Raw genomic sequence first — 288,358 nt, 5'->3', positions numbered from 1 at the left:
TTTCAAGTTGTGCTCTGTTCACGATCTAGTACACGTCCATTTTCAAAAGGCACCATCGAGGAGCTATGGGACTTCCGCAGAGGATACGTCAGACATCTCTCGATTTAAGATCGCTCATGGAGGCTCCTCAATGGGCATTTAAGACACTTGAGACACTCCTTAATATGGCGGTGTGACAACTTCCTGGTCGCGTTCAATGTTTTGAGGAGTGTTGCATTTAACAGACTTGAGATGCAACCTATGTGTCTCTGTCGCTCCTTCCCACTAGAGGGCAGCAGACGCCAGCATCACGTGACGGCCAGGCTAACTTCGCTCATTAGCCAACGCAGATCTTTAACTACTGTACACCACTCAAGTAAACTTAATAAATAAAAATTAACATTCAAAATTCTGACTATTCACTTTTTTGAATATTTTTACTATTACCTCCAATACGTAAGTACATTTAAGATCAGAAAATTTGTTTTGATACTTAAATACCACAGAATTTTGTCAAATGATATTTGACAAGGCGGCACGTAGCACGGAGCGTCAGCCTCACAGTTCTGAGGACCCGGGTTCAATCCCCGGCCCCGCCTGTGTGGAGTTTGCATGTTCTCCCCGTGCCTGCGTGGGTTTTCTCCGGGCACTCCGGTTTCCTCCCACATCCCAAAAACATGCATGAATTGGAGACTCTAAATTGCCCGTAGGCATGACTGTGAGTTCGAATGGTTGTTTGTTCCTATGTGCCCTGCAATTGGCTGGCAACCAGTTCAGGGTGTACCCCGCCTCCTGCCCAATGACAGCTGGGATAGGCTCCAGCACGCCCGCGACCCTAGTGAGGAGAAGCGGCTCAGAAAATGGATGGATGGATGGATATTTGACAAAGTGACATTTGTTTTTACCAAAGTTATTTTCTGTTAAGGTATTCATACTTTTACTCAAATACCGCTTTCGGGTAAATTATAAAAGAATGAATGATTGGTGATAAATATCTGTTGAGACTATTGTTAGTCGCTTGTAAGAAGACCCTGAACAGAAAATACCTACTGGATTGATGTTGTGTACAGTATGTATACTATGGAAAGAATCACTTTTAACTTGAGAGGTAAAATTGATAATTTTGATGAAAATTCGTCAAAATTGCTTAAAATTGTTTTAACTGTTAGACCTGACTAAAGTTATTTGCTACCTGGTAGAGAAAACTAAACATATACGGACATATGAACACACAATTGTAAAGGTGAACTCACCATGGGTTAAATAATGGATCCTCCCCTGCTGCTCGTTTTGTTATTGTTTACTTATGATGCCTGTTTGAAAACAAAAATTACAAAAAAGAAAAAAGGTTGAATAATGCAAATATTAAAAATGACATAGGGCAGCACAGCGGACGACTGGTTAGCACATCTGCCTCACAGTTCTGAGGACCTGCGTTCAAATCCTGCCTCTTCTTTGTGGAGGTTGCATATTCTCCCTATGCCTATGTGGGTTTTCACCGGGTACTCTTGATTTCCTCCCAGATTCCAAAAACATGCATGCTGGCTTCATTGAAGACTCTGAATTGCCCTTTGGTGTGAATGTGAGTGTGAATGGTTGTTTGTCTATATGTACCCTGCAATTGGCTTGGGACCAGTTCAGGGTGTACCCAGTCTCTCGCCTCGAGTCAGCTGGGATAGGCTCCGGCACGCCCACGACCCTAGTCAGGGTAACCAGTATAGCTGGATGGATGAAACTACATAGTTTAGTTGGCCTGGGCTGACTATACCCCCCCATTGTTTTGAATGAGGCTAACCTCCACATTTCTCCACTGGATGTCGTCAGCAAATGCCTCTAACGTACTATCATTAGGTCATAGTAAATGGTCTTTATGTTCGCTGTAGTTTAGATTTATTTACAACATGTTTTACTGTGTTTTCTTGAGGAGACACAGGGTGTATACGTCACTGATCGGTTTATTGCGATGGCGTCAAGCTCGAATTGATAGTTTACAAGAGGACTCATTCCCATCTGAGGATATCTGATTCCATACTTTTTCTTTTCCCCAAGACATTGGAATTGTCACTTGAACCATGCGATGTAAAAAAATAAATAAAAAAATTTGTATGGAAGTGCAAGTTTTTTTTTATTCTACCTTATCCTCAAATGAAGAATGTGAAGCGTATAGAAATGCATTAGCAAAAGGCTTTTTCATCCAGGTTGTTTTCCAATTTTTACTCCTACTTTATTCATCCCTTATACTACAGAGATGATCTCTCCCACCTCTTCCTAGGTGATTTGTCTTCTTCTTATCTCACTCTTCTTGCCCTCCTTTTGATTTTATCCTCCGTTTTTCTTTCTCATCACACTGTGTCCCTTCACCCTCCCACACCCTGTCCTCTACTGTTTCTCACTGTAACATCTCTGCTTTTCTTCTTCTTGTTCTTCTGTATCATTTCTACCACCCCTTCTCTATTCCACATCAATGTCCCTGTCTGTGTCAGCCCCTCGCTCCCTTTCCCCCTGTCTTGTGGAAGTTGAACCCTATGTGGGGATGCACCGTCGGCGACCTCTCCCCTTCTGCCTCTGCTGTTCCCCTGAAGGTAACGTAACCTCGCCGCCTCTGCTTGTCGGGTGTGGCAGGTTACCATGGCAACCACAGGGGTTCTCCAGAACTGGGCTATTTCCTTGAACCCTCTCTCATCTTCCTTCCCCTCCTCTTTTTTTTATTTATTTATTTTTATTACGGCTCAGTAGATTTTCCCACAGTGTAATTTTTTTAGGGGCTACTACTCTGCTGTGGTGTTATTTTGAACAAAGTGCATGTTTTGTTTGCAAATTCAACAAGTAGAATAGGTCATCCTAGTGACCACCATTCGCCGTTTTAAGATTATTGACAGGTGTCACGTATTTAAAAAAAAAAAATGTAATAAAAAATCACAACAATGCACGCGATGAACCCCTCAAATGTAACTATAGCTTGCAGGCTAAGTTTATAATTCAGGAGTGTGACCCTTGCATGGTGTGAAGATGTGTTATATTGGAGTCATGCACAAAAGAAGTTTTATAAATGAATGAATCATCTGGATTGTTCTTGTAGCTAACACCTGCCAATGGAGATTTTGCCTGAGTTTCAAATTGTGAAGTGTGTGAAGACAAGCTTTTTTTTTTTTCCGTGTGTGATCTGATTGATTTTTGCTTTACTTTTATGTTCCCTTTCACCGAGGGCTCTCCTGTGTTTGGAACCTTGGGCTGAGGGCTGGTGTTGGTGGGGATGTTGGAAAGAAATATTTAGAGAAAAAAACAACACATAAATAAGGTAGTCTTTACAAAAATGCTCAAGCTTTGAGTCTTTAGTTACTTCTACTGTATCTACAACACGTTTCTTCCCCCCTCAGAATCTCATCTTCTCGTCTGTAAGTATGTCACGCTGCATTGAAAGTCCCTTAACTGTTTCAAGGAAACATCTTGGCTCCACCAGCTGCTGTCAAATAGCAGTTATTTCTTAGCATGCTATGGAGAAAGTCTGAAGCTCTGTGAACTGCACTTAATATGCTTCTCCCCAGACCTAATAACGTAGTGTGAATCTGGCCATTGGACTACCATATGAAGAGACAGCTTGCATTTGATCATTCATTTGGGAAAAAAAAGCACACAATATTTAATGCGAGAGAGGAGCATTTACGTTATGTGCCAAAAATTGTTGGAAAATGTTGTATTTGTTATAACTAGGCATAATAGCAAATTGAAAACAAATTCAACATTAAATCTTTTCAACCCAAACTCTTATCAGCAGGCCTGTCACAATAATTACTATATCGACTTATCATTCGATAATATAAAATGGACACGATAGTTTTTATGGACTCGATAAATTGTCTTTGTTGTGGTGAGCCCGCGTGCAGATCACACCGTGAGCCGCCAGAGTTGGTTGGCTGTTTCATTAGCCGCTAGTGGGCTCATGGACCGGTACATGCTTGCCGGTGTTGGCTCCGTCCAAATACTCCATGCTCCATGTGCAGCGCGTATATTCACACAAAAAAGACAATTAAGGGAAGGTTAACTGTTGGTTGTGTTCGCTAGCCCGGACGCGACCTTACGAGCAAACTCGCAAGCTAATTAGCTAGCCTGCGCGCTAACGAGCTAGCGATTTAAGGAGCTAAACGGCTCACTCCATCGTGGCGATATCGTTAAAAATATTAGCACTTCGGTCCGAGTTTCTTGTTAGTCCCCAGTTAACACAAACACAGGAACATTAACTTCTGATCGGTGTGGCAAAAGTAATATTCCACCCCTGTGAAACCAAATGAAATTCTATTCAAATTCGGCCTGCTTTTTCTGATTTAGGTGTTTATATGGAGCATTTTCATTCGGTTTGGGCTTCGAAACCGAATATACAGTATGTAATTTGAATAGAAGGCTTCATATAGACCAGGCTAGTCTTGCAGCTCTTTATTCTTTGTTTCAGACCCAGGGGGATCCATATCATAGAGTAAAGAAAACCAATTTATGAGAGAAACAAGAAAGGAAATTAAAATAATAACAATACTGATTTAAAAGCAAAACAAATAAAATAAATCAATAAAAAATAATAAGGGCTGGCCTTAATTTTCATGATTTGAGAGGCATTAAAAAAAACGGCAATATTATCATTTATCATGATAATTTTTGGGAAAACGTCTTTAAAAAATTATAGTGACAGTCCTACTTATCAGTTTCAATATATTGGTCTTAAAGATCATGGAGAGAAAAGCAATAATGAAGAAACTAAGGTAGGATTTTTCACACGCTTCAACTGACCCAATTCGGATTATTTCGTCCCAAGTGGCCCGGTTCTGATACGTACGGTATCAGAACAGTGTAAGCAGAAAATCACATTACATTGCATATCCTCAAATCTGAATCAGGTGTCAAGTGGATACAAATCGGCCAGTGTGACTGCAGTATTAGTGGACCGATGGCATATACAGTATATTGTCATTGTCAGCCAGACTTCATTGAAATGCCTCAATTCATACCCTGACATAGAACCAAGCAACGCCCTCCGGAACTACAGAGAAAGCACAGAGATGAATAGACCAATTTGTTTGCCTTTATTTTAAACCTGAAGGGAGACGACTTGGTCCAGGCCCAACGAAACGATTTGTAATATCTATAATAATGTACAGGGCTAATTTTTAGACCACGTCATAAAAATGAGAAGAGGCCATCAAGTATCATGACGACTCTTTCAATTTCAGTGAGCTCTTGAAGTTCAGGAATGGCTGGAAGTCAATAACTATAATGTGCCATTTTAATCAAGATTCAGTAATTGTAATTGGGTTGATATCTGCAGTCTAAATACATACTGCTCACAAATGGCATCGGAGAACTGCTTTGATATATTTTCATCATAACTGGCATGGTACTTCACAATTCAATTATTTTAGCTTGGCCATAGGATATCCCGGGATTCACATAAATTCTAAAGCAAAGGCAATATATACTTCAGAAATCGTTTCCTCTTAAAATGCTCTGCTTTGATTGGATTTGTGTTATTTAATTTCTGCTGATGGGTCATTAGCTGGGCAGGGAAGGATTAAGTGAAAAGTCCCTGAATTTAGTCAAATGTTTTTACTACAGTCCACCCACATAGCCTTCATCACTTTGTACTCTGATGAACCAAGAAGATACTGAATAATAGTTGCTCCAAAAGAACATCTACCTACATACACTGTCTGATCTGTGTTAAACAAATGGATCTTTATAACAAATTTTTATTTCCAACTTCCATTGTGTTTGTATGTGTGTTTGAGAATTGTTTGTACACACACCTCCCTGAAGTTGAAACCTCCACACCATCTTTATGTGACTCTGGGAAGTATGGACCAACCGACCACAATTGTGTCGAGTCCATCTTTCCACCTCACCATCCCTCAACAAGGATATCCCGCCTTGGCTGTCATTGCATTACCCAGCGTTGGTCCTTGAGTGTCCTTTTATGTCCTTATGTCTTGTCTGATGTCCTGCCTCTCACTGCCATACTTTTGCCCACTCTTCTCTCCAGGCATGGGTAAGAAGGACGATCCTAAACTAATGCAAGAGTGGTTCAAGCTGGTGCAGGAGAAGAATGCCCTTGTCCGCTATGAATCCGAACTCATGATATTGTAAGTGATAGCAAGGTTTGTAGAAAGACCTCCATAGCTTTACACAGAAAAAAATGGCCAAAATTCTATGGCACACTATGATTCGGGCAAAAGAAGCTGCTCTGGCCACTGGGAAAGTATACAGCCAGGGGTGTCAAACTCATTTTTGTTGCGGGCCACATTGTAGTTATGGTTTCCATCAGAGGGCTGTGTTGAATTCAATTGCCTTATCATATTATTACATATACACAATAAGCTGATGGATAAGTAGTTGTGAAGTCAGAAGTCAAGCGTAGTAGTTTAACTATTGGTCAATTTACTGTCAAAAGGGGTTTGTAAAAAAAAAAAAAAAAAAAAAAAAGCTTCTGCAATATCTCAATATTTTATACATATGACAATTTAACATTTTTGTACGCATTTTCGCAACAATCATGGAAGTTGACGCGCTTAATTTGCTTTCACGGGCCACATAAAATGATGTGACGGGCTGGAAATGGCCCCTGGGCCATGAGTTTGACACTGTGGCATACATGCTCCGAAACCACAAATACGAACTGAACACTTCACCGTTGATGTTTTGAATGATCGATAACCTGCAAAATTTTATGCCGCCGTCCAGTCGACGAAGACCGACAGAGTATATCGACCGTCTCATATAAATATTATAATATCATCTATTTACTGAAATGTCACAAATGATTAGATTTAAAAAAATATATTTTATTAGATTTTTTTGTTTTTTTATTTTTTACCGAGAAGTCTGGAAATTTGGGTCTGGAAAATGTATGGAATTTCGAAATCTCAAATGTGTCGGAACCCTGTGCAGTGGTTCATGGTGGAATAATGTCACATTATTTACATAGATGATGCTGTTGAGTTGCACACTATTGTTATTCTATCAAAGTCTTTTATTAAGATATGGCACTCAGGAAGGCTGAAAGTGATAGTTCTTCTGTTCATTTTGTCTTTTAAGTGCCAGAGAATTGGAGCTAGAGGACCGTCAGAGCCGACTGCAGCAGGAACTGAGGGAGCGAATGGCTGTGGAAGGTGAGTTTGCAGCCAAGTCTGTGAGTGTTGCTCTAATGTAAATATAAACACCTCTCTCTGTATGATGCACCGCAAATTACAACTCTCTGATAGTGTCATCATACCTGCCCTCCTATTGAATAAATGTATGAGGTACTTCTATAGCTGCATCCACCGAAGAGATTGTTACAGTATATGTGCAAAATAGCCACAGTATCATGTGGGGTATGTTTTGACAGTGCAGTACTTGAAATCTCAACATGGGCCAAAATGGCATCTCCTCCTTCAGTTAGGGCTACAGATATGTGTCAGAGTATCATGCTTTTCACCAAATGTTGCAAAGATGTTGATTTCATTCGTTGTGTAGCTTTCCCATAACATGGGGAAGGTTGATAATGATGGGGTAGCATACTGCTACTATAATCTGATGTTCATGGAACAGCAGAGAGGGAGGGGAAGAAAAGGCTGCCCACTGCTGTAAAGCATTTGTGCAATTATAGTTGGTAAAGTGTGGGTGTTTGAACCCTTTCACCGGCAAAAGTGTGAGTGTTGAGAAACAATCCCATACGACAAGGGATGTACTGGGCTCAAAATTCAGCCCGCAAATTTAGATGGAGAGCTGCGGTGCGCACAACCAAAGACTGAATTATTATTGCAACGAAGCCCCAAAAACTAACCAATAAGCGGTGACTGTGATTTTAGGTCTCATCATTTGCTGTATACACTGTATGCATACTACAGTTGCCCAGTATGGCAGCCTTATACACGGCATCTCTACTGGTCGGGTTATTGCTGCTTCCTGTTCCATTTTCTTCCTTCTCCCCCAATAAGACAACCACATCTTCCTCCGCCTCCTTGTTCTCCAAGACCAGCATCAGCTCCTCACTGCCACCATGGGGTCACCCAGTCCCTCAATAACCCCTATGGTAGTGACCTCCCCCCCTGATGTTGTTGCAGCTGCTAATAATAATAATAACAATCATCGTGACAAGAGTTATGTTAATACACAAAGGCAATCCATGTAAGAAAATGAAAAGATCTGTCAGCTTTGCACATTTTGGTTCCCATCTGGTGTGGGGCTAGGGACCCGGAGATGACCCGCTTCGGGCTTGTCTGCTGCTTAACTAATACTTGTTGGTTGCACCGCGCACGGCACAACAGCAAGGGTCCGACGAAGTCACGAATCATAAACACACGTTTCAGCCTGCAGGCTATAATCTAAACCGGTGCCGGTGGCCAGGGCACTCGGCTTGGCGTGCACGGCGCACGTGACAGATGCGCTCATGCACGGCTTTGTTGACAGTCTGTAATTATATGGTGTTAAAAGATGGCTGGGTGTATTGGAAATTTTATAGGAATTATCCTTTTTTTAAAAGACGGTTGGCCGGGCCGGCCTTTCAGGAGTGGTTCCGAAATTCCCAATTGCCACACCGCCCCTGCCCTACGGGTGCGATACCCCCACCAAGTGACATACATTGTGCGTGTCTGTGACCATGCATTGCCAGTGATCTTTTGTATGTGCAGATGTTTTAAATCCAGCTGTTATTATTGGCCAATGTGTATTTTCTCTGTGATTGCTCATTTGCCTTGCTCTTTTTCAGACCACCTGAAGAATGAGAAGGAGCTTGCACAGGAAAAGCAGATCTTAAATGAGATGCTAGATGTTGTGGAGCAACGTGATGACCTGGTGGCACTCCTGGAGGAGCAGAGGCTCCGAGAGAAGGAGGAAGACAAGGACCTGGAAGCTGTGATGCTCTCCAAAGGCTTCAACCTTAATTGGGTTTAACAAGCGTGAACTAATTGCCCCAACAGGTCCTAGGTTGAAATGAGCTGGAGAGTCTCTGCCTGCTTTGATCAGCATAGTGCGGTGAACATGGAAGAAGACAGTTCGTCTGAATCTGTCACACCCGCAGCAGTGAATGTGTAAAGATTCTTATCAAACACACACGTGCACACACCCTGGCTGCTGCTGAGATAGGTTGAAGCAGTCTGCAGCGTTTACATGACCTCAGCCAACAGCCAGTCCGAGGTAATCACTTTTACGGTTTGTACTGTCACAGTGAGTAGAAAGACAGTACATTCGCAACTTATCATCACATCCTTGAAGTGCTGGCACCTTTGGAAGCATGTTTAAAGACTTGTTTGATCTGGTATTATCTAAAGGGAATACTGCAGTCTGGTCCTGCTGATGTGAAGAATTGTGTTCTGTAAATAATTTGTGGAGATGCAGTAACATTTGACAGCAGATCAAGAGCCTCCTCCTGTCTTTGGAGAACACAAAGAGGAATGTTATCAAGCCTTACTCTGACTGCAGGAAGTCTATGCTCTTCTGAAGATCCCCTCTGACGGACTTCTTCTTCCTGATGAACCAGAGAGACAATATAGATCACTGTTTGTTCCCCCTTAACATTGTGTTTTGTGGATCCGCACTAAGAAGCCATCAGATATGGACTTTAATATATTTATCATCTTTTATTAAGCATTATTTGCATTCACACACAAACATACGAGTGCCCAGTATGTTATGTTGCACTTGTGTAATTACAATGCAAGGCTACGTGTACGCAATGTTCCCGGCGGCCATGGCAGCCCTGTTTCATGCCACCAGGGATAGAACAGGATTGTCGTGAGACAATGTCAAACGTAACAGGCCGTGATGGCCCAACCAGATGTTTACATTGTCAAAACGTTTGCCACGGTGCGGATGAGAAACCTCGTTGGCCTTAGTATAAAGGGGTACTTGGAGGCGATCAGTAGTGAAAAAGGCATATTTATTCCGGGCATCTCACACTCACTCCCTATTAACTCTTCTGAAGCTAAGCCATGTGGTTAATTTACCTACAATGCCTGCTGTGGCATACCTTTTTGTAAGCTAGTGGTGTGTGTGTGTGTGTGTGTGTGTGTGTGTGTGCGCGCGCGCGCGCCTGCATGCGTGTGTGAGGGAGAAAGAGCACTCTACCTCTAAGAGCATGCACACAAGCGCAGTGTGTATGTGAATGACAGGCTCTTTTGCATGTTTTGGTACGAGATGCATTAGCGAATGAGTTGTTAAAAGAAAACTCATATCAACTATGTATGGAGCGGCCGTATGAGTCCACCCCTGTGCTGACGTCCGGTAGGGGAGCGCCATTCCACTGCCGGGGAAACAAACGTGCTCCAAAGCTGCCTTACATTCACCTTTCAGCCGTAGAAAGCCTTGACAGAATATGACAAACATGAGCAACCGCATCAGAAAGTGACGAGCTGTGAGGGAAAATACCGGCTGGTGAACCGCGGGCCGGAACGTAGTGCCACCTCTGAGCCTCCGGGATTCAGCAACCGCCTGTCTCCCACGGCCCATCACGGATACTGTGATAGCCACTAAGAAAACTTAGCAAGACTTAACGGAATACAGAGAAAAATAATGGCCAACATCCTATGCTTCAAACGGGGCTGCAGTGGCTGCTGGGAACATAGTGTAAAAGTAACCAGTGAAGACTGCTGCCATAGCGAATACCTGTTTTATTTTGTCCCAGCTTACAGGGACACCGAATACAGACGTAAGCCCATTTGCCACTTTATTAGGTACACGATTGAAGAGTGTAATAATTCACCATCCCTGAATTGAACTTTTCCCTGCTGTTTATTGTCCCAGAAAAGCAATGAAAAGGTACTTTGTCAGTTGTACGATGTAGTGCACAGTGAAAGTTGTTCTGTGCATTCAACCTATCCCTGAGAAGGATTGGGGAGCGAGGACTGGAGAAAACTCACATGGACATGGGGAGAACATGCAAACTAAAGCCCCACAGTCAACAGGACTACATAGAATTTGGCCCTGGTCCATCACATTTTTAGAGGGTTATTTTGAGAGCCTTATTTATTTTAAAGCTCAGCAGAGGGCTGATCTGTCAAAAGGTCACGTCAGCATATGTTCCTTTTTAGCACTTTGACTGTTCCCACAAGTAAGAAACTCTGTCAATTGTAAAGGATGGTCATTTTAAAGATGGTTGAGCTCAAAGATCAAGTCTGCATGTTGCTTTTCAGCACTCTGGCAAGTTCAGTTTTCAGCCAGCTTTTATTTTGGTGATTGTGTACTCTAAAAGACCCTATTGATTCTGCATACCATGGGATGAAAATTTTATTCTAGGACAGGGTTACAAGATATCAAAACAATGTATTTATTAGTTTTACCTATCAACAGATTTTCTCAGTTTTTAATTCACCTGACAACACATGACTTTTTTTTTTTTTACGGAATCATTGGTCTTTATATGGTTTGTTTGCCAGGTGATTCCTAATATATACCCGATTTAATGAAATTCAATGGTGTATGTAATATCTTACGTACTGCCTTTCCACCTGCTCTCCCGGACACACAATATGTCAACCTTTCTCCTAATCATCATGTCAACCAACTACCAAGCTTTTCCTGTCATAGTCCCAACATTCAAAGTCCCCACATTTGGTTCTAGGTTCTGTGCTTTCCTCTTCTCTTTCTGCCCAAGAACCCGCTTTCCACCACCTCTCCTTCGTCTTCGACCCACAGTGGCTGCATTTCCACCAGCGCCTCGTAGGTTAACAGCGCCGGTGGCAGACGTTGTTAACCTCTGCCACGATCGATTCGGTATGGAATTTTTTGGAACGCTCATTTTTTTGTCAAAGTTTTAAGCCGAATGCCTGTCCTGACGCAAGCCTCCACATTTATCTGAGATTGGCCTGAAGTTTGCACTGGCTTGTGCCTCCCATATGGCTGCATTATTATTAAAAATAGATAGATAGATGGATGGATACACACACACACACAGTGGGTGAAATACGTATTTAACACATCACCATTTTTCTCACTAAATGTTTCCAAAGGTGCTATTGACATGAATATTTTACCAGATCTTGGGAACAACCCAAGTAATCCATACATAAAAACAAACATACACACAAACCGACAAACTCAAGGTCGATAAAAGAAGCCCCACAGAACCTTCAAGATTTGAAGACTGCTTGTGTGGAGAAATGGGCCAAAAATCACACCAGAGTGACTAGTTTCTCCATAAGGAGGCATCTTGAAGCTGTCAGTGCAAACAAGCTTTTGTACAAAGTATTAAATAACTACCACTTGGCGCGTTCAATACTTTTTCCCTGTGCTATTTCACATTATTACAACTTAATTCCTGATCTTATTTGTTCTACTTTCTTTGTATGTATAGATTACTAACTTCTGGTGAATTTTTCATGTCAATAGCCCCCCCGGAAATAATATGTTTACTGACAAAAATTGTGTTAAAGCTGCTGTGTATCTTGCCCTCCTTTCTCTACTTTTCTCGCGCGGTTCAAACTGAAGACTCTAAATTGTTTGTATGGGAGTGTGAATAAATGTGATTGAAAAGTGATCAGTCCAGGGTTTCCAGTCAGCTGGGATTGGCGCTGGCTTCCCAGTGACCTTGAAAAAGCTAAAAACTGTACAAAATTCCTGAAAGGATGGTTTCAGGGAGGTTGCGTTGTTTTACGTTTGTATTCTGTAGCTAATAAAATGTCGAGGGAAACCACACAAGCGTTTCATGTGTTCAACAGGGAAGGGCCCCCTCCTCCATACGAAATTCATTGTATATCTAATGTTTACAAACACTTGTCCATATCCTGTCTTGTATTTTGTTTCCGACAATAGCATGCAACTGAGGAGATTCACAAACATTTCAGAAAGTGGGAGTGTTCATACATACAGATGCCCTTTTCGATTTTACCATCCTTTAGGCCTGGGTTTATGTCTCAGTGGACGTACAGGTTTTTACTTGTTTTTTTTCGGCAAATCTTTTTTAAGGGTCTCTAAAAAATTATTTTAAGTTTAATTTGAGGTTCTGGAATAATGCAAATGCTGTGAATATTTTGCATCAAATTGGACCATGAGGGACAGGTCATGTAGACTTTTAAACAAACAAAAAAAATTCACTGTTTTTCGAGCACATGCAGTACGTGTTATGTATGTGCTGTGAGTTGAAACAAAGTTACACAATTCTTCTGGTTGTAGATTGAGTGTGATAAGTGTGACATGATTGTATTGATATTTATTAATGTGTGAAAACTGTATTATATGTAAAGTATAAGAATCCTAATTTTTAAACCGTTCTGTTGACACATGACTTATGTAAATGTTTTGTGTAGCTAAAAATGCTTATGGGTGTTGGATGTATGCTGCAAACAGCAATAAAACAATGCAGTTGTTCTTTCTAACTTTTTCTTGAAATGATCACTTGTGTTTTAGACTTTTTAGGAAAACCTTCAGAGTCATTGACGTTTGTTTTGCTCAGTTTGATGGTTTAAGGCAGTTTAAGTCATCAAACTCAATTTTTTTTTGCAGTAACTGTTATAAACACTAACCTTCTATGATCTGTAAAGTTCTAAAGACTTATGGACTTTTGCCTTTTGAAAGTGAATTAAATTTATCATAGAGTCTTAACTGTTGTAATGTAAATTAATGACAAATCGATTGTTTAAATATGCAGTTAGGATGTAAAATCAAATAGGTTTATTTGCTGGGTAATTACTTAAATCATATCCAGATTAAAATTGATCATATAACTGCTGCACTATATTCAAGCCCTTCTCTTTGAATATTAGACAAACACTTGTGCTCAAGTAATAAACATCGATTGGAGTTTTTGATAAGCATAGGTTCATGCCTACTTTTTACAATATCTGCGTGGCAAGTGTCCTTTATTTGCTCCACCTGGGTTTATTTTAACACAATTGTGCAAAAATATTGAGATACATTTTGTCAGGAGATGTATAAAAACACTGCATTTAACTATCTAGCTATCTATACAACGACAATGATAAACATTCAATCAATACATTTCTGACTCGATTAATTTTCTTTTGTTTCTAAATATTGTCGTTATTTAAGTGGCGTATCTTTTACAGAAAAGTGTACCGAATGTAGTGTTTTACGCATTATGTTGTGCACTTAGATTGAATGGTTGGGCTTCCGGGAGGACTTCCGGTGCGTGCGTGTTACTTATAACTTGACTCAGCGAAGAGTGACGAGAGTGTTGTGTTGTTCCACTTGACATTACAATAACCACAAAATGGATCCTTTGAGCTACAGGGACTGCCAGGTGAGTTTCGGAAAAGAGGCAAATTTTGGAACGAATTGAAAATTACAATTTTGAGTGTTTTTTCGCCCTACCCAGTTTTATATGGCGCCCCACTCGTTCGGAAATTTCCATAAGTTTACGAAATACATCGAATAATACTGATTTTAACATTGTCTTGAATTTATAGCATAACAGGCTACCTAATTAAAATTAAGAAGTTTAAAATCATTTAGTTTGTTTAATTTCAAGTATAAAAATGAAACTCACAATAGATAACGTTTTCTACTTTGCTTCTATATTAGACAGTGTATTTTTTTTTTTCGGATGTTGCGCATATTTAACATTCTTAGCGTATATTAATTAGGCTAATGGAGAACGACCATTGAAGCTCCAAAAATACAAAGTGGTTATTTACTGATTGGTATTGGAATTGGGAGGTAAGGGAGAGCAAATGTAAATTCCAAAAGGTCTCATCACTATGTCCTGCATTTAAAAGTTGCACTTTGTTCCATTTTATTGACTGGAGCTGAAGTTTTTTTTTTTCTTTTCTCCCCCCCCAGGCTTGGAGAGCTGAGGGGCTTCCATTGTCCACCAGCAGTAATGAGGCGTGCAAACTTTATGATGCTATTCTAACTCAGGTAGATCATTTCCACGCAGCTAGTCATGTACAATGATTGACATGAACTCGTTTTCACACTTGTCTTAATGAGATACTAGAAGGGAGAACCTTGCTGAGTTGTTTCCATTGTGTACATTGTGTTTTCCTTCAAGTATGCTACATGGCGGAATATTGACAGTATTGGAGGAATTGAGGGATGCGTGACTGCTATCAAGGCGGCTGATCCGGATTTTGGTAACAATATTGTATTAAAAAAGCTCGTCAAGCTGTTTATTGCCAGTCCGAGTTGAAGTTTACTGTCATAAACATAAAACTAAGCATAAAACAAAGAAAATGAGAACGATAGCATAATTGCCCAAGTTAATGTTTAGTTAATGACACAATCATAAAAATACCAACATGCTTGCTAAAAATAGTGTTTTCTTTGTCTGTGTAGATTCTCAGTAATCAAGGTTAAATCAAGGCAACTGGACTTCTTGTTTGTTGTCTTTTGTCTTGTTTTCTGAAAACGTTCAAAAATAACCTAGGCAATTATGCTATTAGGCTGACGATCTTAATGCTCATACACAATGCAAAACGCCATAGACGGGCTAATGAATAGCATCAATCTCGCGATGTTAAACCCCTTTAAGCAACAGATATTTGAAGACAAACATGTAGACAAGACAATACAACAATAATCACAGGTATATATTCTTAATCCTCTGTGGAAAAACAACAAATATTACTGCATCTTACTGAGCAGCTGTGAGTGTCTTCCTCGTTTCCAGGTGTTTTAATGAAATGTCTTTGACATGCTCTTGTCAAAACACCCCAAGGATCAAGACTTACTGTAAAGCATAGGTCTTATCTTGCTAAAATCGTCTCGTTTCGGGGCTGGCCCTGTCTCATGCAATGAGACTGCCTCCATCTGGCCTGACATACTGCTGGGCAAATGATGTGAGCGCCTTCTGGTTGATGTTTGGCCATCTCCTCTTCCACGTTGCTCAAAATACGCCTGCCCCACCATCATGCCAACAACTTCACTAAGCAATCATATAAATGCCGTTTATCTAAAGCTAAAGCCTGTAGCTAAAGCTAATCTATACACCCCCAAAAAAACTCCATCCAGCGCTGCTTACCCTGCACAATACCACCACTGGCTAATTTAACATATCCGAACAATTGAGTATGTGTCAGTTGTCAGAAGCTAGCACTGGTGACACTCTTAGCTAATGCTAAGCTTGTGCTAACACTGCAGCTTTGCTTACCGCTTAGGTTTGACATGATAGCACTTAGACTGCTGCTCAAAAGTGGCTCTTTGGAACTTAGTCCAGCCTGGTTGCTAAGTCATTGGTGGAAGAACTGCAGCAGTTATAACATTATTTAAGTTAGGCAGATGTGCAGAGCGCCTTGCTCACAGACACATTTTCAGAAATTTGATGGGTGGGCAGGCACCCCAGAGATTGTATACAAACAATCAATTTAAATTTGATGTAATGTATCCACTTTAAAAGTGACTTTTTTTGTGAATGTAAAAAACGTTTAAATTGTTGTTGCAGCTCTAACAGGGGAAACATTTATCAGTTCAAGATTGCATTAATGTGCCATCACAAACTACTTAAATATATAAAAACAATCATTGCTTAAGTTCCTTTGCTGATGATGCAGTGAAATTTGCTTTAATGCATGTTGTTACACTGGAGGACCCGTCTCGGGAATTAAAGACCAGAAAGCGGGTGGTGGCATAACAGCTACTCCTTTCTGCCCCGTATTTGTGGGTGGTATTAACGTTGAGATGATAGGCGAATTTGAAGTTCACCTGGGAAGGGACAGCCACTCTTCTGCTAACCTGACTAATGGGCCGAGCATGGGGAGCAAAGGAGTAGTAGAATATTTGGCATTTCAGGAATTTACATCCAAGGACAAAGGTTCAAGTCGTTCGTGACCTTAAGTTACCTTAAGTTGGGAAGCTTGGACATTAACGAGCGACCTCAGACATTGGCTGGACTCAATTGGTACAAAGTCCTTGATGATACCCAAATGGGACATGTTACTTGTATTATTGGTTAACCCCAAATAAACACTAGGGTACATGAACACTTAAATGAGACTGATTGGCAGTTATTGCTGAGGGCTGGGGCAACCCCTGGCATTTAAGTTTATGGTTGAATTGATGCATGCTCTCCGACCTGAGATTATTGTTGCATGAGCTGAATAGGCATGCAGACATGTAGAAGTGTGTGGAATTAGATAAATATTAAAGTAGTGGTTGACCTCATTGCATACTTGCTGAAATGTCTCTCTGCTTATTGAGAGCAGTTTTACTTCATTAAAATTTTGGGTTTTGTTTAGCTTTAAGGTGTTGTTGGTACTTGGTTTATTAATCTAGTACATTTTTAATATTTTAAGAATGCATTTTTGCATGACAGCCAACAAGAATAAATAAATAAAATACAGAATACACCAGAAGCAGGAGTTCAGGCACCTAGTTTCAACAACAAAGCGGGTTAGAGCCTTCAGTGTGCAATGAGAAAGACCAAAAAGCGGTGACTGATATAATGACAATCTCTGCAGTGATGGGCCATGTGGTGAGCACAGGCTTAGAGCTGTTGGGAACAGCAAACTCCCCCCGCCTCGACCAACGTCTGGCCAGCGCTGTGAAGAAAACTGTGGAGCTGTCCAACAATCAAAACCTCACTTCCAGAGAGAGGCGCCACGTTAAGGCCATGGAGTTCTTCTCACATGGGTGAGCTTTAGCGAGGTCAGGAAAAGAGGATCAGGCTAGCAGTTCGAGGGATTTAGGAATGCTGTAAATTGCCCAAAAATATGTTGTGGGAGAAATAGCTGTGCCTTGAATTGGTCAGTATTGCTGTATGTACTGTATATCTGTTGTGTCCACAAATGACTCCGTTAAATGTAATAGATGGAACTTCCAAGTTTGAACCAGGTTTAATATACACACAATATAAAGTCAGTGTGGTTTTATTATAACTGAAAAGGTCAATATTCAAGCAAAAGGAAGAACCACTAAGCAGGCAGCATGACAGAGACAGTCCTCGTTGCAAGTGTTCTTGCCTTCAGTAGACAACCCATATGGGCAGGAAGGCGCTGCGAACCAGTACAATTGCTAAACAAATGGCAAGCGTCGTCACAGGCATATGTATACAGGCAAGTCCCCCCCCCCCCAATTGAACTACTGGGAGCGGCACAGTGGCCGACTGGTTAGCACACGCGTATCAAACTGGTGGCCCGAGGGTCAGATCCGGCCCGCCACGTCATTTTATGTGGCCCGCGAGAGTGTGCATAGACTTTTTGTTTCTTGCTAAAAGAACAAATTCCAAATTGTCTCCACTTTTAAAAATGTTGAAATATTGCAAGCATTTTTTGTTAGCAACCCCACTTTTAAAATAAAATTGATTCATACTGTAGTTGAACAGTTTTGACTAGCTTTTGATTTCACAAGAAATTATCCATTCATTTGTGTATATGTAATAATATGAGGCAATCATACATTCATATGGGTTTGCAGCCATAACGGCCCTCCGAGTGGAACCATAACTGCGATGTGGCCCGTGACAAAAATGAGTTTGACAACCCTGGGTTAGCACATCTGCTTCACAGTTCTGAGGACCGGGATTCAAATCCCGGCCCCGCCTGTTTGCAGTTTGCATGTTCTCCCCCGTGCCTGCGTGGGTTTTCTCCAGGCACTCCGGTATTATTCCCACATCCCATAAACATGTGCTGTCGGTTGATTGAAGCGTGAATGGTTGTTTGTTTCTATGTGCCCTGCGATTGGCTGGCGACTGGTTCAGGGTGTACTCCGCCTCCCGCCCGAAGGTAGCTCGGATAGGCTCCAAGAGCCTGCAAACCTAGTGAGGATAAGCGGTAAAGAAAATGGATGGATGGATAATTAAATAAAACATTTTAAAAGTCATTTGAAAAAGAAATAGCATTCCCAAAAGGTGGTTTTATTGTTCACAGCTATTGTTACACTATATACATACATATACAGTATATACTGCTTGTGCAGTGTCTTTCACAGCATACTGAAGTATCTGCAGATATATTAAATGCTGCTATTTGCCTTTAAGTATTTTGAGACATAAGAATTTACATGATTTGCAGTGTGGCAATTTTCAGTATTGCTATCATGACAAAAGATGTTATAATCCTATATTTATAAGTCATGGGTTTGATATGAAATGCAATTTGTTAATTTGTTTTGCACTATTCCTGTATTTTTTTGATTGACAGACTTGACACTGTCATAAAACATTCCATTATTCTGGTTTAATAGAGACTGCATTTTTGCTACCCGTATTTATGCTCGTGTCATAGTATTTAAAATCCTAAAGCTTTTTTTTTTTTCTCTCCCTAAATAAACCCAAAATATATTGTACCCTCTGTGTTTTATTTGACTCACTGGGGTGTAATCCTTTAGTCAATATTGTGTTGTGGGGATCTATTTTTCCAAGAACAATGCTGTTGCCTGTCCTTGCAGTGACTCGTGTTTCTCGTAGGAATTTCCCCAAAGCCAGTTATGTTTGGGAAGATATCCTGGTTGATCATCCCACAGACTTGCTTGCCCTCAAGTTTGCCCACGATAGCTATTTCTACATGGGAGCCCAAACCCAGATGAGGGATTCGGTTGCTCGAGTGCTGCCCCATTGGAAGCCTCATATGCCTTTGTCCAGGTACAGTAGATTACATGCGTTCTAAGATGCATTTCCACCCATTTGCACAGACGAATAGTGTACCTGGTCAAGGAGAACTCTTAGGAATGAGGAATTTCATGGGATTTGAACTCAACCATCATCAGGCAGGTTCAGAGGTGGACTCATTTGTATTTTCAAAGATTTTCAGGGATTTTATGTCTAGATCAAAGCAAGAACTGTGGCAAGTTTGATCATCTCCAATACACGACAACAAGTGAAGTAGCTGAAGATTAGGTCAAATCAGGCCTTTTTTTGTTTTGTTTATGTTTTGTTTTTTTAGACTTTTAGTCACAGATATACCTCAATCTTAAAACTTTCAGGTGTTATTTTTCTATAGCCAAGCAATAACCCACTCACGTTCATTGTTCTCAACCATCTCCTTTCCTCACTTTGCTCATCAATGATGGGTTTGTGAAAAAGACTCATTGTTAATTGAAAGCAATAATCAATAGTAGATAAGTGTTAGGTTCAGGAGTCAGTAAGTTGAAATGTGATGAGAGTAGTTGGTTATTGGTCACAAAAGAAGTGTGTGTGACAGCCTAAGGAAAAGTTCATTTGGATGGGTTTGTTATTTGTAAGAGAACACGTAGTGTGTCGTATTTACTTCAATTTTACCATAGAAATGGCCAAATCAACCAATATTTTTCTTCATATAGTGTATTCTAGTGAAGTCAGAGTTGACTGATATCAAATGTTAAAATTATTGGTGATGTTTCAAATTAGTAATTCATTCTCTGCTGGCATGATCGTCATCTTTGAAAATCAAATCATTTAATCATGCATTGAACTTTTCTATTAATGTCTATTTTCAGCTATCTGAAAGGACTGTACTCTTTTGGTCTGCTGGAGACGCGATGCTATGACCAGGCCGAGAAAGTAGCTATGGAGGTGAGACGGGTCTTCATGTTTCTTGTGTGATTTGGCTCATTAATGATGCAGACTTTGTCTCTGTTGAGCGTGTCACTTTATTTCTGATGTCCGTTAATGAGGCGCTCATCCAGGCCTCAGGGGTCCCAATCGGCTCTGTTAAATAATGCATACCAAGTACTGCGGAAAGTCGAAGGTGAGCCGGTGATAACCGCGTGCAACTGAAATACAGTATGTCTGTCGACCTCGGGAATCTATCCCACCCGTTTACGACCCGGTTTTGGTACTTTACTGGACCGGCATACCCCTAGCGCTTGTGTTGGCGTCACCACAGCCGGCTTCAATCCTGGCCAATCGAAGCTGGTTCTTTCATTTCTTTTAAAAGCGGCACAAATAGTCTCCCATGGTGACGTCATATATGCGGAAGAGGAGTCAGGTACTCTTGCGTAACTGGAGCATTGATCGTTAGCGGTATACCCTTATTAAATACAGAATGTGCTGGTGAAAAGGTGGCTGGCGACTTGTCTGCGGACCTCACTGATATACGTGTGTATATATATATATATATATATACATATATAAAACACAATACATTAGATGAGTTGTCATCTATTCCAGATTAAGGCAAGGGATCTGCGTTTCTCAGCGTGTTATTATCTTATTAATGCGCAGGGCCTCGCACTGGTTCCAGATGATGCGTGGTCCGTCCACTCTGTCGCCCATGTCTATGAGATGAAAGCGGAGGTGGACAAAGGGTTGAAGTTTATGGAAGAGAGGGAGAAAGACTGGAAGGTATAAACGTCAAGTTCTGAGGTAACATGTTCCTCTGATGAATCATGTTTGAGTAACGCTGCACAGTTCTGCTCTAATCAGCAGCCATTGAATGAAACAACCTTGGGAAATGTTCTCTTCAATAAGTGTTGTGCAATTGCAGGTATCAGACATGCTGGCCGGTCACAACTACTGGCACTGGGCACTGAACTTCATTGAGAAGGTAAAGTTTATAATGAGTTTTCTCAGTCAAGCGCAAAGTTGGCAGCCTAATAGTTTTTGGAACTTGTATTTGTGATATGTTTTCTCTGGGGTAATTTGAACTCCACAGTTGATTATATTGCTAGATTAATTTGTGTTTGCCTCTGTGCTAATGCCGTTTTATCAAGCAAGCATATCTCAAGACTGACGTTATTTCAATTTCTTTGTCACCGCCCTCTCCGCAGGGGCAATATGAAGCTGCACTGCAAATATTTGATTCTCAGGTTAGTTATTTGTTGCAGTAGGTTTGCAAACAAGAGCAGTTTCTATGAGCTAACATTCAGGAATGCTTTCAGACTCACACCAGGGGATTCCAGCAGGAGCCCTTCTTGCATGTTTTGCCTCTTATATGTGATCGTGTAAAAACGTACATTTTTTTTATTGGTAAAAAAGGAGAAATGGTAAAAATGAATCCTGTTTTTGAAAGATTTTCAATCGTTGTAAAGCGACGGGTTCCATGTTGGACATGGTAGATGCCAGCTCCCTGCTCAGCAGACTGGAGATGGAAGGTAAGAAACATTGTTGCGCAACATTCTATTATTTTTATTAAAATGATTCCATTCTAGAGGTTGACTGTTGCAATCATGACATTTAAATTTCATTAACTTAGTAAAAACGTGACGTTTGAGTCATATTTTCACACCGTTGCTAGGTGTATTTGTGAAGGACCGCTATCGGGAGCTGCTCCAGGTAACGCTGCCGCACACTGATGACCACGTGACCCTGTTTAATGACCTCCACTTCCTCATGGTATCCGTGGGAGCGAGAGAGACTGGTGCCTCTCAGCGCCTGCTGGAAGGCCTCCAGGAATTGGCTAAGTAAATTCCGCACCATTTCCTCTCTCCACTGCTCATCTCGACATCATAAGCCTTACATAAGAATCTCCGGGGCCTTATGTAAAACTGAGACAGGAGCAGTTTGAGTGTTGGATGAAGGGCATGCGCAGACAGAACTGAGAGCAGCATTCCAATCCACAAAGCAGAGTCCAGCAGCTGCTTCCCCCTTGTGGTTTGTGTGGTTATAATGAGTTTGGGCAGCCTGACCACAGACAGTCGTTTCCTATTTTGCTCTGCAGAAAACCCACTGAAAAGCTGCTATCTACAACCACTTCTTTAAATTGTCATGTCTTTCACTCTTACATAAGTCACATGAGTTACTTCTGGGAGGGTTGGGTGGGTGGCAGCTCTTGAAAGATTGAAAGTCAATTCCTAGGTGAGCGATGGCTGCTCTCCACTCTGCATTAGTCATCGAGCAAGATGTCAGGGTATGATTTAAAGCTTTGCATTTATTTAGTTATGGCACTTGTGTTTAAATGGTGCAATTTTACATAATCCGTACGTCGCAGTAAGGCGATGATACGAGTCAAACGCTGTGATTTATAAGTATAATCAGTCACATGGGAATATGGAATCCACTCCGTGGAATCTTGGAAGTGAGATGAATGTCAGTCTTTTACAACCCGGGATAAAAACAGTGTAATATGATTTGGCATTCATTTTCCCTCTAGCTTTGTTATTGTTTAAGTGCAAAGAAATCAAAATAGTCCTTAATGTGCACGACAAAATAACTAAAACAAAATATAAACTGCGATTGGCTGGCGACCAGTTCAGGGTGTCTCGCCCGAAGATTGCTGGGACAGGCTCCAGCACGCCCGCGACCCTAGTGAGGAGAAGTGGAACGGTAGATGAATGAATGGAATATAAAATAACAAGCATTGGAAATAGAAATCATCTGCCACCGTGAAAAAAATCAAATAAATGAAACATTTTTCCTACTAGAAGAAGAATTTGTGCTTGAGGAAAGGGTGCTTTTTGTTGTTGTAGTTTCCATCCGAGTCCTGATTTATGGAAGTGACATGTCTATGTTGAACAATCATCACTTTTGGTACATTACAGCACACTGTTGTTAAGAAGTTTGCTTCGGTGACCATCACAATGTTTGACGAATAAAACAAAAACAAATACAGAACCAAACTCTACTGATTGGTACAAATTGTGGTGTAGTGTGGCCCCTTCCCACTTTCTGCAACAACATTATTGTCAAGGTCACAGGGATAGTTGGCTTGCTTTTTGTGTGGCACCTCACACACTCAGATTCGAAAGTAGCATCCTTTACATTTAAAATGTTTCGTTGCGAAGCGATAGTTGTATTAGTGAAACTCTTGTTCTGTCTTCAAATGCCTGATACCCTGTGTGGTTGCTTGTCAAACAAAATGAGAAAATGGTTTTTTTTGTTGTTGTCACTCTAAAACAAGCTTAAGATTCTTTTATCTAAGCTGAGCATGTTTTTGACATCGCCTACACATACTCTACAATTGAAACTAATCTAAATGTCAGTTGCTATCAGTGTGAGTGAAAGGCAACAATTATTATACACTTCAAATCCACTGACTGGACTCTAAAATGCCTTCATTCTTTTTCTGTGCTTTCCTCTCCCGTAGCCTACTTCTATTCTGCGGACAACTAAATTGTTAACCGCAATGCTGCAACATATTGACTGTAAAATTGACCTTTGGCACAGCAACGTGGTCGCTCATGACAACGGGCTTGTCAATGTTTTTTTCAGCTGTCTGCGCGTTTAACTACTCAACAGCGTTTTAAGAATCGTTGTGTTGCGCTATTACCAAGTTAGGAATATGCCTGACCACGTCTTATTTTAAGGCTATATGGGCGATGGGTGAGAAATTTCGACTGCTTTGGCACTGCTGACTCTTTGGTAGGGCAAAATAGTTACTAAAGAACAGACGGTGTGTCTTCATCAACAATTTTCTTCTTTGCAGGACACCAGGTGACAACCAGCAACATAAGCTGGCTGGAACCATTGGGGTGCCCATGTGTCAGGCTTTGATGGAATATGGCGAAGGAAACTATCCTCAAACTGTGGAGTTACTTTACCCTTTGCGCTACAGTATGGTACACATAGGGGGCAGCGATGCACAGGTAAGAACATAAAAAAACGAAGATATGGGCATGTTTCTGTTTTGGTTTGTTTTTTTCTTCAGAAACTTATTCTGCCTCGAGGCCTCACCTTCTTTGGTTAACACGGTCTTGATTCTACTTAATGTTGTCTCCTAAGTAAAAACAAATCCCTGTTGTTACGAGGTAAATAATGCCCTGCCTAAGGGCTGCAGCTTTTTAGCCCATGATATACTGCACTGGATAGTGTGAGAATGTTGAGCACAGTGCACACACATGAATAATGAATCTCTGTGATGGATGCTGATGGACTTCGTGCACCGTGTCCCAAAGGTGCCACGGTGTACATACAGTGTAACTCCGAACAGTAGAAAGCCAATATGTAGTGTAGAAATACTTCTTTTGTTTACTAATGGCTTCATCCACTGTTGTTTGCAGAGAGACGTCTTCAATCAACTGCTTATTCATGCAGCCTTGAAATCGGAGAATAAGCACCACCAGAGACTGGGAAGGTAATGCACATTGGATGCTGCAGTCCTTTCTTGTGTTAGCACTGTGTCCCATGTTTTTTTTTGTGTGTGTGTGTGTGACTGCTGAGATACCATGTAGTGATATTATAAAAGAAAAACACGAACATGACACGGTGGTCCGGTCACATTTATGTTATCTTCTGACTTTCCATGTGCAAACTGATCAAGATTCATTCTGTGTTTACGCAACGGAGCCGTATTACACTGTCCTTATTGATTATGTTATCTTGTCAGCTCCTATTCTCTCTGAATCTGTGTTCATCTGTATATATGGTGTTGTGTTGACTTCCAATAGATGTCTTCTGGTGGAGCGTGAAGCAGCGAGGCCAAACTCCCCTCTGACTGATCGTCTGATGCAGAGAGCCATGGCCCTTCACCACTAGACTGATTGCAGGGTGCACACGGCCCTAACCTGATGTTCCCATGTTTGATTTCGGGACACGCTCCCACCAACTGTTGAAGGAGATTACTTTTTTAGGAGTTACATTTTTCCTGTGTGCTGTGTGCTACGTGTGCTGACATTGTACGTTATTGCTGAAAAAAATCTTGCTACTCAACTACTCTTGCTGTCTAAAATGCTCTTTTACTTACAATTCTGTAAGTCAGACAAACACTGATTGCTTTTTAGGCATATTTTACTTATACGCATTTATTTTGCAATCAAATCACTACTCTGTATTTAAAAAAAAAAAAAAAACAAGAAAAACAACGCCATCTGCTGGTTCTTGTGTCCTCTTAATGTAGATCTTAACACAAACCCTCAGTTTATCCTCTCTGAAACAAACAGTTTTTGTTCGCCCTTGTCCTTTTAAGGTACCCCTCCAAAATGCAAATGTTGTTTTTTTTTGGCGTGTGTTTTTGTTGTTGTTTGTTTTTTCTCAACTGGGCAATTTCAGGAAGGATGCTGAGGATTGAGTGTTGCCTGCTGCACCTGCATAAAATGACCAGATAACAAAATCTGTCACTCAACAAGGCACAAATGAGAATATATATATATATAACATAGAAAATACAGAAAAATATTAATGTATGTATTTTACGTTATTTAGCAAAGTGCTTAATTTGAAATACTATAATAGGTACACTAGCACAATCCAGTAATGTCTAATGAAATAGTTGTTTCAAATTCTCAAAAATACACCTCAAATTTGCGATTGACGTCTCAGGTATATTTTGAATGTTATTTTATATGTATTACTCTACATCACAATTAAATGGCTCACACTTATAAACTGGTTGCTCACATTAAGAAGAACAAGAAATAAGATACAGCATTAACACTTAGAGCAGTGAAAACCCCCTTGTGAGTGCATTTTGAGTCAAGCAGCACCACAATTGCCATTTTACTCCCCTTGCATTCTTCTTTTGCTTACTTAGTCTTTGTTCGCTGGTGCTCACGACACGGAGGTAATCTCTTCTTGGATCTGAGAGATCAGGATCTGGGACAGCACAATGCCTGCAATCTAGAGGACAGCAGCACCCGAATTAGATTAGTACTCAACAGGCTCTTGTAAATTGTGCTGCTTGTGCCAACTCTGTCAAGGTTGGTTGTCCCAATGCTCATTTGGCAGAAGAGGGAAATTGTTCAAAATAATTCTAGTATAGCCGAGTATATTAAAACTCACAACACATTTGTCACCACCACCATGACATTATCTTTCTTTCAGTGTTTTGCTATGATTGGTCAAACTTGACCATGACCACTACAGTGAAAAGGTTTGGGATTTGCAGATCTCAGGGGTTTTGCTGCAGAGTTCGGTGTACCTTCCTAAGCTGTAAATTGTTAAAGTTGGACCTTTTCCTATGTTAAACATCACTCTTGAACTAGGTTCATGAATCAATATTGTGCAATTTTATTTGATTTATTGTTGTTCCATGCCTGGTTATTGGCTATTCAGCATAGAAATTGTATGATACAACACCCATGAACATCACAACACTTGAATCGCTTAACGACATGGACGTCAGTGTATACGGCTGGCATATGCTACACGTGTGTGGAAGTATTTTACCAAAATAAGACAATCAGAATTTAAGTTGTGTGTAACAATGTGAAATGACACAGGGAAAAAGTATTGAACACATGAAGAAAGGGAGGTGCAAAAATGCATGGAAAGCCAAGACCATTCCTCCAATCTATTAATAATCAAACGGCAATCCATGACCCTTGTCAGTGCAAATGAATATCAGCTGCTTCAGTCCTAATTGATGGCCTACAAAAAGATCTCATTGCCAAGGTGTGAGTCAAGACACAGCTCGTGTTGGGTAAAGAGCAAAGAGAGCTGTCTCAAGACCATCGCAAACTAATTGCAGTTGCAAAACATAAGAATGGCATTGGTTACAGGCACATATCTATCTAAGCTTCTGAATGTTCCAGTGAGCACGATTCGGTCCATAATACGCAAGTGGAAAGCCAATCATACCACCATAAATTTGCCTCGATCAGATGCTCCTCGCAAGATTTATGACAGAGTGCCAAGAATAACCAGAAGAGTTGTCCAAGAACCAAGGACCACCTGTGGAGAGCTTCAAAAAGACCTGGAATTAGCAGGTACTGTTGGCACAAGGAAAACAGTGAGGAATGTACTCCGTCGCCATGGCTTGTACGCACGCTCACCATGCAAGACCCCATTGCTGGAACAAAAATGGCCAAATGTACCAAAGAATTATTGACAAAAATCTGCTGCCATCTACGAGGATGATGAAAATGAAAGGAGGTTGGACATTTCAGCAGGATAATGGTCCAAAACATACTGCCAAGGAGACTCAATTGGTTTCAAAGAAAAAAAAATAAGGACGCTAGAATGACCCAGCCAACTATCTGACTTGAATCCAATCGAAAATCTGTGGAAACTACTGAAACTCACGGTCTATAAAAGAAGCCCACGGAACCTTCAAGATTTAAAGACTGCTTGTGTGGAGGGAAGGGCCAAAATCACACCAGAGCAATGCATGCGACTAGTCTCTCCATACAGGAGGCGTCTTGAAGCTGTCATTGCAAACAAATGCTTTTGTTGGAGTGTTTAATACTTATTCCCTGTGTCATTTGGCATTATTACACACAACTTAATTTCTGATCTCATTGGTTCTACTTTCATTTTATGTACGGATGACTTGGGTTGTTCCGTTGGTCTGTATGATAATTCACATTGTTGTGGTGGAATTTTTTTACAAAGTTGCTTCAGGTCTTTGAGGTTTGCAGGCATTTGCTCCCTGTATGCAGGCTACGGTACATCTCCAATCTCTGTGTGTAGTCCCGCAAGGGACAGTCCTTCCTAGGAGCTTAATATGTATTCACGGGCCACTTCATTAGGTGCATTTGATCTTCCAAGTAGTGGGCCTGTTCCAGCTGACTTCAGCAAGAGATGGTTTCATGTGAGCGCAGAGAACTTTGACGAACACTTGAATAATGCTTCATTAAGTGGCTGATGAATGCAATCGTCTGCAGTAGAAGGACGCAGTCATCCTAAATATTATGTCAGTGATCAGTTCGCCTTTGGAAGGCACAAATGAATCAAGAATCTTATGGGTTATCTTTAGAGCAAAAATCAAATTGAAACCCAGCAGAAATACAAAATACATCATATATAGACTTGAGGATCGTCAGTAATGACACGGGACCATCGATTGTACGCTGTTACCTGAGGCAAGGCCAAACCCAGCGCGAGGGCTCCCACCAGAAACAGATGGGACTCGATCCACAACACGGCTCTGTCTGCACAGCCTACTGGGTAGATTGACTTGTTTGCCTCCAGGTGGTCCAGGGTTTGAATCCCAAAGCCACACATAGTGTTGATTACTGCCTGTATGTCAGAAGACAAACAAAGAATATATAAGTCTTTCCTCATGTGAATGTTCATGAAAGTCTGGTTCTCTGAAGGCAGCAGTCACTGTGGGTGGCGCACTGTTATTCTGCATTGACAAGGATGTGAACTGTTGTGACAGCTGGGAGAGAGATTTGTAGAAGCCTGTTTACTGTGGAGAATTGGAATAGAAAGAGAGGGGAGGGGGGGGGGGGGGGGTGAATGACAGCAGAGAGATGTAAAAAATCCAGCAAAGGTACACGTCCACTTGATGGGACATGGAAGACTAAAACAAGTCCCAGAAGCACCAGTGCAGTTGCGGGCCCCGGACAGTAGGTTGCACCACTGCATCAATTCTTCAAGGGTTTGATTAATTGATTTTGCAGCCATGTAAAAGAGGTTGCTGCTCTGTTTTCTTGGTAGTGTGATGTATAATCAATAGCAGTGTGATGGATCTACATGCTCTCTTTAGTTTTCTGTCTTCGGGTAGAGACAAGGGAGCTGTCAGCTATGGCATGTGAGCGCACTGCATTTTGCGCACTGTTGGATTGTATATCTGTGAATGCAAAAATGTGTAATCGTGCATGCGCGCATGAGATCACATTTACATATATATTATCTGTGTACCTACGTGTGACATTTTCTGCTCATATTTCCAGCAATCTTTGGTGCATGCATGGGCTGAAGTATATTTTTTTTCTGTGTTGACAAAAATACTGAATATAATATAAGAGTGAGTATTTTCAAGCAGGAATCACTGCCAAAGCTGGACCTTTAAAGGTCAGAGGACAAAGATGTTCTGGGGTCAGTTAAATTTCACATTTGCATTGTTTATATGTTATGTAATACATGCAGCAAGTTGTCAACTATAGTTTAGCTAAAAATGAGGTTTTTATGACGTGTACTGAGCACACCCCCAACAGACACCGGGGTGTCTCTATCCACCGCAAAGGCTACCGGAAATGGCGTTACAATTGCCCAACGCAGCGCGCTACACTCTATGGCGAGCAATGGCGAGCAACGTGTTGGAATATGAAGAGGGGGAGGATTTCGACGTACGGGAGCACCCAACTGAACTTGGCATCGTCAAACTGTACGTTTGAGCCGATCGGGAGGTCGGAACAGACTGGCATGTTTGTGCGTCCCATAAATCCATAATGTACTTGCTCCAGCAGCCTCACTTGTCGATAGAAACATAGTCATGAATAAAATATAACAGGCACGCTCATGGGGTCAGACAGTTGAGGGGGAAAAAAAGCATGTCTTTTTCTACAGGCATGGCTAGAAATAATGGCACCCCAGCGGTGCCAATATTTTGGAGCACAACTATACGTATTATAAATTCAAATATGTTTCAGTGACACGGCACAAGCTTTTACATCGTATGCAGTATTCCTATATATTGTGTGCCCCTCGTTCGAGTAGCTTTATAACCCGCCGCACAGAACGTCAAAGGTACAAACGGCAGTACTGAAAAGTACTGCGTGGGTCTGTTTTTCCTACTGCCCAGTGCTTGATAACCATAACATAGTCATATGTATATACAAGGACATCCTCATCGTTATCTGTGCCGCTGCGCCGTGGTGGCCGCGAGATTACTTCTCTTGCTGGCGGTTGAGGTCCCGATGGCCGTAGGAAAAAATAGTTTCAGCTTCTGCCTAAATACAACCGTGTATTCGATGCTTCGTGCTAAGTCTTTCTCAAAACACGGCGGTTCGAAGTGATCGGCACAGAGTTTGGAAGGCTTGCTAGGCACGCATTGCTGACCACGTTTCTTGCGCTGTCGACTGACTTTCCCTATCCACTAGTCGCATTTTCCTTTTTCACTTGGAAAGCCAAAGAAAGTCTTGCCACTGCCTGGACCATTTGTACAACCAAATGCCACACAATAAACCATTGTGACATCGCTAAATCATATGACAACAAATATACAAGGACGGGAACAATAGCACACAACACCAAATGAACAGGCTGTGTGGCTCATGTGACGTCACAGCGCCGGATAGAGCCGAAGACCGGAAGACGCTGGATGCAAAAAGCAGCAAGCGCATTCTGAATCATATTTATCGATTTAACTGCTGTATATCTGTTATATAATCACTTCGAAATGGCAGATGTGGTTTTTAAAGGGGTTCTAGAGTTATCAAGAATGTTTTTTTTTGTTTTTTGTTTTTACATCTTTGTCCTCTGACCTTTAAAGGCTAATAAGATCTGTAGAGTGCAGACCTCTGCCAAGATTGAATTGATACGGAAAGTGGAAAGCTAAATAAAAAAGATAAAGAAACTGCTACTGACTGGCAACCACTCCAGTGTGTATCTGCCTCTCACACAAAATCAGCTGGGATAGGCTCCAGCTCATCCTAATTAGGACAAGCATTATAGAGAGGGGATGGGGATGTGGGCTGGGGGGTGGGGGGTGGGGGTGGGGGTGGGGGGCAAGATAAACAAACAACAACAACAGCATCCTACTGGTGTTTGTGCAACCACATTGTGGCAAGTAGCATTTTCTGCACTGAGTAGTATGTGCTGTAACAATGACGATTCAATATTAAGAACAAAATGCAAACGGCAGTGCTGAGCTGCTAAGAGCGAGCTAACAACATCAATAACAATCTTACTATGACAAATCCTATTGTGTGCTACAAGCAGGATAATGTGAGATAAGCAGACTGGACCATTTTTGTTTCTGGGATGTAAGTCAAAAAGTTGTTTATCCATACGTTAGTAGGCTATCTTCTGGCTCATGGAGAATGGTGTATGATGGAATAGGAGGATAGGAGCATTTTTGCACAAAAATGTAACTGTTTCTTGCACAGCAGATTTGCTGACACCCCTCTACAAGATTTCATGGAAATCAGTTGTGTTGTTTTTGCACAACGCAGCTGCAGTTTCTAACAAACAACGAAAACGCAATCAAGACAATACCATCCCTCACACTTTCTTTGCTATTGTATTGGATCGCATTAGGTTGTGCAGATACAGTATATCTAAAGTTGTGGCCATCTGGAAAACATGTAGCATGTATTCCATTTCCTTTTTTTCCCCAGGCATATAGCTGAAGTGATAAATAAAAATACACCCATGGCTTGAAGTGGGTGCTTTCTGCCCCCATTCCAATATATTCACTTGCTTTTACACAGTATTATTAATTGCGTTGTGCATCAAATATGTTATTTCTCTGTGGGAGCAGATCAAGTGGTATTTATTTACTGTGTAACTTTCAAAATTTTAAAGGTTAATTGTACCTTTTACCTCTAGTCTAAGAGCATTTATTTGTTCTGCCAGTCACTATATGTCACGGGCATAGATAGCTTAACATGATAAAAGTGATTTGTGAAAAAAATCTGCCGTCTCTAAACGCATTTTGGACCTCTAATTAGATTTTTAAGAAACCACCGGGCCCAAGGTTAAACAACCAATCAGAGACATGAGGCACGACTGATGAGGTGTGAATCATTTGCCGTGTACTCGCAGGCACTCACCAGCAGCCTTGCGCTGACCTGTTACCTTGGGTTAAGGAGCTTTGCTGAAACTATTGCGAAATATCCACCATCCCTTGTTTGCCAACAACTGGCCATACAACTATCGGATCACAAGCATGAAAAAAAGAGAGAATTAGACACATCCCGAGACAAAACAAGGGTGTATATGTTATTTGCTTCTCGAGGTGGAGGGAGCTCAGGCAGCTGAGAGGATTCAGAAGCAACCATGAATTTGCAACATTTCTGCTTGACAGGTTAAGTTTATCACCCATTTTGATTTTTCATTGATTACACATTCCCCAAAATAAAACTTCAAACCAATAACATTTTGTGTTATATTAACAGACCATTACAAATAAGTCATGCTAGCAAGGTAGCAGCCGTGGCGCTGCTATTTTGTTGAAGCTGGATATGTGCTCTCTGTGACTATTTAACAGGTCTATGCACTTCTATAATCGCATGCCATAATGAATGGCCATGTTTGAGAATCGTGCACGTTATTGCGGGTGTGAGGTGAGCATTCATTCAAATCTTGCTGGCAGTTTTAACATCGCCAACGTCACGATTAATTGCATCTCGCAGGCTTGCTGAGGCTGGTATGAAACGTTCATGTTGTGCAGACTCTCATCCAGGAAACGCAGATCACCTTGAAACTCAATTAGCTGTTTCATTACTTTCAGGCAATCAGTCAGCCCATTATGAGTCTTGGAGGATATAGTGTTTGTTTAGCAACTTCAATTTTCTCTTCTCCCTGTGATGTGTTTTATTTCACTGCTGAGTTTTCATCGGGTAAGGAAAAAAAAAAAGGAAAACACTCACCTCTCCGGGAACAGGAGTGCAGCAAGAGAAAGGAACAGCGCAGCGTTCTGAGCTTGTGTTCTCCTTAGTGCAGTTAAAGTACGTGTTCCATGACCAGTCTGTATAGTTGTTCCATCCACAACACTGGAACTGGGTGGAGGACATTATTATAAACACATGGGAAAGTGTGTTTATTTCTCTGTTGCTACATTTCTTGCTTATTAATTCATTTTATATGGTCGAAAAGCCTGTTTATTTCCCTTGTAAATGATGCCCCATGTGCAGAGAATCTGTACTTGTGGTATGAGTAGCACAACTGAGTATGTGCTTGCATCCAAGGAAAGTGTGCCAAATGTTCCCTGCCTATGCCAAACTGCTTGCTCTGCTGCTTTCGACTCTTGTTGGTGTTCTTTGGTGGATTGGATGACTGCAGTCTTACCTGCAATAGGGTCGAATTGGCAATTTTACAATGTGTTATTTTAACAAGCAGCGGGTGCATGAGCCATACGCAGGTCTGCGTGGCATTCCACTTAACCTGTAGTTAAAAATAATAACTAATAACTAATAAAGAAAATAAACAGCTCGCCCAAGCTGAGCCCACAAGTGTTCATTTGGATTTGAAGTCCGGGCTGTTGGCCGGTCACACGCAGATCTGTGAGGGCGAGCGTTGCCATCTTTGAGGATGAAGCCCTGTCTGTCCCAGACTGGGGAGGTAGTGTATGCGATTGCCACTGTCTGCAGAATGATGTCTTTCTGCATTGATTGGGTTTGTTTTTCAGTAATGGAGATCACCATCACATCATCTCCAAAACATGTTGCTTCTTTGGTGAGCATTCTGCATAGGGTTTTCCCCAAATTCTCCACGCTCTGACCCCCCCCCCCGATCCAACTTCAAAGGAGGCAAAAACTGGACTCATTTCTGAAGATAACACTCCTTGACATGCCAAACGGCCGTGTGCATGTTTTTCTGACACTAGCACAAACAGGCCTCATAGTGAAGGCCAGTCATGACCGTCCTGCCTGATCAATGAGCCCAGAGATTGGCTGAAATCTGTTTGTTCTGGATTGTCTGGATAGAGAGATTCGTGCTGTATGGTCCTGCAAATCTGTGGGTGAGGAAATGGTCTTACAGAAGCTCAAAAAAGAGTCAGTAGCACCGCAAAATAAGAAGTTTGGCTTAGACGGTGAAGATTCAGCAACATGCCGCAACGTGCAGATTGATACTCATTTGTGCTGAGTTTGCATGTTCTTCCCGTGCCCGCGTGGACTTTCTGTTGGTACTCCGGTTTCCCCCTACATCTCAAAAACATGCACGGTAGGTTAATTGAAGACTCGAAATTGCCCGTCGGTGTGAATGTGTGCGAATGGTTGTTTGTTTATATGTGCCCTGCGATTGGCTGGCGACCAGTTTAGGGTGTACGCCGCCTCTCGCCCGGAGTCAGCTCCAGCACCCCTGCGACCCTAGTGAGGATAAGCGGTACGGGAAATGAATGAATTAATCAGGATCACTCTCAGCATTTCTACTGTGCGCATTTTCACACGATAATCACATTCACAGAACTTTACACTCACACTTGATCAGAGCTAAGCGATGTATTTATCACAAACGCGTCCATGTCAGTGGCTAACAAGCTAAGCTAAGCCCGCAAGCTTGAAAGGCTTCAACATGCAGGGTGAGGCGAGTCACACACATACTGTGGTGTTGTCAGAACTGTGTGGCAGATGTGCGCACCAGTCGTCCACCATGTCGCCCCCAAAATATTTCTCTCGTTAAAACCTCACAGTCCTTTGTTTCTAGCCATTAGGATTTGACTGTTTAGAACAGGGATTCTCAAACTTTGGGTCCAGTTAGGGACTCCTTTAAGTGGAGACAAATTTTAAAGGACCCTTTCATAATTCTCACACCAATATACATCTCTTTTTCGAGGGAAAGAAATCTAGCTGAACCCGTAAAATCATAGCTGAAATCATATAAATGACAAGAAGTCGCTATTCCCCTTTGTTTTATTGCAAAGCAAAACAAGTACATCAGGAAAATGTTTACACTTAACGATTAATTTGACTTGATTCCCTTACAAGAAACAACAGGAATCTAAGAAATACCATCTACACTGTCCTGAACTGGTCACCAGCCAATCGCATGGCACAAATAAACAAACAACCATTCACACTCACATTCACACCTACGGACAATTTAAACTTTAATCAACCTACCACGCATGTTTTTGGGATAAGGGAGGAAACCGGAGTACCAGGAGAAAACCCACCCAGGCACGGGGAGAACATGCAAACTCCATACAGGCGAGGCTGGATTTGAACCCGTGTCCTCAGAACTGTGAGGCAGATGTTGGCTCAAATTAAACTGTCAAGCATTTCAGAAAAGCATTATCATTAAACAAAACATAACCTGAAAGAAATTAATGATGGTTGTTGTTCAGTCATCAGTCATATTTAAAAAAAACAAACAATATTTCACAAATTCTGCCAGCGTATGTAAAAGTATGACCACAACTGTACATATGCAGTCATACGTACCCCCGTCATATTGGAATAAAAGTCTAGGCTACACCTTTCTCGTAACCTCTAGGTGATGGTGGCATATTGGAATGAAAGTGTACAGCTTTTTCATAACCTCTAGATGGCGGCATTCATTCATTCATCTTCCATTCCACTTATCCTCACTGGGGTCGCGGGCGTGCTGGAGCCTATCTTTGGGCGAGAGGCGGGGTACACCCTGAACCGGTCGCCAGCCAATCGCAGGGCACATATAAACAAACAACCATTCGCACTCACATTCACACCTCCGGGCAATTTAGAGTAATCAATTAGCCTCTACCCCACATGTTTTTGGGATGTGGGAGGAAACGGGACTAGCCGGAGAAAACCCACGCAGGCACGGGGAGAACATACAAACTCCACACAGGTGGGGCCTGGATTTGAACCCCAGTCCTCAGAACTGTGAGGCAGATGTGCTAACCAGTCATTCCCACCGTGCCGCTACTTAGCGGCATACATTTATAAAATGTTTTGTGAAAAAGTTTTTTTCCATTTTCCCCTATACGTATGTATACTGCACACTATTGACTTTTGACAATTTTGTTTTTGTTGGGGGGGGGGAATGCACATTATACACGAGAAATTATGGTAAGGTCATTGGGAAGCTGATCACCTTTTCAATCACAATTATTCACACTCCCATAGAAAGGGACAATTTAGAGTCTTCAGTTTGGACTGTGCTAGAAAAATAGAGTAACGAGAGAGAAGGGGTATAAATGTATGTTAAAAATCTTGCCGCCTCTCACGTGTGGAGACAGTAACAAAGTCTAAGCATCTCTGTGGTCGCAGGCTGCGATTTCTCAATTCACGGGTGTGATATGTTCAATAAAGCCGTGGTTTTGACTATTGTGAAGACATATACCAAGTAGAGTCAGAGAGGAATAAAGCAGAGCACCTCTTTCTGAATATAATCCATCAAGTTCTGCAGATCCAGGTCATCCCTGTAGTGCACGATACCTTTCTTCACGAATCTTCCCAAAGTGTCACGAGTCTTAAAAGGCAAACAGAATAGTTTATTTCAGAGATGTGGTCTTCACAGCAGCATCTTGTGGCATGTGTGGCACTATAATAACAGCAGGGGTGCGGGCATCATACAGTATAGCAATACCATCACCCAATGCATATGAAATACTGTATAAACATACATACAGATTAAATAACCGTTTTTAGTGTGCTAATATTCACCATTCTCTACTTGGGTTAATATAAGCAAGACCCAGATGAATTTTATGGATTCATGGGCAGAATTCCAGAATAAATTGGCACCGTTTAGAAATTAAATCCTGCTGCTTTATTTGTGCCTTCTGAAGTCTTCTTTGTTTTCCTCCATTTGAATGGGGCTTCAATTCAAGTTCCTCCCTTTTAAAAATGTCAAAACAAGGTGATACAGATTGAATTTAGATAATAGCTGATAATGAGAGTGCTGTATGCCGATAAGCTGCAGAGCAATAACATTTCATTTGGCTTGCTGAGGGCTCCCAGAATTAGAGCCCGTGGAAAAGCAAGTTGTGCTGATAAACACAGCTAGATTGATCACAATTGATTTTATCCTGGAGTATTTCCACAGTGACCCCCCCCCCCCCTTCCCCCCACCCCCCCACCCCTCACATGTGCTGTGTGCGCTTGTGGACCTTGGGACCTAACATCATCTCCTCATGTCATTAGTTGCAAAGTCTCCTTCAAGGGATCTGTTGAAATGGAACATTTCGATTCACTTTGAAGTGTTGAAGCATTTGAATCATTTAGCAATGCTGGGAGGGTTGTTAAACTGCTCTGTTTAGCAGCAGGCAATGACAGAGTGCACAGCTGAGGGTGCGAGGTATCATAGGCACAGTTTGCATTGCGAGGTTAGCGTGGGGATCAGATTTAAAGCTTGGTTTATGAGCGAATACATACGAATGCCAGCAGGTGCATTTTCCTATTCAGTCTAATAAATGAACTGCAAGAGAGAAAACATCTAAAAAAAAACAAATAGATCGTGATCCCAGCTGTTAGTGTTTCCCTCCTTTGGGATTTTAGCAGCTGGTTTGATGCTTTTCACACTGACACCCAGCACAACACTTCCCTCTGTCACTCATTGAGTGTGGACAGTATTTCTTTTAAAAACGTTTTGCTCCTTCTAGCCAATACTTTCTAGAGAGCTGTTTTTACCTAAATGAGTTGTAAAATCCCTATGCAACTGACAAATACCTAACTAATGTCATATTACGTAAAGTCCACCAAGAGGTACGAGCTGATGTCCGCAGCATTAGCTGAGGGGAACTCGCTTGCGAGGGCTGCTACGGTAATTCACTGTCACCTGCTTATGAGCGCAGTGGTTTTACAAGGCTGAGTGGATCAAGTTAATGTTCATTGTTGGGAAGCCGTTGGGCCAGCCCCTGGTCCCCTGGTCGAAGTCAGAGAAACGGTGCATATTTGACAACGCTTTCAGCGCCGTTTCGATCGTTACAAGCTGCACCACAGATTTTGTTTTCTGCCACCACTTCTTCATGACGATTATTCAACATCCATCCATTCTATACTGCACGTCCTCCTCGGGGTCAAGGGTGAGCTAAAGCCTATCCCAGCTAACACCCTGGACTGGTCGCCATCCAGTCGCAGGTCGTCATACATATCAGCGACTAGAGGGGGTCCTCGGTCCTGACACACTACAAGTGGCGTGGGATGAACTAATTTGCGCAGCGGCGTAAGAATACATCGTCATGCGTCACGAGGCTCGCTTAGTTACTGCCTTACTTGCTGTTTTTTCCTTCGATTGTTTTATATTCATGGCCTACAAGTCTTTTTCATACAAATAAGGTTAGCGACAGATGGCAGGTTCCAACTTACGTACAAATTTGTTGTTGTTGCCGGAGGAAAGTGTCCCCCTCGCTCCAGTTTATCTGTTGACACTAGCACATAGCACCTGGTGATTAAATGTTTAAGACCAAATACTTTATCGACAAATTATCCCTTTTTATGGTCATCCAACCATCCACACATTTTACAAGCAGATGATGCAAATGCCAGGAATTTAGCGGAGGGTGACACATGAGTGAGAGCTTCTTATGACAGTGACTCACCGTCACCTGCTGATCAACACAGTGGTTTACAAGAGCGAGTGAGCAAGTGTATCTTTATTGTCGAGTGGACATCGGACTAAGAACAAATCCCTTGGGTGAATGTAGACCTGTTTTAAGTAGCAATCTCTCAAAAACAATCACTCAGTTATCTGTCACATGCTGAATTGTTTTGCAGAGCCGAGCGGAATCAGCATTCTCAACCCGAAAGGTTTATCTTACAAATTGCATCTTGAATTCTCAGTGTGCCTTGGGCCAGGAAGAAGAACTGCGGTACAGCCCTGTTGAAATGTGCAAAATAATGTTTGATGGAGGCTTGTGCTACTGTAGTTTGCAGACCTGCAATTGTATTTCCCAACCCTTCACCTCATACAACCGTTGTTGGACAAATGTATTAACATAAGTGTTCACCTTTTGCAGTCGTCATTTGTACATGTTTTAAAATAAAATGTCTCATCAAATTGGCGTCAACAATATACATGCATAATAATGGCTTGTGTGTTAACAATAAAGAGAAGCACATAATGACACACAGAGTATATAAGATGTACAAAAATAAATTGAGCAATATTGTTTTTGCATTTCCAGGATACATTAAAGTGGACCACACGTGCACCCTTAGTGGACAAAACATTATCTTAATGACTGTCATTGTTCAGTAAATGACATCCATATTAAATACAACAGAATAATAAAAGCCTTTAATAAGGCTAATGCTCAGTTTTTATGTACCCGATGAGAGCATAAGTATAACATGACCGAGCTACAGTATTTTATTGGTGACCCAAGAATGAGGCCCTAGAGGCGCTTATGTCGGAAAACGATTAAGTAAGTTACCAAACAGAGGCACATACCTGGTCTGAGTAAAAGAAGCCCAGAATTGCTATGACCAGCTGGGTTAGGAAGACCAGTGTCAGGCTTAAAGAGAACTGAAAGCAGAAAATACAAATGCAACTATTTTTTTTTTTTTTACCAGATAGATTTGTGTCAATACAGATCAAATGAAAGACCTCTCTTTAGATTAGACTGAACCTGTCGCTATATGAGAAAGCAGCTGTAATGTCAATATTTGTGATGTGTCTGTTATGAATGTTACTGTTTTGAGGAGGCGAATGTTTTCTCTGAGGGCTCCAATACAGCCACAGAAAGTGATGAAGAACATGACCACCCCCACTACAATTAGGATGACAGCCGGGTCGATCAGGAACGTGTCCCGCACCGTGTCTGGCAAAAACAAAACAAAACAAAAAAACAGAAATTGGACAGGCTCTGGTTAGAGAGCAGCCGTCTGTTATTTCCACCCTCATCCCAATGCATTTTTATCAATTGCCTTTGTTTTTTTTTGTTGTGTTTTTTACATGTGCAACATCATCCCATACATAAAATCTCTTCTACAACCCCAATTCCAATGAAGTTGGGACGTTGTGTTAAACATAAATAAAAACAGAATACAATGATTTGCAAATCATGTTCAACCTCTATTTAATTGAATACACTGCAAAGACAAGATATTTCATGTTCAAACTGATCAACTTGATTGCAAATCATTGTCTTCTGTTTTTATTTATGATTAACACAACGTCCCAACTTCACTGGAAATGTATATGTTATGCTCCCCAATTTAAACCAACTTTCTTTAATCATCTCTGAGATGCTGCAGATAGATTATCAAGGAGAAGTGCAATCCGTGGAATGACTCCAGGGCAATCCTTTGCGTCCCCCATCCACTCAGCATGAAATATGACAAAATGAATTCAATAACTGTTGCAGTCGTCTGCAGTGGAGAGAAGCACGTATAATGATAACTTTGACCTGAGCGACTTCAAGCATCTCTGATCCAATGATGTTCCAAATTAGTTTGTTGTAGCTTTGACACACAGAAGTAAAGCGCTCGAATAGTGACAAGTACAGGTTAAATGTTTTATGTAATCAAGTGATGGAGATTAGTTAAAAATGTGGTAGTGGCAAAGTGATGTACCGGAGGAATATGAGGGCCATTAGAAAAATTGGCCATTGTGTTTTTGTAATTTTAATGTTCTAAATTCCCAAAGCTCCTCAAGAGTCATTTTAGGTAATATCTTTACAGATCTCTGGTCCACTGTTTACATATGACGTGCTCTGTTGAGATCCGGTGTTTACATGCCACTAGTGTACATTCAATCGGACATGCGCACATTGAAGTCAACGTCATGTCATTTATCAGGTCAGTAGTCTACTTAGCACAGTACTTGGGATTGTTTTTGCATTTTTATTAAAGCATCAGCTTGATTAAAAACAAGTTTTGAGTAGTTAAACTCAAGATTTCTGTCGCACACGAGCTGTGGTTGGAAGCCGCCAAATGTATGTGCGTAAACGATGATGTCGCCGCACATTTACATCAAGACAGAGCATGCGCACGGTTCATGGTTTGCATGACAAAAATTGACATCTGATCGGTTCGGCAAAAGAAATATTCCGACCCTGTGAAACCGAATGAAATTCCTTTTAGATTCGGCCTGTTTATTCCGATTGAGGTGTTACGTGGAACATTTTCATTCGTTTTGGGCTTCTAACCCGATCCCAATCGGAGTACAAGGCTCCTTGTAAATCCCCCAATGTCAAACTGTCACTCAGTCAAGGTTATTCAAATGACCCAACACTCACGAGGAAAACAACAATAATTCATCACTGTAAGTAAAAAAGGTTAGGGAGTTGAGGGCTCAGTAAAACAAATGAAATAATACTGTACCTGTGGCTTTCTGGACTTTAGCATACACACCAATTGCAACAATCAACAAGGAGAAAACCTGGAGAGGAAAGACACTTTTTAATACAGCTCAACAATTCCACAAAGGTTTTGGAGACATCTATAGGGAGTAGAAATGAAGGAAAATATTGAGCAGCGACTCTTCTGGGAAGACTTTGTACAGATATTGTCCATTTATCCAGAAGAACATTTGTGAGGTCAGAGGCCAAACCGATCCAAACATGGCGTTATGCTGGAACAGAAAAGTTCCACGAAGCTCGAAGTATGCAACTGTCCAAAATGGAATGTAAGATGAAGACTTTAGCTTCAAGGACGAAACTGAAAAAAATTACTATGTGAAATGTAATTTCCCTACTTTCTTTTGTGTTTGCTAGCCATTATCATGGAGACTCTTGACGGCACCATATTCCTTCTCAGTATTGATGACATTTTATAAAATCTATTTTTGGGACGTTAGAACAAGGAGAAGTTTTGCTGGCGCTCAAGCGCTGGTGATAGAAACTACTGCCGTTTTTCCCAACATAGCAGGTTTCTTTGCCTCTGGCATTTCGCTGACCTAAGCCTACTTGTCACTTGTCACATCGAAAACTATTTTCGGACATCTGAGAGCATTCGTTTAAGGTATCGAGAAGCAAAAATGCACAGAAAGACGGGACCACATCCGCTCGTCCATTTTAAAGTACAGGTTCACCTAATGTTGTAGCGGATTAGTGCATGTTTGGATTGATGCATGGGCAATATATTGCAGGCTCCAGTAAGAAATTGTAGTGTTAGTTAACTTAAACCGGTGTAAATGCAGATTATGAAACATGTCCATCGGTACAATTATTTAGTTTATGTTAATTTAGTTCCTGCAAAGAGATTCTATTTGTTGGTTATTCCCAAGGAAAACTTGCAAAATATTATCCATTATAGAATGGAAGTTTAAAAAAAGTAGATCACACCTTTAGACTTGTCAGGTGCACCTACAATATGTTTGGTAGGATAGATGGTCATTATCAAAGAGTTCATGGCCAAGAACAATTCTGTGTTATCTTTGTGATCAAAGAGAAATTCAATTTTCCAGCACATCTGTGCATTTAAATGTGCTATCTGCTACATTGGTTTAGAACAGAATGGAACAGAATAAGCCTTTATTCATAGCACAATGGGAATATCTGTGTTTTATAGCAGCAAAGTGGATAATCGCAGCACTCAAAAATTGAAAGGTATTCAAAAACTGTTTCAATCTCTTTGTGGGTAAAGGGGAGCTTTTCTTCCCTTTATTTGTTATGTCAGTTTCAAAAATAATTTGCATTAAAAATGTCTGTCAATATAAATAGTGCTCATTGTCATAGTTTGTGTCTAACGGCCAATTGGGCGTTACACATATGCAATTTGGGCTTTTGGGGGCTTTTATGAGCCCAATTCACTCCCAAGCTAAGTGGTAAGATGTAGGGTTTTATAATAAATAGGGAATGGTTTGTGTTGCTTGTGTGAGAAATTGGATGTTTTAAGCGCAGACTAAGAGAGAGTACTGCAGTTTTCATTTAGCCTGTGGTAGCTGCACGTGATAAAACTAACAACAGAAAATATCAGACCAGGGAATTCATTTGATGTGTTTTCACGCTGTTCTGAGGTCTTGTTAAAACATATATGTCTAAAAACTGAACAACCGCCCCTATGTGATTAGATTGGATTGTGAACTGTATATATTCAATGACTATAAAAAGCGCATTGTATGAAAAGTCACTTTCTTTACCTCGCAATATTATGTGCGCAGGTTAAATCCGACAAGTACCATTTGACCTTAGTCAGAAAAAACAACAACATTTCTAATATTCTTCTTCTTTTCCTTTCGGCTTGTCCCGTTAGGGGTCGCCACAGCGCGTCATCCTTTTCCACGTAAGCCTATCTCCTGCATCCTCCTCTCGAACACCAACTGCCATCATGTCTTCCCTCACGACATCCATCAACCTTCTCTTTGGTCTTCCTCTAGCTCTCTTGCCTGGCAGCTCCATCCTCATCATCCTTCTACCAATATACTCACTCTCTCTCCTCTGGACGTGTCCAAACCATTGAAGTCTGCTCTCTCTAACTTTGTCTCCAAAACATCGAACCTTGGCTGTCCCTCTGATGAGCTCATTTCTAATTTTATCCAACCTGGTCACTCCGAGAGCGAACCTCAACATCTTCATTTCCGCCACCTCCAGCTCTGCTTCCTGTTGAGCACCAGCACACTTTTCCTCCATTCCTCAGGCATCTTCTCACGCACTAGAATTCTATTGAACAAGCTGGTCAAAAACTCCACAGCCACCTCTCCTAGATGCTTCCATACCTCCACAGGAATGCCATCAGGACCAACTGCCTTTCCATTTTTCATTCTCTTTAATGCCTTTCTAACTTCCCCCTTACTAATCATTGCCACTTCCTGGTCCACCACACTTGCCTCTTCTACTCTCCCTTCTCTATCATTTTCCTCATTCATCAACTCCTCGAAGTATTCTTTCCATCTACCTAGCACACTGCTGGCACCAGTCAACATATTTCCATCTCTATCCTTAATCACCCTAACCTGCTGCACATCCTTCCCATCTCTATCCCTCTGTCTGGCCAGGCTGTATAGATCCTTTTCTCCTTCTTTAGTGTCCAACCTGCCATACATGTCATCATATGCCTCTTGTTTTGCCTTTGCCACCTCTACCTTTGCCCTGTGTCGCATCTCAATGTATTCCTTTCGCCTCTCCTCGGTCCTCTCAGTGTCCCACTTCTTCTTAGCTAACCGTTTTCCTTGTATGATTTCCTGTACTGTGAGGTTCCACCACCAAGTCTCCTTCTCTCCTTTCCTGCCAGAAGATACACCAAGTATTCTCCTGCCTGCTTCTCTGATCACCTTGGCTGCAGTGGTCCAGTCTTCTGGAAGCTCTTCCCGTCCACCGAGAGCCTGTATCACCTCTTCCCGAAAAGCTGCACAACACTCGTCCTGTCTCAGCTTCCACCACATGGTTCTCTTCTCTCCCTTTGTCTTCCTAATTTTCCTCCCCACCACCAGAGTCATCTTACACACCACCATCCTATGCTGTCTAGCCACACTCTCCCCTACCACTACCTTACAGTTGGTAACCTCCTTCAGATTACATCGTCTGCACAAGATGTAATCCACCTGTGTGCTTCTACCTCCGCTCTTGTAGGTCACCCTATGTTCGTGCCTCTTCTGGAAAAAAGTGTTCACTACAGCCATTTGCATCCTTGTTGCAAAGTCTACCACCATCTGTCCCTCCAAGTTCCTTTCCTGGATGCCGTACTTACCCATCACTTCTTCATCACCCCTATTACCTTCACCAACATGTCCATTACAATCTGCACCAATTACGACTCTCTCTCTGTCTGGGATGCTCAGAACTACTTCGTCTAGCTCCTTCCAGAATTTCTCTTTCACCTCGAGGTCACATCCTACCTGTGGGGCATAGCCACTAATCACATTACACATAACACCCTCAATTTCAAATTTCAGCCTCATCACTCGATCTGATACTCTTTTCACCTCCAAGACATTCTTAGCCAACTCTTCTTTTAAAATAACCCCGACTCCATTTCTCTTCCCATCTACACCATGGTAAAATAATTTAAACCCTGCCCCTAAATTTCTAGCCGTACTGCCTTTCCACCTGGTCTCCTGGACACACAATATATCAACCTTTCTCCTAATCATCATGTCAACCAACTCCCGAGATTTTCCTGTCATAGTCCCAACATTCAAAGTCCCCAACATTTCTACATATTACAACATTTCTAATATAAATGTCTTAAAAGAGCTGAATTTGTACATCCCCCATTGTCTGGGAACAAAAGGCAAATGTGTTTTTCTTAAGCTGTCATCATCAACAGTTACAGAGATGAGAAGGAGGTGAAAGCACGGGTGTGTGGCTTGTGAGAGGAGCTTGGCATTCACTGTGCTTAAGGCCAAACAAGAAAACCTTATAGTCAAAAGAAAAAGCTCAGTGCAGAGCAGGAATCACAAATGAGGTGTGGGCTGCCCACACTGTGCCCAAACACAATGGAGGGAACAGACACACAAAATGCGAAACCTGTCAAGAGCTGCTGCAGTGGGGGTGCGGATGTTCTTATCTGCTCAGGATGCTATTTTTCACCAAAAACATAAGCCACAATTCCAAACATTAAGACAAGAGAAAATGAGAAAAATAGAGCTTCCTAGTGACTGAGTTGTCAACACTCATTTCCCTCTTGTTCATTGATTTCTCGCCTTGAAAAACATACTGTATATTGCCCCCTCCCTCCAATTCACAGACATACACTGAAAAATAACTGTATGTTTTGTTGATGTTATTTTGAGGCGGCTCGGTGGGCGACTGGTTAGCACATTTGCCTCACAGTTCTGATGACTTCAAATCCGGTCTCGGCTGTGTGGAGTTTGCATGCTCTCCCCGTGCTTGCAAGGTTTTTCTCCAGGTACTCCGGTTTCCACTCACATCCCCCCCAAAAAAAAAACATGCACGCTAGCTTAATTGAAGACTAAATTTCCCGTAGGTGTGAATGTGAGTGCGAATGATTGTTTGTTTCTATGTGCCCCGCGATTGGCTGGCGACCAGTTCAGGGTGTACCCCCTGCCTCTCGCTCAGAGTCAGCTGGGAGAGGCTCCAGCACGCCCGCGACCCGCGTGAGGATAAGCGGTACGGAAAATGGTTGGATGGATGTTATTTTGTAACTATACTGACATGTAGTCTGAGGCATAATTTCATTTCAAGAAAGGTTTATATTTCATATATTTTGTATTCTGCCCAAGTGTTTGCAATGTCTTCTGGGGGGGGGGGGGGGGGGGTACTTCTCCAACAAGACAGCAGCAAAACACAAGAAAATGTACACTGTGGTGTTTTAAAGCTTTTTTTTTTTTTTTCAGTCAGTTGTCTTTCTTTTATTTTTCTTATATATTGTCAGTTGTGTAGGAGTGTGGCCAACAGCAGCCTGTCTCGGAGTATCCAACACACATGCGTGGTGAATACATGCGTGCTGGGTTTTTCAGGCTTTTCAAAGAGATGAATCAGGTGAATTGTGCGGGACGGGGAAAGCGAGAGCAGAACAGAGCCGCGGGGACATGAAGACAAAAGGACTGATGGATTACAGCCACAGTGTTCACTCCCGAGCTCAGGTCCGATTAACAGAGTCAACACAGCCGAGCCGCGAGCCTGCTGCTGTTGCAGTTATTGCCGAACTGCTTCTAACACAGTATGAGCAGAACTGTTTCTGTTACTGGAACCGGGACGCCAGCAATGGGATGCAGGTGCGCTTATTTAGAAGGATCCAGGTGGACCATTGCCCCTCTTAAAGATGTTGTTCGTCATGCAGAAAGTGATTGATTTTATTGCAAAGCAAAGGGGGCATAATAGAGCTCATTTAAATAAAGGGACAATTTAGTTCTGAATCAACTAGTTTGCTGCGTCAGTGGAAATCGCAGCAGAACTGAAAGTATGGCGGAAAAGAGCAGAGTTTGGCTGAGGAACATTTGGAATGGAAAGAGGAACAGATTGCTGTAAATGACACTTTTATCCTTGACAGAACTGGAGGGCAATTTGTAGCGTGAGGTCATAGTAACTCACGGTTGGTGCGCTGTTGCAGACGAATGTTGAACATGGCAACTAGTGGTTGGAGAGATGCAAGTCAGCTTCCTGGCTACTGTCAAGTTGCCCTTGGGCAAGGCACCGAAAGCCTCACATCCCTTCTTGCATGCTCACATGTGTGTGATCGGTTCGCTGTGTGGTCTTCAACACAAATATAGAGCAGCGTGTAATGACTATAATAATAATCATTATAATTTTAATTGGTGTCGCTCCGTACCTGCAACTTGGATTCTGTAATCTGTTGATGTTTTCATCTCGACTGACTGTCATTTGGAAGCTTGTTGGCGTTTCTTGACATCAGAAGGCTAAATTTAGTCCATGTAATCACAGCTGGGTTGCGCATTTGAATGGAAAGACATTTTGCTCACAGCCCCAGGCAATTCAATCTCACTGTCTGTCTTTGATTTCACTTCTTTTCAGATACATTTTGGGATTTCATTGCTTGGATGGGAAGAAATATGGTTTGTCGTATTTTTTCCATTTGACATCTAGAATGAATATGAACTAAAAAATAAAATGTCTATTATCAGTTCAACAAAATATCAATGATGTGGAGTTTTTTTTCAATGCCTTTGATTGTTTCCACAGAAAGCCACAAAATCACCAAACTGAGCTGTGATGACAGCGACCGCTGAATGGACACTAATAAATAACCTTTATAGCAATGTTGAATATCCAGTATATGCAAATGTAATGTTCAGGAATGCAGTTAGAAAACCATGCAACAAATAACAATGTAAATCATTGGTTTAGGGACATGTGCTTTGTATTGTTGTTACAATGGCTTGATAAAAAATGAAAAACAAACCACTCAGCATTTGCCACGATGATAGATGACCAAGCAAAAAATGAAAACAGGCAACAGCGGGGGAGGTGGTGTCCCTGATGCTTGCTAACTCAGATGCAATCTAAATTATACTTCTTCATATATTATTAATAGAATTTGCTCCATGGATTTATTAGTTGAATCTTTTCTGTTGGCTATTTTATAAAGCTCCAGCTCCCTGCTGGCTGATGTTCTCAGGACTATGCGGCGCCCAGCATTTTACAAAATCTCTCAGTTGTTTGTTTTGTTTTTGTTTGCACTGACCTGTGCCACTCCAACAGTGGATCTCTACTCACCCAAAATAAGAAGCTGAAAAAGAAGAGAAAATATCGAATCCAGGGGTTGACGAAGGAGAACGTCTCTCCTCGATCCAGATGATGTTTCCTGTCCATTGCCTATTTCTGCTCTTCTGGTCAGGCACATGGAAGCACAGTGAGTTTAGCTCCAAAAGAGCAATCAGATCCGCGATGCAGATACTTGACCGCCATGTGAGTCCGTGAGGAGGGGGTCTGGGTTTTAGGCTGTCTAAAAAAGGGGGAAGGGCCATATCATGCTGGCGTGGTCCAGAAACATCCATAGAGATCTGAAGGTAAACATACAGTTTTTGTGAGAGACTGCAGCTAAATGGCCTTTTGTCCACGTTGGCATCAACATTCTTTCTTCCTTCAGCTGTTTAATCTTTTAGTATTATTGATTTTGGGGTTTCGGTCTGGGAGAGAAAATAGCAGCCTTTTTCATGCAATGAGCAGTAAAACAATATGCTACCTTAAAAAAGCTTTCCCAATTATGATGTCGTCAAGAGTTTCTGGGTGGTTAGCATGTCTGCCTCACAGTCAAAGGGCTCTTGGTTCAAATCTCAGCTCAGGCCCTGTGTGGAGTATGCATGTTCTCCCCGAGCTTAAGCCGAGCCGTGGTTTTCTCTGGGTACTCGGACTTCCTCCTATTTTCCAAAAACCTGTACACTGGCCAATTTGAGTGTCTTCACGTGCCCAATCATTGAGTAGCGATCAGTTCAGGGCGTACCCCGCCTCTCACCCAAAATCAGCTGGGATAGGCTCTAGCTCACCTGCAACTGCGACACTAATGAGGTGTGTTAGATTTCTTTTCTTTTTCTTTTGCTATGCTGTCGTCTTTACGCAATCGTCATGAAGCTTAGGATGGATTCAATTTACTTTCATGAGTGAAAAACATTTATTTGGACATAAATGTCAAACTGCTTCTGCCATGTGCCTCTTACCTTCACAGATGTTATGACTCCTCTCCCTAAATATTTAGTTGCACGCTCAATTAAAAAAAAAAAGTTGTTGGCGGGGCAAATTAACCAATGACCCATCTTACCCTATTCTGCCCACGATAATTACAGAAAAGAATAACGATGGATAGGCAACAAAGACGAGTTGAATTAACAGTTTCCTTCCACTTGACAAAAATATCAAAGCAAAGCTTCTTTGTGAATGTCTCTTACTACTGCAGTCACCACAGCGTAAAACAAAACCCTTTTTTCCCCACCATGCGAATAACACTGATCTAAAACAATGCATTGAGTGATGTCAAGTTTATTAATAATAAAAATACCTGCCAGACAGAACCCTTCTGTCACCTTAATGGAAAGCACATTGTGAGCATGGACAACAAGAACTACTGTAATGTTAGTTCCAAAAGTTATGAGCAACTTGAAAATCAGACTTAAGTGGTTGAAGGCAACGAAACGTCGCTCGGTCCCACCAAAGTTCTCTCGTACTCTCGTAAGCGGAGCGATGGCTGGATTTCCCCATCTCCATATTTGACATTCATTGCAGCTGCGTTAGGCAATTGAACAACCTGGTGAACTCGTGTTACAAAGAAGGACGTGTGGCTACAGTATACAGCTTCTTCAGCACAGATAAAGGCACTCACCATGAAGAAAGCACATTGTTATGTTATTAGCGTCACTAGTCCACAGATGATGGAAATGCTTTATTGATCTGTTTTGACAGTTTGAATCAGTTGGCAGACTGTTTGTATTTGAAGAGAAAAACATTCTTATTTGATTAAAAAGCAATTAAATAATACCTGACAACTTTTCTAATGAATCCAATGTCTTTGAAATTCACATGAACTAAAAAAAATTATAATTACAAAAGAAACATCTGTTTGATCATTTAAACATGCTGTAATTATGTGTGCTGAGCAGATTCTGGTCCGCTCTGGAGAGAAAAACAACTTTAATGTCCAATGGTGTGAATATTCTGTTCTTGATTAGTTTCTCACATAGTCTAGCATTCTCTTTAGAGGGGAAAGGCACGCAGCTGTGCGCTCTTCTGCAGTGGCGGTTTCTGATATTGACCAGGCTAGCATCCTGTGGGGTTGCCACTGCCCCCCACCCCCCTCCCCCAACCCCGATGATGAGCAGCCAGATGTGCGCGATCGACAGCAATCGACACGGCACCTACTCTTCTAACAGCTGTCTTGAAAATAAACTGCACCCCACCCACCCACATTGATGATCGATGTTCCAGGGTGGCGTACGCAAAGGGCGTCGCATAGGGCGCCTCGACTAGAATCCCGAGGGAAGTGACCGCCCCCTACCCCGCCCACCTGGTGACAAACGGCCAAGGGGGCGCAATTGATGTCCCTCGCACAGGTTGCCCTTTGGTCCAGGACCACCTCTGCTCTTCTGGCTCAGCACATGCGGATTCTCCCACTGACTTAAAGCTGGAATCCACTACTTTTTTTTTTTTTGGTTAAAAAAAATAAAAAGAAATCACCCAAGCCAGTTGTAGAGAAGATGATAAAATGCTGATTAAGTCTGTCACCTCTAACATCTTGCTGTATTCTTCAATTTTATATATATATATAAATATAAAGTGAATGCCCGATTCATTTCCCACACTGGCCCAGTTGCTGACGCACCAAAAATGACGGAGAAGGAAATGACGGCTGGGAAATGAGGCATTTTTCCGCTCACCAAAAAATATTATTTTGCGTTTCTGTAGCATAAAATAGTCATACAATAATTACTGTGCAAACAAAAACAAGAGTAAAAATTGCAAATCTCCCTTTTTTTAAGGAGCCGTCGGCTGCCAGCAGCCGTGTGGGTGGTCGCGTGGTCGTGACCCAGCACTTCTCTCGTCCTTACTGATCTGTATTTATTGCTTTTGTTGATGTCATTTCTTTTAAAGTGTGTTAAAAGTTAACTTGCTAGTGACCCAGCGATGTGGTTGGCGAGAACTTTTATCCACTTGATTATAAAAGGAAGAAGTGCCGGACAACAGGTGGAAAACATCCTCCAAAAAAGGTCGTCCACAAAGTGACATGCTGGAGCATGTTCTCTTGTGAATGAAGCAATGTACTTTTCTGACCACCCTCGACAAAAAACAAAACTGAAAATACAAGCATACTTCTTTCAGCATTGGCTATACTATACAATGTACATTAAACGTCTCTTTAAAAATAAAGGGCATTGACTGCGTGGCATTGGGGAGTTTTGTGACAGGTTCCTTTATTTAAAAAATAGCTGATTTTCAGAAGAAAGCCAAGGTAAGTTCAGAGTGCTTTCACATGTAGCGGAAAAATGACTCCACAGGACAAACACTGCTGGCAGGTATCAGATAGTGCCATCCAACAGAACCCAACATCAAACACACCATTTTTAGAGCACACATCTCAGATTTTCAGTTTAAGCACAGGGGGTTTGGAGAATTAGGAGTGGCGAAAAAAAAAAGAAGCTCCACAGCAGACGAAAGCAAGTTACTGCATGTGCGTTCTTGCGGCAAAAAAAAAAAAACTGCAAGATGCTTAGGCAGTCAGATATGACATTTGAAAAAAAAGAAATACTAACAAAAAGACATTTACATAAATGTACATTGCTCCTATCCTTGAGAAATACAAAACAGCTGTCACACATGAGGAAATGAAGAATTAGTGCGTTGTTTTGCATTTTAAAATGAGAAGACTCTAAATTACCCGTAGGTGTGAATGTGAGTGCGAATGGCTGTTTGTCTATATGTGCCCTGCGATCGGCTGGCGACCAGTTCAGGGTGTACCCCGCCTCCTGCCCGATGATAGCTGGGATGGGCTCCAGCACGACCGTGACCCAAGTGGGGAGAAGCGGCTCGGAAAATGGATGGATGGATTAATGGATGGAACCGGATGCATTCAGTAGTTTCAAAGAAACTAAAATATGTAACCCTAAAAGGACATTTTCAAAAATCATGTCATTGCCATAACAACCTTTTATCACCTTCTTGAGTGTTCTATAAATAGTAAACCTTCTCAGAATCTCTCGGCCTTAATGTGACGTTTGTGCAGTGAGTGTATAGAATGTGCAGCACATTAAAATCACAAGTTGTGTTAGAGATGGTAATAAAATATATTGGCCATTTTCATTGTTATTTATATTCTTTCGTTATTTATACTTCTGATGTTATCAGACAATTACATTGAGAAAAGGGTATCATGAATAATTTGGAACATGGAACTTGTCAAAATGTCAACATTCTTTCATAAAATTGCGACTTCTTAATGTCCTACACGTTTGTGCCACTTTATTGTCCTTTTCAGCTAAAAGATACCAATCCATCAGAGGGAACTTCACTTGGATTCAAAATTTGGCCTTGTTTTGAATCATTTCAGGACTCAAACCTTTATATTTCCTTGATTTTTTATTTACGTTAGCTTCTGACCTTGGCTTTCCAGGTTCGCTGTTAACTGTTACTGTCCAATTAAAAGTGTCTATGTTTGGATTGACATTTTGACAGCAATGAAATGCACGTGTACGATAGTTTTTTTCTGAGTGTGTACCAGTAGCATCACAGAAATGACAGTGTAGGGCAAACCCCGGAGCTTCTTTGCATCTACTGTACCTCGGAATGGCAATCATCTCTACATTTACGGCTAATGTAAAAAGCTGATTTAATGAACTGAATGCTATTTAATATGGGGCCTCTTGCATTTTCTTTTAGAAGGCAGAAGCTGCTGATTATGCCGTCAAATTCGACTTTGTGGGATTTGCAGTGCGACATGACACAGTTCCACATCTATCAAATTAGATTTAATTGTTTGTTGTGCCAGAGGCTGTGTTAAGACAGAGCAACATTTTTACACCTTGTAGAGAGGAACATTAAATTGGACTAATCCCTTAGCAAACAAACACTTAATGATGTCATGTTGTCACAATGGGTCTTCATTGTGAGAGGGGAAATAGGCAGTAGGGAGAGCCTTCAAGAAAAAAAACAAAAAAGCAGAACAGCGACAGCCGACGCAGAAAAATAACAGCTATCAAACATGTTTTGTTGAAACAGCATTCATCCATGTATTGAGTAGGAACCTTTACAAAGCCATGAAGAGTTGAGAGGGAGTTCATGCTGACATGAGCATTTCAGATCTGCACTTTTGCGGTCGTGTAGCAAATGTGTGGCGCTAAATGTATTTTGTTTTTACTTCTATATCCCACTATTAACTTCATGTAACAGAAGTACAAGGCAGCACAGTGTTTAGTACTTGTAACACTTGTTACACCTCAGAGTCTTGAGGTTCTGGTTTGGAATTTTGGCTCCAGTCTTTCTGTATGGATGTTGCAGATTCTCGCCTTTCTTGGATAGGTTTTCCAGCTCCAAAAACATGCATGTTAGGTTAAATGAAGAGTCTAAACTGTCCAGAGGTGCGAATGTGAGTGTGAATGATTTGCCTTTCTATCGGCTGGTTACCATTCCAGGGTGTACCGAGCCCCTCGCCCCGAAGTCAGCACGATAGGCTCCAGCTCGCCCACATGAACAAGCGGTATAGAAAATGGATGTATGGGCAGTACTGCAATATGCATTCAACATCTTGCATCCAGTCAGGCTAACATGCCGTCTGAGTGACTGAACTGTCACAGCTGTTTCCAATCTCTCCGGGGTTCGGGATGGCCCCCACGGCAGTCTTTCTACTGCGCGTAGTGCCGCCTGTCTGCAGAGTACGACTGTAAATAAGGGATGTGCCGAGAGTTTGCGCAAGCGGCCAAGCGGAGGAGCCGTGGCCATTCGTGCCTGCGCTGTACATCAGCAGCTGTCATGTTCCACCCTATGGACATGAGCAGTCGAGTTGGAGTATATGGACCACGAAGTGCATCAGTGCCAGCAGTGTCGCTGCATGCCAGTCTAATTCTCTTACTTGCGAAACGTGGCCATCTATTGGAAGTTTGTACATTTTGCAAATAAAAATCACTTTAAGTGTAACTCTTTCCTCATTAGTTTCGAAGACGCATCTCCTCTTGAGTAAATGGCCTCTCAGTTTGATTGAGAACATGAGACAACAGGAAGGCATGCAAAACTGTCGGTAAGAGGAGTTATAATGTGTGCGAGGCAACCTTACACAGAGTTTTAATGCAACTTTATCGCAACACTGTAAAATAAAAAAAGATTTAAATAGCAAAAATGATAGATACATTTGCATTTTCAATCATATGAACTGCTGATTGATGTACAGTATGCCGTAGAGAGCTATTGAGTGTCGACAGGATTTGCACTTGGCCATGAAAACCTCAAGATGCTAAACATTATTGTTAATGGCAAAATATTCTGGGGAAAAAAAGGAATAAGTAGGATTAAAAAGTACATCAAAGTAAACAAAAACAAAAATGTTCTCCTAGATATTAAAACCAATGGAAAGTGGGAAAAGTAACATCATATTCTGATAAGGGAACGTCGAGAAAATCTCCAAATGCGGTAGACTACAGATTGCTTATTTCCTGTTTGACGATGGGGACGAAAAAAGAAATGTGTTCCGTACCAAACTGAAGTAAACCGATCCGCACTGATTGGTGGAAACAGGCCTTTCGAGATGGAATGATGTTTCCTGCGCTTCCCACCTGAGGCCATTTCCCTTCAAGCCACCGCACCACACATACAGGAACAACCCCAAGTATTTTAAGGACGATTGTCAAGCTTCTTTGGGAATATGTGATAAACAGTTCCAAATAGATGTTTCCTTTAGGGCATGCTGCTATAGCTGTTCGTCTCAGCTTTGATCAGCCTACTCTCCCACCGCCCTCTCCTCCGGCTGCCAGGAAGCACAAGGCACGGGAATAGGAGTTGTGGAAAAGCCAGAGGTGTGTCATGAGTGGGAACATCATCTGGGATGCTATCTGAAAGTCGGGATTCATTTAGGCATGGGAAATATGGGAGGAAATCCCCTCTTTTGTTGGGTTTGTTTATAAAAATGATGATGACTATGGCAGTGACTGTTGCATTTATGTTCCAATGGGAATTTTGACATTCACACGCACAAAATTAGATTTTTTTTCTCAAAAAATATATTTTTTTCTCATAGCATTGCAACTTCTTTCCTTCATGATTTGACTTTTTTTTCTTCTCTCTTTTGTGTGCCCATATTGCTACTTTGTAGTGAGGAAATTCAAAGATAAAGGGGAGGAGAGTTTACCTCCAGACAAAGTGAGACTGATGACGGTGGGACAAGTGTGTGACAATGGATTATGAAAAAAGCAAACCTTTTGCCGCATCCACCGGCACAATTTATGATATCAGCATAAATACTATTTTTGCCTCTCGTGTCCATGATTCTCTGCGTTTTTATGCTTTTCTTTTTATTACCTTTGCAGTGTGGAACAATGTGATAAAACACACACACATACACCAAATTTAGTGTGTGCTCTCAAAGGGAGAATTTCATCATCCAGGATCTTTCTCTTCACAGTCCTGGCGGAGCTTTAATAAGCAACCATTTTACACAATTGATATTGTCTCAGTGGGAATTGCGTTGATACCGGTATCTGGCTGTGTGTGTGTGTGTGTGTGTGTGTGTGTTTTCCCACGTAGATTTGTACCATTATCCCAAGAATAAAGCGGAATTTAGTACAAAATGATTCCTCTCCCTTTAATAACTTCCTTCAATCCCACTCACTTTACCCAAAAATGCTTGTCAAAAGGAAAATATATGACTCATGGATCATAATAAACACCATCCTGACATGTCTATGCTCCTCACATCAAATCCAACACACACTACATTGAACTTATATTCCACAGGAGCATACCACGCACATACGAAAAGTATTTGGAAAAAAATGCGGGCTAAAGGATTTGAAGGTAAGCTGGTGAAGTAGAAAACTAGCATGCCATTTTGGATTTTTTTTTTCCATTTACAAAGAAAAATGGGGTTGATTTTTTTTTTTTTTATAAGCATAAAGGAAAGACAAATACTCCACAAGAAATCAGTGGGAAGGAGATTTATGTTGTCCCCCCCCCCCCCCCCCCCAATGAGTGGGGAGAATTTGCAAAAGTCTTCAATGTCTTAGTGTCTGTATGTAGTTCCCTCCAGCAAATTGTTATTCCGAGCAAAAAAGAAAGAAAAAAGAAAATGAAGGAGTGACAACCAACAGGATTCTCTTCTGTGCCAAATTACTAGTCCCTTCTCGTCTTCCAGTTGTGTTACTCTTTGGCAAAAATGAGTGGTGAAAGGAGAGCCCAGAGCGGCAACACATGGAATCTGCACACAGTCTGGGAACAGAGTCAAAGGATGGTTGTAATGTAGTGGCAGCGGTGGTGGGGTGGAGGGGGCACATTTAATCAGAGTTCCTTCCCATCGAGTCTCCTGGGGCTAGGCATCGTACTTCTTCCCTGTTCTGTGGATGTGATGGAAGAGTGTCATGGAGAACGCCATGCCCAGAAGCTGTAGAAGAACAGAGCGGGAGACAGTATGTAAAACATGTTTGTGTGATGTACCGTACGTGAGCACATGTGGGGTGTTTCGTTTTTTTTTACGTTGATGTGTTGTGGCCCGTATGCATTTTGCTGTACAGTAAATCCCTATGTGAAGCATCAACACATTTTCATTCACTCGCCTGCAAATGGAGGTCCGAGAATCTCTGAGAGAAAACGGTGGGCACCAGCATTAAGTCAAAGAAGTAAATGGAGATGCCCTATTAGGCGGGCCGCTGTCTCTTTGAAGTTGCCATTTTCCATCCTATTTGTACATCAAACACATTTGAAAGGCTCATCCTAATACCTTTATCTGTTAAAGTAGGGAGTACATCTTAGTACGCAACACTGTGAAGTAAAAGTGATGAATAGTTAAACTGTTAAGGAAAATGACATTGTTAATGAACAATCTGTGAAAACAGATCGGGCATTTATATTGGTAATTATAGCACATTTAGCTCCAGATGTGGCAATAGTATTCAATATTCTGCCCTTGAGCAGAAGAACAGATACCTGTGCAAAAAAGACTGGTAAAAGTAGAAGTCAAGAGTTAACTCATTTACTTAAGTAAATGTTACAGATTCTGAAATATACAGATTCGACATCAATTATTTTTTGCTGTCAATCATATAGCGGAACGGTGTGAATGACTGGTTAGCACATCTGCCTCACAGTTCTGAGGACCCGGTTCAAATCCGGGCTCGCCTGTGTGGAGTTTGCATGTTCTCCCCGCGCCTGCCTGGGTTTTCTCCGGGTACTCCGGTTTCCTCGCACATCCCCAAAACACACATGGTAAGTTAATTGAAGACTCTAAATTGCACTCTAAATGTGAGTGCGAATGGTTGTTTGTTTATATGTGCCCAGCGATTGGCTGGCGACCAGTTCAGGGTGTACCCCGCCTCTCGCCCAAAGATAGCTGAATTAGGCGCCAGCTCACCCGCGACCCTAGTGAGGAGAAGCGGTACAGAAATGGATGCATGTCAAACATATACAATACCCATTTTGATAACTTGGCCCAAAGGGAAAAAAAAAAAATCATTCACAATATTGTTTGCCTCTTTTATCAATATGCACTTGTTTGATTTTGTTGACGAGTCCCCGAGATCTCAATCATTCAATCAATCAAGATCTCAACCGTGGTAGACTTTTAACTCTTTTTTTTTTTTTTTTTTTTTACATCGTAAGAGTAAAAAGACAGCAGCAAAAGAAATACTCAAGTACAGATTACGGCGTGCTGCACAGGGTAAATGTACACCCTGCAACTGGAGGGTCGCCGGTCCATAGCCCCGCCCGAGTATATCCTTTTTTTGTGTCCCTGTGTCTTTCTTTTTAAATGCTTTTAATTTTGAAGCACGTTGAGTTACCTTGAAATGCGCTATATAAATCAACTTGCTTTGCTTTGCTATTAAATGTGTATCATGAAATGTTGGGAAACTTTTATCAAACTTTGTTTGGAAAGGGAAGAACCCAGTGTGTAGCAACAGTTCACAGGCTGCATGAACTGTATTAATGATGCGGTTTTTCGGTTCAGGCTATTTTCTGAAGCGCTGAAACATTTTCGAGCAGTCATAGTCTTCACTAATATGAAAGCTGAACACTAGGAGGCCCCAACTGAATGTGTCTATGGACAGACACGAAAACTAATGTCAGACAAGCCAATGTGCCGTTTGAGTCTTTGTCAGTCAACAAAAAGGACCGATATCTGTCAGTTTCCTGCTGGCGCATAGTGTCTGTGTGCGTGTTTGGAAGAGACGTGCACAGGGGAGATAGTGTCAAATGGAAGATGGATGTAGCAGGAGCTTGTGATCTTTGAGGTAAAGCTGGCATATAATGCTGAGCACAGGTAGCGACTATTTACTATTTAAAGACATACCAGCTACAACATCATCTACATCATATGTCAAACTCAGGCCCGGGGGCCAAATTTGGCCCACAATGTAATTAGATTTAGATTTCAAATGTGTATTAGAGCTGGCCCGCCCGTGTATAGCACATGCGTCACTAATATTACAAATTGCAGAATGTTGGGCCATCAGTCTAGACCGGCGAGCGCCCCTTGCCTTTCTGTTGCAGTCGTTAGCAACTATGCTCCCAGTCTCAAATTTACACTTCCCCTTCCCAAGAATGGCCAAACAAAAGATGGATTTGGGTTGTTTTGTTGTTGGCCTTTGAAAAAAGATTTATATCAAAAACAAAGATATTTGGAGACAGATAAATAGAAGTTGGAGAGACAGAAGAATTAATGTTATCTATTGAAATACAAAACAACAAACAAATACCACTGATGTCTTTTATCGCAAAATTGACTTATCGTGTTTATAATATTAAAGTTTATTTATTCCAGATTCAGTGTTTAAGCAAAATTTAAGTTTGTTGTCAGATGATAAACTTTAACGCTACATTTCTGCAGAGAAGGGAAACACGCACATCGCAGCGATTTTTCATTAAATACTGAGTTTGGCCGGCGACGTTGTCCCAATTTTAAATTGTGGCCCACCGTTAATTTGAGTTTGACACCCCTCATCTACACAAATATGAATAGTGGTATGTTAAAATATAAAAATACTGATTTAATCCACTTGAATATTGGGAAGCATGAGGAAATTCAGAGTAAGTCTGGTGGGATATGATGTGTTTGTCTAGAACCCTGTTTCAGGTTATTGGTTAACCGGGTTTGCCAGAATTGTTGATACATTTCTTGTACTGGGTCTGTAAATCCTGAATGACAAATGCCCCATTTTTGTGGAGCCTCTGAACACATCAATCTCATCTTGATTGTTTTATTTCAAATGCATCACTTTCTGTTGTCTTTAGCGCTTTATGAATGGTGTTGTTTTGACAAGGTTATTGTCTTTATGCAAACCTTTTCAAAAACTCAAAGAACAGACTGATTTTTGTTGGGTAAACGTACCCTTGGGGTGGTAGTCAAAGTTTCCAGGTTGAATAGTTCCTTTCTACAAGCAACTATTTGTTCAACCAACTTTAATGAGAGACACACTCTCACAGATGTATTTATAATCACATGTATTAGTATATAGCGCCTTCAACATGTACACCTGAGATTTCTTTATACACTTTGTTTGTTTGTCTTCTGATGGCTCCTCACTGCCTGCTTGGAGCTAAGTCAAGGTGCCTCGAATCTGGCAGACAGGACCAGTGTGAAAAAAATAAAATAAAATTAATAAATAGTGTCAGCAATGTTTTTCAAGAAGTAGGCAGCCAGAACGCCCACTGAGGACGAACCTTAGAACTTGCCCGGAAGGAGATGGAGGCCAATTGATGCAGATATGTTGCAACATAGGCAGACAGAGACAAATGCAACACGACAAAGTTAGCACCAAAACATCAATAAACCTCCTACCTGCACTACCAAGATGACCATTCCTACGGTTCCCAGCAGGTGCTTGTTGTCATCAAGCCATTCCTCTACTTTCTCAAAGCAGCCCTAGATGGATGAACATATGAGAAAAACTCAACCAAGCACCTATTTTTCTGAAAGCTGTGTGAATTATACAATGTACGAAAGAGCATCGACCTAGTATGTGAGGTGCAAAATAAGTGAATAATGAATGGGGAATTTTATATTGAGACTTATGGGTCATATAGACAGACGTGCGTATTAAACTTGCAACATTCCTGAGAAGTGAAATGTGTACCCTGGTTCATTCTGAGGTTATCATACTGATAATGAGATGGGGTCATGTTGCTTTTGCTGTTGCCGCAAAGCGGTTTTCCTTTTCTGTGGCAGCATTTGGACATCACTTTGTGCCGTGTGTTCATTTTCAGGATTTTTAGTGCTGGATCATCCCAGTAGGCCAGCTCAGTGTCTACTTTCTTCTCAGTTTGGCAATTATGTAATTCCCTTCTTTGGACTGAACTAACCACAGAACAGATTAGCCATGTAATTGGAGGAAATGGGTAAACAACGCGTCTTAATACAAAATGGCTGTCTCCATATAATGGAAAAATACTTCAAGCAATACAAATAACAGTTAATAGCAATTCTATTTCCTCTGATTAGACACAGGAGGTTGTTAGAGAAATTTAGGAGCAAATGGACTTCCAATTACGGTTGTATTTGTATTTTAGATATATCAATCTGGCATGTCTAGAATCTGACCAAAGAGGTGCTCGGCCCCTAATGTGAATGTCTAGCATGCATTACTCACATTCACAAAACAATCATCTTTTTCACAATTTCTTTTCCATTACAACAACGTTTTCAGGAAAATGAATAGTGGAATATACTGCTAGCCAAAAACCCTTACTCATGTAGTACACTCAATACTTTCCTCATGGACGTGTGAAAATGCATCAGAGGTGATGCACTCTAGGACTTGCCAAATACAATTTCAGTGTCTTCTTCTAAAAATTAGAACATTAATAATAAAAATACATAATTCGGGGCATTAAATGAGTGCCGCACACATGCTCTAAGAATTTCAACTGCAAACTAAGCTTGTACTGTATATATGATTATCAGCTGGAAAATGAAAGAAAAAAAAATCAACTAACAATGACATGTTCCCCATCATATTCTAAAACCTAAAATTATCCTTAAACTACACAAGCGAGTGCTTACCCGGTTCCAGAACATGTTGGTAGAGTTACGCCCACAGTTTTGGTAATGCTCCTGGCAGCAGCGGTCAGGAACGACCTTCTCTTTCAGGGCCTCATGCCAGTCGGTGTAGGCTATAACGCCGCAGCACTTCCACTGCGTATCCCACACAGAAAATAATGCAGTCAGTGATCCAGACAGTCCATCAGAGACCTGACACTAACTTTGAAGTGACTTCATTCGCATTGAATTACACATTAATGGAATGTACCCAGACAGAAATTCAATGTTGCAATCATGCTAAGGCGAGAAGCCAGGCAATACATGATCTCAAATATCCCAGTAGCTCTTCTGCTATTGTATATCACATTTGATTGAACTGTGAGGTCTGCCTTACCTCTGCCTGGATGATGTTCCAGGCATTTCTCAGGCCAATGTTGTTTTCAGAGTTGTACAGAGCCAGCCCGTCCTTCAGATCTTGCTTAGCATTCTCACTCACCTGCAGATGGAAGAGACATCAGCCTTTGTTACATACAATACCTTAGAATAGAAAACCTTCCTTGTAGTGATCACAGAACAGCAGTGAGGAAAAACAACGGGAGAATCAAACCTGGAGAGAGCTGTCAAAAAGCTGAACCACTGTGAGATTTGATTGCAGCTACTCCAAGCATGTCAATGGGATGTCTTCCAAAATCAGAACTGTTCATGATGTGTCATAGAGCAGAAACTGTTGCTGGTCAGATAGATGCACTAATGTGACCTATGAATTCAAATACCTCTGTCTGAATTAGAAATGATTTAATTTGTGGAAGTTGGATTGAGCTGTGAAAGTACGAGTAACACAGCTTTGTGGAACAGTGAAACAGTGAAATACTGAAATACAGTGACATAAAAAAATACATTTTTCGTTCCCAGCAGACCCTCACAATACGTTTGGGCCTGCCATGTCGGACCGGCATCTTCCCCCACCATAGGAGCCAACTCAGCACCAGGTGGTGATCAGTTGACAGCTCCGCCCTTCTCTTCACCCGAGTGTCCAAGACATGCAGCCGCAAGTCCGATGACACGACCACAAAGCCAGTCGTCGAACTGCGACCTAGGGTGTCCTGGTGCCAAGTGCACGTGTGGACACCCTTATGCTTGAACATGGAGTTTGTTATGGACAATCCGTGATGAGCACAGAAGTCCAATAACAGAACACCTCCCAATCACGCCCTTCCAGGTCTCACTGTCATTGTCCACGTGAGCATTGAAGTCCCCCAGCAGAACGATGGAGTCCCCAGCAGGAGCGCTCTCCAGCATCCCCTCCAAGGACTCTAAAAAGGGTGGGTACTCTGAACTGCTGTTTAGTGCATAGGCACAAACAACAGTCAGGACCCGTCCCCCCACCCGAATGCGGAGGGAGGCTACCCTCTCGGGTGAACCCCAACGTACAGGTGCCGAGCCGGGGGGCTATAAGTATACCCACACCTGCTCGAGTGGGGTGATTTTATTCTGCAGACATTTTTAAGTCCAGAACTATGGAAGACCGGTAAGTGCCAATTTTCACAGTATTAGATCGATCCTTTAACATATCATCTGTTTACTCAGGAACAAGTCATATTATTTTAAAATATCCGCATCATTTATCCATACAGGTTGCCAATGGTGGATAATACACGGATAATACATTAATGTGTCTAGCTTTTCTGCTATGACTTGAGAAGCAGCTTATCTTACTGTATGTCACATCACCCACACGCAATTTCAACATGCCCTCAAGCAAAGTGTGTTAATATTTTTGCTTGTGACTGAACTCCAACAATGTGCTCAGGGTTGTGTCATGTCTGTGGGAGATTAATATCTTATTGGATGTGTTAATGAGAAACAAAAGTCAGTGGCTTAGTTCTCCTGCAGTTTTCTTTTCCCAAGGGGGATTTCACTAACAGCCGCAACAGATTGAGCGGTACTTCAGATATGTGGTAATTATTACAGGGAAAATAGGCCCATAGTCCCTGAACCACACGCCACACCTTCACAGGCACTATTAGTCACGCCACAACAAAAATGTATTTACAAGTTAAGGCTTAATGCCTCAGCTCACCGACTTCAGACCACTAATAAAGCCACATAGTCTTGTCTTCGTCAGACACAAAAAAACATGTATTCCATTCATGAGACAAATAACCGGTAAGAGTAAATAATCACCAGTAAGAGAAAATAGTGTGTGTTTTGCTCCATTCCCCAAATCCAAAATCCAAGAGAACGTAACTCACACATAGCAAGCAGTTTTGTCTAATCTTGGCCTGTTTTTCTTTTGAAGTTTCTTTTCTCCTATTTATCCAAGCGCCAAAGGCACGATCAGAGGCTGAAGAAGCCTATTGACCTGTGCCTGATAATAACATCTGGATTTCAAATTATAATTAATAATTTTAGTTTGCAAAAAGTTTACACAAAAACAGCACACAATTACGAAACATAACGTTAGTTACGAACCATCACGGTAGTTACGAAACATAATGTTAGCACTGACACGTGTTGGTATGATGCACCAACATCCACAAATATTATGGATGGAATATTATAAGCCTCTAATACACACAATAGCCACGACACCAGTAAACTGCATTTGCTTTTGGCATAGAACCCAGTCACATGCAATTAGATTATGAGATGCAAGGTGATGTTAATGTAACATAAACTACTTTTCAGACAATGACATTGCTTTCAAAATAACAGGTGAGAGAAGTGACTGTTGGATGTGAAACTTAACACTCCTGTCTGCCTTTTTGGTATTCCCTTTCACACAGGCACTGTCCTGCCCCGTTACAGATTTTATACTACCGCTGAAGACATTCCTTGTCAGCGACTGTTTGTAAAGAACAGCGACCTGGAAAAATCCTTGTTTTAGCAGAACGTGGAGAAGGTGGTATTGACTGCTATATAGACGATCTGAGGTTCCTATGGTAATGACGGATGCTAAAAGCAAAGTCAAAGTGATTTGTTCTGAGTAATTATTTTTCTTCTACTGCATTAAAATGCTTCAGTAATTATTAAACATGCAAAGTTCATTCTTATGCCCTCTAAAACCTTTGAAATAAGATTAGTATCACGTTTAGTCCCATTCTTGTCTGTGGCTCTAACTTTGCTGACGCAGATGAGCGTATCGCTCCTTGGGCTGTAGGCCCCAACATCCTCTGGATCTGTCCTTGTATGAGAAAATTAGATGAGGAGCCTTATCATCAATCCCTGCCTCTTACTTACAAATGACTGCGATGCAAACATGAATTTGGTCATGCAATGACCCATTTTTCTCCTTTCCAGAACACAATTGCGCTGCATTATCTCATTTTGTTTTGATGGAATGCCCTGCGACTGACTGGCGACTAGTTCAGGGTGTTGTCCGCCTTTCGCCCGAAGTCAGCTGGGATGGGCTCCAGCGCCCCGCGACCCTAACCAGGATAAGCGGCGTTGAAAATGGATGGATGGATGTTTTTGATGGAGAAACACAACCTTTGGACCGAAGCTCCAATTTCTGGATTGGCAGCCGACCAATATCTGTCACCTAACATGAGTTTGTCATTGACACAAATGCCAGCAGTTTTTTCACTGTTACACTGCTCTCTTTAGCCTATTTTATACAGAGACTATAAGTGACTTTATTTCCCCTCTGCCAAGGAAGTTGTGTTCTTGCTGAGATTTGACTAAGCAAAAACTACTACTAAAGCTACTCAATGTCCATAAAATTGGGAAGGCAGAAACCATTACCTTTTTGTGTGGACCAAGTAATAATATTTGATATTTTTCTTGACTCATCAGTGAATGATGCTTGAATCCTAATTGTAGACTTAAAACACAGAGCAAGTCGGTTTCGGTAAGAGTGAATTTTTTTTTTTTTTTTTTTTGCTACTCTAAATTAGGATTGTCCGACCTTGCCATTGCAATATTTATTCTCTTTCGTTAGTTCTTCCACTAAGAAGGAATGTCTAAAGACTAAAGTCTCAGATAGCTGCTCTAGTACAGTAAGCCGAGTACAGTATTGCATATTTACAGTAGTGTGTGTAATGAGCAATTAATGCTTCGTCAGAATATTATTTTTCTTCCATTGCTTTGAGCAATTTAAATATTCAATTATCAAATTTGTCCAGCACACACTTTAAATCAAAAGTGCCCTATATGTGGGTGGTTCAGTAAGCACATGACCTTAGAGATAAGAACCAAGTATTTCTACTCAACCACACACGTCTTCCATCATGGACTTTACACACGTCACAGTTGCACTTACTAATTTCATGTCAAATTGATTTCACTCACTTCACTCCACTCACTGTGTACTGTAGACAGAGTCCAGAAGAGTTGAGATTACTGCTCCAATAGTGTAATAAATGATGCGGAGAGACAGAGCAACAGAGTCGAAGGTCCCCCAACAACACATCATTAAAGAGGATATTGAATTCCCTTGGATGCGTTGTGAAACTTGGCTGAATCGCCTGAATGTTCAATAGCAGGCGAGAAACGCCCCTGCTCGCTCTCTATTTGGTCTGAAATAATAAATCATGGCCATAAATTGAAAATATACCGATGGCCTGTTGGTTGGTTGTGTGTTTGATGCAATAATCAGCCACCAATGTGGCACAATATTCCATGCCATCTTGGCCAGATTCGATTTTTTTTCTTTTAATTTGTCCCCAGACGTCCTGCTCAAAGTCCAGCAAATAAGTTTTTCAATAACAAACATTCCTTGCTTAGAAATGTTTCTCTGTGCATAAACATTATCTATACGCCTTACTGTATTTTAATACCGCTCACCTAATGTTTAAATGTAAAAGAGCAAGTTTTTGTTTCCTCACCGGTTTGCCAATTAGTCAGCAGGATAAGAAAAAATATATACACAGCTGATTTGCATGAAACCTTGTGGTATTGTGGCACATGTGCTAAGGATCAACCCACTACCTTTTGGCGCACACATTTATGGAATTCATCTGCCATCGCAGGGTGCTTTCTAAGAGAAAAAGGTGGCCTATTATGATTTCTGTTTCGCTCTGACCCTTCTTTTTGTGGCACTGAATTAGGCTACTCTCTTTGTGCATTGTAATTGAATGGCAACTAGTGAGGCTCAGAAACCGCAAATGAGGCACCCAAGTCCGAAAACTATAAGCCGAAACACTGAAATAAATTACTACGCCAATTATAAGTAAAATTGCATTCATGCCTCTGACAGCAGAGCTGCCAACCAAAAGAAATTCTCTTCCAGAACAATTTGTCTGAATTTCCATATTTTTAAAATTATGTCAAGATCATTAAGAGGGACAGTTATCCATCCATCCATTTTCCGTACCGCTTATCCTCACTAAGGTCACGGGCGTGCTGGAGCTTATCCCAGCTATCTTCGGGCGAGAGGCGGAGTACACCCTGAACTGGTCTCCAGCAAATCGCAGGGCTCATATAGACAAACAACCATTCACAACAAAAGTGGGCTGATTTCTTTCGCAGTATTCTCATTTTTTGAATTCCTGATTTTGTGGGTTTTATGAGCTGGAAGCCCAAAGTATGTAAAAAAAACAAACTAACTAACAAATAAATACTTGAAATTGTTTTAAATGTGGGCCCTGAATCTATAATATATGAAAGTTTAACTTTTTGAATGGAATTATGGAAATAAATAGACTTTTCCATGATATTCAAATTCTTTGGAGAAGGTCTGTGTATGGATGGGCAAACAAACTTTTCCAATCCTTTTAACCTTGGCTAAGGTCTGTGCTCTACTGGGTCTCCGTGTAAACTATGTAACATTGCCGCTCTGTTATTAAACCAATCAAATTTTTATTCACATGTTTAATATTTCACTTCCCACTCCCCTGAGTCCAACTGTTTTCCCTTCATACCTTCCCCCCTCATGCAATGCCGTTCTTTTTCTTTCTTTCCGCCCTACATCCTGCTGCACATGCTCTGCTGCTCCCCTTATCTTTTTGCCAGGTCGGGCTTCCGCATTGTGAGCTAATAAACCTTTACCGCTGTTTGGCTTGGCGTGTTGGGTTGACAGAGAAACAATGAGGTCACAGCGTTAAAGACGGATGGCAATAATCTGGTTTGCGGCCGGCCATCTGCTGCAGTCAGCTGGTTGCTAACTCCAGAACCTGACTTTACTATAGTACAGATTCTGCATGGCATTTGATCAGCCTGCTGAACAGCATTGGGCTACTGAGGGAAATGACATAAGTAATACCTAAACCCTTTTTCCATGAAGCAGTACTGTTTGGCAGTGCAATTTCTTTGTGTTTCCATTATCAAAGCATAGAAGGATGAGAGGCCACTCTGGATGGAGGGCAGTTTTTCCTCCTTTCCGAATTGCATTTTACATTAAAAAAAAGAGTAGTAGTGGAGAGAGTGCGTGTTTCATATTTATTATAGTGCTGTTTATGAAGTGCTTTCCTTAATGTATTTGACTCCTGCCATCTCTCTTTCCAGTGGCACAGCAAAATCAGCCACTTGTTTATGATTCACAGCATATCATCCATCCATCCATTTTCTGAGCCGCTCATCCTCATAAGGGTGGTGGGAGTGCTGGAGCCTATCCTAGCTATCATCGGGCAGGAGGCGGGGTACACCCTGAACTGGTCGCCAGCCAATCGCAGGGCACATACAAACAAACAACCATTCCCACTCACATTCACACCTACAGGCAATTTAGAGCTGTTGATTAACCTATCATGCATGTTTTTGGGATGTGGGAGGAAACCGGAGTGCCCGGAGAAAACCCACACAGGCACGGGGAGAACAAAGCATATAATGCCTTATGCTATTTTTGTCATTGGTCAATGGGGCAGTTATGATCAAGCCCTAAAAACAGGTGGCAACGCAAACCTGGGGAATACCTAGGAAAAAGAAGGAAATATTGGTCTGTTGCTGTGTCTTCCAGCTTGTTAAAATTCTGCCTTAGTTGTGAAGAAATGAATTAATTAGTGCATTGCCATCATTGGAGACATTGGCATATAAATATCAGTTGACTGTAGGAGATAGAGCAGCTGCTTTTGCCATTGAGAAGGGTACAAGAATAACTGATTCTTTTTTAGAAAGGGCAAAACACATAACGTGCCATTTTGTGTCTTCATGTAAAAGTTCCAAGCCAAAACCAAATTACTGGATGTTTGTTCATTTGCCTTTGTTCATCATGATTTACCGGGTTACGTTTTTCTTCGTAGTTGAATTTATTGCCAGTTTCATGGCGCTACGATGTCACGCTGTTTACAGCTGAAACCGCTATCACTATCCCCCTTACACAAACAAGATGGCAGTATTACTGTCGTAAATCGTACAGTCCAATCTTAGCTGAACAGTAATACATGATGGACCATAGAGACAACAACTTCCCAAAGATTTTGGAGGGGACTCCAGCACTTTATATCATTTTAAAGACTAAACAATCCAAAGCCATCTGTCCATCAAGTTTAAAAGCGGCCAGCCGTGGTATGTATTCCAGGCTTGTTAATAAATGCCTTGTGATTAGAAGATCAAGAAGCAGAAGAGGATTAATGATTCCTCTGATCACAGCCTGTATCAGAGAATGAGGAGACCCAGACTCATACGGCATACCAGATTCCACTAGAGGGAAAAAGGACGCTGAATGGACACACACTGCCTTTGCATAAAGAGTCGTCTGAGTAACATGCCATACCCTCACGTCTGCAGGATGACAGGCTAAATTAAACATTTTACTAAAACATAATGGTATTCCTTTCTAATGATGTTTGAAGAGCAATACATGAACTCTAGTAGTGTAGTGGTTTTGGCGTAAAACAGTATCAACACTGTGTAGTTTTACCTAATAAAACACAGTCAATGTTCGCTGGAAGTGATGTAAACGAGATTTTATTTATTCATTTTTTATTTTATTAGAAAAACACGGTATCCAAGTGAATCAGATTTGAGAAATTTAGAGCTCTATTTCACCTTTTCGACTGCCCGACTTTACATGTAACAGGGAGCAAAGCAGTTGAAAGAATCCATTTGAGTTCAAGGGGAGGATTTCCCCCAACTACAGCCCCAAAGTTCAGCCAATAATATTTGTGAGATAAGGCAGCAGACATATTTGCTCCTGGTGGGTGTGCTTAGAAACAATCTAAAGATGGATTGGCTGCTAAATGAATTCCTTTATCTGCTTGGAAGACTCAGTTTGAATAAAAACAGACGAAGAATTAACTGGGCCTAACTCCTGCAGGGCCTGAGCTAAATAGACAAACAATATTTACATATACCAAATTAAAGTACTCACCATTAACATATTTAACATGCAATAATTTGTCCTGGTAAAAATACACAATGCTTGAAAGACCCAATTAGAATATTTGTGCAAATTTGACGAGAAAATGTTCTTTATTGGTGCCCTCCATTTGAGAGGAGTCAGTCACTGTCTGCAGCCGAGGCCAGACAGCTGCAGTGTACACTATCATCAATGGATATGTTACATTTTGTCATGTTATTAAGTTACTGACATACATCATAGAAACCAGAGAGATGATCTGTACACACTGAGAATATCTGATATATTTTATGTAGGTCACTGACGGTGTAGTGGTACATTTGCCTGACGTAGGTGCAGGCAGCGTGGGTTCAGTTCCCACTCAGTGACGGTGTGAAAGTGAGTGCGAATGGTTGTCCGTGTCTATATGTGCCCTGCGTTTGACCGGCGACCAGTTCAGGGTGTAGCCTGCCTTTCGCCCGAAGTCAGCTGGGATAGGCTCCAGCGCCCCCGTGACCCTGAACAGGATAAATGGTATTGAGAATGGATGGATGGATATTTTATGTGCATTGACCACTGCTTATAATATTTACTGTCAGATCAGTGACATGTGACTCACTTACTGAGAGTGCTGCACAAATTCAAGTCAACACATATGCTGTGTTATAAATTATTTGGCATTGCTATGTGAACTAATTTGTTATATCATTATATTAGATTAGCTAGATAGATAGACAGACAGACAGATAAGACAAAACAAAATAATAAAACATATATATATATTAGTGCTCGTCATTGGTTGTTATGTGAAAGACACGTGTTGCCCTCAAGATGAACTATTTGTGGAACAATTTGATGAAGGATGCACTCCAGATTGCACAAGAATGTCAGTAATCACGCCAGCTTTAAATATTGTCATCTGTTGCTTCCATATACCTACACACCTAACTTGAACCGAACAGAGGGTCATGGGAAATGTGCACTGGACCACTTGTAGCAAGTCAACTGGTGGGGATTAGCCCGCATTTTGGGTTCTAACCTTTGACAGCAGACTACCTTTATTTAGAATATGAATGTGTTGAATTTAGTCACACTGTTCTTTGCTTTTTATTTGTTGAATTTCCTCTGCATGTGTGAGAGATCTCACTTTTTGACTGAAAGAACCTAACAAAGCAAAACGAGAGAAACTTCATTCAAAAACAAATTGAACCTACCTTATCTGAGTACACAAAGAACAGGATGAGTAATATCAGCTCTGTCAGGAGAATTATCAGCAGGACGATGAAAAACTGTCAGGAAAAAAAGGAGAGGAAAACTTTTTAGACGCCAATGAAAAAAGCTCTAAATACAAAACCTATTTAGCTGACATTCAAGTGGCCTTTTGGAAGCATTTGGGATGTATGGAAAAACAACCTTTTGAATTCACTACATCCACGTCGATTACATTTTGTAATAATGCCAATATGGGAAAGTAGCAAAACTAGTGAATCTCCGGCACTTCAGCAACCAGATTATTAGTTACTCTCGAAAACCTTTAAGCAGGAAAGACTGAAAAAGAGGAATGAAAGAGGAGGTGGGAAGAAAGCAGGAGCGTGGAAAAAGAAGAAAGTGCCTCATGAAGATGTGAGTGGAAGGGAAAATGGTTTTAATACCTCCTACGATTAATTTCCAACACAGCCTAGGAGCTCATCTACTATTCTTCTCTCCTTACTTGACTTCTCCTGAGCTAAATATTTACCATACACTTGGCACAGAAGGAAACATGCAAAACAAAATTCCAGACAAATGCCATACACAGTAACAATCTTTTGTGGAAACTATTATGGTACCTGTATCGAGGCCTAAAAGGAAAAGGTAAAAATGACGGTTGAATATAGAGGTAATGAGTTTGGTGGAATGAACTGATGTCGACTTTACGAGTCCACATCGTTTAAAGCTTTAAGTCGACTAATCGCTAATCTCTTGTTTTTGGCATCTCGTCTTCCAATCTTCCTATTTACAGGATCTGTTGCAGTCGGCGAACTGTGACGCTCTGTGAAGCAGGGAAAGACTCTCCATCTTTCTTGCCAAAATGTTATGTCCAATAATTCGAGGGCAACAACTGTGAGATAACGAAAACTTCAGAATCAGAATCATCTTTATTTGCGAAGTATGTCCAAAAAACACACAAGGAATTTGTCTCCGGTGGCTGGAGCCGCTCTCGTACGACAACAGACAGTCAAGAGACAGAGAACACTTTTGAGACATAAAGACATTGACAAAAAAAAACAGTCGCTGAGCAGTAAAGGGTTGCTAGTTATCTGGTAATGCCGGTACATTTCATTTTTATAACAGCCTTCACCCAACATCACGAAACTGTGTCGTTACACTTTTTGCAGTACAGCATATGGCCGTACAATGCTACAAGCTTGTGGAAATATTTGAGCATGGTCACAAACAATATATGGAAGTATATTATAATATTTTTTTTTCGTCCTATCATGGTCTGTGTTTTTGTTGACATGGTGCTGTTTATTTCGTTTGTTTCATGCTTTTGTGAAGTTTTCCTGTGCCACGTGTTCATGTCTTGTCTGCCATTAGTTATTATCTCCCACCTCTTGTCGCCAGCCCTCTACCAGTTGTCAACCTATCAGCTCCCTCCAGCCACTCGTGTCTTGTCTAGGTGTTCCTCTTTGTCTCATCAGTTTTCTTGTATTTAGTTCCCTGTTTTCTTTCCTTGTTGGTTCATTGTCGTTTGTAGTCTGTTGCTGCTCTGGTCTTGTTATGTTTTATGTCACGAGTTTACCCCTAGAGTTTCTTTCTTATTTGGAACCATGTTTTTTTGGACTTTGTTCATTTGGTATTTTTTGTCTCCACCCTTGTTTGCCTTTATTTATTTATTTTTAAAATTGAATATCATTTTGAGATTCTTGCACTCCTGCCTTGCCTCCCTGCTTTCATGGATTTGGGTCACCCTTTTTGCCACCATCACCGCCAAACCTGACATGTCCCATCTTAGAATATACTATTCGGTTTTATTATATCCAATCGATACTCTTTTCATCTGAGAGGTGTTGCTTGAAGATTAAAATATTTTTTTTTGTTTTAACAGTATTTTATTTCATATTAACACATTATAAATCGGTGTCTTTTGTGTTAATGTGTACATGTTCGACTCTGTAGCATGTACTTTGAGTAACTACTGTATCAATGAATCATTGAAGCAACTATTGTATTGATGTATTATGTGCTGTACTAATCTATTATTTGTAGTGTTGATTTGTGTGGACACCAGCAAGAAGAGAAGAAGTGGAGCTTGACATGTCTGCATTATGCTATGGAACACAAAATGAGACCGGATGGCTCGTGAGGTTTAAAAGACATAAAACTACGTCACTGAAAATTAGGGGCCGCTGGTCGCCCACTAATAACATCATTCAGCGTAATAGTAAGTTGTATTTTTAATCATTTGTCTGAATTTGTTTTTATGCCAATCCGTTGAAATACACTATATGGCCAAAAGTATTCACTCATGTGCCTTGACTCACATGTGCATTTAAGTGACATCCCAGTCTTTAGCTATAGGTTTTAAATATGACATTAGTCCCCCCTTTGTGGTTATAACATCTTAAACTCTTTTGGAAAGGTTTTCCACAAGGATTAGGAGTGTTTTTATTGGAATTTATGACCATTTTTCCAGAAGCGCATTTGTGAGGTTACATACTGATGTTGAACAAGAAGGCCTGGCTCTCAGTCTCCGCTCTAATTCATCCAACAGTGTCCTATAGGGTTGTGGTCAGGATTGTGCAGGCCAGTCAAGTTCATCTACATCAAACGTTCTCATCCATGTCTTTATGAACCTTGATTTGTGCACTGATGCACAGTCATGTTGGAACAGGAAAGGGCCACCACCAAACTGCTCCCATAAAGTTAGAACTGCCCAAAATATTAGCCCCTGAGCTCCAGTGAAAGGAACTCTGAATGCTTCAACATAAGAGATTTTGGACAGTCACAGGGATTAACCCTTCCTGTTCCAACATGTCGGTGCACCCATGCACAAAGTAAGGTCCATAGACATGGATGAGAGAATTTGGTATGAATGAAATTGACTTCGCCTTCTCAGAGTCCTGCCCTCAAACCAATAGAACACCTTTGGGTTAATTTTGAGTGGACAGTGAGCCAAGGCTTTTCGTCCAACATCAGTGTGTGACCTCACAAATGGGGGAAGAATGGGCAAAAATGTCATCGATTAATGGACTTCAACTCAACTGTGTCGTCATATTAGAGAGTCGACGACAAAATCTGAAAAAAATCAGAAAAAGTAGTTCACTAAGGGTTTGACAAGAAGGCCGGGTTCTCAGTCTCTGCTCTGTCTCATGGACAGGAGGGCTTTCTCAATTTTGGTCCTAAAAATGAAAGAAGAAAAACAAGAGAAACTGGTGCTTTGGAATTGTGCAAAAAGATGATTGTGCTCTTAAGGTTAATGTCCTCACACACACACACGCACGCGCACACACACACACACACACACACACACACACACACACTCTCTCTCTCTCTCTCTCTCTCCCCCTCTGTCTGTCTGTCTCTCTCTCTCTCTCCCTCTCTCTTGTTAGGCAGGTAAGGGAAGCCATGTCAAACAGGAGGATTTTGGGGGAGCTTTTGACTGATGAAAGGACTTGAAGGGATTGAGAAACTGAAGCACTGAGAGCCCAAACTCAAGTTCTCATTGTTTTTCCAGGAGAGACGTCATGAATAGCACAATCTTCTCCAATATTGTGAACCAAGGTTCCGGTGTGCTGCATGCACAGTAATCCAACCACCATGGTGACACCAGAGGATGTTTGACTGACTGGGCTGAAAAGTTACACTGACACAGACACACTGGTGCTAATTTGCAAGAAGGCAGAGTCCCTCAGTTAAGCTTGCTTTGTCAGCCCCTGACCACCACAGTGTAGACGAAAGGCTTGTCAGGTGTCTGCCGGCTGCTAAAGGGAATACATCTGAATTATTGCTGCTGTGTCACAAACACATGTTCAGCATATGCACTGACACGTGAGTGTCCTAGGAAGGTTTGCATCAACACTGTGTTTTAATCAGAGGGGGTCCCGGACCGAATGGCACCCTTGTGCGACAGCTGTCGATTCCGTCCACATGGCCAATTGTCAACGGGGGTACTGTCTGAGATTTGACTCTGTAAACTTAATCTCCAAAGTCTATTCAGCCTGTGCGATGCCCGTCGAGTGCGCCCCCCTAGCCCATCATCAATGGGGGGGCAGGAGTTTGGGGGGGGGGGTGGTTGAGTGCAACCCCCTCACAGGATGCTGCCCTGGGCAACTGCCCATATTGCCCATATCAGAAACCGCCCCTAGTTTTGACGTAAATAAACAAACACATCTATCGGTACATGTGCAGTCATGCCTTAATATTGAGTGGGACTTTTTAGATTCTCGTATGTAATCTCCTCCAAGAACTGTCACGTTACTGCTTCGCAATTTATCGCGCCTCTCAATTTTGTTTTGAGGGAGATTAAAGAGTCCCAACACCATCAATAATGTAGCCGATTGACAGTGTTTTAATAAACTGAGTGCTGGCAACAAAATGTTTTGAGCTGATGATTGGTAATAAGGTGTAATTATGCTGGACTGAATCCGACTGCTGCACACTGGAAAGTAAATTTGGTAAACTATGAATTATGCTGATTTACAGTACCGTATATGTAAATAATGGACGCTTTGATATCATCATGCACTTTAATGTTTTATGTTCCTTTAAGTACTTGTTCTCAAGGTGCCAGCCAATTATTTAATTATGTATGCTCAATGTGCAAGAAGACTGTTTCAGCAAGTTTTTGCTTCTGTAGTTACATGATACCGTGCTGGTTTTCTTTAACTAAATAGCTATTTGCCATATTATGATATTTTCCTATTCTGTAGGAAGGTGTCATAACGATACTGCACTCTGTGTTACTCGAGTCCAATAAATACCAACCGGTGTGCTGCGGACAATTATCAATTTTTACTGAATAAATAATACACGTTATCTTTGTTCATCTAGTGAAGTGCAGGCTACACCTTTCTCATAACCTCTAGGTGGCAGTGGCATATTGAAAGGAAAGTATACACCTTTCTCATAACCTCTAGGTGGCGGTGGCATATTGGAAGGAAAGTATACACCTTTCTCATAACCTCTAGGTGGCGGTGGCATATAGGAATGAAAGCCTACAGCTTTTTCATAACCTCTCGATGGCGGCATACATTTATAAAATGGGAAAGTTTTTTCAATTTCCCCTATACCTACGTATAATGCGCACTATTGACTTTTGACAATTTTTCCGGGGGGAAAATTGGCATTATACATGAGAAATTATGTCACTGCATATTGGGAGTATTCCGCCCACGTTTCACAAAATTAAAGGTTTGGTGCGGGGCTGTGGCTATCCAAGTAGATACTGTATATGGATACCATCCTAGCTCTGTGTGCTGAGCTGTGAATAAATAAGAAATCTTGATAATACTACACCGACAGAACCCAACCATCCGGAACAAGTGGCCCAGCCAGCGATGACCTACCTGACCCAACCAAACTGTGACAACTCTTAGCTCTTGAGAACCAATGTGAATTGCAGGACACATTGTTCATCTACACTTCATCTCACATCTCACATCTACACCCCTCTTCACTCATTGTGACCATATATTACTAGCGCAAAGCAGAGGAGAATGAACTTCAGGATTCCCTCAGTAGCGGCGGGGGAAATCTAAAGTCTAAAATAACGATATAAACAATAGAGGGTTATATCGTACAACAGATGTTTTTATATCGTACTACGATATATACCGTTATGTCACACAGTGGTCATCACTCATTTGCGATGTAACAGGAATTGATAAACTGAAAAACCGTCGAGCAAATAAACTAATCATTCCTGTAAATCAAATTACTTGGTACCAGTTTTCAATTCCCATTCTAGGCACTGTAAGATGTTTGACACGGTTTTTAGAAAATTATATTTTTAAGTTGTAGCATTGGGATGTTGTGAGATTTATTTTATTTTTTTTCCCCAAGGGGCTCCAAATCCCTGGTGGCGCCCCTGCATTCACATACAGCACTGTCCTCACCAGATTGAAGATTAAGGAGTGTGAATCCTTAAACCTATTTTCGCTTTTATAGTGTACCAATGCCATAATGCACACGTTTAATAGATTATCCTTTTAAGAGATGTAACTCATGACTTATAGTGACAGAAAATGCAAAATTCAAAGAGGGCAGTTAAGGAGAAAGCTGATTGTGATGAAATGCTATACAGGGAAACAAATGAACGGTGCGTGTGTCTGTCTGTGTGTGCCTCTGTCTGTGTCTGTGTGTGTGACTGTGTATATATCCGTGTGTGCAGGTGCACCCGAGTGTACATGTAGCTGTTTCCACCGTCCCTTTTCCTGGAAATACAGTGGAAGGTCTAAAGTTGAATAACCCTTAGGTCTTTGCTATTTGAAATTTGACCAAAACTTTAACTGCATGGTGTCGGCGGCTCACATAACCTCAGTTGAACAAGAATTGTAAGTGTTTTGCTTATTGTGTGTCTTTTGTGGCTATTAGGTGACACTTATTTTAATAGCTCTTGCCTCTAAGATGAGTGTTAAGAAAACAACATAGAAAGAAAGAAAGAGGTTATACAATAACATGACAGCAAAGACGGCCAACTCACATTGAAACTCATGTGTAACGCGGACCATTTACTTTTTAAATTTTTTTTTTGGGGGGGGGGGGGGGGGGGCGGGATTTGCATTATACACAAGAAATTACAGTACATCCAATTTCTATGTGACAATACATGGCGGTGTATTGTGTTGGTCGATGTCACATGACGAAACGTGACTCAGCCAGTGTAGTGGATACTTAAATCTCACTTCCCTGATGCCTTTAGAGCTGTGCTGGCTGGTAGGTTATCAGCCTAGGCTTTTAGCCTATTGGTTTGCGCATTCGACTCTCAAGTAGGGGGACGGTGATCATGTGGATTACAGCCTCGTGCAGGAGGGTGCCAGGAGACCCAGCATGAATGGAGGTGATGAAGAAATGACAGACTTGTTGTAATATATTTTTACACACTTATACTGCATATACTGTCCATAGTTAAGGCAAGGTGCCAAGTGTGTGACAAACCAGTTTTACACTGAAGCAGCAAGAACTGTGTTCAAACACCTGAAAATCACACATCCCAAGAGCCACAGTGAGCTTCAAAAAAGACAAGCTGCACCCGCTGTATGCAGGTACAGACAACACTGTTACCTTTGACACAGTGTCGTGATAAAGATAATGCTTGTGTCGCGTCTGTTCCCTGATCCTTAAAGATTATTATCATTATCGAATTCTAACACAACACACTTCAGTTGTTAACTTAGACATTGGTTTTAGTAATTTTTACTGAATATTTATGCAAAACTTATATGTGTGAATATGCATATATTTGCTAAGTTATATTTGGAAGACTTGATTAAGCCAGGTGTAAAATGTTGATTTTACTAGGTCCATGTGGATCCGTAAGAGGCAAACGCTTTCCAGAACGGATTTAAGTCATCCTGATTTCCACGCCATAAATACGAATTTCTTTAAATTGAAAATTTCTGGCTCAGAATATAAAAAAAAGAAAATATGATATATATTGTACATTTCTCATCTTTACATAATAGTTCATAATATTTTGACTGAAAAACAGTGTCAGTTTTGGTATCAATGAAATTGCAAGAAAAAGTATCGGCACCCAGATTTCAAACTGAGTAAGTCAATTTTTTAATAAATTAAGACAAGATCATCATTAATTCAGTACAGTACTTTTTTTTGACACTTTTGATTAGTGGTATACCGTGAGAATTTTATCATGTAAAACATGCACCTTGGCTCAATAAAGTTGAGGATACATGAGTCCAGTCCTTAGGTGTGCTAACGAAGAACAACACAATTAAAAAAGGTAGTTTAAAATTGGCAATTAAAAAACTCACACTCAGAAGCAGGCACTTGTTCTCTTTGATGGCACCCAGGCAACCGAGAAAGCCTGTTACCATGACGATGGCGCCAATGGCGATCACCATGTTGGCAGCTGACAGTGAGGGGAATGAGGGCGAGAAGGTGGCGAAGCTGCCTTGAGACACAGAGAGCCAGATGCCCACACCGAGCAGCCCACAGCCACACAACTGCAAGACAAAAGAAGACAAGGTGAGAAAACAAACATCACTTCAAAGCTCTTCCATGACTGGTTCTCCTCGATCATTGACAATGCATTTACCTGCAGAGAATGGTCAACTATGAAGACAAATCCCAGCACAAACAAATCAATTGGTCTGACACTTTCAGTCATCCATCATTGAACACGACTTAAAATTCAGAGGAGCTTAACATAATTACAAGCATGCTAAACCAATGCAAGAGATTAGAGTTAAACATTGGACGTAGGCGATGCCAATTTTGCGTGTTTGAACTGATCACACTTAAACCAACAGCAAACAGACATTACAGTATCACCGCCGCGCACAAAATTGCAGTTCGTTGACCTGGCTATTAGGCAATTATGCTACGAGCCTAACGAGTTTAAAAACTTCCCCAATTCACATGTAGTTGATTTAAAGTCCAGCTCGGGGGAGCACTGTCCTAATTGCACTCCGTTAATACGCCAGGGCCCATAGTGCTTGTCAAGTCTGCTGTCGATAAGATTTAAGAGAGGGCTTTTATTGACTGAGTGGAGCGTCCCGCCCACCGCCCACTGATGCAGTGTCCCCATCTATCAGTGAACAGCAGGCACAAACGTAACCACCGCACTGTGAAATATAGCAAAGGAGTAAAGTAGTGGCATATTTTTGTCTACACCAATTGGAATGAAATACCCAGGGCCATCTCAAAATGAATAAAACAAAAATCTCAAATGAGGTAAAATATGGAAAGGTGCCACAGTGAATCATGATGCCGCTACCTTTCAGTGATCTCGTTTCACGCCCCCCTTCCATTTTCCTCCTTGCAATACAGCTCGAGCACACTTTAATGCCTGTCAGCAATATAAAGGGAACCTGCTATGCACTCAAGGAAAAACTTGAGTGCATAGCAGACAGACACCCACCTAACTATTTTTTAGGTACACTCGCACTGTCTTGACAATGCAAATGCAAGATAAATGGCACTGTCTGAAAGGTATTCATTGAACAATATTTGCAAAATGGTAATTGGTCTTTTTAGTGATTAGTGATTGCCTGGAAGTGCAAAACAATATAACAAATTGTGAAACACTATTACATATCAGAAAACAAATTAACAAAAGCAGAAACACTTTTACATTTCAGAAAACAAATTAACAAAAACCGAAACACTTTTACATTTCAGAAAACACATTAACAAAAGCAGAAACAGTTACAAAAGACGAAACAAATTACAATTGAGACAAACTGGAACGGGGCGGCACGGTGGACGACTGGTTAGTTTGCATGTTCTCCCCGTGCCTGCATGGGTTTTCTCCGGGCACTCCGGCTTCCCACATCCCAAAAACATGCATGGCAGGTTAATTGACAACTCTGAAATGCCCGTAGATGTGAGTGCGAATGGTTGTTTGTATCTGCCCTGCGATTGGCTGGCAACCAGTTCAGGGTGTACCCCGTCTCCTGCCCGATGATAGCTGGGATAGGCTCCAGCACGCCAGCGACCGTGGTGAGGAGAAGCGACTCAGAAAATGGATGGATGGATGGACAAACCGGAAAGGGATTATCCCATATCACAGATTGACGCGTAAAATTCCAACATGCATTCTTAGAAATCCCACACCCTTTCTTGGCAAGACCTGCCACGTCTGTAAACTTAATCTCCAAAGTCTATTCAGCACGCCAGCTGAGTGGCCTCCGGTTGTAGTTGTGTGTTTCATTAAATATACCATAAAATTCCACTCGTTGGCATATTTTGTGTGTGTTCTGAATTTAAGTAAACCGCTGTAACCTAGGACTCAAAATGTCGTAGTGTAGCAACCTCCAGATTATGAGACTGATTAAAACGGTTTGTCGTCATTTCGCCTAAAGTTAAAGTTGAAAAAATTGATGTGGTGCCCTTTTCGAGACATTAGTTTGATTTTAACAATTAAATCAACATTACGATAAACTGGAAGTAACACTAACTTTTACGGTTTATTACTTTATTACAATTCTTATTTGACCTATAATCGCTATATACATATATATATAGACAAGGAGAGACACTTTGAAATGAGGACAATACTGATGGGAATAAATTCATACAAATTCATGGAACAAATATTAGAATTTAGATAGTAAATGCGGGTCAGTGCTTCTGATACTGTTTTGGCCTGCAGAGAAAGCCTTACTGGACCTGATGGCCCTCCATTGTTAATACTGTATGGAGAACTCTTGGCTGGGTTCTGTGTAAAATACAAAAGTGGCAAATTGCTGCATCTTCTATTACGCTCTGATGGAGCAATTTTGCAACAGATTTAAGTCTCAAGTGAAAAGTAATTCAAACCTTCCCTACTTAAGCTTCTCGACTTCAGTAAAAATCTTGCCGAGGCTACAGCCCTCAGTGTAGGCTGTGTGGTTTTGTTACTGGAGCTGGTTTCAGACAAAGTATATAGCACTGCTTTCAAGGATTATAGTAAAGTTGTGAATGGGCACTGCTAGCAGACTCCGCGAGAATGACACTTGGATAAAATGAAAATGAAAGTGCACTGGATTTCTCACCTTGAATAAAATCCCACTCGATTGTGGGAAAGGAAAAACCCCTTTGGCTCTTTGTGCATCTTTGTTTAAAAATCTGTTACCATTCCAGAAAAAGAGCATATTCCTATGCTGCACCACTAATAAACACGATTACATCTGAAAGTTCTCACGAAGCCATATTATATGGATAATGAGGGTTTGAGGACGCAAGGGATGAATAGGTCATTAAAGAGACCAGAGAGATGGAGTGGATTTACAGCCTAGCGAGAGGAGCACAAGGAGCTTTAAGAGTCCAGGTGGGCAGGGATGCAGTGTCATCACTTAATTATGTTTAATACCCAACAACGGGAGCTTGTCCAAGTGTGTCGCCCTCTGAAGTGACTGTGAAATGAGCCTGTCCCCACTCAATCTGTCTAATATTTTACTTCTACTGCTACCACTACTACTACTACGACGACAGCACAATGTCAACAAACCTCTGTGCCAAAAGCATAAGGGATCATTTCAGTATACACTCTGATCTCGCAGGTTATCTGACTTTGCCGTATTGGATTGAGATTCGCATTGAGCCATTCCTCTGAGCTTTTTATCTTTTTTCAATTTTTGAAGACTGTTGTTTTGATATCACATTTGCAGAGGATTGATGAATCCTCCGTAGCTAATGCAGCTCTACAGAATCCACTGCTGTTACATCAATCAGAGCCTTAGGGTTGTGATGGTAATGTGGGTTGTTAGGAAGAAATTGTCCAGTTAACATGGTGACAAGTCAAAATGTTGTTGATATTCCAATGTTTATGATTTGGATCTGTGATTTGTACCGGATTATGCAAGTGTTTTAGTTTTTTTGTTTTTAATCAAGTATGGAGGTAGGCGCTCTGTGTATGCAGCATTACAGGGTACAGGCAAGTTCTTAAACAGCTTGGACTTGGTTCTGGATATTTTATTATTAACTAGACCAAGTTTGTATACAGCATAGACTCTTTTTAGAGTGTAGTTCTGCTTTAGTTTCTGGAAAGCATTACTTAAATAACTTTGATGTGCTGACGTTCCAGACTGTTAATATTTGTTTGATTGCATTTTACGACCCTACCCTGAGCCGTCACCTTATCGTGGTTGAGGGTTTTTTGTGTCCAAATGATCCTCGGAGTTAAGTTGTCTGGGGCTTTATGCCCCTTGCAGGGTCACCCATGGCAAACAGGTCCTAGGTGAGGGACCAGACAAAGCATGGCTCAAAAGAGCTGTATGATTTATCAAAATATTGGAGGACGTTTTCCCTTGCCCGCACGCGGGTCACCAGGCCTGGGGGTGCGGCTCGAAGGCGAGCGCCTGGTGGCTGTGCCTGCACCCATGGGGCCCGGCCGGGCACAGCCCGAAAGGGTAATGTGGGTCCCCCTTCCCATGTGCTCACCAAATGTGGGAGGGGCCATAGGGGTTGAGTGCAGTGTGAGCTGTGCGGTGCCGAGGGCAGGGACCTTGGCAGTCCGATCCCCTGCTACAGAAACTGACTCTAGGGACGTGGAATGTCACCCTTCTGGCAGGGAAGGAGCCCGGTCTGGTGTGTGAGGTCGAGAAGTTCCGACTAGTGACAGTATAGTTGGGCTGGCCTCCACACACAGTTTGGGCTCTGGTACCAGTCCTTTGAGAGGGGTTGGACTCTCTTCCACTCTGGAGTTGCCCAGGGTGAGAGGCGCCGAGCAGGTGTGGGTTTACTTCAATGGACTTCAGTGCTCAAGTGGGCAATGACAGTGAGACCTGGAAGGGCGTGATTGGGATGAACGCCCCCCCCCCGATCACAGCCCGAGCGGTGTTCTGTTATTGGACTTCTGTGCTCATCACGGATTGTCCATAACGAACACCATGTTTAAGCATAAGACTATCCATACGTGTACTTGGCACAGGACACCCTTGGCCGCAGTTCGATGATCGACTTTGTGGTCGTGTTATCGTACTTGCGGCCGTATGTCTTGGACACTCGGGTGAAGAGAGGGGCGGAGCTGTCGTGGTGGCAACCCCCGAACACGTTGGTGGACACCAGCGGTGAGGGATGCTGTCAAGCTGAATAAGGAGCCCTTTTTGTCCTGTGGTCCTGAGGCAGCTGATGGATACCGGCTGGCCAAGTGAAATGCAACTTTGGTGGTAGCTGAGGCAAAAACTCGGGTGTGGGAGGGGTTTGGTGAGGCCATGGAGAACGACTTCGGCACGGCTTCAAGGAAATTCTGGTCCACCATCCTGTTGGGATGAAAATTAGCACCTCCAAATCTGAGACCATGGTCCTCAGTCAGAAAAGGGTGGAGAGACCTCTCCAGGTCAGGGATGAGATCTTGCCCCAAGTGGAGGAGTCCAAGTATCCTTATTGTTGTGGTGTGGTGAAGAAGTAGCTAGGCCGAAAGGCGAAGCTCTCAATTTACCGGTCGATCGACATCACCCACCCCTCTCGCAGCACAGATATCCGACCAAAGCGCTGACTAGTAATAAATCTCACAGTCATCTCCTATTAACCGCAAGATCTCTGTCTCCAGAGAGTAGAGATAGCTACTATCATCCGAGACCTCGAGTAGCGAACGCTGCTCTCCACATAGACGCGCAGATGTTATATAGTGACCGCCACACTATCGACCTCCGACGCCCCTTGTGCTCCACCAGAGAGGTAGACGCAGGATGACTTTCTTTTTTCAGGATCCCCTCTCCCGAATAGAGACTGAGAGATTTCTCTCCTCGGACTTTCACCTAATACCGATATAGATCCTGCATCGCACAGTCATTAGGAGATAGACTCGCTGCTAAAAAGCTGAGCTGCACTCTCCGCAGACCTGACCATTCGGATAAGCTAGATCGAGATTCGATGTGTCAAATGAGGGATTTTCCAGAGCACTATATTTACTGCGCATCAATAACTCAGTGCACACGCGCACACCATCGGGTCACGACACTGTCGCACCAATCACTCGCTAACACTCACGTAGACCCTCTATGGTCTAAACACAAGAGACGCACTCTGCATCCTATACCAGTTTGATAACACGTGAGATCTTAACTAGAAAATACCCCAGAGAGTTTTTACTCAAGACTCTGCCCCTCGACTGCTCACACCATGTGAGAGACTCGCAGGCTCAATACTCTGTTTGCCCACACCATCCTCAAGAAGACCTCCGCATAGATTGTGGGATGTGATTTTTTTTCATCTAGAAAAGGACTTCAAGTTGACAGAGTTGTGTGACCTTTCCACAAGTGTTTGCCAATATTCTGAATGCCAGAATGGACCCCAAAGTCTAAATGCCATTTGTGGGAGAAAGAGCCAGGCAAAGAATGAATAATATAAATGGAGGAAGTGAGAGTGCATGAGCTGTGACTGTTTCCAGTGATTTTAAATGGCGTCTTGCTGTTTTGGGGTCTTGTAACAAGCTTCTGGTGACTGCAGTAAACTGTGTGTGCCAACTGTGAAGCATATGCCCAATGGAGGTAGGATGAGGTCAAGGGGGTCAACATTTAGGCGGGTAAAGGAGATATGGAAAGGAAAGACTGTATGGACAACTGAAGATGTGTATAAGTGGAAAACAGATTGGGCTAAGAGCAAGGAAGAGGGAAATTGAGGCTGACTCTTCATCCAAGTAAGTGGCTCAGTAGCACAAGGCCTCCCTACACAAGACCCCACGTTTATCTACCACTTCAGGGGATAAGGTCTGCTGGACTATGTTCAACTTCGAGGCCATTGACCTTTTCCCACTCGGAACGGTCACTCAGGGAGTATGTCCCGTCGAAAGGAGTGACAGCTTTTGTCGCCTAAGGCAGTCGCCTCAAGAAGTGAATGCTGCTTGGAGTGAGTAGGGTGGGTGCATGCATGTGTGGCTACAGCCTCTGGTCTGAGATTAATCAACACAGTCTAGCCACCACCATCTGTACAATGAAAATGACATTTTTCCATCCGAAAAACAAGGACTTGTATTGGACATTAGAAAGCGTTTCTACCACAAGAGCTGTGTAAAAACCTAAGATGTGGAAAATGGTGAATGCAATACTGAATACTTGATCACTTTAAGATCACCTGTGCATTTTTCTGCAGTTACTTTTGCATTGCAGATTTTTTCATGCTGCACAGAATCTTTAACCTTTTTAGCCAGCATTGATTTTGCACTGAAATGAAGACAGCATATATTCCCCTCTCCTCGCTAAGTGTTGCATGCCCACGATTCACATTAACATATCGAGTCAGCAGATGCAAACATTAAAAGGAGTGGGGGCAAAAAGATGAAAAGTAAAAGACAGGCTGATAGTAATGTGGTAGACATTAGGACAGTGCTCCCCCAGAGCAGATCTTCTTTAAGGCATTCTGCAAAAGAAAATCGGTCTGTCCTGAACCAAGGCGAAGCCTTTTTGTCGAAATTCACCTATTATTAATGAGGGGCAACTTCACCATCAATTATTCCAAACATTTCTAGAATGAAAAATTCTGAGATTTAAAATTGGCTAGTATTATTTAGTAATAAAGACCCATTGTTTCTACTAAAGCATTTTCAATTACAACCTCAATTCCAATGAAGTTGGGACGTTGTGTTAAACATAAATAAAAACAGAATACAATGATTTGAACATCATGTTCAACCTTTATTTAATTGAATACACTACAAAGACAAGATATGCAATGTTCAAACTGATAAACTTTATTGTTTTAAGCAAATAATCATTAATTTAGAATTGTATGGCTGAAACACGTCCCAGAAAAGCTGGGACAGGGTCATGTTTACCACTGTGTTACATCACCTTTTCTTTTAACAACATTCAATAAACGTTTGGGAACTGAGGACACTAATTGTTGAAGCTTTGTAGGTGGAATTCTTTCCCATTCTTGCTTGATGTAAAGCTTCAGCTGTTCAACAGTCCGGGGTCTCCGTTGTCGTATTTTACGCTTAATAATGCGCCACACATTTTCAATGGGAGACAGGTCTGGACTGCAGGCAGGCCAGTCTAGTACCCGCACTCTTTTACTATGATGCCACGCTGTGTAACACTTGCAGAATGTGGTTTGGCATTGTCTTGCTGAAATAAGCAGGGCCGTCCATGAAAAAGACGTTGCTTGGATGGCAGCATATGTTTCTCCAAAACCTGTATGTACCCTTCAGCATTCATGGTGCCTTCACAGATGTGTAAGTTACCAATGCCATTGGCACTAACACAGCCCCATACCATCACAGATGCTGGCTTTTGAACTTTGCGTCCATAACAGTCCGGATGGTTCTTTTCCTCTTTGGCCCGGAGGACACGACGTCCACAATTTCCAAAAACAATTTGAAATGTGGACTCGTCGGACCACAGAACACTTTTCCAATTTGCATCAGTCCATCTTAGATGAGCTCGGGCCCAGAGAAGCCGCCAGTGTTTCTGGGTGTTGTTGATAAATGGCTTTTGCTTTGCATAGTAGAGTTTCAAGTTGCACTTACGGATGTAGCGCCGAACTGTATTTACTGACATTGGTTTTCTGAAGTGTTCCTGAGCCCATGTGTCGATATCCTTTACACATTGATGTTGGTTTTTGATGCAGTGCCGCCTGAGGGATCGAAGGTCACAGGCATTCAATGTTGGTTTTCGGCCTTGCCGCTTACATGCAGTGATTGCTCCAGATTCTCTGAACCTTTTGATGATATTCTGATATTATGATATGAATGAATAAGCAATTCAGGGAAGCTCCTTTTACACCCAATCGTGGCACTCACCTGTTCCCAATTACCCTGTTCACCTGTGGGATGTTCCAAACAGGTGTTTGATGAGCATTCCTCAACTTTCTCAGTCTTTTTTGCCACCTGTCCCAGCTTTTTTGAAACGTGTTGCAGCCATAAAATTCTAAGTTAATGATTATTTGCTAAAAACAATCAAGTTTATCAGTTTGAACATTAAATATCTTGTCTTTGTAGTGTATTCAATCAAGCATAGGTTGAACATGATTTACAAATCAAATTCATTGGAACTGGGGTTTTAGAATAGATACCCAGATAGTTCAAATCAGTTGGACATCGCATCTCATCCTTCTTAGGATTCATTTAAAAAGAGCATCCCAGACATCTTTTGCATACAGTGGAATATAACTCACTTTTGGCAAAAGGCTCCAAAATCTCAGAAATCTGACAGTGATCTGCCCCAAGTAGGCAATAGCTTTCAATTAAAATAAAATTTCCCCACCATAGTCTCCCTTGGCTGACTAGTAGCATCCTAGTCATTCCTCTGTGAATAATCTAAAGCCAATGTCAATTGTTTAACAAGTAAATTATTAATACGGTCTGCACCGGTGGTTTAAGGAAATAGTACTTTCAAGATTGGAATAAACACTGCATGAATTCAAAGAGACAGAGGCAGGGTGGAAGATTAAAAAGCTACATCAGCTTGGTTAAAGTTTCATTCACCCACTGGAGTCCTGACAGAATCACAAAACATGCTGCTTTCTATGAACCTGTGCACTTTAATCTGAGGAGAATTAAGTGTTTATGGGGTCAAGTGAATGCCTATACGTCTATACTCATCTCTTTCCTTCCCCAAACACATTTTGACACAGACAAGGAATCTGGACAAGGACTACTCTGATGCTTTCACAGTGAATGAGTTCCTAGCATTCCACACATGCTTAACCAAGCAGCCTTAATGATGCCATCCTTTTGGTTTAGGTTGATTGCCTTAACTGGGCAGAACCCATATTACTCTTTTTGAAGGGTATTTGCTGATGCATTGGAGCGCCTGTGTCCCTTCCCCTCTCTCCTTAGAAGAGATGAAGGTCCTGTCCACTGCAGTGTGACCAGAAATCAATCGGTGCAGGAAGGATTAAAGATGGCCAAGCTATTCTCTACCAGTCCTGAGCTAGCTCTGATGTCTGCGCTGACACATGCACACTCTTCAACACCTAAAAACAGCTTCCGACCTAGGAGGACAGGACACAAAAAGAAAGTATCACAATGGCAGCAGAAGCAACATTGGTAACCAAGTCTCCTGTTAGATCTTAGCCATCCCAGCAAGATTCTTTAATCAGCCTAAGAACTCACAGGCACTTCAATTATGCATTGAGAACAAGTGGGGGAGCACTAGTCACTATGATAGGAGCCAGAAAGCAAAGCAGCTGTGCTTCCCACAGCCAGTCAGTGACAGGTTGGATGGGGAGTCAGAATGAGGCACAAGAAAATCGGCTTGTGAGCCAAGTCTAGAAATAAAGCACGGCGCCAAAGACCAATGTTCCAGTTGCAAACACTTCCACAGGAAAGTAAAGCTTCTTCTGCTTCTACATCCCATGGACAACAGTGGAAACCATTGTGTCAGAGGAAAAACAACCAATCAGAGACCAAAGGCGTGACTTACGACGTGTGAATAATTTGCTGTAAATTCATGGGCACACCCCCGCTCCTCGTGCTGACCTGTTACTTGGTTACCCCAGAAAATTCGGAATGAAGTCTTACTATAACACAAGTTTTATTTTTTGCGATGATGAGTGTGCCTGCCTGTCTGCGACACACGATTGACGCCTTGGATCTTCTGTCTTTGATTAGTTGTTTTCCCCCTGGCACAGTGGTTTCTTGCATATCAAATTAGAGGCACAAGATAGGTCCAGAGAGTCAGAATATAACAAAGTGATTTCGCCACAGCTGACACCTGAGAGAATAAGGAGTTGTTTTCAGGGCTGAGGTCATGCTGTTCTTCTTTGGACTGTAAACTACCTTTTTCAAGATGAAATCCACCAAGAATCAATTCTCCATGATTGACAGATTTCCCCCAAAATTGGAACGTTAAAACTTAATCCTAAACAGTATGTGGAGGAAATTTGTAATGCAGGCTGTCTGCCATGGATTTGCGACAAAGCCGGATGTCTGGTTATGAATAAATAAATGCTGATTTGCACAAGACATATCCCGAGCACAAGGTTAAATGTGAATATCAATGTCACTTGCTGTTGGCATTGTAAGATGGCTAATGTTAAGATGGCTCACAAGGCACACACTAAAGGGTCCATGTGTTAAGAAAGTAAACAACAACAGTGCCTTTTTATGATTTTGCCTCCTCATAAACTCCCTCGCATGTGGAGGCACACAGACATTTGGCTGGAATAAATATCTCACCCTGTCTGCTGGTGCAGCCAAGCTGAAAATCCTCAGAGGCGGGCAGACGGTTGGACGGTTCCCGTTGAGGTTGTGTAGTTGAAGGGCTTAATGAGTGTGCTGGCTCAGCAGAGGTAGAGTGAGGCCAGAAACTCAAGTATTAGACAGGTTAGACACTCAACCTGTTCCCTGCGCTGTACCAGGGTCTTGGGTGCAAAAAGCTCAGCAAGGTGGAAAATCCCTGATAGGCTACATAGCAGCTCCTGTGAGGTGCAAGTAAAAGGGAAAGCTATCGTCTCAGCACCGTTCCTTCCTTCTTTTTCTGTTCTCTTCAATTCAAAATAAGTCCAAGACTTACGATCAGTGCAAAGGGCAGCAGCTAAATGGGCTGGTAAGGGAGCTTCAAGCCCCTTGAGTCTCAGTCAATGTGATCTATACCCCCAAATTCATTCATTCAATTGACTGTCTGTTGTCGTACTAGAGTGGCTCCAACTACCGGAGACAAATTCCTTGTGTGTTTTTTGGACATACTTGACAATATAAAGATGATTCTGATTCTGATTTCCCATACCGCTTATCCTCACTAGGGTCACGGGCGTGCTGGAGCCTATCCCAGCTGACTCTGGGCGAGAGGCGGGTTACACCCTGAACTGGTCGCCAGCCAATCGCAGGGCACATATACAAAAAACAACCATTCGCTCTCACATTCACACCTACGGGCAATTTAGGGTCTTTAATTATCCTACCATGCATGTTTTTGGGATGTGGGAGGAAAGCAGCGTACCCGGAGAAAACCCACGCAGGCACGGGGAGAACATGCAAACTCCGCACAGGCGAGGCCAGATTTGGACCCGGGTCCTCAGAACTGTGAGGCAGATGTGCTAACCAGTCTTCCACCGTGTCCACCAAGAACTGAAACGATAACATCAAGTCGAAACATCCTCGATTCCTTAATTATTTACGATTCCTAACATGCTCAGGGACTTGGTGGAATGAACTGATGTGTCATTGGCTGGCAGTTTGTGAGAAAGTAAAAAAACACATTGTTACAAATGTATTTCAAGTGTTCTGGGCTTAGATTGGAATGAAAAGCTGCCTTGGGATTTCTTTCGAGAAGTTAGCAATGCATTTGAGCAAAGGTATTGCAATTATGTTTTTATTTACAGTGACAGCCTTTGTGACCTTGTACAAACAGTCAGGCTACAGTGGGTGGTCTGAGCCATGAAAGAGACAAAGGTGAAAAATATATTGTGTGTGCATTCACTTGTGTGTTTTATACTTGATTATATCCTCTCACTTTGATAAAGTCATGCCTGCCTGCAGCATGGGCTTCCTGCAGGAGCGCTCAGTGAACTGACAAGCCCGCCAAGACCTAACTCCCTGCTGCTGAAACATCCATCAGCAACACTGCGGTGAAGGCATGGCTTATATCATTCCGCATAATGTGATTTGGATTAAACATACTCCTAATGAACAAGAATATTTGTATTTGCCAATACATACATTGAATGGGACCCAAAATAATATGGGGGCGGGGGGGTTAGTAACTGTTTGCAAAACAGGGCAAGTCTGTTTCACATTTGCAAAGGAGTGGAACTAATTTCTACCAAATGCATAAGAGAAGAATTGTAAACATCGAAGCGTATGTTTATTCCTGGAGCAGTGACTGTGTGAATGGAAACAGTGCTGTTATGCAATGTGCTACATTATGCATCCCTGGAAGCACCGAGGAAGATAAAGACACAAAACATGCACATCCTCTTAAGTGAAAACCAGAGCATGAGGCGGATATTCAGATTTCAAGATATATAATCAATAGTCTAACTGCATGGCATGCTCAAGGAAGAGTGACTATTTCCCTTCACTTAAAAAGGCTTCAGAATATTCATTTCTCTTCATATAATAAATTATTCGCCACACTTTTAAAGACAGACGATACGGTTGAGAGAGGTAGATTGGAAGTGAAAAAGGTGTACTATTGGGTCTTTCATTGTTGGCCCTATTTTCTGTCCCCTCACTTCCACTTTATCCTCATATTGGTTCTTTTTCCACCTGAATGGAACCTTCTTTCTCATTATTGCCATTGATGAAGTTTGCCATTTATCCTGTAATTCATGCCACAATTCATAATGCATCACAACACCTTGGGAATAATGGGATACTGAAGAAAACAACGTATACCCTTTTCCTATTTTCTCTTTATTTAATTTATCTGCCATAGATAACAGAAAAACTGACCTTATTTGGGACCGTGTGGCACAACTGACTTTATTTTGGAGATAATGAACTTAGAGTGGGTGACAGCGTAGAGGGAGAAAAATACCTAATATGAACCAACAGAGAGGTAGAGACATCAGTATTCATAGAAGTGCAGTGTGTCTGTGCCGTGTGAATGTTGATGACACGATGTCTGCGACTGCTTCCCACCCAAAGGGGAAGCAGAGGGAAGAGATTCTATTTCACCTTTGTCATGACAGCTCCAGCACTTAAAGTCAAAAAGCCTACTCATCCATCAATATGCATACCTCCTCCTCATGTATGAAAGGCAAAAAGAATCGATGCAATCTTGTCTTGAGTCTTGATATACTTCAGCTTTAATCCAAAGATTTTTTTTGTGTATGTTAAACATGTCATCTCTTAAACCCATGAGTGAAGAGATACTATCTCATATTTTGCACAATCCAGATGATGTTTGACATAACAGCGTCTGAGCCTGTACACACAAAGTCAAGAAATCGGACATTTCTGCTGATTAATTACATCTTGAAATGATTGAGGCAAAATGGAGGCGGACCAACCGATGCCCTGTTGATTCAATTCAAACTAGACTGACATTTCAAAAGGAACAGTATGAATTCAGGTCTCGGAAATTGAGCTACATCCACGCCCGCAGACCTTCCCTCCTCATTACACTGTACTGCATAAAACAACATTGCTTGGGATTTTGTGCTTGGTGTGACCCAGCTTTTGTCTGAGGGCGTTGCTTGGTTTGAAGTGCATTGTATTATATGTTTAAAGAGAAAGAGTTATTTAGAGCCTTCCTAGTTAGTTAGTTAGTTAGTTAGTTAGTTCTTTCGTTCGTTTGTTCATGAGTTAAAAAAATAATTTAGGAGGGTATTTTGAAATTGTATACAGTACATGTAAATGTTAAAAAAAGAAAATACCTCACCAAGATGATACCAATACATTTATAATATATAATACATTTTAATACAACCCCAATTCCAATGAAGTTGGGACGTTGTCTTTCACATAAATAAAAACAGAATACAATGATTTGCAAATCATGTTCAACTTATATTTAATTGTATACACTACAAAGACAAGATATTTAATGTTCAAACTGATAAACTTTATTGTTTTTAGCAAATAATCATTAACTTAGAATTTAATTTAATTGGTTGCAATATAGAAATGTTACATGCTACAATTACATTCTGTTGTCATGTGGTCAAATTTACACTGGTTGTTATAGATGTCTAATTTTATTCTTCTCCTCTTAACCTCCTAGAGTTGATTTCAAAATAGCTGAATAGGGAAAAGGAGTCAAGAGAGATCAGCTTTTAACACACGTCTGTCCCCAAAAGATGATTAAAACCTCTTTCTCAACCCATGCCTTGGATGCCAAACTTAATGCAGAGCACCGTCAAGTCAAGCACGCTAGTTTTAAAACTAAATACAACAGTCAGGTTTTAGTGTCATTTCGATAAAAAGCTCCCTTGGGACTTCCCATGAAAGGCCCACTGGCTGCGCCTTTACAGTTGACATGCTAATCAGCACAGGAGGAAATGGACTGTGTAACTGCTCTCATTCTGGTCAGCCAACCTTTAAGTCCCCTTATCTCCTTATCTTAATGCATTGGACCACATAGAGCGACAAATCACTAAATAATAGTAGGACATCAATCCACATATTAATGTTGCAATATAATCCTACCCATGTTATTCGGTGAGAGAACACCTCAGGGTACAGGAAAGGGTGAGGTAGAGAAAACGAGAAGGGACAGTAAATGAGGCTTCATTCAGGCAGAGGTGGTGCATTGAGGATGCTTCAATAAAGCAACTTAAGTGAGTTCGGTTGGACAGCACTCACATCAATTCCACTACAGGCAAAATGTACTTGCAACAGTTTACAAAGGAATTACTTAGAAGCTATCAATGAGAAAAAGCAACATGGTTTCTAAAACACAAAACAAACCACCAGTGCGTTATTTTTCAATAGTCCTTAGATTTGCATCAAAGCATGACAGAAAGACCATACTGTATACTGTATTTTGGATGATATTGTCATTTTGGGTGCCATATGCTCAAGTAGTGCAGCACTTTTTGTGCACTGCTTTAACTCTAAGGGCTCTATTTCCAATATTATTATATAGTTTTTAATTCATTCGACGTACTGGCCGGCACGGAGGTATGGGGGCGGGGAGGGTGGCTGGTTGTAAACGAACACTTGTTGGAAGGCCTATAGACACCCTACATGAGGTCTGCGGACTCGTATTTAAAACCAGCGGTTTTCACTAGCTCATTATATATTTAATAAGGGTACCCGCTAACGTTCAACGCTCCAGTCAGGCATGGATCGCTGCGTCCTCTTCCGCATATAGAGACGTCTTCTTGCAAGTGTATTGCGGCGCTTTTACAGGGAATGACAGAAGCCATTTTGATTGGACAGCATTGAAAGTGGCTGTGATCACACCCAAACCAGCGCAGAGGTCTCACTTTACGCGCTGGGGGGAGGGAATGACCAAAACCGTGTCTAGCCCAAATCACTTCTTGACATGCCTGCATGCGCATGATCTGGTTCTATGTGTATGGTACCCAAGCAAAGTATATATCAAGGTGTGAGTTGAATTTCCCCGGGAAGGACACCAATGAATATAATAAATTCAAATAAAACAAATACTAACCCGGTTAGCCTTATTCATGCTGTTGCCCAGTTGAGCTCTTTTAAATACAGTGGTACCTTGACTAACAAATGCCCCAACTTGCAAGTTTTTTTATTTACTATGAGCCCTCATAGATTTTTTTTTTGGCCTTGTGTTTCAAGCCAAAATTTAAATAGTTTAGTAGTTAGTTACAAGCGAGCTTCAGATATGCCACTGCTCGAGTAAAAAAGCATATATAGTATATATATGCACGCCAACACAGCCGGTCCGTGAGAAAAATGCCGACTCCTAACCGGTCCGCGGTGCAAAGAAGTTTGTGGAACACTGGTCTAGAAGATAAACCCAGTGATAAACGAGGGATTACTGTATTTCAGTTATTATTTTTTGACAGTTGCTGTTAAAGTATACCTACTTTTCATTTACTTATTTTCTATGTATAGTTACCACTGTATTTAATTGTTTTTGGTCATATGCTGACTTAGTGATATCCCCCTTACATTTTAACAGAGGGTGAGAATGAATGAGACATTCAAGCTTCAATAAAGCTCTATCAGTGAGCTCTGCTTGACACTCCAGTCACATAATCTCCACCACAGGCTAAGTGTGCTTGCTTAGTAATAACATTGGTTTATCTAACATAAGGCCTTGGAGGCGTCTATAGAAAACAACAACAACAACAACAACACTTAGTCTAGCTGTACTGACTCAATAAATCATCTTCCCAACCTTTATTGAGCCAATGCATCCATTTTACATAGAGGCAATGCATCCATTTTACGTTAGAAAAATCTCCCAAACAAATAATCGGAATACTTATATAATGATGAGCTTGTCTCAATTTACTCACAGTTTTACTTATTCAGTGTGAAATCTTGGTTTATTTGAACACAAAGTTGATAAACTCACAGGAAGCCATGACTTATTCTGTTGTAGCAATGGCAATAGGTGGATAAACGGGTTTAATTAACGACTTGACGGACCTTGAAAACATAGTGTAACATCACCAAAGGTTGCGGGTTGTTTTCCATTACAGATAAATATAATGGTGGCAGTTTTTGTGCCTTCTTTATTTTATTGCTCATTGATACATAATGATTATGATAATGAATTGAAAACATGTAGCGCTCTAATTATGTTTAAAACGAGTGATTAAGAAATATACAAATCAGGTATAAGGGAAAAATTAATAAAAGTAAACCGGAGTACCCGGAGAAAACCCACGCAGGCACGGGGAGAACATGCAAACTCCACACAGGCGGGGCCGGGGATTGAACCCGGGTCCTCAGAACTGTGAGGCTGACGCTCTAACCAGTCCGCCACCGTGCCGCCATATATATATATATATATATATATATATATATATATATATATATATATATATTATATATATATATATATATATATATATATATATATATATATATATATATATATATATATATATATATATATATATATATATATATATATATATATTACACTATATATATATATATATAGTGTAATATAATATATAATATATACAACCAGCATTCTAAATCATAACTATTATACTAGTCAGGTATGTTCGCAGAATTAGGGGTAGGACATGATTACTTTTTTTTACTACTACTACTCTACTCCTTTTGAACATATACGTTGTACATTCCTTTGATTATTAATTCCTTGTTTTTGTTTTGTTTTGTTGTTGCTTTGTTGTGTTTTTCCATTTGTCACCAGTTTATCTTGTGTTGATTGCTTTGTTTTCTGTATATGTTCAATAACCACATAAAGCAAGTATAGAGATTGTTTATTTTCTTTTCCTTCTGTGATTATGTGTTTTCTTGTGTGGTTTGCAGTTATGAAAAATCATCCATCAAGCTCACCTTTGAAAAAAAAGTTACCTGAGACCACCGCCTCCCGCTGTTTCAACAATTGTTACAGGAGAGAGTATCTCTGAGTGGGGGGAGTGAGGCGACATTCAAATCTTGCTAGCATTTTGAATATGACTTTATGGGACTAAAATATGAGGTCATTGTTAAAAATAACTCAAAGAAAAACAAGCATTTTATTTCTTAACAGTTGATAACGCTGAAAAAAAAATATGAAGCATGATGAGAAAATACTGAGCTAAATCCTGGTTGCACCGCATGACATTTTTAAGGCCACAGCAAATTCATCTATATGAAAAAAAATCACTGAATTTAAGAATTTATTATTAGTTCATGTACACACAACATTCTTAATTTTTGAACAGTTGATAAAAGGTATTTTATTTTGTACATTTTAGAAATGGCACATAGAAAAACCTCATACGTCACAGACCCTTCAACACAATAAATGTCTAATTTTCACATTTCTGTAGCAAACTTCAGAAAATACAGTAGACTGTAATGGCTGGCAATGTAGATATGACAAACCCCAAAATGAGATCATTATGTCACAAAAATTCACACTATCATCTCTTTAAAGACATGCGCATTCAATGCGAAACATATGCAGAACATACTGTTAAAAGCTCAATTGCAATCTACAGCAAGATCATAGATAATCAGCTCATACAGTGTTTAGTAGAAGGATTACAGAAAAGAGCACATGTACATAGTACCGGTATATACTGTATATGTACATATGTGTGTATTTGACTCTTCACTTGCCATTAGTGACCTCCAGTTATCATTTCATGAATGTGACACTGCAGTGTAGGATTGTAATCAGATACTGTACATGTACCAAAGACATCGGGATTAGGTTTATGTGATTACTCTGTAAAATTGCTGTACACACACAGCCACACTTCACTGGTAGTTGAGCTGGAAGCCAAGGAACGAGTCACTGAAACACACATAAACCCGAGTATCACGTGCTGTCAAGTGTCCTCAAATATGAATGATGTTAATCCTGCAAGACTTTAACCTCTCTCTTTTTTTTCAGTCAGTCGATCCAAGTATAAACGGTGCCGTCTTGCTACAAAATAACTTGCACGATCATTGATTCACTTTAAAGCACGACTATTTAAGATTGAGTCAGCCTAAGGGCTCCAAGCGGTGACAGTGGCAAGTGGGACGAAGTCACAACATCAAAGTAATCAAATATTTAAACACTTCAATGAAATCCAAGACTCTGCATCCTAATTTTGTCAACCAATGGCAGGAGAATTTACATTCATGTATTAATAAACACTTGCTTATTCAATTCACTGACCATTTTCTCCACACATCCTAAAACTTGATGAAGAAAATAAATGCTTTTGTTGACTTAGTCCTTAAATTTTGTAACGATCTAGAGGCTATGATGCAGCCAAAGTCTAAGACCGCAACAGCCAAAATCGTTACAAATGCCCACATGTGCTGCATCTTTATCCTGGTATTGCTATCATCAGTGAGTCTGAAGTTATAAAAAGATGTTCCACAGAATATGAATGTTGCAAAAGATGACTCTTTCAATTGCCCAGAACCCACACTAAAATTCAGAGGCAAAATGCTCAAGCTGTCTCAGCTTCTGACCCTCTCTTTTGTTTTTCTTACACATTATACAGAATTATCCACATCATAACTGTAACAAAAGGGCCGTATAAAACAAACAAAGGCAGTATATTACTACAACTCTGTGCGCTTTTATACATCATTCCACAATCAGACAGTTAGATGTGTAGATCAGCGCCACCGACTGGTTGGACATACAACATAAACCAGATCGAGTGAGTGAGTGAGTGAGTGAGTATTAAGTCTGAAACTTCACACCTCTACCCTGTCCTTTCTGGCATTCCCTTAAGCACAGATGCCATTCCACCTCCCAAGGTGGAATGTATGAGGGACAACTTTCTTTCAGTGCTATTCATACAGAAGAGTAAGTCAGATAAAAGATAGAAACATCACAGCTTCGGTAGAAAGTGCAAAAGAGGCTAAAGTAGGCTTGGTATGCAACATGCAAGGTGGGGTGTTGGTTAATGGCAGAACTGTAGGGTAGGTCACATTGTAACCTGACCTCACGTGTAGTAGCAGACCAGATCACCATCAGGTTCCTTTAGTGTTTTGTTGACTCATGTATGTAAAAACTCTCACTTAGTCCTTCCTGTGTCCGAGAATAGTGCAATATTTCTGGCGAGGCATCATGCTTTTGCGGTTGGTTTTGTCAACAGTGTCCTCGTGGGAATATTAAGGCCCCTGGCTGATCCAGAGACCTGTTAAGCATGCCTGTGGTCCAGTTCAGTGTCATGAGGCTAAGTAAGGTCAGTTCCCCAGAAGCAAACACACCAAAAAAATGACGAGTAATCTGAAACCTTCCATATGATTTCTTGTCACAGCGAGCTCTTCTTTCACAATAACGCTTGAAATTCAAAGTGGGGTGGGCACAAACTGCAGGTTGTACATGGCTGATGGCTGCATCATTTTTTTAAAAGAGCCCTCACACAAATACTTTTGTTTTGAATACTGGAGGTCTTCGGTTTACAGGAGAGTTCCGTTTCTATGGTGCTGACACAACCCAAATTTATATGTCAGAAGTTAGAACGTGCCATATTCTAGCACTACTTGTCTACCCTAATGCGGTAGTAAACTACTGATTGCATTAAGTAGTTGTATGAAAAACAAGTGTGGGTCCTCACTTGAAAAATAGTATGTTAAGTGTTAATCAAGCGTGCCTTCTTGTGCTGTGCCCTTTTCGTAATCTCGAGACGATGGATGTCGGGACAGTTGTAAACCGAGGACCCTCTGTAAATAGCAAGAGGTTTGATAAAATAGCCAATATTTTTTTGAGAACTACAAAAAAGAAAAATGTGGGCCAAGCTGTCAAAATCTCTTTGATAAAGTTGGAAAAGAGACATTTTTAAGGATAGACTATTTGTTTTAAATGTATTTAAAATTTCCAAATTACAAAACAATCACAAAACATTGCAAAAAAATAAATAAATGCACTCACTGCAGAGGGTGGTAGTTACAGCAAAATCCATCATAACCATAGTTTTCTACAGAACATGATCCCAATCTCAAGAAAACCAGCTTAAAATGTGTTGTTTGTTATAGACTGTCAATGTGCATGTGCTTAAAAAAATGAATAGTGACCTGCAATCCAATAGTTTAGTTCCATTTTCCATTTACTTTACATTTGAACTGTTGTGAAGAAAGGCAACGATAACTAACAAACTTGATCACCTGTGTTGGGGTACCATGTGGAGTGATAGAAGCGTCTGTTGATTGGCAGTGGTTCACCAACCTTTTTTTGGGAGGACGGAGGTGGGGACATTTTTTTAAGCAATTTTTTTTCAGCTGTGTTTGGACTGTGAATGTGCTAACAACAAAGTATTATCTTGTATAGATAATAGAAAATAGAACCGTGCATTAATATACAGAGTTTCACACAGCAGCCTCATTTGTGCAATGATTTAACCAGACTGTTCATCCACTCTTTGCATACATAGTGAAGTGGTAAAGGCTAAGAGTTTCAGAAATCGACTTGAAACAATATTCTTCAAAGCTTTGGGTGGATTTATGTCGGCCAAATTCATCAATTCATTTGCTTTACCTTTTAAGTTTAAGCAGCTCATTGACTGATGTTGAAAAAATAACCCTGAACATTTGGTCTGCAAAAAAACAAACGTAATTTTCCTGTAACACATACAGTGCTGTGAAAAAGTATTGCCTCCCCTTCTCAAAATCTTATATTTTTGCATAGTTTGTGTAAATAAATAAATAACAAATGCAATAATAAATAAATAACACTTTAAAAATATAATAAAATCTATTCAAAGTTACCTGGTTTTGCTCTGCCATCAATGATGTCACACTAGTTAGGTGTCTAACACATTCATCCTACCTACATAGAGTATCCTGCAATAGAAACACAAGCCAGATGATGGTTTACTGTTTAAAGCAATGTAGCAAGCTTAACTGAACTGTACTGCTTGGTGAAAACATGGCTTTAATTGTTCTTAAAGTATTTTTTATTCACTACTTAAAAAACTATAGAGAGAAAAAGAATAATGACACATACAAGTTGAAGTTTGACAGGACATTTCCCAAACGTTTAACAACCAGCAGTCCGGTCCAATTGAACAGAGGTGACAGAATGGTATTCATTTATCGTTGGACATTGTTTTTCTACAAATGAACGCATCACAGAGAGCGTGCAACCTACATAGTGAGTCAGTCAGACCCTGAACCCCTCTAGCTCCAAAAAATGCAGTAAGGTCAGTTGAAGTCCAACCAGCCTTTGAGCTGATTGAGGTTGTTATATATAGATAGTACTGGCAAGTCAACGAGTGCAGGGGACCTGGTTGGGGCTCAGTCACAAGGCCTGGGTTGATTTAGTGCAAGATCTTTCATCTAAAATCAGCCAGTGGTGTTATGGAACCTTTTCCATGACACAAACCATAACAATATTTCCCTTGTGGCTTCAGAAGATGAAGTGAATCAATCCAACATAAATGGAAGATGATGAGACAGTAATGAGGAGCATTTCAAAAGCAGCAAGGGACGTGGTCAAAGGGGTTAAGCCATTTACCTCTTACATGGTGCATGCCTGTGGGATTCAGGGAACATGACTGGAATAGTGCAGTATTTTGGAAGATGTTAATGTGAGTGAGGCTATGCAGTGTATGTGAGCACAGAGTTTTAGGGGTGGAACTGCAGCGCGGCCATCTTTTCAATGTCACAGGCAAATGTGACTCAAAGACAAATTTGATCCACACACGAAGGCACACACAAGTGCACATGGACCCACACTACATAGTCATTTGTCCTTCGTGCAGTTTTAAATCTGCTACTACCAATGAAAAATATCTATTAAGGTGTTATTTTTGTAATCACATACTATTTCTGGTTCAGTCAAAAGAACATACACTATGTAAAAGGCTAAAAAATTAAATGAATAACAAGCAAAGATGGGGTGAGGTTCACCTCTTTGTGAACAAGTGCGTGAGAAAATAGTCGAACAGTTTAAGGACAATGTTCCTCAATGTACAATTGCAAGGAATTTAGGGATTTCATCATCTACGGTCCATAATATCATCAAAAGGTTCCGAGAATCTGGAGAAATCACTGCATGTAAGTGGCAAGGCCGAAAACCAACATTGAATGCCCGTGACCTTTGATCCCTCAGGCGGCACTGCATCAAAAACCGACATCAATGTGTAAAGAATATCACCACATGGGCTCAGGAACACTTCAGAAAACCAATCTCAGTAAATACAGTTCAGCGCTGCAGCCGGAAGTGCAACTTTAAACTCTACTATGCAAAGCAAAAGCCCTTTATCAACAACACCCAGAAACGCCGCCGGCTTCTCTGGGCCCGAGCTCATCTAAGATGGACCGATGCAAAGTGGAAAAGTGTTCTGTGGTCCAACGAGTCCACATTTCAAATTGTTTTTGGAAATTGTGGACGTTGTGTTCTTCGGGCCAAAGGGGAAAAGAACCATCCGGACTGTTATGGACGCAAAGTTCAAAAGCCAGCATCTGTGATGGTATGGGGCTGTGTTAGTGCCAATGGCATGGGTAACTTACACATATGTGAAGGCACCATTAATGCTGAAAGGTACATACAGGTTTTGGAGAAACATATGCTGCCATCCAAGCAACGTCTTTTTCGTGGACACCCCTGCTTATTTCAGAAAGACAATGCCAAACCACATTCAGCACGTGTTACAACAGCGTGGCTTTGTAGTAAAAGAGTACGGGTACTAGACTGACCTGCCTGCAGTCCAGACCTGTCTCTCATTGAAAATGTGTGGTGCGTTATGAAGCGTAAAATACGACAACGGAGACCCCGGATTGTTGCTAAAAACAATAAGGTTTATCAGTTTGAACATTAAATATCTTGTCTTTCTAGTGTATTCAATTAAATATAGGTCGAACATGATTTGCAAATCATTGTATTCTGGTTTTAATTTATGTTTAACACAACGTCCCAACTTCATTGGAATTGGGCCTGTATTTTCGTATTACTATTTTCTTCTTTTTAAATTGCTGTTTATTCTTTTGAATGTTTTGGAATAAATTAATCATCCCTGCGGGTGGTGTTTCTGCTAGTGAGCTAAACGTAACACTTCAAGTAATAGTTGCATGCAATTTTGAGGGTAATCCAGTAGAGATAGCTTTCTCTTTCTATCTATATGATACTTTAAATCTTTAGCATTCTTGCAAAATATGACAAGCGGCTGAAGCCACCTAAGCTATATAACATTATAACAATGAATTATTAATTCATTATAATTATTAATAACACTTCACAATGGATGGTGTCAGTTTAGCCCACAAGCAATTTTCCCCCACGGTTGCATGCGTACTGGAAAATGCAATCTAAGTTAGTAATGTTACGTGGGTAAATTAAGTTTAAAAAGACCTATTAGATTCGCTTACTCTTAAATTGAACTTAATTTAATACAGCCATGACAAAATGTTGTATTTTTTATTATTGCAAGTGGAATATTTGGCCTGCAGACAAAAACCAAAGGGAAAGTACTTTAGACTACTATGTGCAAGATAAGGAATCTGCATGTTGTACTGTCTTGGGTCAGACGATTTGATGGATTGGAGTAAAGAAAGAAAGAAAAACCAGCAACGTATTGTTATTTATATTATTTCAGCAATGATTTTATTGTTGGGCCATTAATTTCCCTGAGAAAATAAATGTTTAATTGGTGTTGAGTGGGTCCTTGAAAAAATGTCACCACTGTAAGTTTTCCCTAGCTGGAACCAAGGTTTGAGAACTCCTGTTCTAAACAGTTAAATAGTAATGGCTAGAAACCAAGCACTGTGACGTTTTAATGAGGATATCTTTTAGAAACAGTGTTAATAATACATAGAGAGCTACAGTAAGAGGAAGGAACTAGAAAGGAGTGACTAGATGTAGGGCGTAGAAAAGAAATGAAGAGACAAAGAAGAAAGTAACATTGACAGTGTGCCAACTGAAAAATCAAAATAAGTAAAAGGAATGAGAAGCAATTTTCTTAGAAATACAACACATACACACCTCCACATAAAGCCTGCCGTGCTTAAATCCAGTGTGTTATTTCCCAGTATCGATACAATCGATTGATTACCTTTTAAAACGATATATTTACGTCCGGAAGGCTAACTCGCTGAGCAGAGCATACATATAAGCATATAAATAAAAACAATTTTAGAACAGTAGTGCCTTTAAATTGTTTCTACATGGCAGTTGAAAAGTTGGATCACAGGGTTGAAGTATTTTGGAGGGTTGAAGTCTTTTGGTGGTACGAAAACTCCTTCTTGTACCAATTGCACAAAACCATGTTTATCAAGGGTATTTTTTATTTATTTTTATGTTTTAATGAAATTTGCCTGCCATCATTCCTTGCAACACTGTTTCATCCAATTCCCTCATCTTGGTTAATTGGTGCACAAGGAAATTACCGTATTTTCACGACCATAAGGCGCACTTAAAAGTCTTACATTTTCTCCAAAATGGACGGCCACCTTATAATGTGGCGCGCCTTATGTGTGCACCAAGTTCCAACATCTATAAATGTTGTTGTGTGATGAGCACTCCGCTTGACTTTTAAAAAAAAAAACATTTTCTTTCCTTTTTTTTGACTGCTTGACGGACTGGGACCATTTCCTGCCGACACGCTGCTTATACAGAGGAAAAGCGGACGTGGCTGCGGATGTAAAGGGGGGAGGTTACGTGAAGGAGGACGCTAAAGCCACGCCCCCAGTAGGTATATTGCGCCGGGGTGTGCATTGTGCAAAACAACATCGGTTTGGCTAAGGACCCCCAAAAATGGCACCTACAAGAGACACGCTTACAAAGCACAGTTTAAACTGGAAGCTATTAGTTACGCGGAGGAAAATGGGAATCGAGCAGCCGCGAGAGAATTCAAGATCAACGAATGCATGGTTTGCGAGTGGAGGAAGCAGGAAAACGAGCTTCGCCAAGTCAAGAAGACGAAGCTGAGTTTCCGCGGAAAAAAAAGAAAAACAGAATGCAGAAACAAGGCGTGGTGGCCCGAGTTGGAAGACCAACTCGAGCAATGGATTACTGAGCAAAGAACAGCCGGGAGAAGTGTCTCAAGTCACCATTCGACTGAGTGCAATAACTTTGTCATGTGGAGCAAGTGAGGAAGCTTGCCATCATTCCGGGAGGCTTGACGAACCGCTGGACATCCGTGTAAACAGGGTGTTCAAAGTGAAGTTGTGAGCGGCGTGGGAGCGATGGATGACAGATGGCGAACACAGCTTTACTAAGACTAGGAGGCAGCGCCGGGCGAGTTACGCCACAATTTGTGAATGGATTGTGGATGCTTTCGTAAAAGCCGGCATCATTTCTGAGGAGCCGCACGGCAACGAGACTGACTCAGACGAGTATGAGAGGGAACCCGGCGTGCTTGATGGAGAACTTGCCCAGCTGTTCATTTCGGATACAGAACATGAGGACTTTGATGGATTTGTGGATGAGGATTGATCAAAAAATAACATGAGTACATTGTTAAATACTTCAATAAAGTACAACCGTACTCAGTTTTGCTCCCACTGCCTTTTTAAAAACATTGTTTTAGCGTGCATGCATGCTACCATATATTTTAAGATAGCGTATGTTTTACCATGCCTGCGCCCAATAAAACGGAGTGCCTTATGTATGTGTTAAATACAGAAACAGACCCCGTAAATGAGACTGCGCCTTTTAATACGGTGCGCCTTATGGTCGTGAAAATTTGGTATGCACTGTCAAAGGTTCTGTGTTGTTTGGAATCCAAAATGCAATAAACATGCTTTAATTATTTTTAAACTAATTAATTTGTTTACAATTAATTAATCTTAATGTGTTAAATTCCCACCCCTAATATATATATATATACAATATTCACTTTTTATTTACTTGCTCTTATTTTGAAATGCATTCCTACCTTTTTTTTTTTTTTAGTAAATAAAAGAACAATTTGTAAGTTACAGTAGGTACCATTCTTTAAAGAAAGCCTGTGTGATCATTCAAAACACATTTATAATGGGATTAAAATTAAACTACTCTACAGGCATTTCAGAAAAGCATAATCATTAAACAAAAGATAGCAATAAAGAAAAAAATTAAATGGTCCCTGTTCAGTCGTCAGTTACGCATTCCTCCAAAATTGCCAATATTTCACAAATTCTGCCAGGGTATGTATACTTATGAGCACAACTGTACATATTGGCAGTCATAAATATATGTTCAGTTCTCTGTTGACAAAAAATGCCAAAATATTTTTGAATTGTACTGAATTTATTTGATTTTACGTTGAATATTAAATGTTATTTACTTTAAGTTAATCCAATACTTTTGCTACTTTTGAAAAGTGTGTGGCTTCAAGCAAAAGTTGCTCTGTCCTGAGTTGTTGAACACATCTAGATGTAAATACCATGAAATGAAAGCTGGAATTCTGAACGTTTGTCTTATATTCATCTTTTGATCTGAAACCCAAATGTCTTCAGTATACAACAACAAAAAACAAAAACAAAGGGATTGACCTTGCCGTTCCAATACTTTTGGACGGCACTGTATATCAAAATAAATAGTTAGGGATTATGATATTCCGGACTTTTGCTTTAAGAAATATTTTGAACCGGACCTCTTTAAATTTTATTTGAATACCACGGCTGTACATGATCGCTGGCCCTGTTTTTAGCCTTTATTGAAACTTTTAATTTACATGTGGTATGTTGTAATGTAATATATTATGTAACTATGCAAATGAATCCAAATATTTCACACTGTACAGTTTGTTGATTATATATTTGTATTTGTTTTTCCTTTTCTTTGTTTTACTCTGCTGTCTGCTGCTGTATGCGGTATTGTAAATGAGCATCTGTCAATTACCTTACCTGGATGGATGGATAGATTTGTTTTTCATTGTGTTCTTATAGCCTGCCAATTATCTCCTCTTAAAATGTAAACCCCCTCCATTTATAATAAACAATCTTATTGGCCAAAATAAAAAGTTTATTTTTGACACTGTTTGTGTTCTTGTTTGACCTTTGCTACTTTTCCAACATCCAAAAGGGCAAAGGCAAAACACTTTCTTCCTTTGAGTTACAGAACTATGAGTCATTGATCACACACACGTCTATACAGAATATTCAATTATATTTCTTCTACTTTTGGCTCTATTTTCAGAAAGACACACTAAAACTGTACCTTGACAATTGAAACACGTGGGAACGGGAGCTTTGACATTATAACTGTGAATAAAGTTTAGCACTTCCACCTCCCTTTGCCCTGCAGTCTCTCCTTACCTTCCCACACACTCCCACACCACAGAATCACACTATCAAAAGGTAATAATGGCTTCATATTACAGTGCTCTTCATTATTATTCCACCTTGGAAAGTTAAGCTATGTCCCCTATATCACCTAATGAGATGCTGTTATCAGGATGGAGCTAGGCCCTGAGTCCTAAATCAGGACATTCCCATTGAACGTTCTCATCTGAAGATCAGAATCATCTTTAAATTGCCAGGTGAGAATTAAGTTATTGTATTTATTACTATAGCTACATTAATGCTATTTCACTCTGTTTTAATATACTGTAACTTGTATAGTGGAAATATTACTTCATGTAATTAGCAGGTCTAAATAATCACAAGTGACAAGGAGAATTTAAAGAAATACAATTGAGAATAATGCATGCAATGCTCGGTTCACGATTAATATTGAATCATCCTAACATTCCCATTAAATTAGACAATTATCAATGAATGCAAACAGACAGAGAGTTTCAATCGAATGTTACCTTGTGAGACTTTTTGCTGCATGGAAATGGTTCACTGAACAGTGTGTTCTCTGAGCCACAGTTCCATTATTGGTTAATTAGTTTAGAAACTCATTTATATAACAACATGAGTTCAGTCACCCTGATGTGGTTTAATTTATTATTGTTTTCTAAACTCCTGACATTTCACACTGTACAAATGCGTACTTCAGTCGACATTTTTAGTCCTGCCGTTCTGCTAAATGAAAGAATGCCGGGCTGTTTTTTGGGATCTCCCCCCCCCCCCCCCTCCACCGCAGTGCCACAGGCGCTTTTTGTTCAGTTCCATTAAAATGAAAATTTTCTGAGGCGCTCAGTGTCTCTGCTCTATGTCAGCCCAGCAAAGGAGCAGTAATCTTAAAGGCTGTTAGGGCAAATATACTGGCATAGAGGAAGAATCTGAAGAGCACTTCAGGGATGCATGGAGCTCTTTTGAATATCAAAATTACCTGTGTAAACATTCCCTAGAAACTTCTGTAAAAAAAAAAAAAAAAAAAAAAAAAAAGACCTTTCCATTAAAAAGGATTCCAAGTTTGGTAGAGCCTACTGTACTTTCCTTTTCCTCTCATTTTCCATGTGACGCTGTGATGCGGCATCATTGGCAAACAAAGAAATCCCTCTTTATGAATTCATCATGAATACTGTATCTGTACAGAGAAGACTTGCGGAAAAGTAATCTACATCATTACCTCAATGCCATTTTGTAAAAGTAAAGATGATGAAGCAGATATTTCCTCATGGCTTGGTTCAACCTAATTGGTTCATATGCAAGTTGGATCGGATCAAGGTAGGAAGTGCTTCAACACCACAACGGAACCATAGCGTGTTCTGATATGACCAGAGTTCAGTTGCACCATTCACAAATGAACCTCACCAAGGAGGAGAACTAAATACATTAAGGGTGCATTTCAGTCTTGCTCTCTTTAGTACATTTTTAAAAAAGTAACTAAAACAGTAACTAGACTTTTTAGTATAGTTTGGATGTGTTGGGAAAGAAATCTGATATTGATACAATACGTGTACTTTGCAGCCATTCGTTTTCCTTTCTGATGTAGGAAAACAAAAAACAGGAAACGACCCTATTGTCTTTTTTTTGTTTTGATGCATCAAAACAAAAATTGGGAAACGAGTCAGAGCTGGATGAAGTGGCTGGGGAGAGGGAAGTCTGGGCGTCCCTGCTAAAGCTACTGCCCCCGCGACCCGACCCGAATAAGCGGTAGAAAATGGATGGATGGATGGAGTCAGCTGCTGTTTGTAGTTTGAAAATTGAAAAACAGAAAAAAAGCCTTTATCTGATGTTGTAGTATGTATTTATTTAACACAAGTCGGGAAATAAAATACGATCATAATTCTTTTCCTCAAACTTGCTTAATGCGGCTTTGCCTTGACCCGGAAGATGTGAGCTCCATGCTGACGGTAACGCTAAGCTATGGAGGTTAAAGTCCATGTGTTCCATGTGCCTTCCAGGGAACGACTACCTCCCAAACAAGGCCGCCATAGGCACATAGGTTAGCCGGGCTCTGTTGTATCTAGTGTTCATATTTATGGCTCCCTGCTGTTGATATCATTAGCGTGTGCGTCTATTTCAAGGCTTCGGTTCTCTGGGAATTCTAAACATGGCTTTAGATGACTATGCCAACTTGATAGTGGAGCTAAAAACCAAGGGCATAACTTTTGCTGAAATCGCTACAGGGTTTCAGAGAGAAATGTTCAAATGTGGATGTCAGAGTACGAACCACCAGAAGAAGAAGGTCTACCGGGTGAGAGAGATCAAAAAGGCGCTATAAGTCGGCCATTACTGCATTTTAGCTGTGATATATATTGGCCGATTATATCGGCACTAGCTGACTGTTTTCGCTGAGCTGAGAACAGCAATTCCGCTTCAAACATGTTCACAGCCAGCATTAAAAGACGAGTTTATTATTATTATTTTTTTTTTTTAAAGAAAAAGGTAACCCCAAGATGGGATCCATGCATGGATCCAGTCTTCCACCACTTACCACAACTACATTAATTGTCATGGCTTGCTGGTGAGTTGTATATTTACCGTAATTTCTCGTGTATAATGCGCACCCATGTATAATACGCACACCCAAAGTTGACCTCAAAATTCTGGAAACCCTTTCTACCTATGTATAATGCATTTTTACAATGCATGATTTTGCTTCTACCCATATGATAAAAACATGAAATATTATCTGTATTTTGTTAGTTTTTTTCAAATAATTATTCTGAAGTTAAGCACTTTATTTGAACACGTAATCCTTTTTTTAAATTTACTTGCTCTTATTTTGAAATTTACAGCCCTACTTTTATTTTAGTAAATAAGAAAACACACAGTTGTGCTCATATGTTTGATTACCCAGGCAGAATTTGTAAAATGTGTGCAATTCTTTCAAGAAAACATGAAGGCCCAGGCAAAACACATTTCATTTTATTTTAATGGGATTCAAATTAAACAGTCAAGCATTTCAGAAAAGCATTATCATTAAACAAAACATAACCATATAGAAATTAATGATGGTTGTTGTTCAGTCATCAGTCATATTTAAAAAAACAATACTTCACAAATTCTGCTAGGGTATGAAAATTTATAACCACAACTGTACATATAACAGTCATACATAGCCCTGTCATATTGGAATGAAAGTGTAGGTGACACCTTTTTCATAACCAGTAGGTGGCGGTGGCATAGAAGAATGAAAGTGTAAAGCTTTTTCAAAACCACTAGATGGCGGCGTACATTTATAAAATGCAAACTTTTTTCCCCCCATTTGCGCCTATACCTATGTATAATGCGCACTATTGAGTTTTGACAATTTTTTTGGGGAAAGAAATGCACATTATACATGAGAAATGACATTAATCATTTGTTTTTATCTGTTGTCAGTCCATAAAAAATAGACCGACACGGTCGGTGGCATAAGAAAGGTTGGGGACCAATGATCGAGGGCACAGTCAGTCGGCAATAGGCACACCCTCTTTTTTTATTGAGAGACTTTAAAACATGCATTCAGTCATTTGCACCATATTCTGATTAAATAACAGGGGATTATTACCATAAAGAGTAAACAAAACACGATTTCCTTCAAAATGCAAGTCTAGCCATGCTTGGTGACTACACACATGATATAGTACATAAGGCATTTTTATATTTAAACTGTTCTTTATCTTTTTCATGGATTTCACTGACATTCACAAGTCTCAGCAAAGATCCACTTTCCATGATTTGAAGCCAGCCTCAGCTGTCAATGAGGCTGGCCTCTTTGGTTTTTCTGCATTCATTCACACATTACACTGGGGTGTAGATGAAAGGTCCAGGCACGTAAAAAACAACTTTTGCCTGAACGGGATAATATGGCCCTTAGTGAACACATCTTTGGTTTAGTGTGTGCGCTGTGTTCTTATGAAGTACCCTGAAAGTGCACTCAGCTATTTGTTGGTAAAAACTGGCAGATTCTCCAGATGATTATCGAATTTTGATTCATGTTTCATACTTTTAGGCTGTTTCACTCACTACTCCATACACCAAGCCTTTATGTGCACTCATAGTGTTGTGAAGGATTTAGGTGGACATGGATTTTTTTTTCAGTGTGAAAAAGAAAGAAATAGACCCATCACTGATTAATACCATAAATGGGCTAAAATATGGTAGCGGGAAAGTATGCTAATTAAGACAGCTGACGTGTGCAGCTGTTTTTTTAGTAACACGTTTATTCTGTGGGCTGTTGCCAAACTTTTGTGATGCTCTTGTGGTTCATAAATATGCACACAATGCCATTAATGAGCTCTGCAGTCTTTGAAAGATGATTCGTGTGCTAATATATGCACACAACATTGCGTGGTCACAAACATCTGACCCTGTGTCGGAGATAGTTGCTGTTGGAGATGGATAGAGAGAGGTAGCCATTGGTTCTGCAGCTTTGGGTTTTTGTTTTTCTCGCTTTTGCTTTTTCTGTTGACATGCAGGCAAAGAGGCAAGGTGGTTAGCACATCTGCCTCATGACCCAGGTTCACATCCAGCCTCGCCTGTGTGAAGTTTGCATGTTCTCCCCATAGGTTTTCTCCAGATACTCCAGTTTTCTCCCACATTCCACAAACATGCATGTTAGGTTAACCGAAGACTCTATATTGCCCATAGATGTGAATGTGAGTGCGAATAATTGTTTGTCTATGTGTGCCCTGCAATTGGCTGACAACCAGCTCAGGGTGCACCCCGCCTCTCGCCCACAGTCAGCTAAAATAGGCGCCAGAACGGCCGCGACCCTAGTGAGGATAAGCGGAATGGAAATTGGATGGATGGATGGATGCAGGCAAAGAAGAAAATATTCTACCTGATACGCAGCAGATCTATAAGAGGAACCAGGAGCTGTCGTGATTGACGACTTGCTTGAACTCATCTATCTGGCCTGGCATACAGTGGAGTGACTACACCATATCCATCCCATGTGGCCAGGAGCAGTCCTACCCTTGAGCTATATTTGCTAGCTGACATTAATGCCTTGCTCCTGCTTGACTCTCTACGCCTCCACCTCATTTCTCTTTCAACGTTACAAAACTATGGCTACCCTATCCTGTGTCACAGTACTTTTGGACTTTGTATCATTGCATTTGATAACATTCCTTTAAAGAACAGAAGCAAATGACAAATACATTGTGGCAATGTCTCTCCAAATACAAGGTAAAAGAAATAACCTGCCACAACATTTTGTGCATATAGTTTTTAGTGTTATGTAATTCCATGAGAGGAGAGCCTCTCAGTATGATGCGGGGCGGAGCCCACTCCAACCATTATAGGAAATCCATTGTTAATTGAACTTTTCTCTGACAACGTCATTTAAAACTGAGCATTATTGATTGAGTAAGGTGTCCAGTGGTAATAAGTGCAAACTATTAAAACAGGCATGTTGTTTCTTTTGTTCTCACTGTACTTTTGTTGTTCTTCGAGGCATCTTCATTTTAAAGAGACAACCATGTTCTAAGTTTACATGAAGCACATCAGCTGTGAAAAGAGTCTGTCACAGCAGTGAATTAAACAAGGCAAAAAAAAAAAAAAACATTCTACAGTATGGAAAAAAAACCTGAATGTATTCAGAACAGGACTGGAATAAAACTGCAGTGGTGATGCCTGGGGGATGAAAGAGCAGTGTGCTGCTTGCACACTATGAATCCACATATAAATATTATAATATATAACTATCTGTATATACCAATGGACTTAACATGCCATCACGGACTTAAAATACTGACGGTCTGATTATGCTGAATGACTATTCTCCTTTGCGAGTAAACACTTTTTTCAAAAAGATGATGTAATTCAAAAATCCCAAATATCCTTCCAGAAACAAAATTAAAATAATCAAGGTAAAAATGTGAATTTCTTTTCATTTGAATTATGAATGCTGTTTCAGTAGAATGGTTACCGTAATTTCTCGTGTAGAATGCGCACCCAAGTATAATACGCACCCCCAAAGTTGGCCTCAAAATTCTGGAAAACCCTTCAACCTATGTATAATGCATTTTTACAATGCATGATTTTACCCATGTGATCAAAACATGAAGTATTTTTTTGTATTTTGTTAGTTTTTTCAAAGAATTATTCTGAAGTTAAGCACTTTATTTGAACATATAAAACTTTCCTTTTATTTACTTGCTCTTATTTTGAAATTCACAGCCCTACTTTTATTTAGTACATGATAAAACACACAGTTGGGCTCATATGTTTGATTACCCAGGCAGAATTTGTAAGATGGGTACAATTCTTTAAAGAAAACACGAAGGACCAGGCGAAACACATTTAATTTTATTTTAATGGGACAAAATTAAACTGTCAAGCATTTCAGAAAACCATTATCATTAAAAAAAAAAACATGAAGAAATTAATGATGGTTGTTGTTCAGTCATTGTATTAAAAAAAAAATAAAAATAAAAAAAAAATATATATATATATATATATATTTCCCAAATTCTGCCTGGGTATGTAAACTTATGAGCACAATTGTACATACAGTATATGCAGTCATATGTTCCCCTGTCTTATTGGAATGAAAGTGTAGGCTACACCTTTTTCATAACCTTGAGGGGGCATACCAGAATAAAAGTCTACAACTTTTTCATAACCTCTAGGGGGCGGTGGAATATTGTAATGGAACTGTACAGCTTTTTCATAACTTCTAGATGGCGGCATAGATTTATAAAATGTGAAATTCTTTTTCATTTTCTCCTATACCTATGTATAATGCGCACTACTGACCTTCGACAATTTTTTTGGGGGAAAAATGCGCATTATACATGAGAAATTACGGTAGTTGTGCTGATATATTACACACAGCCAAGCTACAAGAGAAAAGAAGTCTCATCATAGAATCACTTAAAATTTCTCTCAAAATCTTCCTCCATCATCTTTCTATAGCATAATTAATGAGGACAACTTTGTCCTGGCAAGCAGTGAGTCAATCTTGAGATGGAAGGAGGGACGTCAAGTGCGGATTCACTTGAGAGCTTAAAATGTATGCATACGCTCAAATGAACTGCAATCCAAAGGCCACTACAGTAGTCAAAAAGCTCCTTCAGTCTTTCGTCACTACATCAATCACATTCTCTTTGGGTTTTTCCAAATGTTATTTGAGAATGCATCCTGTGCCGTAAGTAGGCTTTTTGGCTATGAATAATTATGATCTGTTCAGAGAAGGTGATGGCTTATATTCAGCTATACACTTAATTTACAGGAACCACATTGGAGAAATTAGGCCACAGCTCATCTGCTTCTTATATCAGATTTTAATTATTATGTGTTCGGGGTTTACCACACTTTAGGAATGTGCTAACATTGTTTTTATTTCTATCTTCTAAACAGATCTAATCAATTTAATTATGAAAGGATAATTAAATAAGTAAAGTCAGTTTGAATGGCCTACCCTCCATTTTTTTAAGGCATTTGGTCATTTACTTACGGTAGCATTACAAAGTTTGATTGCAGTAGAAGTGAAGCTAAAAACTTGTAAACAATGGCATCCTACAAACAGATTAGCAGCATTAAATGAAGTTTTCTCTTTTGTTGACTGTTTTGATAGTATATAGGTGTTTACACTGGTGGTGGCACATTGTCAACTTTTGTCAGACTGACTTGGTATGTGAGTGACATTCGGTAAATTACGTCCTCAAGTTTAATTTAAAAGTGATAGCTTTGGCCCCTAAACAGTTTCTATTGATTCCACCAGATTGATTTATGAATGACTGCATCTATTTTGTCAGGTCACATGCAAATACATAGTCTTATTTACATTTCTTGTATATGTTCAGCTAAGTATTGTTTTAAATCTGTATGAACAAAAAGCTGAAAATGGCATAAGTGATGAACATGGCCAAACTAGCACTCTCAGCCTTGAAATGTAGGAAAAAGGCAATGAAATATGATCTATTTCTCTGTGACGCAAATATTGAAATCAACTTCCATAATCAAACTACCCATTAGTCACAAGATCTGTCTTTTCATCATGACCTAATATAATTGTATTTTCGTGTGAATCTGAGCATAAATGGTGGTTTCTCTACATGTGCGCTGCGACTGGCTGGCGACCATTCCAGGATGCACCTCGCCCTCTTGCTCAGAGTCAGCTGGGATAGGCTCCAGCACACACCGTGACACCAGTGAGGATAAAAGATACAGAAGATGGATGGATGGAGGAATGAAACACTCCATTGGGCGTTGTCTTGATCTCTTAATTTTCCTCTTGACTGAGCCTGCCTATTAGTGCTTTCCAACCTCAGAAAGACACGCCAGGGACATGGAGTTGCTGAAGAAAACGCACAAACAATAGGGTCGCTTGCTCGAGCCAGCCAAGCCTCAGGGGCCGACTTCAGCTTGCAGTTAATTAATAGAATGTTGAAAATGGATGTGACTTGTATTTTTGTCTCTATTTTGAGTCTCAGCAGAAGGGAAACTTTGGGCTTATGAATTAAACATGCAGTGCACTTTACCCCCTTATGACTGAATGAGCTCTGACATTACGAGAGACAGTAAAGTGATACTGTATAAGGCAGCTTTTATTGCCTGTCTTCTGCAAATGTACTGTATGCCCATAACAAATTTTCAGGTTAGGCTTCAAAAACAACCTCTCTGTGCAGCAAAACACCAAGTAGGCACAGTGACCTGTTGAAGGATCACCTTCTGTAAACTCACAGTCTTCCCAATTCTTGATCCACCACATTGAGCTGTTAGCTCCGAGTGAATAATGGAGCACTGTAGGCAAGACTCTCTTCCGACCATTACTGCTCTTTGCGTTATTAGACTAGCTGGATGTGGAAACCAGCATAGAATGACATGAGAAATTGGGATCTTGGGGTACCTATTTGCTGCCAAGTTACAATATTCCTTCTCCTATCTTTTCCTCATGGAACATAGAAGCCCAGAAAAGCTCATCCGTGAGGCAACAGGCTGGAGTGATCCTGCAGAGAGGATGCAGGCTGCAGAGGCACACAGACTGATCTATACATAAGAATTACTACAGACGGACCTCCAGGGTTGAACACAATCAATTGTGGGATGCTGATCAATCTCCAATTTTGTGGAATTAAAAAAATAATAATAATCCTTTCCAACATTATGGAAATATTATTAATATGAGGTGGAGAAGTATGCCATGATGGTTACATGTCTGCCTCACAGTTCAAGGTTCTGCGTTTAAATCACGGCTTGGGCCTTTATGTGTTGGGATTGATTTCTGCTCACATTCAAAAAACATCCATGTTGGCTTATCAAAAACTCTAAAATGCCCATAGGTGGGAATGTTACTGTGTTAATGGTTGTCTCCAGAGATGGGGTAGTAATGTGTTACATTTACTCCGTTACATTTACTCAAGTAGCATTTTGGATCAATTGTAATTGTCAACGTAGTTTTAATACTGCATACATTTTACTTTTACTAGAGTATTTATGTTTCAGTAGAAACTGTACTTTTACTTCATTACAATGATCTAAATACCGCTCGCTACTTTTATGTATCAATTATTGCTTATCTATCAACTATTTCGTGTGCGACATCTGTTTATACTACGACTTGGACTTCTGCCTGCCTACGTGGCGACCATGTTTGGAAGGTCGTCGTTACCATTGAAGGCAACTCGTGTTTACATTTTGACGAAGAAAAACAACAGCTTTCATGTACTGTAGTATTTGTCTGGAAATTTCAGCTCACTTCTCTAACTTAAGAAAACAACTTGCGGTAAATTGCAGATGTTTTGCTGTTGTTTTGGCTGTGCATATTTGCCCACATTAACCCCATTTCATCACAAGTAACTGTAGAACATGCATCTCTTGGAGTACTTGCTAATCTCGCTCACACTGTATAGACACACACACACACACAGCAATATCAGAATTTTCACATTCACATTTTGTTTTGTTATTTTTATTTTATAGATGTTCATGCTCTGATTAAAAAAATCTGAAGTTACTCACCATTTACTCAGTACTTGAGTAGTTTTTTCACTGTGTACTTTTTACTCTTACTCAAGTAATTTTTTGCAGGACCACTTTTTACTTTTAGTTGAGTCACATTATTGTCAAGTAACAGCACTCTTACTTGAGTACAATATTTGGCTTCTCTACCCACATCTGGTTGTCTCTCTATATGTGCTCTGTGAATGACTGGTCTGGCCAAAGTATAGCCTGCCTCTTGCCAAAAAGTCATTTGGGAATCTTACCGTTGACCCTAAACAGGATAAGCATGAGAAAATGGATGCTTGGATGGATAGTCAGTGGGAAACTGTTACTATCAAATACCTTTATTTAGTACACGGAAACTGTTTAAAGTGACATTCTTAACTACCATACAACTGTAAAAATAAGTTAATGTGTTCTCAAAGTTAATTTTGATGATGAGTGATAGGACCAAAGAGTGATTGAGTGAGTGAGTGAGTGAGAGTAAATAACAAAGTAATAATAAAGTAAATCAAAGAAAACGCAAAACAGCCTTGTGAAGCTAATCTTGTAGATGCTCACTAATCTGAAGTCTCATGAAATATGATGAAGTATCATGAGATGTACACAGACCTGTGAAGTCAGGCACAGTGGTTCAACTTCTGGATTATGTGCAAATTAACAAATTAACAAATTTACAGTATTTAGCGGCTTTTGACAGTAGAGGTTCCATGATATTTAGAGTCGCAGTTTGTGGGTGCAAGCCTAGTGGAGAACTGTCTTGTTCAAATGAGATACTCTGTAATTGGAAGCGAATCAAGTCCTCTGGGATACAACAATGAGAATTAAAAGATTTGAGTAATCACGGAGGACAAAAATGGAAATAAGAGCTGGAAACCACAGGTGGCCAGCTTTCATAAGACTCGTTTAGAATTAAAACACACACGCATGTGTATATCAGCACTGGAAATAGAGAGAAGGCCTTCCACTGAAACTTTTCTGCATGGCTGCATATCAAAGATAGCCTTTGCAGACACACCAAAAACATACACAGATATGCATCTCTCTACACACAAATTATTCTGTTAGTGGACAGTTGGAAGAGCTCGGTATGACACATCACTGCATTTCCTTTCCAGACTCTGGCCTGAGGGAGGTGGTGCCTGGCCAAGCCACTCACTTCTGAAATATTAAGGCTAAAACCCACAGCATGTTACTAATTCTAGCGAGAGCTACAAATTGACAGGAAAGGGAATCTTATGTTTGCCTATTTTTTTATTTATGTACTATAAAGGACACCATATTTACTGTACTGACAACAATATCAAACTGTGATCATCCTGCATTGTCTAAAGGGAATACAGATAGACCACACAATATGCTCACAAAACCACACAATCTTTAAAAAATGGCATTGTCAAGCCCTGTGAACAGTTAAGCGGAGCAAAGAAAAGAAAAAAAAGTCAGACATGCTGCTAGGCTGGATTGCTGTCAATTTCAACGGCTCAATGACATTAGCCTGCACGTGTAAAGGAAGCACCATAAAACGGTAGTGCCAAGCCAAAAATGTACTTTTCATGCTGATGTAACCTGCACTTACAGTATCCGCACTTCATCGCTAACTTCTTGCTTGACTATCAATAAATAATGACACAGCCTCAGCTCCTGCTTAGTTATAGTTCCCAATATGAACTCCTGCCATAAAAAAAGAAAGCTCCTAGCTACTTTGTACACAATGAAAATACAGATGGCATAGTACCTCATCTCCTTATATTTTGTTTATTCGTCTGAAAATGTTTATAAGTAAAAACAATCTATATTCAAGACAAGAATAAGTTACAGTATAAAACCTTTCAGCAAAAGATATCCAGAGGCTGGATGTGTGAGAGGAACACGGGCAGAATGGGTCAACTGGTGATCTCAGAGGCTTCACACTTGAGAAGAATGATCAATATCCTTCCATCTTTGCGGATTTTTTCCTTTGAAGAGAAAATATAGAAACCACCATCTAGAAACCACTCGGAAAGGATACTGTGCCAGGCCAAGGTGGGTAGTAGTGGGTGGTGAAGGTGGTCAATTCAATTATTTCTCTGTCAGAGCACTTTTTGTATTCCAGACAGAAACCTGGCAAAGACCCATTTAAAGAAGGAATGTATTGGATTACTCATATTTTCACCCTTCCATTCATTTTCTATAATGCTTTTCCTGTCACTGGTGAATTCCAGCTGACATTGGGTGAAAAGTAGGGTACACCCTGGACATTCAACCTCACATTTAATATATGGTCAATATTGACCTAATTCATGTTTTGAGACAGAGAACTGTAGTTTTGATCTTTTTTCACATTTCCAGCATGATGGTCACAGATTGGCATGTAGAGCAATGATGTGGTGAAATAATGACAAAATGACTATTTGTTAGAGAGAGAGAGAGAGAGAGAGAGAGAGAGAGGTGGGTAAAATTTTACTCAAAGAAAATCCATCCACCATCCATCCACCCATCCATCCATCCATCCATCTATTTTCTTCCGCTTATCTGGTCGCTGGGGCAGCAGCTAAGAGGGATGCCCACACTGCCCTCTCCCCAGCCACTTTGTCCAGCTCTTCCCGGGGGATCCCGAGGTGTTCCTAGGCCAAGCAGGACATACGTAGTCTCTCCAGCGAGTCCTGGGTCGTCCCTGGATTTTCCTCCCAGTGGGACGTCCAGGGAGGCGTCCAGTAGGCATCCTAGCCATATGCGCGATCCACCTCATCTGCCTCTTCTCAATGGAGAGGAGCAGTGACTTGACCCTGAGCCCCTCCCGAATGACCGAGCTTCTCAGCCGATCTCTGAGGGAGAGCCTGGACAGACTACAGAAGAAATTTCGGCCTCTTGTATCCGTGACCTTGTTCTTTTGGTCATGATCCACATCTGGCGACCATAGGTGAAGGTAGGAAAGTAGGTCGAGCGGTAAATAGAGAGCTTTGCCTTTCGGCCCAGGTCATTCTTCACCTTGACAGACCGATGCAGAGCCCGCATCACTGCAGACACTGCTCGGATCCGTTTGTTGTTCTCTCAGTCCATTCTTCCCTCACTCGTGAACAAGACACCAGTATACAGTACTTGAACTTATTTACTCACAAAAGAGACCAAAGTATGGAAACTCGGGATCGGTTGTAAGAGAAATACCAGTCCACTTCCAGAGCACTGCCAAGAGGAGATTAAGCGAGGCATGCAGCCTCCAAACTGCTCCAGGGACTTGTAAGCCCCCCACCCCCCTCACTCTGACATGTCTTCTTTGATGCATGCTGTATGTGGGATACATTTCTGCAAATGTGTCAAATGGATTCAATGTATAATTCTGCCCCCCCTCCAATTTTGGTAAGTTTTTTTTTTTCAACTGATTAAGGACAATTTTGCATCACTGAATCTGTACCTGTAAATCGAATGTTACCTGAAGGGGTATTTTAAAAAATCTGTGTTGCGTGATTTAGACCAAACCACACACAAGTAGGGATGCTAGTAAGAAGACAAGGCAGAGTGTAGGGTTGCACAAACAGAGTCACACCCCTCCTGATTCTGCATGGGGGGTGGGGAGGATCCGGTGCTGGTGCCTTGCTCAGGGGCACCTCCAAAGTAGTCAGGATGCTGAGTAGCATCCCTCCAGCAGTGGGTTAAACCATGATTCTCCATTCACAAAGTCCACCCCTATGGATGACCTAATACAGGTATGTATGTCATCGTCAAATAATCAGCATTGATTTTGTGAAGGTAGGAAAAGTGATTTACCAAAGACACTTAAAGTTGGACCTGTTGCCAGTACAGATGGTGCTTCTCGAAATTAATATTTCATTTTGCAATCAACAAAGTCATAAACAGTGTGATGATATCTGTGTATTTTCAAGCAGATCCTAATGTAGTTTAGATTCTCTGCACTCAATCAGGAGACCTATAATGTTTAACCTATAACAAGTACATCAGATGGATACATCAAATTAGGCCGCTAAGCATCATATGTGTGCTCTTTTACTTCCACTTAACATTTATGTCTCTCTCTAGCGCTCTCTTACTTCTTCCTCCATTTCCAGGAATATTCCATCATTCAAAGCTATATGCTTTACTCCAGTAGCAATTAGTTTGGCTGCATTTCCTTTTCTCTTGAGATAAATGCAGAATTCATGTGGACTGGGGGGACCATCTGGCAACATTTCTCATCCCGAAGGATGACAAGAGACATTAAGATTAATAATTTGTCAAACATGGCTTGCTGTATTCAACGAGACTTGATTAAATGTTCTGCAAAAACGTTGAAATAAGAGACTGTAGTTTACGTTGTAGCTACAGCTACAATTTTGCATGCAAATACCCATAAAAGACAAATTATAGTCCCAAACGATGATAAAGGCGCTTGAAGGAAAATCTTCAGAACACCCTGATTAAGATTCATCATCTGATTTACATGAATATTTATACACAATCAACTAAGCAAGTCCTTTAGTAATTAGACTCGAACCCCAATATTAACAATAAAAGTTTGAATAAAAGTGTTGCCTCAGAAGGGTTACTGATTATTGCCATTCCTTTATAAATGTACTTCATCTATCATGTCTAATGCAAATTATATTATTTGGTATTTAATTGATTTTTAAACCAAACTCTTCTCTGTTTATATAAAGAATGCAGAGCATTTGCATCAGCTTAGATACTATTATCACCGTTAATAAATTTGCAGACTGTAAAACATTTTAGTTTTTGATTTTCTGAACATCAGGCATTGTTGTACTTATTCCTGCCCTTGTTCAAAAATGTAGTTTGAAGTACTCAAACAAAATACAATGTGAATGCGCACTGCTATTCCTTACCCATATAAGAGTTATAATACCAAAGCAAAGCGATTAAACAGCAGATAAGAAAGCAAGCAAAGCAAATAATTAAGTACAGACACTTTCCAAAGAATGTTAATGTGATGGAGAAGTTCATTTCTTTCCATAATTCCATTAAAAAAGTTAAACTTTCGTAGATTATAGATTCAGGGCCCACAATTTAAACAATTTCAAGTGTTTGTTTATTTATTTTTACATAATTTGGGCTTCCAGCTCATAAAACCCACAAAATCAGGAATTCAAAAAGTTTGAATACTGTGAAAAAAATCAGCCCAAATTTTGCAGGAGTGTCACACACTAATCACCTACTAAACTCAAAGCACCTGCACAGGTTTCCCCAGGTCTAATTAAAATGCTTCAGTTGGGTTCAATTGTCTCAGTTGGTTTCAATATGGGGAAGACTGCAGACTTGACAACTGGCCAGAAGACCATCATTCATACCCTCCATAGGCTGGGGAAGCCACAAAAGTTAATACCTAAGTAGGCTGGCTGTTCACAGAGTGCTGTGTCCAAGCATATCAATGGAAAAACAAAATGTGACAGGAGAAGATGCACCAGCAAAAGAGATGACCGTGGGCTTCAGCGGATGATCAAACAAAGATTCAAGACTCTAGCAGAGATCCAGAAAGAGTGGAATTAGGCGGGACTCACAGCTTCAAAAACCACCACATTTAGACGCATCCGGGAGATGGGCTACAACTGTCGGGTTCCTCGGGTCAAGCCGCTTCTGAGCCTGAGCCAGCGTAGGAAGCGTCTCAATTGGGCCAAGGAGAAGAAGGACTGGACTGTTGGCCAGTGGTCCAAGGTACTCTTTTCCGATGAAAGTAAAGTGTGCCTTTCATTTGGGAATCAAGGTCCAAGGGTTTGGAGGAAGACGGGTGGAGAACAGAACCCAAGCTCCTTGAGTTCCATACCCACAGTCAGTCATGATTTGGGGTGCAATGTCCAGTGCAGGTGTTGTTAAACTCTGCTTTCTTAAATCCCAGGTCACCGCAACAGTCTACCAGAATGTTTTAGAGGACTTCATGATTCCTTTGGCTGAGGATCTGTATGGAGATGCAGATTTCATCTTCCAGCAGGACCTGCCCCTGTCCATACCGCCAGAAGCCCCAAAACCTGGTTTGATGCCCATGCCATCACAGTGCTTGACTGGCCAGCCAATTTGCCGGATCTAAACCCCATTGAGAATCTATGGGGTATTATCAAGAGGAAAATGAGGGGCACCAAACCCAAAAACAAGGGAGAACTGACAGCAAGCATCAAGGAAATCTGAGCTTCCATAACTCCCAGACTGATTGCCTCAATGCGAAGGCAAAAGCGAAAGATTAACATATCGTTTTGAAAGTACCATATTTTGATTGATTTGATGTGGCCCTAATTTCTTTTTTTTTCCTACAAAAACTGGGAATTATTTTTTTTTGAAAAGGGTCTGTATATAAATAAACAAATAGGATCACAGAGGAATGATTGTGATACTAACAAAGAGGTTGAGAGACCAGTTAGCCAACAAATAGTGCCGTTAGAAAACTAATATTGTATTTGGCAAAACGTGTGTATTGAAGCAGTGTTGCGTGTGTGTGTGCGTGGGGGAGGTTTGCTGCAACATTTTCCTGACCAAAATGACCTCATCTTAAATTGCAGGCACCAGTTAATTGAGCAAAAAAAAACTGAAGAAAACCAATCTCACAGCTCTACACATAATGAAATTCTCCATGGAAAATTGTTTATTCACTATCCCCATCCCGTCCTCACTCACTCACTCTTCATGTGTAGTGAAAATAGGACAAGCTGAGGTGCAATGATTGTGCAAAGATGTGGATAATATAAGAATTTAGCACAGCAGCACTCGCTTCACATGCTGATTGCTCTTGTTGCTATTCAGGCTCAGCCATGAAGGAGTACCCCATTCAAGGCTGAAAGATTAACAAGTAGTCGTTTTAAAGTCACTGCTGGCAAGAGACCGTCAGATTTCCACACGTTACAAACATGATGGAAGTACAGTGCTAAAATGCTCAACTTTGACAAGGGAATGCTGTATTATGCATTACATTGCCGTAATATTAAAGGGGTTGTGGTTAGGTCATGGTAGACAGACAGACAGAGTTTACCATCGGCGTGAATTGTTCTCTGTCTTTATTGTATGTGTCAGTCCAGGCTGTAGTCTACCTTATGTCTTAGCTGCAACTCACAGTTTTGTTGGACTCTAGATCAAGCCAATCTGGAAGTCAAGTTAAGAAAACAATTATAAATATTTTGATAGTGAATGAAAAACAAAGTCTCAGAAGGAGATTTGAGATGCTGAGCCAAGATGCTTCCCTTCGTTAATCAAAGAACGTCCTTTGCACACCAGACACTCTTTCAATAGGTTGATTGTTCCTTTATCTTTCCTCCTCCCTTTCTTTTCTTCAACATGTAAATAACCCTCCACACCGTGAACTTGTTTACCAGGGAACGTCTATAAATTATCCATCGATCCATCCATTTTCTGAGGCGCTTATTCTCACAAGGGTCGCGAGAGTGCTGGAGCCTATCCCAGCTATCTTCGGGGGCAGGAGGCGGGGTACACCTTGAACTGGTTGCCAACCAATCGCAGGGCATATACAAACAAACAACCATCCGCACTCACATTCACACCTCCGGGCAATTTAGAGTCATCAATGAACCTACCATGCATGTTTCTGGGACGTGGGAGGAAACCGGAGTGCCTGGAGAAAACCCACGCAGGCACGGGGAGAAAATGCAAACTCCACACAGGCAGGGCCGGGGATTGAACCCTGGTCCTCAGAACTGTGAGGCAGACGCTCTAACCAGTCATTCACCGTGCTGCCCGTCTCTAAATTACACACACATATTTAAACAAGTGCATTCCTGAGAGCCTCTTTAGCGGGCCACCTCAGATGGAAGAGCTTTCAGAGCACGAGCATTGCTAAAATCAGCACCAATTAAAACCATTGCTTTATCTTGCATACTGTTGTTGCAATAGTGACAGGGACACTTTCCAGAGGAAGGCAATCTTCAGTCTGCCTGTCAAACTACAGGAACAACTTCAGATGTGGCGACAGAGTTATTTGATCCTCCACACCCCACTTTCTTGACATGCTTCTGGCACATCCATCTCCTGTATGTGGCGTCCTCTGATTGTCCTCCATCCTGGGAGGTTAGGACCGCATCGGGATGGATAATGGTGGTGGTGTGACACGTATAGTGTGTCAGTCAAGTGATGACTCTAAAGAATCCATCGTATTGTTACCATGTCTCTGCAGGACACCTGCCAGCAGGTACTGGGCCTATCTCGTTTAGACAGGAACAAATGAGACAGAAGATAGAGCTCATCCACACCATCATGACTTATCACTGTGTCCAGAGACCATTACCAACTGAAGCTTGTACAACCCCAATTCCAATGAAGTTGGGACGTTGTGTTAAACATAAATAAAAACAGAATACAATGATTTGCAAATCATGTTCAACCTATATTTAATTGAATACACTACAAAGACAAAACATTTAATGTTCAAACTGATAAACCTTATTGGTTTTAGCAACAATCCGGGGTCTGATCAACTTTATCATTTTTAGCAAATAATCATTAACTTAGAATTTTATGGCTGTAACACGTCCCAAAAAAGCTGGGACAGGGTCATGTTTACCACTGTATTACATCACCTTTTCTTTTAACAACATCCAATAAATGTTTGGGAACTGAGGACACGAATTGTTTAAGCTTCATAGGTGGAATTCTTTCCCATTCTTGCTTGATGTACAGCTTCAGCTGTTCAACAGTCCGGGGTCTCCGTTGTCGTATTTTACGCTTCATAATGCGCCACACATTTTCAATGGGAGACAGGTCTGGACTGCAGGCAGGCCAGTCTAGTACCCGCACTCTTTTACTACGAAGCCACGCTGTTGTAATGCGTGCAGAATGTGGTTTGTCATTGTCTTGCTGAAAAGACATTGCTTGGATGGCAGCATATGTTTCTCCAAAACGTACCTTTCAGCATTAATGGTGCCTTCACAGATGTGTAAGTTACCCATGCCATTAGCACTAACACAGCCCCATACCATCACAGAGGCTGGCTTTTGAACTTTGTGTCCATAACAGTCCGGATGGTTCTTTTCCTCTTTGGCCCGGAGGACACGGCGTCCACAATTTCCAAAAACAATTTGAAATGTGGACTCGTCGGACCACAGAACACTTTTCCACTTTGCATCAGTCCGTCTTAGATGAGCTTGGGCCCAGAGAAGCCGGCGGCGTTTCTGGGTGTTGTTGATAAATGGCTTTTGCTTTGCATGGTAGAGTTAAGTTGCACTCACGGATGTAGCGCCGAACAGTATTTACTGACATTGATTTTCTGAAGTCTTCCTGAGCCCATGTGGTGATATCCTTTACACATTGATGTTATTTTTTGATGCAGTGCCGTCTGAGAGATCGAAGGTCACGGGCATTCAATGTTGGTTTTCGGCCTTGCCGCTGACATGCAGTGATTTCTCCAGATTCTCTGAACCTTTTGATGATATTATGGACCGTAGATGATGAAATTCCTTGCAATTGTACGTTGAGGAATATTGTCCTTAAACTGTTCGACTATTTTCTCACGCACTATTTTCTCTCGCCCCATCTTTGCTTGTGAATGACTGAGCAATTCAGGGAAGCTCCTTTTATACCTAATCATAGCACCCACCTGTTCCCAATTAGCCTGTTCACCTGTGGGATGTTTCAAACAGGTGTTTGATGAGCATTCCTCAACTTTCTCAGTCTTTTTTGCCACCTGTCCCAGCTTTTTTGGAACGTGTTGCAGCCATAAAATTCTAAGTGAATGATTATTTGCTAAAAACAATGAAGTTTATCAGTTTGAACATTAAATATCTTGTCTTTGTAGTGTATTCAAATAAATATAGGTTGAACATGATTTGAAAATAATTGTATTTTGTTTTTATTTATGTTTAACACAACATCTCAACTTCATTGGAATTGTAGATGATACGAGCTACTGCTGTCACTAGATTTGCGTCTGACGACCACACGTGAAAATGATCTCGCCTTCCATTTATTACTTTAATTAAAATAAACTCAGCACATAATCATTGGCAACATGACTAACAATCACATTTAGATCTAAATTAAATAGAAAAATTCACCTTCATAGGTACTGTACACACTCCTACATATATGCCAGAATGTTTTGAAGAGCAGTGCATTACACACTATGAAATGGGGAAAAAAATGCGTTACAGCATTGTACCGAATGTGCGCCTTCATTTATTAGGCTCTTCCTTGGCCCATGACCAACCACTCCACGAACGTTCTCGAAATTGATTAAAGTCGTTTTTGCCGATTCCTGCTCCATAACCAACAGACAAACGGCGATAAAACATCATCAGCTCTGCCGAAGTAATAAGACTTCAACCACATGCTGCTCATATTTTGCTTCTTTCCATCTGTGATTTACAATCAGAAGACATGAGGACATGTATTATTATAAAATGGCTGATGATTGGAGTAATCTTCTCCACTTTAACTGCTCAAGATAGCCTCTATGTGCACCGTATGGCCCACATGTGACGGAGTGTGTCCTTCATAATGAGATCTGGTGTTTATGGTATGGAAGAGGCAGACTCAGTACGTATGCAACTATAGCTGCCATTACCTAGAACCCCATTGTGTAGACAACGGTGTGCCATATAGAATGACACAGGGTCAGAATATAAAAAATACACTTGGATCGATATGTGACAAAGTTCAATATTGACCTTCAATAAGAACATATGATTCTATGCCTCAGTTGTCATAGTTTCACACATCACAATCCACTTGTGTATTTCAATAGCTTTTTCCAGTGTCTGCATGTGTTTTTTAAATTTTAATTCTCTCTTATTTGTTGGCTTGCTTGCCAGAGAAATTCTAAAGGGAAATAAAAGAGTAATTCGTCAAGATCTTCTTTAAGAGACAGTGCCTTCAAGGCACAAAATGTCCCTTTTAATTTTTCAGTATCAAGAAATAGTTTACTACAAATTGTAAGTGCAGCACAATAGTAAATCTGGCTTACTTTATAGGGCAAGAAATCCTGTTTCGTGACTTAAACTCAAGTTGAAATGAAAGAACATTATTGTTACATACTTTCTAAATGTCACTATTATACATACAAGACCAATTCCAATGAAGTTGGGACGTTGTGTTAAACATAAATAAAAACAGAATACAATGATTTGCAAATTATGTTCGACCTATATTTAATTGAATACACTACAAAAACAAGATATTTAATGGTCAAACTGATAAACTTTATTTTTTTTTTAGTAAATAATCATTAACTTAGAATTTTATGGCTGCAACACGTTCCAAAAAAGCTTGGACGGTCATGTTTACCACTGTGTTACATCACCTTTTCTTTTAACAACATTCAATAAACGTTTGGGAACTGAGGACACTAATTGTTGAAGCTTTGTAGGTGGAATTCTTTCCCATTCTTGCTTGATGCACAGCTTCAGCTGTTCAACAGTCCAGGGTCTCCGTTGTCGTATTTTACGCTTCATAATGCGCCACACATTTTCAATGGGAGACAGGTCTGGACTACAGCCAGGCCAGTCTAGTACCCGCACTCTTTTACTTCGAAGCCACGCTGTTGTAACGCGTGCAGAATGCGGTTTGACATTGTCTTGCTGAAATAAGCAGGGGCGTCCATGAAAAAGGATGGCAGCATTTGTTTCTCCAAAACCTGTATGTACCTTTCAGCATTAACGGTGCCTTCACGGATGTGTAAGTTACCCATGCCATTGGCACTAGCACAGCCCCATACCATCACAGATGCTGGCTCCAAACAGGTGTTTGATGAGCATTCCTCAACTTTCTCAGTCTTTTTTGCCACCTGTCCCAGCTTTTTTGGAACGTGTTGCAGCCATAAAATTCTTAAGTTCATGATTATTTTCTAAAAACAATAAACTTTATCAGTTTGGGCGGCACGGTGGCCGACTGGTTAGAGCGTCAGCCTCACAGTTCTGAGGACCCGGGTTCAATCCCCGGTCCCGCCTGTGTGGAGTTTGCATGTTCTCCCCGTGCCTGCGTGGGTTTTCTCCGGGCACTCCGGTTTCCTCCCACATCCCAAAAACATGCATGAATTGGAGACTCTAAATTGCCCGTAGGCATGACTGTGAGTGCGAATGGTTGTTTGTTTCTATGTGCCCTGCGATTGGCTGGCAACCAGTTCAGGGTGTACCCCGCCTCCTCCCGATGACAGCTGGGATAGGCTCCAGCACGCCCGCGACCCTAGTGAGGAGAAGCGGCTCAGAAAATGGATGGATGGATGGATTTATCAGTTTGAAGATTAAATATCTTGTCTTTGTAGTGTATACAATTAAATATAGGTTGAACATGATTTGCAAATCATTGTATTCTGTTTTTATTTATGTTTAACACAACGTCCCAACTTCATTGGAATTGGGGTTGTATAATGATAGGGATAGTTTTTAAACTGACATCTGTGATATAATACCATAACTTTCCAAAGTTGAAAAAAAATATATATATATATATTACAAGATATATACTATATACTAATATTACAAGATATTTAAATACTGCATTTATTCTTAAATAGAGGTGCAGTAAACTGCAACACTGAAGATGGTTGAAAATGGATGGATGAAGTGGTGCAATGAGTCCATCTCTACTGTCATTGAGAGCAGAGACATGGAACAGAAAGACATGAACTTGGAGAGTATAACCCAAATAACAAGAAATTGAAATGTAGTGGTGAAGCTGCATCATTTTTCCAACACGTGAAGTAAGGAGGACTTTTAAATAATGTACTTAATATTGTGAAAACATTCAATTTGAGGGGAATTTCTTTCAGGCTTGACAAATTGCTGTTTACCATGCCACACACACACACACACACACACACGCACACGCACACACACACACACACACACACACACAAAGTTAGCTTGTTGCATTAGCAGAATGACAGTCATCTCATATTCAGGTGGGCGGGCAGGTGTTTGACATCGTTTGTGGCAGCGGCCAAGCATAATCCATTAACAAGGTGCCAATTTTCATGCAGGCAACAACAAATAGCAACTGGAGCATCAGAAATGAATGTCCAAAGATTGGTATGAATATACATGTTACATTTTCATGACCTTGGCAGACTTCTTCACTGGAAACATTCAACGTGACTACGAAACTCGAAACATTTCTGCTGGTTGAAGCTCCAGACTCCAGACAGTATGTGCGCTGTACTGCTAGCGTTGCAAATCTCTATGAACAGGAAATCCTGCTTGTAAGTGTGAATGTGATGCAATGAAGATCCCCGCTGCTGCAGTCTCCATCTATCTTACCAGCATGGAAGCAGAGACGTCTCTGAAAGCATACTGATGCTTTGGTTTCGTATCTCAGCCAGCACAGCCTCCACAAATAAACACTTCTTCCAATGGAGGCATTCTTTTCGAACCACGAACAATGTAAACGGCTAATCATGAAATAATACTCTGGCCAATAAACCTGACCGCCCACAACACTTAAAGTATTATGAAAACCAGACCAATTTTGTAGCAACTGCTCTACACAACTCTTGAGAATATATATGTATATATATATGTTTTTGCATCAATGACAACTAAAACCCTGCAGTCATTCATCCCCATCGCAGCTCTGTTCAATTCTCTTCCTTTAAAACCATGATTTGAAGCTACCGAACACAAATGATGACGTGTTCCGTTATCTCTGTGTCATGAATCAAGTCCGTTTGCAAAATCTGTGTAGACCCTGGATACATTTTGTCTTAAAAACGCATTCTGAAGGAGCCCCCTCCCACATAACTATGAAAATAATGAAAAGGCAGACACACTGCATGCTTCTGTCATTTCATTTGGACACAGTATAGTGAACACAATAATCTGCCTGAGTGCAACGTGGCCTGCCACGATATTCATCTTTATCATTAGGATATTTCTAGATCATCATAAGTGGTTCAAACCTTTTCTCGACCAATCTGAAGTGATTCTGTTCACAACTCAGCATCTTTCACAGTCATGACAACATAACATAGCTCCAAGACATAAAATAACAAACAGTCTATGTGAGCACCCCCTGCATAGTCAGTGAGCACAAGGTTGCACAGACAGAGTTTAAAACATGCTGATGTTTTTCATTTAATAAATAATGACAGTCCTTTGGTTGTTTTGTGATGAGTTAACAAGCCTTTCTTCCTGTAACAATCCACAGAAAATGAGCTTTAAACCAACTATATATTTACTTTTCATTTCCTTTTGTGAAAAACAGAGTAGCAAATATTACTTCAATTACACAGTAATGCCACGGGGATTTCCTCTAATGGTTGCTACTGTACTGTAGAGCTGATTTTAAAACGTAACTGCAGAAAGTCTCATCGCTTTTTCAGAACTGTGCTCCATCATATTGTGTTCCATCACTAATATAGGGCCCCCTTACATATAGCTAAATAAATCCAATCATTATGAACAGCTTTCAATGTGGTGTAGTGCAGTTGTACACCACTGCAAGCTACGCTCACGTCCTGATAACACAGTGTTCACCAAATTATTGTGTTTTTAAAGGCAAAGAAAAATCTTTTGTTTTGGATGTCATTAGATTTTGCAGGTGTACTTACATATGCTATGACTGATGACAGTTCCTAAATCTTTGAGTTGAGTTTTATATGTGCTGTCAAACATTGTAATGAAGCTATGAGGCATTGTACACCCTCTCATGTTTTTTTTTTGTGTGTGTCTACAATTTGGATTAATCATGCTAAATGAGGGGCAATTACTGGTATCTTGGAGCAGATCAGAATGTGACTCTTGTGTTCTGACCAATACAAAAGCTCTATTGCATTGCATTGTAATTCAAACACATTAATGGCCACAACACCTTTCGACCACTCATGTTCCTTGGATGAAGTCCGTTTTACAGCATACCCTACCTGAACACAGCCTGCTATGATGTAGCATGTAGCCCACTAGCCCACAAGGCCAGTATAACATGATCACTTCTTTAAAGTCAGATTTATTGCAGTGATACCGTTCAAACCAGTGAAGGTACTTAACTGATGCAAACAACTAACGGTGCACTGCAATTTATGGGAGCACATGAGGTAATCCATCAAGGCTGGACAACTGCTGTGAACTTTGCTGTTGTTTTCATACATTTTAAATCTTGCAAATGTAAAGTCAAACGTTGCTGAGCTTAGCCTTATGCAGGAAAAGAAAGAGAGTGAGTCACCTCTTGGAGAGCTGTCACCAAATATCAGTGTGCTGTTCACTTCTCTTCCTCCTTAGGATATTTCCTTCTTTCTTACCCTCTCTCCCTCCCTCCATCTTTCCCACCCCCTGTGCTGTCATATGTTACTTCTTCCGATCCAAGAAACAGAGAGAGTTTGTGGTCCGCCAGTCTGTCTTCTCAGAAAGTCTAGGGAGAAAATCTGTCCAGACCCATCTGTCCCAATTCCCGTGTGGACTGCACTCCAGCAACATCATGCAACCAGTGCACACATAGAACGAACCATGCTTTTGCTGGTCATCTAAAACATTCACAATATATGACATGACTATAATAGATGGGGCATTAATGGGTTGACCCCCCCCCCCCCCCCCCCCCACATGTTGGCAGTCCCTGCAATTGTTCCTGTACAAAACACAGTGATTGGGATTTGCCTCACCACAATCCACTGATGAGTGCAAAAAGGTCTAAATTAATAATTACTTCACTACTCCCATGGATGGATGAGTGTGTCCAGTGAGGGTGATGATGCCCGCTTAATCGACATCTCAAATTTCCTGCAACCTCGGTGTGAAAAACACAGAGCTCCTCTCAGAATGACTCTTTTGGTATTCTACTACCATCCCAGTCCAGCCACTAAATAAGCGTGTGTGCCCTAATAAGAGATACTCAGACATCCGGGCAGAATTAACAACTAGTGACAGCCACTGCCCAAACCATACACACTCTGTATTATGCATGTAGTTGTGTACAATTGCACAGCATCATATTGAGAGGTAGGTACAGTATATCAACATTTTGAATGGACCCCAACACCCCCAAATAAACATTGTTAAATTAATACAACATAATTTAAAACTTTTGGATGGCAACATACGCAAGCTCGGAAGAAATTGAATTGAATGTAAGAAGGAATGCCGGACTGAAAGTGAAAATATATGATAATGTAGTTTAATACAGTATTTGCAACTCAGGATGTCCCCTTTTAGACTGAGTAGCTGACTGAAGCTCATAGATGTTTTCTGGTGAATATTAATTTCGAGGTTGCAGTATTAAGATGCTTGCAACAGCAGCTGTCTAGAGTCAGGTGTATGGGGGAAGTTTATTGTTAACCAGGCAACAGTGCATTCGTCATCAATCATTCATCACAACAACAATTTAATAGTGTGGCTTTCACCTTCAGGCAATGGAATGAAACTGTCCTCTTAAAAATCAAAAAGTAATGCTTTTTATGTCTCTTTTCAAACATGCTTTGCAAGCATCAGGCAATCACCAAACAATGCAGAATTTTTTTAGAACACGTACAAGCATCAAGTCTTGCAAAATAAAGCATATACAAGAGGGAAAGTCTCCGTGTTTGTGAGTACAGGTGGTAATTGCAAATTAACGCAAAATAAACAAGAGGAACAATTTGCTTCTGTGGTGTGATAAGAGGCGGGCAATGTCAACGGGACATTTTATGTCTGTGGTGATAAGCCGAAGCATGAATCTGTATGTGGTATGGCTGCCAATAACCTGGGCTTGCTTTACAGTGTGCCAGTGTAAGTCTCTTATCTTGTGGTATAGCCAAGTGCCTTGATTAGTTGTTACATTTATGTCTTCAGCAGAAATATCAGAGCTTCTTGTTTGCATCATCTTGTGTGCACAAATTAGCGTCAAAGTCAAATTCGATGGAACATAACCGGAGCAGTGCTCTAATGGCGACCCGGGCCTCCAAATTAAAACACAGTTGTGCTGCAGTAAACAATGTAACGTCTCGGAGGACAGGCTGAATTGCACAGCTCTCCGCATAATTCAATTGAAATCGCCCCATTAAAAGTAACTGTAATATCATGTCTGACATTTGAATTCCATCTTGTCTGGCAGTGTGCTTATGCAATGTAACCTTACAAGCTACATTTTTCTTTATTTTATGGGTGAGTTATAACACAGTACTAATCTGTGGCAGTTTGGCTAAATAAATCAATGCACGCTCTAATGTTTAAGAAATAATTCTGTCTCATTTGTTACGTCTAACAACACAAATTAGTACATGTTTCTCATTGCGTGTTGGAGCCTATCTTGCAACATGGACTCATTACCATTCAGGCAGTGAGCGCCTGAGTCCATGACCCAAATTCAAGATGACACATGTAAAATAAACAGATTCAAAGTCACTCTCCATCCATCCATCAATCCATCCATCTTCTACCGCTTATCCGAGGTCGGGTTGTGGGGGCAGTAGCTATAGCAGGGATGCCCAGACTTCCCTCTCCCCAACCACTTCATCCAGCTCTTCCGGGGGGATCCCGAAGGGTTCCCAGGCCAGCCGAAGGACGAAGTCTCTCCATCGTGTCCTGGGTCGTCCAAGGGGTCAAAGTCAATCTTCTACTCATATTTTCAGCGGATTGTGGCACAGAGGTCCAGTGGTTCTCCCCATAAAATTTAGTGAAGAGGAAGGGGATGTGTGGAAATTGCACTTGCAGGTGCCATAGTGGCTTCTTTCAGAAGGTTCTTTCTGGGGGTATTAAGGGTATGCTTACATGAGCCTGTTGTTTACAGTACAATAGAAATGAATGTAAAAAAAAAAAATGGTACTACAAACAAACTCCCCCCCAAAAAAAAAAAAAAAAACACAAAAAAAACACTAATATGCATGCCAGGCCAGTAGGTGACAACATTCTGTAATGATACACTATCTGCACCAACTGCTTATCTGCCAGATCTTTCAAAAAACAGGTATAGTAAATGTATACTTTGCTGAAGAAAACGCAAAAATGCAGCAGTAGTGCTGTGCCCATTGTTGTTTTCGTTGTGATGCATGTACATCTGCATGCCTACGCCAAATGCTTCACACACATGCAGTTCAGACTCCGTAGGGCTGCGAAATTAATCAAATTATAATCGTGATCGCGATTTTGACTTCCACGATTAAATGAGCCTGATCATTGGAGATTTTTTACATTTAAAATGCGGGCACAACGGAGGCATAGCCGTCTTTGACAATTCACTATATTGATGGGGATTTACTCATGAAAAGTCTGTGCTTAAGAGCATAATGTTAATTATTTTTGCCATAATTGTGCAGCCCTAATACTAAGTGTCAATGTATTCAGTGAATTCCAAATTTAAATCTGACAATGCTAAATGCGTTTAAGAAATGTTATGTAAAATCTACAAAATGTGTTTCACAGAAACTGACATTTTTAAATATGTTTACAATAGTCTTATTCTTGTAGTGGTAGTTTACATTGAAAGTGGTTTCTTCTTTCTTACTTGCTACCTCTTTTTAATCGGAGGGCACTTCAAAATAGTATGGGGTACCTGGAGCGGCACAATACTGATACCATCTGGTTCTCATTCACGGTAAACCTTCTGATATTAAAATGCAGTGTGTGCTCAGCTTAAGAACTTGTAGCATGATACATTTCACACACTCTTAATTAAACATGAGTCGGGAAGGAATGTATTTGCTCTCAGAAGACATGATATGATATTCTCTAGCCTCTAAGCAGCAGCGTAGTCTGAAAGTGAAACATTGATCTCACTCTGATTTGCCTTTGGGTGCCAGACAAAAAATGCTGAGTCGCTCAACTAGCAAGCAGGAACATTTACATGAATTCACTGCTTCGGTGCACATCAGCATTGATTGGTCTTCCCAAGGTGAAAAGACAAGGTGATGATGAACTACGGCCACTAGTGCACAAGGACACTGTTTATTTGTTTGGCTGGTAGGAAACATCATGGTTAGTGCCATCAAAATTAAATGAAATGTTCCCAAGATAAACTGCAAAGGAACTGGTAACTGAGTCTATGTCACAGACCGAATTCTGCCGTACTGCGACCACAGCACAGAGCTCAGAGGTTTATTCTGGATCAGTGTTGTATTAAGGCTCCATGACATGATGGTTGAAGTGCTTAAATCTTTGTTCTCATTTTATTCACAGCCGGATTGCTGCAAATTAAATTCCATTTTAAACAGTTAAATTATTCTCCCCCGCAAAAGTTTCAAATGCCTTTTTTTCAGTAAAGAAATTCAAGTCAAACGGCCCTTACGTGGAAATCTTTGCTTGAACTACAGTATTTTCCAAGACTGGTATAAAAACAGCATCAATACTTTTTGACATGTGACCTTCAGGTATATTTATGGTTTCTCAGCTTGGCAAAATATAAAACAAAACATTGCGTTCCTTGGAGCCGCAAGTGCACGGTTTGGCACCTTGTCATGGTAAAAGATTAAGTGCACATAAGCAGAACAAATGAGAGGGGTGGAGGGGTAAGAGTAAGGCTACAGAGAGAAGTGATAGCGAGGGTGGAGGAATTGAAATACTTGTGGTCAACAGTCCAGAGCAATGGTGGGTGTGGTATGAGTGGAAGAAACGGTTCCACGGGTGGAGGAAAGTGTCAGGTGTGTTATGTGACGGAAGAGCCTCTACTAAGATGAAAGGCAAAGTTTTTAAGACGGTGGTGAGGGTGAGGCTGGCCGGATTAGAGACAGTGGCACTGAAGAGACAACAGGAAGCAGAGCTGGAGGTCTTCGCAATGAAGATGTTGAGGTTCTCTCTCGGGGTGAGGTTGGCTAGGATCAAAAATGAGCTCATCACAGGGACAGCCAAGATTAGATGTTTTGGAGACAAAGTTAGGGAGAGCAGACGTTGATGATTTGGACACTTCCAGAGGAAAGATAGTGAGTATATTGGGAGAAGGGTGTTGTGGATGGAGCTGCCAGGCAAGAGAGCTCAAGGAAGACCAAATAGAAGGTTGATAGATGTAGTGATGGAAGACATGAGGGTAGTTGGTGTTAGAGAGGAGGATGCAGAAGAAAAAAAAGCAAAACTCTTCTGTTTGAACAAACAAATTTGTGCAATTGGTAGTCGGCCTATTTTCCCGAAGAAATATTTGACTAATATTACATAATAGCATACCACATTAAACGAATAAAGTCGGTTCTGGGACAATGGTGGGGGAGGACTCTGAGGCATGAATAATGGAGAGCAGATAGTAGAGTTCCCATGGATTCTGTTTCTCAAGGGAGAGGCGCTGTTGTGTGATGTGTATCAGACAGATGCTTTCACAGAATGCAAAGTAATATCGCTTGCTTCTATGTGACCATTTTCTTCCTATCCTCACAAGTTTGGAGCGTTATTCCATGTGTTTCCTCATTCCTCACCTGTCAACTAACCACATTGTTGACACGCATCCGCTTTGTGTTATCAGGGCAGCAGCATTAAGGCCGCAATTAGAATTTTATACTAATTTTGCTGCTACAAAGTTGTTCAAATGCTAATAGAGGGAACGGTCGTACATTTAGGAATTCAACACATTTATATCGGAAACAAGGTTGCTTAAAACTTGAGCATTCAGTTTGATGGGGCATTTCAAGAATATCTCTGGTCTTGTTGATTTTGTTCACTTTTTATAAAACTTGTCAGATGGGAAGCAGAAGATTGCACTGGAAAATAATAATTAAACAAGTAAGCAGGCTCACATTTGAACCATAATCATTTGTGAAGTCAGTTTTTTGTTCTGACAGTTTACAGTGGTCAACTTCACTTTACACTGGTTTGACAAGAATGCTAAAAAATAGTGCATCTGCAAAGCCAATCACCTTCACAATATACCTTCATTATGCTTCACTAACTTTAAGACAAAGTATTTTATTGTTTTTACAGTCGACATTTTTTTTTACAGCCTGTATGACGGCAAGAAAGTAAAACGTTACTACATAATGGTTTCATTGTGGTGGTTCTATTACCCTGGAACAGATTATTTCTAAAGCCATTATTTTGAGCTATACAATTAGAAGACACCTACTGTCCTGTAACGGACCATGTAATATCATTTATGGCTTTAAGTAAAAAAATATCTTGACTATAAATGCCATAGCAGATTACCAAGGTTACAAGGTGTGTCAGAATCCAAAATACAAGTTTTCCTCTTCAAAGTAATGAAGTTATCCGCCTTTTCCCAATCACTAAGTCCTTCAGTTATGTTTCCCAAACTTTATTGAGCCAAGGCACCCATTTTACATTAGAAAAATCCCACAGCACATAACTAAACAAAAATGTCACAGAAAGTATGAATATTGAAATAATAAAGATCGCCCCTCAATTTATTTGCAAATTGACTTCTGAAATCTAGGCCTGTTTAGGTGAACACAAAGCTGATATACTTGCAGGAAGCTTAGTCTGTGTATGAATGGCAACAGGTGGATACACGGGTTTATTGTACGTTCTGCCATCTAGTTGTCTCCCTAGTTGTCTACAAAAGTATCTTAACTATTGAAAAGCTATTTGATGTTGAAAAAGTGACACTACAGAGAAATGCAGTTAAACTAGTAGTGTCGGTAGTGCCCACCATTGCTCTTTTTGATTGTAAACATAACGTTATTTCTATGGCGTCACAGCGCAAGAGCTCTCGCATTTTAAGAGATGAAGACTGTTATGCCTCAGGCAATTGATTCCTAGCCTCGTGATATCCGGTCCACAGCCCTACAACCGATGTATCTCAGGATTCCTGGCAAATTTTGTATCGATTCTAGAGTCTGCTACCGTTATAGTCGTATCTCTTGGCTTTATGAATGGATATCCAGTCGTATCGGTTTATCATTGCAACACTAACAAAGGTATATTTGTAATGAATGAATAATAGCTTTTACACATATTTTGGGAAACAGGAAAATTTCTTGCGGCACCCCTATAATCTCTCACGCCACACTAATGTGTCACGGCACCCTTGTTGGGAATCACTGCTTTAGTCTACAGTGTTACATTTGTCATCAGTCAGGGACTAAATTCCTCTTCACCAGTTCCACCTACCGACTGTGCATCAGTAACATCAAGCAACACTAATCCGCCTGTGTTACCTGTATCCCCAGTAGTAACATCTAAAGCGGATAAGTTGATCTGCAACGTCCACTAATGGCCAGACAAGAAATCGAAGGAGCTGTAGAGATGTGTAAATTAGAGTGAACTCCCTTAATGATGCAAACGGACAAAGCATGTGTACTGAGATATTTGCCAAGGAGGTCAATCAATCTGAATCAATGTCTAACAATCTATACAGGATGTTAATTGGACAATCTGCAATGCATGTAAATACCATGATGGCGTCTACTTAAATGATGCCTTGCTATTGACAAGTGAGGACATACCAAAGCCCTCAAAGGCAGCTAATCTTATGAGTCTTAATTGACAGCACAATATTTGATTACACTTAAACAGGCCTGTTCAGGTTGCGTTTGGCTATTTTTTTTTTTTTTTCAAAATCAAATCAAAGTCATAATCATATTGGTTTGATGGCATTATATGCATATGGTAGCACAGCACATGGCTTCATTTTCTTGCTTAGCGTATTCCTCACTCATCTAGTTCCCTCTTCCCTGATCCTTGTTTCAACTAGAAGTGACTGATGTGGTTCAGTTGTGTCCCTTGTGAAAGAGGAAGAGCGTGTGTGTGTGTGTAGGGGGGGGGGACCTCTTGAGCCATGAAAGACGACTGAACACACTGATACCTAAGTGCTGATATGGAAAATGAAAACCAGACAAATTACTTTGACACAACACATTGGGAACCCAATGGGAGAACAACAGCTCGTGTGAAGTCGTTTGTGAAATTCCATTAAACCAGATGTGGGGTGATGATTTTTCATAGAAGAACCTGTCAATGCCTATACATTTGAATCCTCATTAGTTAGAGTCAGCGATTGAATCAGTACGTTTTCTGTTTTTGGATTGCCTTGTACAAAGTGCCACAGTGCAAAACTCCAGCAGCAGCCTCCAGAATAAGCGGATAAATTCAGGAATGTTTATCTCCTTATAGAAAGTAGAGCTTTGATACCACTTCCTCCTTGTCCATGCAAAGACAAGACTGCTGAGCTGTGAATGTTCTTTTAGACATGAATATCAGATGAGGCTGTAACTTTTGACAAGACACAGTAATGGCCCCACCAGCTAAAGTCTATATCGCCACAACCACAAATAAATAAAATGGTGCTCATGCACTTCAGTAAGATACTAAAGTAAATAGAAGCTAAAGCACACTTAATTCATAAATATTCAGTAGGCACTAGGCACATCTGGACAAGCTAATCCTATTAAAAACAGGCGCTGCGTTGAAAACACAAATACTGTATTAATAATGCTTTGGGCGGCACGGTGGCTGACTGGTTAGAGCGTCAGCCTCACAGTTCTGAGGTGCGGGGTTCAATCCCCGCCTGTGTGGAGTTTGCATATTCTCCCCGTGCCTGCGTGGGTTTTCTCCGGGCACTCCGGTTTCCTCCCACATCCCTAAAACATGCATTAATTGGAGACTCTAAATTGCCCATAGGCATGACTGTGAGTGCAAATGGTTGTTTGTTTCTATGTGCCCTGCGATTGGCTGGCAACCAGTTCAGGGTGTACCCCGCCTCCTGCCCGATGACAGCTGGGATAGGCTCCAGCACGCCCGCGACCCTGGTGAGGAGAAGCGGCTCAGAAAATGGATGGATGGATAATGCTTTGTTTTTGATTGACACTGTCAGAGATATTTATTATTATCTCTGTCAAGGATGTTCATGCATTATTGCAGACATTGGTGCACTTACCGTAATTTTTCGTGTATAATGCGCATTCCCCCCCCCTCCCCCCCCCCAAAAAAAATTGTCAGAAGTCAATAGTGCGCATTATACATAGGTATAGGGGGAAATGGAAAAAAACCTTCCCATTTTATAAATGTATGCCGCCACCTAGAGGTTATGAAAAAGCTATACACTTTCATTCCAAAATGCCACCGCTAACTAGTGGTTATGAAAAAGGTGTAGCCCACACTTTCATTCCAATATGACTGTTATATGTACAGTTGTGGTCATAAGTTTACATACCCTGGCAGAATTTGTGAAATATTGTTTTTTAAAATGACTGATGACGGAACAACAACCATCATTAATTTCTTTATGGTTATGTTTTGTTTAATGATAATGCATTTCTTAAATGCTTGACTGTTTAATTTGAATCCCATTAAGCTAAAATTAAATGTGTTTTGCCCGGCCTTTCATGTTTTCTTTAAAGAATTGTACACATCTTACAAATTCAGCCTTGGTAATCAAACATATGAGCACAAATGTTTTTTTTTCTCATTTACTAAATAAAAGTAGGGCTGTGAATTTAAAAATAAGAGCAGGTAACCCTAGCCCAAAAAAGAAAGTATTACGTGTTCAAATAAAGTGCTTCACCTCAGAATAATTCTTTGAGTAAAAACTAACAAAACACAGATAATACTTCATGTTTTGATTATATGGGTAGAAGCAAAATCCTGCATTGTAAAAATGCATAATACATTGGTAGACGGGTTTTCAATAATTTTGAGGTCAACTTTGGGGGTGCGTATTATACATGGGTGCGGTTTGTACACCAGAAATTATGGTAGTTGGATTCCGATCTACTGTATCTCTCCACAGTGATCCATTGCTTGTCCATTTCATTTTATGATATACGATAATTTTTGATTTTCTTTCTTGGCATTTCACTTCTTCTTTTTCCAGGCAATTTGACATACATTACAGTGTGAGCTAGGCTTCTGTTGTTTCTGTGAATGTATCTATGTCAGTTTAGGATTTGCTCGTGATCCAATCTTTTAGGATAGGTTTAGGTTAAAAAAATTAGGCCTTGACATAGGTCTATGCACTGTTAAATTGAGTTGTACAGTGGCGCAAGGACAGCTCCATGGCTCCCCGAGGAGCAGTTGGGTTCCTTGCTTCAGGGAATGAATGTGAGTGGTTTCTTATTTATTCTTCCCACCCATTTCTTAATGCCAGTGTAGGGATATCTAACCTGGGATCAGGTAACAAAAATTAGAATTTGTGGCAGCTCTTGTATTGGAATTTCAAACACTGTCTAGGTGTACCTAAGGTGAATGCAAATGTTCAATTCCACTGCAAAAATCACTTTCAAGAGATGACATGAAAGTGAACCACAGATGGATGAGATTATGGGGGCTGTCATGGGACATACTGCAGGTGAAAAGGTCAGAAAATCTCGCTCACAGCATGCATGTCATCAGTGATATGTTCATCCTATCCTGCCATTCAAACAGCAATTAATGGATCCTCCTCCTCCCACGACAGTCCACATTGTCATGGCATAAAGGCCATTTGCTTGGATGATTGTTGGCTTTAAAGCTGAAACTCTGCGAAGGAGCCCTAGTCTCAATCCTAACAGAAGCCTCCAATAATGCTCTAATCTGCCCGAAACTCCCCCCTACAGCTCAGACTCCTCTAATCCCTGAAAAGAAAGAGGAGCCAGATGGTCACGAACAACTGCTGGGGGGTTCTGAGGATGGGATGGGGATGCCTGAAGTGCCTGTCACTGTTTACCTTGTGCTTCAAGTTACCACTGGATGTCTACAAAGTGAACCGTGTGTGGATAATGAGTGTATTTATATTGTTAGTGTGTATAACATGTTTGTATAACAAGATGATGATGAGGGCACAGAAAGCAAGAGACCCTATCATAGATGTGTTTGGTTCACGCTGTGCAATTTCTGCTCCTCAGAGCTGAGATATGTTTTCAGATCTTCAGAGGGAAACCTATCTACAAACTGCAGCAGCCTTGTGACTGCGTGTCAAAGGTAGAACAGCACAGTTTTAGGAGTGTCACAATACTTCCCACCGTACCTCCAGACATCGCTGAATGCTTAGAAATCCCGAATGAACCTTTAGTGACTTGCAACAATCCACAGGCTCCCTAACTTTCTACTTGACTTTGCCCTTTACCACAATCCAAAATACCAGCCCTCTTTTCGCCGACAAGGAAGATTTAACAACCACAAGCTGCAGTTTGACCCAACCATCACCTAATTAGTTTGTCTCAGGACACAGATTAAGCTACAGTTAAAATTTACTCAGGGTGGAATGAAATCATTAATATCAATCCATGTAAAAGTAAGCAAATATGAATAGTGGATGCTCATTAAAAGAAAATGAATGTGGAATGAATTCAGTTATTGCACCACAGGGCTTATGTGGGGCAGTGGACAGCACATAGCCACTTAATGGTGTGCTGAGACTGAAACACATGAGAACATTTTGCATTTGAAGGGAACAAGTTAGTTTGAACAAAAAACATAAATCCAAAGCTAATTTTCTGACTATTGTGACAAAGAATGTGTAGCAGTGCTGAGAGTTTCCCACAGAAATGGGGTTAAGCTTAAATTGAGCTTTCGAGAGACCCGGGCGAGTAAATGCCATCAAGAAAATCCCCTGAGACGGCCCCTGGAGAAAGCTGCTCAAGGTTGACTTACAGTCATACACGGTGGCTGCTTCTGATCTGTTAAATGTGCACAATGGGCCAGAGCTGACACACACGGCACTGAATTTTGTTACTCTAGCGCAGATACGGTGTAGTGTAAGGTCTTTGCTCACAGCTTTCATCACATGCACTTTACATTTTATTGATACAGACAGCCTCTGTGGTAGGTATTTTAGTTTGAGAATTTCCTGAGTTCTGCTGTTTTCATAGGAACATTGCCGAATACAGAAGAGAGCCACGTCAACATTGTTTAACTCTGCTCTAAACTCAGTGAAGATCTGTTATTTGGACCTGAGAAAATACTTAATGAAACAGGTGGCTTCTTATAGTCGTCTCTCTTGAAAGATTACTTTTTTTGCAGTTTTACTACTGTCACTCAGGGCAGAATGGCATTTTTTCACTTCCGATCCGATACGGATATTGCAGCCTTGAGTTTTGGCCGATACCGATATCGGTCAGTTCCCATATCAGCAATAAACATACATACTTTTCTTATTTTGTAGTATAGAATGTTGCAAAAGTTTTGATCAAGTCATATTACTCAAACAGAGAACGTGAATTAGCAACTGTAGGTGTGAGAAAAAAACTGACCCATTTATTATTAACCAAAGGGTCACGTAAAGTAACTTTAAAAATAAGAATTTAATACAGTTGAATACAATAAATAAAAAAATATATTAGAAAATCCTGTAAAAACTCAAATGAAACCAATAACTGAAATATAAAAATATTTATATATATTATATTTATAGAATATTTAGAAAACCAAAATAGAAAATCATAAAAAATAACCGCAATAAATAATAAATACAAATTATACTTTTAAACCAAAAAAATAACAAAGTTAAATAAAAATTTTTTTTTTTTTTTACTTTGAGTATATGGTGGGAACATCATTTGCCTTTTCCACATGTGCGGCAATACACTTTTGAACTTCTTGATGCAAATGGGGTTTAGTTTTATTGACAATATCGTGACAGATAGGAGATTAGGAATCATGTAGTGAGGCTTGAGGTGCTTAGCTCTCTGTGTTTGTGCCTTGTTGGCTTTGCAGATGTCTCGACCTCTGAGGGGCAGTGTGGTGCACGCAACGAGATACCCACTTGTAGTAACAAAGTAAGTAGAAGTCATTATCGAATATTGTTACTATAACTCATTTTTCACCGAGTGTGAAGAATATATGCCAGAGAGCATTGCTATATGGCCTGTTTTTATGTGTTTATACAGTATTTGTGTACCAATATTCATTATTTTGAGAGATATAAATGCCATGTGTTCAATCCTAATTTTCGCTAGCTTGTGTTTTTCTTTCATTGAGTGTTAGCTTTGAGCTAGCGATTTTTGTGAACAAAAATGAAATAGAAACGAAGTCTGTGATGTATTTGAATATTCAATAGGTATAATTATTTTATTTTATGTGTTTAGTTTTACAGTCAACTTCAACTGGAGTCTCAATAAACAACTTTAAGCAACCAACATTCACTCTTACTCCTTGCTATTATGTTTGCAACTTAGCAACCTGTTGTTATGATCACATGGTCTCTGCATGCAGTCCGGCAGCTGCTGGATAGAAGTGCTAGAATAGAGCATGGAATGGACTGCTTGTATAAGAGTGGTAAAATCAGAGATTTTAGATTCAGTCCGATCCGATACTTTTTTTTTTTTTGCTGACATCGGACCGATTTCCGATCTCAAAGATCAGATCGGGACACCCTTATTGAGTACCTAAACTTTCAACAGCTGTCATGTTGCTCTTCTTCAGAGTTTCAATAATTCAAGATGGTGGTTTTAAGCTAATAGTGCACTTCATTTTTCCAACACAATCAATTTCACACATTTAACCAGATTCCTTACATCCAATGCATCGATTATTTCATCTACCCCTTTTTTGACAGTGTACAATGACAATGTTACATTCAGTTTAATTTTCCAACTGAAATGCTAGACGTCAAAGCCTGAGAACTTGTAGTACTTGTAGTACACACATACAGAGTTCACAAGAGATGCTGTATCAAGGCAAATCAATGTCAGAATGAAAGAATCCCCCATCAGCTAAGCCTCACTGAATCTCCTCATTCTCCTGCACAAACATTTACATCGAGGCAGTGTTCACTGAAGAGCCCCCCAAGGCCTTTTGCGCATCTCTGCCAATTACTTGCTTCTTCTCTTTGTGAAATGAGTAATGATACAGGATGATATAGATACTGCAACTTTCCCTGAAGCAGCACACAGCACTGCTCTTTGCAGCCCCGAGTCTAGCAATGTGCAGCGCTGCCTTTTTTTTTTTTTTTTTTTTGTATAGGGATCAGGCCAAGACATAGAGATTTGTTGTTTTGTGTGATTAATGTGTATGTGTGTGCTTTTTCAATGCTGACCTGTTCACAGCTGGGCTCTGCCTAATGATCTCGATAGCCTCCAGTGTGTCCCAGTTAGGACCAGCTCATACACCAGTGGCATGGTGGGCCATAGTTGATATGGATAAGGGATGTTTTTATACTTCCAGCTTGACTGCATTCACACAAAAGACGTTGGCCCAATAACCCATAAGCCTTATAATCCACTCTGTAAACATTCAAGGGATTCCCACTTTTACAAAAGATGCCCATGCTTGGCTACCCAGTGGAGCCCACCACACACGTATTTGTTTTTTCCCAGAAATCTATCACTATTAGATCATGTATTTTTCTTTTATAGCAAGCACATTTAAGAATGGAGTAATGACAAGATGCACAAATCAGCGGAGTGAAAGAATGATTTTAAAGTTTTTTCAGCTCTTATGTTGTCTCACTTGGCTAAAACATTATTTTTAAATACAATTATAAAGACACCCTGAAAGTGACCCCACTGAAGTCTCATCCGCGATGCCACCTTAATCTACCCCTCTCCCATTCCCTCCCCTCCTCTGGCCACATACAAAAGAAGAGCTGCTGCAACGCCACTGCCTGTGTCATGACATCTAAGAATAGCAACCTGCACTCAAAAAAAAAAAAAAGAAAACAGGCTGATGTAATAATTAGAAATGCATGATCGCACTGACTACACTGCCTCGATCCTTCAAGATGTTCTTTCTTAAAACACTGCATACAAATAGAACCCTTTAAATGTGATACATAGATTGTACTGTAGTCTATCAACATTTAATCACATTTGCTACTTCACATTCGCATCAAAAGCATTTATTGATGGAGTAATGAGATGGAGTAATGAGGCACTTACCCAGAAGATGAGATTGAAGATGAACATCAGATACTTCAAGCAGCAGAGGCAGCCTCTTGCCATGTTAAACTTCTTGAATTCTAAAAGGAAGACAAATGATAGATCCAGGTAAAAGACCACGTACTTGCTCCCTTTGGGTGAGCTGTATTTGTTGTTGCTCTTGTCTCCTGCGCTGGCCTCAGCTGATGCTGTTGCAGCCTGACCCTGCTGTGTGTTTTTACGTGGCCCCGTGGAGCCGTAGAAAGCACCGGCAGTGAAGCCGCGGCCACCAAATGGGCGGCCAGACGTGGAGGCTTGAGGGAAATCAGAGTCACAGCTATCTACTGAAGGGCTACGATGTATGGCTGACTCCTCACTGCTGGACTTCTCCATGCTCTAGGGCTGCAGCTGCTGATGAAGAGCTCCCTGACGCACAGTCTAACATAGTCTCAGAGGACAGGACAGAACAACGTGCCCTCCAAGTCTCCGCTGCTTCCCAACCAGAAGAAAGGATGAAAATGCAAAGATGAAAATCAAATAACATCCACCACAAATCACACAGCTGAGCTGAGTAATTTGAGTGTGAAAGAGTCCAGTGAAGAAGTGAGTGGAGCTGTACTGCTTAGGCTTGCTGCTGATGTCTTGCTTTCAATGTCCTTATCGCTGTGCAGGAGGCTCCTGTTAAGACTATTACTCATCTCTTGAGGCAAAGTGATGTTTTCCTGTATCTTTGGTAGCTACTTTCCCAGTTGCGAGTGGGAACTCAGTCGGTCTCAGCTGCTCCACTTCCACGCTTCCACTCCTGCTGACCTGGTAACTTTTCTCACCCTGACACTCTCTTCAGCTTCTCTTCTGTGAAGTGTGCAATTTGTTTTCTGCCTGTGCTTCGCTAAGCACGCTCGTCTGCTCTAGTGTAGCGTGCTGTGCTCAGCAGCTCTGTCCCCCGCACTGCCGGTGCTCGGCTCTCCTGGTAGCTGCAGCCCAACTGATGTGCCGCTCAGTAGAGACGCAACTAACAGGCATTGCCTGTTTCCCAGCAAGAGCACTGCACTCAGACCCTTCTGTTACTCTCTCCCTCGCTCTCCCTCTTGTAACTCCTCCTCACTGCTGAGCAGACAGCCAATGCAGCAGCTGAAGGAAGAGCCAAGCGCCACCTCTCCACTCCCAGTGTCTTTAATAAGCTCATCGCTGTGTTTGCTTTGACTATACATGTTCAGCAATTTATACTGTCAAGGGACATGAGAAGTCAGAGATGGATTCAACAGTGATTAAAAACTAAAAGGGGGCATGACGTGCCTCACAGTTATATGGCTGGTCTCTGGTGCAACAGAGTTGGGGGCAGAATCATGAGTGTGACATTTTGCAAGTGCACACATCCAAGTATAATTCCTCATGATTTTTATTTGCCATTTAAATATTTTAACTGCTGTTGCTATAAATCAACCATGATTCTTTTGGCAGATGGTAATTTATTTGCCATTTTGCAAAACAGGCTGAAATATTAGGTGGCTCTCTGATGTGGCTTGGGGTTGCAGAACTGCAGCTGCAGTTTGCAGTGGGTCTGTGTTCTTCATTACAGCACTGCCCACATCCATGTAAGGGGATGCAGTTTACTGGCAATGAGCTGGCTTTGTAATTGTCACCAAATGAATCAAAAGGGAATAGGGACTTTAAGATGCTAAGCACTCTCTAAGGCATAGTCAGGGTCAAACACTAAATAGTGCTGGTGAGTCACACACCAAACTGACAAAAACAGGGCTTAAATTGACCTCACTCTCTAATCGAAGGTGCCTCACCATATCTATCCAAGCACTGGAGAATTATTATTATTATTAAATGATTACTTATTATTAAAGTATTAAAGCTAAGAATTGCAGGAGGATCAAGGCAATTACCCTACTGAACGCATCAAATTTGCGAAAAACACCATTATTGTAACATTTAAGTTGTTTCACTAAGCCTAATTTTAATTATGTCCTCACTGGAATGGAAAAAATACAATAACAGTGTAATTGCCCTCATTGACTTCAAAAGACCAGTTTCTTCAGCAACACCTCGAGATTGCACTTAAGTTTTGTATTTTGTTGGTCATATTGGAATGAAAGTGTACAGCTTTTTCATAACCTCTAGATGGCGGCATACATTTATAAAACGTGAATGTTTTTTTTTCCATTTTCCCCTATACCTATGTATAATGCGCAGTATTAACTTTTGACTATTTTTTTTTGGGGGGGGGGGGGGAATGCACATTATACATGAGAAATTACGGTACCGGTATGTTTTTTTTTTACTTTGATTTTCAGAACTTAATGACCAACTGCAAAAACTGTGACAACACATGATTAAGGTGAAAAAAGAAACACTTTACAAGTTAAATAAAAACTAGGGGTGGGACTCGATTAAAACAATTAATCTAATTAACTAGTGGCTTTGTAATTAATTAATCTTGATGAATAACATTTTAATTGTATAACAATATTTGTCCTAAATAGCAACATTTAATTTAAATTGATTTTAGTGGACGACGGAATAAAAAATGACTTTGGAAAAATACATTTAAAGTAATTGAATTTCAATACAAAACAGTAGAAAACTAATGGAAAATATCCCTGGCCAAAGTTAAACAGACCTAAAGTTAAAGTGCCATTTCAGGGCAGTTTATTTTTTAGACCAGTATTACCTTTAAATGGTTTCTGCGTGGCTGGCAGTTGAAAAGTTGGATCAAATGTTGGAGGGTTGAAGTGCTTTCGTGGTATGAAAATTCCTTTTTGCACAAAATGCTCAAAACAACATATCAATGATTCCATCGGGGAGTTTTTTTTTTTTTTTTAATAAATGTTGTCCGTGTCTATATGTGCCCTGCGACTGACTGCCGACCAGTTCCGGGTGTACTCCGCCTTTCACCCAAAGTGAGCTGGGATAGGCTCCAGCGCCAGGCAACTGAGCAGGAAGAGCGGTATTGAGAAGGCATGGATGGTAGCCGAGCTCTGACGTGGGTCTGTAATCGATGTACAAGGAAATCGTGCAATGACAAATTTTCCGCATTGTTTGGAACACACATTGTGATTCAAATCCATTAATGTTTTTAACTAATAAATGTCTGGCGACCAGTTCAGGGTGTAGTCCGCCTTTTGCCCGAAGTCAGTTGGGATAGGCTCCAGCGTCCCGCAACCCTAACCAGGATAAGCGGTGTTGAAAATGGATGGATGGAATAATAAATGTGTTAATGTTGTAATTAACTACTCACAATTAATGCCTTAAAGTCCCACCCCAAATAAAAACATATTTTTCTACTTGGTGTGACTCTTCAAGCAGGTTTCTACTGGAGAGCTTCCAGGACCATTAACTATATGGTGAATGGAGTATACAGGTGCAGCTTGCTCTCGTTTCATTCATCTATCAGAGCACAGTGGGGCTGTAAGTATGCATGTTGCAGACTCCACAAGCAGCCTGACGGATACCTCTGGAGTAATTTCCCTGCTGAAACTTCCACAGATTCACAAATCTACTCCAATCAATAATATGTTCTGCCCTGCTGCTTCCAGTAAATGACACAGAGAGATGAGAGAACAGCACATTGAGACTCAGGAGTAACTGTTGTCTGCAGGATGACACTGAACAATTTAGGCCACATAAGTAAAGGAAAACAAATTTAAAAAAAGATAAGTGAAGAGTGGGTCAGAACACGGGATAACAGCTATTGTATCAAAAATAGCATCTTTCCACCATTTCCTAACACACAGGTGCAATGCTGTCTCTGTTACGGCCGTGATAATATTTCGGAAGGCGAAATATTCATGAGGTGACTTCATGCCCCACTTTTTAGGTGTTTAAAGGTCTTGTATTTTGGCTATTTAGACCTCCATAGAGTGACTCTTTAACATGGACTTAGTATAAACGTGTCAATTTCATTTAAAAAAAATACCTTGGTTTTGTCATACGAGTGTCCAGAAAAGCCCCTTCTGACAGCTACTTCTGTATCCGCTGTGTCCATATTTGGCTAAGACCGCCCCCTTTTCTTTGAATGGTTGCCTGTTTGTAGAAGACCCACTTGTGAGAGCACACGTGTTTATTTTTGTTGACAGCAGTGGCTCGGGCGCGGAAAGGGAAGGCAGAGATCTTTGCGAGTGATGCAGATAAGAAATTTCAACGACCTGATTTCAGGCCTCTTGGCAGAAAAACGTCTAGAAGTCAGGAATACGATTTTAATTCATATTTCACGTTTACTGAGGCACCATAGAGACCATATTACATACCAAATATAAGAAAGGCAAAATATTTTGTCAAAATATTTCCCCCTGGTGGAAAATGCCAGCTTTTACAGGCAGTGTGAAAGGGGCTAGATTATTTTGTTGAAGCCAATCAAGAAGAGAAAAGTGAAAATATTATTTCATGTAGAAAAGCCTTCAGCACTTTTATTTGCCCTTCTTTGAAAAAAAATGTTGGAAATCCAGTATTTATAGTAATCTCTTCAGGGAAACCATCATTTTAAAGCTTCCACTTTCACAACATACAACTTTATTTTTATAGCTGCTGCAAGTAGGCTACTGTATTTCCTCAAAGACCTTTGGGAAAAGATACCGATAATATCAAAAAGCTATGTGCCTTGCAATGTTAATAACACAGGTAATACAACAAAGCAGACAAAGAAAAGAAAAATAACCTAATTGGCGGCGTGATGAGTTTCTCAAACAATATGGATTTTATTGTTGCACTGTTCAGTTTCAGCTTTCCATTATGACTAAGAATAATTAGACCTTATTAAGGTGGCAAGAACTGCGTTCTATAATTCATCAGCACTTGAAATGAAAAATGTAACTTTACACACGACTAACTCACAGCTTTAATCGTCATGCTTCATTTTTGGTTGCATTACCCAGCAGGAAGGAGACGACAAAGACAAAATTTGATGATTTTAACTTTCGGAGTCAGACAAGCATCACAGTGGAAGAAAATGCTTTTCGAATATCCCGCAACATTTGGTTGTATTTACCGAGTTGACACGAGAGCAGAGAGAAACAATGAGCACTATCGCTGTTCCAGTAATTGAGTGGTTTCGTTTTGAACACAAGTCACTGATGGTCTTGTGGTACTGTCCCCGATCAGTCCAGGATGTAGCCTGTCTTTCACCCAAAGTAAGCTGGGATATACTCTAGCTCGAACACTGTACAGGATAATGCTGGGTTTACATTATGTTCCCAGTGCCTACAGCAAGAAATTCTTTTCTCTGTATTCGGGTTTTGTAGCAACAGCTACAAACCTCTAATATGGAGAATCGCAGTACGTGTGTGACAGTTTACTGGCCCGGCGCAATACGACGCGTTGACCGGTCTGGCAGGGGGTATGTGACCTTTGCAGCCTCGTTTACACGACATGTAGTTCGCTGTGGGATTTGGGCCATTTTTTTCCTCCACATTCAAGTCTTCTAGAGTTTTCTCAAAGCCTATCACCTCTGTCTTGAGCCGTGGCGGTGGGAGGGTGGTTTGTGGGGGTGGGGGGGGGGGGGAGGTGCTGAGTCCCAGAGGGTCAAAGATGCACTATGGTTCGGCCCATGGTCTACTCCAGATACAGGTACTTTCCCTCCTGGTCCGTTACGTTCTGATGGGGTCCCCTCACATTTCGCATGTTCTGTTAAGGTCTGACACATGTTTCACATTCACTCAATGCTTCTATGGATGAAACATAGGCGTCAGGCAGCTGTGATGCACATTTGCGGCCACGGCAGACTAGAATGAAGCGCCACTTCCAGGTCCAGCTTTAAACTCCCTCCGAGACCGCACGTGTGGCGTCAGACCGTAGTAGAACACTACACAGAGTGCTGCGCTGGGCCCGTAAACCATCACACGGCAGGCACCGTGATTGAACGCAACAAAATGGCTACTATACATACTAACTTGCTGTGAGGACCATCACAAAACATGACAAAATGGGACAAAATCCGCACTGAAGACTGTGACATTCTCGGGGAAATACAGTTTCCCACTACAGATGACTTCCAAGTTTGTTACTCCCTATTTCGCAATGTTACGTTGAGTTGCGTTCACCCCCTTTTACTATGGCTGACCAGGTTTGTCATCTGCACTGTGACTGCTGCGGCACATTTTTGGACAGTTTTAAAACCTGGCCTGGCATTCACAGCTACTAAGGTCTATCACGTTTAGCCATTCTGTCCCGCATGCATTCTGTCGAGTCTTTCACATTTTAACCACGGTGGCCTGAAATGTGACTGCCGTGGCCACTGGGACATTCATTTATACACACTACAAGCAGTATAGAAAATGGATGGATGAATGGGTTTTGAACACGCACAATGACCACATGCACATAAGCAGCAGATACTGAAGCTTAGTGAACATTGTGAACTCATTCCACCAGTGTTTCATTTCCAGCTCTAATCTGTCCTCCTGCCGACCACCAGCTCATTGACTTCAGCTGTATCTTAAAGGTTGTCTTGCCTGTAGCTTAAACTGATGATGCATTTAGTGAAGTCTTTTGGGGCTCTGTGATGTATAACACACGTGGCAAATTGCCGTACAGTGGTTCCACTGACTCAAACTCATTTATATCCTGTCAAAAGTAGTTGTAGCTGATGGAAACTTCAAAGGAATTTACCAGCAAAGAAGCACAATTGAATTTAACATACATAAAACAATAACATACTGTATGCGAGTACGACCTTCACTCATACATTCTTGTTACTCTGTGCAACACTGTTAATCAAGTTTGTCATTTGTAATTATATGGTAATCTGGTAGTCGCGATCACATCACAGCTTTAGCAAATAAATAAATACACTGAAAAATGGTTGTGTTGTGCTCTGTCACACATATTTGACTCAGAAAAGTTCATCTCTCATTTTGTGAATTGTTACTGCCACATTCTGTTCGTGTGGTAATTGCAGAAAAAAAACCCAGAATAAAGCTTTATATTTTATTTTTCATTCATGGGGGAGATTATCTTTTTAATTCCATCAATTGATATGACTGAGGAAGTAGCCAGAAAGATATGAAGAGTGCTTTCGAAAATTAGATAAAAGCAAAATTTAAAAAAGATGGATTTTGCCATGCCATTTATTGTGTACAGACTCTATTATCTTTTTGTTGAACATGTTCAGACTTATGGCGGCACGTCTGCCTCACGGTTCTGAGGACCCGGGTTCACATCCGGCCTCACTTTTGTGGAGTTTGCATGTTCTCACCGTGCCTGCGTGGGTTTTCTACGGGTACTCCGGTTTCCTCCCACATCCCGAGAACATGCATGGTAGGTTAACTGAAAACTCTAAATTGCCCATAGGTGTGAATACACATATATGAATGTGAGTGCAAATGGTTGTTTGTTTATATGTGCCCTGTGATTGGCTGGTGACCGGTTCGGTGTGTAGCCCACCTCTCGCCCGAAGATAGCTGGGATAGGCTCCAGCACGCCCGTAAGCGGTAAGGAAGATGAATGAATGAATGAATGAATGTATGTTCAGACTTAGCCAATTAATCGTTTGAACAGGATGGAAAAAAAAAAACGAGCAGGTGTGAGTGAATGAATGTTTATTTCTCTGAATAATCAAAGTTGATTTACCTGGTTTGGAAAATAGCTCTTCATATCTGTTTTACCTATAGTTTGTATGCACGCACGTACATTACTCTGCAAAGGTCTTTTATTGTCATTTAACAAAACTGTCACTTTCACATTTCAAAACAGTAAATGGTAGAATGTACAATTATCAGGGTTATAATAAAAATAGATAAATGATTTCCACAGAACATAATCGGGGGCTGGCACATGGACCAAGGTACAGTACCTGCTCCACTTTGTTGAGGATATTTATTAGATACAGTAGAGGAATTTATTTTCACCATTCACATCATTGCGGTAGCAATTGAGATTGTGAGCAGATCTCAGATTTGTGCATTTATCACCTTATCCTCAGGTGATTGGCATCTGTCAACCACTTACTGCCACCTGTAAAAATTCAAATAGATTAGCTGGTATACAATTAACAATAGAATGGATAGTCTTCCAAGTAATGTGATGACTTCCCATCCATGACACAAGGGACTGTTTTGTTATATAGTGAAAGCTGAGCTAAACAATGCATATGATTTTATAAAAGAAAAGGAGCAAGGAGCAAAACTCAACACTAGTATATACAAATTAAATGAAGTGAGGGGTGAGTAGCTGAGCGTAAAACACATCGTTTGACATTTTTGTAAATCGCAAATATTGAAGAACGGACTGGATGTTTAATTATTCAGAAACATTAGTGTGGCCTATTAATCCAGCATCTAACTTGACAATGTTTAGTAGTATCTCAAAGTTGGTTGAACAGTTGTACAAACTGGAGTTTGCTGTAAAAAAAAAATCCCTGAATCTTCAAAAAATTTGGGAGTTTGAACCATTGTCACTTCATGAAAACTCTTAGCGCAGTTTTGTAGCTGTGGGCTGTGTGTGATTCAGCCAGTATCAAAGGATGAACTTACTGTGTGTGTATTTACCCTCTTCCTTTGGCATTTTTCTAAAAGGACAATGGTAAAAGAATGATGTGGTAAGAGAAGAAGAAAAAACATTCTTCAGAAGTTATCATGAAGTAAATGGACTCCCATGCTAAGCAGAAAAGACTCCGGCAGCGTCCAAGTACTTTTGTCCAGCCCTGTTTCAAATGTCATGGCAGTTGGAGATTAAATCTTTTAACCGCGTCGATGGTATAATGTTGCGTTCCAGAAAAGTGAGAAGTTAGAGTTTTCCGACCTCCGACCAGGAAAAGTGCACTTGAATGCCACACAAACTGGGTGGTCCAAGTGGCGAAGTCGGGGAAAAAAAACAAACTACCCGACTTCACCGAATTGCTCCATTCTGACGTCACACGAAAATGGCGACCCCCATGGAGACATAGACTGTGAATGGTAAAACATAATTTACTACATTGTAAAAACATGTTTATCTATCTTGATTTAGTCATTCGACATAACTTCACGTAACACAATGTGATTTATACTGACTGTATGAGGATATGCCACTCTGCCTGCATGAAGTTATTCGGTGAAATGTATGAAATTCTTATTAAGATAACATATTCTTTTATTTGTAAATTTATAAATTAAGCAAAATATGATTTTATGTAGGCCTATTTATCTTACAAATTTATCACAAATTGGCCCGGAACGCTTTGAAGTCACAACTGGTACAATCCGAGTGGGATGAATCCAACTTCCCACTTTTCTGGAATGCAGCATAAGCTCTGATAAGTCATGATTCACACTGTTACTGATCTTATTTTGGTAGGTTTCTACTTCCTGTTTTGTTTCTCGTGTTGGCCTTTTGGGCTCTAGCTGCCTTTGTTGAGAAATGACTTCAATGACTGACATGTGCTGTAAATTTGAGTCATCTGTTTGTGATGCTTGACCATAATAAGCAGTGACTGACTATAGAGATAGCTGTGTTAGCTTCTCCGTGCTCGACGAAGACTTGCTAGCTGCCATACAGTATGCTTTTCAGTGATATGTGTTGTTTTAACATTTAACATAAAATTAGTGGTTCTTTTTTTTTTTAAACATGGTTAATGTTAGAAATATGATCCATGATGTCCATGTAATGTATTGCCCCTACACTCATACTACAAAAGTCAACGGAGTATTGAAATAGTTTCATTCCTTTTAACAGATTATTACTGATTCATACTAAAAGATAAAGGTCCTCCTATTTGAATCATATTTTCACTAGCAAGATAAATCACTGTTTTTGTTAGAATTTCAGACCCAACAGGCATGACGATTCTGTGAAACTGAATCATGAACTGAAAGGGGTGTGTTCAAAAAAAAAAAACAGGGCTGAGTTTACTTAGTGAGGTCATTGATTCTGTGAAAAAAAATAGGTGTTAAACAGGTGGCTCTTATTTCAGGATCAAGGCAACTGAGGCTGCATATGCTGGTTGTGTATTTGTCCTTGAAAAACAGAGTAAAATGGGTCGTTCAAGACACTGTTCAGAAGAAGAGCGTTCTTTGATTAAGAAATTAATAAAAGAGGGGAAAACCTACAAAGAAGTGCAGAAAATGATTGGCTGTTCAGCTAAAATGATATCAAACACTTTAAAATGGCAGCCAAAACCAGAAAAGCGAGGAAGAAAAAGACAAATGACTGTCCGAATGGATCAGAGAATAACCAAACTGGCAAAGGCTCAGCAAATGATCAGCTCCAGGAGAATCAAAGAAGATCTAAGGTTGCCTGTGAGTTCTGTAAGAATCAGACGACGTCTATGCGAAGCCAGGTTACCAGCAAGAAGCCCCCGCAAAGTCCCATTGTTAATAAAAAGACGGGCTGAAGCGGCTACAATTTGCCACAGAACACATTGACTGGCCTAAAAAGAAATTGCGTAATATTTTGTGGACTGATGTGAGTAAGATTGTTCTTTTTGGGTCTTAAAGCCACAGACAGTTTGCCAAACGTCCTTTAAAGACTGAATTCAAGCCACGGTACACAGTGAAGACGGTGAAGCATGGTGGTGTAAGTATCATGATACGGTGTGTTGTTTTCGTACTATGGTGTTGGTCCTATTTATCGCATACCAGGGATCATGGATCAGTTTGAGTACATCAGAATACTGGAAGAAGTCGTGTTGCCATATGCTGAAGAGGAAATGCCTTTGAAATGGGTGTTTCAACAAGACGGTGACCCCAAACACACCAGCAAGCGAGCAAAATCATGGTTCCAGACAAACAGCATTCAAGTAATGGAGTGGCCAGGACCTTCATCCCATAGAAAACTTGTCGGCTGACATCAAAAATGCTGTTCATAAGGCAAAACCAAGAAATGGAGAGGAATTGTGGAACGTAGTACAATTAATTGTCCTGTTGACCGGTGCCAGAAGTTGGTCGACTCCATTCACCACAGATGTGAAGCGGTTATCAGAAACGGTGGTTATGCAACTAAATATTAGTTTATGATTCTCAGGAAAGTTGAATCTTAAAGCATTTCTTAGTTTATATAGTACATTTTTGAGTTTGTAAAGACAGATGTCAACACTGCTATTATTTTGAACATCATATTTCTTGACTTTCTGTAAAATATTATGAAATTCAATTACTTTTTCCAAATTTCTTGCTTTGAAATAGAATGTCCCCAATGCATTTGTGTTCATTAAAATACAATTTATTTGAAGACTTTTGATGATTACTCACCTTTTTAAACACACTGCTATTATTTTGAACAGTATAATATATACATCAAATATTTTCCACCCAGATGAAATTTGTCTCCACGCTCATTTATTGCTTCTTTTAGATATTGTGGTGGTGAATTCATTGTTCAGTGAACTAAGAAATGATTTTTTTTTTGCAACATAGAGTGGATCCATTGGATGCTAAGCAATCCATTGGCTACTTTTCAGTTAAGAAAATTATTTTTAGCTGAATGATTTACTTGAAATGTGTCTTTCATGGGAAATAAGGCACTGTACTTTTGATGCCTTTTATAGCTTTACAATAAATGTCAGTGATTTACAGACTGGAACTGAACGGTGGCAATCAAAGATCCAGTTACAAGGTCAGCAACTCGAAAGTGTAGTTTAATTTGAGAGCACATGTAGAACTCAAGCTCACCGAAGATTCACACAAAATGCTTCAGCATCTCCTAACATGACAGCCTCCCAAAAATGCCATCAATGTCAAATTCTGACATCAATTTAAAAAAAAAAAAAAAAAGTGACTTCGTTTTTGAAATGTCAATAAATGTGTCACGGTGTAAAGGAATGTAACTGATGTCCTCTGCAGTGATAATTAGCAGCTTCTTGCATGGTCATAGCTCAGATTACAAAGGGAATTACTGCTGTATCGCTTTACAGAGTCATTCTGAAACCATATCAGAGCTGCAGTAATATAAATGACTTTTAACAGCATGTGAACTAAAATGAACGCATGATCAAGGCCGAGGTAAGGAAGGGATTAGAACTACAAAGGGTTTCCGCACAAGCAACATTCCGCTGCTGGGGGTCTTTGAATCCTACAGACTGTTTAGGACGTTTTGGCATGAGTGCAAATAGACCTCACTGACAACATGTCTTTAGTATAGAAAGAAACAAAACACATACACCAAGATAAAGGCACGCAAAAAGTTATTCATTCGACAAAATAATTATGTCAGAAAATTAGATTAGATTAGATTAGATTTATGTCTCTACCTTGGCCTTATACAATACACAATTACTCAATGAGATGACTTGTTTGACATGTCTGGACATTGGTGACAGGGCTGACATTTTTTCATTTACAACAAAAACCTCAATAACCTACTATGTGCTAATGAATAATGAATAGGCATCATGACTTGCTAAAACAGGCAGCACAGTGGTCGACAGTTAAGCACATATGCCTCACAGTTCTGATGACCTGGGTTCAAATCTGGCCTCCCTGTGTGGAATTTTCATGTTCTCCCCCCGTGCCTGCGTTGTTTTTTTCCGTGTACTGCGGTTTCCCCGCAACCCTAGTAAGGAGAAGCGGTATGGAAACTGGATGGATGGATGGACTTGCTAAGACGACTTTGATTGGATTATAAGGGTACACCTTTGAATTTGCTGTTTTATTTTACTTGCAGTAAAGCAAGTGCAGGGGGGTGATGTCACAATGACAGCAGCATGCTGCAACTAGGACGATCACAGATACCTCAAAGATCACGTGGAATCACAGACAAGTATTTGCGATTAAGTGTTCTTTACAAGAAATTAAAACAAAATGGATAATGCTTAAGAATGTGATGTTTTACACATATGTTTGAAACTTAATCAGAACTACTGGGGGAAGGCCCTTTTCTGTTTCAGAATGCTTGTGGCACAAGGCACTAAACCCGGTCCATAAAGGCACATGCTTAGAAGAGTTACGTAGGTTTGGAAGAAATCAAGCTTGAAATTCCAACAATTCAAGCTAAGAAAAAACAGATCCCATCTGACTCACTCTAAAATCTTGGACAAAGTCTTCTCAGCAGACTGGAAGCTGTTATTGCATTCCATTTTCACTGACCAACAGTAATTCTATAACACGAATGCTTGGTGCTGAAATGAAACCAGTAAGTGGTGAAAGACCTTCTGCTCACCCATTTAGAAAATGTCATGATGACATGATAACCTTCCAAGACAACAGCCAAACCATGCAGTTTATGCAATACACAGTATACAGTCTTGCGACCAAGCCCCAATTCAAAACAAATACAGACTATCAGAGTTGTGCGACACAAAGTAGGACACACCAGAGATTGTACAAGGAAAAAGTGCACTTACTTACACTGCATTATGCTGCATTAGCATTTAGAGCAGAACCGTCAGTTGCCATTATAATGCAACACAGTATCAGTAATGTCTGGGTCAACACAGCCCGTGTCGCAAGGAGGTCAAATGACGGTGACGCGTCTTACTGAACCATACATGAATCCCAGAATAGGCTCAAAGATAAATCAAGAGCGACATAGTGCCCGTGATTATGATCAAAGGAATGGAATAGTTAAGCTTTGTGCAACAACTACGGTATGTAAAAAATGTATCAGCAGTGATATGAATTTCATCCAGTTCAATGGCAATTGCAAGCCTCTGGATTCGGGCTTTGACTATTAATTTTCTGGCCGAGAGCCGATGAAACTTGACATTGGCATGCTTGAAAAAGTATGCAGACTTCCTCTGTCACTGCCTCAATACAGATTCCCTTGATCCTCCATGTTTTCCATTTATTACGATGCAGATAGCTGAGATTTAGAACATTCATAATGATTGCGTGTTTACTGTAAAGAAAACTCTAATGACTTCATTAAAATGATTTATGGTTCACAAAATATAAGAGAATAGCATTGTCATTGAATGTAGTACAGTTCAGACAAATCAAAATATCACATCAGTGATTACCAACAATGGCCAATATAACAATAGATCCACTCTTTTTAATGGAACTGTACTGCATTTACTGTATCCAAACCTACCAGTTGTTTACCTGATTATCTCATTTTATTTACAAAAACAAATAATGCAGTGTTTTATGCAATTTGTTACAATTGTTACAATAAACTAAACAAAATGGTAAATAGGATTTCACTGGTATAGCGCTTTTCTAACTTCAAGGTACTTACTCAAAGCGCTTTAACACTATTTCCTCATCCACCTGCTGATAACGCAGCAACTGGGGTTTCAGTATCTTGCCCAAACATGGTCATAAGGGCTCAGGATGGAACCCACAACCTTCAGATTGGGAGGCGAACACTCTACCACCTGAGCCACGCTGCCCTATATACACTATATACAGTAAATAAAACAATTCTGAAGTCAATGGCACTTTTGGTGCCTGATATCTCTCCTTACATGCCTGCATGTGTGTGATCTGGTTCTGTGTAACGTGCAACAAAAATATGAAGTAGAGCGTAAATAGAATATCCTCTTGAAGATTCTAATGGGTGTACAAAAAACATTGTGGTCATAAATGGCGTCAAATGCTAACCTGAAGATATGATTTGCCGATCTCAACTACTGTAATTTATCATGTGCTTTTTTTCCCTGAAAATCGATGTTATACATTGGTACAAGGAAAATGAAGAAAAAAAAAAGATTGTCGTATTGTACAGACCTATAGCGGTACCTAGGGGTTGTAAAAAATATGTACTTTCATTCCAATATGATATATAATGTCTAGACACTGTCTAGATATTTGAGCACAAGTAACAACACCTGTAAGAATCTGAGTTGATATGTAAGTTTGTTGTTATTAGTGGTCCCATGGTCCCATGAGTAATTAAAGCCTATAGCATGTCCATACCATATCACATGCATATTAGTCAACTGGTGTGCAGAGTTGCTGAGCCAGTACATTGAGGAAGGGTGGGCCCGGCCCCCTCTACCCACAAGGTAGGGGAGCCGAGCCAGCGACCCCGTCCTGCAAGGGACCCAACCAGGGGTACGCCACCGACCTCCCAGGACCCAGGGATGTCCAGTCCCAAAGGGAGGGGCACGGGCACCGGACCACCACCCCCACCCCAGCGCGCCCCACCGTCGCAGGAGCCAGCCACCACCCAAAAACGGTCAAAGCCTGCCAAAAGCGAGCACTTGTTAAGCGCCGAGAGCGGTAAGGCAAGGAAGGCGGGGTGCAAAGGGGGGAAGGGGGGGGGCATCCCTCCGTGGCCCGAGAACATCAAATATTACGGTGCACTTCTATCCCCATGCATGCAATGTTTACATTCGTATACATCCATCCATCCATTTTCTTTTACCGCTTATCCTTACTAGGGTTGCGGGCTGCTGGAGTCTGTCCCAGCTATCTTCGGGCGGGAGGCCGGGTACACCCTGAACCGGTTGCCGGCCAATCGCAGGCCACATAGAAACAAACAACCATTCGCACTCACATTCACACCTACGGGCAATTTAGAGTCTTCAATCAAACACCCACGCATGTTTTTGGGATGTGGGAGGAAACCGGAGTGCCCGGAGAAAACCCACGTTTTCCAAGGGGAGCCCTTGCGCTTGATTTTCCTACTGGACATCGACCGCTGCCACTACTGCAACTAGCATTTGGTTCCCTCAGTGACTAAACCCAGCGCCATGGGCTCCGAAGGAGAAAACAATGGCCACACTCAGCTCTTTGCACCGGCAGTGCTTTTCTCACTACGAACTTCTTTGAAAAACCTAATAAAATACAAATTACTATGCGGATGATACTTTTTGAGCATGTATACCCGCAATTTGGCTGGCCGTATTACACAGTACATACAGTAGGTACAAATCTGCGAAAGGGTGATTTTGGGATTCCAATTTATACTCAAGTGCGTATTGTACTCGAGAAATTATGGTACTTGTTTTTCTCCTAAAAATGTTTGGGGTAGAATTTGGTGTGAAATATGAAATATGCTATGTAGACATACTACAAGTGAACATATGATTTATACCTTTGCAAACTTATTATGCTATGAAACTAAACATAGACACTTGCAGAGAAGGTTTAACCTTTATAACTTGTGCAGTTTTTAAATTTATGATATCTTCTACCGCTATACAACTTAAGTTACTAGTTTAAAGGTGGGAAGGGGAAATGAGTCATGACTTTTTATGTATACTAGGAAGTGAAAGATTAAGTCCATGTCATATGGATAGAATGGCAACTGCAGCGGAAGCGATGTCACTCAGAGCTCAAATTTCCAGAACGTGTCACTGATGCGGGTGCTACATTAAAACTATTTACGGCTGCGGAGGTAAGATATTATATACGTTTGGTGGATTTTGATTTGCTCTGGCTCCTCAAAGTCCAGAGGGTGAGATGTGTCTCTGTGGCGCCTCATAAGCAATGCAACACATGCTTAAATACCCTCATGTGCTGCAGGAAAATGGGTTACAGGGCACACAGAAGGGCTCGCGGATAAAAATGTCTTCTCAGTACAACAGCGGTTGGAAAGAGAGAGAGAGGCCATATGGATCATTAGAGACAATTAGTGAAATCGACCAAAGGGTCAGTCTACACAGCAAGCAAGGTCAACATTTTCATTTTTTTCATCCCTGGTTTCTAAGCAAAACCTAACAACATCCATCAGGTCTTTATACTGTCTTGTAAAGTGAAAACAAGTGAGATGCTGATGAGGTTGGTGTATATTAAAGCTGTTTTCACAGATATAAGGAGCTAGATAAAGTCCATCAATACTTTCTTTGGCTGCTAGTAAAATGTACAAAAGAGGAAGGTTGCACTTTGTGATGAAAAGACACAGTGGAGGGCAAAGTAAAGAATTACAAAGTAGCAACAGTTGGGTATTTCAGGGGGATTGATCCCTGGATGTGATATCCAATCAAGGTAGTATTAAATGATATCATGATACGACTATACTACACTGTACTATATACTACACTATACTGCACAAAAAAACTAATACAAGACCAATTTTTCCTGAACATTGTAGAGAGGTAATGCATGGGCCAAGGAACCCATTACACTTTAATGAGGATCTGGATAAAGGTGCTGATACAATTTCTGTTCATCGTTTGAGTCACTATGCCATGAATGGAATCATGCAGCCAATCACGCCCCTTCCCCAGAATCCACGTCAAAATGGCAATGCGCAACTGTTCATCGTCTTCCGGGCACCCAGATATAGTCCACTAGTTATTGATCAAATTGCATGTGTTATCTTCTTTTGTCAACAGTTCTTCCTTGGTAGAGGTCTGTGTTGTCAGAAGTGACATTGTAGTCACTATAGCTTTGCGAAAACAGGCAATCTAATGCTGTAAATAGTTTTGCACAGTTTTCTGTCTTTTTTCAGTTGACTTCACATTACATTGTGCAGGTCAACCTGAAGGTTTACCTAATACATTGAAAAGGGCAGACAAACGGAAGCAGCAAAGAAAAGAAGGCCACAAGGAGTATCTTAAAAGACTACCAGCTGAACCTCACCTCCCTACAATCTGGGATGCCATTAATAGCCAGCATGTGAGAGTGCATATACTCAATGTTTGAATGGGGCGCAATGGTTTTGACTCGTGGCACAGAGATTGTCAAGATGGTTATGGTAATTTATGAAAGGGCCTTAATTCATGAGAGGGACCTTTGTCACTGCCATCCTGCAGGGTCAACAAATAAAGCAGAGGCAAGTCTTGTGACTGTGGCAAAATGCCGTGAATCTTGTCACTATTGCTGGAATTGCCTTGCTGCGGATTACTGCCCTCCTCCAAAGAGGCAGCTGCCATGCCACTGTGTTTGTGAGTGAATCTCCACAATCCAAAACTGCTTTATGAAGGGACAAAAAAGGCTATCACCACATGAAATCACCATTGTAGGGTATGCATGTCTTTTATTTTTATCAAAGCAAAATTCCTGTTACATTGTAAGGACTAAGCACATTTCTGATAGCTCCCATCACAATACACTAAAAAAGGATGCCACAAGAGGTCGAGAACAAGAGATGAAGGATATTTTCTTTGTGTAAACAACAGCAAAAAGGGAATAATATGTCCACAGAGCTGTGCTGATGCAGTGGAAGTAGAGAAGCCTGTGGTACTTGGGTCAATTGGATCAGCCTTTATTGTATCACGTAATTATTCTATTAAAACAACAACAACAACATACATTATTGTGACTTTTGGCTTGTCCCGTTTGCCACAGCAAGTCATCAGGATGATTTGTTGGGCACAGTTTCTTTTTGTTGGAAGCCCTTCCTGATGCACCCCACCCATATTTTGTCTCAGCTTGTGACTGGCAGTAGCTGCTTATTCGGGGCATCAAGTGGGAAACAAATCGGTGCCGTCTGCACGAAAAGGCAGCAGCATGTACCATGGCACTACACTAACAGTGCATTCAATGAAAAAGTAAATGGGGGAAAATGAGAATTATGTGATCATGTATATCATAACACAAGTCATACAAAGTCAGTATTTGAAAGCCTCTTGGTGGGTAATAGCTGAGTGAGACATGTGAAGTGCAAAGGGAGAGAAAGACTTGAAGGAATTTATTGGGCTTAACTGGTGACGTTAAAAACGTACAATCCATGCGTGTCGTGTGTTACCATTGACAGAGGAAGTAGTTTGTGTACTCTTCCTTGCAGACTTACCAATACCAATTTGCTATCTCCCTGCAGCAAGCACTGTTGTGAAAATGCCACCTTCTAAATTTTCAAATGCAATTTATTGATTTTAGATCAGAATTAATCCTGACAATCTACCCTGATTGTTAAATTCAGAGTGGCAAGCAACATGCCATACACTGTCGTGACTATTCCAACGTAATATTGCCTTCGACTTGCTTCTGCTCTCTTTCGATTGAAATCGATTCCAGTTTTGAAAAATAACCCTTTTACTAACCCCGCCTTAAAGCAGAACTGATCTTTCAAGCAAAAACTGAGGCTGGGCGCAGGGATGACAATACAGAGTGCATACTGGCAGCCTAGTGATAAAATGCTTTTTATTATATCTCAGATACAACTTTGCACTGTCTGGCCGAAGGATGATGATGATGATTATCCATCCATCCATTTTCTGTACCGCTTATCCTCACGAGTGCCGTGGGCGTGCTGGAGCCTATCTCGGCTATCTTCGGGCAAGAGGCGGGGGACACTCTGAACTGGTCGATTATTATTATTATTATTATTATTATTATTATGTTTATCTGTACCAGTCCTTGTGGAATTCTGCAAACGTTTCACAAGTTAACTGTGAGAGCACGTCAACCTTGACCTTTCACCACCACCTTCTTATCACCTCTGTGTTAAACTCTGAGTTTGTGTGTAATGAAAATTACTTTGCAGCCCTCATAACATAGTATCTCCTTCATTAAGTAGGACAGACATCAGGACGGGCCGTGACCTTTTACGATCCATTTCCAGAACCAAGATGTGCTTAAACTGAAGACACTCCTTTGAAGCACCACTGACCTATTGACTTAAAAAAAAAAAAATAGGCCTAGAACATACAGAAACCAAGATTAAAATAGTAACTTAAACTTAAAGACTACTAATACTACTACTCCATGTTAGTAACATTGACAGCTGTAACCTTCTTTTTATCTCATATGGACCTTTTTTAACAGAAGGGTTTTCTGTTTTGTTAATTACCAAATAAAACGAAGTATAAATGAAATGCATTTTTAAAAGCACTAGTTTTGACCTTTTTAATGAGCTGGTAGACATTCTTTATTCAAATGTGAGACAGTAAATTGTTTGAGTTCTATATGAAATAAGCTGAATACTGGTTCCATCTACCCAAACATTTTGTGCCGCTTTAATACAATCCTTCGAGGAAGTAATTATGAATAAACACATTTTTTTTTTTCACCTCATGTCATGGTTTGGCAGCATCATATTGCAGCAAAATTACCTGAGGATGACTTAATTTTGGGGGGATTAATCCAAACATTTAGGCATGACTAATTAATGCATGCACCCCATGTATTTGTTGCACATTATTCACTTTGTGCTTCGACATACTGTATGTGCAAATAAGCACTATAAATGAATACATTTTCCCAGAGGAAATAGCTGATGATGAATTCTAACAAGATTAGCTCAGGCATTCCTCAAAACCTAACAGGAAAAACGATCACAGGGATAAAAAAAAATCTAATAAAAAATACAAAAATCAGTCTCTACCACTAACCATCAATTTTACATAATTTTTAAGAGAACGAGGTCTCCCTGAGAATGATTCACAGCCAGGAAATAGCTTTCCTTTGCCATATCACCCATACCAATACATTATAATATAAACCTCACCAGTGGTTGAATCATTACTGTCACACAACAAGAAGTAATGTTACTTGCTTTGATTAAGATTTTGGATGGAAAGTAGCTTGATGAGGGTGACTTTAACATGAATGGCCATGTTAGACAGCACTCTGCAAAGGTTTTACCTCACCACTTGCTTGGTTGTTTTAATTACATTTTTCACAGTCAGTGAAATTTGTTATTGAATGTTTTTGTGTGTGCGTGTGTGACATAGTTGTCGTGTAGGGGGAGGTCACCTTTGCTAACCAACACATTACCCTCTTTTTTCAGTTTGTGCATGTGTTCCCATTGTATTCTAATTAAGAGAGAACATTATAACCATATATAGTCATTATAGCTTTGCTGAAACAACATATAATGCTAATGATGACCTAAGACTAAGACTTTTCATAATATTAAGGTAGAATTATAGCTAAGTCTAGACTGTACAATATACTTTAACATCATCCTGAACTTTCCCAACAGTGTGACAGGTCAAACCCTAAATGCTTCCTTCCACCAGATAATGACTAGTGATTTAAGACTAGTTTGTGATGGTGTAGTGTTTCCCTCTCCTGACTTGCATGCAGGCAGAGTGGGTTCAATTCCTATTCAGTGAAGGTGTGAATTTGAATATGAAAGGTTGTCTGCCTCTATATGCACCCTGTGATTGACTAGCGGGTGGATAATTATTCCCACAATATAAACCATAATTATAAAATATCGAAAAGGTATTCAACCTCGTTGACAAAGCTTGCTTGCGTGCATGCTGACTGTGCTGAATGTCTACTCCTGTGCTACAATCGGTTGTGTGTGCTTGTAGCCTAAATATGTCACAAAACACTGTCAACCTACAAATGTCACATTATGTGTGGCATTGTTTTTTTTCTAAATGCATCCGTAAATGTATCTGACTGAAAAGCAAGGAAGTATTGGAGTACTGCATAAAACATCACATTTTCTGAAAATGTCTCATTGTGATCTTATTTCTTTATGCCCTTAGCTTTTGATGCTTGAATTCTTCCCATAAGAGTATGACTGCATGTCATTTGCAAAGTTTCTGCTTACAACATAAGGTGCACCTCCATAATCTTGTTAGACGATGTACAAAATATATTTCATGTATATAATATGCATGTTTAAAAGAGATATCTACATTTACATTTAAAGTTAATAATGCTCAGTTTTGCGTGACTCTGTCAGAGAGATATTATTTTACAGTAGTTTGAAAACTATTATCCTTCAGTTTGCAGTAGTTTAGGATTAACAGATGCAGGCGCTCTAAGACTTTTGATACATCATTGCGCAAAATGAGAGTGAATAAAACATTACACACAACTACACACTGCAACCATAATAGCAAATAAATGATTAAACAAACACCTCTCTGACAGTCTCGTTAAGACTGGGCATTATGATCTTTGCAAAGACAGCATTTGAACTGATCTTAATTTGGATATTTCTTTTTTTAAATTTGTACCAAATTAGGATTCTTAATGACTGTAAACAACATTGTAAGAAAATACTTTTATTGGCCTGAGTGTCATTAAAATCAATTGTAAAAGGAAGCTGGTGATCACACTGAGCAAAGGGAATAACACGGTATTAGCAAAACAAATACTACGACGTTTTGCTGCCTTTCATGCAAAATCATCGAAATCCACTTTTCGAATGAAAGACACTATTTCTTTGACCGTGTTTAAAGCCCAACCATCCTTATGCAATCACCTCACAGACACCTTAAATTATTGCTTGTTAAGGCAAACCTAAAAAGGTTCCTTTAGAAACCGCAAGGTACAAAACTAATATCCTGCGCTGTGAAAGAAGGATGAGAGCAGACCTTTAGGAAACACCCCATTACTCCGAAAAGCAGACACCCAGTGTAGTGCCTGAACAGAGGAGATCTGTCGTTCCTTGTCCCACCATGAAGCCAGACGTGGGGATAAACTGGCACCCGACTTGTACGTTGCTCGAACATTATTGGACTCTCTTCTTTCACCTCTTCAACTGTATATTTTATGCACCAATTGTATCTTTTGCTCACACACACTAATACTTTCTGCTCAATGACCTTCAACTGAGCACAACCTTCCCTAAATGTGTTGCTTTTGTCATTGTTCACACATACTGTAGAAGCAAAATGACCCTTCTTACATTTACAACACAATCATCTCAAGTGAATAATGCATACAAGCACAAATGAATTATGACGCTGACCCTCTCTGTGAACTGGATTTTGAATTGGAAGAAAAGATGGTCTTTACTTTACAGCTTCAACTGTTGATGCTGGAGTGTGTCTGAGGGTAATTTTTGGCCAGAACAACAATTGGTCACTGATGCTAGATTCGAGCGAGGGCCTGCTGGCTCACAATCTCTGTTGTAATTCAGAGTCAGACACATGTTTGGCGGGGTTGAGGTAAGTGCCATGAATATCTTGCACATCAAACTCCAGCTATAAATATATGGATCTTGGTTTGGGCACCAGAGCACAGTCATTCTGTAACAGAAACAAGAACTGTTCCCATGGCATTAGAAGCAAATATTGTTCAAAAAATGTGTTATGAATTTGGGTGGACTCAGAATTCAAAGCAGTGATAGGGTTAACCAATTAAGAAACATGTCCCAATTATTTTGTAAATAGAGTGGACCTTTAGCCTTCATGGCAGATTTAAAACTCATGAGGAGACCATCTGAATGTGATGAAACCGTAAGAACAGGAGGTAATGGTGAGGATCTTTGTGAAAGCTGAAAGAAATTCAGCATTTGGCAGCTGAAGTCAAATGTTGCCTCATCTCTTCAAACACAGACACAATGACACAACAAGACAAGGCTCTGTTGTTTCATGGTAGAGTCATCTGTCCAAATGTGCCCATGCGGAATGTGGATGTGTCGGTCGTTTCTAATTAAGTGAAACAGGTTAAAAATGCAGTATGCTTTCATAGTGCGCATGGCTCCAGTCTGTCTCCGCTGTGGTATTCTTGATCATCACAGGTGAGAGGCAAAGTGGAAGCATGCGCACCCTGCTGAAAATGTTGCGTTCGAGGAAGTACAGTACCTTTGTGCTTGGACCGTTTCTCATTTGCACGAAACGGAGTACGCTGTGGGGTTTGGGCCCCTTTTTCTCTCTGTATTCATGTCCTGCTAATTTTCTCATCGTCTATCACGATACCTATGGTGGGTCGTGGATGGGAAGAGGCTACTGAGTCCCTAAGGCTCAAATTCACACTATAGTTCGGCCTGTGGGTCGACCACATATGCCAGTACAGTACATTCCGTCCCGGTCTGTCACTTTCCGATGGGGTCCCTCACATTGGTCACATTCTCTAAAAGCTTTATACAGATGAAATTCCCAGACCACACAGATCCTTGTAAAACGCAATATGAGGTATCATGCCAGGCCAGTAAACCGCCATACGCTGGAACGCACGGTGATTGGGCGTGAAAAAATGGCTACCAGACTCCCTACTTTGAGAATCATTACGACACGTGGCAAAATGGGACAAAATGTGCACCAAACATGGCAGAATGTGACAATACTTGAAAGGAAATGCATATGCTTCTTGTCCCACTGTGGACTGCCTCCAGGTTTTGTTACACCCTGTTACGTACTGTCAGCTTTTGTTGTGTTCACCCTGTTTTTACTATGCAGACGAGGTTTCTCATCCGCACCATGACTGCCATGGCACATTTTCTGACAGATGAAAATCTGACCAGGCATCCACAGCAATAACGGCCTGTCACATTGACCAATCTTGTCTCCGTGTGTGGTTTCACAACTATCCCGTTTTGTCCACGGTAGCCTTAAATGTGATTGCATTCAGACTGCAGGAAGTCAAAATGTCTTGTCTTGTCACAGTGAAGCATAGCAACTACACACGTGATATTCCAAATATTGTAATTCAGTAGGGATAAAGCATCTATGCCAGGGATGGGCAAACTCTTTCGCTTAAGGCCTATATTTGATTTTGATGGGCCAGGTCATTCGTAGATTTGAAAAAAAAAAAAGCAGCTGTGTATGTAAAACGGAACTTACTTTATTTTCATAAAATCTATTTTTTAAATATTATTTTATAATAAGATTTTTTTATATTATTAACACTTAATTGAAGTATCCTTAATTAAAAAAATTGTTTAATGAAGTAAATACATTTTATGTATATTTAAAATTGTTTATTTCACAACTATTTTATTTTATTGACTTACTTTAAATCAGTGGTTCTCAACTGTTGTCACCCTTTGACCCGCATTTTCCTATTGCGACCAACTTTTATAGAAGAGCAATAGTAAGCAAAGCAAAGCATATTTATTTATATAGCGCATTTCATACACAAAGTAACTCAATGTGCTTTACATGATTAAAAGCATTTAAAAACAAAGAAAAAAAACAGCTTATAAACATTTAAAACAAAGAGCAAAATAAAAGTACAATCAAAGCAGCGTACAGTGCAAGAAATATAATTTAAAAGTGGAAATGCTCTAAAAAGCATGAGAAAAAACAAGAGTTTTTAACCTGGACTAAAAACATTCATACTTGGGGCTGACCTCACTTCTGTTCCATTTGTGTGCAGCATAATATCTAAATGCTGGACTATTTGACCTGAGTCTGTAGATCTCAGAGCCCTCCTGGGTCAATAAGGATTTTTTTTTGTTTAAAAGTACCCTCTGAAAACACATGTTGTATTTTTAAATGCTGTTTCAAATGAATTTGCTGTACCGCCAAAAGCATATTGCAAGCCATGACGTCCACCAGCTAAAGGCTGAGCTGCACTGTATTTGTTTATAGAGTAAACATTTCTTGTCGCTTTGCTACTATGCTCAGTGTGGGAAATTGGTATGCCTCCATACTGTACCAATCAGCATATGAATACATGTAATTTAGCTGTCCGCAACCTAGTAAAAATGGGTCTGCGACCCACTTTTGGGTCCCGACACACTAGTTGAGAATTACTGCTTTAAATCAAATACAAGATTATTTAAATACATAAATGAATACAATTAATAAATACACTTTAATTACAATTTAAACGACTTCAGGGGAAATGGGCCAAATTATTACCGGCTGATCGGTCGGTTGTTTTACATCAATAGTAACCTAAAATCATAACGTATAATGTGCCTGTGCATTTGGAATCAGTAGAGCATGTTCCACAGGGATACAGCAGCCAATCAAAGGGGAGTGGCACGTGTCCTGGAGCCAGTAATATTGGATCAGGGCATGTCCTTCCAGGAAAATGCGTTGGATCCCTAATAATGTTGGTCGTTCCCTTTCCGGGTTGTCTCAATTGTAATTTGTTTCGTCTTTTGTAAAAGTGTTTCTGCTTTTGTTCATGTGTTTTCTGAGATGTAAAAGTGTTTCACAATTTACTATATTGTTTTGCACTTCCAGGCCACCGTACAATGGCCTTTATTTCAGATACATTTTTGGTCTCGGGACAGCAGACGTAACTTTCAACTTCATATATTCGAATAGCGGCACAGTGGGCGACTGGTTAGAGCGTCTGTCTCACAGTTCTGAGGTAATGTTAATGTTAATAGTTAATGATGTAATAATTATGAAGAACAAGTTACATTCCAGCTGAAGCTAAAAAGAGAAGGCTCAAAAAATGTACTGTAATAGCTAATGCTTGTAAACTTGCTATATGTAGCAAATCTCTTACCAATAAAGTAAGCAATGAAAATCCATAGGATGGTACCAAAAATGCATTACTCTGACACAGTCATTAGTTAGCGTATTAAGAGATGCTATTTTCGGTTTAAAATAGTTCTTTAATTCCAAGAAATCAAAAATGAACCTTTTGCAGATGTGATTACTTCTGTTGCATTGCTGACACATTCGGAACTATGTGATACAAGTTGTACTAAACGAATCTCTGGGCATATTCTGCATCTGGCAGGAAACACAAAACTGATCTCGGATCACTATTTGGGCCACAGGAACACATTAGCTTGGATGCAAGATCTTTTATGTGTCAATAATGAAATGGGAGAAATGTTTCTTTATCTTGGGTCTAAGCTCAAGGCGAAGGCAGAGTGACATTGGGGGTTTGAACGTCAGCAGGGTGTCAACATCTGTGACAGCCTGGAAATTGTTGTTAGAGATCTGATCCACAAATGCCTGCAGCTCGATACTCTGCACCCCCTTTTTTTACTCCAACATCCCCTGACTATTCAAATTTTTTGGAAAGGATCTGTAGAATATCAACAACATATTTCTGCTTCACGGTGCAGCGTCTTTCACATTACAGTAGGGCAGTGATTTCCAACCTTTATGGAGCCAAGGCACATAGTTTACAACTGAAAAATCTCATGGCACACAAACAAACAAAATGTCACAAAAAGTGGATACATTAATGACTGTATGTACTTCCTGCCATCTAATAGAAAAGCATGTATTTGGTCTACCTGTCACTATGCCAATTAAGTCAAATTTGATACTTTCCCACGGCACACCTGAAGAGCTCAACCAGCACACTAACGTGCCCCGGCACACTGGTTGGGAATCACTGCAGTCGAGGCTATATAAGCTTCTGTTTTGATGGGGAGTCAATGTCACCGCCCCTTTTATCCATATAAGACTTGAAAATCTAACCAAAATACATCAAATAATGAAAAATCAGGAAGAAGAAACAAACCAAAAAAAAAAAGTCAGCCTAACAAAACTAAGCAGAAATTTGCACTGGAATGAGAAAAGTGTCAACAACGATAAAACTGTGCTATGTCATCTCTTTAAACGTAATTATTTCAATAAATGCATGATGCAGCATAGTGAATGAGAAAGTGTTCTTTGTGCACATAGTTTATTTAGAAGGCTCAATTTGCCCCGTGGATTTCATCTTAACTTTGAAAACTAAAGACCAAACCTATTACCAGGGATTTGTTATTTTGCTGCATAAACAAATGTAGATGATAGTGAATGTGGCACAACTTTGATGCAACTCATACTGTGAAGTGATTACTGAGCGCCTGTAAGAAATAAATATCTAATTTGTGATGCAGGGGAAGGGAAACATAATTACCTGGGCCAAGAAGGTTATGCATTCATTGCCATGGGTTTCTTTGGTGTTTTGTAGGCAACATTTTATATGAAATTATTTGGGATTTTTCCTCAATCCTTATATTTTATGACAGTCTCTGGAGCGCCAACCAACCCAGCAAGTGTGAAATTCCACAACTAAATAAATATTATTTTAGCTTCCCCTTTCCTTAAATGTTTCTGCAAGCGATCCGCTTTGATTTTCCACATTATGGCGTAACAGTGTGGCTCATTTGCATAACGCAGCCCCACAAAGTGTTTCCTCGTCAATGACTTGGAAGCTAGGCTTGGCAAAGATATGCTATTTTCAAGCGATAGCTGGAGTCAAAACTCGCTTGCTCCGCCCCCGGCCATCATGGTAGCTAAAGCCATGCTGTACAGGCGTGGGGGGAATATTTATTTCAGTTGTTTTAGCGAATTGCAAAAGTTAAAATCAAATTGATGCATACAGGTAATTTCACATGCATGGTTGTAGACAACACCAATGTTTCTTCCAATAGTATATGAGACAGGATATAAAATGTTGGTCATCAAACAAAACAGTTTCCAATTATAACGTTGGCTCAAAATAAACTGTTCACTGATTTTTGAAAAGCAACTGTCATAATTATTATTATTATTTTTTTTTAACTAGATTGAGATCCATTGCAAGTACTATTGCAAACACATGAGAACGCAATCAGAAAAAAAAACAATATTTTTTTTAAATAATGCACACAAAATAATCTCTGTGATGGACAGAGGATGGAGATGTTTGGAAATATTCATGTATTGAATATTTATCTTAATACCTTTATTATGGCTGTTACTGCAGCTTTTCGTGATGAAACGTCTTAACATGTTAAAAGTGAAAAACTCATCAAGCATTAGCAATGGTGAATGAAGCACCAACATTGGGCGTCTTTACCGAAATTTCCCCAGCATAGGTGAAGGTAAATGTCTGATGAAAGACATAGCGACATGACCGGGGCAAAGAAAGCAGCATCATAGTGTACAAGTTTCTCACTCGAGATTGATTTTTGGTGCACCTGTGAGGATTAATGGATGGGATTGAGCCTCTGTACTATATGGCTTGCCTGATAAGAGAAATCCCAGCTCAGCTCATTGCACATTCAGAGCCAGGCAGAGTTGTGATTACACTGTAGATGAGGGCTCTGTTGCAAGACCTCCACTAGTTGGAACTCCCAATACATGCGTCTCCACTTTATGCAGTAGTGGGAGCACACTCCGGTGCAAACCTCAGGGATAGTCATTACAAGGCTGCCCCCACAAATGGCAGGAATTAACTACAGGGTACAATAAGACCAACATCCCATCACCAGCCCCTTGTGCACCATGAGGCCAGAGAGCAGTGTAAAGGGCATTAACAACAATATTATTTTAAACAGCCCGCACAATACTATGGGCTTCTCGGGTACTGTTTTTGACTGGTTTAATAAACAATAATAATAATAATGCATTACACATATATAGCGCTTTTCTAGACACTCAAAGACGTTAACATTATTCTTTCACTCCACAGTCATAACTGGGGCAGTCTGACGGAGGCATAGCTGCCATTCTGCGTCAACAGCCCCTCCGATCACCACCAAACATCCAAGCACATTCATTCGTTTAAATCCTGTCTCACTGTCATATGATATTATGTCAGTATGGGTGAAGACTCCTTGTGAGGAGGTCACAGGTTGGATTGTGGTGTTCCCCATGGTTCAATTTTAAGTCCAACACTTATTAACTTGTACATGCTGCCACTTGGCAGGGCCATCAGGAGACATAGAATAAATGTTCACAGTTGTATTATTATTATTATTATTATTATTATTATCCAGCCATCCATTTTCTACACTGCTTATCCTCGCTAGTGTCACAACCATTCCCACTTACAGTCACACCTACGGACAATTAATTTCCCCCAAGACTATCACGATAAACAATATTGTTTTTTTTATGCCATCATCAAACATCTCAATTGGAATAATCAGGCCAAATTCGTTTCACAGGGGTGGAATATACCTTTTGACGAATCAGAAGTAATTTTAGCCATGCTTTGTCGCAACGTAATTTCCAATGTAAATTGCAATGGGCGTCAAGGCATGTAGGAATTATCACAGCAATCATGCATTTTGAGTGGAAACTTGCTGTTGTAACCATTACTGAAAAGTTGCCGTTAACACATCAAAAATCAAATGCTGAGTACAGTGCCCGTGAACTAGTAGTTCATATCTTGCTACTCGACTGTGTCACTTAACAACTCCATCTTTGTCCTCCTCCATCCATGCTCAGATGCCCTCAGTGCAGCACCATAACCTCAGAGGAACTTGACAACACTACTCCAGTATGAATGTGAGATGGTTGCTGAGATATACCAGTATTTTGATGACTACTGCTGGCTTTCTCACTTGCCAAAGTATGAGTGGCTTTAGTGCCGTGCAGTTCACCTCTAAGTTCATTTAAGGTACTCCGAGTTATCTGAGGTTCAAAAATGTCTGATGGCTTGGATGAGATACAGAACAAGAGGAAATAGAATTTTCAGAGGAACAATTTTCCCAAGGTTTCACAGGACTTCTCTGCTGATCGAATCTCAGGCACAAAAGCTGTAGGCAGTCCAAACTACTTTTATTAGATACGACAAGGACATGTTTTGATAGTGTGTGTGTATGTGTGTGTGTGCGTGTATGTGTGTGTGTGTGAGCGTGCATGTGTGTGTGTGTGAGCGTGCATGTGTGCGTGAGTGTTTGTTTGTATGTTAAGTATGTAAAAACAACTGCTTGTTGACAGTCCATGAAACTTTGCAGGGGGCTGGATTCCAGGTCAAGGAAAACCCATTACATTTTGGTGTGGGTTCGCAGATATTTTACTGATCATTGTTGAAACTATGATGCCAGGGGATAAGATGGAGATGTCTTTTTCTCTATCATTTTGACTACCATTTTTTAATGCGCTTTATCATCATCTACAAGACCAGAAGGGTACAGTAAAAGAACTTCCAACTCTTCACATATAACTTTTAACAGTTTATGAAATTAACAAACAATGTGGCCATCTTCGCTATAATTCCTCATAATATAATATTACACTACCAAACTTGCAACGAGAGAAGCAAAAAAGTTAAAATTGGTTAAGAGCTCTGACCGTGACATCAACATTTGCTCCTTAGCATTGTACAAGTCAGACATGCAAACACCAAAGGCATGAAAATACAACAAAAATAAAAAATAAAAACATTGTAGGGAGGGTTTTAACGTAAATTAAGCAATCTGGAAGACTCTGAAGAGTGCAATTAGGCAAAATCAACACATTTCCTTCACACAGAAAAACATTTATTGACACTGCTCAAGTACATGTGGATATAGAAATTTAAGATTAAAATTAAATTTGCCTCATTTCTTTGCTTTTTTTGTTTTGGCCTCGAGCTTGAGCCAGGCCCATCTCCACCCGCACCTGATGCCGGCACAAGCTGTGCCACATGAATAGCATCCCCCTCTTTAAGCACTCTCATTCTCGAAAAGAATCGACTCAAATCATTGTCTGTTTCACTTCATTTTTCACGATTACCAACTTCAAAGGCTAATCCCAAATGCATCCTCCAGAAAAATATTAAGTACAATATTTTTCAGTTTTTATTGGCCATTTCTGAATTTGAAGTTAGTTCATTCTGTGTTGTGACATAATCCCTAACATCGCTCCATGGCTTAATACATTTAACAATAACATCTGTAAACTAATTCGGTAATTGTAGGCGCGTTTCCTAATTAATACAAGATGTACTAGCGGATCAGCGCTTGTCGCCGATGTTACGTGTGCTTGGTGGTTCCGCTGGGATCACAACCAGTGCCACAACCCGCACCACTTCAACGCAAAAATACAAAAGACCAGTGCAAGAAATACAACATTGGCTGATCTGATGAGCAAAAATGTTGCTTAAACGTAAGAGATGTCCACTCCAGAGGTGGGTAGAGTTGCCAAATTTTGCACTCAAGTAAGAGGACTGTTACTTGACAATAATGTGACTAAAGTATAAAAGTAGTCCTCCAAAAAATTACTTGAGTAAGAGTAAAAAGTACACAGTGAAATAATTACTCAAGTACTGAGTAAATGGCACAAACAATAAAACAATTAAAAAAAAAGAAACATTTGCAATTTACTGCAGTGTTTTCTCAAGTTATAAGTGAGCTGAAATATCCACGTTTGGGCAGACAGTGCCAGACAAATACGACAATACATGAAAGCTGTTGTTTATGTTTGTCTAAATGTAAACAAGAGTAGCGCGCAGTTGCCTTCAACGACTTAGATTGGCGCAAACAGCGCCCAATGCGGAATTCGAAGTCATAGTCTCGCGCATGAAATAGTTGATAATTAAGCAAGAATTAATAAATAAAAGTAGCGAGCGACAATTAGATCATTGTAACGGAGTAAAAGTACCGTTACCGCTAACTGCCAGGGTTCAAGGAGAATGAAACAGCCTATGATGACATCGATGGCGAGCCCTCAAGGAAAAACTCATCGGATCTATACGATTCACATAAATGGCCTATTTTGAATTTAAAATAGCGAATTGTGCCGAAAGGCTCCTGATTTGCATGTATGACAAGTGGCCAATAAGTATTTAAAAAAATAATAATAAATATTAGTGTGAAATGCATGACCATACCATATCCCATGGGGTATCTTTCAACTGATAATGGTATTGTATTTCCACCATGAATTGTTCCATCAAACAATGAGATTCCAATTATAAGGTCACCTCGACTGTATGTCTTTACACAGTGTCATGAGAAAAAATGTGTAACTTAAAGCTAAAATATTTCACATTTTTCTTAAAAAAGTCATTGTCTTCCAAGCCATGACTTGGGGTCGGACTGGGCAAACGCTAAGGGCCCTGCGGCCTCATGGGGGCGCCAAAGATAGTAAACAGTATTTTTTGGGGGGAGAAATAATTGGGGAGAAGATTCACCTTCAATAAAATTACATTAAAATGAGATGTGAACTTAGAAAATTAATTTAAATTAATATAAACAATGAAATAAAAGAAGAAGAACAAGGTGAACTTTGTACAGTACTTTGAAATCAGCTCACAATGAGGTTCTCCAGTTTCCCCACAATGTGAAGAGCGATGCATTCAAAGCCCCTCGGAATTAAACTTCCCTAAGCACAACAGAACACTTCTTGCTCTTAAACCCCCCACCAGCAGCACATAACAATGAACACACATAGCAGTTCATTACAATGTTAAAGGGCAATAAAAACACGTGAATATATTCATTATTTCAACAGTGACAGCCTCATTTGTTGTGAAAATGATAGTGACGTTGAAAAATTAATAAATCCAAGGCTGGAGGTTGATTTGATAGAAATTACAAATTTGTTACTTATGTTTCTCTCTTACTACTTACACTAGCCCAAAATAACGTATTTTCTCGTTATGTTTGTAGCTATTTCTCAAAATCATAAATACAACAATGCAGATGCCAATGCACTTAAAGCAATTCATTGCTAGAGACAAATGTAAGGAATTAAACTTCTTGAACTTTCAAACTAATGGATGCTAAAATAAACTGAGACAAAGGAAAACGTTTCTTGGCCATTGAGTAAAATCCAGATGAAGTCTTCCGTCGCTTAATCAATCTCTTTCAAGTGGGAAGTTGCATATATTTGCAATAACTTGACACCTAACTTTTAACATGGAAAATATACATTCAAATTTAAAGTAATGCCCAAATTAATAGTTTTACAAATAACAAATACTCCCTCTTTTACTGAGGGCATTGATGTCACCCAAGAGAACTTTGGAAACATGTCAAAATGACCAAAACAGTCCAGAACACAGGAGAAGAAAAAAAGAGGGAAAATGGAGAGGTCAGGTTTTCGCTACTTTTGGTTTGTCCCATTAGATGTCGCAACAGTAAATTTGATTTGTTTCGCAGTAACGATTCATCCATCCATTTTCTGTACCGCTTATCCTCACTCGGGTCGCAGGAGCTCTATCCCAGCTATCTTCGGACGTACACCCTGAACTGGTCGCCAGCCAATCGCAGGGCACATATAAACAAACAACCATTCACACTCACATTCACACCTATGGGCAATTTAGAGTCACCAATTCACCTACTATGCATGTTTTTGGAATGTGGGAGGAAACCGGAGTACCCGGAGAAAACCTACGCAAGCACGGGATGAACATGCAAACTGGTCATAAAACATGCAAACTCCACACAGGCGAGGTCTGATCCACAGTTCTGCGTCCTCAGAACTGTGGGGCAGATGTGCTAACCCGTGACCCTAAATATGTTAAATAAAGATTTACAAAAATAATAATAATCTTTCTGAGGACTCCTTAGCTGCCCGAAAAGGGGCTTGACGTAAAATACAAACAGCAATAATAGGGAATGACTCACTATCTGCATGGAATATTTCTTTCTTGATATCCTCATCACAAACGCACACAGACTTCAATCCGAAAAGAAAACAACAACAGCCAATAACAGGCTTTAATGAAGGACCTTCAACAAAAACTACATTGTTGACGAAACTGAAGAATTGGAATTTTCAGCAGATGAATACATTTGTAGAGGAACAAATCAAAGTCAACAATGATTTAGAGATCGTGGCCATTTGTTGCTTTTGGCCAGCTAATGACGCTGTATCTGAGCTGCATAAGATACAGCGTCATTAGCTGATGAATGGCCGATTCAAGAAGTATGAGACTGCGACGTTATGCAGTGACACCGGTCAGTGAGTTTAGTGGATGCTTCTCCAACATGCTCACGCAGGCATAAACAGTAGCCGCCAGGGCTTGATCCAGTCAGCAGGCTGAACACGTCCTAATTCAAATCCCTTTTCCTTTCAGTCTGTCAAAGCTGGGTCCGCGTCTCCTAATTCGCTTTCCCCCTTTGTCTTTCTAATAACACACAAAAAAGAACAATATCAAGTCCAGCCTGTTTCTCATCTCCTTTGAATGCTTTCACCTGTCTGCTGCCTTTGGTGATAAAAGAGGCTGTTCCTGCTGCCTCATGGCTTAGAAGAGACTGCAGAAGTTTAAAAGCACATCGCTGAATAGAACAGGTCACTCAATGTGACACTGAATCCGTAGGCCATCTTTCAGCACCTTTCACTTTAATTCACTCTGGTGAATTGCAAGCTAGATAAAAATATCCCATTCACATGAGTAACATTAGGAAGGAAAAAAAAATGCTTCGTTTTAAGTCACTGTAGAATACATTGTGTATTGCGCGTTATCATGGGTCTACACATGCATCATGTGAATTTTCCTTTTCTGTCTGTGTGCTTGGAGGGTACCACACTGTCACATTTTGAAGCCTTACTTTGCCTGCCTCCTGTGTACTCTGCAAACACAAACTCTTACCCTGAATCACAATAAGTCACACACACAGGTTTTCAGCTATCCCCTCAGACACAGAATAACACTCACAATGGATTTGCACAAAAATGTTGGTACATCACACTGTGAAACCTTTTTACAATGCCCACTGAGCAACATAACCCCAAGGTTTAGAGCAATGGCAGCAAACTCTCTGCCCCACTGTGAATTTGTAGCAATTACTTTTAAGTGATGATGGTCCCACTTGCACTGCATCAAATTCCAATGTTAGGTTTTGCTGGAGGGCAAAACATACTCATGAGATCACACCTGTACAATTTAATGTGATGCAGTACTCTATTGTAACATATAAAAACACAATTAAACACAGTAAAAGAGAATGCATACAAATAAACTTTTTATGAAGTATAATTATGCCAAAGGTCTAACACAAACACACACATGTGCGCGTACACACACACACATACAGACACACACACACGCACACATCTGCTTCATGCTTCATGCGAGTGGTTGCAATTCTTTGGTGTGTTTCGCTTATCAGTCAAGGCAGACTGAAAAATTTATTTTTAAGTGTTATGTTTCATGAACTTGGCATCATTCGGCAAAAACATGTTTCTCTCTCAACCAGCACCAAAAATGCAGTGAGGAAAGTTTTATAACAATGGCAAACATTCAAAAGTTGAGAAATTCTGAGCAGAAGCATTTTATTTGTCAAAGCAAAACATGAGGGATGAATGAAGAGAGAAGACACACAAAGAAGTGTGCACATACTATACTATGATGAAAATTAAACCATGCCTCAATCATCTGTTAATGCTTTCAACACCTGTTTTCTGGGTGGAATCTGCACATGAATGTTCATGTGTCTCTCTAAATATGGAGATAATTTGGCTTTTTATGAAAAGCAGCATTCATTCAACAGTAACTTTCATGTCTCAATTTAAAAGCTGTCTCAAAATGCAGATTTCCAACTCTAAATGAGATGACTTGTCAAGTCATGTAGTTCAAGTCAAAGTCAAGTCAAGTCTCGTCTTCTAAGTCAAAGTCAAGTCAAGTCTATCTGAAGTGTTTGACAATTTGGCAGTCGCAAGTCATAAAACCGGCAACTCGAGTCAACTTGAATCAAATCATTTGACTCCACAACTCTGACATGAGGACATAAGTAGCCACACCATTTGGTAAAGTGGTTTCTATTAAGGTGTAGTGAGAAATGTTAAGTATTATCTTGATTATGAACAATGAAAATTCTGTACACTATTGTGTTTACAAACAGACATGCAGTTAGATCCAGAAATATTTGGAGAGAGGCACTTTATAGTTTTATGTTGCCTCTATACATGGCAGCAATGGATTTGAAATAGTTTTTGGTATTCCTTTGCATTCCATAATTAACACTTATTGTTCCTAAGTGTTTAATGTAGTGAGTTTTCTGGTAATAAAGTGTAATGTCAAATAATGTTTGGAAGTAGGGGCTGCGTAAGAACAATCTAGACTCTTTCGCACAAGACAACAGAGTTCAAAGAATCAAATAAGATGCTATAGTTACTAAAACAGTAGTGCCAAGCCACACAGTTACACTTGACATAAGCTAATAAAGTTACCTTTCCTTTACAATGACGAAAAACAAAACGCGGAAACAAGGCGAGGTGGCCCGAGTTGGAAGACCAACTCGAGCAATGGATTAATGAGCAAAGAACAGCCGGGAGAAGCGTCTCTACAGTCACCATTCGACTGAGTGCAAGAACTCGGAGCTTGCCATCATTCCGAGAGGCTTGACGAACCGCAGGACATCCGTGTAAACAGGGCGTTCAAAGTGAAGTGAGCGGCGTGGGAGCCATGGATGACAGACAAGACAGGGAGGCCACGCCGGGCGAGTTACGCCACCATATGTGAATGGATTGTGGATGCTTGGGCTAAGGTATCTGCTTTGACTGTTGGCCGAGCTTTCGCAAAAGCAGCATCATTGCTGAACAGTTCCCCGGCAACGAGACTAACTCTGACAATGACGAGAGGGAACCCGGCGTGTTTGTTGGAGAACTTGCCCAGCTGTTCATTTCAGATACAGAAGATGAGGACTTTGATGGATTTGTGGATGAGGATTGATCATAAAATAACGTGAGTACATTCAATAAAGTACAACCGAACTCAGTTTTGCTCCCGTTGCCTTTTTAAAAACATTGTTTTAGCGTGCATGCATGCTACCGTATGTTTTAAGCTAGCGTATGTTTTACCATGCCTGCGCCCAATAAAACGGAGCGCCTTATGTATGTGTTAAATACAGAAATAGACCCCGTAACTGAGACTGCGCCTTTTAATACGGTGTGTCCAATGGTTGTGAAAATATGGTAAGTAAACAGACGCATTCCAGCGGATGTGTGGCTACAAAGACTCAATAGTTAGTTAGCTTTGCCTATTTTCACAAAAGCATCTCTATTCCCCAGCACACACTTAATTATGCATGTGGTAGCAGGAAAATCTAAAGTTGCTGGTGGCTAAGTGGTTTTACATAACGAAAAGCTTGGTAGTTTGAGACATAAGTGGCTGTGTAATTATGACATTTTCTATCTCAAGTGCCAATGTGGTCACTCACAGAAGCAAATCTACAATAAATTAGAATGGAGCTTTTCAGAAAAACAGATTCACTTGCCTCTACAAAACCACTGTAGCACTTGGCCTCTGCAGTTCTTCATGCTCCAAAGGACATGGATTCACTACCTTTCTGTCAAAACGCCAGGTCTCATTTACAGGTCCGTTACCCTTAATTATCCATCCATCCATCCATCCATCCATTTTCTGGACGGCTTATCCTCACTTGAGTCATGGGCGTGCAGGAGCCTATCCCAGCTATTGTTGGGCGGTACACCCTGACCTGGTCACCAGCCAATCGTACCCTTAATTATGTGCGCTGTAATGTAAAATAAGTCCTTTACAAGAATAAGTGACGTGGACAAAAGTATTGGTGTACTTGGCCTTTGCAGCAAAGAAAAAAATTAAGAAAAATATTAAGAAAATACAAACGGTCCCAATATTTTCAGCTTCCACTCTGGAAGGACTTTCTAAAAATGGACTTTTTGTCCATTCATTCAGAAGAACATTTGTGTGGTCAGAGGTCACCGATGTTTCGTGTGCCTGGCTCAAAATCATAATACATCATAATCGTAATAGCTACGATGGTCACTTCTTGTATGCTGTGGGTCAGAAATTCTCAGCTGGTGGGTCGGGACGCAAATGTGGGTTGCAGAACCATTTTGAGGGATCGCAGACAGCTAGTAAAAAAAAGTTACCTGTACAGTGGACCCTTGATTTAACGGATATCGGAAGTAACGGACCGTCTGGACAGTATGTGTCCAAAAATAGTTTCCAGTTGTCACTTAAACTGGCGTTGAGAAAGTCTGTTAGTTCCAGAATTGGCCACTGTTGTTTGCTGGCACTGTGGCGCAATATAGGCACAGACTGGGACCCACATATTTGCGGGTCACAGATATAAAATATGACTAGATTCAGCCAACAGACTTGCCCATACCTATGTGGTGGCCATGTTGAATGTGGCCCTGCGATTGGCTGGCGACCAGTTCAGGGTGTACCCCGCCTCTCGCCCAAAGTTAACTGGGATAGGCTCCAGCACACCCACGATCCTTGTGAGGATAAGCGGTAAAGAAAATGGATGGATGGATGTTGAATGTGGCGACATTTCCAGGCAATGCATTGACGTGGCGGCCATGATTTAATTTGAAGGGGCTTTTAAAAATAATTTACTGTACATGTTTGCAGAGGGTATTTTTAAATTTAAAAAGTCTTGATTGTGCTCAATGAAAATCGGGCACGACTTTGCAACAATGGGAAAATGTAGGTCCCAGGGTGACAACAGTTAAGAAACACTGCTGTTGATGCAATGATCACAGATGCATTTTTCAGAACAGAACATGTGTTTGAATATAAAGCAAAGCTTAGTCATTAGCAATTATTTTAACTTTTCAGTCCAAAGTTCGAACCTCGTAAGTATATGATTCAGAATCAAACGCAGTTGAGAGAGTTCATTATTCTGTAGTTCACTTTGTTTACATACTCTCAATCTATAATTTCCATCAAGTGAATCAACCATGTGATAATTCATGCATCACTTCAAGCAAATAATTTCAAATGACACTGGACGGATATGAAACACAGCGCAGATACTGGGGAAAAAAAAGGAATTAAAAGAGTAATGTTTGACCAAGCGGCACGGTGACCGACTGGTTAGAGCATCAGCCTCACAGTTCTGAGGACCCGGGTTCAATCCCCGGCCCCGCCTGTGTGGAGTTTGCATGTTCTCCCCGTGCCTGCGTGGGTTTTCTCCGGGCACTCCGGTTTCCTCCCACATCCCAAAAACATGCATTAATTGGAGACTCTAAATTGCCCGTAGGCATGACTGTGAGTGCGAATGGTTGTTTGTTTCTATGTGCCCTGCGATTGGCTGGCAACCAGTTCAGGGTGTACCCTGCCTCCTGCCCGATGACAGCTGGGATAGCCTCCAGCACGCCCGCGACCCTAGTGAGGAGAAGCGGCTCAGAAAATGGATGGATGGATGTTTGACTAAACACGAAGTTGAGGATTTCTGCTCTTAACCTTGTAACCATGGGCATACCGTTGTAAATTCTATTTCGTTTTATGCTGGGTTTTTTTTGTTTTCAAAGGTTGTAACTATTCCATATTAGTGTTTTATTTACAGCGGTATATATTTCCTTTGTTTCAATTTGTTCAAAAACTTGACGTGATAGAGAAAACCTGAGATCAGGTTTGGATTCCGCACCCAAAAATGTGTTCAAAACAGCTCTCAGACCTAACTCAACAAAAATTGTGCTCCCCAGTGTTATTAATTCACGTGAACCTGTCTACCTCTCCCTTTAAAAACAAACAAACAAAACAATCAGCTTTTATTCTGTTAATTACAACAAACTATTATTTTTTTCTCATTTGGTCGTTTGATTGTGTTTTAATAAATCTTATTGTGTCTATATATTTGTGCAAACAAAATTGACCTTATTCAGTGCATGTCGAGGGAAGCCCCTCTCGGCTCAGACCTTTTCGCTGTGGAGTGCTTAGTGCCCTTGCGTGTGTTTCTGTTCTTCCTCCCACATTCCAAAAATGTACACACCGTCCATACGTGGGAATGTAAGTGTGACTGGTTGTCAATACGTGCTCTGCAAATTGACTAGGGCTCAGTACAGGTTGTATTCTGCCACTCACTCAAAGTCAGTTGCAACAGGCTCCACCTCACCAGTGATCCTGAACAGGGTAAGCGGACGGAAAATGAATGAATGAATGGATCCTTTTCTGTCCTTTCGATCCATTAGCATTTGTGTATAGAGGGATGCATAGCATATTGTAATTAACTTTGCTTTATTTTAAGTGCCTTAGCAGCAATGTGCATATTGATATAGTGCAAGTACAAAGGATATTAAGATGGCATTATAATTCCTCATTATATTAACTCTACTTCAGTGGATTCGATTTGTTATGGCGCGCTGGCTAGCAATCAGAATATGGGGCAATCAGAGTGGAGTGCTAACTTCCAGTTTAGAGATGGATTTTGTTGAAACCCGCATCAACAGTAATGTAATCGTAGCCCTTTGTATAATAAGCAGTGGGAGTATGGTGCACAAATAATGCTGAGGTTTTGAGTGAGCTAATGTACCTTTTTTTTCCTAAATATAATACCCAAATGTAGCAGCACGTTTAACTACAAAACAACAATGCTTGTATAACCTGGATGCCTTTGCACTTACAAAGGAATTCACTTTTGGAGTGTTTTCTGTAATTCCATACAACATTGATGAGAGTAGAAATCGTTGTAGACCCCAAAAGTAAAAACTGAGACCACTGTTGGGCTCTGACAAAGCAGAAATACTCTCACAACATTTGGAGTAGGCTGTCTTAAAAACAAGGACCTTGCCTACCTTGAACATCTTGTGTCGGAGACCAGAATTGTTTCATCCCTAAATATTTGAAGACAGTTGATGTGAATCTGGTACAGCACCTTAATTTGTACCATTATCAGCCTGAGCCAACTTGTATCTTTCATCATTCATCCATCCATCTATCTATCTATCCACCCATCCAGCTATCCATCCATCCAGCCTGTCCCAGCTGACTCTGGGCGAGAGGCAGGGTACATCCTGAACTAGTCGCCAATCAATCGCAGGGCACATATAAACAAACAGCACTTCACACTCACAGCTACACCTATAGAAACCTTTGCGTCTTCAATCAACCTAAGAAACGTATTTAGAATCTGGGAGGAAGCCAGGGTACCCAGAGAAGATACGCACTCCTCTCGAATGTTCATTCTGACAAAGGAAGGCTGCTTGCGCCCTAACTCTACTCTCAGACTGCGCGTCGCACAGCAGCGCCGCAGGGTATTTCCGAACGCAGCCCAAGCTGACAGACAGACAGAAGCTAACGCGCCATTGCAACATGGCCAGTTCCATAGACCCTCCTGATATCAAAAATCCTTCACAATCCTTCAAATCTGGCATTTGTAACTACTTTGGTTTCAGTGTTAAGTATGCCCCAGATGGCAAGCGTGTCGTAGACAAAAGTATAATGGTATGTCACAAGTGTCACACAATGCTTAACTACGTCGGTGGAAGTACAACAAAAATAGCATCACATTTAGGCCGACATCAACCCCAATGAGAAACTGAGCGCCAGACAAAAACATGGAGCAGGCATCTAACACTCCTTATCCGACTTATTTTGACAGCATGAGTCAAAGAGGGCAAAAGAAATTGACCGGGCTAATGCTACTTTTATTGCTGTCGACATGCAACCCATTTCTAACTTGTGGACAACGCCAGGTTTCTTAACATGGTGTATGGACACTTGAGCCCCGTAATAAGAACTTTGCAAACCTCGTTGTTGCTCAGACGACTGGATGTCAAGAGCAACACAGACTTACTTGACTTAATTACAGCACTATATTACTGCGGAATGTCCGATGAAAAGCAACGTTCTTCAGACATGCCTCCTTGACAGTCACGGTTCTGATGATTTCATCAAATGTCTGACAGAATCTGTGGAGGTTAGTGCGACCAAATGTACAGGTGCATCTCAAGAAATTAGAATATGGTAGAAAAGTCAATTTATTTCAGTACTCATACGTTATATAGAGTCATTAAACACTTGGGAAAATACTTTCCAGAGGGTAAATTCCTGCCTTAATGTCCATCCATCCATCCATTTTCTGAGCCGCTTCTCCTCACTAGGGTCGCGGGCGTGCTGGAGCCTATCCCAGCTGTCATCGGGCAGGAGGCGGGGTACACCCTGAACTGGTTGCCAGCCAATCGCAGGGCACATACGAACAAACAACCATTCGCACTCACAGTCATGCCTACGGGCAATTTAGAGTCTCCAATTAATGCATGTTTTTTGGGATGTGGGAGGAAACCGGAGTACCCGGAGAAAACCCACGCAGGCACAGGGAGAACATGCAAACCCTGCCTTAATGTCTTCATTCAAAATCATTTTCATTGTTTCTTGATTGATTGTTACATAATATTCTAGTTTCTAGAGATGGTGAAAGGGTTTTCATTTCCTATATGCTATAATCATCAAAATTATACTGTAAATATGTATGAAAAAAAACACGAAATATTTCACTCTTTCACCAAACTAAATTAAGCGTTTGACACTATTTTAATTTACTGATATGTACCTGTAACTATACCTGCGACAACTGACAATGCCAGGAATATAGATAATGCTGTCACGACTGCTGGCCTGGTTATGGTAAAACTTTTCAGATGTATTTATTTATTTGTTTGTGTAGGTGAGGTCATCTGACTTTCATCTGACTTTCTCAGGCTTTGTTAGCAGGCCACGCCACAAAGAAGTAAACCCAGATGGTAGAAAATTATTTTCCAGCTCAGGTTTGCGACAAGTTATTTTAAATCGAAAGTGGGTGTCCTCTTTCATCTAACATGTCGTATAACTTAATCAACTTGAACACATAAACATGGGGGAAAAGTGATCGTAAGGAATATTTGGTAGTTAACCCTATTCAGTGCATGTCGAGGTAATGTCTGAGACTTCTCTACAAGTTTGGTGATGAACAACAGGCACTGGCATTTTGAGCTATATTTAATTGAGAGGTTTTTGAGCCATTACTCTGGGGTCTAGCAACTTTAACACCTGGGCTGAGGAAATGTGACCGACTTGGCCAGTCTTGAATAGCTCCCCCTTTGTCCATAAAAGTTCCCCTTAGCTGCACGACATGTATGTTGCTATTGTTTTCAGCTGCATTGTAATGAAGTTGGGGGATGATGATTAAAAACATTTGGACCTCCCCCACGATATGACAGCAACCTTTAACAGTGACAAAGCAGAAAGCATTTTAATTAAACAGTCGTGGTTGGGGTCAATGTAAAGTTTCTTTTATTATGATGTATTTTCAATTTTCCAATGCGTCACACAACCATTGAACGGGATTCCTGTGAGCTGCGCTTATGTCCGAAAAGCTATATCCAATCCCATGACCACAATCTGGGAAATGCCAAAAGCTCCCAAACAGCAGAGAAAGCCATCTGAGCATATTACTATTTATCATGCTCTCCTTTTGGAAATGCAGTCATGTAAGAGCAAGCATTCAATTAATATGCAAATAGAATACAGTGTTTCTTCCTTTTTATTTGTAGTTGAGTTGGTTGTTTATGTGGCCGTATCATAAAAATGCTTAAAACACAAAATTACAATTTTTCATTAATATTTGACATGATAACAAGGTGATATGTTTCTCATCTGGGACAACAAAGAGTACATGAGATCATTAAATGTATGTGTGATAGCAATACTAAACACCTATTATCCCACAGCATAAAAGGCAAGTTACAGATATTATATTTAAATTCATGCAAACATATATATTCACCAGTAAAAGATACATCTCAGAAAACCATTGTCGAAAAAGATAGTAACATTACAAAATCATCAATCAGGTCATCTCATCCATTACACTCACGCTCATTCATGTCCTTAGAAGATGAGGCTTCACGAGTTGTACGGATCGAGAAAAGTAAGGTCAGAAGTTAGAGTACTTGAGGGCTCTATAACATTGGGCTAATGCCCAGGCCCAAGAGAGCTTTTTACAATATTCCAGACTTTTTGGGCAACAATACTGGCCAAGCTCCAGTGCGCGGCAGACTAAAAGTCCCTCCAATGCATTCTGTGCAATTGAGTTTATAATTTTAAAATAAAAGGTTTTGCGATCATGATAGCACTTGTGTGTTAACTCTGAACAGTATATAGTTTTTGATCACTGTGAAAAATACCATGGGCAAACTGTGGATTCATCGCGTGACTTGACTGCAGCAGTGGGAATCAATGAGAAAACAGACTCAAGAGAAAACGCTTGCAAAATGAACTGAGACATGGGCAAATCTACTTTAGGCAAAAAAAAGAAAAAAAAGAAAATACAGTACATGACTATGAAAGAAAAAAACAAGGATGAAAGATGGACCCTTGAGAGCGTGAGAGGTTGAAAATTCCCATAATAATTTGGAGAGAAGAGGCTACCTGCGAGAACAGTCGGTGATGATGTCCATTAAATCTGATTTGGCTGATCTGATTACAGATGAAAAGCTATATTTAGTTAAACCATTAAACTAATGAATCAGCCTCTGCCCTGAATACAGGATGTCTGCTTTTGAAGCAAAACAATTGCGATCGGGTCAGCCAAAATGTTACTGTGAACCCGTCTGTCGGCTTCGGACTTAGCCAATGAGGGGAGTGCTGTCTGATGTCAACTACTGAGAAGTGACTGATTGGCTGGCTGCTGACCAGACGGGCTGTGGGCATGCTGAGAACACTCTTTGGAGCAGGTGTGTGCGCAGCATGTGTGAGTAGGTGGTCTGGTTGAAGAAAATATACTGTCAAATGATGACAGCAAAGTTCTAAGTTCGGGATGACAATATTATTTTGATAGCCATGCACTAATGCAGGTTTGGGCAATTAATGTTTCCAAGGGGATACAAACCGGAACGTTTGTCGAAGGCCAAACGACCATCCATCCATTTTCTATACAACTTATCCTTATTAGGGTCACGGTGAGCTGGAGCCTATGTCAGCTGACTTTGGCCGAGAGGTGGGATTCACCTGACCCTGGATTGGCTTCCGCCCAATTGCAGGGCATATATAGACAAACAAGCATTCAGACTCTCATTCACATCTAAGAATCATGTTTTGGAAATTTGTAAACTTCACACAGGAAGGCCAAGATTCAAACCCTGAAACTCAAATCTGTGAGGCAGACATGCTGCTAGACCATGGTAAACTCAATTGTTGAATAAATAATCAATATTAAGACATTAATTTAATGTCTTAAAACGATTCAGTAAATTGTATTGTTTTGATAAGCTGCTACTTGTGTCAATATGGCATATTGTTATTATTAGAATATACTTATAGGCTGAAATATGTGCCACCAGGAATTGAATTTGAATTTAAAACTGAATTTGAAAAACATAATTTTAATTTGTATTAACTGAAGTCCAATAAAATTGAAAGTGAATGTAAGAATTCTTTTTTTTACCCGCAATGAAAATTCAAATGATATATTTTCACATTCAGTTCAAATTCAGCTCGACAAATTCAGTTTCAAATTAGCTGTGACAGACATCCAGGAACTGTAAGGAATAGCAATTGATCGGCGATACACAGATCTCATCTTCGGGCCAATCAGCGTCTTCGTTTTTTATCACGTGACATAGGGATTCTTTTTATCTCTTTCTGACCGTATGATGCATTACACAAAGGTTAAGGAAAGGTGGTATAAAGGTTCAAATACTGTCGCCGGTTAGAAGATTAGCCCAACAATCAACGGTGAAGGCCGTTGATTGTTGGGCTATTGATTTTAGTAATAGGACAAATATGCTAAAGTGTGATTTACTTTTATTATTGCAGTTAGACAAGGTAGTTTTAGTGGTATGGAACTTCTTCAATATTAATATAATATATTTGCATTCATTAACTTGAAGACATCTCACTCTATTAATCGTATTACCTTACATTGGATTTATTAATGTTTTTCACACACAAATTCTGAGAAACGTAAAGCTCAGGCACTCATGCATAGAATTTTCCTAATCCGTTTATTCCCAGCAACCTTGATATCTTCACCACATCACCACACGACATTAGTGACATTGTGTATGGAAGATAAAAGTATTTTTTTTTCTCAACCAGGTCTGTTGAACTCTCCTCAAGTTAATGAAAAATTAATCATTGACAGAAAATACATAACGCAAATATTGTTTTTTTAACCCACTGGCACAGTTGTTGAATTGTACTGGTATACTTCCCTTTTAAATTGACAAAACTTGACTTGAAGTGAGAAACACCTTCACAGTGCATCAGATTTGAGACGAGAACAAAGTGCATCGGCCACAGTGCAGACAAAGAGCTGGTGTATATGTGAAAAGCAGCATGACGCATGATGTAAACCTCGGCTCCGCTCCGAGCTGCTAAGTCAATATAAAAATCAATCATGCTAACTGCTTTCTCTTAACTCTCTGAAATATCCATAAAACTAAGGACCTCTGATCAAACTATTCCCTTAAAAATGCTTCCAAAATGCAATTTGCACATGTCTGCCTGTTTCCTTATTTTAAATACACTACTGGTGAGGAGGCATGATTCCCATCAAGATGTCTTGCTGTGAGATATGGAGACCACACCAAAACTCAGACCAAAGCCGTTAGTCAGGTACAGGCGATATATCAATGTTTAAGAAGGCCTTCCTTAGTTTACACTACCCAGAACTGCCTTTGTGAAAACACATGCTGGCTGTAGGCAACCAGGCTCTCACACAGGGTCTGCATTGGCAGGGAAAAGTGCTTTGAGGGTCACAAGCACATGACCTTATATACAGATAAATATTGTTGTGTGCTGGCCATGAATGATGAATTCTGAAGGTACAGATGCTCAACCTTAAGGCTACTGGGAAGTTGCCGAAGGGGAAAATATGACAAGCTTTGTGACCAGAAATAATTTGAAAAATATGAATAAATAGTCGTAGACCCATCTTGAAGACAGGCTATTTCAAAAAGATTGGAGTACAAGAGGAAAACAAAAAAACAAAAAACAAAAAACAATGCGAGGCTAGCTGAAGCCCCAGCAGTAAATTATGTGGCAGCTCATGATAATATAGTACGCACACTCAAAAATGAAAACGGAAAGTCAGCAAATTGGCATTTCTGATCCTGTCCACTTCACTTTTTATCTTGCTTCATTAATTTGATTCCTCTTCTTTCATCTCTGCCCTTGAACCCTGAACACTATTGTGTGTATTCATGGAAACGCTGGAAGAATGTCTTCAAGAAGGAAGTTGAAGGATGCACATTGCAAATCTGACTAATAGCTTAAAACATTGTATATGATGTATGCATCAGTTAGGAATCCTATCGGCTGAATGATGCTGATAGCGCATACGTTGTTAAGATAAATACTGTAATATATCAACCATCACAGGTAATGCAATGTTGCAGGGACGTGTGAGCACCCACTTCTTGCAATGTTGGCCTCGGTAAGGCATCGCTGCTTGTAGTCCGCTTATATGGAGGAATTAAAGAAGGCTCATCGTCACAAGGAGACGAATACGTGCTTCCAGTGCAATGCCATAACATTAGGTAATCCTCTTAAGGCTGGGAAAGTAGATCTCCACACAAAGGCAGCCTTGCAAGGGGACAGGCAAAGTCCTCCATACCGTGTCCTTGTCAGTCATCATCTTGCCTCCTGGATGGAGGGGAGGGGCAAAAAAAAAAAAAACACCAAAAAAATAATACAACAACAATACACCGTGTACACCACGCGATTATGGATGAATGTGCACATCAAATCTCCTGGCATGAGAGAAATCAGGTCTCAAATCTACCCCAACCCTGTGTATAATTGACCTTTCGAAGCATAGACTGTTTAAATCTCTTTAGGGATCGAGTTGGTTGAGAGGGCATCGACAGACATCGATGGAGGAGGAGGGGTTTGGGAACATGAATGACATCTGGCGCCTCAGCAAGATCTAACTTCTGGGGTGTGTTTCCATGCCAGCCTCTCAAATCTTGTGTATCTCAATGACTATGTATAATCGATTGTACATTCTACACCCATTTTCAGATCAGTGTCTCACAACTTAACACAGGACATGACCTCAGGTTTGCCACTATTGAGGGACTAACTCTGCATGAGTTTAGCTTTTTATCTGGCCTTTTTTAATAGGGGGTGTTTTATGAAGTACTTGGCAAAAGAAGTAAAATAATATACTTCTTTCTGTAACAAACGAAAAATAAAGTAGTAAAAATCCAGGGGTTACAGGACTAAAGATTTTTTTTCTAATGGACACTAACATGATGAAAGTCATGTCGCAGTAGACTAGTCGATGATGTCATTGATGTTTGTTCAGTACAGTGGTCCCCAAACATGTTTGCGCACCAAGGACCGGTTTCACAAAAAGACATATTTTGAAGGACCAGCGTAGAAACATCCATCCATCCATTTTCTGAGCCGCTTATCCTCACTAGGGTCGCGGGCGTGCTGGAGCCTATCCCAGCTGTCATCGGGCAGGAGGCGGGGTACACCCTGAACTGGTTGCCAGCCAATCGCAGGGCACATCGAAACAAACAACCATTCGCACTCACAGTCATGCCTACGGGCAATTTAGAGTCTCCAATGAATGCATGTTTTTGGGATGTGGGAGGAAACCGGAGTGCCCGGAGAAAACCCACGCAGGCACGGGGAGAACATGCAAACTCCACACAGGCGGGGCCGGGGATTGAACCCGGGTCCTCAGAACTGTGAGGCTGACGCTCTAACCAGTCGGCCACCGTGCCGCCAGCGTAGAAACAATTAAAAACAAATGATTAAAAATACAATTCACTATTATGCTGAATGTAGTTGTGGTAATCAATGGGATCCCTGCATTTGTTTCTCTTCTACAAGTTACGACACTGTAGCATGACACAAACAAAACACTAGTCTGATATTGATGCATGTGGGCAGCCGTGACCCAATGGTTAAGATCATCGCCTGCCACCGGTTCAAGACCCCGACCGGACCATCCGCCAACATCCACCGGACTCACGGCTGTGGTGTCCTTGAGCAAGACACTGATACCCTGAAATGCTCCCCGGGCGCTTCAGCTGCCCCCTGCTCCAGTGTGTTCCACTAGCATATGTATATGTTCACTGTGATGGGTTAAATCCAGAGAACAAATTTCGTGTACATGCATCTATGTTCATGACAATAAAAGGTGATTCTTCTTCTTCTTCATGTTGTATGGTGGATAGTTCTCATTAACACAAAGTTGTTGCTCGTGTATTATTAGTCATAACATTTTGGCAACAAAGATGGAGCCTCACTTCTCGCCGCAGCCTTCGATGCTCGCCCAGTCCCATGGTCCCACTAGTATGAATCTTTAAAGATTAGTGACCATCGGACTACTGAAGATAGCGCCACCAGGCCAACCACTTTGCTCGTCAACAAATTGGCTGAATGGAAAACAAGATGCCAAAAACACACGAATAGTTGACTCCAAAATCTCGATGCAGATGGAAAGTAGTAAAGTATACTAGTCGACTAGTGTGTTCACACAGCTATTGTTTTGTCACTGGTCCTTAAAATTAAGACTCTATTTTTTTCATGTTTAATATTTGAAAGGGGTTGCACTGGTGGTGTACTGGTACACATTGCCTTTCCTGCAGCCAGTGAGCGTTCCAATCCTAGCTAGTGCACTAACACCCAGCCATTGGCGCTCTCCAGTGCTGCTGGAGGATTGCATGATTACATTTAGGTGGAAAATTATACCTATCACTAATTGTGCAGGTCAAGCAATGATCTGCACACACATCAGTCTAAAACCCAACCAGGTCATCATACTTTGTCAGACCTCTGAGGTGAAAGGCGGGCACTGATCTTCTATGATCCGTCGCATTAACATCCATTTTCAGCAGTCCCTACAAAAAAAACCATCTGTCTGTCTACATGTGCTGTATGCTGTCCTGTAAAATCATTTGCAGGGCTTGATCGCTTCATCTCCACTAGCCCCCACTTCTTTTTCCAGAATATCTAACCCAGGGAAAGATTAAGCAGCCCCAGACCTATTTCACCTCATAATCCTTTGTTTAGACAAATTCCAACATTTTAAATTACAACTGTCAACATCCTCTACACTATGGGGTTGTCATGGAAAAAATAAAAGAGATTATATCACTTCAATGGAGAATATTACATTTAGATAAGCAATATTGATTCAAAGAAGTGTGTGCCTCGAATAACTTGGAAATAGAAGGTGGTCTCTTTTAGCATTAGGATTACAGTGAAGGTGAATGTTTGCAAATGTAGACAAAGTAGAACATGGGGTGAAGCATACAGAAACAAGCCAGCAAATACAAACCCAGCCATACTTTATTGATTCATATCAGATCATAAACAACACTAAAAAGGAGACTTTTATTGAGCCGAATAGATGAGACATAATTTGACTGTCGCATATTTCACTCTAGTAGCATGGAGGGGCATACAGGGGCACACATACACAAGCGCTATTAAAAACACCGTGGATCACTGAGGTTTGAAATCTCCCATTCATCCCTCCTCACAGTTCCAGCACTGTACATGAAACAGCACTGTGCTCCAGACACACAGTGACTCCATGGCGACTGCCCTATTACCTCACTGTGGCGGCACACAAATCTGTTTGGATGCCATACAGAATCCTATCCCTGCTTTGCCACACACACACACACACACACACACACACACACAAGCACGCACGCACACGCGCAAACACATACATTATTCAAAAGTAAGTGTGAATATTATTGAGAGAAACTGCTGTATCATCATTATGGGCACAACAATGCATGCGATTACATACATGACCTTTTACTGTATTTGTAGTGTAAGCAACTGTAAAACTAATTTAAAAAAATAAAATAAAGATGCTATACAGCAATAAAGAAGGGACATTCACAAAGAGGACAGTTGGGGTTTGGTTGAACGGAGAACATGGAGTGGAATAACAAATGTACACACTACATTGCTACTGAGCCAATCTCCTTCATCGCCATTCCAGTTTGTTAAGAACTTCTGGTCCCTTAAACGAGATACAGAGATATCTGTAAGATGTTATTTCCTGAGAAAAAAATAGATTCGTATAAATTATAAATCTACACTCACTAGGAAATGCAGTACATCTGGTAGGCTTGCAATCTAAAAAGGTAAAATATAAGCATTGCCAGATTCAGCCAACATAAAGATAATGAGGCTCAATGTGACTTGAGTAATTTAATGTTTATTATTGTAGTTATAGTTCAAATTCAATTAATATATGGAAAATCATATATTAATTGATTAATATTTTTTTGCATTGAATTTTGGATCTCATTTATTAGACTACGCAGTTGGACCTAATGAAGTGTCCCGTGCAAGCAACGTGACAGTATACCTTCTAATCCAAACTGTCCATATATTAATAGAATTAAAAACAATGAGTAAGAGATTACAAAGCAGGGCTCTAATGACATGAGTTTAAACATAATATTTTTTGTAAATATTGCCAATTCTTACAAGAGGCAATTGTTCGCTGCATGTCAGCATTTAGAGGATCAGCAAGTCTTTCCTCCCTTAAAAAATTAAACAATCTTAAGTTAAACGTTTTTGCTTGATAAATCCTGACTCCGTTTGGCCATTAGCTGCAGACTGATTTTTTTTTTAATTAGTTGACTTACAACAGCACACAGGGATGTGCATAAGATTATATACACAATATGATAACCATACCTCCTGCATTGCACATCAGACGAGGGAGAACATTTAATGAGAGAATTGATTGTGTAACTATACAATCACATCCATCATTAAGAACATAGCAGATAAATCATTTAGGTGTAAAATGGAATCCTGTGACGCAGCACTTTGAGCAAAACTGAAGTCAAGATCCCATTGAGTATACCCACAGGTTATCATTATCATTGTACATTCTGGGAGGTTTACTATCAAGGTAATGAAATTTTAGCAACAAGCGATGAGATGAATCCATCCATCCATATTCTGACCCGCTTATCCTCACTAGGGTCGCGGGCGTGCTGGAGCCCATACCAGGCAACTCTGGAGAGGTGGGGTACACCCTGAACTGGTCGCCAGCCAATCACAGAGCACATATGAACGAGCAACCATTCGCTTTCACTTTCACACCTACAGGCAATTTAGAATTTTCAATTAACCTACCATGCATGTTTTTGGGATGTGGGAGGAAACTGGAGTATCATTCAAAGTATATTTAGTACTTTTCCCACAAGCATAACCCAAACTGACGTCTTTCGGTGTCAGTTTGACTTGGTTAACTTATTTTAACACTTGCACTGGTAGTGTAGTGGCACACCTTGCTGCCTTACATGCAGCCAGCGTGGGTTGTATGAATGCTGACAGGCCCCAACACGCAGGCACTGGAGCTCTCCAGTTCTGGTCTGAAGCCCAGAAGAATTGGACAATTGCATGATGTACAGTGACACTGAAAGACAACTTGCCATGTACAGTAAATGTATTTTCCCTCCAGTAATCGATCTGTCCTGAGAGTTTTAAAACAGTTTAGTATATAAAAACTTTTTGCAGAACATTTATGGCCCGACTGTATCAGAAAAATGGGAAAACTTTGGCCATGTGAAGGAACAACTGACCAGTTCAAGTACAAAAGCCATCAAAAGCAGCATATAGAGAAAATAGAGCCACAACGATTAGCAGACTGCCTAGCACGATATCGTTCAATGTTGCATTTCCAAACCCTGCAAAACTAAACAACTCCTATGTAAGACTTGTCAAAAATAAAGGTTTTATTTTAGAAATATAAATACAAATAGTGGTGACCATGGACTTTGTCAATAAATCTCTCAGATCCATCACAAGCAAACTGCACAAGGCTAGTTGCCTTTTAGACAACTTAAAAACAATAATGATTTGGTTGTTTGCCTAAGATCTAAGAGGGGTAACAATAAAGAAAGGAAAACGGAAAAAAATCACAACAGCTTTGTGCTGAAATAGGGTTAGCCTAATTTGTCATTTGAGCAGTGTGTAAATGTGTTTCCCTTGAATGAGTTGCAGAAAAAAAAAAGTGTCAGTCATCAGCAGGGCGCAGAGTACCTGGGTGGTCATGGAGGTGAAAATGTCAGCTAAGTGCTGTCTTCAACCAGAGGAAATAAAAGCTGACCTGCTAGCATTAATCAAGCAACACAATCATATTCACACGCACACACACACACACACACACACACACACACACACACAAGGTCATTGTTTAATACCCATTCTAGCAACTTGTCTAACGGCCTGTCCTCCTCTTGGACTCTCCCTTGCTCATTGAGTAGGATTTGTGATCTGAGATCAGTGTAGCTGTAATGTCCATTCTCTGCACGTTGACAGATAATACAGCCTGCCCTTTGGGCTCTACTCAGAGCAGCTATAGATCTATACTACCGCAACTGCCTATTAGCATTCACACAAATTCCCTCTCGTCACACTCACACATATACATAGACAGGGAGCTATTCACATGCAAGGCTAACATCAAAGCCCATCTGATCTGGTTGGCATTTAGAAGAACAGGACCCGGAACTGTGTAACACAGCAGGATGCCACATTGCTGGTATATTTCCAGTCCTGCAGCAGGCGTAAATGGATGATGATGCATCTGTGTGGATTCGAGCTCATAGACTTTACTGGCTCCACCGACTGGTTAAATTAAGCAGTTCGGATGGAAGAAGTGACAGACAGACTGAAGCAACAGGTTGAGGAAGCGAGGAAGTTCGCTGAATGGTATATGCGTGTTGTGTGTGTACGTGTGCATGTGTGTGTGTGTGTGTGTTTGTGTGTGTGTGTGTGTGTGTGTGTGTGTGTGCATCAGTGGCCTTTTAACCTCAAAGGAATCGATTGCTGGTGGTCATTTATGACAACCAATTGAAAATAGTTGTTAATAAGTAGTTCTAATTGCAGAAAACACTCAAACTGTAATTTAAATGAGTATAAATCCACCATTATTTATTTATTTATTTATTTTTACCAATGCTGTAAAGATCATGCATAACTGCAATGTACTTAGCACAAACGGCTAAACTGTTTGGAGAGTGTCATATTTGCTTTTCCATCTGCTTGTTAGCTAGCAGGCTACTTCTTGGTCCATGGTGACAGACCAGTGGCACCATATTTGATGTTATTCTGACTCAAACAGTAATAAATTTCCGTATCTGCATTTTGTTCCAGATCCTCATCGAAATGGTTCGAAACGGTTCCTCCTTGGCTCTACAAAGTTTAGTGGAAGTAGAAAGAGGTTTTGCATCTTTCGTTAACTGTATCCGTCCTTCTATTTACTGTTTACTATGACTGCAGTGAAAAAAGTAGGCCCAAGACTTGTTGTGTTCGGTACTATATATATACAGTAGTGGTGGGTGGCCCATTTTGTACGTGGGCCTTTGCTCAGCAAGCTGAAATTTCATTGGAAAAATAATAATAAGGCGGCACGGTGGCCGACTGGTTAGAGCGTCAGCCTCACAGTTCTGAGGACCCGGGTTCAATCTCCGGCCCAGCCTGTGTGGAGTTTGCATGTTCTCCCCGTGCCTGCGTGGGTTTTCTCCGGGCACTCCGGTTTCCTCCCACATCCCAAAAACATGCATTAATTGGAGACTCTAAATTGCCCGTAGACAAACTGTGAGTGCGAATGGTTGTTTGTTTCTATGTGCCCTGCGATTGGCTGGAAACCAGTTCAGGGTGTACCCCGCCTCCTGCCCGATGACAGCTGGGATAGGCTCCAGCACGCCCGCGACCCTAGTGCGGAGAAGCGGCTCAGAAAATGGATGGATGGATAATAACAAATAACCCACAAATGACTGGAAGATGGCGGCACGGTGACCGACTGGCTAGAGCGTCTGCCTCACAGTTCTGAGGACCAGAGTTCAATCCCCGGCCCCGCCTGTATGGAGTTTGCATGTTCTCCCCGTGCCTGCGTGGGTTTTCTTCGGGCACTCCGGTTTCCTCCCACATCCCAAAAACATGCATGAATTGGAGACTCTAAATTGAGACACGTTGAACATAAATGTCTTGTCTATCTATGATTTGCAAAGCAAACTATTAAATGTAGGTCAGTGCTTTTGATAATATTTAGGCCAGCAGAGAAGGCTTATAAGGCCCTCAGTGCACACCACTAAAATGATATAGAATTGCAATAACAGGATTGGAGACCTCCAGCATGGCTGAACCATCCTGAGCTGGCTCAGCACCCACGTGCATCTTCAGAGAAACAAAACTCCTGCATAAGCCTGAATTATACAGCTATTTGAGATTTCCAAGGAAAATAAGACAAAGTAAAAAATATCACATTATTTATTGGGTGTGTGCTGTATTCTTACACAATGTTTAGTGTAAATTGGTTGAATCATAATTGCACAACCCTGCTTTCTCCTTCTTGGCAGATGTAATTAGACTGCTAGATTTAGTGTCATCCTTGAGTAAGGAGGCTTTCTTGCATTTTTGCACAGAGATAGTGACTTTTAAATCTAGTGCACAGACTGACTGAAATATAAAGGAGGAACATGTAAATAAACCTCTAGTGAGATCTTCAACATCACATTCAAGTACAAATAAGCAGAACCGTTACCCTCCTGGAGGAATAAAGGAAATCTCTCAAATGCAATACCAAGACCATAATAATGTTTCCCATTTGCATCCGCTCAAAAGTTACTCTATATTGTATTGTTGTGAGAGAGACAATTTATATACACTTTTATCTTAGAACAAACATGTGAGTAAGACATGAATTATGTATTTGGAAAGGGAATGACAAATGCATATAATTTTCCAGGATGACCTGAACGCATCTTTGCACATTCACCGTATATTTGCAAATAGACTCAGTGTGCAGTGACCTATGCAAATAAACAGAGCCCATCATTCCATATTGTATTGCATCACTACTCCTCACCGTGTTAGTAAATAACAACATGCTCGACTTAGACTCACACTAACACCCCTATACTAAACAATGTCAGACATCCCCCTCTCAAGCAGAGTGTAATTTATTGTCTCCCACTGCCATAGCTGAGTCAATCAATGGCCAATTAAAGACACATGGTCTCTGGTGGTCAGTGGTGCGTGTGGTTCTCTTTAGCGAGGGAAATAAATATGTAAATGGCTCAGGGGAGGAAGAGCATCAGGTCAGGTCAGCGTCTTATCAATAACACCCCCTACACACAAATGCACACTAACACTGCATCACAGGCAGTCTATGCTACAAGACGACAACAGGCCAGACAGGCCCCAGGGTGAAATTACCACATTAGAACTAAGACATGATTGTATGTGTCCCTGTTTGGCAGCAACACTCAACAATCTGCCAAATAAGCCATTGTATAGACAGACAAAAATACAGCATTTGCCCTGTGCACCAAATGGCCATTGTCTGATTGTCTTTATGTTGTATTGCTTTGTTTTCCAAGTGACAAACAACAAAGGATGAGAGAAACCATAAAAATAATAACCTGGAATAATTCCAGGCTCAGGATAATGTGCCATTCCAATCCTTTCTTTGAGTAATTGTAAGAGACTAATTTACTCATAATTAAAAGGCTGTTAGAGTGCTATAAAACCTACAAGGAACCCTAATTTGTATCCTGGATGGGCTTCATTTAAAGAAAGAACGATATCATTAACAGGATGTTGGCTTGAAAAGGAATATACATCAGAAAAATTATTCATTTAAATTGATAAATAACATGCATGTAGCCAGGGCCTTGCATGCATTCAATTCTAGGCACTTTTGTATATTTGCTGTAATTAGTCAAATTTAGTTACTAATTCAAATAATATGGCATGTCATTCAGTCACTAATTAAATTAATATTGAATGTAAGGTGTTGAAAATTAAAAACAAATATACAGCTGAAACAATAAATTAAAGCATTCTCTAACAAGGAGCTGAATGGCAAATATCACAAAAGGTGTTTGATCCAACCAATGTCCTGGTTCAGTCAGAATTGGTATTTAAACAGTCCCTTTTATCATGCTGTGCACTGGTAGCATAGTTGTACATACGCCTGGCTGCCTTTCAGGCAGATGGTGTAGGTTCGATTCCCAGTTAATGCCCCAATATGCAGACACTGCTGGTCCTAAGCTCACAATAAAACAAACAAATAAATATGGGTGGGTTGTGTCAGGAAGGGCAGCCGATGTAAAAATTCTCACAAACAAATCATGCAAGTGACTCGCTGTGGTGACCCCTGAAGGTCTTATACACACACTGTCATGATCTGTCCACCTCGGCCGCGCACCTGTTGTCAGCACTCTACTTTGCCTGCATTTAAGCCTGCCAGATCCAAGACTCCACTGCCAGGGTATTAACGTTCTTCTGTGTGCTCCTTCTGTGTTCCCTGCAGTGTTGACCTCATCCACCACACCACCAAGCCATCCACCTGCTCACGCCACCGCCTGCCGCACGTTCCCTGTCTCGACAACCCGCCAGTACGCCTCAATGCTCCATCTCCATATCCTTTTCAATAAACATTTCACCGCAAACCTCTCAGCCTCCGCTCGCTTCTGGGTCCAGTGAAAATCAAATCGTGACAGAATACTCTGGCCACTCGTGGACCCAGTAACCCCGGAGGCGTTAAAACATGTAGTTACCCTCCAAGGCGCCCACATAGGGTGACAGGACAAAGCTCTTCAAGAGATCATGGAATCCTTACACTCCCTCATGCAGCAAGTCTCCCACCTTTCTTCAAAAATGCAATCCAACCACCCTTCCGTAAGTAGTCCTCCCGAGCCCGCAGCCTCCGAGCCACCCCGCCCTCAGCCTCATGTTCCTCCGCCCGAGCCCTACTCTGGTGCATGCAGCCAATTCATCCTAAATTGTTCCCTAGTCTTCAACTTACAAACGTTAAACTTTCCCACCGAACAGACCAAGGTCGCTTTTGTCACTAGCCTCCTCTGCGGTAAAGCAGCTAAATGGGCAACCACGTTATGGCACTACTCTTCCCCATAGTTGCCCTTATAGATTCTGGTGCAGACAACAGCTTCATTCACGAAGTATTGGCAGATCAACTCCAACTCCCTCTCCAACCACTCCCTTCACCAAAGAAAGTCACAGCCCTGGATGGGTGAGTCATCTCCCCTGTCAACCACCAAACAGTTCCATTTACCCTGCTCATCTCTGGAAATCACCGTGAGACTGGACTCAATTATCAATCACTGGATGGAGCCATCACTGCCATTCGCACTACCTGCTTTCTACCATGCCGCCCTCCAGTAAACCTCCACCACCTGCCACACCAGTCGACCTCATGATCTCTCCCCTGTTTTCAGTAAAGACCTGGCCATTTCTCTACCCCCACGACCCACCCCACCGCCCTTATGACTGCGTAATGTATCTTCTGCCGGGAGCCCCTCTCCCCTCCAGCAGTGTTTCTCAACCTTTCCCACCCTGAGAAAAAGGCTATGGAGGACTATATCCGTGACTCTCTGGCTTCTGGACTCATTCGACCTTCCTCGTCTCCAGTTGGGGCCAGCTTCTTCTTCGTCAAGAAGAGAGATACCACTCGCCGCCCCTGCATTGATTACCGTGGACTCAATGACATCCCCGTTAAAAATAAATCACCACTACCCCTCATCGACCTCTCATTTGAACCCCTTTGTGCCGCCCAGATATTCACCAAATTAGACTTACGAAATGCCTACCATCTCATCCGTATCAGAGAGGGGGATGAATGGAAAACCCCTCTATATACCCCCCTCGGACACTTCGAATACCTGGTCATGCCGTTCGGATTAACCAACGTCCCTGCTGTCTTTCAAACCTTCCTCAATGACGTCCATTGCGATATGTTGAACCGGTTTGTTTTTGTTTACTTGGATGACATCCTCATTTTCTCCTGCTCCCCCGTAGAACACCGCAGTCATGTCCGCCAAGTCCTCCAGTGCCTCCTTGAAAACCGCCTGTATGTCAAACCCGAACATTGTGAATTCCACCTCACCTCCGTACACTTCCTAGGCTACATCATTGCTAAAGGACAATTGCAACCATACCCTGCCAAGATCCAAGCAGTCGTTAACTGGCCCATTCCCACCAACCGCAAAGAACTACATTTCCTTGGATTCGCCAACTTCTACCGCCGCTTCATCCGCAATTACAGATAAGTCGCAATTTCTCTCACTAGCCTTACCTCCACCAGCTCTCTGTTTCAGTGGACCCTGGCAGCATCCCAAGCCTTCGATTAACTTTAGACCCTTTTCACCAGTGCTCCCATCCTAAGACACCCCGACCCCTCCCTCCAGTTCGAAGTGGAGGTTGACTCCTCAGACATTGGAGCAGGGGACGTTCATCCCTGTGCTTTCTTTACCCGTCGTCTATTCCCCGCTGAGCGGAACTACAACATTGGTAAACAAGAGCTGTTGGCAAACATCTGAGCATTGGAGGAGTGGAGGCACAGGCTGGAGGGGACTGATTTACCGTTTATCATCTGGACTGATCACAAGAAAATTGCCTACCTCCGTTCCGACGAAGACCTTAACCCCCGACAAGCTCGCTGGGCCCTCTTCTTGAGCCAATTTAATTTCAGCCTCTCTTTCCGTCCTGGATCCCGCAACAGCAAACCTGATGCTTTGTCTTGCATATTCTCACCCTCCTCTAGACCTGCAGAATATGAAACCATCCTCCCTTCCTCCTGCTTCGTTGGGTCAGCCACCTGGAAAATCGAGCAGATTGTCAAACACGCTCAAGAGACCCAACCGGATCCCAAGACTGGACCTCCTAACTGGCTGTTCTTACCCGACTCGGCACGTTCTGACGTTCTCCAGTGAGCCCACAGTTCAAAACACACCTGTCACCCCGGTATCACCCGCACAATCCAATTTATACAACAACACTTCTGGTGGTCTAGCTTGGTGAATGATACCCGGGAGTTCGTCCAAGCCTGCTCCGTCTGCGCCCGAGGGAAGACTTTACACCTGCCCCCAGCTGGTCTGCTGTGCCACTTACCTATCCCGAGCCGCCCTTGGTCCCATATCGCCTTGTCGGGAAGGAGTGCTGTAAAGCGGTGGGCGCAGCAGTCAGCTTGTCTTTGGGATAGCATCCACAGACCAACAGCCAGATGGAGCAGGCAAATCAGTCACTGGAATCGGCCCTTTGTTGCGTTGCCGCACAGAACCCGACCACCTGGAGCTCATTCCTCCCATGGATTGAGTATGCCCACACCTACCTCACCAGCTCCGCCACTGGTATGTCTCCATTCATGGCCTGCTACGGTTTCCAACCTCCATTACTTAGGGAACAGGAGCAGGGGGTGGCAGTTCCCGCGGTAAGGGATCACCTTAAGAGGCTTCAGGCCGTTTGGAAAGACGTCAGGTCCGCAGAGAGGAACAAACAGTTCGCAGACCTTCGTCTCTCTCCTACGCTTGAGTACAAGGTGGGTCAGCCCGTTTGTCTTTCCTCCCGTGACCTCCCACTCCAGAGGGAATCCTGCAAACTCACTCTGCGTTTTATTGGTCTATTCCCGATCACTAAAATAATCAATCCCACGTCAGTTCAATTAAAACTCCCGCAATCCCTCAAGATCCATACGATGTTCCATGTGTCTCTGCTCAAACCTGTCTCCACTTGGGCTCTTCGCCCTCCAGCCAAGCCCCCCCCAGTGTTATCGACGACCATCCTGCTTTGCCCCCCCCCCCCCCCCCCATGTTATTGACGATCATCCTGCTTTCACTGTGCCGTTCATCCCATGTGAGGGCATGGGGAAGGGGGTTCCTGTTTCTTGTGGACTGGGAAGGGTATGGTCCAGAAGAACGCTCCTGGATCTCCCGCAAACTGATCCTTGATGACTCCCTGATTAGGGATTTTTAGGCGGCTCACCCTGGGAAGCCAGGCAGGAAGCCTGGAGGCGTACGTCGAGGGGGGTTGGGGGGGTACTGTCACGGTCTGTCCCTGGAGTTCCGTTGTTGGAGCTTGGGTGGCACTTTGCGCCCCTCTCGCCCTCTCTGATCAACAGTACCTCGCTATTGCGAGAATTCAAAAGGGATATTCTCAGACGGAAGTCCCATCAAGAGGTTGTGAATGAGATGCAGAGAGACTGGAAGACTCAAAGAAAGACACAGAAATGGGCGTTCTTGGAAGTTAAAAAAAAAAACAACTGGAAATTGCATTTAGATTCTTGTTGGAGAACAGCAAGTAGTGCAAAAAGTACAAAAACATTCAACAGTTAGACATGAATAATTCAAAAGTTTAAAGCGTGAATTAAGTTCATGTGTCAAGGTTATAGTGCACTGTACGTTCACCAGTAACATGTTGTTTCTGTATATTGGAGGAAGCCACTATTATATCATGTTTTTTGTTTTGTTTTTATACACTGGTATTCGAACCCTGGCTGTGAAAAAAATTAAATAGGCCTACTACTCCTGAAAACTAAATACAAAAGTGACATACACAAGTGTCACCAGACAGTGACAAAATATAACATACCTTTTTCATTTGATTTAATGTAGGCTCAGCAAATATTAACCCTTGGTAATTGGGGAGATTTTACATTTAAAAATGTAAAACGTGGAAATTGTATAAACATGAAGTGTGTGACATGAAGGGAAAAGGTGAATATTTTATTTGTTGTTGTGAAATTTCCCTAAAGCTCTCAAATGTGCACGCAGAAGTAAAGACAAGAGATCAAAGATCCTACTGAATATAAACTACACTGAGAGGTTGTTAAATTTCGGTCGTATAGGAACACGTAACAACAAGCTGTCAGACATCACCCTCACACCCATGAGCAGTACTGTGGTGTCACTCACTGTGTTCCTCTCCTGTCCTACATTCCTCCTCCACAAGGCTCTAACAGATCCTGTGCTACCACAGGCGCCATTGCACAGGCCGACAGTTCTACCCAGCTTTGAGCTCAAGGCACAGGTTGTCTGTTGCCACGCTAATTTTAACTCACCCCTTGTATGCTGGCGCCGAGAAGCAGTGGTGCTCAGTGAGACCCCAAAGTGATTCACATATCATGTCACATCCATGAAACTTCACTCTCATGATCACGCCTGTGGGATCAAATTATATTAAGAAGTGACATTGAATTTTGTTCTTAGAATCAGTCAAAATGGTTGGTTTATAAGATGATGAATGTTTGATCCTGATGACCACAGGCTCTAAATGCAATCTCAAACAGAGAGGCTTACAAAGGATTGGATTCTAAAGTCTCTTTGTGCAGAATGTTTCCATTATGCTAACATGCAGCGATTACTAAAGCCAGGTGAAACACCATGGGATGATAAACTTCACCATGGGATATGAGATAACCTGTTGTTAAATCTGATTTTTTTTTTTTAATAATAGTCAGTGATATAGTGTATGTGATACAGTAGTACTGTTATCTGCACAGTTTTAGTCTTAAGTGGTCTTGAAAGTAAATGCAGTCGCCTATGTCCAAGACAAGACAAAGTTAAAATAAAATAAAGAGTGAGGATAAGCGGTACAGAAAATGGATGGGTGAAGCTTCTGACACAACACAGAGGACTGCGAAAATCTTCCGTTCTCTTGCTATAACTTCAAGACTAATTCACATTTAAAGTCAACATAGCATCATTGCTAATTGGTATTCAGTATAAAGCGGTTGAGGAGAAGTGTTTGTGTTTATTGCAATTCAGTTTTACTGTGTTCCAGGGAGCACAGATACAAAATACAGAGTGCATTTACATAGAGTTAAGCTACACATCAATACTCTTGAAGATGTGTTACTTTGAGTTGGCCTAGTGGTCAAAAGTAATCTCAATACAAACCAGCCTGAAGCACGTGACTCCAGTCATGATATCAACACGGTGCAATATGTTTAGGTCAATGTCACGACCTGAAAACACTTGTGTTTCAGGGCCCAGCAACACGTGAGTCTGCATTAAACCTTTAAAATGTGTGTAAACACACACAAACACGAACATGTTAACAAGACAGACATGGTGTACAGTCACACTGCACCACTTAGTCATGGTAGAACACACGAAATACCAAAGGCCTGGTCTTGCTCTCAAGCATGAGTGATGGTTCTCCAGGAGCACCTTAAGATGAGGGTTGCAGGAGGTGTCTGCAGGCTGATTTAGGACCTCAATCTCACACGAGCGGTCACTTTTCTCCCCACTGGATGACTTACGAGAGCGCACTCACGACTTTCATTTCCATTTTATTTTGATCTATTGGCGGCCAAAAGTCGCCTCTCTTTGTTGCAGGAGCTTCATGAAGGAGAATGATCATTACACATGGCTTAAGACAGGCTATGACTGTTTGGAAAAGGCATGTCATTCATGACTATTGTATTGTAGCAATGTCACACATTTAACGACATTGTGGAAGTCAAGTTTCTTCCATAAGAAAAGACAATGGGCCCCATTCAGTAACCATGCGTAAGCACAGATTCATGCTTAAATCGTGAGTACGAAGGCTTTACGCACAAACCTGTGACTTATCAATATGTTTGTACTTATTTTGTTCATACTCTGCAAACAAATTAAGAACATCCTCAGACCAAGCGTACGCACAAATGCAGGATCATCTATTGAAAATACGTCAAACACATCTTTTACCCAAAATGTGCAACATATTTTAACTCTAGTCATTCATAAAAAAATAATACTAAGAATAATACTTTTGGTGATAATAACTCAAACCAGAAATTTGCTAATGGGTTGACTGACCTAAATAACAATTAAAAGGACACTCCTCATCAATTTTACCCTCGTTCCGTGCAAGCGCTGCCCTGTACAGTAGGATATGTGCGTTTACTATATGCGTCCCTCAGCGGCTGTCTGCTTGCGCAGCCGATTTTTTCACTCGAACGAGGAAGTGCAATCATTTCCTAGTATTTCCAAGGCTTCAGTCTTCTTTCTAATCCCTACGACAATCTGATTAATATATTTTTCTGTGACTCTGCATGTGCAGATGTGATGCAAATTGATCAATTCACACACACACACACACAAACGCACACACGGGTGCACACTTACACACACAGACAAACCGCCGCTGACGTGAATTATGACGCTCTCTGGTCGGCATTTACTGTTATGGTTCATATGTTTCCTTTTGCGTCCAATGCAATTTCATAAATCTTATCCACTCAACTACAAATACCTTTTGCTCTGCTATTCCTTGCTATGTAACAAGTAACATATGCAGTGTTTGCTCATTCTCAGCTCTTAAATAGTTTTTGTATGGTTGTTTTGTGCCATCCATCCATCCATCCATTCTCTACCGCTTATCCGGGTCGGGTCGCGGGGGCAGTAGCTTCAGCAGGGACGCCCAGACTACCCTCTCCCCAGCCACTTCATCCAGCTCTTCCGGGGGGATCCCGAGGCGTTCCCAGGCCAGCCGAAGGATGTAGTCTCTCCAGCGCGTCCTGGGTCGTCCCCGGGGTCTCCTCCCGGTGGGACATGCCCGGAACACCTCACCAGGGAGGCGTCCGGGAGGCATCCGAATCAGATGCCCCAGCCACCTCATCTGGCTCCTCTCAATGCGGAGGAGTAGCGGCTCTACTCTGAGATCCTCTCGGATGACCGAGCTTCTCACCCTATCTCTAAGGGAGAGCCCGGACACCCTGCGGAGGAAACTCATTTCGGCCGCTTGTATCCGGGATCTTGTTCTTTCGGTCACGACCCACAGCTCATGACCATAGGTGAGGGTAGGAACGAAGATCGACCGGTAAATTGAGAGCTTCGCCTTTCGGCTTAGCTCTTTCTTTACCACAACGGACCGATACAAAGTCCGCATCACTGCAGACGCTGCACCGATCCGCCTGTCGATCTCCCGTTCCATTCTTCCCTCACTCGTGAACAAGACCCCAAGATACTTGAATTCCTCCACTTGGGGCAGGATCTCATCCCCGACCTGGAGATGGCATGCCACCCTTTCCCGACTGAGGACCATGGTCTCAGATTTGGAGGTGCTGATTCTCATCCCAGCCGCTTCACACTCGGCTGCGAACTGCTCCAATGAGAGTTGGAGGTCACGGCTTGATGAACCCAACAGAACCACATCATCTGCAAAAAGCAGAGATGCAATACTGAGGCCACCAAACCGGACCCCCTCTACGCCTCGGCTGCGCCTAGAAATTCTGTCCATAAAAGTTATGAACAGAATCGGCGACAAAGGGCAGCCTTGGCGGAGTCCAACCCTCACCGGGAACGAGTTCGACTTACTGCCGGATATGCGGACCAAACTCTGACTCCGGTCGTACAGGGACCGAACAGCCCGTATCAGGGGGTTCGGTACCCCATACTCCCGAAGCACTCTCCACAGGACTCCCCGAGGGACACGGTCGAACGCCTTCTCCAAGTCCACAAAACACATGTAGACTGGTTGGGCGAACTCCCATGCACCCTCGAGGACCCTGCCGAGGGTGTAGAGCTGGTCCACTGTTCCACGGCCAGGACGAAAACCACACTGCTCCTCCTGAATCTGAGATTCGACTTCCCGACGGACCCTCCTCTCCAGCACCCCTGAATAGACCTTACCAGGGAGGCTGAGCAGTGTGATCCCCCTGTAGTTGGAACACACCCTCCGGTCCCCCTTCTTAAAAAGGGGGACCACCACCCCAGTCTGCCAATCCAGAGGCACTGTCCCCGATGTCCACGCGATGTTGCAGAGGCGTGTCAACCAGGACAGCCCCACAACATCCAGAGCCTTTAGGAACTCCGGACGAATCTCATCCACCCCCGGGGCCCTGCCACCGAGGAGCTTTTTAACTACCTCGGTGACCTCAAACCCAGAGATAGGAGAGCCCGCCTCAGAGAACCCACACTCTGCTTCCCCATGGGAAGGCGTGTCGTTGGAATTGAGGAGGTCTTCAAAGTATTCTCCCCACCGACTCACAACGTCCCGAGTCGAGGTCAGCAGCGCCCCATCCCCACTATACACAGTGTTGGTGGTGCACTGCTTTCCTCTCCTGAGACGTCGGATGGTGGACCAGAATTTCCTCGAAGCCGTCCGGAAGTCTTTCTCCATGGCCTCACCGAACTCCTCCCATGCCCGGGTTTTTGCTTCAGCGACCACCAGAGCTGCATTCCGCTTGGCCAGCCGGTACCCATCAGCTGCCTCAGGAGTCCCACAGGCCAAAAAGGCCCGATAGGACTCCTTCTTCAGCTTGACGGCATCCCTCACCGTTGGTGTCCACCAACGGGTTCGGGGATTGCCGCCACGACAGGCACCGACCACCTTACGGCCACAGCTCCGGTCGGCCGCCTCAGCAATGGAGGCGCGGAACATGGTCCACTCGGACTCGATGTCCCCCGCCTCCCCCGGAACATGAGCAAAGTTCTGTCGGAGGTGGGAGTTAAAACTCCTTCTGACAGGGGATTCTGCCAGACGTTCCCAGCAGACCCTCACAATACGTTTGGGCCTGCCACGTCGGACCGGCATCTTCCCCCACCATCGGAGCCAACTCACCACCAGGTGGTGATCAGTTGACAGCTCCGCCCCTCTCTTCACCCGAGTGTCCAAGACATGCGGCCGCAAGTCCGATGACACGACCACAAAGTCGATCATCGAACTGCGACCTAGGGTGTCCTGGTGCCAAGTGCACGTGTGGACACCCTTATGCTTGAACATGGTGTTCGTTATGGACAATCCGTGACGAGCACAGAAGTCCAATAACAGAACACCGCTCGGGTTCTGATCGGGGGGGCCGTTCCTCCCAATCGCGCCCTTCCAGGTCTCACTGTCATTGCCCACGTGAGCATTGAAGTCCCCCAACAGAACAATGGAGTCCCCAGCGGGAGCGCTCTCCAGCACCCCCTCCAAGGACTCCAAAAAGGGTGGGTACTCTGAACTGCTGTTTGGTGCATAGGCACAAACAACAGTCAGGACCCGTCCCCCCACCCGAAGGCGGAGGGAGGCTACCCTCTCGTCCACCGGGGTGAACCCCAACGTACAGGCGCCGAGCCGGGGGGCAATAAGTATACCCACACCTGCTCGGCGCCTCTCACCATGGGCAACTCCAGAGTGGAAGAGAGTCCAACCCCTCTCGAGAGGACTGGTACCAGAGCCCCAGGTGTGTGTGGAGGCGAGTCCGACTATATCGAGTCGGAACTTCTCGACCTCACACACCAGCTCGGGCTCCTTCCCTGCCAGAGAGGTGACATTCCACGTCCCTAGAGCCAGCTTCTGTAGCCGGGGATCGGATCGCCAAGGTCCCCGCCTTCGGCCACCGCCCAGCTCACACTGCACCCGACCCCTATGGCCCCTCCCACAGGTGGTGAGCCCATGGGAAGGGGGACCCACGTTACCCTTTCGGGCTGTGCCCGGCCGGACCCCATGGGTGCAGGCCCGGCCACCAGGCGCTCGCCTTCGAGCCCCACCACCAGGCCTGGCTCCAGCGGGGGGCCCCGGTGGCCCGCGTCCGGGCAAGGGAAAACGAAGTCCATTGCTTGTCGTCATCATTAGGGGTCTTTGTTTTGTGCCACATTCTGTAATTTAACTTCAAAATTAATTATAAATGACAAACATGACTATTGCACAGTATGTTGTTGGTTTCTGTATTTAGCAACTTTTGTGATGATAACAATGTTTTGAATATTGGATGAAGATTAAGAAAATTGTTAAAGTCTTGGATCAGTCACGCATTGACTGACATGCGTCAAACGGACGCCGTTTTAAAGGTAAATGGGGATTGGTTTATGCAGATAGGACGCCGCAGGCACGAGCCCGTCATTTAGAATGAATTCCGATTCATTAATATACGCACATGGGTGCGAAGAAAATTGGCCGGTCCGTACATGTCATGAGTCTGACAGTAGCTTTGTGTATATGCTGAACTTGTGCGCAGAGTGAGAACATTTATACGCATTTATTAGTGAATAAATGTTTCTTTACACAAAGAGCTGTTCGGAACTACAATAACAGGATCGAACCTACAACCTTCAGGTGGAGAAAGGACCACTCTACCACCTGAGCCTTGCCGCCCCATGAGAGAGGGGTATCATGTGAAGAGGCATCAGTATGAAGGCGGAAAGAGAATATGATCAAGAAGAGAGAAGACATGACAAATGGAGTATCAATAGAAAGAATAGCAATCACTGCGCTGAATGGAAGCAGAGCAAACAAAGGATTGAAACACTCCCCACACTTTGTTCAACTAGTGGACAATTAAGAATGAACACATTATGTAACAAGACAAATATGATAATTCTCATTATTATGAGCTCGTCCTTATTCCCTGGAGGCATGCAGACATCCAAAATGGACAAACAACTCTAAACAGTGGCAACGTAACAAAAACAAAATGTCTGCCATCATTCATTTAGCAGAATACTGGAACATATCAAGTCACGCCCCCAGCACACTACTGATGCCTCCACGATGATAACTAATAATCTGGTGGGACATACATGGCATTCTGTTTTACACTGTGGACATTCACAACCCACTCACAACATTACAGGTGTCCACATAATACTATTCAAACACAATTCCACAAGGTCCGTCTCTGGACGAAAGTTGTCCTTCAAATCACAGCGTACATAGTTCTGGAGGGCATGATAATCTTTCAGACTCATGGTTTGCAGCACAGGCAGCAAAAAATAAGGACTCAGAGGAACCGTGGGTGGTCGTCAAATGATTGGTTAGCAGCTGTACTTATCATGAAGCGATAGCATGCATAAACGCGCTTCGGCATGGATAAATGCAGCACAGTGTGAGTGTGGGGCTGGGAGAGTAACTGTGCGAAAGCATATTACAGCTGGAAATTTATGGAATATATACAGCGGCTGAAGTAAGTATCTAGCACGTCACCATTTTTCTCATTAAATATATTTCCAAAGGTGCTATTGACATGAAAATGTCACCAGATTTTGGGAACAACCCAAGTAATCCATACATACAGAAAAAGTAGAACAAATAAGATCAGAAATTAAGTTGTGTTTCATAATGTGAAATGCTTTACACGATCAGGATTTTTGGGGCTGATCACCGATCACCAATCAGCGAGTTTAAAAAAAACGATAACCGATCACAAGATGAAGCAATGTGTATATTTAAATGACTTGTTCATTTATTGTATATACTGAGTATCTTCAACAAAAGTATTCTCTATTCAGAATTTAGCTCTCTTGTATTACATGTGATTAAAAAATATACAGTAGATTTTAATATTGGATCCCTGAGATCCATCCATCCATCCATCCATCCATTTTCCGAGCCGCTTCTCCCCACTAGGGTCGCGGGCGTGCTGGAGCCTATCCCAGCTATCATCGGGCAGGAGGCGGGGTACACCCTGAACTGGTTGCCAGCCAATCGCAGGATCCCTGAGATATTGCAGAAAATAGAAAGAAAAAAAACTCCATGGCATAATGACTGTGTCGTTGATAAGAAAGCAAAGCACGAGATCTTTCGCAAGCCACCGTTGTGTGTGGATGGATTATCATTTGCGTCTTGGGACAGCAGCTGTGGCGTATGCTGAGCTCACACAGCTGTAGAGGAGACGGTGTCAGCCAGTGCAGAAGCACTTCAGCAGGTCACAGACAACATTTGTCTTCACTGTGGAACCTCAGTGTTCACAAAATGCAGCCCTGACATCTCTGGAGGTAGAATTCCCCGTGCACAATGGCTTTGGACAATCACATTCAGCTTGACATGTTTTTGTAATCAGACTGCAAATGAATGTGAGTAGACATAACATGAGACAACAATAGGCAACAGTGAGAAAAGGATTATCATTAATATGCAGAGAGCAGTCAGTCCATCCTGCACTGAAGCTGCTTTTGGTCCATAAATGCATACATTGAAAAGTACAATGCAAATCTGTGGCCCAGACTATACATGCATTTGGTGTAGCATACAGTAAAATTGGTGGAATTGCAGAATGTGAAAATGAGAAACATTTGTGTCACACTTCAACTTATGTCCCAGTAACTGAACCCCAAAAGGTTAGTGAACATTTTTAAGGCTTGCATGTGCATAGTGTGTGAGAGCGAGAAATGTAGCATGATACAGTGAGGCTGTTGCTGACACTGCAGCGTGAACACACCCCTAACGTAATAATAAAACAAAAAACATCAACCAATCAAAATTATTATGCGCATATATACCTCTTTTTTCTGCAGCAAGCTAGTCTTTTAAGCACTATTACTTCATCATAATTCATCATTTTGTCAAGTAATTTAGATGCTTCCGATGCTATGGAAAGAGTTGGGGAAATATATTTTAAATCCGCCAGCAAGGTTGAGTTTGTTGTGGAAAAACTTGAGAGCCCTGACCTCAACCCCATCAAAAACCACAATAGACAAAGATTGTAAGCTTTTGACGTCACCAATGATCTTTTGGCTGAATGGGCAAGTCCCAGTGGCACAATAAAACCTGGAAAGTCTCCCAAAAAGAGTGGAGGCTGTTATAGCTTCAAAGGGGGAACCAATTTCATATTTTCTTTCATTTTCAGTTCCTTTACATGTGTGACCTGGTGTCCCCAAAATTTTATTCATGACGCGTGCTCTATCCACTATCATTTCAACACAGGAAATGACAGAATTTCTTGGGCCAAAAGCCTCTCTCAACATTAAGTTCAGCTCTCAATTATTTGCACTGAAGAAAGAAAAGGGAGGATACACTCTCCAGATGTAATCACTTTGGATCGTCCTCGTTCTTGGCTCTCGACCAGTATTGCCTCTTCAGGCCATTTATTAAAGTAGGGTGAAAAATGGGGGTCATGATACATCAACCCTGGCATGCCAAAAAGGGGCCAGAACCGATCCCCTTGCAACGAGTGTAGAAGTGGATGCTTGAGCAAATACTGTACATGCAGCCAACATGCATGCACTCATGCACTTAAACTGACACTGCAGAGAGGCAAAAATATAAAGATGTCAGAGGTGCTGATCGTTGATTACGCATTTCCGTGTTATGGCTTTCCAAACATCGCATGTTGTTTTTGCCACAAATAGTCGTGAGCAAAGAAGAGAGAGTTATTGCAGTAAATTGCTCTGTAAATTAAGACAGTGGTCTACTTGGCCAAGCTACCGGCTGATGTGTGTGGAAGTTAAGCTGGGAGGAGGCGGGCTACTGTATCTGGCAGGGGTCCAAACAGGGTGACATTGCGAAGTTAAGAAATACAGTAAACACCTGAGTTTTCTGCAAAGAATGACTTCCAAGAGTTAGAATTCTGTGGATGGCTTTGACCAGGCAATTACTTATCACATCAATAGTGGGGAAATGGCTGCCAATGTGGCTCTACAGCACAGAGCACATCTGACATTTGAAACACAGAAGAGGGAAAATTGAGGACGGTAAACCGTGCATATTTCCATCGACCTGGTATCTCCTCAAATTAAAGAAACAATCATGAATGTAACAACTCAATATTCGTAACCATTGTCATAATTCATCGGCTGCTGACAATTTAGAAAGTACAGCCCTCATGTTTTGTGACGTCGCTTGCATGAAATTACCACACACTCAAACAGACACATGCACACACACACACATACACAGACAGACTTTCAGCTGCCACCATAAGAAAGGTTTCAGGGGTCAGCCCTATGCCAAGGTCAATGATGTTCCAGTGGGGCAGATTTATGACACCGCTGCACAATCTCATCAGCCACACTTTCATCTCACCCACCATCATTAATCTGCGGCACTTCAGAGCATCATGGGTGGGGATATCAGCAGCGTCATCAGCAGGAGTAAGATACTTTAACGCTTATCTCAAAGACGTGACTGTTTAACAGCTGTACATGCTGTATACAAGTATATATTGTGTACATAGACAGATTATAATACTGCAGTAACAGTAATAAATGACACCTTCATGGCACACAAAGAGGCCTTATCGGTTGAGGGATCAAAAAAAAAAAAAACTAAAAAGAAGAATAAAACTATCAATGATTGGAAGCGGAGTTCTGAATAAAATAGCTTTGAAGTCAGCACTGTTAGTTTTGGAAGCTCTGTTTTTTGTCAATTGAATGAAGACGCTTTGCCGAAGAACTCGTGGTTGTGACAGCGCAAATATGACTGCAAAACGTGAACGTGACTGGCGAACGAAAAGAACACAGAGGGACCGCTCATTTGATTGGAGGCAATGACGTCTAGAGGAAATACTTTTCAGATTCTTATGGGGTGAGTTTTCATTAACGTCATCTACGTTATGTTAATTTTTATTGTGAAGTTTTGACAATGGTGAAAATGTTCCTCGTTATTGTTACAGCGCAAATCTGATTGCAAAAACGGTTTTCGGTGTGAAAAATCACACGCTTATATGATTCGGACACAATGGGAAACTATATGGACGTGATTCACTATTATTATTCTTGTTTTCTGTGAAGTTTGAAGTGAAACTGATGATGCACTTGTTCTCAGTCTCCCCCGGAAAATGAGATGGCTCGAGCACACTCGGCCATTGCTTGTTGTGTAACGGTAGCTAGCTTTGTTAGCTGACGATCATATGCTAAATAGGATGCTAGCTTTGTTAGCTGACGATCATATGCTAAATAGGATGGATATTGACTATTTTTGGTGTGGTAGGCAAAATATTTTGGGGAAAATATCAACGACTGTCTCAAGCAGCAGCCGCTACCGACTTCCACATTAGCTTGTGCCGTAGCAGTTTGCTAATCTTGCTGGGGTCTACATACAGTATAATCAACAGTACAAATAATACATTAGTACAGAAGATAGTACATAAATACAGTACTTGCATATGATTCATTGATACAGTAGTTACTAAAAATACACACATATATACATACAGTTGAACATGTAACATGTATGAATGTGTGTGTGAATGGGTGAATGTGAGGCTTTGTAAAGCGCTTTGGGCACTGTGATGGTGTAGATAAAGCGCTATATAAGTGCAGTCCATTTATCATTTACTCTGTAGCACAAACTTGGAAATGGCGTCCAGTAGTTGACGTCACTCATTCTCTTCATTTTTTCCCCTCCTTGTACGCTATCCTTCAAAAGCTACAAATGTGCACTTGCCTGCACATTCCGCTACGCTCTCATCATTTCTACTGTGCACATTTTCACACGACAATCACATTCACAACACTTAACACTCACAGTTTACTTCTGCTCTTCTCTATGTTAGCGGCTGGCAAGCTAAGCTAAGCTAGCGAGCTTGAAAGGCTTCAACATGCACGTACAACGTACGACGTCTGCTATGTCAATAAAAGTGCAACACACACACATAATGTGTTGTCTCGTCCAACCAGTATGGTACTATGGAGGGGAGTGACAGATCTGGGGCGTACAATAGGATACGAGAAAGAGACGAAGAAGAAAGTGACGTTGTGCTAACTGCCATGCGCTAACTGAAAACTAAATCGAAGGAATTACAAGCGTGTTTCCTGGAAATACAAAACATACACACCTCCATATGAAGTCTGCCGTGTGGAAATCCGTTATTTCCTCGTATTGATACAGTCAATTCACTACCCTTTAAAACAATTTAAATCGATATGATGATTAAATGCTGAATGATTTCCATCCACTCTTCTCAAGTCTTCTTGAGGACAGAATATTTTGCAGTCCAGTTCGATTACCCCCTGACTGTAGTGCCTTAGAAGCTTACAATCAGAATCATCCTTCTCACCCAAGTACAGTATGTTTGTCGCCAGAAGTTGGTGTCGCTCTAGCAAAAAAGACACTAACTAAATATACATTTACTACATCTACACAAATAAAGAGACTCATTAAGCAATAAACAGAGCTATAATGAAGTTATACTGATACAGATTCTGAAATTGTGGTTGTATCACTTAAACTTGATGGATGCGTCATGCGTCAAGGAGAGAGCTATGAAATTTGAGGGCAGGTCTTTGAACGGAATGAAATACTTTTTTCGCAAAGGAAACAAACAAACAAAAAGGCATTCCTTCTAAGGCCACGTCAATACATGCAAAGGTTTTATTAAAACATACTATTTGTTTAGCATTAACAGACATATTGCATGACATGCATTTCTTCAGCATTTCTCATGCAAATGCTGAGTACGGCTTCGTTACTTCCACATCCAGGAGGGAAGTGAGGCCATTGCAACAAAGGGAGGGCTACTCAGTGTTTCCAACTTATTGATTTTGTCACTATATTTAGCGACTTTTCGGCGCAGTCCCGTGACTATTGTGCCCCCAAATTGACTAGCAACAAATGTAGTGATGTTTTGTATTACTTTTGCAAAATATTTAGATGATGTAATCTCTTTCTGAATATTATGAAGTCCTGTGTCAATGCCACAGTAGATCTGCTGGATGAATGAATGGATGGATGGATGCTTTATAACACACATTTTGCTCCCCAGACACCACATATCAGAATCTATTGTATTTCTTGTGCCGTTTCCAAGGCTGGATAAATCAGGAAAATTATATCAGGTATGGCATTTGGCATCAAACCAGAAGGTGAGAAATCCTTGGAGTTGAAAATAGGACTTGCAATGGTGTCCCCTAATGGGAGAAGCGGGAAAAAAAAGACGACGGTAATCCCTCGTTTATTGTGGGGATAAGTTTTCCGACCACCCCCGCAATAGGCAAAATCCACAAAGCAGCGACTACATTTTTTTGGATGATTTATACATATTTTAAAACTGTATAAACCTCACAAGACGCTTATTAATCTTACCCACACTCCTATTAACTTCGACAATAGTCTTATAAACACTTTTTACACTCTTAAAAACCTTTTAAACGCTTAAAAATACAGTAATCCACAGTAGTGCTGTAGAGTATGTACATTTTATTCCTTGCAATATTTGTACTTTTATTTACTTTTTTTACAGTTTTAATTTTTTAGGCTAGGAAACGTTTATTTTACCACAAAAGAATTACATTTTATACTCAAAATCCCGCGATATGGAGAATTATGCGTGACAGGATTACGCAAAAGAATTTGCAATGCACTGAATCCGCAATAGGTGAACGCGATATTGCAAGGGAACGCGGCAAAGACTTCTGTGAACTCATCACTCTACTTTAAAATAACACCACATGCATGATGGGCCTTTATTTCCACAAATGCTTCTTACTGAATAAAACGACCGCATGGTTTGTGGTTAACTATTGCTTTGGAATGCAATGAACAGCCTCCAAATGCATTTTCATGTGAACTGAAGGGAAAAAAATGACCCCAGAATTGGTTTTAAAATAAAGTGTGCGGACATTGCCTTAATGCAGCTCAAAAGGAACTGTGGGGTGCAATATTCTTGCTTAGACCCGACAATGTAAAACATAATACAGTATGCCACATACAGTATGCCAACCATATTGTAATGTCTGTGTTTACAATGAAGCTAATGTGTAAGATAAATAGTTTTTTTTCAAGGATGTACTCAGCTTACTAACAGTCTCATTGCTTGAGCTGTGTGGGAGGAAAATAAACAGATGGACTCAGATAAGAGTGGTAGAATGCAAACAAAATCCAAAGTAAAGTACTGAAAATACTGCAAAGAATAAATACCACTTAACGACACGTACAATTTAAAGTTCTTCTCTTAATTCACATTTAAAATTCATTCATCTCTCTCTGGAGATACAGTATCGGAAACTGTATGTAGTATTAATATATCCGTCATATGGTTATTTCACGAGGTATGACTCATCAATAATGCAGCATTCTGTGCAGCCCAGCGGTAACATAAAACACAAAAAAATCTCTACTAAAGTTGACACAACTATACAAATGATGTATTATTGCATTCTCCCGCAGTCACTGCCTGTTTGCAAATTGTAGCTCACCAACTGTAACCATTAAACATTTGTAGCTTGTATCATCTGCAGCCTTCTCAAAGCCATGACATCAAGAGGCCCAGTCAAACAATACTGCACATAATAGAAGAAAAACATAAAAATGCATCTGTTTCCATCTGGTGTAGACCTTTAGCTTCTGTTGTATGCATGTATTGATGGCAGCATATGTCTTAGACACGGGAAAACTCCAAATAGTACTTAACCTCCCTGCACGGCATTGTCTGACAACTAATCTCTCAGCTTTCTATACCACAAAACCGGCTGTACCTCAATTCCCAGTAGCCCTCACCAGCCGTGACTCTAATGCAGAGTAAAAGGTCCACAATCTCAGGACAGTCATCAGAGCAGATTATCACCTCAGTCCATTGTCATCATTTATCAATGTGTGTGCGTGTGTGTCTTTTTTTTCTTCTTCATATGCATGTCTTGCCTGTGTCCACTGCTGACACTCCTCCAAGTTGCCATGACAGGCGCAACTAGCTGTCGATCTTCTGTCTTCCTCTTTGAGCACTTTTCCTTCCTGATCCATCATGCAGACAAGGGCAGCTACAGTGTCCACTTTGCCAGAATTCATTCATCCCCAGTAACGGCACAAAACATGCTATGACATCTGTGAAGACACACTCCAGCAAGAGGGGAGCTACTGAGATTCTGCACAACACAGGACCTCGAATATTGACCGATCATTCAAAAATGTCAGACCGGAACTGAGTGTGTCCAAGGCAAAATGTGTCTTAAAGCTGATTTCAGTTCAGTCAAGTCTATTCCATGCTTACTGCATCATCTTTTCACATTTAAAAACAAAACACATACACTGACTGAAGTCACATAAAATTGGCAATGGTGGACATGTATCATGCATGATGACATCATGTACAAGACCTGTATATTATGTTATGGTTTAGAATTTTTATTTTTTGTACTTCTGAATGGTATCATAATTTTACACTTTTATGATAGATAACAATGTTTCTTACATTACTTGTACTGTACCTGTTAAGAATACAGGTGTTTTATGATGGTGACCTTTTGACTCTGGAAAGGATTTATTCAATTGGCATTAGCCATTTGGGGAACTTTTTGTCAAAATCCGAATTCAGCCAGTGTCGTAGAATGCATTGCGTTCAACGTATTTTTATGGGCTGAATTTTTTCTGGGCATCCCTGCTGAAGCTACTGCCCCCGCAACCCGACCTTGGATAAGCGGTAGAAAATGGATGGACGGAATTTTTTATAGATTGTACAAGTGGTGTCAATGTTGTGGCCAGATGGTGTAAAAATTCAACCCATTTTCCCTAACACACTGATGACAAACACATCCACGAGCGAGGGGTGTTTACTAAATGGTAAGTGGTAACCGTGTGGCGCAGATGAAATACAACTGCATGTAATTAGAAAACCTCATTAGCAAAAATGGCTGCAATAACCCCACATCTTAATGCACTACAGCGGACGATATGTATAGTCAAATACAGAGAACAAATTCAAGATGTAACAATTTCTCGTCTTGAAGCTTTACAGTGCTTGATGCTTGACAGTGGTTTGTGTGCATGACAAGAGGCATTAAAAACAGACTAATATAACAGTGTTACATTCGTGCTACAGTTTGGAGCAAAGCGGATGATGCACATCTATTTCTATCTATTTCACATACATTGTATTATTCCTCTGAGTGTACTTCTGTCAAAGTACACTCAGAGTGTACTTCTGACGGTCACAGCAAATTCCAACAGTTTTTATTGGACGACTTTTACAATATACCAATTGACAGCAAGAGTTGACAGACTCGGCAGTCTAAAGAGCTGTATATCTTCCAACATGGTTGTACACATTTATCTGGAAAGGTGGAGCTCTGCAGATGCAAAGGAATTCCATTGTCTAAGAATGCCATGCTGGGCCCCTATCCACCTTGTTTGTGAGTGTTTGCAGGCATGTGGCCATCTTGGCAATGTTAGAGCGCCACATCTTCGTTCCAGCTGAGGTGCATAAAAGCTCACTCTCACCTCCCAATCTGTGCTCTTCTCCTCTCCAAGGGGTTTCATGTACAAAAGGTGCCTACGCACAAAAACGTGGTGTACGTTCTTTTTCTCGGCAAAGTTCAGATGTATCAAGAGTGAAATGACCGTGGAAATGTGCGTTGCCTTGCGCCAACTTTATGGCTGGCACATTTCTGCAGCTGTTGGTGCTTTGCTTGAAAGTGTTCTCATAAATCTGCACATCAGAGACGCATGAACAATTAGCACTGATGAACAATTCATGCCCGGTGACATTAGATTTCAACAATGTCAAAGAAACAAGGACTCGGAATTCACTTGTTGACCAGTGTATTTAATGAATCACTGATATTTGTGAGGTTCCTATAAATTGATCAAGGCGATCATTTTTTGCCTCACAATCTCCTCGTGACTCTAGCACAGCATGGGACGCTGGCGGAATCCTCCGCGTCTGTGACACAAGAGACACCGGGGACGGTGACGAATCCCCCGAACATGTGTATCTGTACTTTACGTGAGTATTTATTTTTCTGGTAACTTTTTACTTTTACTCCTTACTTTTTAACACAAATATCTGTAATTTCTACTCCCTACATTTTAAAAATGAGCTCGTGACCTTTAAAACATTTTAAGGTTAGCGACGACACGGCTTAAAAGACGGGATGTGGTGATGCAAATATTGCCCACGTTTCGCCCGTGTCAAAAGCCCTGCCTGATAAAATAAAAATAAAAAAGTAAGCGCTCAATCTGGGGGTTTGTGTGCGTGAGCGGTGTTAGTGGTTTGTTTTTTTGAGAAATACCTAAAAATCCGTCGATCCAGGTGTTGCTGGCAAAGCAGACAGGCTCACAGGCTTTCCCAGCTGCGGGCTAGCGGGACATCAGGCAAAATAATACCAGGTGCCGCTTATCAATGCACGAGCTGCTAATCACAGCTTGGTTGCCATGCCGAGCGGCGGCGCTGACTCGGGCCCATATGTAGTCTTTTGGGGGCTCAGGGTACCGCCCCCCTCCACATTGTACTTTAATTCAATTTTGGCAAAAGGTGAGCTAAGTAACTTAGACAAGTTTTTCCTACTTTTGAAATTGGATAGAATTATCTGACAGCTTAAGTTACCCTACTAAAATTTGCCACCAAAGATTTTGAATATAAAGGTTTTCAACTAAAAAGTTTGAATTGGGGAAAATTCTCCTCTTTCCTGAGCTAGATAAAGTCCTTAAGATAATTCTTAATGATTATTTTATAAAAAACAGTAATCATCTCAAAACTTCACTGATAGGAACATTAATCAATATTTCATAAAATTTACCATCTTAACCGCTTTTATACTCACATTTTGGTGATGAAAAGTGTCACCTGTGTCACCCTCCATTTATCGCTTTCCTCGGTTGACACTGACAGGAGTGCAACTGCTATTGCCAAGAGCATCATTATAATACATGTTTACAAGACATGAAGTTAAAACAATCGGTCAATGTTCTACTGTGATGGGTTTTCTTTTTACAATGCAATATTAAAGTAAAAATGTGTTATTCATATGAATTCATAACATTTAGGCCTGGGCTGCAGGAAAAGGTTGTGTATTGTCTTTAGTGGCTGTATCCAATGTCATATTGGTCATACATATAGAATGATTTGAGAATGATGATGAATATAGAATGATTCAGATTTAGAAATGCATTCTAAATCACAATCGCAATATTTGTATGAATAAATGAAAAACAAATTGCAATTAGAGTATTTTCCCAAATCATTCACCCCTGTCCTGACTGATGACCAGGGAGTTTTAATTGGGCCCACATTGTTAAAAGCTTATTGGTTTCCAGTGACAAGGACTGGCTAAGTGTGGCTTAAGGTGTAGCCATAAACACACGTAGGCTCCAGTTTACCCATGACCTTAATATAGACAAGCGGCACAGAAAATGGAGGGATAGATTTTACAGTTGTACCTAGTAGTATGTTCGCAAATGGGATTGGTTGAGACAGAGAAGAAAGGATAAAAAGAGGCAATTTATGGTAGTTAGGTAAAAACAGGGAGTCTCTTATTCAGAGGTTCAGGCGATTGAAAGCACCACAGTCTGATCACAGTGTTGAACAGGCAAATTAGAGAGTACATGACAGATACACGCCTGCAGGGACTTGAGGGGGAGATGCCACTTCCTAGGAAAACCACCATATTCTCTCACAACCTGTTCTCCTCTCTGCCACTCATCTGTTACTGTCCATGAGTAATAAGTAGAAAAATGAGTAACAGGAGAAGCCAATTTCACGAAGACCGCATTTTTCAAACCCCCTTTCCTAACGTCCCCATTGCTCCTGCTGTAATTTATCAGGACTTTGCCACATGTGGCAAAAATGAGATGTCTGGATGTGGCTCCTCATATGGCTCAATGATGGCGTCGACAGGACGAGATTATCTCTTGCAGCTTTGATCGTCCCTTGACAATTAGTGACGAGTGGACCCATATCAGTCAGGCTGCCCATTCAATCTCCAAGGCAAGGTTAAGGCCCTAAAGCGCATCAATGACACATAGGGCACTGCGGGAATGAAATGATGAACCCCTATAAGCATTTTTCATTTGGCAAGGAGGAGGTGGCTTGCAGCAGATGAATTTTAATGACACGCTTCATGGTTGTGATTTTAATATGCCCCGCTAATTATAACACTGCTATGTTAGTCTTTTCTAAGTTCGTCCTATGTTATTCGAGAGAATCAAGTAGGAGGAGGGAGATTTAAAGGAGAGACTGTCATATACTGCCTGCAGTCCATTATTGTAGCCAGGAGGGCACTTTGCGTTCTCTCTCGCTCTCCCCTCCCTCTCTGTTTTCAGCACCTGTCTCCAATCAGCCTTATCACCACCGGTATATAAACCTGCCTGTTACGGGAAACCCTCGCAGAAGAATTGCAGTTACTTTCAGTGGTACCTCGGCCCTTTTACCTCCCGTAAGTCAACCTATTCACCCTTTTTGCCTCTTGTGTCTCCTTGTTCAAGTGTGTTCCCCTGTGTTCCTGATCCGCGTAATTCCTGCCGCCAAGCCAGCCACCTGTCCTCACCACTTCCTGCCACCTGTCCACACCGCCGCCTGCCAACCCACCTAGGACCACCGCCATTACCTTTCATCAATAAACTATTAATCCTTTCACATCTGCCTCCGACTGGTCTTGGATCAAGCCACTCTCTATTCGTGTCAGAATACTTGGGCCATTATGGACCCAGCAACTCTGGAGGCACTGAGGAATGCACTCACTCTCCAAGGAGCCCACATAGGAAAACAAGAAAAGACTCTCCAAGAACTCACAGAATCCCTACACTCCCTCACACAACAGGTATCCCTCCTTTTATTGACGATGCTAGCTAACCCTCCATCTGTAAGTACGCCTTCCGAGTCCGCAGCCTCAGCGCCACCATGCCTCCTGTATAAAGAACCTCATGTTCCGCCGCCCGAGCCCTACTCCGGGGACCTTGGTGCATGTAGCCAGTTTCTACTCAATTGCTCACTCGTTTTCAACCTTCAACCATTCAGTTATCCTGCCGAACAATCCAAAGTAGCGTATGTCACTAACCTCCTCTATGGCAAAGCAGCTAAATGGTCCACTTCCTTATGGTTAAACTCCTCCCCGGTATGCCACTCATTCAATTCCTTTTCCGATGAACTTCGTAAAGTGTTCGATCACCCCGTTCAAGGCAAAGAAGCCACCCATCGTCTCCTCACGCTCATGCAGGGCGCTAATTCTGCAGCAGAATATTCCGTAGAGTTCCGGATATTGGCGGGTGAATGTGGGTGGGATGACGCGGCACTTCGGGGGATTTTTTCCAATGGCCTTTCCGAGCAGCTCAAGGATGAGCTAGCAGTCCGGGACGAGCCCTCCTCTCTCGAGGATCTTATCGGCCTTTCCATCTGTCTGGATAACAGACTGCGAGAGCGTACACGAAAGAGGGGGGTTTGCTCGCGCAAAAACCCTCCCACTCCGATTGCTGCGCCGCCAGCTTCACACCCGCCTCCCGCACAGTCTTCCGCCTTTCTGTCACAACACCATAGCCACTGAAGAGCCCATGCAAGTTGCTGAGAAACCGTTAGATCCACAGGAGCGTGAGCGTCGTATCGCCCAGCGGCTGTGTATCTACTGCGGTCAAACCGGTCACTTTATTTCATCATGTCCCCTCCGGCCAAAAGACCAGGCTCACCGCAACCTGAGAGCGTCGTGGTGAGCCAAACCTCCATCCTCTCAAGCTCTCCTTCTTGCATGACCGTTCCCGGTTGCATTATAGTTTCGGCTCTTAACACCCCCATCACTGCCCTGATTGATTCCGGTGCCGATGACAATTTAATTCATGAAGCCATAATTCACCAGTTCCAAATTCTTCTCCAACTGCTTCCATCTCCGAAGAAGGTCACAGCCCTGGATGGCCGTATCATCTCCGCTGTTACCCAGAAAACTGTGCCATTCACCTTGCTTATTTCAGGAAATCACCGCGTAAACATTTCCCTTTTTGTTATCCCTTCTCCTGATACCCCATTAGTCCTTGGAATTCCCTGTCTTAAAAGACATAACCCCGCCATAGACTGGACACACTTAGCCATCACCGGATGAAACCCTCACAGCCACTCACACTGCCTGCTCTCACCTATACCTCCTTCTGGTACACCACCACCCTCTTCCATGCTCATTGACCTCTCCGGAGTCCCTGGAGAATATCATGATCTCTCTCCGGTATTTCCTAAAGACCTGGCCATTTCTCAACCTTTTAAACCTGAAAAGTGCGAATTCCACCACTCCTCCGTACACTTCCTGGGCTATGTCATCTCCAAAGGTCAACTACAACCCGACCCAGCCAAGATCCAAGCAGTCGTTAACTGGCCCACTCCCACCACCCGCAAAGAACTACGTTTCCTTGGTTTCGCCAATTTCTACCGTCGGTTTATCCGTGATTACAGCAAGGTTGCTATTCCCCTCACTAGCCTCACATCCGCCAGCTCCTTCTTTTGTTGTACCCCGGCAGCATCCCGAGCATTCAATCCACTCAAGACCCTGTTCACCAGTGTGCCCATTCTTCGCACCCCGAACCCTCCCTCCAGTTTGTGGTCGAGGTTGACAACTCGGACATGGAGGCAGGGGCTGTCCTCTCGCAGCGGGACCCCACGACGCAGAAACTCTACCGCTGTGCCTTTTTTTCCCGTCGTCTCTCCCTGCCGAGAGGAACTACGATGTCTGCAACCGAGAGCTACTGGCCATTATATGGGCCTTGGAAGAGTGGAGGCACTGGTTGGAGGGGACTGAACAACCATTTATCATTCTCATCATTGTCAATCGTTTTTCCAAATCTGTCCATTACATACTTCTCCCCAAGCTACCATCCACCTTCGAAACTACTGACCTCCTTGTCCAGCATGTCTTTAGACTCCACGGTATTCCCATCGATACTGTCTCTGACAGAGGTCCTCAGTTCTCATCCCTGGTGTGGAAGGAATTCTGTAAAGCGGTGTGCGCAGCAGCCAGCTTGTCATCGGGATATCATCCGCAGACCAACGGCCAGACGGAGCGGGCAAACCATTCCCTGGAATCAGCCTTCCGTTGTGTTGCCACACGCAACCCCTCCTCCTGGAGCTCATTCCTCCCGTGGATTGAGTACGCCCACAACTCGCTCACCGGTTCCGCTATAAGTATGTCCTCATTCATGGCTTCCTATGGTTACCAACCACCATTGTTCAAGGAGCAGGAGCGGGCAGTGGCAGTCCCCGCAGTCAAGGATCATCTCCAGCGGATCCAGGCTGTATGGAATGACGTCCGTGCGGCATTGACCCGGTCCGCCGCACGCAACAAACAGCTCCAATCAGCCTTATCACCACCGGTATAAGTATTGCAGTTACTGTCAGTGGTACCACGGCCCTTTTACCTCCCGTAAGTCACCCTATTCCTCGTTCCCTTTTTGACTCCTGTGTGTCCTTGTTCCAGTGTGTTTTCCCCCCGTGTTCCTGATCCACGTAATTCCTGCCGCCAAGCCAGCCGCCTGTCCTCACCACTGCCTGCCACCTGTCCACACCGCCGCCTGCCAACCCACCTAGGACCACCGTCATTACCTTTCATCAATAAACTATGCATCCTTTCACATCTGCCTCCGACTGCTCATGGATCCAGCCACTCTCTATTCGTGTCAGAGACAAGGTAGCAGTCCCACACAGGTATGTCACACCAGCATAGGGGTGTGATAAATTAGGTGCCACGCTGTCTCCCTGGCATAAAGCCAATGTTTGGTGACCACGCTGAGTGGCTTTTGAGAGAGATCCAATGCAATGCAATGTAAAACATACCCTCGACCCAGATGTGTACATGTGCATTCATTCTTAAATGTCACCATCATATTTCTGTCATGCATCGTCCAGCTTTAATATGGAGTCAATGCCTCTGGACAATACGACTGAGAAATAAATAGAATAAATGTATAAGTGACTCATGAAAGTTATTACTTCTACTTGGATGTCCTGGGATTGATGAGGAGAAATGCCCTTTCTGCCAATTCAATACAAAACATAAATCACAGCGAAAAAAATCAGCAACAATAGTGACTCCAGATGGTAGGCGATTGTAGTAAAAGTCATACAAAGACCACCATGTGTGCACGGTGTAAAATCACTCACAAGGGATACAACTGGTCTGCATTTACAGCGACGCAAAACCACATGTGACACAAAAGGGGAAAGATGACGGAGAGTGCATGCTGAATAAACACTAAAAACAAAATGCCAGGTCTTCTCCTCCTCCACACCTTAGTGTTTATCTGAAGTCCATATTGACTCACAAACCTCTGCGAAGGCCAAACAATCCACACCAAGTCTGACTTAAATTAAAAAATCCTGATCAAAGAGTTCCACTCAAGCTGTGCTGGTGTATGAGGAGTGTCAGACAAGTTCCTGGACTGGGGCCAGAAAAGATATATACATTTCAAACCCAAACTGCAAGTTTCCTCTTCAACGTGGGGCAAGAGATTATGTGGCGTTGCTTCATTCAGGCGAGAGTTGTGGCAGGAGAACTCAAAGCTGCTAACATTGCCCTGAACTTCTCCCAGTTCCTGCCCAAGAACATGACTGTGCTGGAGGAAGCTCTTTACTCAGCCGGCCTGCCTCTGTGTAATTTATTTTCTTTCTTTCTCAAGATGGAGGGGGTCATCAAGGAAACCTGTTTTGGACCACATCAAGATGGCCGCTGCGGAGGATCCCAGAATAATCCTTCCAGAAGTGCATGAAGATGTGGCAGAAGGTTCATTCGACTCCAGGGGGATTACTTAGAAGGGGAAAACTTAAACTTGAAAAGTAACGTTTCTCACATACCTCATAGGTCCATCTGCAAGATCTGGTGTGTCAATGCCCATTATTGGCCCTGATGCAAGTGGACCGTAATCGTGAAAAAAAAAGATTTTATCTGCACATTTATTCAGATTATAAACAAACTGTAGAGACACCCACTAAGTTTCATGGAATTCAATTGTGTTGATTTTGTGTAATCATGCTAACAAACAAAACAGATGATATGGATTTTGATTGATGACATCATAATATAATTACATGTGATCAGATATGATAATCTGGCTATACTATTATTTGTTGGTGCCAAGGATCAATTGTTCTTCCTCCTCCCCATTAGAAACCACAAGCCAATCAGATCCAATACAAGGACTGTATCCGAAATGCTGCCTTTAGAAATATAGTAATGGTTTCATTCTCAAAAAGCTAATACAATTTATATATAAAACTTCAAATGTATGTACTGCAACGTACGTATTGTAATGTATTGGAGATTTTGGACGTACTTACAGATAATCTTTAATTCACATCTGTTCACGTTTTGTGACTACCGTAGTCCCTTAACCGACTAACAAATCCCACATTGGAGCTTTTGCACGTACTTCCAGCTAATCTTTAATTCATATCTTTTTTCACATTTTGTGACAATCCTACATTGGTCAATTATGGGTAGGTTAGCAATCCACAGCAAATATCTGATATGGACAGACACATGTTTTTTATGCACACTCTATGTCATACAAACGTATTCAATGTGATCGTTGGTAAATAGTACTGCAATGGGACCACACATTAACTGAGCAAGTGGTGTGCAGAAAGCTAAAAAAAAACAACAACAACACCCCTGTGGCACAAGTGGTACAAGCTAAGGGCCCAAATTCTCAGAAAGACACTAAATCTAAAAAGACACGCTAAATTATTCCAGGAATTCGACAGTCTTTTGTTGTAGTGGGGGACCACAGCTGATAATTGGCGAGAAAATCAAACCTTTGGAAGAATGAAAGATCCAGTTAAAAAAATAAAATAAAATGTCCTCACTCAGCTAAGGTCAAGGTAAAACAAACAATAGAATTTTGCTCACATGGAGTAAAAATGTGTGCCTGTGGCCAGTGTAATTTATCGGTCTGCCCTTGACATCATTGAAAACCCTTGTTTTGTAACCATGCATTGTTTTGTGGGAGACTCATATAACGGCTTATTTGAATGCTGTCAAGATGAAGCTGCTGTCTCTGCACGCATGCGCACACAAATACAAAAATAAAAATGAACGTGCTTTGGCCTGGCTATGACTAAAGATGGAAAGCGTGTTTTGATGCCACATACATTTGAACACACATTACACTGACACGAGTCCACTGCAGGGGCTGAACAACATCTGTAATGTAATAGTTTCACCCATTTCTTCATCTTGGACATATTGTAGTTTGTGGTTAATGGAAGCACGGTGATCAAGTGGTTACCACTGCCTATTACAAGAGAGTTCTAGATTCAAATCTCAGCTCGTTCCTTCCTGTGTGGAATTAGCCTGTTCGATAGGGCTTGCATGGGTTTTCTCCAGGCTCTTCAGCTTCTTCCACATTCCAAAAGCTATTGACTGGCGACAAGTCCCGTATGCATCCCGCCTCTCGTCGAAAGTAAGGTGGGATACTATGCAGCTCACCAATGACCCTATAATGAGGACAAGTCGGGTTTTTTTCCTCTGGGGTCACATTTGCCCCGACCCTAAAAGAAAGCAAGCAGTATCTTAATCAGCTAGAACAGTTATAGTATTTGTAATAAGATTAATTGGGCATTTCTTTACATTTTAATCTATGTTGTCTATGTTTTCCATGTTAAAAGTTAGTTAATGCATGATATTGCAAATATGTGCAGCTTCCCTACTTGAAAGAAATTGTTTCAGCGACAGACGATTTCATCTGGATTTTACTCAATGATTAAACATTTTCCTTTTGTCTCATTTTATTTTAGCATTCAGTAGCTTGACAGTTCGTCAACAAGTTTCATCCCTTACATTTGTCTCTAGGAATGAGATGCAGTAAGTGCCATTATATCTAGTATTTTGAGAAATATCTACAAAAATAAGAGAAAATAAGCTATTGTGAATAAGTAGGAAAAGAGAAACATAAGACACAAATTTGTAATTTCTATAACATCAAGCTCCGTCCTTAGATTTATTCATTTTTAAATTTTATCCACAATAAATGAGGCTGTCACTGTGGTTTTAACTTTTTAGTTTAACATTAAATAATTAAGCTTTTGCTTCCTTCTAACCCTTTGCGAACTCATTTATTTGTATGTTTAATTTGAATAGATCATATCCTTCTGTATCAAGACCTTGGTTGATTTTTATTCTGTTTTTATGTTTTAATTGTTTGAGATAAATAAAGATCAATTAATGTATATCTTTTGATTGCCCTTTAATATTGTAACGTACTCTTATGTGTGTTTATTGTTGTGTGCTGGTGTTAGGGGGCTTGTGAGAGCAAGAACGGTTCTGTTATGATTAAGACTTAATTCCGAGGGGCTTTGAATGCATCGCTCTGCACATCGTGGAGAAAACAGGAGAGAGAGAGAGAGAGAGAGAGAAAAATACTGTATATAGTCCCCTAGCTGTCATATAATGACAATGAAAATCAAACTCACTGCCAAACTCAGCTATTGCTTATGGTGCTTAGAAAATATGAAATAATAGTTGAGACCACAGAGATTTAAAAAAAAAAAAAAAAAGAAGAACAAAGAAATTTGTGCTATTTGTTGAGTGCATTCACTCACGCGACTGGGGCACACATGCTGAATTGCAACCACACTGTATTTATTCTGTTGCTCATTCAACACACAAATAAGTATGAGACATTTAATTATTTATTTCTCTTTTTTTTTTAAGGCCAATGCACAATCCGCTTCGAACGGCTAAATACTGAGCGCCACAACAAAATGCACAGATGGGAAAGCTCTGTGATACAGAGCTCTCATCCTCATTTGCAAAAATACAGCTGCATACAAAGAAAAACCTGCAATTATGAACAGACTGCCAGAGATTTTAGTGGAGAAAAAAAACATGAGGATGATTATCTACTGGTGAAAACAACAGTCCTCCACTAGACAGCAAACGCCAAGGTAACTGGCTCAAATGCTTTCTTTAAGAAAACTAGGATGAAACTAGGCGGCACGGTGGGCGACTGGTTAGAGCGTCAGCCTCACAGTTCTGAGGACCTGGGTTCAATCCCCGTCCCCGCCTGTGTGGAGTTTGCATGTTCTCCCCGTGCCTGCGTGGGTTTTCTCCGGGCACTCCGGTTTCCTCCCACATCCCAAAAACATGCATGGTAGGTTGACTGAAGACTCTAAATTGCCTGTAGGTTTGACTGTGAGTGCGAATGGTTGTTTGTTTCTATGTGCCCTGCGATTGGCTGGCAACCAGTTCAGGGTGTACCCCGCCTCCTGCCCGATGACAGCTGGGATAGGCTCCAGCACGCCCGCGACCCTGGTGAGGAGAAGCGGCTCAGAAAATGGATGGATGGATGGATGGATGGATAAAACTAGGCTATTTCGGCAAATGCAATGTTGTTCCTAAGTAAATAATTAAAGCTCATTCATGTTAAATTGGCTGTGATGAATGCTACCAAATAGAACAATATATATAATTATCATTAAAAAAAACGATTATATATTATTTATATACCAGGACACCCTAGGTCGCAGTTCGATGATCGACTTTGTGGTCGTGTCATCGGACTTGCGGCCGCATGACACTCGGGTGAAGAGAGGCGCGGAGCTGTCAACTGATCACCACCTGGTAGTGAGTTGGCTCCGATGGTGGGGGAAGACGCCGGTCCGACGTGGCAGGCCCAAACGCATTGTGAGGGTCTGCTGGGAACGTCTGGCGGAATCCCCTGTCAGAAGGAGTTTCAACTCCCACCTCTGACAAAACTTTGGTCATGTTCCGGGGGAGGCGGGGGACCGGAGCTGTGGCCGTAAGGTGGTCGGTGCCTGTCGTGGCGGCAATTCCCGAACCCGTTGGTGGACATCAACGGTGAGGGCGCTGCTGACCTCGACTCGGGACGTTGTGAACAGTGGGGAGAATACTTCGAAGACCTCCTCAATTCCACCAACACGCCTTCCCATGAGGGAGCAGAGTCTGGGTTCTCTGAGGCGGGCTCTCCTATCTCTGGGGTTGAGGTCACCGAGGTGGTTAAAAAGCTCCTCGGTGGCAAGGCCCTAGGGGTGGATGAGATTCGCCCGGAGTTCCTCAAGGCTCTGGATGTTGTAGGGCTGTCCTGGTTGACACGCCTCTGCAACATCGCGTGGACATCGGGGACAGTGCCTGTGGATTGACAGACTGGGATGGTGGTCCCCCTTTTTAAGAAAGGGGACCGGAGGGTGTGTTCCAACTACAGAGGGATCACACTCCTCAGCCTACCTGGTAAGGTCTTTTCAGGAGTGCTGGAGAGGAGGGTCCGTCGGGAAGTTGAATCTCAGATTCAGGAGGAGCAGTGTGGTTTTCGTCCTGGCCGTGGAACAGTGGACCAGCTCTACACCGTTGGCAGGGTCCTCGAGGGTGCATGGGAGTTCGCCCAACCATTCTACATGTGTTTTGTGGACTTGGAGAAGGCGTTCGACCGTGTACCTCGGGGGGCCATGTGGGGGGTGCTTCGGGAGTATGGGGTACCGAACCCCCTGATACGGGCTGACTCTGACTCCTGTACGACCGGAGTCAGTGTTTGGGCCGCATATCCGGCAGTAAGTCGGACTCGTTTCCGGTGAGGGTTGGACTCCGCCAAGGCTGCCTTTTGTCACCGATTCTGTTCATAACTTTTATGGACAGAATTTCAAGGCACAGCCGAGGCGTAGAGGGGGTCCGGTTTGGTGGCCTCAGTATTGCATTTCTGCTTTTTGCAGATGATGTGGTTCTGTTGGCTTCATCAAGCCGTGACCTCCAACTCTCACTGGAGCAGTTCATAGCTGAGTGTGAAGCGGCTGGGATGAAAATCAGCACCTCCAAATCTGAGACCATGGTCCTCGGTCGGAAAAGGGTGGCGTGCCCTCTCCAGGTCTGGGATGAGATCCTGCCCCAAGTGGAGAAGTTCAAGTATCTTGGGGTCTTGTTCACGAGTGAGGGAAGAATGGAGCAGGAGATCGACAGGCGGATCGGTGCAGCGTCTGCAGTGATGCGGACTTTGTATCGATCCGTTGTGGTAAAGAAGGAGCTAAGCCGAAAGGCGAAGCTCTCGATTTACTGGTCGATCTACATTCCTACCCTCAACTATGGTCACGAGCTGTGGGTCGTGACCGAAAGAACAAGATCCCGGATAATGAGTTTCCACCGCAGGGTGTCCGGGCTCTCCCTTAGAGATAGGGTGAGAAGCTCGGTCATCCGGGAAGATCTCAGAGTAGAGCCGCTGCTCCTCCACATCGAGAGGAGCCAGAGGAGGTGGCTGGGGTATCTGATTCGGATGCCTCCCGGACGCCTCCCTGGTGAGGTGTTCCGGGCATGTCCCACCGGGAGGAGACCCCAGGGACGACCCAGGACACTCTGGAGAGACTACATCCTTCGGCTGGCCTGGGAACGCCTCGGGATCCCCCCGGAAGAGATGGATAAAGTGGCTGGGGAGAGGGAAGTCTGGGCGTCCCTGCTAAAGCTACTGCCCCCGCGACCCGATCTCGGATAAGCGGTAGAAAATGGATGGATGGATGGATGGATGGATATTTATATTCAATCTAGCTTTCATTTATCAAACATCAGCTAAACCAGTTGTTTAATTATTACGTATTTCAGTTCTACTAATCATGGTATGATGAGGGAAATCTTTACAATGGGACACTTTCTATTGTATTTTATAATATATATTTTTGCAATTTCACGTTTTCACATATTTTGATCGACGACAAAACCCAAAGTTGTTATGTTTAATGTAATAAACACAAGGCAGCATGGCGAAACAGTGGTTAGCAGCTCTACATCGCACTCGAGAGGTTCTGGGTGCAAATCTTGGCTCATGCCCGATGGAGTTTCCATGTTCCACCTGTGCTTGCACGGGTTTTCTTCATGTATTTGGGTTGCCACCCAAATCCCCAAAACATGGTGCTAAGGTTTATTGAACTTTGAATTGCCCATACGTGTGAATGTCACTGTGAGCGGTTGTTTGTCTAAATGTGCCCTATTCCTGCAAATATTTATATATTCTATTAATGAGAATACGCTTCCATTAATTCCCATGGACAACTTCCGATTTTGAAAAGTAGCGGGATATTGCATTCCTAATTGTGAATCATTGTTTCAAAAATATACAAAAAAAGTACATCCTTACTGACTACCACTGAACCTAAAAAATATCTTACCATAAGCTGGTACTGGATAGTAGATAACTGCACCCATACACTTGGGGAATAATGTATTGTTAACTACCTAAAACAATTCCAATCAGTGTTGGGCAGTAGCAGCTTTGCAAGTAGCGGCATTACTAGTCAAAAACTACATTTCTCAGTAGCGTGGTTGCAGCATCGCTGTTTCCAACATCAAATAGTTTTTCAGTAGTTAAGCTACTTCCGTGATCACCGTAACACGTTGGCGTTCAAGAAGCGACTTTGTCGTTTTATTGTAATTTACCTTGCTACATTTCTCTGATGGGTAGCTTCAGTGTAAAGACATATTTAATGTAGAATAGCTTGTCTGCTAGTTTATTACAGTTTCCAAGTAGCTTAGCCAACACTGATTACAATAAAGTTGAATGAAACTGTTTTTCTATAACAAACATCATGCACGCATGGTAGTGGTGCAGACGTATGAAATAATTTGTCAACTTTCAAACCTGAATTTTTACATAAGTTCCCACAATTTAAATCAATGTCATTGTATTACTTACAGTATATCTTCATTTTATATTTTTTAACGATATTTTTAGCGATATTTTTAACGATATTTTTTAACGAGGTACTAATGATGGTGGCGGCACGGTGGCCGACTGGTTAGAGCGTCAGCCTCACAGTTCTGAGGTGCGGGGTTCAATCCCCGTCCCCGCCTGTGTGGAGTTTGCATGTTCTCCCCGTGCCTGCGTGGGTTTTCTCCGGGCACTCCGGTTTCCTCCCACATCCCAAAAACATGCATTAATTGGAGACTCTAAATTGCCCGTAGGCATGACTGTGAGTGCGAATGGTTGTTTGTTTCGATGTGCCCTGCGATTGGCTGGCGACCAGTTCAGGGTGTACCCCGCCTCCTGCCCGATGACAGCTGGGATAGGCTCCAGCATGCCCGCGACCCTGGTGAGGAGAAGTGGCTCAGAAAATGGATGGATGGATGGACTAATGATGGTGACCGACTGTTTAGAGCGTCTGCCTCACAGTTCTGAGGACCGGGGTTCAATCCCCGACCCCGCCTGTGTGGAGTTTGCATGTTCTCCCCGTGCCTGCGTGGGTTTTCTCCGGGCACTCCGGTTTCCTCCCACATCCCAAAAACATGCGTGGTAGGTTAATTGCCGACTCTAAATTGCCCGTAGGTGTGAATGTGAGCGCGAATGGTCGTTTGTTTGTATGTGCCCTGCGATTGGCTGGCAACCAGTTCGGCAGCTACAAGTTGCCCTGTTCCAACTCTCGCCTCTTTTCAATCACCGAACGAAGCAAATGCTGCACAGTCTCTTCGTATATGTGCTGGTGGGCCGTCTGGACCAACACTGAAGGAGTAAACTTGAGGTTACTAGTTAGGGTTTGAAATATATCTTTTTTGGCCGCAGTAACTTTTCTGACACCCCTCATAAAAAAACACAAGTGATGCCAGACTGATCCAAGTCTACTTTAGCAGGCTGAAGAGTTTCTGAATTGGAACTAGCTCACTTCCATCATATTCCATTTGGCTATTCAGGCTGCTACGTTAAGGAGAAAAATGGATTCATATTGGGATTAGAGGTTTTGGCACAAGTGTTGGCTGGGCTAGAGTTCTTAGTTTCCCTCAAATCTCTTTTCTTAGTTTTCTTAAAACATTTTGGACAATTCCATGCTTCCCACTTCCTACAGTTTGGGGAGGGTTTTTTTTTGTTCCTTCGGGATCACAAAGCAAGGTTCATGAAGGCAATTGGCTGGAAGAGATTGCTGCGGAAGAACTTGACAGCCCTGATTTCAAAACGTCTTGACACACGTGAGTAGACTAGAAACTTGACAGGAGAACCAACATCAGTGACCTCCCTTCCTGAAGTTCAAAGCCAAGGTGTCCCAATACATTTGTCCACTCTGTGCTTGTCCTGAGGATTAGCCTGCCTTGAGGCCAAGGCTAAATTTATGCCATCCACAAGCATTCACGTGCATCACGGTGGGATACTGTTACCCTGCAGCTTCCCTGCGTACAGATAGTCATGTGAGGTTTGACCACAAAGCATCTGCGGCTGTCACTGCACTTCCTGCCCAAGCATTCCAAATTCCGTCCTGCGAATGCCAAGCCTGTCCACCTACTAAGCCAATCTCGCACACTTCCATGCTAATTCTGACCCCAAACAGATGGGCTGAGGACTGAGACTGATCATGGTCATTACAGAGGGGCTGCGTAAAACAGCACCTTGGCCAAATACGGGGTCAAAGAATTGCTCCCGCTGTGGGAGGAGAGGAGGTGGGCAGGGTTGACGGAGCTCTACTACTGCCACATTAGGTAAGATCACACGTTGATAACGCAGTGTCTGGGTATAACGGTCGGAATTGTCACCATTGCGCAATGGAGCGAACCGACAGCATAAATATAGCCATTTACTCGTCCTTTCGAAAAGGCGGCAAGCACTGATTTGTGAAGTCGGCTCATGCAAATGATAGAAACAGGTTATCCCAGAGTGCAAAAGCACACAATTTTGCATAAGCTAACAAAACAATGGCGAAAATAGCACTTTCAAAAAGGACATGAGGTCTTCATGTTGTGTGTTCATTGGACGAGGTCACACTGACGCCTAGCGGCAGCAGCGGGATCGCTTCCATCGTGTCAGCCCGGCAAGCGTGCCCTTGGACAAGCTTTGGCACAAACATTCAAGGTCTTTGGGACTGGTGTGTCACCACCTTTGTGATATTGATTCATGGCCACTGTGCCAACTTGTTTCAACACATTCTCACGCGCACGCGAGCTGACACAAACAAACAAACAAACAAACACACGCACACACACACATGCACTGCACTCTGTAAATGGCTACTTTCAAATCATCAACCTCCACAGGTTTCTCTCTCGCTTCCTAAATACCTATATTAACACTTACTCTATTGCTACTTTTATACGGGTATAATTGATCATTTATTAGCGCAGTGAAGTCTAGAAATTGCTTCATGTCCATAAAGAAAAAAAGCATATTTTATTAGAATAAAAAAAACAAAGAAGAAGATATAGAGAAACACAATTGTATCTGACTTTTACTAATAGGTCTATCACCAGCAGTATTCCTGGATGCCTGAGATAACTAACTAACATGATATAATCAATCTTTTGATGACTACGCACGGAGTCTTTTTTTTACTTATTTATTTTTTTTATTTTATTTTTTTTGCCATGTTGTGTCTTTCAATTGTCACTAGGTGGCGGAAAAGCCAAAGTTAACATCAACACCTTTTTATCGTTGAGTTACAGCACGACAGTGAAGACAAAAGTGAATCTCTTTGATTCTCTGAAAGCTCTTTTGTCAGACAAGTGTCACACAATGCCAAAAAATAAATTATGTGCAATATATACGAGATAATATCTGCAAAGTGTTACATACTAGCTATATATAAAGATTGCCATAGTAATTGTTTTAAGCATTAAAATAATGATCACAACAATGATATATTGTTGACTCCAAGACTCCAAAGAATCTGACTAGAAGGCAATATTTGAGTTTATCTTTTTATTTTTATTTTTTTTTGCCAAGTCTGGCCCCCTATTGTATTGCTAAGGCCTGTGATTATGTGAGTTTTAAGTATGTATTTAGGTTCCAAACAAAAAAAAAGACAAAGGTCATGTTGAGAGGATGATACTCTGTCAAAATATATCGTTTTCATTTTTTAAAATTCCTATGTTGATGCGCTCGATGCAGCTTTCGGGTTTTTCTTACCCCACCGCAAAAGTCAAAATTGACAAACAATAACAAAAACCATAGCTATGCATTTAGTTAATTAAAAAAATACAGTCTATGGATCTTTTCAGCAGTTAACTGTCTGGAACAGATAAAATGTGTTGAAAAAAAAAAGAAATATATATATATATATATATATATATATATATGGAAAGTCGCCACTCTGCAGTATCCCTGGTTTGATTTAAGGCTAGGGTCTTTGGTGAACCCATTTGGCCCCACCAAACGAATGATGTTGTGTTGTGGTGTACTGACACAACCATCAAACACTGAAGCAGGGGAGCTATGCGGTGACGCGGACCAATGAAGCCAAGCTTTGTTTTTTTGTTTTTTATTTTATTTTTAAAAAAAATTTGAACACGCAGAACATAACTTGGGCCTGTGAAATACTGTGATTTTTTTTTTTTTTATTCCCCTCTACTTCATGCAGGCCTGCAGCCCCCTCTCCTCCCCTCTGTAGCCCTCATCATCAGATTGGCCAGGCCTGAAAGGCTTCACATTACTCATTTTATCTTCTCAAACTGTAATGTACAAAATGACCATAACTGCATCATCATCACAAATATTATTTGGTGTAATTTTGCATTACAAGAATACCACCACTTCCTTTACTGTAGATATTTTGCAAAGCATCTTCTCTCATTTAGAATTTTATACCAACTCTATTCGGTGTGAGCTACAAGTTGTAAAATAATAATTAAAAAGATTTAATTATTTTTTTAAAAACATGTACATAATTTTCATTTCCAGTTTTCAGCTGTAGTCTCAAAATAAAACATCTATTCCTGAGCTAAATAAAACCCAATGCCTCAACATTAGATGATCAAATACAAGGGGTGTATCAATTGAATAATAATGTTGAGTACCATTCAGAGCGGTATTACTTCAACAATTTGTTTATAATTGTGTTTGAAGTATATTTGTGTTTCTAATACTTTGGTCACAAAATGATGAGTTAATTTACACAACAGACTCAAGGAAATACATCCATGATGTCGAGAGCAGTGTACTACTCATGCCACTGAAGAAAAATACCAAATGAGTTGACTTCAAGAGTTCAAACTTGCAGGACCAGAAGCTTCTACTTTGCTTCACATTCAGATTTACGGTTGCAACCGTTTGGCTGTTATTTGACTCCAGAATGGGTCCGTCCAGCCAGGCCAGACTCTATGAAGGATGTCTTTATTATTCGACACTAACAGAAAACCCAGATGTACTGTCACTAAAGTGAAGCGCAACAATCTACAAACACAAATTTAGGATGACTTAACGAGCGTGCTGAGTGAATCCCCCCTAACACTGTCCAACATCATCACTGTCTCCGTTTAGCGCTCACTGCTTTGACATTGAATCATCTATCGTTAAGCACTGTGCTGATTAACAGTTTCCAATTCATTACAAGCAGAAATAACACATCCCGGCGGCATTTGCACAATGGTCATTGCACCGGACAATGGCGAGATTAGTCATTCGAACTGCTCTATGTGCTAGAGGACTCTGCATCTTTTTTGCACAATTGTCAAACAAAAATAAAAATAAAAATAAATAAATATAATTTTTTTTTTTTTTTTTTAAATTGTACCGCCATTACCAGATAACTAGCAACCCTTTATTCCTCAGTGACTGTTTTTCCCAATGTCTTTATGTCTCAAAAGTGTTCTTTTGTCGTACTAGAGCGGCTCCAACTACCGGAGACAAATTCCTTGTGTGTTTTTTGAACATACTTGGCAAATAAAGATGATTCTGATTCTGATTCTGATTTTACGATTGTTTGCGGAAGGTGAGTGGGACCCCTCATGGTGAGAGAGCTGAACCATGAGGCCATTTACATCATCAAGAAACCCCCGAGATCAAGTTCAACTAGAATGTTGTTCAGCTTGCAGACTATCGACAATTTAAATAATCATCCATCCATCCATCCATTTTCTGAGCCGCTTCTCCTCACTAGGGTCGCGGGCGTGCTGGAGCCTATCCCAGCTGTCATCGGGCAGGAGGCGGGGTACACCCTGAACTGGTTGCCAGCCAATCGCAGGACACATAGAAACAAACAACCATTCGCACTCACAGTCATGCCTACGGGCAATTTAGAGTCACCAATTAATGCATGTTTTTGGGATGTGGGAGGAAACCGGAGTGCCCGGAGAAAACCCACGCAGACACGGGGAGAACATGCAAACTCCACACAGGCGGGGACGGGGATTGAACCCCGCACCTCAGAACTGTGAGGCTGACGCTCTAACCAGTCGGCCACCGTGCCGCCTTAAATAATCATGTCTTTTTCAAATTTTAACAACAACAAAAAACTCCTTTACAGATGAGTTGTGATTTGTATATGAAAATAAATGGTGGGGACCGACCCAAAAACGTTCCCACTTTATCTACACAAATCATTTGGGATTCATTATAAAACTGTATAAATTAAATCACCCCCCCCCCCGAAAAAGAAATTTAATCAATAAATAAAATTCAAGCAGCTGCATTAACAGATCAACAAATCTGATGGATCACATTGCACATTTTCTAGAGTTCAATCATAACTGCCTCATACCCCCACCGTAGTCCCACAAACAAGATGATGTTAATGATCTTATATTTATAAAATAATAATAATAATAATAATAATAATTATAAAAACATCAAAAACACTAATAAGACTATGATTATTGAAGTATTTGTAGAACTGATGTTCCAATTATTATTGTTTCAGCTGGGATCGGCTCCATCTCTCCCGCAAACCTAATGAGGATAAGCGCAACAAAAGATGGATGGATTGTAATGTTTCTATGTTTTTTTTTCTTTTCTCTTTTATTACTGCATTATCCGTGTCCTTAGGTGCCTAGAAAGGAACCTATAACTAAAATGAAAATGATAACTGGTGAGTTAACTTCATGACTATTTGGTTACACTTACACTGCAACAAGATCACATCTATGATGATGTTTACAAGGTTTCATGTAGAGAGTGTGGGGATGTATGGTTAGCAGCAGTCTTGCACATCTAAGAAGCAAAACACATCAATCAAAAGCTGCTGAAATACTAATTGAGTGAAAGTTTTTGAGGTCTGTTTGTTTTCAGTTTGAAAGAAAAATACATATTTATGGCAAGTATTAATAGAGAAACCTTCCATCCATCCATTTTCCATACCGCTTGTCATCACTACTGAGTGTTTTTATGATCATTTTTTACTTTTCCCTGTGCAAAAAATATATATATATTTTACTAGTTATAATCAATAAACAATAAATATGTTTTATTCTATTACATAATAAAATACCTCAATAACTAATGGAGTGCTGTGCCCACGTGTGCGTTATCGGACAAGGAGACATTTCCAAGAAGTAAACTCAGCTCTCTTTAAGTTTCAGGAATATACTTCCTGGAAAGTCAACTCTTTATTATAAAACACGCAAAAGCAACTGAGAAACAAAAACTACAAAAAAAAAGATTACATTATGTATGTTTGTAGTACTGTATATTGTACAGTTTTCATTGACATCATTTATTTTCTTTTTAACACATTTATTAGACTACCTGTCATTAAAAAAAGAGGTGATCCAGGCAGCAACATGCAGTACTGTATTTTAATGTGGACACTGTTCTGGTCAAGCAATGCAAGAAAATCTGTTTAATTTGACGTCTTGATCAAGAAACAATGTGGTTTAATATATATATTTTATTTTGTGAAAACAGTAAATGGGAAAATCCATAACAATCATATTCTTACAACAATAATAAATAGATTTTAGTAATAAAATATAATTTGGCCTGAGTCTTACATTGGGTGATGGTTAATGAAATATGTTATGCACAGGATGTTTTCAGCTGTATTCATATTTTCCCCAACTGGTGACTTTGCATCTTCGTTGAACCGATTAGTTTAGACATTTAAAGGAGCGAAGACAGAATCAGCGGCCATTACTGAATCAGTGGATTGAAAAATAAGCAGAGTGGAGGTTTGCGTCATTCCTTACCTGCTCAGACGCGTTTGGAAACAGGGGAAATGGTCTCACCGGGCTCACCTGCGAAAGCCTGTCAAACAGAGGAAGAAAAACAGACCCTAAGACCAGTTCCTCATTTTGACTCTGCCGCTAATTCAAAAAAAGGATACCAAATAATGATGTCATATACTTCTTAAAGTAGATGGTAAGAAAATGATATACCGATGGCATTGGTGCAAGAAAACTAAAAGGAAAGCATGCATAAATGTTCCACTGGACATGACAGTATGCACTAAACACATTCACTCATATACTCAGAATATGTTTGCCTTCTGTCCAAATGAGTCAAACATAATCTGTTACGCAAATTTGGTGAAAGCAAAGCAAAAAACCAACATGATTACCATTGGCTCACTAAACAGCTACTGAAGCAATTGCAGATGCACATTGTAAATTGTAAATATCTGACAATATGTTCAGTCCAATAAAGACTCATTATACTGCGGTTTCATTTACTTCCCATTGCTGTGTTCTGTTTAAAATATATGCATGTGTGTATGGCTCTGTGCAAATGTTCTCTGGTTTTGTTTCAATTGAAAGTAGATTTCAAAACTTTTTTTTTTTTTTTTGCCCCTGTCAAAATTATTGCATCTAAATGAATTCAACGTTTTTATTTTCAGTGAAATGTATCGTAACTTAACAAGCGTTGTCCCAAGTTTAGAATTGCCAATCCAAACTGAATTCCTGGATCTCTATATGGGTAAGCACAACATAATAATAATAATAATAATAATAATAGTAATAATTTGAAACGTCTGTTTAGTACAAAGTTTTTAGGCTTTTCCAGCTATTAGAAAAACTACAAATTTGACCCAAAGAATAGAAAAATGAATACATACAGGTATATTATTATGATAATGATGATGATGATGAATTTACTACATCAAATGTGAATTAAGGAGTATTTCAACAAGTGCCCTCTAAAGGGTTAAATTCAAGTGAGCTGACAGTCTAAATGAGACCAGGATCATGGCGTATGACTTTAAATTTTAACCACTGACATATGGGCCATGTGAAAGGCCGCAGAAGATAAACTTGCAGTTTGTATTTTTGCGTGAAACTCTCATGCATAAAATATCAGCTGATTCCAAACCAGCGGCACTGGCCTCACTGTCCAGCTAAAGGACTTTTCCGCAGGCCATGACTTAATCCTTGATTTTTTGCCAGTGTGGCATGCCACCACAAAGACAAAGCAGGGTTGTCATGAAACATTTTAATTAACAGTTCCCGTTCGAAAAAGACGACTGGAAAAAGTTACAAATTAAAGAAAAATAAATGAAGAGGAATCGAAACATGAGGAATGCAGTTGCAAAATAAAGACAGCTTGAGATGTGGCATGTACTTATCAATTACCCCCCTCCTTTAATTAAAAATGCACAGCCAACAAGTCCTTGGGTTCCATTGTCTGCTGTGGTTTCACAACTGCATGCTTCATGTAATTACTGCTGCTTCAGTGGGCCTCATTTCCCATTTATTTTTCGTTCCTTTATGTACAATGTTTTCAGGCAACATTTGACAGACCTCTGTTAGGTTAAAAATATCTCTATTACAAAAGGGTCCCAGGGCAGAATAGATTCAACTTGTAGATGCAATTGACAGTTGCTGGTTTCTTCTCAAACTTGGAATATGCTTCCCATTTATACTTCCTCCATGTCAGCGTTCCAAGTTGGACTTCAGTGGCGTGACAAAGACATATTTGCGGTAAGGTCATGTGCAGAAACGTGATGCACATTTGGCATTCACGCTAAAATGTGTAACTTGTCAAATATGCCACTGGATAACCAGATCGCAAACACAGCTTCACTGGCGGTCCAGTCAAAGCCAGCGATACTTAAATCATTATAAATCCTCTTGATGTTGATGCTTGACCTCCAGCCGTCCCTTGAATAACTAATGCGCACTAACGAACACAAAACTTCAACATCTTTGAAGTGGAACTGATAACTCTGACTCTGTAACTGATTAAGTGTGATCCTGTGCTCCTGTCACCAAAAGGACACAGTAGTCATTGCAGAGCAATGTGATAAACCCTCGGGGCATCTCATGATAAGCGTGAGAAGTTATTGCCATGTATTTTTAGTACTGTCTCTTCCCCCTTTGCCTCTTCATTTTTTTCTTTTCTCAAGATCCGGAGGGCCAAATTCATTTGAGGTTTTACCTGTTAAATATTTTATTTTTCAATTTCTATATAAAATGGGAATCTGTCAACCGAATAGAAAGACCACCCAGAGAAGGCGTGTATTCCAACCTCCTCTAAGAATTGACAATGTTAGTAACTTGTGTGAAGATCCTACATCGTATGATTTTGCCTTTGGAACCCCAAATGGTTCTTTATACAGTAGAGTCAGTAAATAAATATGTTGTAATACTGACGTAAACCTCTTAAAACCCTCACAAAAATATACGAGCATCTCTTTCAAACATTCGTTTCCTATCCAATCTGTAGCCGACTGCTTACAATTACAGTAAATGCAGTGGCGCCTTTTTCGTTATTTTGTGGTCACAAAAGATTTCATTGGAGGCAACATGATTCCCTGCGTGCTCCTCCTTTTACCCACTGCATTGCTGAGCATCTCTCTTCATTATCCAATGAATTACCAGCATCTACCTGCCTAAATCCTTCCATGACCGAGTGGCTCCTGCGTGCATGACTAAAGTTGATAGGACTCAAGTATCACGTTGAGGTGCAGAAGCAAACCTATGGAAAATGGAATTTCGCTTAAAAAGATTTTCATTTTTCCCAGTCAACCTTCTGTAAATAATGACAGAATCAATAAACATTGTGTTGAGCCGAATTCAGTTCCCTTTTGGTCAAAGCTTTCAGACATTTGTGATGTCTTATACTGTGTATATAACATGTAGTTAATTCCTGTGATTTCATTTTCCTTTCATTGATTGTTTTTTTTCTGAATCATGAAGTTTCTGGCAAGATTCAAAAATATTAAATGCAACATTCCAATTAATAGCAGAAGAATAAAAGATTATTGCAAATCACTGGTTTCAAGTTAATCTTTTGTATCCTCTACGCACTGAATTTCACATATTTATGTGGGGAAAATGTCAGTCTTGCTTTGAGAAATTGTGTGTGACTCTTGTCACCTCCATTTATCCATCTATCTTCTTCCATCCATCTACTTATCTACTGGCCAAAAGCCAGAAAAGAGGATATTTATGAGGCCCTTAGCACTTTTCCAAGTTAGAAAACATTTCATTTTAAAAATCACCATAAATAAGAAGGGGGGGTCATCTTTGCATGGACATCAACACATTGTTGGGGATGATCAATCACTGTGTGGGTAGTAGGCACTGAGAGCATCTGTATCAACTTTCTCTTCAGGCTTTGTGAAGAGAATATTTCTTCACAGATGCTTGTGACCCACATACCGCAAGCCTCAAAGCTGGTTGACCTCACAGTGTCCGTGCTGGTCAATGCACATTCATCTCCAGAAAAAGAATCTGTCAGGCAACTGATTAGTTGACTCTAAGACAACAATATTGCTACCAATATCTGCACAATTCCACTTTTATCCAACAAAATGATATAGCAACTTGTCGAAACTAAACACTCACACAGCTGGTACTGAGCTGCTTCTTTCTAAAGCAAGACTCGCCATCAATTAAAAATCCCTTTACAGACTATAAAAACTTGGGTTAAAATGATTTGTTCCCAAATACACATTTTATTAGTGAGTAATTGTCAATAAGATCCGACCCATCCATCCATCCATCCATTTTCCGAGCCGCTTCTCCTCACGAGGGTTGCGGGCGTGCTGGAGCCTATCCCAGCTATCATCGGGCAGGAGGCGGGGTACACATTGAACTGGTTGCCAGCCAATCGCAGGGCATAAGATCCGACCCTTTATTCATTATTAGGCATTACATACTTGGAAAAATAGAAAAACCAATGCCATGGACAACCCAACTACTTGGCATTTATGGCAATTCTGTGTTTGCATATAGCTCTGAGTGTTTTGGTTCCTCCCAGTACTAAAACACCAGTATGTAAGGTTAATTGAAAACTAATTTGTCTATAGGTGTGAATATGAGGGTGCAGCGCCCAGGGGCGGAGCCAGAGGGGAGGCTGGGGTAGCGCTGGACCCCCCCTGAAATCTGATTGGACCCCCCCCCAGGTCCTCCCCCCCCAGATGATTGACATATCATGGCACCGCACGTCTCGTCGAAAGGAGCCGTTTGCATTTTGAAATCAGTGATGCCTTTTGACTGCTAAGTCCCTCCTGTACAGAAGTTGGCGCTATGTACCATAAAGAGTTTTAATTCACATTTATTAGGAAAAGAAGAATTGCCACAGAAGAGGATGTGCCCCCAGAGCCAGTCTACGTCACGACCTCATCCTAAGGTAAACTTTACGGTCGTGTCCTAATGAGTCACTGTTTAAAATCACTTTTGTGTTCAGATAGGAGATCGTTTTACTAGAAGCCACGGTATCAAGCTAAAGATAGCATTAAGTAACAGTATCTCAAAACCTATCACCCACCGCATGCAGTGTTTCAATAAGCAGCCAGTGCAGTGTGCCAGTCAATCTCGCCCGCTGGCACACACGAACACGGGCACATGGACAAGTTACATCTCATGGAGTCTACACATGACCAGTGTCAGCTTCCAACAGCCACTCCACATTAACGTGTACATTTAATTCGGGTTGCTGCTTAGATTGACGTGTTTCTCCAATGATTTTAGAGGAATGAAACTAGCAGACAATTGGCCAGCTAGCTGTTTCATGCATGGGTGGGGGATTATCCTTCACATTTTGCCCTTTGTTATGTCTTTAAACTGTTGGTACACTGATATGTTTGTTTTATGTTTAAAAGCTTTGAAACTGACACCGCAACAGTGTCAAAAGCATTGCTGTTGCATTTTTTTCTCTTTTATGCAGCATCTTATTTCATGCATAATGTAGTGCACAACTGGCTAGCTAAAAACACTTTAAAGACAAACTAGTGGAGTGCTTTCAAAGAAAACGTCAGGAGTTGAGGGCATCACAAAAGTACTGTTAATGAGCATCACAAGTGTAACTTGTTTAAAAAGCATTACTATTGTAATTCAAGTTCATTCTGCTTTTATATTTCATTTCTGAAATTTCAGCAGGATCACCAGTTTAGCTTGTTTAAAATAGGAATAGCCTAACTGTAATTCAAGTTAATACTGCCTTTTTATTTAAGTATTCTGTCTGTTTTATTTTATTATTTGATTCGAGAATTCTGCCTTTTTCATCAACAAAAAAAAAAATTTCATCTGCCTTTTTATTTACTTAATAAAAAGTGTGCCTTTTTATTTCACATTTCATGTTTGTTCATGTTTCATATAGATCAACTGTTTACGACGGTGCATAAAGGCTTTTGTATTACTGGGTTATTTATTTATGTATTTATTATTATTATTATTATTTATTATATTTTTTTGTGAAATAAATTTTTGTTGCTAAAGAATGTCAAAAATGTTGGTTGCGACTTAATGACAAAGTTAGATTTTGGGTCCTGAGGCAAAACCAGTTGGGAACCACTGAGTAGCTGAAAGTTTGAATATGAAACTTACATCTACAGTGGTCTATTAGCTCTGACATTTTTTAGGCTTGAAGTGGGAATTTGATAACATTGTGCAATTGTAAGTGATGCTAAGAGTAACAAAACTGGCCTACTTTTTTCATCGGGTCCGTTGAGAAATGAAAAGATACATGACTTCTTTTAAAACAGAAGCAAATCTGGTAACGGTAAGGTGGAGAGAGAGAGTGTGAGTGAATAGCTCGTGTGTGTGTGTGTGCTCTCACATTTCTTACTTTGTGGGGCCCAAGCATCAGGAATACACCAACAGTATGGGGCCCAAAATGCTGGGCCCCATACCAGTTTTTACTTTAAATCAGCTCAAAAGCCTTCTTTAATATGCCTGTTGCTTTTTTTCACTTGTCTCCTGTTTCACTTGTCAAAAAAAAAAAAAAAGAAAACACACTTTTGGTCATTTAAGTTAAAACTGTCTGTATGAACTGACAATAGAATACTGTTACGATGATCTTTTAAAATATCATGTCTCTGTGGCCCAATCTAACGTATAAAATTTTATTGTAATTATTATTTTAGAACTTGCTAGCAGTTTGAAAACTGCATATTCTACCTTCGGTATCCAAAAAGTACCGTCGCACTTCCTTTTTACAATGGAATGTAAGAGTGGATGGAATAAAATAAACATAATCCATTTGAAAAGTACAATGGATTAAGATGGAGAGAGGCTTTTACGTTGGGCGTTCCACCTAGTTCTCACTTAGTTTGGGCTGTCCATGTGTATAATATATATAATAATAATTATAAACTGCCAATGCACTTTTAATCTTGCACATCCCCTGGAGGACGCTCACAAAATTCCTGGGCTTCAGCAGTCACCCTGCTGCACACTGACTCTGACCAGCGAGTTTGACATGTGCAGAATATGGGAAGAGCAAAAAAAAAACAAAAACAAAAAAACAATAATTAAAATTCCATCACAGTATACCATATATTACCATAAAGACCAGGACCACAAACAATCTTTTAGAGCCTGTCAGGTCAGAAGTGTTTTTCCGCTGTTGTACCACGCCTTTGTGGATGAAGCACACACTTTTTATTTTCCTCATTAGAAAACAATCCATATTTATGTTTGTGTAAGTAGAACATCTGAAACAGCATTGAAAGTCTTTGCAAAATTTTTGATATAGCACTATCTTAACTCACACACAGGGGCAGCAGCATTCTAACATGACACAAAAGACAGATTACTTCCTTAACCATCTGGGTAACAGTACATAGAAGCTGGAAAAGATAAAGGAGTTGGACGTGAATGAGAAGCTGGAAAAGATAAAGGAGTTGGACGTGAATGTATGTATGACTATATTATCTGTCATATTCCATTACGGCTCACTTAGATCAATGAGCAGGCAGGTATCACCGCAAATAAGCAAAGCAGCGCCTGTACCTTTCCAAACTGCAAGAAACAAAAACATCTCATCAAGAAAAGCCTTAAGTATCGTTCTTGTCTCTTTTCTTTATCTTGCAAAATTAAAGTTTTACTTTGGTACATGTGTACCTATTGCTGCCCCCACTGAAGCTCAGAAATAAAACAGAACAGTTTTTGTTTTTTTTTAATTATTTGAAGCTAAAACCTGCATGATCCAGAAAGGGAGTGATATACCATACAGTATATCAGTGAAACAAGACATAGACGGACAGAAACATTAAGGCAAGAATTGGAGCAAGAATTGGCAAGAATTGGAGCAATAGACTGCTCAGCGTATCCCACCCCCAAGCGATGCAACCCTGCAGGACACTGCACTGAGAAACTGCCAAGGTGCACAGATGCCAGGGCACTGGGCGGGTAGGCCCCATGGAATCGCCAGAGATAGTTTGGCGTAGAGCACACATGCACTGCGCCACCAACTATTCAAGCCTCACAGCAGCCACCCCTATAGCAAACCCAGTTCTGATAAATGTCATAATCTGTGTTTTTGTTGACTTTGTTTTGATTTAGATTTTTTTTTGTGGTATGTCATGTTTAGCCTGTGTCCCCTTTTCATATCATGTCTACTCAATGGGTTTTCATCCCCATCTGTTTTAGTCAGCCGTGCTCCTTGTGTCTACTAATCACCTCCCTCCAGGCACTCGTGTCTTGTCCAGGTGCCTCGTTGTCTCATCTATTTGTTTGTATTTAGTTCTCTGCTTTCAGTCTGTGTTCATGCGTTGTCATCAGACATGTTTTATGAGTCCCATCCCTGTTTGTAGTGGTGAGTGTTTTGTTTCCCCATGTTTATTTGTTTGCCTTTTTTTTCCTTTAATACTTTTTTGAGACCCCTGCACTCCTGCCTTGCCTCCCTGTTTGCCTGCACTTGGGTGCTTCACCTTTTCCCTCAATACCAACACCACGAAAACCCAATTGTGCCAATAAAACTGCTGCTCAGCAACATCAAAAACATCCAACTAATCATTACTAGCAGTGTTGGGGAGTAACTAATTTCATGAAATGAGACTACATAATTTAATTACAAAATTTATGAAACTGTAATCATTCCCTTACTGGGAGAAAATGTGCAATTAAATTACAGTTGCTTTTGGAAATTTGCATGATCACAATTTTAGTTACATTTAAAAAATAGCGACAAAAGCTCAGATTTTTTTTCATATCATTTCCTCCTTCTAAACCGACCCTTGGGATTGGCTCTCTCTGGTTATGTTCTATTCTGCTGTAGACTCAAACATGATGTATTATTCCCAAATACGACCTCAACCTTGTGGTGTGATTTATTAGTTTGTGTCATATTTTGAAAAGGTTAGACTCATAGCACTAACTATATTAGTGTTCTTTGTAATACTGTTTTTTTTAACTGTCTAATTTTTGCACATTAGTCATTAAGCCAAAATGGTCTCATGTTTTCCACATGCTGTACACATAATGAATCAAACACATTGTTTATTTTGAATTTATATTTCATCATGCTTTGACATTGTTTATTTTGAATTTACATTTAATCATGCTTTGATATCAGTTTAATATTTGTGTAAAGAACAAATATGTGGTTAATTCCAATATAATGATCTATGGTTTTAATCCACTTTTTTAGAGGAAACATTCAAGGGTCCTGTTGATGCATACATTAAATTAAATCACATGTAATTAGTTACATGCCCTGCGATTGGCTGCCAACCGACCTTGTTACACTAGATCACCAAAAATTAATATTGACCCATAAAAATAGATGTTTTGTCTTGCCCTTTCCTGCACCAGGCCAGCATTGACAAGCTTTGTGCAGACAAGCCAGCAATTAGTGGTGTTGTGGCTCACAAAGCTAGGTAGGCACGTGCACATATAGCCACTAGGTGGTAGTCAAGAGCCTGCCCTTTTGCCTGAACCAAAAAAGTGGCCTTTTTTTTCCGTTGTAGCGGACACTCCCCCACGACTTTATAAACTGCTTTCTTCCAAGCGGCCCTTCTGTGAGACTACCACAAGAAGGTGCCTACTGGACCCTAAAGTAATTAGCAGGTTCCCGCAAAATCTTAGTTTACAGTCATCAAAGAGTCCTTTTCTTCGTTTGAACTGACAGCTGCCAAAAGGGACAGAGCGACAAATGTGCACGCAAGGTGCAACCCACTGGCGTTTGAGAGTACTGCAACCCGTGAACTTCCATTCAGTTGTTTATTAACCAAAGATAAATGTCTGTTTTGATAATTCACAAACTCTGCAAAAATATTCCAAATGTATGCCGGTGCAGCTGCAAGACTTTGAGAACTGTTTGACCTGATTTGAAACCCCAAGCAGCTTGAAATGTTTGAACCATAAGCAGTTGATTTGCCAAGACTAAAGTTTAGACAGTCATTCTATTTGCTTGACCTATGAGTAAAGAGTACAAAGTTGGGAGTATTTTATACTAATATATGATTTTGAATCCATTTTATGGGTCAAAATTGTAGACCAGATTCAAGGTGATGGGTGTGGTCTTGTCTGGGCCTCTGTCCTCTTTGAACACACCCAGTGGGTATTGAACCCCTGACTCCCGCCGCGTAACTCTCTCTGAGTTCTTCGCTCTCGCCTTGTTCCCTGGCTCTTGCTAACAGCTCCCAAGCTACGGGGTGGCCTTAGGCCACTCCTTCCCCCTCCCCCCTCCACTTCCTTTTGTTCGGACACGCAGTTCGGCCAACGCGAATGCCAGGATGAGAACGGACTCAGCCGTCAACCAAACCTACCGTCCCGTGACGACCGAGACAGACCACCCCACCGACCAGCTGATCTACATTTGTGAGTAGACCCGGCAATTGTCGCCATGAGGTACAAGACTAGTGCCTATTAATTTTGGGGAAATTACTAGCGTCACACAAAATCCCAACTCTGTCCTCCCTCTCTCGTCCGGACTGGACACATTAAATGCTCACATTTTCAACTTTAATCCAACACACAGTGTTCTATTCCCCTTTTCCTAAGCATATGTTTCCTTGTTGTAGTTAGTCTCTTTCTGTTTCCCTATCAATCCCTCGTGGAGTTCATTAAATATTTTATAAAATGCCACACTTGGTTGTGTTTTGTGTGTGTTTTGAGTTTAAGTAAAGCTCTGTCATCTAGAACTCTTATTTCATAAAATGTAGCAACCGTTAGATTATGAGACTGATAAAAGGTTTGTAATTCCTTTCTCCAGAATTGTATACATGTAAAAAGTGACGTGTTTCCCCTTTATGAGACAAATTAGTTTGATTTTAACGTTAAAAGGTAAATCGGACTAACCCGGAAGTAAACGCAGGCGTTTACCTTCCTTTGTATATTTTTCAAAATTAATTACATTTTTATCCAAACCAATGTACGCTACACCGTCATCAATAATAAAAAAAAAAAACATAACAATTACCCTCTGTCATCAATTTTACCCTGTGTTTTGAAATCTGATGGCCATTAGGGATGTCCCAATCCGATCACGTGATCGAAAATCGAGGTCCATCACGTAATTTTCAGCTGATCGAGATCGGGTGAAAAAGATTGGTTTCCTTCATTTTCTGACATTTTAAATGTCACAAAGTGATAAAATAATCCAAAGGTATCCAGAGCATTCCAAATGGAACAGTAATCGCTTCATTTTATATTACACGATGTAACTTTTCGGGGTGGGGGGCATTTAGTACGTGTATAGGCGTCTGTGAAAGCGACGTGCCGTGTGTGTGTGTGTGTGTGTGTGCCACCAGACCGACACTATTGGCCCATTCCACCACATCGACCGCCGACCCACCAACCCTGTAGCTGCATGGACGGTCATTAAAGCCTTAAGACACACGCTAGGGCATCCAGAAGGGGTTGCATTAGGTTCCCGGGCACCTGCCCTTTTGCCCTTGATGCCCAAGGTGCCCCTTTGTCAGTTATTGTTTTTATTTATTTATTTATTTTTAAACATGTGCGTGAGTGTGTGTAAGTCTGTCTGGGGCCTTTCATCAATAACATCTGATGTAACCATGTTGGAAAAAAAATGTATTAAGTTATAACTTGTTAAGGAATTAATAAAGTTATACGGGCTGTGGCGAGTCTGTCCACGTGCCTGCGTGAGCTGCTCATCCAGCAGTGGAATTCATGTTTATCAGACATAAAAGTTACACCATTTTCACCAGAACTAGACAAAGCAAGAAAACAAGGCACCACTGAATATTTCCCCTACTACTACTTCGATTCCTTTTCACTTCCTTTCTATCTTGTGTCATCATTGGACAGCTAATTATCTGGCGAGTTGTGGTTTAACTTCATTGTATTTCAACTCAATAGAAGTCTTGCAATTTTCATGACTGCATTTTCCTTTTATGATAATGGGTCGGTAAATTTAGTCGAGATCAGGAGCGTGATGAATGTATCGTTGAGATATTTATTTACTGTCCTGCAGAAGGTGCTTAATTATTGTGTCTAACTTTACACCATAAAAAAAATCAACATCTATATAATTACAGGCGGCACGGTGGACGACTGGTTAGCACAGCCACCTCACAGTTCTGAGGACCCGGTTTCAAATCCGGCCTCTCCTGTGTGGAGTTTGCATGTTCTCCCCATGGAAGGTTAACTGAGGACTCTAAATTGCCCATAGGTGTTAATGTGAGTGTGAATGGTTGTTTGTTTATATGTGGCCTGCGATTGGCTGGCGACCAGTTCAGGGCATACCCCGCCTCTTGCCCGAAGATTGCTGGAGCCTATTCCACTGTAAACTCCCATTGTAATATTGACTGTGCTAATTCTGTTAACAGAAATAAATACGTTAAATCATTTTGGCGATGTGTGTCCTCTTTGCTGGCTTGAGCACCGGCCCCCCAAAATGTCTGTGCACGTGCCTGGCGCTAGGCTCGTGTAGTATTGTGTCAATCGATCTATTCTAGCAGCATGCCAGAAGCTGGAGTGTAGTGGTGTGCGGTCAATTCCCACAAAGTCCCATTCACAAATTCCTGTGATTGGAGACCAGTCTACAATGCAATCTGCCTCACGCCCTACGTCAGCTGGGACGGACTCCAGCTTTCCTGCTGTGACACTGAATGTGATAAGTGGGATAGGAAATGGACTTAGGTGGCTTCATGGCAGACTACTACGAGCACAATCAGCTTGGGTCTCACACTGACAAATCTTGTGTGACATCTCACAGTAAACTGATTACCACATCCTGTAATCAGGAAGACGTGAGGGCAGTAAATGATTGCAGATCGCACAAACATTCTACCTCAAACCCAATCATCAGAGGAACTCACTCTGAGTAAACAGCGACTAATTATACTCAACCTGCACCTTATTTATCACATCATTACCTATATTAGGACACCAGCTAGAATTGTTCTGCTTGGAATACTAATAATTCACAAACTTTGTGAATACATTTAATGCATTACTTTGTTAGAGAGGATGTGGGCTAAATGCCATGTAAGCCCTTCACAGCAAGATTGGATATCAAGTGCCCCTGATATACAATTAGACAGGGTTACTAGCATAACAGCCAATTTCATGCTGGATGGCAGTCAGTCTTGAGCATGATTAAATGTTGGTAGCCGCATAAGTGACACAGCTTCTCTTGATGCCTAAATAATGCAGCAGCACTCTTCCATTATCATGAGAATACAATAGCAAAACTTGGATTTTTAAGGATTTCCTTCCACCTGGGCTCAACAGAAAAGTGCAAAAGTATAGTACAACTCAGTTAAAGATGAATACCAGATGTTTTCTTCTATCCTAAACCAATAAGTCAACTCTCTACAGGGGTACTCCTTTAATGCATTAAGTGTCCTCACTTTAACAATAAGTTTATTTAAATATTTCACCTCTGTACCACCAGTAGTGTGGCTTTCATCTTGAGCATGAAGCACTGAGCTGAGCTGAAAGAGCAGAGTGACATTCAGTCTGGTTTCATTTTATTTGCACGTTAAACAGGATTGCCCTGAGTGTGAGAATGCACGTCAAACAAGTTGAGTGGGGCCGAGTGGGCCCTGTTACCAACACTCAGTGGCGTTTTGGAGCCACGGCAAAGAAAGCAAGAGGCACAATGGGCATGCATCAATCATTTGAACCAAAGGCAAACGGTTGGCATGAATTTCCTTCCTTCATATTTCCTTAAACCTTTGAAAGCTATGCATGATTTTGTTTTTCAGAGTTCCAAAATAAAAGCAGGACTTGAACATTTTTGTGGCTTTGAAGATACAGTACATTGCAAAGGAAAATACTCTTGTTAGTACGGTTTCCATTTTCAGTAACTCGTATGCATTTTAAACAAATGTCCTTAAACAATTTTAACATATAGTCAAAAGTGCCATGTGACACCATAACAATTTATTCTTAAGTGTAACTCATTGCTTTTGAGTAAAAAAAAATATATATATATATATTGCACATAAGCAACTATTGCTTGAAGACAAGGACTTAAAGGAGATACATTTTATGTAAACTGAATTTACACCCTTGAATTAAGAGACTGTTTTTGAATAAATATAGAGCTATATTCCTTATCTGTGATACCCATATTTCTCACCTTGTCAAACATACAAACAAAAGCCGAGGGCCATTTGGTGAATAATTATTGCGCAACATTTGACTTTTTATGCAATTTCAGTGTTCATAGTCTGTGTCGATTGTGTGGCGTGAAATTTGCTGTAGGAGTTGAGGTGTCCTTGCTTGGCTGAAGAATCTGATTTCATGACAACAATGAAAGAGAGTGCCTGCTGTCCAAGAAAATCATCTGGGCGATTGCCCTGGAATGAAAAAAGTACCACATTCAACAATAACAATGTATCTGGAGACTTAAAAGACACATCTCCTTTTACGTGGTGCACCCTTGAAAATGAGCAATTCAGCCAAAAACTAGATATAATGCTCAAACACGCTAGGGTCACAACATCAGAAACAAAGATTTTTTTTCCTTTATATTAATAAAATATAAGGAACAATTTGATTTTGATTGTGTTGTGGTTTTTAGTGGTGTCAACATGTAGTGTCAGCTCTCAGTACATCAATGTGAGAGCTGTTTCTAATATTTTAGTTCCTAATTGTTTCTTGTTTTTGAGCAGCAGCATCTTATTCCATAAGGATTTGGCTTGGAGACCAAAGGTGTCGAAGGTTTAAATCCTGCTAAGGAGCACAATTGTTCAAAAGAGGAATGGCTGTTTCTTGAGCGCTGTCAACGGGCCCCATCGTGAGGCACCTGAGAAAGCAATGTGAAACGATGGAGCTAATGTCCGGCTTCAATTATTCATTCTGTAATTGCACTCACTATGAAAACATCCATTTTCTGTACCGCTTATCCTCACTAGGGTGCGGGCATGTCGGAGCCTATCCCAGCTATCTTCGGGCGAGAGGTGGGGTACACCCTGAACTGGTCACCAGCCAATCGCAGGGCACATAAAAACAAACAACCATTCACACTCACGTTCATACCTACGGGCAATTTAGAGTCTTCAATCAACCTACCACGCATGTTTTTGGGATGTGGCAGGAAACCGGATTGCCCGGATAAAACCTACAAAGGCACGGGGAGAAAATGCAAACTCCTCACAGGCAGGGCTTGGATTTGAACCCCGGTCTTCAGAACTGTGAGACAGATGTGCAAACCCGTCTTTCACCGTGCAACCACTATGAAAACATACCAAGACTAATGACAAGCTGAAAATCCCACACCTATCAAACATTCACATAAAATTCTGAATTTGGACTTTAAAAAGGTTAAATGAGCCATCAGAGGAAATAAATATCTCCATCCAACAGCATTCTGGCAACTTCCGAAGGTAAGTAAACATGTCATTCATCACACACTTCCTCTCGCTGGTGAAGCCCTGATCTTTTAATCTAAATGAAAAACATATGCATACAAAAAGGGGAGGGGGCATAAAGGCATTTCTTCCATGAGAAGAGGCGCCTCTGTAAAAAAATTAACTGTAGTGCAGAATTTTTTATGTGCAAACAAGCACGCACACATGCGCGCGCGCACACACACACACACACACACACACACATTTTGCAATAAAGGGAGATTTTATGAGATTTTAAAGTGTTCATGCTAGAACCATTGAATAGATTGAACAAAATGGTGCACACTTGAAATACTGTTCATATGCACTGTTGTGCTGAAATGACCTCACCATCAGAAAGGTGCTTTGCATCATGGTATTTGCTGAATACCAAATATGCTAGCGGATTGGTACACATATTTCACTAATATAAAATGACAGAGAAGCTGTGTCACTCAATGTTGTGTGGCTTCAAACATGCAGGTGAATAATGACACCCAAAGAATAGTGCATCTGAGGTTGTTAAATGCATCGCAACAACCAAAAACTTGGCAATAGAGACTGCAGTCAGCAAATTGGCAGAAGGAATTTCATGAGTTCACTATGCAGATGTATTAATCCATCTATTTACTGTAGAACCCCAATTCCAATGAAGTTGAGATGTTGTGTTAAACATAAAAAACAGAATACAATGATTTGAAAACCTCACCACCTGTTCAACCTATATTTAATTGAATACACGACAAAGATATTTAATGTTCAAACTGATAAACTTTATTGTTTTTAGCAAATAATCATTAACTTGGAATTTTATGGCTGCAACACGTTATGGCTGCAAGCTGGGACAGGTGGCAAAAAAGACTGAGAAAGTTGAGGAATGCTCATCAAACACCTGTTTGGAACATGCCACAGATGAACAGGCTAATTGGGAACAGATGGGTGCCATGATTGGGTAGAAAAGGAGCTTCCCTGAATTGCTCAGTCATTCACAAGCAAAGACGGGGCGAGGTTCACCTCTTTGTGAACAAGTGTGTGAGAAAATAGTCGAACAGTTTAAGGACAACGTACAATTGCAAGGAATTTAGGGATTTCATCATCTGCAGTCCATAATATCATCAAAAGGTTCAGAGAATCTGGAGAAATCACTGCATGTCAGCGGCAAGGCTGAAAACCAACATTGAATGCCTGTGACCTTCGATCCCTCAGGCGGTACTAAATCAAAATCCGACATCACTGTGGAAAGGATATCACCACATGGGCTCAGGAACACTTCAGAAAACCAATGTCAGTAAATACAGTTCGCCGCTACATCTGTAAGGGTGAATTGAAACTACTATGCAAAGCAAAAGCCATTTATCAACAATACCCAGAAACGCCGCCGGCTTGTCTGGGCCCGAGCTCATCTCAGATGGACTGAAGCAAAGTGGTCCGACGAGTCCACATTTCAAATTGTTTTTGTAAATTGTGGACGTCGTGTCCAAAGAGGAAAAGAACCATCCGGACAGTGATGGACGCAAAGTTCAAAAGCCAGCATCTGTGATGGTATGGGGCTGTGTTACTGCCAATGGCATGGGTAACTTACACATCTGTGAAGGCACCATTAATGCTGAAAGGTACATACAGGTTTTGGAGAAACATATGCTGCCATCCAAGCAACGACTTTTTCATGGACGCCCCTGCTTATTTCAGCAAGACAATGCCAAACCACATTCTGCATGTGTTACAACAGTGTGGCTTCATAGTAAAAGAGTGCGGGTACTAGACTGCCCTGCCTGGAGTCCAGACCTGTCTCCCATTGAAAATGTGTGGCGCATTATGAAGCGTAAAATACGACAACGGAGACCCCGGACTGTTGAACAGCTGAAGCTGTACATCAAGCAAGAATGGGAAAGAATTCCACCGACAAAGCTTCAACAATTAGTGCCCTCATTTCCCAAACGTTTATTGAATGTTGTTAAAAGAAAAGGTGATGTAACACAATGGTAAACATGACCCTGTCCCAGCGATTTTGGAATGTCTTGCAGCCATTAAATTCTAAGTTAAGGATTATTTGCTAAAAACAATAAATTTTATCAGTTTGAACATTAAATATCTTGTCTTTGTAGTGTATTCAATTAAATATAGGTCAAACATGATTTGCAAATCATTGTATACTGTTTTTATTCATGTTTAACACAACATCCCAACTTCATTGGAATTGGGGTTGTAGTTTTGTTCCTATGAAACATCATGGTTTATCATTTGGACCCTTGCTATATCAATTTTTTTTAGGCAATGACTTTTATGGGTTTTTACTATTTACATACTTAAGGCCTCTTTATACTCCCGCGGTTGCGCGGCCAACAACGCCAGCATCGCATCACGTGACCGACGAATTGGCCCACGCGGCCTCTACGCGTCACTTGACACACACACGGCAAAAATTGTTGCTGCGCATCGAACGCCGCGGAGATCATCTCTCGTGATTGGTACATTTTAGTCACATGCTGTGATGACGTATTCAGCGTGCCCCTCGGTTCTACATACCATCTACGCCGCCGCCTTCTCAATCGATTTTGCAGCTTAATTAAACATATCATCTGGTCATCTAGGTCAATTTGTTCTAGCAGACACTGTTCCATGGTTGCCATTGTTGTTGCTTTGTTCCTTGTTACTGAAAGGAAAGTAAAAATGGCTACCGGAAATGGCCCAAAAAATGCAGAGGAAACTCCACCCTGTGGTGTCCTAGCCAATACCAGCCGTAGCGACACCCCCGACTTGGAGGTGAACTGCAGTACATTTTCAAAATAAAGGCGAAATACGCGCGGGACAGCCGCAGTGACGTCAGCGCGGTCGCCGTCCACGAGATTACAAAGAAGCCTTTAGTGTAATGCTCCCCGTAGTCGTCATATTCCCCAGCCGTTTATTAAACGCCAAGAGAACAATCAAACACACTGAGCGTACTCACACGAAGGCTGTTGTCTGCCACAGCTCTCAACCGGACACTCACACACAGATTTTTACCAAAGTCACGTGCCCCGCCTCTTAAAGGCACATGGATGTACACAGACACTACAATCCATACAGTATTTTCTATACATTTTATGCTTGCAATTAGGTTGTTTTGTGTACATTTACAACATGTTTTTTATAAGTTCAAATGTGTTTAAGAGTGCGGGTAAAACATTATATGGTGTATTGCTGGTGAGACTGGAACGCATCCCCTGCGATGAACGAGGGTTCACTGTAGGTACATCACTCCTGGTGGTTTTAGCATGAGTAGAAAAAGCCAATGTCATATCTTTTTATTTTTTTCATATATGTGACATGTTCACTGGGAAATCATTTGACTTCTCCACTAACTTTAACAAAAGTTGAAGAAAGCATCATCCATATGAAAACAACATATGTAAGCAGTTGAGGTGCAGTGTAATAATGTAAAGGATCATGTTTCAAAAGTTCACTTGAGGTCTCACACCGAGAGGCAGCAGACTCAACTCACAAAGGTGCTTTTGATTATGGAGGTGGTGGAGAGCGAGCGCTGCCTCCAAAATGAGGCTCCCTTATGTCCAGTTAATAGCAGCAGGTTCAAGGCTGCAAATTACTGTTTTTTTTTATCTGTCTGGAGCAATTTGGAGTCAAGAAGTTCTGTCACAAGTCCCCAAAAAACAGCCAGGTCAGGTGCCACAAGAAGATTGTTTTGTCTTTTTTTTACTCACAGGTAGTGCCACTTATGTATGCTAACTCTCAGTGATACTGGAGTCGCCGCCTTTACTGTCCGCTTTTTTTTTTTTTTTTTTTTTTTAAACGGAAATTTCGCTTCCAACGACATGGTTGTAAATTGCACAGACAACAAAGACTAAATCATGATTCAGGACAGCAACACTTAGTCATCAACTACACCACTGAAACCACATTTTAGCAATCTTGCAGATAAAGAATTGCTCAGATTCCTTTGCTTTCTCTTTAAGGGTCATATGGTTCAATCTTAATCGTCGCACATCCATCAAAAGTCACACAAAACTTCAGCGTCCAAACTGTCATGATGCCTGGAATTACGTGAGACCTCAGCACTCTGAGCATCATGAGCGGATTAACACTGTCCGGGTTTTACTTTTTGGCTTCTTTCGGACCATTTCTTCCAAAAAGTAGGAGATACCTCAACAATCTATCAATCAAAACACTGACTAGTGCATATTCAAGTCTGCTGAAATAAGCAGTTTCTCTGGTTTATTAGTTATAGAAGCGGGGTTGATTAAAATAAGTAAAATGTTGATACATTACACCAAACTCTGACATTACTTCCAAACCGATCATTTTGTGCGTTTAGGGCCATATTCTCTCGTTGGTGCGTAAGTCTGTATTTTACGCGCCTGGCTCTCCCGTATTGACTTCTGACACACCCACTGCGCGTACCGGGTGAGTATGTGCGCACCGACACGCAATGCGGGACACATTGAATTCTGAGGCTCGCTGGAATTCCTGCATCGTGGCGTTTTCCTGATTTGCATGAATGCTATAGAAATCCATCCATCCATCCATTTCCTTTACCGCTTCTCCTCGCTAGGGTCGCGGGGGTGCTGGAGCCTGTACCAGCTATCTTCGGGCAGGAGGCGGGGTACACCCTGAACCGGTCGCCAGCCAATCGCAGGGCACACGAAACAAACAGCCATTCGCACTCACAATCACACCTACGGGCAATGTAGTGTCTCCAATCAACCTACCACACATGTTTTTGGGATGTGGGAGGAAACCGGCGTGCCGGGAGAAAACCCACCCAGGCACGGAGAGAACATGCAAACTCCACACATCCAGGGCCGGGATTTGAACCCCGGTCCCCAGAACTGTAGGGCGGATGTGCTAACCAGTTGTGCTAACCACTCGTCCACCGTGCCGGCGCTATAGAAATCCATTTGGGAAATATATCATACTTGTGAAATGAACTGTAGCGGATGTAAGTCGATCGTCGCCAGGGAGACGTGGGCACCGCTCATGTATTCAGGGTTCGACTCTACCCACCGTGGCGGGTAGCACAGCCACTCCTATTAGCCAATTTGGCAGGTTGAATTGTACTCCCTTGTTTGAACTGCGAGCAGATTCTGCCACTATGCTGCTGTCTATTGCTTATCGATTCTGCCTACCGCCTGGCTCCTCCTCCTCGTTGAGTTCCGATCATGCACTCACTGCATGATTGGCTGTTTTTGTTTCATGCGAGTTTTAGCGAGTCTATTTCAGCATTTTTTCATTGTGTAATTTGCAGCTTTGCGAACAAAGCAAAGATAAATGTAACCGTCAACCCCCATGTCCGCCATTACACAACATAATGCAGCGTTTTAAAGTTGTGTAAGTTGCGTCTTTGTGACATAAAGATAACGCAAATGCAACGTCACTGTTGCAAGTTCAAGAAGCACAAGAAAATCAGTCCATGAATGATGCCTTCACTTCCAAGTTGGTAAAGTATGTGAGGCGCCTGCGAACAGTAAATGTATTAATGACTCGTTTTATGAGCAGTACAACCACAGTAATTCCTGAACAGTCATGTCTCTCACATAACTCCCATGTCCGCTGCACACTTAATATAAGACTATACAGCATCCCACTTTACTTCATACTGCCATGTAGGGTTAATGCCTTAATTTAAAATAATAATAAAAATACTAAACAGTTATATCGAATGTATTAATGTAGTAATGTAATGTAGTAATTTATATATAATATAATATTTTGAAAGCAGCTACACTGGTCAAATCTACAGTCCTTTGAATGAATAAAATAACGTGATGCATGTTTGGATTATTGAAAAAAAACATTTGTCAACTATTTTTCACTTTTGAATGTTTTCTTCAGCATTTTCTTTTGAGTTGTTTGCAAATACCTAGTGGCTACAAATGGAACTTTTCAATATCTAATAAATAGGGCTAGTTATTTTATCGAGCTTTAATCATCCATCCATCCATTCTTTGTACCACTTCTCCTCCTGACGGGTCGCTTTAGGATGTGCTGGAACCCATCTCAGCGAGAGGCAGGGCATAAAAATTGTAGCTTGTAAAAAGTGTCTGGTGAGTCTGGGAAGCCACTAGCCACAGTGGCTGGGGAGCAAAAAGGTTCGTGTCAAGCCATGTCTGTATGTAATGAATCCAATAAAAGTAATTTAATCATCATCAGAATATTGTGCTCATGACTGGACACGTTTAGCAAAGCGAGTCGTTGATCAGCTTTGCCCAGCAACCATGCTGTAGAGTGCGGATGAGGAAATGCGCTTAAGTGTTTGGGAGAGTACGTGCTCGGCCAGATATGAGAGGGAAGGCCCACGCTTCCGGGTTACTGCACCCAGAGTGCGCAAATGGTCAGAAGGTGCGCAAATGATAGCCTTAAGTGGACGACGGATTGGGCCCAATCAGAAAACGGGAGAATATGGCTCATAATGTGTAGAAAACAAAACATTCATCTTTAAACAACATAATACTAATCTTTACATTTTGAAATCTATATTTAATGGAAGAGTCCCCATTTGTAACCACAGTGTTGATGCATCTTGCCATGTGGCTCAGCTGTCTTTCACATTGCTGTTGCTGGCCCAAATTGAAGCAGCTCAGTTTTATTTGTGGGTTTGTGAGCATCCGTCGTCCTTTGGATTACACCCGAGGTTTTTAAAGGGTTTGAGGACTAGAGATCGTGCTGGCTATGACAGACCTTCGCCGTGTGGCCTCCACACAACAATTCTCCGAGTTTGGAAACATTGTCAAAGGCAGCAGAAGAAAAGGTTTTCTTCCAGGACAACTTCGTATGGCGCCTGATTCATGTGTTCTTCATGAAGAAAAATCTGCCTGATTACAATCTTGCTGCAGCTCCCACAGTTTATCACAGATCTTCCACCAATTTGCACAGGAGGTGCAAGACACTGTAGCTTCTGGAATGGAATGGACTTCAACAGAAATGCCTGTTTTAAGAAAAAATAGGAGTGGTCTCTTCATGTTTTCCAGAGCTGAATGACCAAGTTTGGTGAATAGTATGGCACCTTTTTAGGCACCATACATTTCAGTTTATGTTTGTTATCGACGTGTTTTAATCGTTTTAAGCGAGGCTGGCATCTATGGAGCATCCCACAGTTGATGTCAGTATACCGGTAGCTGTTCTTTATGGGTTCCATTAATTACAGGCTAGAATTAATGACAGTAGACCTTGAAAATTGCTGAATGAAATAGCAAGCTCCTGTCCCTAAAACACAGGGAGTGATTGATAATAGCCAATATGAAGCAATTGTACACACGTAGGAGTTGATTGACCGACATACTTAACCAATAGTGTCTGTTGACACAATGAGCTGTTTACATCTTTTCCCTTATCATTGGGTGAAAAGAAAACACAGTCATCGAGCTTTGAGGAACATGAAATTAGGAAGGCATTGGAGCCCATTTTATACAACTCATGTTACTGTATTAAAAAAAATTATTCCAATATACATTATACTTACTATACTTTATAAAGTACTTATTCTTTATATAGTATACTAGTAGTAGTTGCTTACTTGCTACCAGTAGTATGCTTTTATATTTACTTTATACTTAATAATTTTCTTTTTTGTTGTAGGGTTGCACGATAACCGTTTTTTACACCCATACCGATAACCGATAACTTGTTTCTCCAATCCGATACCGATAACCGCAAAAGGAAGCAAAGGAATCACAGCACTTCATTAGCTGTCGAGAACTCACTGAAATTGAAAGAGTCCGGAATAAAGCACTATTGGTCCCTTCTCAATTTTATGAGAGGTTGTCTAATGAATTTGTTAAGCACTGTACATTAGTTGTTTTTTTTTTTAATCAAATGTTTGCTTGTAAAACCGCGATTCGCCTACAACACAGGTGTCAAACCCAAGGCTCGAGGGTCAGATCAAGCGGTATCAATTTATGTTGCCGACTAATGCAAAAAAAAAAAAAAAAAGTGTCCACTTCAGTAACGTGGTGAGGTTCATTGCTGGTGAGACATGGACGTTGGGGTCAGATTTACACATTTATGGGCCACAGTGGCAGCCTGATATTTAAAACTGGTAAAAAAAAAAAACAATAAATTATATAATTACACTAGCATACGTATAATATTTGGAGTCTTGCATTACCGGCGGTTTGTAACAAAAAAATATATTATTACAACAAGTGTGATCGTATAGTGAATGTTGTTGAAGTTATCCTGATAGACTCACGTTTACTGACCTTAATATATACAGCATGATTCCTTTTAGTAATCAGTTTTATATTATAAAACAAAATGAACACATTCACATTTATTTTGCAAGACGTCCCTGAATGCACTTCACACGGCTGAGTCAGCATTAGCTACATTAGCAAACAGATGAAAAATAGCAGCGTGGAAATAAATATAACAGAGATACACCAAAATACATAAAAATAACCAGCAACACAGTATCACAGTGGAATGGTGATGAAAGTCAGCTTTGGCTACAGGATATTCATCTGCATAACATATAAACAATTCTGAATCACAGTCTGAGCTGATAAGAATTAGCGGAAATTGTTATGAGTACGCAGAATATGAATACTTAATTATTATCCTACCAATATCTACTATTTACCACAATTTTCCATGACTTTTGATTTCAATTCAATATGTTGTTAAAAATATAGACAGTCATCAATTGCGGGGACAATTAAATGTTGGACATACAATGTGCTTACTATGACCACTATGGGATTATATTGTTGCTGTTGTAGAATATCCCTCTTACTTATGGAAAAATATAACGATGATAATGAAAATGTGATGCTTTTTTTTTTTTTTGACTGACATTCTACAGAAATCTCATGGGAATTTACATTTTGTGGGCTAAAGTTGATGCTGAAGCTGCACATTATGAGACTGTAGAACACTATTGCTCAAAGAAAACACTGATAGATGATAGAACGTGACAGGTTGTGGTAGCTGTTAAAATTGCTGTGCACAAAAACATGAGTTTCAATATGCTTTGAAACAAATCAAACTTCAAAACTAATTCAACACTAAGAGCAAAAAATAATATTAGTGTCACTCTTTCTATTGTTTCATGTTTTGTTTTGTTTTTTGTTTCTTTCACGTGTCATTCTGAGGAGAGTTGCGAAAAAAAGTGTTGATTTTAAAAGCTGTGCCAATCACGCTAACAAGTAAGCCTTCTGAATAAATCCTTTACTTCTTGCAGCACCGACTATTCTGGACAAGGAAAACCAAATCCAATCGTATCGCTGCTCTTGTAACCTCACTCACACAAGACATAATACAGGAAAGCTATATGTAAACATACAATGTGCTATTTGGGGAGTTAAAAAATATTTCAGGACGTATTAATTAATTTATCATCAAAAATAAGAATTACAACACATTGTCAAATTGCCCTGACAGGCCAGGGCCCATTTATTTTATTTTATTATTTGTATTTTGATGATTTGAAACAAATCTGCATTTAAAATATATATTATTTATTTTGTCACAGGTACTCTTATATTTTTAGGCGAATAATACTCATTCAACTTTGATGACATACATAATAAATAATGACAGCTTTTTTCATGCTCGTGATTCAGAATATGTTTGTGGTACGGTCAAATATTTTGGTTTTCTTGTTGGCAGTTTGCAATGCTGTGAAACATTTGTTGGCTAATGTTTCTAATGCATATTTCTGTTTCAATAAAATATGTTGCAAGCAGTAGAATACGTAATTTATTTTAATCATGGCTCATAATAAATACTGTAGTAGTATGTTATCACACCATATACAGTGTGTATATTGTGTATCTCTTGATAGATAGATAGATAGATAGATAGATAGATAGATAGATAGATAGATAGATAGATAGATAGATAGATAGATAGATAGATAGATAGATAGATAGATAGATAGATATGAGATAGACTTTGCAGAGCATGTAGTAAGTTGCATCCTTTGCATGTTAGAGCCATATGCCGAGTTTACTGAGGTAGAATTTAACACCTACTTGAAATGAAATATGACAAGTTCAAACAAAATAGGGGGAACCACCGCTCCTTCCGAAGGCCCCTATATTATCATATGATTAATGGACTGACTTCTTTGTAACCATCTGGTCTGCAGTAATACACATGAAGGAAACACTTGAAAACCAACAAAGGTCATGCCATCTCGACATGATTTGATGTTGACTGGTCACAGTGGATCAAATGGTTGTCAGTTCTGTTTTGGCGAGGGAGACACAATATACAGCATTTTCAGGCTCCACGGGTATGAGCTAAGGAACGGGTTCAAAACACACAGAGTTCGGTGTAGGCAGTTTACATTAGCCAACATATTCCAGCAATGACCTGTACACCAATGATGCAATATCAGCGCAAAAGACTAATGCTGTTAGTACCGCAATGAACTGCTCACACGACAGCCATGATGACATTTGCAACTTTGACATTTATCCTTCTCTCTTTTCATTGTATGCTCACTTAACACCGGTAATGCCACTACCATCATTTGTAACATGTATGTAACTTTTTACAAAAAGTAGTGAGGCACCGAAATGAAAATTCTTGACAGAAACCGGTCGAGACCAGGACTAATTTGCTAGTCTTCAACATCATCAATGTGATCATAAGGAGATTAACTTGGTAAAACAATAAATACCCTCAATTCATGTGTTACTAACTAATATATATATATATATACACAGACGACTATACTCGACGACTCGATTATTCAGCCTGTCTGCAAGTTGCTGCAACAAAAAAAAAACATCCACGTTCAGGCCATGGCGCCCATCTTGAAGCTTCGTAGCCTAGCGAGCAGTGCGTCATACACTACACGGCTTCTTTTGACCGACGAGTATTCTGCGGTACTTATTGTTGGGCAGCTGTCGTGTTCTGTTTTGAATTATCAAAATAAACCTTTTACCTTTTAAAGCGAGTCATCAGCCACAACACCACAAAGGTTGCGGTCATTATGGGGGTGGTGGGGGGTTAGTAACACATCAATTGAAGGTATTTGTTGTTTTACCAGGTGAATCTCTTTGTTATCGCATGAATGAAGTTGAAGATTAGCAATTGAAAATTGCCCATAGGTGTCAACGTGAGTGCAAATGGTTGTTTGTTTGTATGTGCCCTGCGATTGGCTGGCGACCAGTTCAGGGTGTACCCCGCCTCTCGCCCGAAGATAGCTGGGATAGGCTCCGGCACGCCCGCGACCCTCGTGAAGATAAGCGGTACGGAAAATGAATGAATAGTGTTGAGTGCATGCCACAAGACTCTAGCTAAATAGAGATAACGTTACAAATATCTATAAAAAGTAAATTGTTACTTTGCTTTAAGTTGAGCAAAATCGTCATGTTTCATGCCTGCCATGACGTGGTGACTGTGTGTACAATTTCTACTGAGAGTCGGAATTTAAATCTCACGGCTAGAGTTGAGTGCTGCCAGCGCTTCCCAGCCTTACAAACATACGACAAAACACGGAACTAAACAGGTACTGGTTTACGTGAGAAGAAGCTCAAATTCCATGTTGGGCTTGTAAGATTTGATTTTTGTGAAGCCCTGCATGCAATTGGCTGACGACCAGTTCAGGATATACCACGGCTAAAGTCATCTGGGATAGGCTCCAGCACACCCGCGACCCCAGTGAGGATAAGTGGTAGAATGAATGGATGGATGGATGGATAGATTTTTGTGAAAAAAATGCACAAAATGAGTTCTTGCACTTGATGTTGGTGTGCTGATCAGCAGTTTTGTGCTATCTTTGAATGGTAATTCAAAAATGTTTCATTTTGTTGATCACTTCAAACCCTTGTTCGTGAAGAGTGGAGCTATTATGCGTTTGAGCATGAAATATATTAAGATACTGTGATGTACTTAGGTTCAATTTAAAAAAAAAAAAGACATGCACATATTTTGTTCATATTTAAATGGCATTTTGTCATACTGGCTAGAAGTGCACAGTCTGGTGACCTCTTAAAGCGCTGATGAAAAAGTGTGGCGCCCTCATTTAAGTTGCCCATCCCTGGTCTATTCTATTCTATTCTATTCTATTTAATTAGCATTTCAAATCCTATCCTAGTCTACAAGACCGCGACCCCCATAAAAATCGTTTGCTGTTCACAAAGACATGAATAGTTCATTAGAACATACAGTGCTACACAAGGCCCGGGCCCTCAGAACTGTGAGGCAGATGTGCTAACCAGTTGACCTTCGTGCCACTCCTATGACTATTCAAATTTAACCAAAAACTGGCAAAGCATAATATGACTTCTTAAAAGATGTGAAATGAGTTATCTATTTGCATTCCTGAACAGAAAATGTTGTTTAAGTGATTGGACGTTATGCTTGCTAAACTTCTGTCTTCTCAGAGAAGCACAGCGAGCCGCCTCAAATGTGGTATAAAAAGGTCACTTCAGTTTCAGTTAAAATTCATCTTTACTGTTCAAAACGGTAAATGTAAAGTGCTGACTAAAATTGAAGGAGCGCACATTAAAGCACTTCATGATGTCAAGTCGGCCTTTCTCGTTTTTATAAAAGGTGGTCAAATACGTGTGTTAAGCATTGTACATTCTCTGTGTGTTTTGGTGCAAAGTGATACACAGTCGTTCACTGAATTGATTTTTTTCTTCTGTTATCGTTTTAATAAACGTTTACTCTTAATATATTGAGTCATGCGCAACCAAGGCGTTGCCTTTTACTTATGCGTATTTAAAACAAAGTGTTGCGAAAATACAAGGGTTGTTTATGTGCAAGAGTAATGTTGCAGATGTTATTGCATGCAAATGTTGCAATCCAGCAGAGCGCTAGAGATCATTATATTGTATACCGTGCTCCTGAATAAAAACTGGGAATACAAGCGTCTTGTTGACCTTCAAGAAAAGGATTTAGCATAACCTAATGCTAGAAATTAACTTTTTTTACTCTTTGACACAAGATGCAAAGTTATTGAGTATTGGCGCCAAGTCTCATACAGCCTAATGCCACAAACATAAACACGCAGCGTCTTCCTGTTACCGATTGGCCCACAAGTATGTGATTAAACGTTCAGGTGGGGACGAGAGCGGAGTAAATGTTGACATAGCAGCACAGCTCGTCTATTGTGAGGTCCTGCAGAGTGAGCAGTGCGGATGTTGGTGCGCCCCGGTCTCAGAGAATAGGAACTTTCAGGAAAGGCCAGAACACAGAGGCGAGCTCTCGAATGTCTGACAGTGTGTGACTGCAACACATTGCTGCTTTTGTTTGCCACTACGCAGAATCAGCCAGTGCTTCCCACAGGAAAAACTCTCCACAAACAAAACTTACAATTGTTATGGATTCAAAGTGGTCCAGTGCACTAAATTAGTTATGGATGGTCATGCTTGACATCGGTAAATGTATGTATGTATTCCAAAATTCAAAATAGCTCTTCCCAGTCGAGCGGAAGCTGAGGTAGAATGTGAGGTAAATGAGTGTAAGACATGTTCACTTGTCGCATGAGCAATGAGCAGCTGAGAAGGCATACTGACTGCTGGGGGAAACTCATTTTCATCACTGTTCATTTGTTGGGGGTTAAAATTCAAATACTAAACTGGCTTCCGTGCAACTTTGCAAAAGGGGTGGTGCAAGGAAGACCCTATATTATATATATATATATATATATATATATACATATACATATACATACATATTCACACACACACACACACTACACTTTAGAGTTGTGCAGAACTGTACTGCATCCTACTCAGAGCTGTTCTTAATAATTTGATTTTTTTCATTTTAAGTTATTGAGATAAGCAAAATATTAGACAGCTATGATGCAGTTTAGCCATTGTACACCCCTGCAAAGTACAATCTCATGCATGTCTGTCTGTTTTGACCCAATATGTTTTCCTTGAAGCTTCAAGGGATGGAACCATCATCCTGCCCGGAATACATCAAGTGCTCTGCGGTCGTGTAATGATAGTCTACTATTATCGAGTTGACGTCCCAGGAGATCCTAAATTTGCATGAGCGTTTCTGTGTTACGTCTCAACGTGCTTTGATAACGTACGCATGTCTCAAAATCAGCAGTTAAAACGCCGGCAACGGACAAAAAGTGTCATGATGAGAGTAGAAAGACTGAGTTGCACAGCTGTGTGAGAGTCTCAAGGAAACAGCAGTCGCGTACCTTCCAAAGTTCGTTGTCACAGCAACCTGTCAAACGACGCAATCTCGCAGCTCCAATCCAAACTTTCCAGTTGATGCTTTTGTGTCTTAATCCGACTGTTTGGCCTCCGGGCAGTGACAGTCAAAGCCGCTGGGGTGACACTGGTTTTTATGGCTGGCAGTTTGGGGTGTCTTCTTCAAGTTTCGGGGTGTCCTCTGTGCGTCTCTGCTCGATGATGAAAGTTGCTCTTCTTTGGGAGGTTTAGACGAGCAGGAAATGAGGTGGAGGAACTACAAGAAGCTCTTACTGACTCCTAGAGGCGCACCGGGGCGCTGAGTGGGATTGGATTCACAAACTGCTACACTGTGCCCTAAATGATACGTTAGAAATGTAACAGGAAGAAAATAGACAGTGTGATAAGTCTTGGACTAAATGTTATGACTTTGGTAATTAACAATTTGGGAAAAACTGTATTATTTTTATTTATTAATTGTTTTTTATTTATGTGTAATTTCTTCTTTTTTTTTTTTTTTTTTTGGTCCTGTTCGGCTGTTAGGTCAAGCAGAATGGAAAACCTGTATCCCTTTTATGCCGAAACAGTTTTACTGTGTCACAGTGGAGTATTTAAGCTTCGGATGTGGTATTATGATTGAGGTTTATTGAGAATCAGACTAGATCAGTCGAACAGAACAAAGTTTCGAGAAGGGAGAAAGAAACAAAGACTAAAGACAACACTAATTGTTAAACAGGATGAGTGAAGTAAATCATTACATTATCTACAACAATGAAACGTTAAATATGAGTGTCGCATGGGGCTGTAATGCTACACCCTGCGAGGGAAGGATAGGACGAGATAGAACAGGACAAGGACAGGAGAAGAAGCATGCAGGACCAGGGTCGTGAACCCGTCTGTACAACTGAAGTGTGGTGGCATTAATTATGTAAATTATAAACGTGTGCGGGACAAGAGTATAAGTGAGGGGGATACACAAGCGATTTGCATATTCATCAGTTATTTGTTGCAGTAAGTAAACTTATTGATTAACTGAATACGTCTTGATATTTAACAAAATATGTATGTTTTAAAAAAAAGAAAAGACTAAAATCATACAGCTTTTAAAGGTAGAATAAAATATGAAGTGTATGTGGCCTTTGTATCCAAATCATTGATTCTCATAGCTATGTAAAAAATATATTTGTTGATTAGTAACTATGAATAAGTGTGGTTTGTATTGAAGGTGGATTTAACTTTAAACTCCATCCATCCATCCATCCATTTTCTACCGCTTATCCGAGGTCAGGTCGCGGGGGCAGCAGCCTTAGCAGAGACGCCCAGACTTCCCTCTTCCCAGCCACTTCATCCAGCTCTTCTGGGGGGATCCCGAGGCGTTCTCAGGCCAGCCGAAGGATGTAGTCTCTCCAGCGTGTCCTGGGTCGTCCCCGGGGTCTCCTGCCGGTGGGACGTGCCCGGAACACCTCACCAGGGAGGCGTCCGGGAGGCATCCGAATCAGATGCCCCAGCCACCTCATCTGGCTCCTCTTGATGTGGAGGAGCAGCGGCTCTACTCTGTGATCCTGCCGGATGACCGAGCTTCTCATCCTATCTCTAAGCGAGAGCCCGGACACCCTGCGGAGGAAACTCATTTCGGCCGCTCGTATCCGGGATCTTGTTCTTTCGGTCACGACCCACAGCTTGTGACAGCTTGTGTGGTAGGAACGTAGATCGACCGGTAAATCGAGAGCTTCGCCTTTCGGCTTAGCTCCTTCTTTACCACAACGGATCGATACAAAGTCTGCATCACTGCAGACGCTGCACCGATCCGCCTGTCGATCTCCCGTTCCAATCTTCCCTCACTCGTGAAAAAGACCCCAAGATACTTGAGCTCCTCCACTTGGGGAGAACACCTTCTCCAAGTCCGCAAAACACATGTAGACTGGTTGGGCGAACTCCCATGCACCCTCGAGGACCCTGCCAAGGGTGTAGACCTGATCCACTGTTCCACGGCCGAAAACCACACTGCTCCTCCTGAATCTGAGATTCAACTTCCCGATGGACCCTCCTCTCCAGCACCCCTGAATAGACCTTACAAGGGAGGCTGAGGAGTGTGATCCCCCCGTAGTTTGGAACACAACTGGTCCCCCTTCTTAAAAAGGGGGACCACCACCCCAGTCTGCCAATCCAGAGGCACTGTCTCCGATGTCCACGCGATGTCGCAGAGGCATGTTAACCAGGACAGCCCTACAACATCCAGAGCCTTGAGGAACTCCGGGCGAATCTCATCAGCCCCCGGGGCCTTGCCACCGAGGAGCTTTTGAACCACCTCGGTGACCTCAACCCCAGAGATAGGAGAGCCCGCCTCAGAGAACCCAGACTCTGCTCCCTCATGGGAAGGCGTGTCGGTGGAATTGAGGAGGTCTTCGAAGTATTCTCCCCACCGGCTCACAACGTCCCGAGTCGAGGTCAGCAGCGCCCCATCCCCACTATACACAGTGTTGATAGGTGTACTGCTTCCCCCTCCTGAGACGCCGGAATTTGGACCAGAATTTCCTGAAGCCGTCCGGAAGTCTTTCTCCATGGTCTCACCGAACTCCTCCCATGCCCGAGTTTTTTGCTTCAGCGACCACCAAAGCTGCATTCCGCTTGGCCAGCCGGTACCCATCAGCTGCCACAGGAGTCACACAGGCCAAAAAGGCCCGATAGGACTCCTTCTTCAGCTTGACGGCATCTCTTCGGGAATTGCCGGCACGACAGGCCACAGCTCCGGTCGGCCGCCTCAGCAATGGAGGCGCGGAACATGGTCCACTCGGACTCAATGTCCCCCGCCTCCCCCGGAACATGACCAAAGTTTTGTCGGAGGTGGGAGTTGAAACTCCTTCTGTCAGGGGATTCTGCCAGACGTTCCCAGCAGACCCTCCCAATACGTTTGGGCCTGCCACGTCGGACCGGCATCTTCCCCCACCATCGGAGCCAACTCACCACCAGGTGGTGATCAGTTGACAGCTCCGCTCCTCTCTTCACCCGAGTGTCCAAGACATGCGGCCGCAAGTCCAATGACAGGACCACAAAGTCGATCATCGAACTGCGACCTAGGGTGTCCTGGTGCCAAGTGCACGTGTGGACACCCTTATGCTTGAACATGGTGTTCGTTATGGACAATCTGTGATGAGCACAGAAGTCCAATAACAGAACACCACTCGGGTTCTGATCGGGGGGGCCGTTCCTCCCTATCACGCCCTTCCAGGTCTCACTGTCATTGCACACGTGAGCATTGAAGTCCCCCAGCAGAATGATGGAGTCCCAGCGGGAGCACTCTCCAGCACCCCGTCCAAGGACTCCAAAAAGGGTTGGTACTCTGAACTGCTGTTTGGTCCATAGGCACAAACAACAGTCAGGACCCGCCCCCCCACCCGAAGGCGGAGGGAGGCTACCCTCTCGTCCACCGGGGTGAACCCCAACGTACAGGCGCCGAGCCGGGGAGCAATAAGCATACCCATACCTGCTCGGCGCCTCTCACCGTGGGCAACTCCAGAGTGGAAGAGAGTCCAACCCCTCTCGAGAGGACTGGTACCAGAGCCCAAGCTGTGCATGGAGGCGAGTCCGACTATATCTAGTCGGAACTTCTCGACCTCACACACCAGCTCGGACTCTTTCTCTGCCAGAGAGGTGACATTCCACGTCCCTAGAGCCAGCTTCTGTAGCCGGGGATCGGATCTCCAAGGTCCCCGCCTTCGGCCACCGCCCAGCTTTATCACAGTGAGTCGCAACATTGTAACAGTAGAAAAATGCGGATATCAGGATGACAGCAGTTGAGAACCACTGCTTTAGATGTTGTCCTGGGTTCCATTGTAATGTCGTGGATGAGTCGTCACTGTGTTCTTGGGGTAATTTTTGTAGGCAAGCCACTCCTGGGAAAGTCACCATTATGTCATGTTTTGTCCGTTTGTGGATAATGGTGCTGACTGTGATTTGATGGAGTCCTGAAAATAATTTTTATTTAGGCCTATAACGAAATATTCAGGTAAATTTTGAAACAATTTTATTCTAATACTCAAATATCTTAAAAGGCAGACTTTTCTAAAGAATAATGCAAAATATTTAAATTCAACATTTTGTTTTTAATAAAAAATTTCTCGTAGTCTTATCTCATTATATTTCAAATTTAATTTTTTTATTGTTTTACCTTTACTAGTCCATATACTGCAATACTCAACAAAAATAATAATAAAAAACATTTAGATGCAGCATCAGATTTATGACATAACAGCCTTTGTAATTAACTTTTTTTTTTTTTTTTTGTGAAACCATCAATGTATTTTCATACGATATTATAATTTAGTTAGGGTAACTTCCGAAGCTTGAAATAATTGAGCTTTTAATTTTCATGATTTATAGTTCCGTTTCATATTATATTGTTATTAAAGAGTAATGGGCTTTTTAATTCACTTTAACATGTATATAATGTTAAAGTTAATGTATATAATGTATATAATGTATATAATGTTAGTTGTGCAAATGCTTGTTTGTTTATGTGTGGCCTGTGATTGGCTGACGACCAGTTCAGGGTGTACCCCGCCTCTCGCCCAAACATAGCTGGGACAGGCTCCAGCAAGCCTGCGACCCTAGCGAGGTTAAGCAGTACAGAAAATGGATGGATAGAATGGATGTATATTATGTTATATTGCAGCTGCATGTTACACAAATGGGAGTTGAAGAAATGGCTAAACTCCACAATGAAATGAAGAAGGATGCTGGTCCCTCTGCCTGTCGTTTGTCATAAGAACAAGAAGCCAAGATTAAACAAATTTAAGAGATTCTTAATTTTTTTTCCAATTTTTTTATTTATTGTATTCTTTATTTCGTGTGAAAAAGTAACAGAGCGAAAAGAAACAATATTTTAACAAAAACTAAAAATAAAGTTCAAAATTTGAAAAGGAGTCGGAAGAAGTAAAACTTATTCACTCCTACCCCTATCGCTACTTCCTTATAATCCCTATAGAACATCAATATAGTGCTATAATAATATGATTATATAAAATCAATAATAATTTGTGAATATTAATAAATGCACATCCTTATTCCTACCTACACTAATACAATAATACAAATGATTATATCCGTAACAGCAATATATTTGGTTTTAATAATAAGAAAAGAAAAAAAGAACTCCAACAAACCAAAGTAAACATAAAAACACCTATACCTATATAATATAAATATAAAATATAAATGTATTTTTTGTACCATATAATAAATAATAATAATAATAATAATAAATAATACTGAGTACCTTGCCATGTCTCTACACTAATAATCACTTTGTGCACGTGTATTTGCAGGTGTTATTGTTCATGCAACATCATCTCCTTATTAATGAACTGTGGAAAACAACTGAATCTCTTGTTTTCCCCTTCATTTTTATGCAGGTTTCATATATTGCAGTTCTCCCTCTGCCATATGATTTTATCTTGTGAATTTAGCTGCAGTCTACTAACATTCCCAACCAGTGTTTGGCCAGGCCTTTTGCCTTCGGAATGACAATTTTCTGAGCTATGCATCATGCACTCCAATAGCCTCCAGTATAGTGAAAGGGGATGCATCTGGATGTGACCTCTAAATTTCTGACAGCAGGGCCTATAATCTGGTTGTGATTTGGCCGTTACTCTCTGCAGAAGTAGTATACACATGATGAGAGAGTCGCCATGGAGGAGCATGAGGGGCTAAAGACTTAATAGCCACCATGGGATGAACCTGGATGGCTACCAAATAGCACTAATTACAGCACACGCGTGGCTGTTTAAAAAAAAAAAAAAAATGGCACCAGTCATGTCGTCATATGCTCCAGTGGAGATGTTCTCATCTTAGTTTAGTCATGTAGCAGATGCGAAAGAGGGGACATCTCTGAAGCTGAAGGTTGTCGGAATTGCAATTGATTTCTGATTACCTTAATCTGAAAGCAGTTAATTAATCATACTTAAGCCATTGAGAGTGATTCCAGCTCAGCTAGTTCACTGTCAAAAGAAGGACAACATAACGTCACCTAGGAGAAATCGAGCTGCAAACGCACATCCACGCAGACTTCACTTATGGCAACCTCTTTCTCCAGTCAGCATTGTTATGCCCAATAAGAAACAGGCATTAAAAGAGGTGTTTCAGCTGGGATAGGCAAAAGGTATTTTACAGTTTGGCTATTATAGTGCTTGTCACCGCAGCAGACTGAGTGGGTACAAATGATTTGGTTAAGCTAAAGCACACTGGCTTAAAAAAATGACATTGCTAATTTGCTTGTATTAAGTTTTCAAACAAACGTGAAAAAGACAAAACAATTGCTTCAACAGGTAAATCACACAAACATTAAACTGCAACCTCCATGTGCTGTACATGTGCAAATAAATCCATCCATCCATTTTCATTCACTCTTGTCCTCACTGGGGTCATGGGTGAGCTGGAGTCTAATACCGCCAGCCTTTTGGTGAATGCGGGTACGTATCTCCTGGCTTGCTTGCCAGGCAACCGCAAGACAAACAAACATTTAGACAATTTAGTCTTCAATGAAACTAACATGCGTGTTTTTGGAATGTGGGCGAAGCCGCGCTACCCAGAGAAAACCCAGACAAGTATGGGGAGAAGACTCAAAACGCCACAAAGGAAAACCGGAACAGAGATTCGAACCCAGAAACTTAGAACTGTGAGTCAGACATGCTAACCACACTAACCACACCTTCCTGTAGATTTAAATACCGTAAATGTGCATTCAAATTCATTTTAAAAGTGGTTACATGTACAGCATATTGGTTGCCTAATCAGACTATTTGTGGCAAAAAAAATATCTGAATTCAATTTCAATTTACAATAAATTCTTAAAGGTATCTTCTGCTCACAATCAAATTATGGTAAGCATTTTGGTGCATTTTAAAGATCAAAAAGCTGCTTTTGAAGTAATTCATAAATGAAAAGTGTTAGTGTTCCAATTGTGAGGAGGACCCAGGTGCAGATACAGGAGATGAACAGCAGGTTGTGATACAGACACTGTTTATTTTTTTATGCAGTAGATATGGCAGTGGCTAATGAGGGGAAAGGTTCTTGTTTGGAGAGGGTTGAAGGAATCCAGGTGCAGGGTACCGGCAAGTAGAAGTGCAAGGGACGACCAGAAGGCACACGAGAGGCAGGCTGAAAACAGAACGCAGAACATGTATTTAAGAATTAACTCAAATTTTCTAAATGACTGGACACAGCGAACTCGAAAAGTGTTGACGATCGGGTGGTAGTGAAGTCGCAGCCCGGCTTAAAAAAAAAAAAAAAAAGGCAGTGGCTAATTTGTTGGATAAGATGCAGCTGCTGACTAGCTCAAACACGTCAGTGTCCAACCCGCAATTGTACTCACGCACGCATGCACACACAGGGGAAGGGCAAGAGCTTAGGATGCAGAGACAGCAGACATTACAAGCATTTTATGTATTGTATACTAGTCATTGTATGTTAATGTCATAAACCCGAAACCATGTTTTCTAAATATCTGTTATGGGGTTGAACAACACAAGCAATATACATTATTGAATCATGATTAGCCCGTGGGTATCTCAAGAGATGTCTTTCAAATGACACATCTGAGCAGTGAAGCAAGAAAAGATGAGGGTGGCGTGCAAATGTCTTCATTGTGATCCACTTAGACACTCAGGGGCAGCACCTTGATGGTGATATCCACTCTTTTCAGACGGAAAACCATGGCCTCTGAAGTCAGACACACTGAATCTCAGCCATGCAGCTTCAACACCAAAGGAACCACATATAGAAGGCCATTAAACCGGACACCATCTACACCAATTTCAACAAAGCTCCACTCCAATTGTGCTCCGGACCTTATACACTTTGAACCCCCCCCCACCCACAAATCACTGAGAGAGCTGCAGTCAAATCCCTTTTCCTAGTTCACATGTGGAATGGTGCACCCAATTTACCCTGCAATGGGGATTCAAACCTGAAAACACGAAAGGAGCTGAGACCTCAGCAATGGCTTGTTTTGCAATGTCTGGACCTTCTGAAGGCATCGCACAAAAGCCACAGCAATTTGTTTTCCTTGTCACTTGAAGTGAGGACATAGCAGTGTCAGTTTCATGAGTTATTTGTGATGCAATGACATACAGTAGTGTGATATAAAACAGCAGGAAGTACTGCATATTTCTTCTCATCCATTTATCAGCTGAGCTGTGGTGCAGTAAAAGCAATTCTGCTGAAAGTCGGACCCCTGTCTGACAAATGGAAACAAACCTCATACAATTTTGAATACCTGAATTATGTTTATAATATTTTGTTATACAGTAAAACCAAATTTTCCTTTTATTATTTAAATTCACAAATTATTTGGTCTAGAAGTATATGATAAACAACAACTCAGCTGCCTTGAAACCATATTTGACAAACCGATATATATTGCGCTCTAACAAATCATTTTGGGTGAACATAAGCCCTGCTGTGGTGTATATACAATCATAACAGTACACATACATTCGAAACAGCAATAAACAACCTATCCCTCCATTCAGCCATCCATTTTCGATGGCGCTTATCCTCATTAGGGTCGCAGGTGAGCTGGAACCTATCCCAGCTGACGAGGCGAGAAGGCGAAATAAGTACTCCCTGGACGGATCGTCAGACAAATGCAGGGCACATAGACAAATAAAACTTCACGCTCACATTCATATAGGGTGCCATTTGGAGAGAGGCTCATGCAGAAAATAACATTTTGTCACATCTAGCTTCAAACTGTTTCAAATACTGGTGTGAATTTTCGAGTCACTTTTCTGCACATTTGCAACAATATTTGTCACATTGGTAACTCCAAATAGGAAATGTGACACCTAAATCTTAAATCGAAATGGAAAATACATATCTAAATGTGAATATACATATTTAATCTACATGGTTAATATATATGTAAATCTTAATGATATATATTTAAATGTAAATGTTACATCTAAATGTAAATATTAAATCTAAATGTTAGATATTAAATGTACAGTGGGTATGGAAAGTATACAGACCCCTTAAATATTTCACTCTTGCTATATTGCATCCATTTGCTATCATAGAAGTTCATTTTTTTCATCATTAATGTACACACAGCACCCCATATTGACAGAAAAAAAACGGAATTGTTGAAATATTTGCAGATTTAATCAAAAAGAAAAACTGAAATAGCACACAGCCATACGTATTCAGACCCTTTGCTGTGACCCCAACATATTGAACTCGGGTGCTGTCCATTTCTTCTGATCATCCTTGAGATGGTTCTACACCTTCATTGGAGTCCAGCTGTGTTTGATTATACGTATTGGACTTGATTAGGAAAGCCACACACCGGTCTGTATCAGACCTTACAGCTCACAGTGCACGTCAGAGTAAATCAGAATCGTGAGGTCAAAGGAACTGCCTGAAGAGCTCAGAGACAGAATTGTGGCAAGGCACAGATCTGGCCAAGGTAACAAAAAAAATTCGGCTGCACTTAAGGTTCCTAAGAGCACAGTGGCCTCCATAATCCTTCAATGGAAGACGTTTGGGACGACCAGAACCCTAGAAAAGCCCGTCCGGCCAAACTGAGCAATTGGGGGAGAAGAGCCTTGGTGAGAGAGGTAAAGAAGAACCCAAAGATCACTGTGGCTGAGCTCAGAGATGCAGTCGGGAGATGGGAAAAAGTTCTAGAAAGTCAACCATCACTGCAGCCCTTCACCAGTCGGGTCTTTATGGCAGAGGGGCCCGATGGAAGCCTCTCCTCAGTGCAAGACACATGAAAGCCCGCATGGAGTTTGTTAAAAAAAAAAAAACACCTGAAGGACTCCAAGATGGTGAAAAATAAGAGTCTCTGGTCTGATGAGACCAAGATGGCCACCAAGATGGGCTTTTTGCACTTTAGTGTTTCGTGCTCCAGAATGGGGCATGGCTGACAATCGAGTGTAGCTGGAAGATGCTGCTTCTCCCTCTTTTTTTTCTTTTTTGTTTAAATTGCGATTGGCTGGCGACCAGTTCAGGGTGTACCCCGCCTCTCGCCCGAAGATAGCTGGGATAGGCTCCAGCACGCCCGCGACCCTCGTGAGGATAAGGGTCTCGGAAAATGGATGGATGGATGTTTAAATTGTTTACTCTAACCAAGATCCATCCTCACAACGTGGCCTAAGGTAGAATTTCGATACATTTATGTTTATTGATTTATATTTAGATATATATTTAACATTTAGATATAAATATGTCTATTTAAATGTACATTTACGTTTGCATATCAATTAAAGATTTAGGTATAACATTTAATATTTGGAGTCAAGTATTTCCTTTAAAAAATATTGCTGTAAATGTGCAAAAAAATGACTTGAAAATTCACGCCAGTTTTTGCAACACTGTTTGATGCTAAATGTGACAAAATGTTGTTGCTGTTATTTTCAGCGTGAGCTGCTTTACAAACGGCACCGCAGACATTCACACTGCTGGGCAAGAGTCTACGATTGACCAATGCTGAATGTGGAAGAAAGCTGGAGTAACCAGCAAAAGCTCATGCAACCACAAACACAAATGCTAACTCCATACAGGAATGCCGGAGCCAAAATACATGGAATAAAGAGCGTAATTAGAGAAACCCTACTTTGATAAATGGTGGAGTATGTGGCTAGTACTGCCTCACAGTCAAAGGTTTTGAGCTTGAATATCTGGTTTGACTTTTCTGTGTGGAGTTAGCATGTTTGTGTGGGTTTTCTTTGTGTGCACTTTTTTCCTCCCACATTCCAAAAACATGCATGTCAAGTTAATTCAAGACTTTAAATTGCCTATATGTTGGAATGTAAGTGCCTTGTTATTAAAATTCACAAAGTATTAGACTAAAATGTTTGAAGTTACAGCATAAGCTGCACCCTTCATAAATAAGTAAATAAATACATAAATAAAGCTGCAGCCTGAGCATTGTGCAACAACATTAATTCCAAGTGAGATGTTGGCCAATTTTGTAAAATAAAAAACAGCAAATGTAGTGTGTGGGTGATCAGGGAGAACTTAAATATAACATAAATCGCACATTATGGTTTCTATGGGAACTGGGACGGATTTTCCCGTCGAGTTGTTATTACTTTGCAATGAAAAGCTGGGGGCAGAAGAGACAATTGTGAACAAGCAAGCGAGGAAAAAGCCGAGCAACGCATACGGCATGCGCTCTCGTGTCATGTTCTGTAACCATGTGAGGTCATCTTGCCTTCCCCATAACGAGGTTAATGAGAAGTCATGACATATTGCTGCAGTTTCTGCTCTGCAGTTCATCTACTGGCTTCTAACAGCTTGATTTGATCAAGCCCATTAACTCCTTTGCTTGCATTTTTACGGAAAGTACGGTAAGCAAATCTGATAACCTATTCCTCAAACTGTAAAACTTCAAAACAGTGCGCAAAGAACTAATATGGTTTCAGGTGAAACTAAGGTGAACGTAATGAGTTGATGGCAGAGGTGAGACAGTCCACATGCACGCATGCATGCACACACACTTGTAAATATGTCGATGATGTTCAAAACATATACGGTACATTCGCCACTGTTGAAAAGAAAAACTCAGTTATTTGAAAACCATTAAAATCACAATTTATTTGCAGCATATGCAAACTGTCAATATACAGTACATCCACATAAGAGTTATGTTGAGCTATTTTAATTTTTTTGTGTCGGTTTAGCCAGCAGATGATGAGCAAATAGATCATCTCAGAAAAAAAAATGCTTTTTTTTTTAAAAACAAAAATTTAATATTATTTTCAGCCGTCAAGCGTCATATCAAAACTAAGAATTATATTCTGCTGAACTAGAAATTCTTGTCAGAAAATTGCATGGAATGCTGAGAAATGCCACACAGAAAAAAAGTCATTTGAATTGACTTCGGTTGCACATGATAGTGTGTTAAACTAACATATATTATTGGATTGTTTTTGAAAATTATTAAAATGAAAATTAATGATAAATGATAAATGATATATATATGTGTGTGTGTGTGTGTGTGTGTACACGGCATAGCAGGTTATCTTATGACAGTACAGCTTTCAAAACATCTCTTTGGACATGTTTGCAACATCATTGTTTTATTTCCATGATTTCATACTTCATCTACATCTGAGACCAGCTTGCAGAAAAAGATCAACTGGTGCCCAAAATTGTTTTTGAAATAGCTCACCCTAAATACATTTAGTGTTACTTGACTCTAATGACTTTAGTTGAATACATTGGGTGGTGGTGTATCTAATACACGTGATTAGCAATCAGCAACATTGGCTTTTGGAATAATGTTGCAGCGAGTTTACTCGCATTCAAGCAATTGAGATGCCAGACGTATGTGAAGTCAAAGGATAATTTCGGGGTTTGAATGCTCGTGTTGTTGTAGAACTGTCATCTCCCTACTAATTATTGGCCACCTCAAAATCATCACTTGCTGCCCCAAAACACGCTCATGTCACACTGCACATTGAGGCATAATGCAGATAGTAATGCACGTCCATGCAGACTCAGGTGGCCATTATCAAGGCAACGCCGTGTCCTGACCCCTATGACAAGAGCCTTAGCGATTAGGAGCATCTGCAGAATCAACCATGTGAAACACATGAGTTGGCAGCTTTAGATACAAATCACCCTCTGTAAACATACAGTAGTGTGTGTATATGGCAGACATTATGAGACTTGCTACAGGCTGAGGATGGCAGTGTACATTGTCCCTGTCTGTGATACAGATGGCAAAGCTTGATAATAGCTCTCAGAGGCAGCTTGGGGGGTCTTGGTTGTTTAGATTTAAAGTCTTTTCCAGCCACACACTTTGAGGAAATGCTCTTGAAACGCATCAGCAAAAAAAGTTTAAAAAAATAAAAAGCAAAGGAGTGCCGTCCAAAGGCGTTTCCCAAAAGTTTAGCAGATTAAACATATGTCAGGGTCTGTTTGTAAAAGTTGGACATTTGGCTTGATTAAAAGCTAACACTTTCTGATTGTTACACTTTATTGAATCCGAGAATGCAAAGACCGCTCATGGCAATCTAATGGTAGTGGTGCATTACAGTATATGGTGCTTAGCAGAACACTGCAGTATAATCTATTACAAAGTATAGATATTGATTTGATACAATGTTTTATTATTGTGGGAGACATAAAAGTGAGGTGAAGCATAGCAGAATAAACCTTAAGTGCTAGCGTACTAGTTTCCATTTTCTGCTGCACGATACCTACTTCTGGCTCACCTCAACTCGACATGCTTTATTATGTTTACCGTGGCCATCAAGTCCATTTGTTAGCCTAGCCTGTGTCATTCCAACTGCCACCTTCAATGCCGCTTGGTTTATGCAGTTTCGTACTATTTTGAAATTGTATTTATTTATTTTATTTTTTTTTAAAACCGACCCACACGAAGCGAGCCCACACAGTGGAAAAGCAACAAACATAATTACATAACAACAAATGTCAAGTAACAGAGTTGCGGTGTGATCATTGTTCAATTTATAATAAGCAATGGAAAGAATTAACAGTGAGAACACTTTAAAACAGAAAGTGCCGTCATACGACACCATTCAACATTTGATTTTATTTACATCAATACATCAAATATACTGGACATAGACTAAAACAATGGATGTGAGGATATATTCATATACAATTCATGTTGCTTTGACAACAAAAACAAAACAAATTACTACTTATTGTTGTAGTAGGGTAGTTGCATTAACATGGCAGAGAACGACCTAATTATCTAGAAGAAAAAAAACTGTGTCAGGATTTTTACCATCTGTCACATCACTCAGGACCAACCCAGAGTAATTTATTGCCGACAGATCCAATCCACTTCAACTTAATCACACAAAAGTGGGAACAGATAGTCTCCAAGCTCTGAAAATAGGTTTACGTGTCCGAATTTTTTCGAGTGGCAAATATGAAATGATTTTTTTATTCTTTTTTTTTTTTTTTTTTTTTTTACACATTCTGCAATTTCCTTCTGAGTTAATGAAGGGATCAATTGTTATCAAGTGCACCTTTATGACAGGATGTAGATCAGAGGAAACAACTACAGTACTGTATCTGCTATTCAAAAGATTATGATCTCACTGATACAACTCATGTCACAGTTTCTTCAAGTTGTCAACACTGGAAACCATCAAGTAATCATTCATTCTCGAGGTGGCTCTTGACTAGAAGGTTGCCTTTCTTCTCTCCAAATTTATAACAAGTCACAGTGACAAAAGAGCACGAAAATTCATCAGTGTAGAAAAACAGAACAGTGTCCAAATGTTGACCCCGAAAAAAGTTTCATCGGCTTCTTCCAATTGTTCAAAGGTAAGCGTAATAATACACTCTCATTTGGTTATCATCTTGCATTAATCTTTCCTCACTTTTAATGAGTGCAAAAAAGAAGGTTGATAACGCACATACAGTATATGCAGGATGATGTAATTAATTAGCCGTTTTCACCTCCAGACACAGCAGATGTCAGCTGGACTCAATTCCAAACTCGTCTGGCGCTCATAAACTTTTTAACAGTCTTGGATCATTCTGAATGCACTCTACATTTCACTAAACAAATAATAATAATAATAATAATAAAAACATGTCTTTTATTTGTTTATCATCAGTTCTGAGCTTTTCCCTCTGAACAAGGTGGAACAAGAAAATGAAGAGCAACATGGATGTATCACAATATTAAAAGCAAAACGCAATAAAGAGGAGCTAGAAAATTCTCAACACGCAACAATTATATGGTATATTTATTATTAACAATTAACAATGGTTCGATACAAAATGCATGATGAAAATTAGACACCAAGCTCTTACTCTTTAAACACTTTATTTCAATAGAGAAATTGTAATATTATTATGCCAGTAAAGCTTTAGCTTATACGCATCGCTAAACGTATTTGATATGAAAATGATTAGCACAGAAAACAATTTGTGGATCGACAAACACGAGTGGGGCACCGTGCGGAACTAGGAAACGGTGGTTAGCATATTTTCTGCCTCACACTGGAGACGTTCTGGAATCTCGGCTCAGACCTTCCTGTGTGGACTTCTCATGTTTTCCCCATGCTAGCGTGACTTTTCTCCCACATTCCAAAAACATGCATGTCAGGTGAAGTGAAATTGCCGTTCGTCTATATGTGCCCGTCAAATGATTGCTGACCAAACTGCGACTTGCCCTGTGCTGGGATAAGCTTCAGCTCACCTGCGACCCGTATGAGGACAAACCATTTAGAAAGTGGATGGATTGCCGAACAGGAATGATGAGTCAAATATAGTTATTGTACATTTAAACAATGTAATAATTCTAATCAGTCAGTTTTGCACATAATAAG

The 288,358-nt window shown here is 41.1% G+C and overlaps 4 protein-coding genes across 22 annotated transcripts in view; 2 read left to right on the top strand and 2 right to left on the bottom strand.

Moving 5' to 3' along the window:
• The window catches only part of mical3a (microtubule associated monooxygenase, calponin and LIM domain containing 3a), an 88,825-nt gene extending 75,512 nt beyond the window's left edge, over window positions 1-13,313 (top strand). For 11 of the 14 annotated variants that reach the window (XM_061775254.1, XM_061775266.1, XM_061775265.1 and 8 more), the window contains 3 exons: window positions 6,005-6,104; window positions 7,057-7,130; window positions 8,711-13,313. In XM_061775254.1, the coding sequence (XP_061631238.1) occupies window positions 6,005-6,104; window positions 7,057-7,130; window positions 8,711-8,895 (359 nt within the window). In that variant the 3' untranslated portion in view covers window positions 8,896-13,313. Of the gene's footprint in view, window positions 1-2,462; window positions 2,562-3,184; window positions 3,278-3,356; window positions 3,375-6,004; window positions 6,105-7,056; window positions 7,131-8,710 lie in introns of those variants that run through there. The other 3 variants (XR_009788765.1, XR_009788766.1, XM_061775255.1) reach the window with 3 other exon arrangements.
• A 739-nt stretch (window positions 13,314-14,052) lies between these two features.
• ttc38 (tetratricopeptide repeat domain 38) lies at window positions 14,053-25,396 on the top strand. 4 transcript variants are annotated; one of them, XM_061775267.1, is made up of 14 exons: window positions 14,053-14,197; window positions 14,737-14,814; window positions 14,948-15,029; window positions 17,352-17,523; window positions 19,298-19,471; window positions 20,305-20,380; window positions 21,032-21,151; window positions 21,294-21,353; window positions 21,577-21,615; window positions 21,819-21,900; window positions 22,044-22,209; window positions 24,171-24,330; window positions 24,745-24,818; window positions 25,132-25,396. In XM_061775267.1, the coding sequence occupies exons 1-14, from the start codon at window positions 14,168-14,170 to the stop codon at window positions 25,217-25,219; spliced, it is 1,401 nt and encodes a 466-aa protein (XP_061631251.1). In that variant the 5' UTR covers window positions 14,053-14,167; the 3' UTR covers window positions 25,220-25,396. The 4 variants fall into 4 exon arrangements, with proteins under 4 accessions (XP_061631251.1, XP_061631254.1, XP_061631253.1 ...); XM_061775270.1 differs by lacking the exon at window positions 19,298-19,471; XM_061775269.1 differs by lacking the exon at window positions 21,577-21,615.
• On the bottom strand, window positions 22,553-48,226 carry tspan33b (tetraspanin 33b). Of its 2 annotated transcripts, none has more exons than XM_061775273.1 (9): window positions 48,018-48,226; window positions 41,263-41,320; window positions 39,631-39,758; window positions 39,389-39,463; window positions 36,371-36,466; window positions 32,941-33,069; window positions 28,478-28,639; window positions 26,210-26,299; window positions 22,553-23,050 (listed from the first exon to the last, which is right to left on the bottom strand). In XM_061775273.1, the coding sequence occupies exons 1-8, from the start codon at window positions 48,111-48,113 to the stop codon at window positions 26,231-26,233; spliced, it is 813 nt and encodes a 270-aa protein (XP_061631257.1). In that variant the 5' UTR covers window positions 48,114-48,226; the 3' UTR covers window positions 22,553-23,050; window positions 26,210-26,230. The 2 variants fall into 2 exon arrangements, with proteins under 2 accessions (XP_061631257.1, XP_061631256.1); XM_061775272.1 differs by lacking the exon at window positions 22,553-23,050 and adding an exon at window positions 25,525-25,767 and having other exon boundaries at window positions 48,018-48,225.
• A 2,956-nt stretch (window positions 48,227-51,182) lies between these two features.
• tspan9a (tetraspanin 9a) lies at window positions 51,183-273,305 on the bottom strand. 2 transcript variants are annotated; one of them, XM_061773469.1, is made up of 9 exons: window positions 273,044-273,305; window positions 244,154-244,211; window positions 145,522-145,601; window positions 78,154-78,345; window positions 70,390-70,464; window positions 61,355-61,456; window positions 60,982-61,113; window positions 59,761-59,844; window positions 51,183-56,370 (listed from the first exon to the last, which is right to left on the bottom strand). In XM_061773469.1, the coding sequence occupies exons 3-9, from the start codon at window positions 145,582-145,584 to the stop codon at window positions 56,299-56,301; spliced, it is 720 nt and encodes a 239-aa protein (XP_061629453.1). In that variant the 5' UTR covers window positions 145,585-145,601; window positions 244,154-244,211; window positions 273,044-273,305; the 3' UTR covers window positions 51,183-56,298. The 2 variants fall into 2 exon arrangements, with proteins under 2 accessions (XP_061629453.1, XP_061629452.1); XM_061773468.1 differs by lacking the exons at window positions 244,154-244,211; window positions 273,044-273,305 and having other exon boundaries at window positions 145,522-146,597.
• Window positions 273,306-288,358: the final 15,053 nt, after the last annotated feature.

This window comes from Phyllopteryx taeniolatus, chromosome 5 (genome assembly GCF_024500385.1).
Source record: "Phyllopteryx taeniolatus isolate TA_2022b chromosome 5, UOR_Ptae_1.2, whole genome shotgun sequence".
Taxonomy (NCBI): domain Eukaryota; kingdom Metazoa; phylum Chordata; class Actinopteri; order Syngnathiformes; family Syngnathidae; genus Phyllopteryx; species Phyllopteryx taeniolatus.
The sequence above is the reverse complement of the archived record's forward strand: the minus strand, read 5'-3'. Positions and strand labels throughout refer to the sequence as shown.

Excerpts from the sequence above, each read along its gene's own strand:
- ttc38 (XM_061775267.1), top strand. The coding sequence starts at position 14,168 with ATGGATCCTTTGAGCTACAGGGACTGCCAG. Across the intron at positions 21,354-21,576 it reads CACTGAACTTCATTGAGAAG|GGGCAATATGAAGCTGCACT; the intron begins GTAAAGTTTATA and ends CCCTCTCCGCAG. Across the intron at positions 21,616-21,818 it reads TGCAAATATTTGATTCTCAG|ATTTTCAATCGTTGTAAAGC; the intron begins GTTAGTTATTTG and ends TGTTTTTGAAAG.
- tspan33b (XM_061775273.1), bottom strand. The coding sequence starts at position 48,113 with ATGGACAGGAAACATCATCTGGATCGAGGAGAGACGTTCTCCTTCGTC. Across the intron at positions 39,759-41,262 it reads TAAAGTCCAGAAAGCCACAG|ACACGGTGCGGGACACGTTC; the intron begins GTACAGTATTAT and ends TGTTTTTGCCAG. Across the intron at positions 36,467-39,388 it reads GCTTCTTTTACTCAGACCAG|ACTCGTGACACTTTGGGAAG; the intron begins GTATGTGCCTCT and ends TTGCCTTTTAAG.
- tspan9a (XM_061773468.1), bottom strand. The coding sequence starts at position 145,893 with ATGGAGAAGTCCAGCAGTGAGGAGTCAGCCATACATCGTAGCCCTTCA. Across the intron at positions 70,465-78,153 it reads ACAAGTGCCTGCTTCTGAGT|TTTTTCATCGTCCTGCTGAT; the intron begins GTGAGTTTTTTA and ends TTTTCCTGACAG. Across the intron at positions 61,457-70,389 it reads TCTTTGTGTACTCAGATAAG|GTGAGTGAGAATGCTAAGCA; the intron begins GTAGGTTCAATT and ends TTCCATCTGCAG.